At 45.5% G+C, this 287,331-nt stretch overlaps 5 protein-coding genes and 1 non-coding gene across 36 annotated transcripts in view; 2 read left to right on the plus strand and 4 right to left on the minus strand.

The window, feature by feature from the left end:
- Positions 1–21,188: 21,188 nt before the first annotated feature.
- LOC112423974 (U6 spliceosomal RNA) lies at positions 21,189–21,295 on the minus strand. Its single transcript, XR_003014582.1, has one exon. It is a non-coding gene; the product is annotated as a U6 spliceosomal RNA (small nuclear RNA).
- Positions 21,296–42,281: 20,986 nt separating this feature from the next.
- LOC105466317 (vitamin K epoxide reductase complex subunit 1 like 1) lies at positions 42,282–124,910 on the plus strand. The gene is made up of 3 exons (XM_071095293.1): positions 42,282–42,505; positions 115,319–115,428; positions 120,776–124,910. Exons 1-3 carry the CDS (start codon positions 42,312–42,314, stop codon positions 121,000–121,002), a joined length of 531 nt encoding a protein of 176 aa, XP_070951394.1. The 5' UTR covers positions 42,282–42,311; the 3' UTR covers positions 121,003–124,910.
- LOC112423955 (beta-glucuronidase) lies at positions 118,559–149,003 on the minus strand. 7 transcript variants are annotated; one of them, XM_071095284.1, is made up of 15 exons: positions 148,729–148,999; positions 147,018–147,203; positions 146,526–146,710; positions 146,198–146,340; positions 142,534–142,721; positions 141,446–141,598; positions 141,056–141,234; positions 140,825–140,971; positions 136,022–136,106; positions 134,232–134,408; positions 130,661–130,796; positions 127,281–127,392; positions 125,239–125,363; positions 124,903–125,116; positions 118,559–123,147 (listed from the first exon to the last, which is right to left on the minus strand). In XM_071095284.1, the coding sequence occupies exons 1-13, from the start codon at positions 148,936–148,938 to the stop codon at positions 125,357–125,359; spliced, it is 1,908 nt and encodes a 635-aa protein (XP_070951385.1). In that variant the 5' UTR covers positions 148,939–148,999; the 3' UTR covers positions 118,559–123,147; positions 124,903–125,116; positions 125,239–125,356. The 7 variants fall into 7 exon arrangements, with proteins under 7 accessions (XP_070951385.1, XP_070951383.1, XP_070951384.1 ...); XM_071095282.1 differs by having other exon boundaries at positions 125,239–125,378; XM_071095283.1 differs by lacking the exon at positions 125,239–125,363.
- A 30,060-nt stretch (positions 149,004–179,063) lies between these two features.
- On the minus strand, positions 179,064–201,054 carry LOC105466315 (beta-glucuronidase). Of its 4 annotated transcripts, none has more exons than XM_071095289.1 (12): positions 200,605–201,054; positions 198,717–198,902; positions 198,274–198,458; positions 197,946–198,088; positions 194,876–195,063; positions 193,777–193,929; positions 193,386–193,564; positions 193,155–193,301; positions 188,932–189,016; positions 186,367–186,543; positions 182,690–182,825; positions 179,064–179,428 (listed from the first exon to the last, which is right to left on the minus strand). In XM_071095289.1, exons 1-12 carry the CDS (start codon positions 200,812–200,814, stop codon positions 179,262–179,264), a joined length of 1,956 nt encoding a protein of 651 aa, XP_070951390.1. In that variant the 5' UTR covers positions 200,815–201,054; the 3' UTR covers positions 179,064–179,261. The 4 variants fall into 4 exon arrangements, with proteins under 4 accessions (XP_070951390.1, XP_070951391.1, XP_070951392.1 ...); XM_071095290.1 differs by lacking the exon at positions 200,605–201,054 and adding an exon at positions 199,363–199,645; XM_071095291.1 differs by lacking the exon at positions 198,274–198,458 and having other exon boundaries at positions 200,605–201,003.
- Positions 201,055–209,089: 8,035 nt separating this feature from the next.
- Positions 209,090–252,708, minus strand: LOC139362940 (DNA-directed RNA polymerase III subunit RPC9-like). Of its 20 annotated transcripts, none has more exons than XR_011622598.1 (8): positions 252,184–252,708; positions 248,541–248,707; positions 246,962–247,623; positions 238,814–238,850; positions 232,159–232,253; positions 215,163–215,255; positions 213,177–214,819; positions 209,090–211,063 (listed from the first exon to the last, which is right to left on the minus strand). XR_011622598.1 is itself a non-coding variant. In XM_071095294.1 (5 exons), the coding sequence occupies exons 1-5, from the start codon at positions 252,189–252,191 to the stop codon at positions 211,053–211,055; spliced, it is 249 nt and encodes an 82-aa protein (XP_070951395.1). In that variant the 5' UTR covers positions 252,192–252,696; the 3' UTR covers positions 209,090–211,052. The 20 variants fall into 20 exon arrangements, 1 of the variants encoding a protein (XP_070951395.1); XR_011622599.1 differs by lacking the exon at positions 252,184–252,708 and adding an exon at positions 251,688–252,062; XR_011622593.1 differs by lacking the exons at positions 246,962–247,623; positions 248,541–248,707 and adding an exon at positions 235,756–235,950 and having other exon boundaries at positions 252,184–252,707.
- Positions 252,709–284,786: 32,078 nt separating this feature from the next.
- LOC105466319 (argininosuccinate lyase) overlaps positions 284,787–287,331 on the plus strand; it is an 18,538-nt gene continuing 15,993 nt past the window's right edge. For 2 of the 3 annotated variants that reach the window (XM_011715301.3, XM_071095296.1), the window contains exons 1-2: positions 284,787–284,885; positions 285,068–285,122. In XM_011715301.3, the coding sequence (XP_011713603.2) occupies positions 285,111–285,122 (12 nt within the window). In that variant the 5' untranslated portion in view covers positions 284,787–284,885; positions 285,068–285,110. Of the gene's footprint in view, positions 285,123–287,331 lie in introns of all 3 variants that reach the window. The other variant, XM_071095295.1, reaches the window with a different exon arrangement.

Raw genomic sequence — 287,331 nt, forward strand, 5'->3', positions numbered from 1 at the left:
TTCCGGCAATTAGTGGTAGAAAAACTGCTCGTCTATGTCACGCAGTTTTAGTTGGGGTGGTCCCTGCCCAGCCTACGAACTCTGGCGGGGTTAGCAGTGTCAGTCGGGGAACTAGGGTAACAGGGATACACAACTGTCCATCAGAGATGCTTTTGGACAGAGTTTTTAACAGAGTCATATTACACCAGAAGAACGCACCAGGGGGAGCATATATGGGACTATTAGGGTATGTAGCCGATTGGTTACAGAGGCTGTTGCTAAATGCCGAATAACAATAGGGGTATTTCTCTTGGTATGGGTCACGGTACAGGGCCACATCGGGTATCGTGACTATCGATGAGTTAAAACCTGTATAGTTTGTGGGAGGGGAGGATAGAGGAACAGCCGTTAATGGTGGTCTTCCTAGGGTTGCACACATAAAGCAAGAGGACAGGTCGCCTAAACCAGTGAGGTTGGCGAATGCTAGCCCTTCCCGTAATAGAGTTAGCCAGGAGAAGGGCTGCAAGTCTTGTGATAGCTTGGTTTCTTGCCTGTGGATTTGTGTGTGGATTAAGGGTTGAATCTGGATTAGACTTCTCCACAGATATAAATGGCTACTGGGCCAGGTACTAGTTGATGAGTAATATACTCCCCCATGTTGTGGGGTTGTCCACCAAGAGTCCCATGGGTCTCTAATTATCCAAGTGTAAGTGACGGGAGACTCAGTTTTGTAAAAATACCACCTTTGTCGTTCTCTCCAGTATCGGACAGAGTGTGTCTTACAGTAGCTATATGGGCAACCTGCACTCTGGTGCCACCAATAATTTTTACAATTATATTCAGTTTGATCATATTCAAAACAGATCATGGGTATTGCTGGTTGGGCAATCTGGAACCTAGTGAAATTGAGGTAAACTATAGTATTACACCCTGAGGGGGGGCAGTCTGCGCTAGCTAGCAGTTTACCCGCTTGGGGGGTTTCCCCGGGGTGAGTTTTGTTCTCATAGAGCCAGAACCTCCAGACATAGGGATTAGACGGCGCAGCAGTGAGGAGAGTCAGATGCATAAAGCATAAAAGCATAGGTAAGCTAGACATGGTTACGGCTATGGGGATGACGGCGCAGGGTTAGCTTTAAGGGATTGTTCTTAGCTTTGTCTATAGTCCATGTAACCGGTGCTCCAGACGGCTCGAGAAGGTCGGATGTTGGGTCCACTGGTTTGACGTGTGGGTAGTGGATCCACGAAGTGATGCCTTCTACTTTGAGAGCGGTGGGAGTAGTCAGGAGTACTTGCAGTGGTCCTTTCCACCTGGGTTGAAGAGTTTCTTGCCAGTGGCGCTTGACTAGGACCCAGTCTCCCGGCTGGAACGGATGAGGCGTCGGCGGAGGTCCTGCCTCGTACAGTTCTCGTAGTCTGGGCCAAATTTCCTGGTGAATTTTCTGTAAGGCTTGTAAGGAGAACAGGAGCTCAGAGACATTTTCAGTTTCAGGTTTGAGTAAGTCATCTTTTAGACTGGGGACCAGGGGTGGGGGTCTGCCATACATGATTTCATATGGTGTGAGGCCTAGTCTGTAAGGGGTATTTCAGGCCCGGAACAGAGCGTAGGGGAGAAGTACTACCCAATTAGCGCCAGTCTCCATGGTCAATTTAGTTAAGGTCTCCTTCAGAGTCCGATTCATCCTTTCTACCTGTCCTGAGCTTTGGGGCCTATAAGCACAATGTAATTTCCAATTTGCCCCCAGAATGGAAGCCAAATCCTGACTTACCTTAGCAACGAAGGCTGGTCCATTGTCTGACCTTATTTGGACGGGAAAGCCATACCTGGGGAGGATTTCTTCCAAAATTTTCTTTGCTACAACCTGAGCAGTTTCTCTCTTAGTTGGGAACGCTTCTGTCCATCCTGAAAAAGTATCTACAAAGACAAGTAAGTACTGATACCTATATTTTCCAGGCTTTATCTCAGTAAAGTCTATTTCCTAATAGATACCAGGCCTAGTTCCTCTACACCTAATTCCTGCGGTGGTCTGGGTTTGGGGGCAAGCATTGTTTAGTTGGCAGGCTTTGCAATTTGTTGTGACATCGCTGGCCAGTTCAGCTATGCACCTGATTCTAAACTTGGCGTGCCTGATTAAGTCCATCATTCGCCGGGCACCCAGGTGGGTTGTCCGGTGGATATGTTCCAACACCTGCCGTCCTAATTTTTCTGGTAGGATGGTTTGGTCATTTATATCAGTCTATCACCTATTTTTAACCTGTTTTAGGGGAAGCGTGTTCATCCATTCGCGATCCTGTTCGGTATAGTCGGGAAAACATGGCAAATTTCGCGGGCCAGGATCGGGGAGCTGGAGCGCGAGGAGCTGACAGGGAGCTTTTGCTATGCTCCTTGAGGTTTGGTCGGCTAAGAAGTTGCCTCGAGCAATTGGCGTAGTTGGTTTCTGATGCCTAGGGCAATGTACGATAGCCAATTTCTTTGGTTTCCACAAAGCAGTTAATAGAGCTAGGAACTCTTGCTTGTTTTTTATTTCTTTGCCTTTGGCTGTTAATAGTCCCCTTTCTCTGTAGATGGCCCCATGTATGTGCGCAGTAGCGAAAGCATAGCGGCTATCCGTGTATACTGTTAGTTTTTTCTCTGCCCTTAGGGTGAGGGCCTGTGTAAGGGCTATCAGTTCGGCTCTTTGGGCCGATGTCCCTGGAGGCAAGGGTTCCGCCCAGATTACCTCAGTCTCTGACGTTACAGCCGCTCCTGCATACCGCTGGCCTTGGTGGACGTAGCTGCTGCCATCAGTGAACCAGGTGAGTTCTGTGTCGGGGAGCGGACGATCTTGCTGGTCCTCCCGCACCCCATGCACCTGAGCCAGTATCTCAGTGCACTCATGGGACGGGGCGTCCAAGTCTGGATTTGGCAGCAGTGAAGCAGGGTTTAAAGAGGTTGGGGGCAGAAAAGTTATTCTGAGGGGGTTTAACAGCAGTCCTTGATAGTGGGTGAGCCGGGCGTTACTCATCCATCGGTCCGGCGGCTGCCGGAGGACGCCTTCAATGGCATGCGGGGTTATAATGCGCAACTCTTGCCCCATGATAAGTTTATCAGCGTCTCGGACCATTAGGGCGGTCGCCGCGATTATCCGGAGGCAGGGTGGCCAGCCAGCAGCCACTGAATCTAATTTTTTTGACAAATAGGCAACTGGCCTCTGCCAGGGGCCTAGGTACTGTGTTAACACGGCTTTTGCAACACCTTTACTTTCATCCACGTATAAGTGGAAGGGCTTGGAGACATCAGGGAGCCCCAGCGCGGGGGCTGATAACAAGGCAGTTTTGATTTGCTGAAAGGCCAGCTCAGCCTCTTCCGTCCAATTGAAGGGCTGCCGTTCCTTTGTTGCCTGGTATAGGGGCTTGGCTAACTCAGCAAATCCGGGTATCCATAACCTACAGAACCCTGCCGACCCCAGGAATTCTCTCACTTGCCGTGTTGACTGGGGTCTAGGGATGTGTAGGACTGTTTCCTTTCGGGCTTTGGTTAGCCAGCGTTGCCCCCCTTTTAATAGGTACCCTAGATAAGTTACCTCCGACTTGCAGATCTGAGCCTCTGTTGCTGAGGCTCGGTAGCCTAGCTCCCCCAGAGTCTTCAGGAGGTCCTCAGTCCCTTGAACACAAGTTTCCGGGGACCTGGCCGCTATTAAGAGATCATCAACATATTGCAAAAGAGTTATTTCAGGGTGTTGCCGCCGGTACTCACCCAGATCTTCATGAAGGGCTTCATCGAACAGGGTTGGCGAGTTCTTGAACACTTGTGGCAGTCTGGTCCATGTTAGCTGACCGTTGATGCCCCTCTCAGGATCCATCCATTGAAATGCAAAGAGTTCTTGACTTTTGGGAGCCAGAGGAAGGCTGAAGAAAGCGTCTTTTAGATCAAGAACGGTATACCACTGTTTTTTGGGATGTAAGGCACTCAGAAGGGTGTATGGTTTGGGCACAGTGGGATGTATGTCCATGACCCTTTTATTAACTTCTCTTAAATCCTGTACTGGCCTGTAGTCCGTACTGTTGGGTTTACGAACAGGTAACAGTGGAGTATTCCAGGATGAGTGGCAAGCCCGTAGGACTCCCTGGTCTAGGAGTCGGCGGATATGGGGCGTAATTCCTTCTCTTGCCTCCAGGGGCATAGGATATTGCCGAACCCGAACCGGGTCCGTCCCTGGCTTAACTTCCACAAATATGGCAGGTCGATGTTTAGCTAGCCCTAAGCCCCCAGTTTCTGCCCACGCTTCAGGGAAACGCTGGAGCCAAGAGTCAATTCCCTGATCGGGGGGCTTTTGCTCTTGATGGAGTCGGTACTCATCTTCTAAGGTGACAGTCAGGATAGATATTGGCCTGTTTTGGGAATCAGTTATCTTGGGCCCTTCTGGCTCAAAGTGGATTTGGGCCCCCATCTTTGTCAGCAAGTCCCTCCCTAGTAGAGGGCAGGGGCTCTCTGGGATGACTAGGAAGGAATGGGAGACTTTTCCCGTTCCTAAGTCTACAGTCCTCTGGGTTGTCCAGGGGTATTTTTTGATGCCTGTGGCCCCGTGCACCCAGGATGTTTTCTTAGATATTTTTCCAATTGGTTTGGTTAGGACTGAGCGTTCCGCCCCAGTATCGACCAAGAAGCGAACTGGGGACCCCTCCACTTGCAAAGTTACCCTGGGTTCGGGGAGGGGGTCCGAACCCCGTCCTCCCTAGTCAGAGTCCTGGGTAACGAGTACGGAGGTAGGGTTAGCTGATCTCCGTTTCTTTGGGCAGTCTTTAATCCAGTGGCCACGTTCCTTGCAATAAGCACACTGATCTTTTTCTAATCCTTGCCTAGGGCCTTGCTTTTTCTGCTTTCTGTTTTGGCCATTTCCTGCCTGGGGGAAAGCTGCTACTAAGACTTTGGTCATTTCTTTGGTTGCCTTGAACTGTTTTTCTTCTGGAATATCCTTATTATTATAAACTCGCTGGGCCATCTGAAGGAGGTCCTGAATCTGCTTTCCTTCTAAACCTTCTAATTTCTGGAGTTTTCTTTTAATATCTGGTGTTGCCTGGTTTACAAAGGACATTACTACCGCTGCCTGATTTTCCGGTGCTTCCGGGTCTATAGGGGTAAACTGTCTGAAGGCTTCCATTAATCTCTCTAAATACACAGCGGGGCTCTCTGTCTTACCTTGTAACACAGAATATACTTTAGCCAAATTGGTGGGCTTGCGAGCTGCAGCCCGGAGACCCGCCATTAGAGTCTGGCGATAAATGAGCAGTCGTCCTCTACCTTCTGCCGTGTTGTAGTCCCATCTGGGCCGGGTCAAAGGGAAGCCGCATTAATGAGGTCAGGATTTGCAGTTGGCTGGCCGTCATCTCCTGGAACCAGTTTTCTGGCCTCAACTTGGATTCTTTCCCGCTCCTCCGTTGTGAACAGGATTCGGAGGAGCTGTTGACAGTCATCCCAGGTCGGCTGGTGAGTAAACATGACACTGTCTAACAACGAGGTTAGATCTTTGGGATTATCTGAGAACCGAGCATTTTGGGACTTCCAATTGTATAAATCACTGGTGGAAAAAGGCCAATACATGAGACGGGAGAGCCCGGTATCATCGAGCGATCCTATTTCTCTGAGAGGCAGGGCTACAGTGGAGTCAGGGAGTCGGGAAGCTTGGTCCCGCTGTACGCGGCCTCGTGTTCGGCCGGCCGGCCCCCCCAGGTTACTTTCGCTCTCGGCTGCTTCCGCTTCTCGGTTTCCCTCTACGGAAGCACCACCCTGGGGGACTGGGTCCTGCGGGATAAGGTGCGGATATGGTGGGGGAAATGTGGGTTCTAACGTTAGGGGGTCCTGGCTGTCCGGCAGCACAGGGGCCGAGGGAGCAGAGGGAGTCTTTTGTCTTGTAGGTCGCGTTACTAGGACTTTGCAGGGCTCAGGGATGAATGGAGTTATCCAGGGTGGTGGGTTTTCCACAAGATCCTGCCACACTAGAATATAAGGAATTTGATCAGGATGTCCTGACTGCCCTGGCAGGAAAATCTTAGTTTTACCTTAGTAATAATAGAGAGACAGAAAGTTCCTTCGGAGGGCCACCCTACGCCGAAAGAGGGCCACTCCGAACGGCAGAAAGTAACTAGCTTTCCTTTCTTTAGTTCTACGCTTAAGTTACGCCCCCGAGCCTTCACATCCTTAAAATTGGTAACAAGGTGTGAGAGCGGCGTGCTCTGGTTGTTGCCCATCTTTGGACTGCTCCTACAAAGAGAAGGGGGGACGAAAATGAGTGTGAAGCAGGGGAGTATCCGACAGGTCCGGTCCTGGAAGGGGAAGAAAAGGTTTTATGTTTCGTTTTGGGCTTACACTTAACACTTAACAATAACGGACTGACAGTAATAACGATGAGCATTCGCGAGCGCGTGTCGGACTTCCGACCTGAGTCAGACGGGGCAACCAAGGATGGAGGCCCCCAGATGGGCACTGGGGAACGTCTCCCACCAGTCCCGAGTGGCTGTCTTCTAGCGCGTCCGCCAAGACCGTGCCACTTACAGAACAGACCAATACAGATTACAGATTACGGATTTCGCGAAATTTCAGGGAGACAGACAGAGACAAAGACAGAGACAGTGACAAAGCCGGCTTACCTACAGATTAAGATCCGTTGACTTGGGGGTCTGGTGGGCTTGGGGGAAATCCCGGACGAGCCCCCATTTGTTATGCCCAGACCGTTTATTCCCCAAAGAAGACCACCAGAGTCCAGAGTCAAAGCTAAGCAGCAAGGATCTTTATTACAGGTTCGAACCTGGAACTCTCCCTCGCTCGTGAAACGAGACGGGCAGGAGAGCTCCCCCACTCAGCTCTGAACAATGTTATATAGTCTAAGAAAAGTGGGCATAGAGTTATTATACAAATCAGATATATGATTGGCTAGTGTTTGAACAAGGCGATTTCGCTAACTATGATTGGTTCCTGCCATTTCTGATATTTTGGTTCAAACTTTGAGGCGGGAGAGCAGGTTTATGGCAGCAAGAGTTTATCTTACTTAAACACGTCTTGTGACCTTCCCTCAGAACTTACAAAATCTCTGGTATGTGCAAAACAAAATCTCTGGTACGTGCAGAAAACCAGGTACTCACAGAACTTACGAAATCTCTGGTATGTGCAAAGATTAGAGAGCAGAACAAGGGTGTAGCGGGTGGGGGGCGGGTACACGTCTATCTTTGTGTCCTTTCAGCATGATCTGACCCTGCCTGCCACCCTCTATTCTTTTCCTCTTGCTTATTGTGCAGCAGGCATCTGGGCTTCTTTTCTGCTCCTGTAAATGCCAAGTGGTTTCCTTCTTCAGGACCTTTGCACACGCTCTCCCCTGCTGGAAATGGACTTCCCATACCTCCTGCTGTAGCTGGATTTTTCTCACGTTTCGTACCTCAGCTCACACATCATCTCTGCAAAGAAATCCTCCCTCATCCTGTGAAGAGGGAATCATCCTCCATTTCATTGCCTCATGCTGCCTGGTTCTCTCAAAGCAGATATCACACTAAGAAATCAGCTTGTTATGTATTGAATTGCTTGTCTGTATGTCCTCCTCCCAAACTCACACCAAATCAGAACAGAGGCTGCCTATGGCAGGAGTCCCATCCCATCAGAACCTAATATAGTACTTGGCGCATGGTGGGTGTCAGGCCTCTGAGCCCAAGCCAAGCCATCGCATCCCCTGTGACTTGCACGTCCACATCCCCTGTAACTTGCAGATATACGCCCAGATGGCCTGAAGTAACGGAAGAATCAAAAGAAGTGCAAATGCCCTTCCCCACCTTAACTGATGACATTCCACCACAAAAGAAGTGAAAATGGCCGGTCCTTGCCTTAAGCGGTGACATTATCTTATGAAATTCCTTTTCCTGGCTCAAAAAGCTCCCCCACTGAGCACCTTGTGACCCCCACTCCTGCCCACCAGAGAACAACCCCCTTTTGACTGTAATTTTCCTTTACCTACCCAAATCCTATAAAACGGCCCCACCCTTATCTCCATTTGCTGACTATTTTCGGACTCAGCCTTCCTGCCCCCAGGTGATTAAAAAGCTTTATTGCTCACACAAAGCCTGTTTGGTGGGCTCTTCACACAGACGCGCATGACATTTTGGTGCAGTGACTTGGATCAGGGCACTTCCCTTGGGAGATCAGTCCCTCGTCCTCCTGCTCTTTGCTCCATGAGAAAGATCCACCCACAACCTCTGGTCCTCAGACCAACCAGCCCAAGGAACATCTCACCAATTTTAAATCGGGTAAGCGGCCCCTTTTTTACTCTCTTCTCCAACCTCTCTCACTATCCTTCAACCTCTTTCTCCTTTCAATCTTGGCGTCACCCTTCAATCTCTCCCTTCTCTTAATTTCAATTCCTTTCATTTTCTGGTAGAGACAAAGGAAACACGTTTAATCTGTGGACCCAAAACGCCAACGCCGGTCACGGGCTGGGGAAGGCAGCCTTCCCTTGGTGTTTAATCATTGCAGGGACGCCTGCCTTGGTCCTTCACCCTTAGTGGCAAGCCCCGCTTTTCTGGGGGAGGGGCAAGCACCCCAACCCCCTTCTCTCCCTGTCTCTACCCCTTCTCTGCTTTTCTGGGGGAGGGGCTAGAACCCTGACCTCTTATTTTTGCGCCCCAACCTTTTTGCACCCCGACCTCTTATTTTTGTGCCCCAATCCCTTATTTCTGCACCCCGACCCCTTTCCCGCTTTTCTGGAGGGCAAGAACCCCTGAACTCCTTCTCTCTGTGTCTCTACTCTCTCTTTTCTCTGGGCTTGCCTCCTTCACTATGGGCAACCTTCCATCCTCCATTCCTCCTTCTTCTCCCTTAGCCTGTGTTCTCAAGAACTTAAAACCTCTTCAACTCACACCTGACCTAAAACCTAAATGCCTTATTTTCTTCTACAATGCCGCTTGACCCCAATACAAACTCAACAGTAGTTCCAAATAGCCAGAAAATGGCACTTTCGATTTTTCCATCCTACAAGATCTAAATAATTCTTGTTGTAAAATGGGCAAATGATCTGAGGTGCCTGACGTCCAGGCATTCTTTTACACATCAGTCCTTCCCTAGTCTCTGTTCCCAATGCAACTCGTCCCAAATCTTCCTTTTTTCCCTCTCGTCTGTCCCTTCAGTCCCAACCCCAAGTGTCGCTGAGTCTTTCTAATCTTCCTTTTCTACAGATCCATCTGACCTCTCCCCTCCTTGCCAGACCAAGCTAGGTCCCAATTTTTCCTCAGTCTCCCACCCTGTAATCCTTTATTACCTCACCTCCTCACATCCTGTCTGGCTTACAGTTTCATTCCTCGACTAGCCCTCCCCAACCTGCCGAGAAATTTTCTCTTAAAAAAGTGGATAGAGCTAAAGGCATAGTCAAGGTTAATGCTCCTTTTTCTTTATCCGACCCCTCCTAAATCAGTTAGCATTTAGGCTCTTTGTCATCAAATATAAAAAACTTAACCCAGTTCATGGCCCATTTAGCAGCAACCCTGAGGCGCTTTTCAGCCCTAGACCCTGAAAGGTCGGAAGGCCGACTTATTCTCAATATGCATTTTATTTTATTACCCAATCTGCTCCTGACATTAAATAAAGCTCCAAAAATTAAATTCCGGCCCTCAAACCACACAACAGGACTTAATGAACGTCACCTTCAAGGTGTACAATAATAGAGTAGAGGCAGCCAAGTAGCAACTTATTTCTGAGTTGCAATTCCTTGCCTCCGCTGTGAGACAAACCCCAGCCACATCTCCAGCACACAACTCCAAATGCCTGAACTGCAGCTGCCAGGGGTTCCTCCAGAACCTCCTTCCCCAGGAGCTTGCTACAAGTGCAGGAAATCTGGCCACTGGGCCAAGGAATGTCCACAGCCCAGGATTCCTCCTAAGCCATGTCCCATCTGTGCGGCACTCCACTGGAAATCGGACTGTCCAACTCACCCAGCAGCCACTCCCAGAGTCCCTGGAGCTCTGGCCCAGGGCTCTCTGACTGACTCCTTCCCAGATCTTCTCGGCTTAGCAGCTGAAGACTGACGCTGCCCCATCACCTTGGAAGCCTCCTGGACCGTCACAGACACTTTGGGTAACTCTTAAGTGGAGGATAAGTCCATCCCCTTCTTAATCAATATGGAGGCTACCCACTCCACATTACCGTCTTTTCAAGGGCCTGTTTCCCTTGCCTCCATAACTGTTGTGGGTATTGACAGCCAGGCTTCTAAACCTCTTAAAACTCCCCACTCTGGTGCCAACTTGGACAACATTTTTTTATGCACTCCTTTTTAATTATCCCCACCTGTCCAGTTCCCTTATTAGGTCAAGACATTTTAACTAAATTATCTGCTTCCCTGACTATTCCTAGGCTACAGCGATACCTCATTGCTGCCTCTTCCCCCAGTTCAAAGCCTCCTTTACATCCTTCCCCTTGTCCCCCAACCTTAACCCACAAGCATAGGATACCTCTCCTTGGTGACTGATCAGTCACCCCTTACCATCTCATTAAAACCTAATCACCCTTACCCCACTCAACGCCAATATCCCATCCCGCAGCACACTTTAAAAGGATTAAAGACTGTAATCACTCGCCTGCTGCATGCAGCATGGCCTTTTAAAGCCTGTAAATGCCCCTTACAATTCCCCCATTTTACCTGCAGGATGGTCTTGATCTCCTGACCTCGTGATCCACCCATCTCCGCCTCCCAAAGTGCTGGGATTACAGGCTTGAGCCACCGCGCCCGGCCCAGAATTCTTACACAAGAGCCAGGACCATGTCCTGCAGCCTTTCTGTCCAAACAACTTAACCTTACTGTTTTAGCCTAGCCCTCATGTCTGCGTGCAGTGGCTGCCACTGCTTTAATACTGGTAGAGGCCCTAAAAATCACAAACTATGCTCAACTCTCTACAGTTCTCATAACTTGCAAAATCTATTTTCTTCCCCCAACCATGGCTCAGGACAACACTTATGCTGATAAAGTAACTAAAAAGCAACCATCAAAAGGCATCAGATCCCATCGCTCAGGACAATGCTTATGCTGATAAGTTAGCTAAAAAAGCAGCTAGCATTCCAACTTCTATCCCTCATGGCAGTTTTCCCCCTTCACGTAGGTCACTCCCACCTACTCCCCCACTGAAACTTCCACCTATCAATCTCTTCCCACTCAAGGCAAACGGTTCTTAGACCAAGGAAAATATCTCCTTCCAGCCTCACAGGCCCATTCTATTCTGTCATCATTTCATAACCTCTTCCATGTAGGTTACAAGCTGCTAACCTGTCTCTTAGAACCTCTCATTTCCTTTCCATCATGGAAATCTATCCTAAAGGAGATCACTTCTCAGTGTTCCATCTGCTATTCTACTACCCCTCAGGGATTGTGCAGGCCCCCTCCCTTTCCTACACATCAAGCTCAGGGATTTGCCCCCGCCCAGGACTGGCAAATTGACTTTACTCACATGCCCCGAGTCAGAAAACTAAAATTTCTCTTAGTCTAGGTAGACGCTTTCACTGGATGGGTAGAGGCCTTTCCCACAGGCTCTGTGAAGGCCACCGCGGTCATTTCTTCCCTTCTGTCAGACATAATTCCTCGGTTTGTCCTTCCCACCTCTATACAGTCTGATAACAGACCAGCCTTTACTAGTCAAATCACCCAAGCAGTTTCTCAGTCTCTTGGTATTCAGTGAAACCTTCATATCCTTTACTGTCCTCAATCTTCAGGAAAGGCAGAATGGACTAATGGTCTTTTAAAAACACACCTCACCAAGCTCAGTCACCAACTTAAAAAGGACTAGACAATACCTTTACCACTTTCCCTTCTCAGAATTCAGGCCTGTCCTCAGAATGCTACAGGTTCCAGCCCATTTGAGCTCCTGTGTGGACACTTTTTATTATGTCCCAGTCTCATTCCAGACACCAGACCAACTTAGACTGCACCCCCAAAAATTTGTCATCCCTACTATCTTGTGTCTAGTCATACTCCTATTCACCGTTCTCAACTACTCATAAATGCCCTGCTCATGTTTACACTGCTGGTTTACACTGTTTCTCCAAGCCATCACAGCTAATATCTCCTGGTGCTATCCCAAACCGCCACTCTAAATTCCCTCTTAAAGTAAATAATCTTTGCTAGCAAGGCTATGCTGAGCCTCCTTAAGCACTCTCTAATAGATGTCCTAGGTCCTCCCAGTTCTTAGCCCTTTAATACCTGTTTTCTCTCCTTCTCTTATTCAGACCTTATCCAGGCCATCACCAATCATTCTATACGACACATGTTTCTTCTAACAACCCCACAATATCACCCCTTACCACAAGATCTCCCTTCAGCTTAATCTCTCCCACTCTAGGTTCCCACGCCGCCCCAATCCCGCTTGAAGCAGCCCTGAGAAATATCGCCCATTCTCTCTCCATACCACCCCTGGAAAATTTTCACCACCGCAACACTTCACACTATTTTGTTTTATTTTTCTTTTTTTCTTTTTTTTTTTTTTTTTTTTTGAGACGGAGTCTCGCTCTGTCGCCCAGGCTGGAGTGCAGTGGCCAGATCTCAGCTCACTGCAAGGTCCGCCTCCCGGGTTTACGCCATTCTCCTGCCTCAGCCTCCCGAGTAGCTGGGACTACGGGCGCCCACCACCTCGCCCGGTTAGTTTTTTGTATTTTTTAGTGGAGACCGGGTTTCACCATGTTAGCCCATGTTGGGATGGTCTCGATCTCCTGACCTCGTGATCCGCCCATCTCGGCCTCCCAAAGTGCTGGGATTACAGGCTTGAGCCACCGCGCCCGGCCTATTTTTCTTACTAATATAAGAAGGCAGGAATGTCAGGCCTCTGAGCCCAAGTCAAGCCATCGCATCCCCTGTGATTTGCCACCTTTACATGGAAATCCTACTTAACATTGACATTTTCTATTTGATGATTTTTTGTTTTGTTTTGTTTTGTTTTGTTTTGTTTTGTTTTGTTTTGTTTTGAGACAGAGTCTTGCTTAGTCGCCCAGGCTGGAGTGCAATGGCCCGATCTCAGCTCACTGCAAGCTCCGCCTCCCGGGTTCACGCCATTCTCCTGCCTCAGCCTCCCAAGTAGCTGGGACTACAGGCGCCCGCCGCCTCGCCCGGCTAATTTTTTGCATTTTTAGTAGAGATGGGGTTTCACCGTGTTAGCCAGGATGGTCTCGATCTCCTGACCTCGTGATCCGCCCGCCTCGGCCTCCCAAAGTCCTGGGATTACAGGCGTGAGCCACCGCGCCTGGCCTGATGGTATTTTTATAGTAGGAAATTGAAACTGAGCTAATTAAAAAAGAATAAGACTGGGCATGGTGATTCATACCTGTAATCCCAGCACTTTGGGAGGCTGAAGGGGGAGGATCACTTGAGGGTAGCAGTTTCAGACCACCGTGGGCAACATACAGAGACCCCTGTCTCTGTAAAAATAACTTTTTTTTTTTTTTTTTTGAGACAGAATTTCACTCTTGTTGCCCAGGCTGGAATGCAGTGGCATGATCTCAGTTTACCAACCTCTGCCTTCCGGATTCAAGCTATTCTTCTCTCTCAGCCTCCCGAGTAGCTGGGATTACAGGCATCCACCACTACACCTGGCTAATTTTGTATTTTTTTTTTTTTTTTTTTTGAGACAGAGTCTTGCTTAGTCGCCCAGGCTGGAGTGCAATGGCGCGATCTCAGCTCACTGCAAGCTCCGCCTCCCGGGTTTACGCCATTCTCCTGCCTCAGCCTCCCGAGCAGCTGGGACTACAGGCGCCCGCCACCTCGCCCGGCTAGATTTTTGTATTTTTTAGTAGAGACGGGGTTTCACCGTGTTAGCCAGGATGGTCTCGATCTCCTGACCTCGTGATCCGCCTGTCTCGGCCTCCCAAAGTGCTGGGATTACAGGCTTGAGCCACCGTGCCCGGCCCTAATTTTGTATTTTTAGTAAAGATGGGGTTTCTGCATGTTGGTCAGGCTGGTCTGGAACTCCCGACCTTGTGTGGTCCACCTGCCTTGGTCTCCCAAAGTGCTGGGATTACAGGTGTAAGCCACCTCGCCCGGCCAAAAATAACTTTTAAAAAATAAACCAGGTGTGCCAGGCGCAGTGGCCACCTCCAGAGGCTGAGGTGGGAGGATCACTTGAGCCCAGGAGATAGAGGCTGCAGTGAGCCATGATTGCCCCACCTCACTCCATCCTGAGCAACAGAGCTAGACCTTACCTCTAAAAACAAAAAACAAAACAAAACAAAAAAAGGCCGGGTGTGGTAGCTCACACCTGTAATCCCAACACTTTGGAAAGCTGAGGCAGGTAGATTACCTGAGGCCAGGAGTTCGAGACCAGCCTGGCCAACATGGTGAAACCCTGTCTCTACTAAAAAATACAAAAATTAGCTGGGCATGGTGGCAGGCACCTGTAATCCCAGCTACAGGAGGCTGAGGCACGAGAATTGCTTGAACCTGGGAGGCAGAGGTTGCAGTGAGCAGAGATCACACCACTGCACTCCAGCCTGGGCAACAGAGTGAGACTCCATTTCAAAGAAAAACAAAACAAAAACACTAAAAAGAACATTCCGGCTGTTTGTCAAGAGACTGGACATGGAGGGGCAATAGTGGGAGCAGAACACCTGGTGAGGAGCTGCCACATCAACATCTTTTGATCACACCAGGCCACGTTTTGAGTGAGGCCTCTGCAAGAATGTGGCCCAGCCTCAGATGCCTTAATTCTGACACTCAGTGCCGCTGGAGTCCCTGTGAGGTCACAGTATGGAGGTTTCTTGGGAAAGTGTTGGCTCTAAAATCAACATCTTGGTTCATTCCTTTGATGCTGGAGACAATGACCTGTCTCTCCTCATTTGGCTGCTCAAGACTGTTACAGAGTGGAGTATGTCTTAGTCTAGGAGCTTGGGCTGCTGTGGAGTTTGCACAAACACAAATAATCATCACGGGCTCTCAGGCCACGTGTCTTTTTTTTTTTTTTTTTTTTTTTTTTGAGACGGAGTCTTGCTCTGTTGCCCAGGCTGGAGTGCAGTGGCCGGATCTCAGCTCACTGCAAGCTCCGCCTCCCGGGTTCAGGCCATTCTCCTGCCTCAGCCTCCCGAGTAGCTGGGACTACAGGCGCCCGCCGCCTCACCCGGCTAGTTTTTTGTATTTTTTAGTAGAGACGGGGTTTCACCGTTTTAGCCAGGATGGTCTCGATCTCCTGACCTCGTGATCCGCCCGTCTCGGCCTCCCAAAGTGCTGGGATTACAGGCTTGAGCCACCGCGCCCGGCAAGGCCACGTGTCTTGGTTATGACCCAAAACAGCCCTTCAGCAGTGGACGTCTACATAGTGGAAGTTCCCAAACACCTCTTTTAAAAAAAAAAAAAAAAATAGAGAGACAAGGTCTTACTATGTTGTCTAGGCTGGTCTCAAATTCCTGACCTCAAGAGATCCTCCTGCTTCCGCCTCCCAAAGTTCTGGGATTACAGGTGTGAGCCACTGAGTCTGGCCCTTTTTTGTTGTTATTGTTGTTTTTAGACAGGGTCTTGCTCTGTCACGCAGGCTGGAGTGCAGTGGCATGATTACAGCTTACTGCAGCGTCAAATTCCTGGGCTCAAGTGATCCTCCTGCCTCAGCCTCCTGAGAAGCTGGGACCACAGGCATGCAACCACACCCAGTTAAGTAAAAAAAAAAAAAAGAGAGAATTTTTTTTTTTTTTTTCTGGAGACAAGGTCTCACTATACTGACCAGGCTGATCTTGAACTCCTAGTCTAAAGCCATCCTGCCTCCACCTTCCACCTGGAACACCCCTTTTCCCCAGTTTGAAAATAAAATCCATACTTTGAGAAGGAGGAATAAATGGAGAAGACGGGAAGCCAAGAAGCCAACCAGGCTTGCCTGGATAAACTAAATCCCTTACATTGGTTTTACTTCAGTGATGCAGCTAATTAAGGGTTGTTGATTTTTTAAAGTTCCTACTTGGCAAGTGAACAGTTTCTTACTCAGTAAATATGAACATCAAGTGTCTATTCTGTGATTGAATGAAGCAAATATTTTACACATGGGAAACCATTGTTAAATGATTGCATTATAGGCCGGGCGCGGTGGCTCAAGCCTGTAATCCCAGCACTTTGGGAGGCCGAGGCGGGCGGATCACAAGGTCAGGAGATCGAGACCACGGTGAAACCCCGTCTCTACTAAAAATACAAAAAAATTAGCCGGGCGCGGTGGCGGGCGCCTGTAGTCCCAGCTACTCAGGAGGCTGAGGCAGGAGAATGGCGGGAACCCGGGAGGCGGAGCTTGCAGTGAGCCGAGATCGCGCCACTGCACTCCAGCCTGGGCGACAGCGTGAGACTCCGTCTCAAAAAAAAAAAAAGAAAGAAAAAAGAAATATTTTAAAAAAATGATTGCATTATAGAAAGCAGTGAATGGGATGGGGGCAAGGCAGGGGCAGATGTCACCGTGCCTGTGTCCCTGTGCTCCCCACCCACCTCCTCTGTCCCTGCTCCCCATGGTGTTTGTCAGGGGGCACAGTGCACTGAAGGAGGGGTTACCAGGTGGCATATCCAGAAGACATCATTCTCAGCTTCTCGGCTTCATGGAATCCATTTACTTTGATCTAATTTCTTTACTCATAAAATTCATTAAACATTCACATCAGCAGCTTCTGAATATCTAAACCAATTGTTAAACATAGGGATGTTACTGGATTCTTAAAACAAGCTGGAGGCCGGCCGGGCACAGTGGCTCATACCTGTCATCCTAACACTTTGGGAGGCTGAGGGTGGATCACCTGAGGTCAACAGTCCGAGACCAGCCTGACCAACATGGCGAAACCCCGTCTTTCCAGAAAAAAAAAAAATTAGCTGGGCATGGTGGCAGGCCCGTAATCCCAGATACTTGGGAGGCTGAGGCAGGAAGATCGCTGGAACCCTGGGGTCAGAGGTTGCAGTGAGCCGAGATTGCACCACTGTACTCCAGCCTAGGTGACAAAATGAGAAGCAAAACAAGTTAAAGAAGGTTTTTTTTAGCTTCATATTGAAATTGTGAAGACAGGCAGTGAGAGTGAGTGAGTTGTCCAAATTCAGGCAGCAAGCTGGAGAGCATGCGATTCCTGGCCTTTTACAGCCGGAGTGTGTGGGCCAGCTGTGTGGGGGTATGCACTCCCCCTCCGTCTGCTGGCACTACCATGTACCATGTCTGGCCTCGTCACCTGGAGACCTGGGAGTCTTCTTTGGTTTCCCTGACTTTTGTCACTGCTTACTTGCAAGTCCTGTTTGTTGTGTCCCTCCCAGCCTTTCCCGTCTTCCTCCTTTTTATCTTGGTCATTATCTCAACCCAGCTAGAATCATATCTGGCCCAGATTACTGCAATATTTCCTAGTTGGAGTCCTTTAAACTCTCTTTTGTAAACAAAGATGACTGAACAGGTGGCTCATGCCTGTAATCCAAGCACTTTGGGAGGCTGAGGCAGGAGGATCACTTGAGGCCAAGAGTTCAAGACCAGCCTAGGCATCAGAGTGAGACCCCCATCACTACAAAAAATATTTTTAATTAGCTGGGTGAAGGAAATAATGTATACAGTGATCCATTTCCAAGACAAAGTGCCTTAAATCAGATTAGGTCAGCAAACTATAGAAGAAACAGGATATACATGGCTGGGTGCGGTGGCTCATGCCTGTAATCCCAGCACTTTGGGAGGCTGAGGTGGGTGGATCACGAGGTCAGGAGATCGAGACCATCCTGGCTAACACGGTGAAACCCCATCTCTACTAAAAATACAAAAAAATTAGCCGGGCATGGTGGCGAGCGCATGTAGTCCAAACTACTCGGGAGGCTGAGGCAGGAGAATGGCATGAACCCAGGAGGAGGAGCTTGCAGTGAGCCGAGATCGCACGACTGCATCCCAGCCTGGGTGACAGAGCAAGACTCCATCTCAAAAAAAAAAAAAAGAAAAAACACCTAAAGCCCCTATTCAACAACCAATAGGCGACGTGCAAGAAGATTGTGACCCCATAGTACTCAGCCTATGTATGAGGAAACAGGGGAGGTACCTGCACACAAGAGGATAAATTGCTTGTTGAAACTGCTAGGTGTGTCTGATGATAGGCATCCGACACCCGATCCTGCAAGACCATTGTTAGAAGTCTCACCTTCACTGTTCTCTGGGTGTCTGAGTCCATTCTTTGTGTTTGGACAGGTGAGTTTGTTTCTCACACTGGGCATGGTGGTGCATGCCTGTAATCTCAGCTACTCAAGAGGCTGAGGCAGGAGGATTGCTGGAGCCCAGGAATCTGAGGCAGCAGTGAGCTATGATTGTGCCATGGCACTATCTCTGCTCACTGCAACCTCTGCCTCTCAGGCTTAAGCGATCCTCTTGCCTCAGCCTCCCGAGTAGCTGGGATTACAGTCACCCACTGCCATACCCAACTAATTTTTGTATTTTTAGTAGAAATGGGATTTCACCATGTTGGCCAGGCTGGTTTCAAACTCCTAACCTCAAACGATCTGCCTGCCTCAGCCTCCCCAAGTGCTAGGATTATAGGCATGAAGCACCGCACTCGGCCTCAGAAAACTTTTTTTTTTTTTTTTTGAGACGGAGTCTCGCTCTGTCGCCCAGGCTGGAGTGCAGTGGCCGGATCTCAGCTCACTGCAAGCTCCGCCTCCTGGGTTTACGCCATTCTCCTGCCTCAGCCTCCCGAGTAGCTGGGACTACAGGTGCCCGCCACCTCGCCCGGCTAGTTTTTTGTATTTTTTTTTAGTAGAGACGGGGTTTCACCGTGTTAGCCAGGATGGACTCGATCTCCTGACCTCGTGATCCGCCCGTCTCGGCCTCCCAAAGTGCTGGGATTACAGGCTTGAGCCACCGCGCCCGGCCTTTTTTTTTTTTTTTTTTTTTTTTTGAGACAGAGCCTGGCTCTGTCACCAGACTGGAGTGCAATGACACAATCAGCTCACACGGCAACCTCCGCCTCCTGTGGTCAAGCAATTCTACTGCCTCAGCCTCCCGAGTAGCTAGGATTGCAGGCACCTGCCACCACACCCTGCTAATTTTTGTATTTTTAGTAGAGATGGGGTTTTGCCATGTTGGTCAGGCTGGTCTCGAACTCCTGGCCTCAGGTGATCCGCCCATCTAGGCCTCCCAAAGTGATGAAATTGCAGGCATGAGCCACCGTGCCCAGCCCTTCTTCCATTCTTGCTCAAATTTTCCTTTTCTTCTTCTGTGTCTTTCTGCCTCCTTTTTTTTTCTTTTTTTTTTTTTTCTTGATACCCTGGAAACCACAGGGAATACATATTAATCTTAATTCCAAGGGCAATCTTTAAAATTTTTTTTAGAGCCAGGGTTTTGCTCTATCACCCAGGCTGGAGTGCAGTGGTGAGATCTCGGCTCACTGCAAGTCTCTACTCAGTGAGTGAAAAATAAATGCTTTTTTTTTTCTGCCACCCCAGACTTCTGGGAAAGGAGCCTGGAGCGGTGCCCAAGCATCCCAGCCTTTGCCCTCAATTGCAAACAGAGTGGAGTGTCTCTTAGCTGAGGAGTTTGTGCTGCTCAAGAGTTTGCATAAACACAAAGTTGAGAAATACTCCTTGCTGAAAGGAGTGTAAAAGGCAAAGGACAAACCGGTTGTCCTCTGAAGTGGAGACATTTCTATCCTATGTTGGGTTATGATCTTGGAGAATGCAGGCAGGGGACGAGTTTTGCTGGGTTTTCAATGAGAGACCCCTTGTGGTAAGACAGGCTCTTCTCTCTCTACCTGGTGAGTCTCTTTGGTACCCAGTTCCCTCATGTTTAAACTTAGGGAGTGAAACCACATGTCCCCTAAGATCCTTTTCTCTTAGCTGTTCTGTGAGTTAATTAATGAGATTTGTTTTCCCATTAGCATACATCCAAAAAGGTACTCAGGGTAGGTTTTCCGGGTTTCCTGGAATCTTGTAATTGCTCCAAACAAAGTGGAAGTATTTGGAGAGAAGCCCTTCCTTGCTTCCTTTGTTTCCTTTTTAGAGACAAAATCTCTCCCTGTCACCCAGGCTGGAGAGCAGTGGTGCAATCCTGGCTCACTGCAACCTCCAGCTCCTGGCCTCAAGTGATCCTCCCATCCCAGCCTCTGGAGTAGCTGGGACAACAGGCTCACACCACCATGCCCAGCTAATTTTTAAAATTATTTTGTAGAGACAGGGTCTCACTATGTTGCCCAGGCTGGTCTCAAACTCCTGGCCTCAAGTGATACTTCTGCCACAGCCTCCCAAAGTGCTGGGATTACAGGCATGAGACATTGTGCCTGGCCCTTCATTGCTTTTTAATCATCTTAATTATCTTTTTTTGAATATCTTTAGAACTGCAATGATTTTGTGTTTTAAGGCTAGAGTTGATTTCCATAAATAATCATTTTGAGCCAGGTCTTTGGAATAAAGTGAGTGGCCAGAGATGATGCCACAACTTTGGCAAAAACAGTTTCCCAGGGATCACGCCATGAACTCTAAAATGCTGTGTGCCGGTCACTGGGCCACAGTTCACTCTTCTTGCCAAATTCAGAATTGCAAATGAAAACTTTTTAAATTTTTATTTATTTATTTAATTTTTTTAGACAGAGTCTTGCCTGTCACACAGGCTGGAGTGCAGTGGTGTGATCTCAGCTCACTGCAACCTCCGCCTCCCGGGTACAAGCGATTCTTCTGCCTCAGCCTCCCACGTAGCTGGGATTACAGGCATGAACCACCATGTCCAGCTAATTTTTGTACTTTATGTATTTATTTATTTCTTTTTTGAGATGGAGTATTGCCCTGTCACCCCAGCTGGAGTGCGGTGGTGCAATCTCAGCTCACTGCAACCTCCACCTCCCAAGTTCAAGCGATTCTCCCTGCCTCTGATTCCTGAGTAGCTGGGATTACAAATGCCCACCACCACACCTGGCTAATTTTTGTTTTTTAGTAAAGACAAGGTTTCACCATGTTGGCCAGGCTGGTCTAAAATTCCTGATCTCAAGTGATCCACCCACCTTGACCTCCCAAAGTGCTGGGATTACAGTCATGAGCCACTGCACCCAGCCTAATTTTTGGATTTTTAGTAGATACGGAGTTTCACCATGTTGGTCAGGCTGGTCTCCAACTCCTGACCTCAAATGATCTGCCAGCCTCAGCCTCCCAAATTGCTGGGATTATACGCATGAGCCACTGCACCCGGTCGATTTTTTCTGATATCAAAGGAACCACCAGGGTCTTCCTTTTCTTTTGATTCATTTATTTCATTGGTTCTGAAATATTTTTTTAAATATGGAATGCTTCATGAATTTGTGTGTCATCCTTTCACAGGGACCATGCTCATCTTCTCCATGTCATGTCAATTTTAGTATGTGTGCTGCCGAAGTGAGCACTGGTTCTGGATTGATTGATTTGTTTATTTTTGAGACAGGGTTTCAGTGTGTTTTCCAGGCTGGAATACTGTGGCATAATCATGACTCACTGCAACCTCCACTCCCCAGGGCTCAAGCAATCCTCCCACTTGTGCCTCCCAAAGTTTCGAGATTACAGGAATGAGCCACTGTGCCGAGCCTGGAATGTTTAACAGCTGACTTTGATGCCTGGTTTTGGTTGTACTAGACACTCCCACTACTTCTTTCTTTAAAAACTACTGGTTTCTTTAGCTCTTTAAAAAAATATTTGCTGTTTTATATGTCAAAATATGTGAGGCCACGTGTGGTGGCTCATGCCTATAATCCCAGCATTTGGGGAAGCCAAGGTGGGAGGATCTCTCGAGCCCAAGAGTTCAAAACCAGTCTGGGCAACATAGTGAGACCCCTGTCTCTACAAGAACTAAAAAATCAGCTGGGCATGATGGTGCATGCATGTGGTCCCAGCTCTTGGAAGGCTGAGGCAGGAAGATCGCTTGAGCCGAAGAGGGCAAGGCTTTAGTGAGCCATGATCATGCCACTGCACTCCAGCTTGGGTGACAGGGTGAAACCCTGTCTCAGAAAAAAAGAAAAAAGAAAAAAAGGTAGATTAATAATTGCAGAACCATTTTCTATGTTCCCGATTACTTTAAAAATTAGACCTAATCTTGGCTAGGCATGGTGGCTCACGCCTGTAATCCCAGCACTTTAGGAGACCGAAGCAGGTGGATCACTTGAGGTCAGAAATTGGAGACCACTCTGGCCAATATGATGAAAGGCTGTCTCTACTAGAAATACAAAAATTAGCTGGCCATGGTGGCAGGCACCTGTAATCCCAGCTACTCAGGAGGCTGAGGCATGAGCCTCACTTAAAGCTGGAAGGCAGAGGCTGCAGTGAGCCGAGATCATGGCACTGCACTCCAGCCTGGGTGACAGAGTGAGACTCAGTCTCAAAAACAAAAAACGTTAGGCCTAGTCTGTATTTACAGTTTACTCTTTAGCTTTCATCAAAGCAGTTTTTGTTGTTTGTTTGTTTTTTCAGACGAAATCCTGCACTGTCACCCAGGCTGGGAGTGCAGTGGTGCAAACTTGGCTTACTGCAACCTCCACCTCCCAGGTTCAAGCAATTCTCCTGCCTCAGCCTCCCGAGTAGCTGGGATTACAGGCACCCCCCACCACACCCAGTTAATTTTTGTATTTTTAGTAGAGATGGGGTTTCACCATCTTAGCCAGGCTAATCTCGAACTCCTGACCTCAGGTGATCCACCCACTCAGCCTCCCAAAGTGCTGGGATTACAGGCATGAGCCACTGCACCCGGCCCATCAAAGTAGTTAACTAGCATTTAGAGAGTAGATGGCCAGGCATGGTGGCTCAGGCCTGTAATCCCATTTGTTTGAAAGGCTAAGGTGGGAGGATCACTCTAGGCCAAGAGTTTGAGACCTTAGCCTAAATGGCTAACATAACGAGAACCCCATCTCTACAAAAAAAAAAAAAAAAAAAAAAATGCCGGGCATCGTGACTCAAATCTTTAGTCCTAACTGCTTCGGAGACTGAGGCAGAACTGCTGGAGCCCAAGAGTTTGAGGCTGCAGTGAGCTATGATCGTGCCACTGCACTCCAACCTGGATGATGGAGTAAGACCCTGCCTCAAAAATACATAAATCAAATCAAATAGACAATAGAATCTTCTGAGCTTTTCACCCTTTCCACAGGTTATAGGTGCCTGCAAGAAATAGTCAATGTTACAGGTAGACATTTTTCATTGCAGGATAACCAGGATACCATTCCTATCCATGCTACTGTGCAGACAGAATGAAAAGCCAGTTGGCCAGGGCTATAGCAGGAATTCAGGCATCGTGCAGATGGCTGATTTGCAAGGCCTTTTCTTTCTTTTTTTTTTTTTTTTCTTTTTGAGATGGAGTCTTGCTCTGTCACCTAGGCTAGAGTGCTGTGGTGCAATCTCAGCTCACTGCCACCTCCGCCTCCTGGGTTCAAGTGATCCTTGTGCCTTAGCCACCTGAGTAGCTGGGATTACAGGCACCCATTACCATGCCCAGCTAATTTTTGTATGTTTAGTAGAGATGGGGTTTTACCATGTTGGCCAGGCTGGTCTTGAACTCTTGATCTCACTTGATCCACCAACCTCAGCCTCCCAAAATGCTGGAATCACAGGTGTAAGCCACTGTTCCTGGACAATACCTTCCTCTTAAGTCTGGATTAGACCTGCTGGCTTGCTTCTTTTTTTGTTTTTTAATGAGGACAAGGTCTTGCTTTGTCTTCCAGGCTGGAGTTCAGTGCTGCCATAGTTCACTGCAGCCTCAGCCTCCTGAGTAACTGGGACCAGAGGCACATGCCACCACTCCCACCTAATTTTCTGTAGAGGCAGGATCTCACTATATTGCCTAGGCTGGTCTTGAACTTCTGACCTCAAATGATCTTTACACTTTGGTCTCCCAAAATGCTGGGATTACAGGTGTGAGTCACTGCGCCCAGCAAAAAATTAGGTTTAATTTATTGGTGCGAGCTGTCTGGCTGGCGGTGCAGAGAGCTGCTGATGTGAGTGGGTTCAGGGCCACAGTAAGAAGCTGTGATTCTTATGAGCCCCTCTGCACCTCCACCTTCTGGAAAAGGGCAGGGTCCCCACATTATGACACCCCATCAACTCCCAGTGGGCCCTGACTCAACACACTTCTGACTTGTTGTCACTGTGGTTCCTGGCATGTGGCACTAAGCACTGTTTTTTTTTTTTAAATCAGGGTCTCACTTGGTTGCCCAGGCTGGAGTGCAGTTGTGCAATCCCAGCTCACTGCAAACTTGACCTCCCAGGCTCAACGGATCCTTCAGCTTCAGCCTCCCAAGTAGCTGGGATCACAAGTGCCCACCATCACACCTGGCTAATTTTTGTATTATTATTTTTAGGAATACTAGGTATCCCTATGTTGCCCAGGCTGGTCTTGAACTCCTGGGCGATCCTCCCACCTCAGCTTCCCAAAGTGCTGAAGTTACAAATGTGAGTCACCACAACCTGGACAGAGTTTCTTCAAAAACCAAATTGAGCCGGGCGCGGTGGCTCACACCTGTAATCCCAGCACTTTGGGAGGCCGAGGCGGGCGGATCATGAGGTCAGGAGATCAAGACTATCCTGTCCAACACGGCGAAACCCCGTCTCTACTAAAAAGTACAAAAAATTAGCCGGGCGTGGTGACGGGCTCCTGTAGTCCCAGATACTCGGGAGGCTGAGGCAGGAGAATGACCTGAACCCGGGAGACGGAGGCTGCAGTGAGCCGAGATCGCGCCACTGCACTCCAGCCTGGGTGACAGAGCCAGACTCTGTCTCAAAAAAAATAATAAAAAAATAAAAATAAAAACCAAATTGAGATTTTATTTCAAAATTTAAGCAAGATTTTAAAATGTTAAATTAGGCCGGGCGCAGTGGCTTACAGCTGTAATCCTAGCACTTTGGGAAGCCGAGGCAGGCAGATTACCTAAGGTCAGGAGTTTGAGACCAGCTTGGGCAACATGGTGAAACCCTGTCTCTGCTAAAAATACAAAAATTAGCCTGGTTTGGTGGCACACACCTGTAATCCCAGCTACTCAGGAGGCTGAGGCAGGAGAATCACTTGAACCCAGGAGATGGAGGTTGCAGTGAGCTGAGTTCATGCCACTGCACTCTAGCCTGGGTGACAGAGTAGGACTCCTTCTCAAATAAAAATAGTAATAAAAATAAATATATAAATAAAATGTTTAAATTGTTTTCTTAGCTGGGTGTGGTGGTGTGCGCCTGTGGTCCTGGCTACTTGCAGGGGCTGAGGCAGGAGGATGGCTTGAGCCTGGGAGATCGAGGCTGCAGTGAGCTATGATCACACCACTGCACTCCAGCCTGGGTGACAGAGCAAGACCTTGTCTCAAAAAAAAAAAAAAAAAAAAAATATATATATATATATATATATATATATATATATATATATATATATTATTTTTCCTCTCAGTCCCAGGTATTCTAACAAGCCTTGACAGCCCCCATTTTGAAATTACTGCCTGTGGCAAGGGCCTGGCAAACAGGTTCCGTGTGTATCATTGAGGTCGTTGTGGAGTAACATTTCCTTGAGCTGCATCAGCCTGTGGGTAAAAGTAAAGTTGGGTGCGGTGGCTCTCCCCTGGATTCCTTGATGCTTTTAATACCCTGAGTCCTCTACCCCACTCTAAGCCACATTGACACTTGTGCCCCAAGGTGCGTGGTGGGTCCCCAGTGCCCACAGGATCACTTGTGAGAACTGCTCCTTCAGCCCCACCTGTGGCCTTTCCTCCAGGGTGAAGTCTGGTTCCTGATGTTCACGCCACGCTCCTTCTCACCAGGGTTCACAGGCATCACTGCCTCCAAAACATTTGATTGAAACCTGTTCCTGATGGGGCTACCTCACCTGCCCAGGATGGCTTTCCCTGAAGCCAGTTCTCCCACCACAGTGGAATTAAAGAAAATTATGAAAATTGGCTAGGCACGGTGGCTCACGCCTGTAATCCCAGCACTTCGGGAGGCTGAGGGGGGGCAAATCACTCAAGGTCAGGAGTTCAAGACCAGCCTGGCCAACATGGCAAAACCTGTTCTCTAATAAAAATAGAAAAAATTAGCCAGGCGTAGTGGTGTGCGCCTGTAATCCCAGCTTCTCAGGAGGCTGAGGCATGAGAATCGCTTGAGCCTGGGTCGTGGAGGTTGCATTGAGCCGAGATCATGTCACTGCACGCCAGCCTGCATGACAGAGCAAGACTCTGTCTCAAAAAAAAAAAAAAAAGAAAAGAAAAAGAAAATTATGAACACTCTCTCTTGAATATATGGGCACCTCCTGAACAGGGAGGTGGTTGAGGGGAGGTCCTGGCAGGTGGGACAGGGAATCCTGGCAGAGCAGCAGCTGGGACTTCAGTGTATTCAGTGTCTGGACCACAACGGTGCCCTTTGTCACAAGTATCCATCTACATTCACCGACTTATATGGGGGAACCTGGGGAAAAACCAATGATATGGTTTGGCTGTGTCCCCACCCAAATCTCATCTTGAATTTTAGCTCCCATAATCCCCACATTTTGTGGCAGGGACCCAGTAGGAGGTAACTGAATCATGGGAGTGCGTTTTTCCCATGCTGTTCTAATGGTAGTGAATAAGTCTCATGAGATCTGTTGGTTTTATAAAAGGGCAGTTCCTCTGCACATGCTTTCTTGCCTACAATCATGGAAGATGTGCCTTTGGTCTTCCTTTGTCTTTGGTCACAATTGTGAGGCCTCCCCAGCCATACTGAACAGAGAGTCCATTAAACCTCTTTCCTTTATAAATTACCCAGTCTCAGGTATGTCTTTATTAGCAGCATGAGAATAGACAAATACAATAAGCTTCAATAACTTAAGTGGTCTAGCCACCACTCCAGAAGATACAGGATTATAAACCATGGTGGCATCTACACAGTGCTAACTCAGCATATGTGCACAGTATATGAGCTGTGGAGCTATGGTGGACTCCACCTAGATTTCTTTTTTTTCTTTTTTCTTTTTTTTTTTTTTTTTTGAGACAGAGTCTTGCTCTGTCACCCAGGCTGGAGTGCAGTGGTACGATCTCGGCTCATTGCAAGCTCCGCCTCCCGGGTTCACGCCATTCTCCTGCCTCAGCCTCCCGAGTAGCTGGGACTACAGGCGCCTGCCACCACGCCCGTCTAATTTTTTGTAGTTTTCACCGTGTTAGCCAGGATGGTCTCGATCGCCTGACCTCGTGATTCACCCACCTCGGCCTCCCAAAGTGCTGGGATTACAGGCGTGAGCCACCGCGCCTGGCCCTCCACCTGGATTTCAAAACATGAATTAAACAGCTGGGAGCCCCAGGCAGAAGTTTGTCACAGAGGTGAAGCTACTGCAGAGAGTCCCCACCAGAGTAATGGAGCTGTGAGAGTGCGGCCACCACTGAGATCCAAGAACTGTAGTGTTTTGTTTGTTTTTTGAGATAGAGTCTTGATCTGTCACCCAGGATGGAGTACAGTGGCACAATGTCGGCTCACTGCAACCTCTGTCTCCTGGGTTCAAGTGATTCTCCTGCCTCAGCCTCCCGAGTAGCTGGGATTATAGGTGTGTGCCACCATGCCCAGCTAATTTTTGTATTTTTAGTAGAGATGGGATGGGATTTCACCATGTTGACCAGGCTGGTCTCGAACTCCTGACCACAGGTGATCCACCCACCTCGGCCTCCCAAAGTGCTGGGATTACAGGCGTGAGCCACCATGCCTGGCTGAACTGAAGAGTTGATAATGTGCAACTCCAGCTTGGGAGAGCTGAAGGCATGATACTTCAACCCATGAGAGCTGCTGAGTGGACTGAGCCCAGTGGCCACAGCAGTATAGCAGTCCTATACTGCTAGCTCTAGAGGGGCAGGGCTGCCCTAGGCTTTGGGGTCTCAATCCTCCCAATGTGTCCAGGTAGCAGCACAGGAAATAAAATATTATTCTGGAGTCTTAAGATTTAATTTGCCTGCTTTGTTGGGTTTTGGACTTACTTTGGGCTTGTTACTTCTTTCTTTTGGCCTATTTCTCCTTTCTGAAATGAAAACATCTGCCAGGCATGGTGGCTCATGCCTATAATCCAAGCACTTTGAGAGGCCGAAGTGAATGGATCACCTGAGGTCAGGAGTTCAAGACCAGCTTGGCCAACATGGTGAAACCCTGTCTCTACTAAAAATACAAAAACTGGCCAGATGCGGTGGCTCACGCCTGTAATCCCAGCACTTTGGGAGGCCGAGGTGGGTGGATCACAAGGTCAGGACATCGAGACCATCCTGGCTAACATGGTGAAACTCCATCTCTACTAAAAAACATACAAAAAATTAGTGGGGCGTAGTGGCCCGCGACTGTAGTCCCAGCTACTTGGAAGGCTGAGGCAAGAGAATGGCGTGAACCCGGGAGGCAGAGCTTGCAGTGAGCCAAGATACAGCCACTGCACTCCAGCCTGGGCAACAGAGTGAGACTCCATATCAAAAAAAAAAAAAAAACTTAGCTGGGTGTGATGGCGGGCACCTGTAATCCCAGCTACTCAGGAGGCCAAGGCAGGAGAATCGCTTGAAATCAGGAGGTGGAGGTTGCAGTGAGCCAAAATTGCACCATTGCACTCCAACCTGGGCAACAAGAGCAAATCTCCGTCTCAAAGAAAAAAAAAAAAAAAGTGACTGGGCGTGGCGGCTCATGCCTGCAATCCCAGCACTTTGGGAGGCCGAGGCGGGCGGATCACCAGGTCAGGAGATCAAAACTGTCCTGGCTAACACGGGGAAACCCCGTCTCTACTAAAAATACAAAAAATTAGCGGGGCGTGGTGGCGGGCGCCTGTAGTCCCAGCTACTCGGGAGGCTGAGGCGGGAGAATGGCGTGAACCCGGGAGGCAGAGCTTGCAGTGTGAGCTGAGATCGCGCCACTGCACTCCAGCCTGGGTGACAAAGCAAGACTCCGTCTCAAAAAATAATAATAAAATAAAATAAAAAGAAAGAAAATGTCTACCTTATATCTGTCCTACCATTGTATTTTAGAAGCACTTTTTTTTTTTAAATTTCACAGGCTCACAGGTGTTGCCTCAAAGTGAATTGCGCCATGGGTCTCAGCCATATCTGATTTAGATGAGACTCTGAACTTTAAACTTTTGAGTTGGTCCTGAAACAAATTAAGATTTTTTGAGCCATTGGGATGGAATGAATGTATGTTGCAGGTGAGAAGGATGTGAATTTGGGTGGTTGGGGCAGAATGCTATGGTTTGAATGTATCCCCCAAAGTTCATGTGTTGGAAACTTAATCTCCAATGCAACAATGTTGAGTGGTGCAACCTTTAAGAGGTAATTAGGTCATGAAGACTCTGCCTTCAGGAATGGATTAATGTTGTTATTGTGGGAGTGGGGTTCATTATGATGCGAGCGAGTTCCTTATGAAGGATGAGTTCCGCCCCTTTCCTGCTCTCTCTCACCATGTGATAATTTCTGCCATTGTCCCATATAGCAAGAAGGCCCTCACCAGATGTAGCCCCTCTACTTGGACTTCCCAACCTCCAGAACCCTGAGCCAAATACATTTCTGTTCATTATAAATTACAGCCCAGAATGAAGACAAGTACCTCTGAATGATTCACCCTGGAGATAAGAAGCTGGTTTAAACATGCAGATTTTTTAGTGTCTCCCAGAGCTCTGAATCTAAATCTCTGGATATCTAAACCTCTGGATACGTAATTTTTAACAATTTTCCTGGTGATTCTTAAGCACATTAAAATTTGAGAACCGCTGCTCTATGCCCGATATCATTTTAACTGGAAAATATGCACTCACCAACTGTTTGATGTTATTACCTGAGTTTGCCTGATCATAAAGGTCGCTAGAGGGCTTGATAAAAATATACATTCTTAGGTCTCTCTGCTGGTGGGACTCATGAATGAAACAAAGCCCAAGAATTTACATTTATTTATTTGCTCTTTTTGAAATGGAGTCTGTCACCCAGGCTGGAGTGCGGTGGTGCGATCTCGGCTCACTGCAACCTCCACCTCCTGGGTTCAAGTGATTTTCTGGCCTCAGCCTCCTGAGTAGCTGGGATTAGAGGTGCCTGCCAACATGCCCTGCTAATTTTTGTATTTTTAGTAGAGACAGGGTTTCACGATGTTGACCAGGCTGGTCTCGAACTCCTGACCTCAGGTGATCCACCATCCTTGGCCTCCCAAGTTTCTGGGATTACAAGTGTGAGCCACCATGCCCAGCCAAGAATTTGCATTTAAATGCAGTTGTTAAATGTTTTTCTAAGTAACTACGTACACATTTATCTATTTTGTGGAATTACTGGAATATAGATCAGTTAAATTTTGAATAGCTTTAGCTCAATATGATAATTTTAGTTTTTGAATAGCAGTTTATTTTAAGCCATTGCTTCCGGAAGAATTTAATCTGATGTAATGTTGCATTTTTCTTTCACCCGTAGAGACAAGAATGAAGATAATAGCTATAGCATTTATTGAGCATTAACTATGTGCCCATCACCATGTAACTGATTCTCCTCAAACCCTCTGAGGCATGGACCACTGTAGGACTGCCATCCCCATTTTATGGAGAAGATACTGAGGCAAAGGGGGGTTAAGTACCTTGCTAGGCACAGGCAGTTATTAACACAGTAGAGCTGGGATTCCAAACCATTCTTGTAAGCAACGCCAACACTGCATCTCTGGACTTAATCCAGACCAATTTCTCTGATGCTCAAAAGTTGCCTGCATTAAATGCGCTCTTGTGAAATAACTTTCCCTCCCTCCTTCCCTCCCTCCCTCCCTCCCTCCCTTCCTTCTTTCCTTCCTTCCTTCCTTCCTTTCTTCTTTTTTTTTTAGATGGAGTCTCTCTCTGTCACCCAGGCTGGAGTGCAATGGTGCAAACTCTGCTTACTGTAACCTCCGCCTCCCGGTTCAAGCAATTCTCCTGCCTCAGCCTCCCGAGTAGCTGCAATTATGGGTGCCCAACACTAAGCCCAGCTGATTTTTGTATTTTTAGTAGAGACAGGGTTTCACCATGTTGGCCAAGCTGGTCTCAAACTCATGACCTCAGGTAATCTGCCTGTCTTGGCCGCCCAAAGTGCTGGGATTACCGGCGTGAGCTACTGCACCTGGCCAAAATATATTTCTTATATAAAAGAGAAAGTTTTCCTTGTGCTGTGTTCTACTCATGGCTAAAAGGTTCCTAAAATGGGCCTTGTTCTTTTCTCTTCTTCTTCTTCTTCTCTAGAGCAGCTAGAAAGAAAGACACTTGTTCTTAACCCAAAGAGGCCTCTTCTAAAAATGTTTTCTATATTGGTGAGACTAATTAAACTGGAAAAGATCACCAACTAAATGATAAAACAAGGTAAAGCCTTTTGCTAATTATTTTTGAATAATTTATTCCTGTCCGGGCACGGTGGCTCACGCCTATAATCCCAGAACTTGGGAGGCTGAGGTGGGAGGATCACGAGGTCAAGAGATCAAGACCATCCTGGCCAACATGGTGAAATCCTGTCTCTACTAAAAGTACAAAAATTAGCTGGGTGTGGTGGCACACGCCTGTAGTCCCAGCTACTTGGCGGGCTAAGAAGGGAGAATCACTTGAACCCAGGAGGCAGAGGTTGCAGTGAGCCAAGATGGTGCCACTGCACTCTAGCCTGGCGATAGAGTGAGACTCTATCTGAAAAAAAAGAAAAAAAATTATTCCTGGGCTCCCTATGACTTGTTGAGGAATTGCAAGATACTGGGAAGTCTCTAATTAGGGAGTTTTAGAATAAACAGAAGTATAAACATTCATAGGAGTTAGATTTGAAGACAACTGCTTTTAACACGCAGACCCACCAGGAAGTGAGCATCTTGGTGGGGGTTATTATGTGTTTTACTTTGAACAGAGAACGTGCACATTCATTAGCTCAAAAGTGTTCTTGTCCTCACATTGTGAAGGAAATGTGTGCAAGATAAGGATGAATGTGGTTTGCAGGGAGATCTAGGCACGGCTGGCGTTTGGCTTTGCTGTTGGCTGCAATGTGGACTGTGGACTGTGGGCAAATTACCTCACCACATTATGAATGCCCCTTAGAGAGGAAATTCTAAAAAGATTCCAGGACTTGCAGCAGCCACACAGGAGATTGAGTATTCAAGGGAATAGAATGCTGGAGAACACAGAGACAGGTTAACTAAAGAAGATGAAAAATTAGGCTGGGCGCAGTACTTCACACCTGTAATCCCAACACTGTGGGAGGCTGAGGCAGGAGCATCACTTGAGTCCAAAAGGTTGAGGCTGGCCTGAGTTACATAGTGAGATCCCATCTCTACAAAAAAATAAAAAGAAATCAATTGGGTACGGTGGCATGCACATGTGGTCACAGCTACTCAGGAGGCTAAGGTGGGAGAATTGCTTCAGCCTGGGGAGGTGGGTCCCTGTCAAGGAGGAGGAGGAAGAGGAAGAAGAAAGAGGAGGAGGAGGAAAAAGAAATAGAAGAAGAAGAAGAGCTGGGTGTGGTGGCTCATGCCTGTAATCCCAGCACTTCCGGAGGCCAAGGCGGGCAGATCATGAGGTCAACAGATCGAGACCATCCTGGCCAACATGATGAAACTCCATCTCTACTAAAAATACAAAAATTAGCTGGGTGTGGTGGTGGGAGCCTGTAGTCCCAGCTACTCGGGAGGCTGAGGCAGGAGAATCACTTGAACCCAGGAGTTGGAGGTTACAGTGAGCTGAGATCATGCCACCGGGCTCCAGCCTGGTGACAGAGTGAGACTCCATCACAAAAAAAAAAAAAAAAAAAAAAGAAGAAGAAGGAGAAGGAGAAAGAGAAGGAGAAGGAGAAGGAGAAAGAGAAGGAGAGAGAAGAAGAAGAAGAAATGGTCTCTGAGCAGCCACAAAGAGTAGGAAGATAACCCAACCTACCCCTCTCTGGGTCTATGGGGAAAATATTGATTAAAGCAGAGCAGGTATTCAGAGAGAGACTAGGTTTGGTGAGTAAGAGATTCGAAAAGCTAGAAGGAAAGGAGGATATTTAAGTTAATCTTATTGCATAATATATAACCCCAAAACTTTAGGCACTTGAATAACAATCTTTTTTTTTTTTCCATGGTTCTGGGAGCTGATGGGTTCAGGTAGGTGATTTTCACTGGGGTCTCTCACGCTGTTGCAGTGGCTGGGGCTGGAGTCTTCGCAAATCCTTCTTCAGTCCCATATCTGGCAACTGATGTTGGCTGTCATCTGAAACCCGTGCTGGGACTGTTGATTGGAACATCAAAATGTGGCCTCTCCCTGTGATCTGGGCTTCCTCACAGCATGGTGATGGGTTCAAAGAGCAAGCATCCCAGGAAGACCACAGAGAAATGGTGTCACCTTTTATGACCTACCTTAAATCACTTCTGCCAGTCACAGACCTTCTTGAATTCAAGGGGGAGGAGCACAGACCCAACCTCACCATGGGAGCAATGTTAAAGTTATGTTGAAGAACATCGCATGCTATTATTATTATTATTATGTCTTGCTTTGTCACCCAGGCTGGAGTACAGTGGTGCAATCTCGACTCACTGCAACTTCCGCCTCCCAGGTTCAAGTGAGTCTCCTGCCTTAGCCTCGCGAGTAGCACACGCCACCATGCCCAGCTAATTTTTGTACTTTTAGTAGAGTTGGGGTTTCACCATGTTGGCCAGGCTGGTCTCAAACTCCTGACCTCAGTTGATTTGCCCGCCTAGGCCTCCCAAAGTGCTGGGATTACAGGTGTGAGCCACCACACCCAGCACATGCTATTTAGTAAAAAGTCAGAAAACAGTCAGGTGAGATGGTTCGCGCCTGTAACCTCAAACTTTGGGAGGCAAAGGTGGGCAGATCACTTGAGGTCAGGAGTTCGAGACCAGCCTGGGCAACATAATGAGATCCCCATCTCTATAAAAATAAAAAAATTGAAAGTCAGAAAAAAAAGATGTTGGCGAGGATTCAGAGAAAAGGGAACGCTTATACACTGTTGGTAGGAATGTAAATTAGTACAACCATTACAGAAAACAGTAGGGAGATTTCTCAAAGAACTAAAAATAGAACTGCCATCCAACCAGCAATCTCACTACTAGGTATCTACCCAAAGGGAAATAAATCAATATATCAAAAAGTACCTGTACTCATACGTTTATCACAGCACTATTCATAGTAGCGAAGATATGGAATCAACCTAAGTGTCCATCAACGGATGATTGGATAAAGAAAATACAGTACATGTACACCATGGAACATGACTCAGCCACATAAAGAATGAGATTATGTATTTTGCAGCACTGTGGATAGAAGTGGAGGCCATTATCCTCAGTGAAATAATTCAGAAACAAAGTCAAATACTGAATGTTCTCACGCATGGGAGTTAAACAATAGGTACACATGGGGAACAATAGATATTGGAGACTCCAAAAGATGGGAGGATGGGAGGAGGATGAGGGTTGAAAATTTTCCTACTGAGTACAGTGTTCACTATTTGAATCATGGCTACACACGAAGCCCAGACCTCAGCACTCCACAGTATATGCATATAGCACTCCACAATATTTGCCCCGGTCCAGGTGTGAAGTCTCATACAATCAATTAGTCAATGTTCTCCCTTGGTTTTGAATGTATTTCTTTTACTTCAAGAGTAAGTTGTAAGGTGCGGTGGCTCACACCTGTAATCCCAGCACTTTGGGAGGCCAAGGCAGGCGGATCACTTGAGGTCAGGAGATCAAGACCAGCCTGGCCAACATGATGAAAACCTGTCACTACTAAAAATACAAAAATTAACCAGGCATGGTGGCAGGCACCTGTAATTTCAGCTACTCAAAGGCTGAGGCAGGAGAATCTATTGAACCTGGCCAATGGAGGTTGCAGTGAGTTGAGATCACACCACTGCACTCCAGCCTGGGTGACAGAACTAAAAAAAAAAAATTTTTATTGTATAAAAATAAAAATAAATAAATAAATAAATAAGAGCACACAGGATAGCAGAACTTGTTGCAGCCACCTTGGAATAGAGAATCTGCCACAGAGGGGAAGTAGAAAGAATGTCAGAGTTTAAGATTTCAGAAATCTAGCCATCCGAAAGGATCACAAGAGCCATTCTTGTGGCGGCTTTGGGGAGTGGAAGCAAAGGTCAGAGCTGAGAAAGACGTGGGATGATGAGTCAGGCGAATTGCATGCTCATCCACGTGGACGCTGACATCCTCAGGAAAGCAGAAGGACTTCAGATAACAGAGGGCAAAACACGATTTCATTCTTTTGTTTTTTTAGAGACAGGCTCTTTCTCTGTCACCCAGGCTGGAGTGCAGTGGCGTGATCATAGCTCACTGTAGCCTTGAACTCCCGGGCTCAAGCAATCCTTCCGCCTCAGCCTCCTGAATAGCTAGGGCTACAGTGTGTGCCACCACGCCTGGCTAATATTGTATTTTTATTTTTTGTAGAGATGGAGTCTGCTATGTTGCCCAGGCTGGTTGGTAACTCCTGGCCTCAAGCGATCCTCCCACGTTGGCCTCCCAAAGCATTGGGATTACAAGTGTGAGCCACTGTGCTCTGCCTCAAAACACTCTTTTAAAAGCTTTTGTCTGTTTTTCTGGAGTGGTTAAATAATCTCTGTGGTGAGGACTTCCTTTTCATTTGGGAAAAGATATTTGCTGTGGGCTTATTGTTTCTGTAAAAATACTAGTAGCTAACATTTTTTGAGCGTCCATTCATTCATTCATTCAAAATATATATACGGGGGCCAGACACGGTGGCTCACACCTGTAATCCCAAGGCCAAGGCGGATGGATCACTTGAGGTCAGGAGTTCGAGACCAGCCTGGCCAACATGGTGAAACCCTACCTCTACTAGAAATACAAAAATTAGCCGGGCGTGGGTTGTGTGCCTGTAGTCCCAGCTACTCGGGAGACTGAGGCAGGAGAATCATTTGAAGCTGGGAGGAGCAGGTTGCAGTGAGCTGAGATCATGCCACTGCACTCTAGCCTGGGTGACAGAGAGAGACTCTGTCTCAAAAAAATAAATAAATAAAATTATAGGCCGGGCGCGGTGGCTCAAGCCTGTAATCCCAGCACTTTGGGAGGCCGAGACGGGCGGATCACAAGGTCAGGAGATCGAGACCATCCTGGCTAACATGGTGAAACCCCGTCTCTACTAAAAACACAAAAAACTAGCCGGGCGAGGTGGCGGGCGCCTGTAGTCCCAGCTACTCGGGAGGCTGAGGCAGGAGAATGGCGTAAAAACCCGGGAGGCGGAGCTTGCAGTGAGCTGAGATCCGGCCACTGCACTCCAGCCTGGGCAGCAGAGCGAGACTCCGTCTCAAAAAAAAAAAAATAAATAAAATAAAATAAAATAATATATATATGTGTGTGTGTATATATATGTGTGTGTATATATGTGTGTGTGTGTGTATATGTACTGGGCACCTACTCTGTGGTTGGGGCCTATTCTAGATGCTGACACAGTTAATAAAACAAAGATTTTTGCCCTTTGGGGCTTCTAGTCTAGTGGGAGAGACGAGCATATACAAGATAAATAAGTATAATACATATTATGTTATATGGTGGTAAATGCTAAGGAAAATAATCAAAATCCTCCATGTGTTATTAGCTCATAGCACAGGGGTCAAGAGCTGGGGTCCAGGAGGTAGACTTGGAGTTTGAATTCTAGTTCTGCAACTTATTAGCCACGTGATTCTGGGCAGGCTATATTGCCTCTCTAAGCCTCAGTTTCCTCATTTGTAAAACATAAAAAACAATAGTTTCTACATCAAAAGTTGTTATTATGATTAAATGAGTTAATACAGACAAAGAACTAAGAATAGGATGGCAGGGGTGTGAGAAGTCATGGGCTTCAGAGTTCCTGCAGGTTACTGAGCTCTGAGACTAAGTTTAGGCTGGTGGCCAGGGTCCCAGCGGTGGGGTTCACGGAGCTTGGAAGGAGAGGACCCCAGTCGAGATACATCACAGGGGCCTCAGGACGGCAGTGTGCAGCGGAGTCTCAGCACACTTCAGGATTTAAGCCTAGGTCTAGCCTGCTGCAGAGCACAGGGAAGCCACCTCTGTTTCACTTTGAGGCAAGAACAAGGGAAGACCCTGGCCCTTGATTACACCGATAGATAAAACAGAGGAGGTGGGTTGGGAAATAATCCACTCATTATATCCTGGGAATGAACAGAGCCTCCACATCAAATTGAGTGGTGATTTATTAAAGAGAAGCCAAGGCCGGGCACGGTGGCTCATGCCTGTAATCCCAGCACTTTGGGAGGCCAAGGTGGGTGGATCACCTCGTCAGGAGTTCAAGACCAGCCTGATCAACATGGTGAAACTCTGTCTCTACTAAAAATACAAAATATTAGTGGGGCGTAATGGCGGTCACCTGTAATCCCAGCTACTTGGGAGCCTGAGGCAGGAGAATTGCTTGAACCCAGGAGGTGGAGGTTGCAGTGATCCAAGATCATGCCATTGCACTCCAGCCTGGGCAACAAGAGTGAAACTCCGTCTCAAAAAAAATTAAAATAAATGAAGGGAAACCACACAGAGGGGTGGGGAGGAAATACTAGCATCGGACAGGCCTGGGTGCTAATTGAAGCTCTACCTTTTACAGTAATTGGGCAAGTTACTCAATCCTCTGAGATTGACTTCTCTATATAAAGTAGCTGTTCCTGTGGATGGCTTAAGGGGAGTGGGAGCAAAGATCATCAGAGTTGATGTGTGACTCAACTCAGAGTTGAGGATGAAAAGTGGGGATAACACCTACCTGTACCCTGGTAGATCATATGATGTTTATTTATTTATTTGTGGAGACAAGGTCTCACTCGGTCACCCAGGCTGGGGTGCAGTGACACAATCATGGCACACTGCAGCCTTGAATTCCTGGCCTCAAGCAATCCTCCTGCCTCGACCGACAGGGATTTACAGGCATGAGTTACTGTGCCTGGCCAGATCTCATGAAGTTTAAATATGACATAGCAACTGACAGGTAGACTTGCTCAGTGGAGGCCTCTTTTTTGCCTGATGGGTCAGCAGGGGTCCTGTGTGTACAAATGATGTTTACTGGTCCACACCTCCTCCAGGTTTTTAAAACTGAGCATTTTCTCTGTACTGACAATAATGAAATAACAGAATCCATTACCTTTTTTAAAAAAATAGAATTATATTCAAATTTATTTTTTTATTTTTTATTTTGAGACAGGGTCTCACTCTGTCATCCAGGCTGGAGTGCAGTGGCGTGATCATAGCTTACTGCAGCCTCTAACTCCTGGGCTTAAGCAATCCTCCTGCCTAAGCCTCCCGAGTAGGGGGGACCACAGGTGTGCACCACCAGGCCTGGCTAATTTCTATTCTTAGTAGAGATGAGGTCACTATGTTGCTCAGGCTTAACCTATCTTTTAAAGTGAGCAAAAGACTTGAATGGCACTTCACAAAAGAGAACATCTAAGTGGTCAAAAAACACATGGAAAAAATGCTCAAATTCATTAGTCATTAGAGAAAGGTGATTTAAAAACTACAAGGAGCAGCCAGGCATGGTGGCTCATGCCTCTAATCCCAGCACTTTGGGAGGCTGAGGCGGGAAGATTGCTTGAGTCCAGGAGTTTGAGACCAGCCTGGGCAACAAAAAGAGACCCCATCTCTAGCAGAAAAGAAGAAAGAAAGGAAAAGAATTAGCTGGGTTTAGTGGTCCATGCCTATAGTCCCAGGAGCTACTTAGGAGGCTAAGACAGGAGGATCACTTGAGCCTGGGAGTTTGAGGCTGCAGTGAGCTATGGTCGTGCCACTGCACTCCAGCCTGGGTGAGAGAGTAAGACCCTATCTCAAAAAAACAAAAACAAAACAAAAGAAAAAAACAGGCCAGGCATGGTGGCTCACATCTGTAATCCCAGTACTTTGGGAGGCTAAGGCAGGCAGATCACTTGAGTCAGGAGTTCCAGACCAGCCTGGCTAACATGGTGAAACCCTGTTACTACTAAAAATACAAAAATTAGCCAGGTGTGGTGGCATGTGCCTGTAGTCCAGCTACTCAGGAGGCTGAGGCAGGAGAATCACTTGAACCCGGGAGGCAGAAGTTGCACTGAGCCGAGATCATGCCACTGCACTCCAGGACAACAGAGTGAGACTCTGTCTCAAAAAGAAAGAAAGAAAGAAAGAAAGAGAGAGACAGAGAGAGAGAGAGAGAGAGGGAGGGAGGGAGGGAGGGAGGGAAGAAGGGAGGGAGGGAGGAAGGAAGGAAGGAAGGAAGGAAGGAAGGAAGGAAGGAAGGAAGGAAGGAAGGAAGGAAGGAATAAATGAGGGCTTATGGTGACTCACGCCTGTAGATCCAGGCCGAGGCAGTGGATCACCTGAGGTCAGGAGTTTGAGACCAGCCTGACCAATATGGTGAAACTCCATCTCTACTAAATACCAAAAAAAAAAAAAGAAAACAAAAGAAAATCAGCCAGGCTTGGTGACACATGCCTGTAATCCCAGCTACTGGGGAGACTGAGGCAGGAGAATCACTTGAACCTGTGAGATGGAGGTTGCAGTGAGTCGAGATTGCGTCATTGCACTCCAGCCTGGGCAACAAGAGCAAAAACTCTGTCTCAAATTTAAAAGTAAAAAAAAATGAGGGCTTATGAGGCATCAAAGGTCATTAAGTTCATAGCAACTTAATTCATGATAGCTAAAAATGGGCCAGATGTCCATCAGTAGTAGAATGGATAAGTAAAATTGTGGATATCTAATATAATGGACTATTACACAGTAATGAAAATTAACAATCACTATTTGCAATAGCATGGGTAAACCTCCCAGACCTATTGATGAAAGAATCCCGATGATCAGGAGATCCCATCAACTGAGTAAAGGAATCTATAAGAAGGGAGGTTGCAGGAGTCCACTTAAATTTATTAAAACCATTAGGGATGTAGAGTGAGGTTTTTGGGTTTTTGTTTTTGTTTTTTAATCAGTGTGTCACTCTGTCATCCAGGTTGGAGTGCAGTGGGACAATGTCAGCTCATTGCAGCCTCAATCCACACTCCTGCCCCAAGCCCTCTGGGCTCAATCAGTCCTCCCTCTTCGGCCTCCCAAGTAGCTGGAACAACAGGCATGCACCACACCTTGCTAGTTTTGCATATCTTTTGCAGAGACCAGGGCTCCATATGTTGCTCAGGATGGTCTTGAACTGCTGGCCTCAAGCAATCCTCCTGCCTCAGCCTCTCAAAATGTTGTGAGCCACCCCACCCAGGCAGAGTGAGGATGTTTTTGAGGACTGTGGTAGATAGCTTCCTCATATTCATGTCCTGTGTAATCCTCTCCCTTTGAGCATGGGTTGGATTAGGGACTATTTTCTTTTTCTTTCTTTTTTTCTTTTTTTGAGATGGAGTTTCTCCTTGTAAGCCAAGTGGAGTGCAATGATGTGAGCTCAGCTCACTGCAACCTCCACCTCCCAGGTTCAAGCGATTCTCACGCCTCAGCTTCCCAAGTAGTTGGGATTACAGGCATGTGCCACCATGTCCGGCTAATCTTTGTATTTTTAGTAGAGATGGGGTTTCACCATGTTGGTCAGCTGGTCTTGAACTCCTGACCTTAGGTGCTCTACCCACTTTGGCCTCCCAAAATTCTGGGATTACGGGTGTGAGCCACCGCGCCTGGCTGGACCTAGGGACTATTTTCTAAGTAGCAATAGACTACGTAAAAGTGATGGGATGTCACTTCTGGGATTAGTTTTCAAAAAAGGACTGTGATCTCACTCTCATTTTCTTTTTCTGTCTCTTCCTCTTTCCCCTCCCTCTCCCTGGGGTAAGCCTGCAGCTTCTCAACAAGAGGTGCAAGTGGACAGGAAATGATGTCTCCAGCCAACAGCCAGAGAGGACCTGAGGCCTGCCAGCAGCCGTGGAAGTGAGTTTGAAAGAGGAATCTGAAGCCTTGGGAGAGCTGCAGCCCTGGCTGACAGCTTGATTGTATCCTCGTGAGAGCCTGAGCCAGAGGACACAGCTAACCTCACCCAGATTCCTAGCCCATGGAAACTGTGAGGAAAAAAATAATTTATTGTTTCTTAAGCTGTTAAATTTGGGGTGATTTTTACCCAACAATAGATAACGAATACAAAGATATTGCTTATTACTCAAAATCACTATATAATGCCCCTGAAAAATTGAAAGCTGCAACCAGGGAAACTGAAAATCTCCAAGAACACTGTGTTTCTTCTTAAAGACAGTGAGAAAAGTACATACATCTGTTTTCCTTTTAGTTTTGGCCACTGGGAAGCTCAGAGCCAAATTTATGATGCAATTTTAATAACTGTGTAAGCCCCTATGGCCTGCTTATCTGTGTTCTTATTCCTGGCCTTTCATTTTATTCTGACTTTTCTTTTTCTTCGTCCTGATTGTATTAGCTCATCTTTATATTGTTCTATATTATATGACTTGTGGTAAGCCACCTCAAATTCAGCTTACAGAGAAGCAAGACAATCGTAAATTTTTTTTTTTTTTTTTTTGAGACTCTCACTGTATCGCCCAGGCTGGAGTGCAGTGGAACGATTTCGGCTCACTGCAACCTCTGCCTCCCGGGTTCAAGTGATTCTCCTGCCTCAGCCTCGCCAGTAGCTGGGATTACAGGCGCCCACCACTACACACGGCTAATTTTTTTGTTGTTGTGTTTTGTATTTTTAGTAGACACGGGGTTTCACCATGTAGGCCAGGCTGGTCTCGAACTCCTGACCTCAGGTGATCCACCTGCCTCGGCCTCTCAAAGTGTTGGGATTACGGGTGTTAGCCAATGTACCCGGTCCATAAATCATTTTTTAAAAAATAGTTTTTAAATTTAAAACATAGTTTTGCACATTAAAAAAAAAAGTTTTGTACAGGTCGAACACAGAGTCCCACAGAGGTGGTGGTGGGAAGATTAGCTCATAGGAGTGTGGATCTGGAGCTCCAAGCATTGGCCAGGGTTGATTTAGATTGGGTCAGAAATATCAAGTGATAACGACGAAAAAGGAGAAAAGGATGGCAATTGATTGCCATCCTCAGGAGGGGCCCACGGCTCGCCCAGTCACCCACAGTGGCATCCTTGCAATGTGCTCCTTACACTGCTCCTCTAAGTCCCTCCCTCGCGGACCCGCTCAGCCCCGCCCCTCCCCTGCCCCGCCCCTCTCCTCCCCTGCCCCGCCCCTCTCTGCCCCGGGCTCCACCCCTCGCGCCCGCCGCCCCGCGCCGCGCCGCCTCAGCCTCCGCCGGCCGATCCGGCCTCCCCGGCGGTTGCGCACTCCACCCCCTCCCTCCACGCCCGCGCGCGCCTTCCCCGCCCCGTCCGCCTCACTCCTTTCGGGGCGGTTGGGCCGCGCTCCTGTGGGGGCGGGGCCCGGAGCAGGCGACCGAGCCAATGGGGCGCGGCGGCGGCGGCGGTGGTGGCGGCGGCGGCGGAGGCGGTGGCGGCAGCGGCGGCGGCTGGGTCGGGCCCCGACGGGCGGCGGCGGCTGAGGTGGAGGCGGAGGGAGGAGGTGGCGGCGGCGGCGGCGGGGGGAAGATGGCGGCGCCCGTCCTGCTGAGAGTGTCAGTGCCGCGGTGGGAGCGGGTGGCCCGGTATGCAGTGTGCGCTGCCGGGATTCTGCTCTCCATCTACGCCTACCACGTGGAGCGGGAGAAGGAGCGGGACCCCGAGCACCGGGCCCTCTGCGACCTGGGGCCCTGGGTGAAGTGCTCCGCTGCCCTTGCCTCCAGGTAACCGGCTTGGGGGAGTGGGCCGGGAGCGGCTGAGCGGGGCGAGGGCGGAGTCTGGGGGTGGGGAGCGCGCGGCGGGAGCTCAGGCCTGGGGGCGGCGGGGACCGGGCCTTGAGGGGACGGACGGGGTCGGGGCCGGGCGAGGGGCGGCTGCAGGGCGCTCCTGCCCGGGGGGCAGCCTCAGCCAAGGCCGCGGGGAGGAGGTGGCGGGGCCGCGAGGCAGCCGGGAGGGATGAGGTGGCAGAGTGCAGCCGGGAGGCCGGGGCGGACGCGGAGCGGTCGGGCGGGCTGGGGCCGGGCTGGGCAGGAGCGCGAGGGGGCTGCGGAGGGTGGGTCCAGGCCGGCTTGACAGGTTTCCTGGTTCTCGGGAGGCGGGCCGGGGATGTGGGACCCTGTCCGCCGCACCCGCAAGACCAGCGGCCACCTCTTGTTCCCCAGATCGCTGCAGCCGAGGCTTTGGGGCCGGCGCGGAGACAGGGGGGTTGCGTTTCCCACTGTCTTCCTGGTGCTAGGACAGGTGTTTCCGTGGTCAGGCCTCTTTGTACTCCAGCGCTAGTGAGAATTTGCAGACTTATTGGGATGGTGACATTTGCTGGCAAACACGAATTTGGCCCTACTCTGGAAGAAGATACCAGCACTTAACATATCTGATTTCTTGGATTCTCCCTCGTATATTTCAGTGTGCCAGGAGGGGAAAATGGTCTGAGTTTGGGTCTAGTTCAAGCTTCATTGGAGTAAAGGGCAAGTATGTTATGTGTATGTTGGTGTTTTAGGCATTGGGATGACTTTTAAACGTTGTTGCCTATTAGTATAATAGGATACCCACAACAGATTAAAAACACACCCTTTGCTAAACTGGAGCGATTGGTTTGTGTTACTAATCATTTTAGTTTTTTTTTTTTTAATGTTGTAATTGGTTTATCTGTTACGTTTTATTTTAATGCATTAAATTTTCCTAGGCAAGTTACTTTGAAAAAGGGGGGAATTTACATTTTAAAAGTGGCTGCTGTGTTTTTTTGTTGTTTTTTTAAATGGGGCGATTAAAAAAATAAGTCGAAGGAATGATTTCAAAATGTATAGGTTACGATTTTAATAGAGAATATGTCTGATATTTAGATGTTTGTTAACAGTAGTCACACTTGAGCGATTTCTTCCTCTCCTTTTGATTGGTAAATTGGTATGTATCAGAAATGTGTAGCTCACTAGTTTATTTCAACTCACATATTGTTAATTATATGAACAAGGTAGCATTGGAGTTTGTCTTGTTATTGATTACAAAATTCAGGGAGCTGATCTTTCCACTTAGCCTTTTTCATGGACCAGATACTCTGTCTCATTTGCTCTTAAACCAAAATCCTGTCGCTTTTTAGAGGATAAATAATTATCATAGGGCCAAATGAAACATTTTAAAAATGCATTTCAAATGTAGGTATCAGTTTACAGGGGAAGATACGTAGATGTGACAAAAAGCTCACATTTGTTGTTGGTTATTCAGAACAAAGTTAATAGGCTGATTAGACTCCCAGATACCCTTTGAAAACCACTGAGTGTCTTTTATGCAAACATTGTTATGTTATTTCCACTTTCAGAAAGGACTTTTAAACTTACAAGTACCTTCCACCCAAAGTTAGTTGAATGAATAAATATTTAAGGAAAACATTATGCAGCAGCACATTTCAAGTATTTAAGAAACAAGAACTAAAAATAACTTTTGATCCTAGTTTAATATGGAATTTAAGCAGAATTATTACCAATTTTAGATTTGTTTTCGAAACAAGTAGTCTGTAATAAATGGACCTTTTAACATTGGAGCATGGAAAGAGTACTTACTGTATGCTTAAGTTCCTTTTTTTTTTTTTTTTTTTTTGAGACGGAGTCTTGTTCTTGTCGCCCAGACTGGAGTGCAATGGCATGATCTCGGCTCACTGCAACCTCCGCATCCCAGGTTCAAGTGATTCTCCTGCCTCAGCCTCCTGAGTAGCTGGGATTAGAGACACCTGCCTTCATGCCCGGCTAATTTTTGTATTTTTAGTAGAGATGGGGTTTCACCATATTGGCCAGGCTGGTCTCGAACTCCTGACCTCAGGTAATCCAACCCGCCTCTGCCTCCCAAAGTGCTGGGAATCAAGCGTGAGCCACCGCGCCTGGTCTGCTTAAGTGCTTAAAATTGACTTTTCTTGGCTGGGTGCAGTGGCTTATGCCTGTAATCCCAGCACTTTGGGAAGCCAGCACTGTGGAAGGCTGAGGCATGGTAGGTCACACCTGTAATCCCAGCACTTTGGGAGGCCGAGGCGGGTGGATCATGAGGTCAGGAGTTCTAGACCAGCCTGGCCAACATGGTGAAACCTCGTCTGTACTTTCGTGTCCTTACTTTTTCCCATTTTCCCATAAATTGGTGAAAACTGCTGCAAACCTGCATCTGCCTGCCAGCTAACATTAAGTTAGCACTCTCTGCTCCCTTGGTTTGGTACACTGAGCTCAAATCTAAGGGATCTGGGTGGGCTTCCACCTCTCCCAGTTCTTAGACTTGTGACTTAGTCTTCATGGTGCTTCAGTTTCTTATGTTAAATAGGGATTTTAACACCTACTTAGGGCCGGGTGCAGTGGCTCACACCTGTAATCCCAGCACTTTGGGAGGCTGACACCTGGCAGATCTGTTGAGCTCAGGAGTTTCATACCAGTCTGGGCAACAGGGCGAAACCCAGTCTTTACGAAAAATACAAACATTAACCGGGCATGGTGGCACATGCCTGTATTTCCAGCTTCTTGGGAGGCTGAAGTGTGAGGATCACTTGAGCCTGAGAGAGAGAGGCTGAGGTCCGCAGTGAGCCATGATGGTGCCACTGCACTCCACCGTGGGTGGTAGAGAGAGACTCTGTCTCAAAAAAAGAAAAAATAAACAAAAAAACCTACTTTGCCAGGTTAGTGTTATGATGAAAAGTGATACGTGTATGTTCCTGAAATAAAGCCTGTCCTCAGTTATAGCTGTTACCATTGATTGGAGATGTTCTTTTTTTTTCAGTGTTTGATAATAAATGCCTTTAGTTTCTTGTACATACTCATATGTTTAAACATTGTTTTAATGTAGTTTATTGCTGACTTCATGGCATAGTATAAAGACGTGTTCATTTAAAAGAATTTTGAAGTTGTGCAAGAGAAACTAATATGCAGAATATTTTATTTTTTATTTTGAGATGGAGTCTCGCTCTGTCACCCAGGCTGGAGTGCAGTGGCGTGATCTCAGCTCACTGCAACCTCCACCTCCCGGGTTCAAGCAATTTTCCTGCCTCAGCCTCCCAAGTAGCTGGGATTACAAGCGCCCACCACCATGCCCAGCTAATTTTTGTATTTTTGGTAGAGACGGGATCTCGCCATGTTGACCAGGCTGGTCTTGAATTCCTGACCTCAGGTGATCTGCCCGCCTCAGCCTCCCAAAGTGCTGAGATTATAGGCATCAGCCACTGCGCCCGGCCCTAATATGCAGAATATTCTATGTAGGTATTTTCTATATATTAGACCTCCTCTAAGAAGGGTTTCTTTGTAAGAATAGTACAAATAATCTGGAAAGGTTAATGGGCTTGACAAATCTATGTTTCTTAAAACTGTAAAAATAGTCCGGCTGGCCGGGCGCGGTGGCTCAGGCCTGTAATCCCAGCACTTTGGGAGGCCGAGACGGGCGGATCACAAGGTCAGGAGATCGATACCATCCTGGCTAACACGGCGAAACCCCGTCTCTACTAAAAACACAAAAAATTAGCCGGGCGAGGTGGCGGCACCTGTGGTCCCAGCTACTCGGGAGGCTGAGGCAGGAGAATGGCGTGAACCCGGGAGGCGGAGCTTGCAGTGAGCTGAGATCTGGCCACTGCACTCCAGCCTGGGCGACAGAGCGAGACTCCGTCTCAAAAAAAAAAAAAAAAAAAAATAGTCCGGCTGTCCTCTGGTATAGGTCCTATACATGTACATACATATGGTATGACGTATACCATAGGGGATTGGTTCCAGGACCCCTGTTCCTACTGAAATCTTGGCATACTCAAGTCCCCACTGTGGGCCCTGCAGAACCTGAATGTGAAATGTTGGGCCTCCATAAATGCAGGTTTCAGTCTGCATTTGGTTGAAAAAGATCCACATATAAGTGGGCCCACACAGCTTAAACCCATGTTCTTCAAGGATCCACTGCATTTGAAAATCAAGTCCACGAAAAAGTTGCCTTGTTTTACAAAATGTTGGATTACTACCTCTTCCATATCTTAAAAAAAAAGTACCATCTATTTACTACCCCATTGAGATAATAAAACTTTTATAATTATAATATAACCCAGGGCTGGGCATGGTGGTTCACGCCTGTAATCCCATGACTTTGGGAGGCTGAGGTGGGTGGATCACCTGAGTTCAGGAGTTCGAGACCAACCTGGCCCACATGGCAAAACCCCCCCTCTCCTAAAAATATGAAAAATTAGCCGGGCATGGTGGTGGGCACCTGTAATTCCAGCTACTCGGGAGACTGAGGCAGGAGAATTGCTTGAACCTGGGAGGCGGAGGTAGCAGTAAGCCGAGATCGTGCCACTGCCCTCCAGCCTGGGCAACGAGAGGGAAACTCTGTCTTTTTTTTTTTTTTTTTTTTTTTTTTGAGACGGAGTCTTGCTCTGTCACCCAGGCTGGAGTGCAGTGGCCGGATCTCAGCTCACTGCAAGCTCCACCTCCCGGGTTCACGCCATTCTCCTGCCTCAGCCTCCCAAGTAGCTGGGACTACAGACGCCCGCCACCTCGCCCGGCTAGTTTTTTTGTATTTTTAGTAGAGACGGGGTTTCACCGTGTTAGCCAGGATGGTCTCGATCTCCTGACCTCGTGATCCACCCGTCTCGGCCTCCCAAAGTGCTGGGATTACAGGCTTGAGCCACCGCGCCCGGCCAAGGGAAACTCTGTCTTAAAAGAACCTAGAAGTATTTACTGCTTCTTGCTCTGTCTGAGACTCAGAGGTTAAGTGACTTGCCAAAGATAACACAGGTAGTAGCAAATTGAGACTTTGACACTTGGCTTCCAGAGTACTTATTTAAAGTCTCCTTTGCACCACCATTTTAAAAATTAAATTCTTGGCTGGGCGCGGTGCCTCACGCCTGTAATCTCAGCACTTTGGGAGGCTGAGGCGGGTGGATCACAAGGTCGGGAGATGAAGACCATCCTGGCTAACACGGTGAAAACCCGTCTCTACTAAAAATACAAAAAAAATTAGCCAGGCGTGGTGGCACAAACCTGTAGTCCCAGCTACTCGAGAGGCTGAGGCAGGAGAATGGCGTGAACCCGGGAGGTGAGGTTGCAGTGAGCCGAGGTCATGCCACTGTACTCCAGCCTGGGTGACAGAGTGAGACTGTCTCAAAAAAAAAAAAAAAAAAATTAAATTCTTGTCTAGGTAATGCATTCACTGCTTCAGATTTGAAATATAAAAAATAAAAAAGCATGTACAGTGAAAAGTCTCCTTCTTATCCCTTCCACCAGTTCTCCCTCTCAGTAGACTGCTGTGAAACTTTTCAGAGCCGTTTGACGCATGGACAAACATCCATATGACCATATGATTCCTCCCTTTTTTTAACATGGGAGTATCACGTATGTGTCCTGATTGATAGCCTGCTTTTTGCTTGGCATTTGTTCCATTGCTCCCATATTTTAAATGCTTATATTCATATTTAGTGAAATGTTAATAACTGTTAGTTATTAGTTAATAAGTGTTAGAGAATTTGTTCTAGTAGTTTTGACTAACTAGGATGAATTTCAGAAATAAAATTCTTAACATTATCATTGTTTCTTGGTATGGAAATTTCAGAAGCAAGTTGAACTGAAAAGAGTCTAAGAGGAATAGAGAAATATCACAAGGAAGTGAATCTGGACTGTAGTAGAGATAAATGTTAATACTTACAGATAATGCTTACTATGTGCTAGGCAGTGTTCTAAATGTTTTGCCTATATTATTGAAGTCTCACAATAGTCCCATGAGGCGGGTAGCTTTTATCACCATTTTACAGATGAGAAAACTGAGCCAGGCAGAGACTAACTCTTGATCCAGGTAGTACAGTGGCAGAGGCCTGATTCTAACCCAGGCAGTCTGGCTCAAGAGTCCACGCTCTTTACCACTACTCTTTCTTTCTGTCTTCCTTTCTTCCCTTCTTTTTTTCTTCTTTCCCTCCCTCCCTCCTTCTTCCTTTCCCTCTCTCTTTCTTTTCTTTTCTTCCTTCCTTCTTTTCTTTTTCCTTCCTTCCCCCTTTCCCCTTTTCCTTCCTTCCTCCCTTCCTTCCTTCTTTCCTTCCTTCCTTCCTTCCTTTTCTTTTTCTTTTTCTTTTCTTTCCTTTCCTTTTTTTTTTCTTTCTTTTCTTTTCTTTCTTCTTTCATTTTTTGAGACATTGTCTCACTCTGTCTCCCCAGGCTGAATGCAGTGGTGCAGTCATCGCTCACTGTAGCCTCAACCTCCCTGGGTCAAGTGATCCTCCCACCTCAGCTTCCTGAGTAGCTGAGTCTACAGGTGCACACCCCACCACCATGCCTGGCTAATTTTTTCTATTTTTCATAGTGACGAGGTCTCACTTTGTTGCCTGGGTTGGTCTCAAACTCCTGGCCTCAAGCAGTCCTCCCACTTGGCCTCCCAAAGTGCTGAAATTACAGGTCTGAGCTGCCACACCCAGCCTTTTACCACTACTTTAAATTCCACTTAGATCTAATACTGATAGAGTGATAACCATATCAACCAGGTTTTTAAAATATGCAAATAATAGTGCCAGCTTTTGTATCTGTATTGCAAAAATATATAGAGTTTGTATTATAGCTTTTACCTGTTTAGAGCACTTTTTGGAAAGGCAGGGAAATTACTGTTAAGGTGTTGGTATTCGAGAAGTAAGTTCCTGGAGTGTTTGCCTTTTAAGGTGTGCGGACGTGGTTTGTCACACCCAGTTAGCTAACAGATAGACAGTGGAGTGAGCTATCCGGAAGACTTACCAGGTTAGCCTAGGGAGGAAGGAGAAAGGGGTTCTGGGCACGTGGAGGGAGGGGGAGGGAGAAGAGTTTGTTTGAATCTGTCCTAGGTTGGGGTAGCTTTTTCTGAGGGAGGCCTTGTTGTGTGGACCTGCTGCATATAAAGACAGGAGAATTGGACCTGAGGTGTGGTGCTAGCTAAAGCACCACATAGATCTGGGAATTTAAGAGGAGTTTGTTTCCTCTGTCATTAGGAAGAACTTGAAAGGGTAGCAAACTGTGGTCATTTGAGAAGAATAGCAAGTGGTCATATTTGAATGTAACATACTCAACTGGGTTGGGAAAGAACCAGAATCTAGATGTTGGTCATAACAAGTACAAAACTAGGCATTCTTGTAAACCATGTACTCTTTTTTTTTTTTTTTTTTTTGAGACGGAGTCTCGCTGTGTCACCCAGACTGGAGTGCAGTGGCGCGATCTCGGCTCACTGCAAGCTCCGCCTCCCGGGTTTACGCCATTCTCCTGCCTCAGCCTCCGAGTAGCTGGGACTACAGGCGCCCGCCACCACGCCCGGCTAGTTTTTTGTATTTTTAGTAGAGACGGGGTTTCACCATGTTAGCCAGGATGGTCTCGATCTCCTGACTTCGTGATCCACCCGCCTCGGCCTCCCAAAGTACTGGGATTACAGGCTTGAGCCACCGCGCCCGGCCTAAACCATGTACTCTTGTAAACAGTGATAAGACGGAGCACTGAGTCCTGGGCTTTTCTTCTATAAAGTTCTTGTACAGGCTGAGGATCCCTAATCCGAAAATCCAAAATCTGAAGTGCCTCCGTGAGCATTTCTGTTGAGTGTCATATTGGCACTCAAAGTTTTGGATTTTGGACCATTTTGGATTTTGGACTTTCAGATTTGGGATGCTCAACCGGTTAAATGCACATATTCCCAAATCTGAAAAAAATCACAGATTCGAAGTATTTCAGCTTCAAAGTGTATCAGATAAGGAATATTCAACCTGTACTACATTGTACTAGGCTTGTATTAGATTATCAGTTTTCAAAATTTGTATCTCAGAATCCCTGTTCTCTGTCAATGAAACAGGGATTTTATACACCTTTGATTCACATTTTAATGTCTTAAACTTTGAAATATTATGAATGTTTATACACAAATGCATCTCATGCTAAATTTTAATATATTAGAGACAACTGATTTGTACCACCAGGTTATCTCAAGAGAGTTCTACTGAGTGAAAACAAGTGAGAACCCTAAAAGGTTACATACTGTATGATTGCATTTATGTAACATCATTGAAATAACAAACCTGCAGAGGTGGAAAACAGATTTAGTGGTTGCTAGGAGTTAGGAATGGGAGGTGAGGGGTGGTGTGGTTATAAAGTGGTGGCATGAGGGAGCTGTGTAGGGATGGAACAGTTCTGTATCTCAGGTGTGATTATACAAAGCTGCAAATGTGATAAAAATTTCATACAACCAATCACATACTGCATACAAATCCTAGCATACTCAAGTCCCATTTTGCATACAAAACTGGTGAAACCTGAAGAAACTAGGGATTGTACCAAGGTCAGTTTCCTGATGGTGACAGTTTAGTAGAGTTTAGTAGAGTTACATAAGTTGTATAACATTGGAGGAATTTGGGTGAGGGTACTTGGGACCTCCCTGTGTACTTTTTTGTAAATTCCTGTGGTTTATAATTATAGTAATTTTAAAATAAAAAGTTGGCCAGGCACAGTGGCGCCCGCCTGTAATCCCAGCACTTTGGGAGGCCGAGGCAGGTGTATCACCTGAGGTCAGGAGTTCAAGACCAGCCTGGCCAACATGGTGAAACCCTGTCTCTACTAAAAATACAAAAATTAGCTGGGCATGGTAATGGGTGCCTGTAGTCTCAGCTACCTGGGAGGCTGAGGCAGGAGAACCACTTCAACCTGGGAGGCAGAGGTTGCAGTGAGCTGAGATCATGCCACTTTACTCCACCTGAGCGACAGAGCAAACTCCATCTCAAACCAAAAAAAAAAAAAAAAAAAAAAGGCTGGGCACAGTGGCTCACGCTTGTAACCCCAGCACTTTGGGAGGCCGAGGCGGGAGGATCACCTGAGGTCAGGAGTTCGAGACTAGCCTGACCAACATGGTGAAACCCTATCTCTACTAAAATTACAAAATTAGCCGGGCGTGGTGGTGCATGCCTGTAATCCCAGCTATTAGGGAGGCTGAGGCAGGAGAGTTGCTTAAACCCAGGAGGCGGAGGTTGCAGTGAGCCAAGATCACGCCATTGCACTCCAGCCTGGGCAACAAGAGTGAAACTCCGTCTCAAAAAAATAATAATAAAATAAAAAAGCAGTGCATTTAGAATATATGAGAGAAAATAAGCAAAAGGAAGAAAATGTAAATTATCTGTAATGCTCACACCCAGGACAACAATCCTTGGAATAGAGTGTCTCACTTTGTGTGTAGAACTGAAACTTTTAAAATGCCATTTTATTTTTTGATTAAAATTTTTTCTTTCCTTTTTTTTCCTCCTTAGAGTTAGAAAGGATAAAAATGTTACTGACTAGTAAAACTGTAGCTTTATGTTGATACTTTGAAATTTTAGGCTAGTGCTTGTTTGTACATGTAACATTATATAAGCACATTCAGTAGTATTAGAACTATTGCATTATGCAATAATGTGACTGCTTAATGCATATATCAGGATTAGTACATATTGTAAAGTTTTTATTTTTTACCAAAAAGTTTATGACTACAAAGTATTCATTCCTTAACACTATTACAGAATTAAGTTAGAAATGTTTTACTTTTAAAACCTCTGGACAGATGTAATTAAATCCTTAGATGGCGTTAATGTACTATTTAAAAAACACACACAAAACATTATTATTTGCAAAACATGCTTTATCATCTATTCATCTTTGTGAATCAGGTTTTTCTTGATACCATGCAATCAAAACAAAACAAATTTGACGTAAGACTGCCCAATCATCCATAATTTAAAGTTGGTGTTCATCAGAAGAATTTTATTGTTCTCATTATACATGTTATACATTTGAGCTTTTTTTTTTTGGAGATCGAGTCTCACTCTGTCACCCAGGCCGGAATGCAGTGGTGCCATCTTGGCTCACTGCAACCTCCACCTCCCAGCTTCAAGCGATTCTCCTGCCTCAGCCTCCTGAGTAGCTGGAACTACAGGCATGTGCCACCATGCCTGGCTAATTTTTTCAATGTGTGTATTTTTAGTAGAGACGCGGTTTCACCGTTTTGGTCAGGCTCATCTCGAACTCCTGACCTCAAATGATCCACCCACCTTGGCCTCCCAAACTGCTGGAATTACAGCCATGAGCCACCACACCTGGCCACATTTGAGCTTTAAAATGCATTGATAGAATAAAATACTACTTTAATCTTTTTTTTCTGGAAACGGTCTTTCACCCAGGCTGGAGTGCAGTGGTGGGAGCTCGGCTCACTGCAACCTCTGCCTTCCAGTTTCAAGCGATTCTCCTGCCTCAGCTTCCCGAGTAGCTGGGATTACAGGCACCCGCCACCACACCCGACTAATTTTTGTATTTTTAGTAGAGACAGGGTTTCACCATGTTGGCCAGCCTGGTCTTGACCTCCTGACCTCGTGATCTGCCTGCCTCGGCCTCTGAAAGTACTGGGATTACAGGCGTGAGCCACCATGCCCAGCCTAATCTGTTTCTTATGTTATAGATGCACATAAAATTTAATTTAGAAAAATGTTCTTGTGCTACAATATTTAAAGCTATTGAATTATGATTTATAAGTTTTATTTTGTAGTTAGCATCTCTAGGGGAATTTCAGGGACACTGTTGCTGTCTTGTGATTACTGATCCTTTTAAAAACTTATATTTGAGAAGTAAAGTAGTAGAAAATCTGTGACAAAATCGGGAATTACAGTAGACAGTATACTCAACTCCACTGTGTTTGAAGAGTTTGATTAATTTCTGTACATTGTGCTAGTGGTTAAGATCTTGGACTCTAGAGTCAACCTGAGTTGAAATCTTGGCTCTATCACTTGATCTCTTGTTGTCTCAGTTTCTTTCTCCATAAAATGAGGGTAATAATAGTGTTAACTCATAGCATTATTGTCAATATGAAGTGTACCAGTACATGTAAACAGTCCTGGTGTCTGGCGTAAAGGTACTCATAAAACATAGTTACTATTATTTTAGAACATGGTTGAGATCTTACTGTACGTTCTTTTTTTTTGAGACGGAGTCTTACTCTGTAGCCCAGGCTGGAGTGCAGTGGCCGGAGCGCAGTGGCCGGAGCTCACTGCAAGCTCCGCCTCCTGGGTTTACGCCATTCTCCTGCCTCAGCCTCCCGAGTAGCTGGGACTTCAGGTGCCTACCACCTCACCCGGCTAGTTTTTTGTATTTTTTAATAGAGACGGGGTTTCACCGAGTTAGTCAGGATGGTCTCGATCTCCTGACCTCGTGATCCGCCCGTCTCGGCCTCCCAAAGTGCTGGGATTACAGGCTTGAGCCACCGTGCCCGGCCCTTGCTCTATGTTTAATATGTCTTTTCCTCACTTAACATATCACAGCTGGGCACAGTGGCCGTAATCCCAGCACTTTGGGAGGCTGAGGCAGGTGGATCATCTGAGGTCAGGAGATTGAGACCAGCCTGGCCAACGTGGTGAACCCGGTCTCTACTGAAAATACAAAAATTAGCCAGGCGTGGTGATGCACACCCATGGTCCCAGCTACTTGGGAGGCTGAGGCAGGAAAGTTACTTGAACTGGGGAGGAAGAGGTTGCAGTGAGCCGAGATCATGCCATTGTACTTCAGCCTGGGCGACACAGTGAAACTCTGTCTCAAAAAAAAAGAAAATACTACCACTGTTTTCCCATGTTGTTAAAAATTCCACCAGTAATGGAAGAGAATGTTGGGTGCCCTGTGCCCTTGCCAAATTGGGCATTCTCATTTATTAGATATTTGCCAATATAATTTATGAAAACTGTCATGTTATTGTTTTGATTTGCATTTTCCCCAAGCATCAGCAAGATTTGATGGTTTCACATTTAAAAAAATTTATCGTTTAATTTATAATCACCTTGTTTAATAATGAGGTTTTCATGTTTTTATTAACTGTGTTTCTTCTCCTGCCTGGATAAGTTTTAGAATTTTTCACCTTGATTTAGACAAATGCTAGTACAAAGGTTTTTTCAAGTCTATGATAATTTCAATGATTTTTTTCTTGGTAATTTTTGTCTGTAGATTCAAGTTCAGACAGGCATTTCCCATTCTGATATCGTGTAAATGTATGTAGTTTGTTAGTCTTGAAAAACATGACTTCTTTAATCTCCTAGAATGTAGTTTACTGGGTGTTACATGAGTCTACAACATAATTTTGTACAGACAAAAATTTTGCATTTCCTCTGGATATTGCCTATTCATACCTTTGCCCATTTTTTTCCCTTTCTTGGTTGTTTATCTTTTCTTCTTATTGCCTTATAGGAGTTCTTTAGATATCACAATGGTTAATCTTTTGTTATATGTGTTACACATTTTCTTCTCATTTGTTATTAGTCTTTTAATTTTGTTTATGGTGTCTTTATATAGAAGTTTTAACTTAGGTGGTCAGATCTTTCACTTAAAAAAATTCTTCATTGTTCAACTTGAAAATCTTTCACTTCTTTATAGGTTTTTTTTTGTTTTTTTGTTTTTTTGTTTTCTGGTTTAGCAAAATCTCTACCATCCCAAGATTATCTTTTAAAATTTTTCATGTATTTTATGTGAAAAAATTTTTTTCACACTGAGCTCTTTTAGTTTGTATGGAATTTCCTTTTGTGTCTAGTGTAAGGGTGGGGATTTAAATTTTTCCTAAATGGATAGACTTTTGCCTCTCTCAGTTCGTTGACTTGTTCATATTTCAAATGCCACAAGGCTTTCCTGCATACATAAGGCCTCTTTGGATTCTCATTTCTGTTCCAGTGACAGGTCTGTCTGTGTTTATTCCATTACCACCCCTCCCCCATGGCTTTTTATAGAAGTTTGATATCTGATAGGGCAAATATGCTCGTTTTCAAATTTTTCTTAGCTATTCTCATGAATTTACTGTTTCTGGTGAATTTTAGAATTATTTTGTTGAGTTCTAAGACAAATCCCACTGAGATTTTGATTAGAATTGTGCTAAATTTATAGATGAATATGGGAAGGAGTCAGTTCTCACTAGCAGGTGTTTCCATCAAGGAGCATATTGTATCTGTTTATTCTAGAGTTGCCTGTCTGATAATGGTTTTAACCTGGATGCTCATTATGGCATTGTTTTGTTCTAAACACATGTATTACAAAGATAGTATTAGAGTAAATTAGTTGAGGGCAAAGCCTTATATCATCTATCCCTGTTTTCATTTCTTTTTTCACCTTTACTTTTGGGTCTAAAGAGACTTTATCGTGGTATATGGTGTATGTATACTCAGATTCTTGTAATAATCAGCAGTATATTATGATCTCTTTTTCTTATAGTCATTAATTTAATGATTAAGGACCACTTAATCAAGTTGATAACTGTGTTTAACTCTTATTGTTAGATATGAAGGATGTTTCCAGTTTCTGAGGGTACACATTAAGATAGTGTTTTTACTCTTGTTTTATTTGAAAAATGTTTCAGGAGGGGTTGTTTTATTTTTTCAAAAAACCTCTTTGAGGTAATATGTAATTGTTGTGAAAATTTCATACAGTATTGCAGCATATAAAGAAGAAAGTGCCTTTTGAGAAGGTGAGAGTTTTTTTTGTTTGTTTGTTTGTTTTGAGACAGAGTCTTGCTTTGTCGCCCAGGCTGGAGTGCAGTGGTGCAATCTTGGCTCACTGCAACCTCCGCCTCCCTGGTTCATACCACTCTCCTGCCTCAGCCTCCTGAGTAGCTGGGACTACTACAGGCGCCCGCCACCACACCCGGCTAATTGTTTATATTTTTAGTAGAGATGGGGTTTCACCGTGTTAGCCAGGATGGTCTTGATCTCCTGATCTTGTGATCTGCCCGCCTCTGCCTCCCAGAGTGCTGGGATTACAGGCGTGAGCCCCCGCACCCAGCCCAGGTTTTTTTTTTTTTTTTTCCTGAGACAGAGTCTTACTCTGTCACCCAGGCTGGAGTGCAGTGGCATGATCTTGGCTCACTGAAACCTCTGCCTCCCGGGTTCAAGCTATTCTCCTGCCTCAGCCTCCCGAGTAGCTGGGATTACAGGTGCCCGCCACCACCCCTGGCTAATTTTACTTATTTTTAGTAGAGACGGGGTTTCACCGTGTTAGCCAGGATGGTCTCGATCTCCTGACCTCATGATTCGCCTGCCTCGGCCTTCCAAAGTGCTGGAATTACAGGCATGACCCACCATGCCCGGCCGAGAAGGTGAGAGTTTTGTTGTCCAAACTTTCAGTCATTGGAGTGCCTCCTTGTTACTTTTGCCATATGTTTGTATCATCTGTACTGTTAATTCATAACAGTTTCCTTAAAATTTACTAAAGAAACCCAAAAATCCTTAGTGATAAGAGCTGTGAACTCATACGTTGATGTATATTCAATACATAATGTTGATATTATGTACATTGCTGTATATTAAAGAAATGTAACATTGATGCATATTAAATAAATGAGTTTTTCAAAAGTATGTATACTTTATGACACACTGGCACAGTGAGTGGAAGTGTAGGTTCTGAAATCAAGGTTTTTTTATGGTTTTAAATCCTAATTCTGCTATGTCCTCCCTCAGTGATAATAGATAATAAACTTAAGCCTCCACTTCCATTTTATTTGTTAAATGAGGTTAGTATGCCACCTACCTTGTAAGGTTATTGTAAAATTAAAACAGCAGGTGTACAAGCAGTTAACACAGCCCTAGTACCTAGGTGTTGCACAAATACTAGCTATGATTCAATAGAATAATTTGTAAATACCTTGCGCCTCCTTCAAAGTTAGTTCTCACACAAGCATCTCATTTTTAAAGTGTTTACATAGTATTCATTGTAAGAATGTATTGTGATTTATGAAACATAGCCTTTTTTAATTTTGTTTTTTTCTGTCATTGAAAAAAAAAGGCAACAAATAAGAGGTTTCCTAATATGTATCACCATATTTCCCTCCCAAAGGACTGTACTGATTTGCTGTGCTGTCAGTTTAGAGTTTATCACTTAAATATTTGGTGAGGGGTGATAGTGGTTTTAAATATAAAAATTGTTTATGTTTTAGTTAACATTTTATTATTATTCACCAGCCAGCCATTAAGGAACATATTAACTATTATTTATTCTTTTCTTGTTGAATCTGTGCAATTTTCTGAGAAGTAGGTAAGCCCGCACCTGTGTGTGTGTCTGTGTGTGTGAGATGCAATTTGTGTGGTGCTAGAAATTGAGAAATTATGGTAATTTCTTATTATCCTGGTCAGGGATCCCTGGAATATCAAAATTGTCTTCAATCTATAGCCACTGTTTTGATTCAAGTCTACAGGGTCCCTGGGAGAAATATTTATATTGAATATTTGCCCTGACAAATGGACGACAAAAGGACTCTACATTTGATTCTTAACTAGGACTTGTGCACCAAACTCCAGGGTAGAAGACTGGAATTAACCCAGCTGGTTCAGGTGGAAATACTGTTTTTTTGGAATCTAGTTAAGCTTAAATTATTTCAAACTAAAGTAGGCCATGAGAATGAACCCTTTTCATCTCCCCAGTTCTCAAACACACTGAGATCCTCCCCACATTTCACTCCTTTCTGTCAGTTGCCCCAGGTCATGTAACCAGAGCGAGCCCATTTGCCCTGGCTGACTGCTGATCTGGCCTTGGACACCTGCCCTGGCCTCTTCTGCCCAAGCTGTAGGTTTGGCCCTGGCTCTCCCTTACTGCGGGGGTGTGGGGGGTGCAGGGGGGAGTGACAACCTTCTCAACCACTTCAGTCACATGAAAGAAGCAGAAAAGTGATCTCGCATCTGTGTGCTGACCTTTTAACAGTGATGCTGCCCAGTAGCACAGATGTTCTCACATCTGCCTTCCTCCTTCCTGAGAATTAGGAGAAAGAAGAGCTCAGCCTTGATTTCTTCCCTCAAAAGACAGCACATAAAAACTTGCAGCCATTCTCAGAAGCATTGGTTTTCTGTTGGGTTGTTGCTTGTGTCAAGTCAGCCAGAAAGAAGTGGAGTAAAAACTGGCCTGCAGAGTAGTACACATAATCCATGTCCCCCACCCCACCTCCCAACTACGCATCAACCTGCAGAGAGTGACTTCTTACTCTTGAGACGCTCTTTCCTCTTGCTTAATGGTTCATGACAGTTCTTCATTTTCCTCCTACCACTCAATTTTTTTTTTTTTTGCTGATTTATTCTCCTGTATCTGGCCATTAAATGTTGATGTCCCACCAAGCAGCCTTAGGCCTTTCTGTCATTCTTCTTTCCCTTAACAGTCACAGCCATGTCCATGGTCTCACACATGGGTGAATCCAACATTTTTATCTCAACCCCAACCTCTGCTGTTGAGTACTCCATTTGCTAATATCTAATTGCCTACTAGCTATCTCTACTTGGATGTCCCAAAAGTAATAAAATCAGTATGTCCAAGATTTATTTCATACTCTTCCTCTGAAAATGCTGTTTCCTATCTCAGTGAAAGGCATCACCACCTAAGCAATTGTGCAAGTCAGAAACCTGGGACTTGTTCGTGATTCTTTCTCTCTCCTCCCCTCCCCCACCAAATTTAATCCATCACCAGGTCCCATTGATTGTTTTCAACCTTCTTTTATTGTGAACTATAATATACAGAAAAAGCATTGAGCGGTGCGTCTTCTTGTTGTTGTAATCAACAAAGCATAACCCTGTAACCAACATTCCAGTCGTTAAATACACCAATGTCAGCACTGCAGAAAGCCCTCCCTTAACTTCCCCCTAATCAACTATATGTATCCTCCTTCTCAAAAGTTACTGTCCTGACTTTTATGAGAATCATTTTCTTACTTTTCTAAGATCACACCCAAACTTGGTAATTTAGTTTTGCTATTTGAACTTTATATAAATGGAACCATTTAGTTTGTTTTCTTTACTTGACTGCTTTCACTCAAGTGTTATTTTGTGAGATTCACCTGTGTTTTATGGAACTGTAGTTTGTTCATTAGTCATTGCTGAATAATACTCTATTATGAATATAACACAATTGATATTATATTCACTCTCTTTTTTTTTGGAGACTGAGTTTCACTCTTGTCGCCGAGGCTGGAGTGCAGTGGTACGATCTCAGCTCACTGCAACCTCTGCCTCCTGGGTTCAAGCAATTCTCCTGCCTCAGCCTCCCAAGTAGCTGGGACTGCAGTTGCACACCACCACACCTGGCTAATTGTATTTTTAGTAGAGACGGCATTTCACCATGTTGGCCAGGCTGGTCTCGAACTCACCTCAGGTGATCCACCTGCCTTGGCCTCCCAGAGTGCTGGGATTACAGATGTGAGCCACCACACCCAACCTTCACTTTCTTTTTGATGGAAATTTGTCTCCAGTTTGCAGCAATTAGGAATACTGCAGCTATAAACATTTTTGTATATCTTCAGTTTTACTTGGTAATGCCAGACCAAGTAACCAAAGTGGTTACACTAGTTTAGATTCCTACCAACAATGTGTTAGAATTCCTGTTTATCCACCTCTTTGCCAAGGCTTAGAATTGTCAATCTGTTAAATTTTATTAACCATTCTGGTAGGTACATAATGGGTTTTTGTGTGTAACTAAGGTAGATGTCATACACAATAAAAACAAAAATATACAGCCTGAAGAATATTTTACATATAAATATATCTAGGTAACCACTACCCAGATGAAGATATAGAATATTTTCATCACCCCAGAAAGTTCTCTCATGGTAATTTCCAGAAAGAAGCTGCTATTCTAACCACACTGTTTTGACTTCAGCCACTATACATGCATTTGGCCTGTTTTTGAACTTCATATAAATGGGCTCAGACAGTATAGACTCTGCTGTGTCTGACTTCTTTTGCCCAGTATAATGTTTTTTTTTTTTCAATTTATCTAACTTGTTGGTTTTATCAGTTACTCTTTTTTTCTTGCTGAGTTCTGTTGTGTGGTTATATTACCCTTTGTTTATTCATTTTCTTATTGATTGTTTCTAGGTTTTGGCTAATTAAGCTGCTATGAACATTCTCATATATACTCATTTCTCTTGTGTGTATATCTAGGAGTGGATTTCTGGGTTATGGGATAGGTGAGTGTTTAACTTTATTAAAAACGATAGAACAGTTTCCCAAAGTGGTTGTACTAATTAACACTCCACTTTGGTTTTAATTTGCATTTCCCTGATTACTAATGAGGTTGAGCATCCTTTTATATGTTTTTTGTCCATTTGGATAACTTCTCTGTGAAGAGCTCATTGAAGTCTTTTGGCTGATTTTCTGGTAGGTGTTCTTTGTTTTATTGGTTTGTATAAGGGATAAATGTATTGATCCCCTCCCCTCCCTGCCCCATATCTGTGTTGTAGATATTTATTACTAGCTAGTGGCTAGCCTTTCCTTTTTATTCTCTTAAAGGTATCTCTTCACTAACAATTTTTTTTTGTTTTTGTTTTTAATTATTATGAATACATAATAGCCATACATATTTATGGGGTAGATGCGGTATTTTGATGCAAGCATATAGTGCATAATTATCAAATTAGGGTAGAGTACCCCATCACCTGAAGCATTTATCATTTCTTCATGTTAGGAATATTCCAATTCTCGTCTTTTAGTCATTTTGAAATATAAAATAAATTATCGTTAACTGTAGTTGCCCTATTGTGGTACTGAACACTAGACTTACTCATTCTTTTTAACTATATTTTTGTGCCCAGTCACCAATCCCTCTTTATTTTCCACTTCCCTTCCTGTCCTCTATCTACATGGGTTCAATTTTTTTTTCTTTAGCTCCCACATGTGGGTGAGAACATGCAATGTTCATCTTTCTGTGCCTGGCTTATTTCTCTTAACATAATGTCCTCCAGTTTTATCCATGTTGTTGAAAATGACAGGATTGCATTCATTTTGATGACTGAATAGTACTGCATTGTGTATAAGTGCCACATTTTCTGTATCCATTCATCTATTGATGGACACTTAGGTTAATTCCATATTTTGGCTATTGTGAATAGTGCTGCAGTAAACATGGGAGTGCAGAAATCTCTTCGATACACCAATTTTCTTTCTTTTGGGTGTATACCCAGTAGCGGGATTGCTGGATCACATGGTAGTTCTATTTTTAGTTTTTTTGAGGAACCTCCACATAGTGATTGTACTAATTTACATTCCCAACAGCAGTGTACGAGCGTTTCCCTTTTTCCACATCCTCGCCGTCATCTCTCATTGCCTGTCTTTTTGATAAAAGCCATTTAAACTGGAGTGAGATGATATCTCATTGTAGTTTTGATTTGCATTTCTCTGATTAATGGAAATTCTTAATTTTAATGTAGTTGAATGTTTCTGCCTTTTCCTTTGTAATTAGAGGTTTTTGTATCCTGATGTGAAGGTAATCTACATTATTTTCTGTCACTGTTTTGCCTTTCACATTTTTTTTTTTTTTTTTTTTTTTTTGAGACGGAGTCTCACGCTGTCGCCCAGGCTGGAGTGCAGTGGCGCGATCTCGGCTCACTGCAAGCTCCGCCTCCCGGGTTCCCGCCATTCTCCTGCCTCAGCCTCCTGAGTAGCTGGGACTACAGGCGCCCGCCACCGCGCCTGGCTAATTTTTTGTATTTTTAGTAGAGACGGGGTTTCACTGTGGTCTCGATCTCCTGACCCTGTGATCCGCCCACCTCGGCCTCCCAAAGTGCTGGGATTACAGGCTTGAGCCACCGTGCCCGGCCTGCCTTTCACATTTAGATCAACGATCTTTGGAATTTTTGTGTGTGTGGTATGAGATTGGGTCAGTTTGTTTTACTAGATGTCATGATGATGATGATGATGTTTAGTTCCATTTATTGAAAAGGCCATCTCCTCCTGCTCTGTAGAGCTACCTTGGTCATAAGTCAGGTGGTTGTGTATACCAGGATTTGCCTGCCTCTTCTATTCCTGTCTGTCCTCTGCCAGTGACCCATTGTCTTAAGTACTGTATTTCAGCAATTCTCAAAGTGTGGTCCCAGGACTATGGGGGTTTCCTGAGACCCCTTCAGAGGCCAGGTCAAAACTGTTTTCATAGTAACACTTGGTGGTTTTTTGCCTCACTCTCATCCTCCCACAAGTGTACAGTAGGGTTTTCCAGAGGCCGCATGAAGTGCAGTGTTGCGACAGATTGAATGCAGAAGCAGATAGGAGAACCCAGATGTCTCCCATCAAGCCAGACATTAAGGAGATTTCCAAAAAATATCAAACAGTACCACTTTTCTCACTCATTTTTAAAATTTGTTTTGGAAAACAGTTATTTTTCATTAAAGTGTTATTTATGTTAGCATATAATAGATTTCTTGTTATTTTTAAATGAATGAATTGATATTTAAAACTTTCCTGTTTGGGCATGGCACGGTGGCTCACGCCTGTAATCCAACACTTTGGGAGGCTGAGGCGGGCGGATTACCTGAGGTCAGGAGTTCAAGACCAGCCTGAGCAACATGGTGAAATCCTGTTTCTACTAAAAATAAAAAATTAGCTGGATGTGGTGGCACATGCATGTCATCCCAGCTACTTGGGAGGCTGAGGCAGCAGAATCATTTGAACCTGGGAAGTGGAGGTTACAGTGAGCCGAGATCATGCCACTGCACTCCAGCCTGGGGTGACAGAGGGAGATTCCATCTCAAAAAACGTAAAAATAAATAAATAAATTTCCTGTTTTAATTTCTAACATGATAAATATAATAGGTATAACGCATGTTAACTAAAGCATTTTAGAGTCTCAATAGTTTGCGGGAATGTCAAACCAAAAGGTTTGAGAATCACTCATCTAGTTTTATGTCTTAATATCCAGTGGATAATAAATCTTAGTTTTGTGTGGCCCTGGGCCCTGTGCATTTCCATATACATTTTAGAATCAGCTGTGATGCTCCACAAGAATACCTGTTAGGATTTTGATTGGAATTGTGTTGAATCGGTCTGGGAATAATTGAATTTGTTTTTTTGTGTTTTTTTTTGAGACGGAGTTTTGCTTCTGTTGCCTAGGCTGGAGTGCAATGATGCAATCTCAGCTCACTGCAACCTCCGCCTCCTGTGTTCAAGCAATTCTCCTGCCTCAGCCTCCCAAGTAGCTGGGATTACAGGCACGCGCCACCATGCCCAGCTAATTTTTATATTTTTATAGGATTTCACTATGTTGGCCAGGCTGGTCTCAAATTCCTGACCTCAGGCCGATCCACCTGCCTCAGCCTCCCAAAGTGTTGGAATTACAGGCATGAGCCACTGCACCTGCGCCCGGCCAGAATTTTCTTTCTTTTTTTTTTTTTTAATCTACACCTGCCGTAATGGGAATTTGAAATCTTTATACTATTGAATCCTCTGATTCATAAACATTATTTCTCCATATGTTTTGAACTTTAATTTTTTTCTCAATATTGTTATATAATTTTCTGTATAAAGGTTTGCACATTTTCCAAACAGAATTGTTGAAGGAAAAAATTCTACTTAGAAATAAATTGGGGCTGGGCACGGTGGCTCATGCCTGTAATCCCAGCACTTTGGGAGGCTGAGGAAGGTGGATCACGAGGTCAGGAGATTGAGACCATCCTGGCTAACACAGTGAAACCCCGTCTCTACTAAAAATACAAAAAATTAGCCGAGCGTGGTGGCGGGCACCTGTAGTCCCAGCTACTCAGGAGGCTGAGGCAGGAGAATGGTGTGCATCTGGGAGGCGGAGCTTGCAGTGAGTGGAGATCACGCCACTGCACTCCAGCCTGGGCAACACAGAGAGACTCCGTCTCAAAAATAAATAAATAAATAAATAAATAAATGAAAGAAATCAATTGGCCAGGCATAGTGGCTGATGCCTGCCATCCCAGCACTTTGGGAGGGCAAGGCAGGAGGATCACTTGAGTCCAGGAGTTTGAGACCAGCTTGGGTAACACAGTGAGACCTTATCTCTACAAAGAAAAAGTAAGAGAAACTTAACAATTAACAAGAAAATGAAAGATATTTCTGAAAAATATTGCAAAACTTTACTGAAGCTCATAAAAGAATTGAATAAATGCTAAAACATATTTTGTTCTTGAATAGGATAGCTCTCACATTTTTAAGATGTCAGTATCCGCTCTAAGTTGCTATATTTTGTATTGTTAGAAAAATACTTTTTTTTTTTTTTTTTAACCTTTTATGATTTCTAAAGTTAAGATACGCCTTAAAGCTAATGACATCTTCCAGGTGCTTCTGGCCATGTGGTAATTATGAAGTTAGGTTAGGAGCATCTTAACCAACTTATTTTACATAACTTTACTTTCATTATAAGCACAAGTTAGATGGGATATGAAAACAGAAACATTTAAGTCTAACGAAGCTATTTCAATTGGCGTAAAATAACTGTGCATCTTACATTGAAAATGTCTTAAATTTAGTGAAATTGGCCAGGCACAGTGGCTCACGCCTATAATCCAGCACTTTGGGAGGCTGAGGTGGGAAGATCACTTGAGACCAGGAGTTGGAGACCAGCCTGGGCCATATAGTGAGATGCCATCTGTGGGGGGGGGGGGGGAATATATATATATATACACATATATATATATATACACACACACACACACACACACACATAATTTGTGAATTTAAAGTAATCCCAATTAATATCTCAATAGGCTTTTCAAAACTTGACTCTAAAGTTTATATGAAAGAACAAAAATGAAACTTTTTACAAAAATTATGAAAATCTGTTCATGAAGGAGGTATTAGTGCTGTGAAATATTAAAGTGTGTGTCGAAGCCAAACCAATTTGAACATCAGATCACTGACACACAGTTGAGAGCACTGAAGTAGCTTCATCTATAGAAATATTTTATGTGGTAAACAGTGGTATATGTGATGAAAATCAGGAATTCCTTAGTAAATAGTATTGGATGAACTGAGTAGCCATTGGGAAAAAAAGAGAATTATCTTGCTATCTCACTTCTTTTTTTTTTTTTTTTTGAGAGGGAGTCTCCCTCTGTCGTCCAGACTGCAGTGCAGTGGCGTGATCTCGGCTCTCTGCAACCTCTGCCTCCCGGGTTCAAGCGATTCTCCTGCCTTAGCTTCCCAAGTAGCTGGGATTACAGACGCCCGCTACCACGCTCAGCCAACTTTTTTTTTTCTTTGTAGTAGAGACGGGGCTTTCACCATGTTGGCCAGGCTCGTTTTGAACTCCTGACCTCAAGTGATTCACTCGCCTCAGCCTCCCAAAGTGCTAGGATTATTGGCACGAGCCACCATGCCCAGCCACAATCTCACTTCTTTTGTTTAACATGTCTGTGAGATTTATTTATGTTGTGTATTGCAGTTCTTCTTTATTGTATAGGATTATATTGTGTTAATGTATCACATTTTATCTGTTTTACTATTGATGAAAATTTTGGTTATTTCTTTTTTTTTTTTTTTTTTTTTTTTGAGACGGAGTCTCGCTCTGCCGCCCAGGCTGGAGTGCAGTGGCCGGATCTCAGCTCACTGCAAGCTCCGCCTCCCGGGTTCACGCCATTCTCCTGCCTCAGCCTCCCGAGTAGTTGGGACTACAGGCGCCCACCACCGCGCCCGGCTAGTTTTTTGTATTTTTTAGTAGAGACGGGGTTTCACCGTGTTAGCCAGGATGGTCTCGATCTCCTGACCTCGTGATCCGCCCGTCTCGGCCTCCCAAAGTGCTGGGATTACAGGCTTGAGCCACCGCGCCCGGCCTTGGTTATTTCTTTATTTTGGCTAAAGTGAATAAAACGGCTAAGAACATTTTGTACATGTTTAGTGGACATAAATATTCATTTTCTGTTGGAATTGAGTGGGACTGCTGGGTCATAGGATGTATGTTTGTTTTGTTTTGGCATATATTGCCAGTTTTCCAGAATGATTGTAACAGCTTACACTCCTACCAGCAATGTAATAGGTTCCCCTCCCTCCCTCCTTACCTCCTTCCTTCCCTTCCCCCTTCCCCCTTCTTCCTTTCCCCTCTTCCTTCCTTCCTTCCCTCCCTCCCTCCTTTCCTCTTCCTCTTCCTTTTCTTCTTCCTCTTTCTCTTCCTCTCTCTTACGATTCTTCATCATTCAACTTGAGCCCTTACATACAGAAAAAAAGTTGATGAATTTGCATAAAAACAGACAAGCTGCTGGGCCTGGTGGCTCATGCCTGTAATCCCAGCACTTTGAGAGGCTGAGGCGGGCAGATCACTTGAAGCCAAGAGTTCGAGACCAGCCTGGCCAATAAGGTGAAACTCTGTCTCTACTAAAAATACAAAAATTAGCCAGGTGTAGTGGCACATGCTTGTAATCCCAGCTACTTGGGATGCTGTGGCAGGAGAATTTGCTTGAACCCACGAGGCAGAGGTTGCAGTGAGCCGAGATCGCACCATTGCACTGTACTCCAGCCAGGGCAACAGAGCAAGACTCCTCATCTCAAAAATAAATAAATAAATAAACAAACAGACAACCTAGACATGGCAAAAACTAGTATAAACAAAACTGGGACTCCAGTGATAAGCTGGGAAAAAGTAGTTGCCATGCAGCATGTTCGAAGGGCTCATTTCCTTTAAAAAGCAGGATCACTTGCTGATAGAAAACACCAACAACTCAGTAGACAAGTGGGCACATTCAGTGACAGTTCAAAGGAAAGACAAATGACTCCTAAATGTATGAAATGATCCTCAGTTTCAGTCAGTATAAGAGTTAAGCAAATTGAAACTATACTGAAAGCATTTTAAAAATAACCGATTAACACGATTAAGAAGTTTGATTAGCTATTGACTAAGGTGTAGGAAAATAGCTACTTCCGTATATTAATGGTAAGATTCTAAACTCTATGGAAAGCAGTTGAATAATATCCACTAAAATTCAAGAATGCACATACCTTTTGTAGTATAGTAGTTTAGATCAGTTGTGGTGTATTTACACAATGGGATATTATAGAGCAATAAGAATGAATGAATTACAATTCACCCAACATGAATGACTCGCAATCATAATGTTGGGTGAAAGAGCCAAACACAAATATAAGTTCAAAAAAAGACAAAATTCTGGTGTTAGAAGTCAGGGTAGTATTATTCTTGGGGAGCTCACTGGATGGAGACATGAAGGGCTTTTGGAGGCTTATCATCTTTTTTTTTTTTTTTTTTTAATCTCTGTTAGGTGGAGTTATATTGAGAAAATTCATCAAGCTATGAACTTAAGAATTATGTACTGCTCTGAATGTATGCTATACTTCAATACACATTTTAATGTAAATAAAAATAGTATGCATACATCAAGTCACACATCACATGCATCACACAGTCACACATAAAGAATGCACATAACTTTTGTTTTAGCAGTTTCATCCTAGGCATAACATATATTTACACACACACTTGTATATGTGGGGGTTAAAAATAGCATGAAGGTATTCATTGCTGTGTTTATAAGCACAAAAGCTCGTACAAAACCTAATTACCCATAAATAGAGAACTGGTAAAATAATTGATATACAGTAAAGTAGTAGCAGGTTTTGTTTTTTTTTTTTTTTTTTTTTGAGACAGAGTCTCGCTTTGTCACCCAGGCTGGAGTGTAGTGGTGCAATCTCGGCTCACTGCAACCTCCGACTCCTGGGTTCAAGCAGTTCTCTGCCTCAGCCTCCCAAGTATATGGGATTACAGGCACCTACCATCACGCCCAGCTAATTTTTGTATTTTTAGTAGAGACAGGGTTTCACCATCTTGGCCAGGCTGGTGTTGAACTCCTGACCTCGTGATCTATCCGCCTTGGCCTCCCAAAGTGTTGGGATTACAGGCGTGAGCCACTGCACCCAGCCAGGTACCTGCTCCTAAAAGGAGTAAGGCAGTTTTATATGAACTAATTTAGAAAAGTCTCTAAGATACAATGAAAATGAAAAGACCAAAGTGCATGAACAGTACGTGTAGTATGCCACTGTTTGTGTGTGGGTGTGTTTTATCTCAATAGGCGTATATTTGCAAGCTTATATAATTAGAATATATTTGGAAAGATGGGAAGATATACTAACACTGGCTGTCTCTGAGGAGTGGAACTGAGTGGCTAGAAGGCAGAATTGGGTGACACTTTCTATACTAATTTGTGGCTTAAAATTTTAAAAAAATTTTAATTGTGATAAAATACATATAACAAAACTTACAGTCTTAAACATTTTTAAGGGTACAGTTCGGTAATGTATATTCATATTGTTGTACAACCAGTCTCCAGAACTTTTTCATAGCCATTAAACAAGTACTTAATACTTCCCCTACCCTTGGCAGTCACCATTCTACTTTCTGTTTCTGTGAATTTGACTACTCTAGATAGCTCATGCAAGTGGAATCATGTAGTGTTTGTCCTTTTGTAATTGGTTTGTTTCACTTAGCACAGTGTTATCAAGGTCCATACGGTTTTGTGAATTTTGAATATTTTGTTTATTACCCATTTTCAAAAGAGCATTAAAGTAAAAAGACATGACCTTATTCAGAGCTGGTTAATTACCTGGTAAAAAGTTGATGGCTGGTGTGTCTTACTCATTTCAACCAATACTAAATGCCAGTTTGCGCAGCAAAACAACTTTCTGCCAAAGTGCCATTTGAAGCCTGGTTTATGACATGTTTTGCCTTTTGTCATCTTTGGGTGCCACCCAAATTGCAGGCTCAAGGCCCCAGCCTCTTGACTGTGTTCCACAGTTTCCCCCCTTGGCTTATTGTCCAACTTTGGCCTGCTCTTCCAAATCCACCTCTTTATCCCAGGAACAAGCTGCTTCTATGCCAAGGGCATGGCTTCCTCTTTGCAGATTGTCTCATATCTCTGACCTGGAAAAAAGGGGTTTTTTTCATTCTGCTAACTTTTTAGTGCTGCTATGAGATCATTATTTTAGAGCCCTCTGCAGTAATATTGTTTCTCATGGATTGAAATTCATTGTTTCCAGTAGGATTTTTGACTAGATGTGGAAACAGAAGGACAAGTTGAAATGACTCTGAAGTTTATGGGAGGACTGGGTATCATTAACTGGCACAGAGGGAGAAAGGCAGGCTGTAGGTGGAAGATATGTGACTTGCTTTTGAAAACAGTGGTGTGAGATTCTGGCCTGTGAAAACAGCTGGAGTTATGAGCTAGAAATGGGGACTTAAAAAAGAGCTTCGTGCCAGACGTGGTATCTCATACCTGTAATCCCAGCACTTTGGGAGGCTGGAGACGGGCGGTTCATCTGAGATCAGGAGTTTGAGACCTGCCTGACCAACATGGAGAAACCTCATCTCTACTAAAAATACAAAAATTAGCTGGGCATGGTGGCGCATGCCTGTAATCCCAGCTACTTGGGAGGCTGAGGCAGGAGAATCGCTTGGGGTGTAGAGGTTGCAGTGAGCCAAGATCACGCCATTGCACTCCAGCCTGGGCAACAAGAGTGAAACTCCGTCACAAAAAAAAAAAAAAAAGAAAAAAGAAAAAAAAAAAAGCTTCGTGTGTGTGTGTATTGAAAATACAGAAAAATAGCCGGGTGCAGTGGCTCACACCTATAATCTCAGCACTTTGGGAGGCCGGGGTGGGTGGATCACGAGGTCAGGAGATAGAGACCATCCTGGCTAACACGGTGAAACCCCGTCTCTACTAAAAATACAAAAAAATCAGCCAGGCGTGCCGGCAGGCACATGTAGTCCAAGCCACTTCGGAGGCTGAGGCAGGAGAATGGCATGAACCCAGGAGGGGAGGCGGAGCTTGCAGAGAGCCGAGATTGTGCCACTGCACTGCAGCCTGGGTGACAGAGCAAGACTCTGTCTCAAAAAAAAAAAAGAAAGTGTTACTCACAAAACAGGTCATCATTCTTAATACCTTAAGTGAATTAACTGCTGTTTTTTCCTCTGGTTGTATGTGTATAAAAGTACATATATAGCTGGGTGTGGTGGCTCACGCCTGTAATCCCAGCACTTTGGGAGGCTGAGGCTGGCAGATCACTTAAGGCCAGGAGTTCGAGACCAGCCTGGCCAACAAGGTGAAACCCCATCTCTACTAAAAATACAAAAATTAGAACCGGGTGTGGTGGCACATTCCTGTAGTCCCAGCTACTTGAGAGGCTGAGGCATGAGAATCGCTTGAACCCCAAAGGCAGAGGTTGCAGTGAGCCAAGATTGTGCCACTAAACTCCTGCCTGGGTGACAGAGCAAGACTCTGCTAAAAATAATAATAATAATAATAATAAAAATAATAAAAGTACATATATAAACTTTAAAATGTAGTAGAAATTATATTTTGTATTCACCCTTTTTCCTTCTGTGAATGAAGAAGTCCAAGGCCAGTCGCTTAGTACTTCTGCAAAAGAGGTCATGAATGAATCTGTAGGACTTGTTGAAATTTCGCAGTTGAGATCCTACACAAATGGAGAAGAAAATGCGGCAAGAATAGGATTTTGGAAACTTGCCAAGAACTTTCAGGATTCAAGAATCAGAAATCATAATCAAAGAGGTAGGAGAATTAAGAGTTTAGTGTCAAACTAAGAAGAGCAAATTCCAAGAAAAATGGAGGAAAAATTTTGTTTGATGTTATAAAGAGGGAGAGCTAGATGAAGACTAAGCATTTAAATACTAAATTGAGGGTATAGTGGCTTGCACGTGCCTGTAATCCCAGTGCTTTGGGAGGCCTAGGCGGGAGGATGCCTTGAGACCAGGAGTTTGAGGCTGCAGTGAGTTATGAGCCACTGCACTCCAGCCTGGGTGAGAGTGAGACCCTGTCTCAAAACATCAATAACAACAAGATACAAATTGAGAAACTATTACTTGATTTGCAATATATATTCATCCAGCAGTGATAGAATAACAAGGACTGGATTTACATATGTGAAATAGCAATTTGTAGGCATTAGGTAACAGGCAAAGCAAGACTGTGGTCACTGAAAGGTGGGAAACAAACCTACTGAGCTCTATGATTGCCCCAGTTTATTATCTGGAGGTAGTTTTCAGGCTGCAGAGCAGCGATGGGGAAGCCAAATAGAGCCTGGTGTCTTAGAATTGGGAGGACAAGATGGGGGTTGGCAGGGAGGGAAGGTTGTCATCATTCATGGGACAGAGTACCAGAGAGGTGGGAGTTGTACACGGAACTCCAGAGATAGGCGGAGGAGTCTCCTGAAGTCTGGTTGAGTCCTGATCTACACGTGCATGAGAGGAGAGCACCTGAGACCTGAGAAAGAACCCCACTGGAAAGGAGCAGGCCAAACAATTCCTGGAACTCACACAGAGCTGGGAATAGTCTATGTTCCCATTAGCTAGAGTATGTAAGGACATCAAAAGAGCCTTTGTAATGAGGCTAAATGCGCCCTACGTTAAAGGCTACTCTGGACCTACTCTCACAATGAAAAAGCAAGTCTGGGAAGATCCAGCCAATTTAAAGAATCTTACCTGTGTGTGAGAACAAAGTCCAGCCCTATTTAAAGGAAGACACAAAATCCAACACCCAAAACACAAAACTCATAATGTTTGGCATTCAGTAAAATGACCAGGCATGCAAAGAACCAGGAAAATATGACATAATCAGGAGAACAATCAACAGAACTAGATCCAGAAATGACAGAGATGATGGAATTAACAAAGACATGAAAACGGCAATTATAAATATGCTCTCGATTCAAAAAAATAGAGGAAATGGTTAACATACTGGAAAGAGAAGTGGAAGGTATATTTTAAAAAGACCCAAACAGAACATCTAAAGTTGGAAATAAATTTTAAAATGCAGTGATGGCATTAACAGCAGTTGAGGCACTGCAGATCAGTGGACTTAAAGACAGCAATAGAAACTGTCCAAAATGAGAACGGAAAGAAAAATGGAAAAATTGATAGAGCATCAATGACTGTAACAAGGACAATTGTTAGAGATAGGAACAATCTAACATATGTAATTGGAGCCCCAGAAAAGAGGGAAAGGGGAGAACAGAAAAAAAGATTGTAAAAAATAATGACAAGAAAATTCTGAAATTTGATGAAAACTATAAGCCCACATATTTAAGAATCCCAAGGAGAATAACTGTAAAGGAAACCACACCAAGGCACATCATCGTCAAACTGTTGATAACTCATAATAAAGAGAAAATCTTGAAAGCAGGCAGAGAAAAAATACACATCATGTACGGAGTAACAGAGATAAGGATGATAGCAGACTCCTCATCAGAAATTTAGCAAATCAAAATACAATTGAGAGACATCTTTAATTTTTTTTTTTTTTGAGATGGAGTTTTGTTCTTATTGCTCAGGCTAGAGTGCAATGGCACAATCTCAGCCCACCACAACCTCCACCTCCCGGGTTCAAGTGATTCTCCTGCCTCAGCCTACTGAGTACCTGGGATTACAGGCATGTACCACCATGCTTGGCTAATTTTGTATTTTTAGTAGAGATGGGGTTTCTCCATGTTGGTGAGGCTGATCTCGAACTCCCGACCTCAGGTGATCTGCCTGCCTCGGCCTCACAAAGTGCTGGGATTACAGGTATGAGCCACCGTGCTTGGCCTTCATTTTTGTGTTTTTCAAGACAGAGTCTCACTCTTGCCCAGGCTGGAGTGTAGTGGCGCGAACTCAGCTCACTGCAACCTCTGCCTCCCAGGATCAAGTGATTCTCCTGCCTCAGCCTCCCAAGTAGCTGTGATTACAGGCGCATGCCACCATGCCTGGCTAATTTTTTTTATTTTTAGTAGAGACAAGGTTTCACCATGTTGGCCAGGCTGATCTTGAACTTCCGACCTTGTGATCTGCCTGCCTCGGCCTCCAAAGTGCTGGCATTACAGGTGTTAGCCACCATGCCCAGCCTGGAGAGACATCTTTAAAGTGCTTTTTAAAAAAGACTGCTGGGGCTGGGTGCAGTGGCCAACACCTGTAATCCTAGCACTTTGGGAGGCAAGGAAGGAAGATTTTGAGACCAGCCTGGGTGACATGGCAAAACCCCATCTCTACAAAGAATGCAAAAATCAGCCAGGCATGGTGGCGCGCGCATGAGGTTCCAGCTCCTTGGGAGACTGAGGTTAGAGGATCACTTGAGCCCGGGAAGCAGAGGCTGCAGTGAGCCGTAATACAAAGCAAGACCCTGTCTCAAAAAAAAAGGCCTACTGGAATTTGTTGCCAGCAGACCTGCACAAGAAATGTTGAAGTTATTCAGGCAGAAGGCAAATGGTTTAAAATAGAAATTTAGATCTTCATAAAGGATTGAAAAGTGCTAGAAATGGTAACTGTGGGAGTAAAAATAAGACAATTTTTTTTTTCTTTTTTAATCTCTTTAAAAGACGGCTACATTGAAGGTGATTGCTAACAGGTACAGGATTTCCCTTTTTGTATGATGGAAATGTTCTGCAATTGGTGGTGATGGTTGCACAACATTGTGAATTAAAGAAATAGTAGCTTTAGGCCGGGCGCGGTGGCTCACGCCTGTAATCCCAGCACTTTGGGAGGCCGAGGCGGGCGGATCACAAGGTCAGGAGATCGAGACCACGGTGAAACCCCGTCTCTACTAAAAATACAAAAAATTAGCCGGGCGCGGTGGCGGGCATCTGTAGTCCCAGCTACTCAGGAGGCTGAGGCAGGAGAATGGCGTAAACCCAGGAGGCGGAGCTTGCAGTGAGCCGAGATCGCGCCACTGCACTCCAGCCTGGGCGACAGAGCGAGACTCCGTCTCAAAAAAAAAAAAAAAAAAAAAAAAGTAGCTTTAAAAAGATAGTTGCTTAAAGCACAAATAATAATGCATTATAGGTTTTATAACACATGGGAGTAAAAGTTATGACATTAGCTCAAAGAATGGAAGGGGACAGGAAAGGTATAAGAAACCTTAGTCAGGTTATTTATGTATTTATTTATTTATTTATTTGAGACAGAGTATCGCTTTGTTGCCCAGGGTGGAGTACAGTAGCGCAATCCTGGCTCACTGCAACCTCTGCCTCCTGGGTTCAACAAGGTTCAACAAGCCTCCCAAATATGTGGGATTTCAGTTGTGCACCTCCACACCCAGCTAATTTTTGTATTTTTAGTAGAGATGGGGTTTCACCATGTTGGCCAGGCTGGTCTCAAACTCCTGACCTCAAGTGATCTGCCTGCCTCAGCCTCCCAAAGTGCTGGGATTATAGGCGTGAGCTACCATGCCTGGCAGAAACCTTAATAAGGTTCTTAAGCTGTACATGGCAGACTGATAGTTAACAATGTATAATTTAAAACCTAGAACAACTACCAGAAAAATTGAAGAAGTATAGCTAACAAACTGATAGTGGAGATAAATAGAATTCTAAAGAAATAATTAATCTAAAAGAATGCAAGACATATAGGGAAAGAAAGCACAGATGGGATAAATAGAAAAGGACAGCAAAATGGTACATTTCAACAGAGTCATGGATCAATTATTACATTAAATGTAAATGGTCTTGAAAAATTCATTCAGGTTAAAAATACAGGAGAAGATAAAAATCTCCATTTTCACCATCATTAAGTATACTTCCTTCCAGTTGATTTTTGTCTGTATGTATATATGTGTATATACATTTGTACCTGTGTATATATGTATATATGTATGTTATACACATTGTATACATATATGTGTATACATACATGTGCATATACATACATGCCTGAATATATGTATATGTATACATATAGGTATGTATGTATATATGTATATAGGTATGTATAGGTATACATATACATACATATATGCGTACAAATGCAGGTGTATACACATAAATAATGTGCAGTTTTTTAGAAACAAAATTGGAATCAGGCTTTTTGTTTCCTTTAACTTTTAATAGTGAACATTTGGACCTGTAATAAAATATTTGAAAACAGCTTTTAATGTCTGTATAGTGTTCCACCAAGTGCCACCTTATAACTTGTTTCATTCTAGATAATTTGTCATATAATTTGTTTTAAGTTGGCCTTTTTTTTTTTTTTGAGATGGCGTCTAGCTTTGTTGCCCAGGCTGGAGTGCAGTGGTGCGATTTCGGCTCACTACAACCTCTGCCTCCTGGGTTCATGCCATGCTCCTGCCTCAGCCTCCCGCGTAGCTGGGACTACAGGTGCCTGCCACCACACCTGGCTAATTTTTTTTATTTTTAGTAGAGATGGGGTTTCGTCATGTTAGCCAGGATGGTTTTGATCTCCTGACCTCGTGATCTGCCTGCCTTGGCCTCTAGAAGTGCTGCGATTACAAGTGTGAGCCACCGTGCCTGGCCAAATTTGCCATTTTAAATAAGGCTGAGTATTCTTGTATACTTCTGTGTAAATCTTTACATCATTGATTTTTTTTTTTTTTTTTTTTTTTTTTTGAGACAGAGTCTCGCTCTGTCACCCAGGCTGGAGTGCAGTGGTGCGATCTCAGCTCACTGCAAGCTCCACCTCCCAGGTTCACGCCATTCTCCTGCCTCAGCCTCCCGAGTAGCTGGGGCTACAGGCGCCCGCCACCACGCCCGACTAATTTTTTGTATTTTTAGTAGAGACGGGGTTTCACCATGTTAGCCAGGATGGTCTCGATCTCCTGACCTCGTGATCCGCCCGCCTCTGCCTCCCAAAGTGCTGGGATTACAGGTGTGAGCCACTGCGCCCGGCCTACATCATTGATTTTTTGGCTGTATTCCTACAAGTGGAATTGTCAAATTTACATCTAGAAAATTAAAACAATTTATGTTTCCGTTACAGATGGATGGAAATGCCAATTTAACCTTATCCTTGGTCCACGTGTGGTATTAGTTTAAAAACGTTGCCACCCAGATTTTTTAAAATTGCCCCAGACACCCAATCCTTACTGTGCTTGTAGGATACTTACTTTATCTCTGAAATCTTTGAAATTCTACCAAAATCTCTTTGCCTTAAATTTGGCTAAAACATAAAACGTATACATTTATTTTTTCTTTTCCTTCTCTTCCTGCCCCTTTTCTTCATCAGCATAGTTTTCTTCATTCATTTCTTTGGTTACTACTTCAGCTTCATTGGTTCTAGAATGTGAACATTTTGAAGACACATTCCATATCTCCCATATTTTCTGTTGTATCGTGGCCATAGTATATTAGATGCTTAATAAATTTGTCAAAAAGGCCAGGCGTGGTGGCTCATGCCTGTAATCCCAGCACTTTGGGAGGCCAAGGGAGGAGGATCACCTGAGGTTAGGAATTCAAGACCAGCCTGGTGCCAGTGGTTTCAACTACTTGGGAGGCTGAGGTGGGAGGATTGCTCAAGCTCAGGAGGATGAGGCTGCAGTGAGCTATAGTACCACTGCATTGCAGCCTGGGTGACAGAGCAAGACACTGTCTCAAAAAAAAAAAAAAAAAAAAAAAAGTTATGGTGAAATTTTTAGTAGTATAAAGTTAGGTCTAAGAGTTTTATTTGCAAAGATTACCATGTGGGAGTAATCCCTAGACATTTTTTACTTCCTGGCTTATTTTGTAAGACCCCCAAAGTTGGAGAACTGGATCAGGGAAAGAAGCAGAGCTTGAATACACACTGCCTATTTTTGAGGGGAACACAAATTTAGAACTTGAAACAATTGGAGATATTCCTTTCCTTAATTACACTTTGGAGTTTGGCCCTAGGGACCCAGAAATGAATGTGAGTTCCTCTTCTCTAGGAGTCCAGTTTAATGTTAGACATACATGGTAATAAGCACAGTCCGTGCAACAGAAATCAGTGGCGTGAAGGTAAAGGGGAAGAGATCAATAATTCATGGTTGACGTTTTCCACTGAGGGACCAGCATCGGTTTTATGCAGAATGGAGGACATTTGAGATTTCATTTTGGGGCCATAGGAGGCTATAACCTGGGATGGGTAAAAAAATTATAAAGCAGTGCTTACGCTCAGGTTGGAAACCTTGAACTTGTACTGGTGCTAATTATGGGTTTTTTCCTAGTAGTATTTACAGCGCCTATACAGGGGTGGAAAATGAAACTAGTGTATTTACTCAAAATAGGTGACTTGAAGGAAAATGGGATGGAGCAAAGTAGTGCTTTATAATCAGCCCCAGTTTTCAGGATAAGACTGCTAGAGAATCGTTACTTTTCACATTATAATGTAAATATAATTTACATTATAATAAACCTCCAATTTATAATGTAAATTGGAGGTTTTTGGCCAGACACAGTGGCTCATGCCTGTAATCCCAAGCACTTTGGGAGGCGGAGCCAGGCAGACCACCTGAGGTCAGGAGTTCAAGACCAGCCTGGCCACCATGGTGAAATCCTGTCTTTACTAAAAATACAAAAATGAGCCAGGCGTGGTGGCATGTGCCTATAATCCCAACTACAACAGAGGCTGAAGCATGAGAATTGCTTAGAACTTGGGAGGCGGAGGTTGCAGTGAGCCGAGATCATGCCATTGCACTCCAGCCAGGGCGACACAGCAAGACTCTGTCTAAAAAAAAAAAAAAAATGGAGAATTTAAATATCTTTCCTCATACCAAAAACTATTCATGGTAGCAGTATTTCTGACAGCCCCTGGCATCCTTTTGTTACTGGCTAGGAAGAGAAATGTAGACTGCTTTCATAGTCCAGAATGACCCTCCCTGGGCCTCCCGCTGTTCAGTTGTGATTACTGTCAATAAATGCCACTGTGAATACTACTGTTTTGTTTCATTTTGTTTCAATCATAGAGAAAAGGTTTTAATACTTTCTCTGCGACTAGGTAGGCTAATGATCTACAGATCTTTGAGCAGGTGTTTAATAATTTTTCAAGTTCAAATTCACTTGAACTTCAGGGAGTCTGAGATTACAATCAGAACATTTGGTTATTTCCAATAACAGTTTTACTCAGCTGGTTAATCTAAGCGAGATAGGTTTTGTTTTCAAGATCTTCCTTCATCAGTTTTTTTTCCCTTATCAAAGACAGCAGTTTCAATGGAACGAACACTGGATTAAGTATGAAAATGTGCTCTGGTCCCAGTTTAAATTGCTTACCAGGAAAACAAGCAAGCAGTATGTCAGATCTTTTAACTCCTGTGATACGCAGAGGCTACAACTGCTGTGCCCATGAATATTGACAGTTAAGACATTTTCCTATACCCTTCAAATTTGTATTAGTAGAATCTCAGTTAATAGAGATTTATTTGGCTGGGCATGGTGGCTCATGCCTGTAATCCCAGCACTTTGGAAAGCCAAGGCGGGTGGATCACCTGAGGTCAGAAGTTCGAGACCAGCCTGGCCAAAACCCCTGTCTCTACTAAAAATAGAAAAATTAGCCAAGCATGGTGGCACACACCTGTAATCCCAGCTACTCAGGAGCTGAGACTTGAACCCGGGTGGCAGAGGTTGCAGTGAGTTGAGATTGCACCACTGCACTCCAGCCTGGGCGACAGAGCAAGGCTCCGTCTCACACACACAAAAGGCGGTGGGGGGGGGGTGCGGGACGGGGAGCAAAAACAAAAGTTAGAAGCTTCAAAGAACAGTTTCGACAGATTATCACCAAATACCTTATAAATGAAACAGAATATTCTAAAATTTAATTTTTCAACCAATGAGATCCACACACAGGAAATGTAATAGAACCAAATCTATTTCCTTCACCTAAAGATAATTAAACTCTTCATGGCATAAACTGTTAGAATTGGCTAATGCTGAAAGATAAAGGATTGAGGAGACTTGCTTTATTTTGGATAAAATTGGAAGTGCATATCCTGAACTTGGTGAAATTGTTTTTAAGATCTCTTCTTCCATTCCATCAAGACATCTCAGTAACAATGGTTTCTCTGCTTGAGAGTATTATTAAATCAAAACATAGCAAAGCTTAGTCTTATATTGTCAATTGAAACTGATGCTGTGCCCGGGCGCGGTGGCTCACCTGTAATCCCAGCAATTTGGGAGGCCGAGGGGGGTGGATTGCTTGAGGCAAGGAGTTTGAGACCAGCCTGGCTAACATGGCAAAACCCCATCTCTACTAAAAAAAAAAAAAAATTAGGCTGGGTGCGGTGGCTCACGCCTGTAATCCCAGTACTTTGGGAGGCTGAGGTGGGTGGATCAGGAGGTCAGGAGTTCAAGACCAGCCTGGCCAACATAGTAAAACCCTGTCTCTACTAAAAACACAAAAATTAGCCGGGCGTGGTGGTGCATGCCTGTAGTCCCAGCTACTGGGAAGGCTGAGGCAGGAGAATCACTTGAACCTGGGAGGCAGAGGTTGTGTTGAGCCAAGATAGCGTCGCTGCACTCCAGCCTGGTCAACAGAGTGAGACTCCATCTCAAAAAAAAAAATTTAGCCGAGTGTGGTGGTGGTGTGGGCCTGTAATTCCAGCTACTCGGGAGGCTGAGGGAGGAGAATCACTTGAACCTGGGAGGTGGGGATTGTAGTAAGCCGAGATCACACCACTGCATTCCAGCCAGGGCGACAGAGAGAGACTCTGCCTCAAAAAAAAAAAAAAAGAAAGTGATGCTGTCTTCAATCCAGCCTAGATAAATTAATGAGGTAAGCTCATCTATCACATTATTTTGTCACTTTTAATTCAGTTACAATTGCAAAATAACTATGTATATGATTCTTTATGTCCAGTTTTTATAATTCTTTGTATTGTATTTATTTTTATTTTTTTGGAGATGGAGTTTTGCTCTTGTTGCCCAGGCTGGAGTGCAATGGCGCGATCTTGGCTCACTACAACCTCCGCCTCCCGGGTTCAAGATATTCTCCTGCCTCAGCCTCTTGAGTAGCTGGGATTACAGGCATGGCATGCACCACCACACCTGGCTTATTTTGTATTTTTAGTAGAGATGGGGTTTCTCCATGTTGGTAAAGCTGATCTTGAACTCCCAACCTCAAGTGATTTGACTGCCTCGGCCTCCCAAAGTGCTGGGATTACAGGCGTGAGCCACCACACCCAGCCTGTATTGTATTTATTGATATTATTAAAACATAATTCAGCTGAATAAATTACATGAGCTTGTATTTTACATGCCTGATGTTTTTATTTATTTTTTAATACTTCATTTTGCAAACATATCAGTCTACAATGGATTGGAATCTTTTTTTTTTTTTTGAGATGGAGAATTGCTTTGTCGCCCAGGCTAGAGTGCAGTGGTGCAATCTTGGCTCACTGAAACCTCTGCTTCCTAGGTTCAAGCAATTCTGCCTCAGCTTTCTGAGTAACTGGGAAGACAGGTGTGTGCCACCACACCCGGCTAATTTTTTGTATTTTTAGTAGAAATGGGGTTTCACCGTATTAGCCAGGATGGTTTCCATCTCCTGACCTCGTGATCTGCCTGCCTCGACCTCCCAAAGTGCTGGGATTACAGGCATAAGCCATGATGGCTGGCCTGGATTGGAAATTTTAAAAACTCTGCCTTTACTGTTTTGAGAAATACCAGGCTAGCCGTAAGTAGCTACTTACATTTTGAGTTTGTGTGAACAGATTAAATCCAGACAATCTTGAATAAATCTCTGTTCTTTTATTTATTTATTTATTTATTTGAGATGGAGTCTCGCTCTGTCTCCCAAGCTGAAGTGCCGTGGCAAGATCTCGGCTCACTGCAACCTCTGCCTCCCGGGTTCAAGCGATTCTCCTGCCTCAGCTCCTGAGTTGCTGGGATTATAGGTGTGTGCCACCATGCTTGGCTAATTTTTCTATTTTTAGTAGAGACAGGGGTTTTGGCCAGGCTGGTCTCAAACTTCTGACCTCAGGTGATCCACCCGCCTCGGCCTTCCAAAGTGCTGGGGTTTACAGGCCTTTCGTGTGTGTGAGACGGAGGCTTGCTCTGTCGCCCAGGCTGGAGTGCAGTGGTACAATCTCGACTCACTGCAACCTCTGCCACCTGGGTTCAAGCGAGTCTCTTGCCTCAACCTCCCAAGGAGCTGGGATTACAGGCATGTGCCACCATGCCAGGCTAATTTTTGTATTTTTAGTAGACACAGGGTTTCAGGATCTTGGCCAGGCTGGTCTTGAACTCTTGACCTCGTGACCCACCCACCTCGACCTCCCAAAGTGCTGAGATTAGAGGCGTGAACCATCATGCCCCGCCTTGTTTTTGCCTTTTAATCTTACCTGTTGTTAAAAAGCATGTTGCTTTCCTTCCTTGTAAGGAAGTGTTAAGATAATTAAAAGTAACAAATTGGCTAACCAGTTCACATCTTTTAAAAGTTAGAGACAAACTTGTTTCTTACCTTGCAGAATCTGAGTCTGTTCTGTAATTCAAATTTCTCCTCAGTACCTTTGTTTTAACATAAACATTGTTTTAACATTAATTCACTAGCAGTATCCTTTTTTTATTAGCACATAATAAAGAGAATAATCATTAATGTGTATTTGCATTCTCATGATTTTTATTATGACACTACACACATACTGTTTAGTTCAGCTGACATTTTTTGTACCAAGATCACACACACTAAGCGGTGATTTTCTTTCTGGTGCAAGCTGCTTAATCTGGGGAACTACTCCAGAATGTTTTCTTGTCATTGCAGTTGTGCTATCAGAACATTCTTGTATACAGAATTCCAGACCAGTTTTGTTGCCAACATAATTCTCGTTTTACCCAGTTCAGAACTAGTGTGTTTGTTGGATGTAAAACTGAGAAAAAGAATTCTTCCTTCACATTACCATCATTTTCGGGTAGCACATTAGGAGTATCTGTGCGCTTGTCAAGGTACAATGAAAAGCACTTTGCAAGTTTTTTTTTTTTGTAAATTGGTCTTCTGTATCATTAGTTTCCAAAGGTAGCAAGCTGCGCTTTCATTGGAAAGTACAGATTTGCCCTTTGACGTACGTAATATTCACTTGTTCTTGACAATAGCATTTTTATTTTAGCAATCCAAAGTGTTGGGACAGAAAGCATCTAAAACATTTATGGATAAAATACTGATCATCTGCTTCTGTTAACCTTTAAAATGTAGTACTCTTTCAAAGAATTCTCTCTGTTTTGAGCTTATGTCTGTACATTTGGTTTATAAGTGCCCCTTAAATTTTGATGATTTTGTTGCTCCATTAACCTGTATATCTCTGCAGTTAACAAACTGTGACGTTACACTTCACCATTAATTATGGCTACAACCCTGAACTCAGTATGTGAGGCGTCTTTTGGTCTTCATCTCTTTGGATTCACTTCCTTCACCGTCCTGTGGTTTACTATATTCAGAGGCATGTCTTTTCCAGTGAAAAGATGCTGCACAATCAACTGAAGCTTGTTTATCCATATGTAAATTTGGTTAAAAAGAATGTAAACTTCATTTCTCTAGTTTAACTCATGTTAAATTACAGATTTAAATACAGGCTTAAGATGAAAATGTTTGCAAAATTAAGTAGTTATAAAAATGAATAAACCCGTACATTTTCTCAGATTTTTGTATACATTTAGGTAGTTGGTAAAACAGCCATAGCATATCCCATGTAACTTGATTCTGCCATACCTGCCTAGTACATGTCATGCCATATGCACCTCCCCACGCGAGCTTGACAGCACCTGGATCGGTTATTACTCTCTGTTCAGCAAGACAAATCACTGGTCGTGCCCTTGCATGTCATGGCATTGTTGAATGTGTATAAAACTTTTTTTTTTTTTTTTTTAATAGAGACAGCATCTTTCTATTTTGCCCAGGCTAGTCTCGAACTTCTGGGCTCAAGCAGTCCTCCCACCTCAGTGTCCCAAAGTATTGGGATCACAGGCATGAGCCACTGTGCCTGGCCTATACAACTTTCTAAATGCTTATTCTCAGTTTCTGAACTGACCCCATCGTGGATTCATAACAAATAATTCATAGACCAGCATTGGTTTGTGGTTTTGCGCTGGTAGGCATTTTGTTGTGATTGGATGATTGTATCATTCTTAAGAAAGTTATAGGCTTCACATGCATTAAGTCCATAGAAAATAGCTAGTTTCACTACATCTTTTTAAAGGATTTATTTGATAACTATTATATCACACAACAGGGCACATTACCCACTATTGACATATAATCCCATAATACAATATGAAGGTAAAAGGGGGAGGGTTGATTGAACCTGGGAGACAGAGGTTGCAGTGAGCCTCTATCGCACCATTGTACTCCAGCCTGAGTGACAGAGCGAGACCCCATCTCAGGGAAAAAACAAAAAAGAGAAATGCTCTAACTTTATATTTCATCATATTGCACTTTAATTTTCAAAAGCTTGACAATGCATTCATTTATAGGCGTCTGCTATTTTAACTAGAATTTCAGAACATTTAAAGTAGGCATGAGCTGTGCGTAAATGTTTCTGAGGTGTGAATTTACAAAAGTAGCTTGTATTAGTGGAGCTGTAGAATATTGTTTCTTCTACAGGAAGCCACCAGGAACCATATATTGTGTGGTGGAGCTTGTGGCTCTTTCCGAGCTCACGGTGTTGACAGCTGATGCATTTCAGTGCATGTAACATCCCGTGTTTCTCAGCTGGCTCCATCATGTGTCAGTTTCTTCTGATTCATGTAATGGATTAGTGAGAATAACCTCATGAAGGATCTGCATGTTAAATCTTAATGCACAAAGGCCCCATGTAGCAGGCAGTATGTTCCTCAACAGCTGACTGAAGGCTCCAAAGAAGCTTTACTGACACCATGCCATCGCTTGTACCCTTCAAAACTGGGCACTTAAGGCCTAGTGTATAAGAATCTAGTAAATCAGTGCTTCTCACATTGTGATGAGGAAATACTCCCCCCACCCATCAGGTGGGGAGCTATACTTTGTAAAATATAATTGAAACAAAGTACTAGAAAAGTTCATTTTAAAAGATAAAAATATAAAATGTAAAAAGTATATACCACATTTTTATTAATAGATTCAATATATAAAATTACATTTTAGTAAATGTTACAACATAGGAAAGTTTTTCTTTTCCATTTCTGTATGTATTTCATCATGGACTAGTAAACAGTTACAGGAGCAGCACCAGTCCATGGAACCCTCTCTGAGTAGCACCGTGGTAGTTACTGAGCCTTGCATGCCAATCAGTCTGTGTTACTGCAAGATTGGGTAGGGAGCTGTGGGTATCTTAGAGAGCTGGTAATACTGTCAGCAGCAGAACTGCAAACGATAGAGCATCCTGTGGGGCTGCTTCCTCCAAAGATCTGAAATGTACATGTCAGAGCCCATCTTGGCTGCTATAACTATGAAAAGTTAAATTTTGATGAAATATAAATCATATTCTTTATTCTGATAGTGAATTTTCCTTAGAGGCAGATTGCTTCTCTGAGTCCTGGGAACGTTCCTGGTTCCCTTCTTTAGCACTGTTGCTAGACCCTTTGTTTTTTTTCATGTAACGTGTCCTTATGGAAGGAGATCTGGGCCTGCTGTTCATTGTACTACAGCAGTCAAATAGGAGCTGGGATGTTCCTCCACCCAGATCTTCACTCACATAACATTCTCTGCCATCAGAAGGGAAAAAAGAGCCAGGCATGGTGACTCACACCTGTAATCCCAGCACTTTGGGAAGTCGAGGCAGGCGGATCACTTGAGGTCAGGAGTTTGAGACCAGCCTGGCCAATGTGGCGAAACCCCATCTCTACTAAAAATACAAAAATTAGCTGGGTGTGGTGGTGGACGCCTGTAATCCCAACCACTCGGGAGACTGAGGCAGGAGAATCACTTGAACCTGGGAGGTTGGAGGTTGTGGTGAGCCAAGATCGGGCCACTGCACTCCAGCCTGAGTGACAGAGTGAGACTCTGTCTCAAAAAAAAAAAAAAAGGGGGGGGGAGGTGTTGGGGAGTGGAATGAGAATATTCAGTTACCAGGATGAACATTCAGAGGTCTGATTGAAGTTATATGGATGAAATCACTAAGGAAAATTTCTGGGTAGTTCTTTTGATGTGGCTTTTTGTACCAAAAGAAACTTTTAGGGTCTCCCTCCAATACTAGGTATATGGGAGAGTTTCCAAAGCTGCCAAAACACAGAACTGGAATGACTACAAGTGGGAACTGGAATGACCCGTTGACCCAACTTAAGACTTCAGCCCTTATTTCTTAAGTTTAGAAGCATTATAAAAAAATTAAAATGTGTCTTAAATTTGGTACAGTGTATTAATATAGAGACGCTAAGTCTTTGGTGCCTTTATTTTATTTTTAATTTAATTTTTTGAGACAGGGTCTCTGTCACCCAGGCTGGAGTGCAGTTGTACAATCTTGCCACCTCAGCCTCCTGAGTAGCAGAAACTACAAGTGTGCACCATCATACCACCATGCCCAACTAATTTTAAAGTTTTTTGTAGAGGTGAGGTCTCACTTTGTTGCCCAGGCTGGTCTCCAAATCCTGGACTCAAGTTGGTCCTCCCACCTTGGCCTCCCAAAGTGCTGGGATTACAGGCATGAGTCACCGCACACAACCCAGGCACTTCTTTTTTGCCACATCTCTCCTATCCCTTCCCTCTGTATCCTCTGTAAATAAATTGTCCTGCATCCTTAACCTCCCTGTCTTTCCCTTTGCAGTTTTACCTCAATGAAACTCACCTCTTCCAGCACTGCTTTTTAATGGCAAGTACACATTCAAATTCTCACAGCCCACATACCATGGAGTACAAAAGAGGGTGACAGCATTCTTTCTGCTTCCCCTTGCTGTTTTCAAGCTAATTCTTTTCCACCCTCATATTGTTTTATTATTTACATTCTTAGGATTCTCTTGTTAGGATCTGCTTACTCTCCCTCTGGCTGGGTGTTTTGGCTCAAGCCTGTAAGTCCAGGACTTTGAGAGGTTGAAGTGGGAGGATTGCTTGAGACCAGCCTGGGTAACATGGCAAGACTGTCTCTACAAAAAACAACAAAAATTAGCTGGGTGTGGTGGCACATGCCTTGTGGTCCCAGGGACATGGGAGGCTGAGGTGGGAAACTCACTTGAGCCTAGGAGTTCGAGGCTGCAGTCAGCCATGATTGTGCTACTGTACTCCAGCCTGGGCAACAGAGCAAGACCGTGTCTCAAAAAACAAAAATCCCCACTCTTCGGTGTGTGATTTGTGATTGTGAGCTTATTTTCTTTTTCTTTTTTTTTTTTTGGAGATAAGAGTCTCGCTCTGTTGCCCAGGCTGGAGTGCACTGGCACGATCTCCGCTCACTGCAAGCTCTGCCTCCCGGATGCACGCCATTCTCCTGCCTCAGCCTCCCAAGTAGCTGGGACTACAGGCGCCCACCACCATGCCTGGCTAATTTTTTGTGTTTTTAGTAAAGATGGAGTTTCACCATGTTAGCCAGGATGGTCTCGATCTCCTGACCTCATGATCTGCCCGCCTCCGTCTGGGATTACAGGCGTGAGCTACCACGCCTGGCCTTTGTGAGCTTATTTTCTTTCTCTCTCTCTCTTTTTTGAGACGGAGTATTGCTCTGCCACCGAGGCTGAAGTGCAGTGCTGTGATCTCAGCTCACTGCAGCCTCCACCTCCCAGGTTCAAGTGATTCTCCTGCCTCAGCCTCCCAAGTAGCTGGGACTACAGGCGTTCCCGGCCTGGTGATACCTTTAATCTGTATTTCCCTTTGTCTCTCCACCCCTTGCAGTTTATTAAAGAAACCAGTTTTTTTTTTTTTTTGGTTTAGTAGAGTTTCCCACCATCTGGGAAATTGGTAGTTAGATCTGGAGGTTTGATAGTAGGGGCATGATGGGGGGCGAGGCTATTTATGTTCAATGCCTAAATCCACTAATTTATTAGGTGTTGCAAAATGGTGCTATTCCATCATTCATTCTTCATGTATTAGCTGCAATACTTGTATAAGAAGAAACCTCCTGGCTGGGCACAGTGGCTCACAGCTATAATCCCAGCACTTTGGGAGGCTGAGGCAGGCAGATCACTTGAGGTCAGGAGTTCAAGACCAGCCTGGACAACATGGTGAAGCCCCGTCTCTACTAAAAATACAAGAATGAGCTGGGCATGGTGGTGCATGTCTGTAATCCCAGCTACTTGGGAGGCTTAAGCAGGAGAATCGCTTGAACCCAGGAAGCAGAGGTTTCAGTGAGCTGAGATCGTGCTACTCTACTCCAACCTGGGCAACAGACTGTGACTGTCTAAAATTAAAAAAAAAAAAGGAAACATCCTTTTTGTCTACTACTTAATTACCCAGTGATACAGTTTGTATAGAAAAGGCAGGTTATGTGCCTGATTTTTTCCTCTTTATTTGCCAGTTTTGAAATAAATGAGTTGGTTCCCTAGCATTTCCCATGTTGACCAATTAGTTTGCATTATTAGAAAGTCATAGGATTTAAACATGTTTGATGTGCTTCAATCCATCATGGTTATTATCCTTATTGACACCCAGACTTCTCTGCCTTTTTCTAAGTCCTTTTCCCCTGACTTCCATCGCCTTCGATAGCTTCCTGTTGTCTGGTATGACCAGATGTTCTTGGTTCATCTTGTGCATTTCCTGCCCCCTACCTGAAACTAGCCATTTCTCTGAGGAGTCCTAGATTCTTGTAGGGGGAAATGGAATTAAAAGATCACAACTTAGGTCTTATTGTGATAGATTGGTCATTGTTAGAGATATAGGAACTATCTTTTTTTTTTTTTTTTTTTTTGAGACAGAGTTTCGCTCTTGTTGCCCAGGCTGGAGTACAATGGCGCAATCTCAGCCTACTGCAACATCCGCCTCCCGGGTTCAAGCGATTCTCCTGCCTCAGCCTCCTGGGTAGCTGGGATTACAGGCATGTGCCACCATGCCTGCCTAATTTTGTATTTTTAGTAGAGATGGGGTTTCTCCGTGTTGGTCGGGCTGGTCTTGAACTCCTGACTTCAGGTGATCTGCCCACCTCGGCCTCCCAAAGTGCTGGGATTACAGGCATGAGCTACCACGCCTGACCTGAAATATCTTTTTTTAAGATAACAGTACATGGTTATCTTTAAAACACTCCCAATTCAAATTCAGGACTTCAGAGTGTTTATTTTATCTCCTGTGTCTTATCCCTTTTCTTCTACACCACGAGTTTCAGGTCTCAAGGATGTTAGATGATAGTATTAGAATATCACATAATTAATCATTTACTTAATTCCTCATTTTACAAAGTGAGACTTTCTCCCATGCACCAAGAACCCCAACGAGACAAAAAAGTGTCCTGGTTACTTTCTCACACCTCTTTTTTCTTTATCCTCACATTCCTAATCCAATTGGTGTTTAAGTCCTATTGATTTTACTTTAATGCTTCTCATCTCCAGCCCCTCCCTCCACATTTTCTCAGTGTGTTGATTTAAGCCTTCGTCGTTCTTCTAGGTTTCCTATCCTTCCGTTCTGCTGTGCATGTGGCTGTGAAGGTCATATAAATGGAATCAAACATTGTATACTTCATGGCAGTATTGCCTAAAAAGGGAAACATTGCCTGTAACTCTTCAGGGAATGCAAAGTTTTTCCATGGATTATAAAAGAAATCTCTTGGAGGGTTTCACATAAAGGATACAGAGATATATAGATAATATTTTCAGCAACCTTGCTAGAGCAAATGAAACAAAGGCATTCATGTGACCGTTTCCTTTTGAAATTACTAAGACATAATGCTGATGTGAAATTTCCTGCAAGCGCTTTTACATCAGAGAGACAATATTGTCCAAAGACATAGCTTTCTGGTGGTCTGGGCTGATTTAAGAGTCAAACCTAGAGAAATGAATAGTTGGGATGATCTTCACTTGCCACAAAGGGCACCTTTCTCAGCCAGGTGTTGGTAAGACATGCACAGCCTCCATCTCAAGGTGCTTTCTTGCTTCAGTGCAGGTAACCTATGGTGTCAGTTAAGGGGAAAGCCACCAAATTTGGAGATCAAATAAGAGGTAACTGAGAAAATACATGTTGCGTTCATGTTGGCTATGCAATTTTTTCTCAAAGGTGGTATATGAGATTATCTGAAGGCAAAGGAAGATTCTTTAAAAACTAACACAACAGGCCAGGCGTGGTGGCTCCCATCTGTAATCCCAGCACTTTGAGAGACTGAGGCAGGCAGATAACTTGAGGCCAAGAGTTCAAGACCAGCCTGGCCAACATGGTGAAATCCCATCTCTACTAAAAATACAAAAATTATCCAGTTGTGGTGGTACGTGCTTGTAATTCCAGCTACTCGGGAGACTGAGGCATGGGAATTGCTTGAATCCAGGAGAAGAAAGTTGCAGTGATCGCGCCACTGCACTCCAGCCTGTGTGACAGAGCGAGACCCTTTCTCAAAAGAATAAATAAATAAATAATAGGAATAATAATAAACTAAAACAACAGCATAGCTGTGTTCCACTCCAACAGAAGCTCAGGTCCCCATAGTCCTACACTACCTGTTCATCCTTGACAGCTCTGATGGCTAATAGGCATATGTTTATTAGTCATTGATTAATGGTTTGATGCATTTATCAAAGGTTACTTGTTGATGTCATTCAGTCTCTTGACTTTAAATACCAAGCTATATGCTAACCACCCCAAAATTTTTATTTCTAACTTAACTTGCAAATTCATATATCCATTTGCCTCTCTGACATTTCCACTTAAAAGGTAGTTCAAACTTGTATCCAAAACTGAATTCCTGATCCTGAGTTTCTGGTCTCTGAAGCCTTTTCTTTCCTAACTCAGAAAAGAGCAACTTTTCTTCCCAGCTAGTGAAGTTAGAAACCTCTGTGTCATCTTAGACCATTTTCTTGTCTCACGCTGCACATCCAGTCTGTGAGCAAGTCTTGGTGGCTCTACCTTCAAAATATACACTGGGCCCAACCAGTTCTCAGTTCTCACCACCTCCACTGCGGCCATCTTGGTCTCAGCTATGATGCTCTCTGCTGGGATCATTGGAGTAGTGGACTGAGTTTTATTTCCATCCTTTTTCCTCATAGTCTATTTTCAGTACTACAGCCAGAGTGATCTTTTAAAAATACAAACAGTGGCTAGGCCAGGCGCGGTGGCTCACCCCTGTAATCCCAGCACTTTGGGAGGCCGAGGCGGGCGGATCACTAGGTCAGGATATCGAGACCGTCCTGGCTGACACAGTGAAACCCCGTCTCTACTAAAACTACAAAAAAACTAGCCAGGCATGGTGGTGGGCACCTATAGTCCCAGCTACTCAAGAGGCTGAGGCAGGAGAATGGTGTGAACCTGGGAGGCGGAGCTTGCAGTGAGCGGAGATCGTGCCACTGCACTCCAGCCTGGGTGACAGAGTGAAACTCTGTCTCAAAAAAAAAAAAGAAATTTTTTTTTTAGAGACAGATCTCACTGTGTTGCCCAGACTGATTTCAAACTCCTGGCCTCAGGGATTCTCCAACCTCAGCCTCCCAACATGCTGTGATTACAGGCATGAGCCACTTCATTTCTTTTAAATCATCACCCCACAGGTTATACCGTGCCTCCTTGTTTATTGAAGTCTAATATAAATTAATAGTTGTATCACTTTTCTATCAGTGCGTGGACCTTTGGATATTTAGGCTTCATTTACTACTTGCATACCTTTTGTGTCATTATTGTCATTTATTTTAATTCTGCATATTTTTGACCCCACAAGACGTTTTGCTTGACATAGTCAGTATTCATCCAGTCTCCTTATATTTCTCCTTTCAATCATTATTCCCCCTCTATCTTTGCAGTGCTTCTGTCTAGGATCATGTTTCTTTTTTTTTTTTTCTTTCTTTTTCTTTTTTTTGAAACAGAGGACAGAGTCTTGCTCTGTTACACAGGCTGGAGTGCAGTGCAATGGCGCAATCTTAGCTCACTGCAACCTCCCCCTCCTGGTTCAAGTGATTCTCCTGCCTCAGCCTCCCAAGTAGCTGGGATTACAGATGTGTTGCACCACCATTCCTGGCTAATTTTTGTATTTTTACTAGAGACGGGGCTCCGCCATGTAGGCCAGGCTGGACTCTAACTCCTGGCCTCAGGTGATCCGCCCGCCTCAGCCTCCCAAAGTGCTGGGATTACAGGCGTGAGCCACTGCTCCTGGCCAGATCATGTTTCTTTTGCCTGAAGAACTTCCTTTGGTGTGAACAAATTCAGTTTTTATTCTTCTGGAGAAGAAATTTTTTAACCTTCATTTTCAGCCAAAATGTGAACTTGCATCTGGAATTGTGGATTAGCAGTTCACTGTCTTTTGACTTCCTTTCTTTCTGTTGGTGTTAGCTGTCAGTCTTAGTTTTGCTGCTTTAAGAGTGCTGTGTTCTTCCTCGCTTCTCTGGCTGCTTTTAAAGATGGTTAATTTTCTTTTGTTTTCGGAAAATTTACTGTGATGTGCTTGCATAAGTATTTATGTGTCCTGCCTGGGGTTCAACATTTCTTGAATCTATGGCTTAGTGTGTCTTTCTTCAATTTTGGAAGTTTTAACCATTATCTCTCTCCCTCTCCAAATTTTGCTTTTGTCCTATTCTTCCCTCTGTTTTTGCTGATGATAAAGTAGAGCATTTGATCATAGGAAAAGTAACTGAGTTGGAGTTATTAAGGATGTACTTGATGTGCTTGTTCATCTGTGTGAGGCTGACATTTCTTAAAAAGATGATAGGATCAGGGCATAGTGGCACTTTGGGAGGCCAAGGCAGGTGGATTGCTTGAGCCCTGGCGTTCAAGACCAGCCTGGGCAACATAGCAAGACCCTGTCTCTCCACAAATCACAAAAATTAGCCGGGTGTGGTGGTGCATGCCTGTAGTTCCAGCTACCTGGGAGGCTGAGGCAGGAGGATCACTTGAGCCTGGGGAGGTCAAGGCTGCAGTGAGTTGTGACTGCATCACTGCACTCCAGCCTGGGTGATAGAGTGAGACCCTGTCTCAAAAAGAAAAAAAAAAAGATGATAGTAATTGGGGAGGAGAGAAAGACTGATGAGCCAGGAGTGAAACAGCTTCCTTGAATGAGAGCGTGTAAGGCAGTAACTGTAAGTGTGATTATTAAGTTGATAGGTGGCAACAGAGAGTGGTGGCTGGAGCATATGTAGTTATATGGAAACACACCTCCAAGGAGCAGGAAGATTTGCAAGAGAGAAAGAGGTGCAAACTCCTGACAGCAAAATGTAAAGGAAGGAGGGTATTTTCCTTCCTGGCCTTGACAAATTAGGAGTGTGAGACCAAAAAGTGTTTCCAGCTGAATGGGCTGCAAGAGAAAAGGCAGAAATACTTTTCTAAAGTTAATAGCTTATCGATCAATGAGCAGGGATTTCAGAGGACAGAGCTGAGAGGTTCGGGATAGGAGAGGAATGAAAAATTGGATTTTAATGGAAAGTACAGAGCAGTGTGACTTAGGAAGCCTCACCTTCCGGCAGTGACAGGTAGAAGGGATGCTGTGAAGCTAACAGGATCAGTTCTGTTAGTTTCTGGGATATGGATGGGTAGTTGGATTTCTACCCTGATTACATAGGCTTCCTCTTCCAGTATAGGAGTGCATGAGGTGGTACCACCCTATGATTTTAATGTGTTGGGACTTAGAGCCTGTAGCAGAGGGTGACCTAGCCAGGGTAGGATTCCCAGTAAGGACTATGAGATCAGTATGTTCTCATATTTTCATACATGGCTTTACTGAGGTTGGGCATAGCAGCTTCCCAAGGTTTTTTGAGGTTTTGAGATTATAAAACCCAAAGCTAGACCCTGGACCAAGTTGAATGCACCAAGTTAAACACCCGTTGTGAGGCCTTTAGTGGCCAGTTAGCCATTTAGCAGCAAACTCCTCTTTGCCTTCTGTTAACCTGGATGCTGCCTTTTCATCCTAGAGTGGCACACTCTATCGATAGTGACATTATACTGCAGTTGGCCAGGTTTTTCTGTTAAGAGCCAGAAAGCAAATATTTTAGGCTTCACGGGCCATAGGATCGTTGCCCAAACTAACTACATGACTATTCTATAATATTATAGTTTGAAAGCAGCCAGAATAATACAGATGTGAATGACTTTGTTCTGATTAAACTTTATTTACAAAAACATGCAGTGGGCTAGATTTGGCCATGAGTTGTAGTTTGCCAACCTCTGGTCAAGTAAAACCTCCAGGGCCTCACTGGCACCACTGTTAGACTTTGACAGTACACTTCAAGGTAAACTTTTTATGTGACAGGTGGTCTTCAGATTGGGTGAAAATCTATCTAGTAATTTTTGCAGATATGGTAACAAATGATGAAGTGCTTACTTTTTATATGGATTATAAATATTTGTTACTCTGTATTCTATGAATCTTTTTCTCAGCATTTGATATAGAATATTATGTTCTTCCTTAGATTCTCCGGTACCTTCCTGTTACCATTCTCTCTCCTGGTTCTCCTCTGACTCCAGCGTTTTCCATCACCTTCATGGGTGCTTTCCCTCCTGGTTGGTCCCTCACTTAACTTTTGGTGTTCCCTAGTACTCCATCCATAATCTTCCCTTTCCTTCATATTCTCCCTGAACATTCTTCTTCATGGCTATTGTGTTTAGAACCACACTTCTAAATCTGCATTTCAGACCCATCTAAAAACCTTCAGGTTTTTATTTTGGGCTGCTTATTGGACGGAGTTATCTGTGTGACTTGGAGGTATGTGAAAACTCAACATGTCAAAACTCAACTCAATCATCTATTCTTCCTCCTATGTTCTTTGTCCCATGAATGGCCTCACGATCTACTCAGTCATCCTGGAAACCCGGGAGTCAGTCATTCTTCCTCGATTCAGCAGTTATCAGATCCTGTCAGTCTTAACTCTTCAATCTTCAGATCCATCTTCAGTGCTCTAAACTGTTACCGTCTCTGAGTTAGTCTCACTCTTGCCAGTTCTGACCCCTTCAATCTGCGCTGTATGCCAATGCCACAGTGACTGTTAACCCCCTCAGGCAAAATTCAGCCTCTTCATTTGAGTCCATAGGTGCTTTGCAGTATTTAGTACATTATACTGTGTTTCAGAGTATGATGTTTCTCCCTGTTCTTTAAGCTTCTTGAGGGTAGGGACTGTTATTCAGTCACAAGCAATAGGTGTTGGAAGCAGTAAGGGCTTTGAGGTTATATGTTAGGTTAGTGCAAAACTTCAAAGCTTTTACTGCTTCTAACACCTATTGCTTGTTATATAGGTATTTAATAAAATTTGAGTAAGTGTATTTTAGATTTCCAGATAAATATAATGGATTTAATGCACATGCTTATTTCTATACCCTTAGGAAACCCCAAGGAGATGAGAGTAAAGGAATACAATAAATTGTATAAAACCACAGGACAAGAAGAATGAGAAAATAGGCAGAGTACAAGAACACTGGCAGCCAAGCATCTTCATTCCCATCTGTACCCCAGAAGTAGGAGGCTGGTGGAAATGATTTTTCTGAAAGAAACATTTTTTCTAGAAAAAAATATGTACATATATTGACCTTTGGGGACCACTAATGATATAATTAACTCTCTGCTTAATTATTCACCTATGGTAACATATGTAATTATTCATCTATGGTAACATATATTGGGTGTTGACAAAGCCACACCCAACGATAATTCTATTCTGCCTTTAAATTTTAATTAATTTTTTTTTTTTTTTTTTTTTTTTTTGAGACAGAGTCTCACTCTGTCGCCCGAGCTGGAGTGAAGTGGCGTGATCTTGGCTCACTGCAACCTCCACCTCCTGTGTTCAAGCGATTATCCTGCCTCTGCCTCCAGGGTAGCTGCGACTACAGGCACCCGCCACCATGCCCAGCTGATTTTTGTATTTTTAGTAGAGATGGGGTTTCACTATATTGGCCAGGCTGGTCTTAAACTCCTGACCTTGTGATCTGCCTGCCTCAGCCTCCCAAAGTGCTAGAATTACAGGCATGAGCCACTGTGCCCAGCCTAATTAATTTTTAAAATTATTTTTTAAGCTTCAAGGAAACACACACTGCTGGTGAAAATGTAAATTAATACAACCTCTTTGGAAAACAGGATGGAGATTCCTTAAAAAACTAAAAGTAGAACTACCATTTGATCCAGTAGTCCCACTCCCGGGTGTCTACCCAGAGGAAAAGAAGTCATTCTATGAAAAAGACACCTGCACATGCATGTTTATAGCAGCACAATTCACAATTGCAAAGACATGGCACCAGCCTAAGTGTCCATTGGACCAATGAGTGAATAAAGAAAATGTGGTATATATACATCATGGAATACTACTCAGCCATAAAAAGAAACCAAGTAATGTCTTTTGAAGCAACTTGGATGGAGCTGGAGGCCATTATCCTTAGTGAGGTAACTCGGAAAACCAAAAACAATATGTTCTCACTTATAAGTGGGAGCTAAGCTATGAGTACTCAAAAGCAGAGTAATATACTATACTGTGGAGATTCAAAAGTGGGAGGTTGGAATAAAAGTGAGGGATAATAAACATATTGTGTGGCCGGGCACAGTAGGTCATGCCTGTAATCTTTGCATCTTGGGAGGCTGAGAAGGGTGGATCACTTGAGGCCAGGAGTTTGAGACCAGCCTGGCCAATATGGTGAAACCCCGTCTCTACTAAAAATACAAAAATTCGCTGGGTGTGGTGGTGGGTTCCTGTAGTCCCAGCTACTCGGGAGGCTGAGGCAAGATAATCATTTGAACCCAGAAGACAAAGGTTGCAGTGCGCCAAGATTGTGTCACTGCATTCCAGCCTGGGCAACAAGAGTGAAACCATGTCTCAAAAAAGGCGGGGGGGGGGGAATCCATAATGGGTACAGTGTACACTGATTGGATGACAAGTGTACTAAAATCCCAGAATTTACTATATGTAGGATGGATATGGATTCGCTATATATAGTGAATTCTGGGATTTTATATATTGTATAATTCATCCGTGTTAACCAAAAACCTCTTGTACCTGTGAGAAACAAACTCACCTGTCCAAACCCAAACAATGGACTCAGAGACCAGGAGAACAGCGAAAAGTGAGACTTTGAATGACAGCCTTGCAAGATAAAGTGTCTGGTGGGCAGGCACACCCAGCACAGTCACAAGCCATTTATCCCCCAGTGCGCAGGTCCCTCCTCCAGTTGCTGAGTACTACGGGGTTACAATCTTCCCAGATGTCACGTATTGGTAGTTGGATTAAGATTTCAAGTATGTTCTTTAGGATCTTTCTGCTGCATTTTATTGCAGCCCACCATGCATTGCAACTGTCTCAGAACTCTCCAAACTTTTGTCTTACGGCCCTAGTGGCTGCACTTAGCTGATAAGAAAGGGTACAATTATTTATGTTGCAAAATAGCCTAAACTGAATTCTTTGGTGAGATGGGGAGAGGGTAGTTAAGGGGCCCCAACCGATAGGCACCTGGCCACTGAGTGAAAGGGAAGGCAGGAAGAAGGAGGGGGCAGTGATGACTCACTACCCTCTGCTTCTTTATCTCTATTTCTGTGTAGCCTGTTTAAACCTATACTAAGGCACTTAGAATTGAAAGTGGACTGCCACATACAGGTGATTTTCTACATGCCCCAAGAGCTATTGAATTTTTTTTTTTAATGGGAAAAAAATTTTAAGCTTCTATACAGTGATATTCACTATTTGGTTTATAATTTGTTGAGTTTAGAGAAATGTGTATAGTCATGTAGGCACTATTACCACCAACATCAGAACAATCCCTCCCACTACCTTTTTTTTTTTTTTTTTTTTTCCAAATGGGGTAATGAGGTCTCACCGTAATACCCGGGCTGGCCTTGAACTCCTGGGATCAAGCGATTTTCTCACCTCAGCTTCCCTGTTAGCTGGGATTACAGGCATGTGCTCCTGTAGAACAGTTCCCTTTTGTAGTCAACCTTTCCCCATCCCTAACTCCTGGCATGCATTTATTCTCTACCCTCAGAGTTTTATTTTTTCCAGAATATCACTTAAGTGGAATTTTATAGTGTCTAGCCTTTGAGTCTGGCTTTGTTCACTTATAATGTATTTGAGATTTATCCATGTTGTTTCATGTATCAGTACATGAAACAATTCCTTTTTATTGCTGAGTGATAGTCCATGGTGTGTACCAGTGTATTCATCCATTCACCCATTGAAGGACAGTTGTGTTGCTTACGTGTGGGACAATTATAAATAAAGCTACTGTAAACGTAGCTGGGATTACAGACAACCACCACCATGCCCGGCTAATTTTTATATTTTTAGTAGAGACAGGGTTTCACCATGTTGGTCAGGCTGGTCTCAAACTCCTGACCTCAGGTGATCCCCTGACCTCAGCCTCCTAAAGAGTTGGAATCACAGGCATGAGCCACCATGCCCAGCCCGTTTATTGATTTTCTTGATCATTTCAAAGAACCAGCTTTTGGTTTCATTTATTTTCTCTATTGTTTTTCTGTTTTAAATTTCATTTATTTCTGCTCTAAGTTTTGTTTTGTTTTCCTTCCTTCTGCTTGCTTTAGATGTAAATTGTTCTTTGGGTTTTATTGTTGTTTTGAGGGAGGGTATCACGCTGTCGCCCAGGCAGGAGTGCAGTGGTATGAACTCAGCTCATGGCAACCTCTGCCTCCTGGGTTCCAGCGATTCTCCTGCCTCAGCCTCCCAACCAGCTGACATTACAGGCACCCGCCACCACCTCCAGCTAATTTTTGTATTTTTGGTAGAGACAGGGTTTCACATGTTGGCCAGGCTGGTCTCAAACTCCTTGAGGTCAAGTGATCCATCCACCTTGGCCTCCCAGAGTGCTGAGATTACAGGGTGAGCCACTACACCTGGCCTGTTCTTTTTGTAGTTTTTTAAGGTGGTAGCTTAGAGTAATAATTTCAGACCTTCTTTTCTAATATAAACATTTTAATGCTATAAATTTCTCTCTCAGCACTACTTTAGCTATGTAACACCAATTTTAATTTGTCATATTTTTATTCAGTTCAAAATTTGTTATTATTTCCTTGATACTTCCTCTTTGATCCATGAATTTTTTTTTTAGAAGTCTCTTGTTCAATTTCCAAAGAGTTGAACATTTTACAGATATCTTTCTGTATGAGTTCTAGTTTAATTCCATTATGGTCAGAGGACACACTTTGTACGATTTCAGTTATTTTAAACTTGAAGTTTGTTTATGATATGTTTATGTTTTGTTTACAATGTGGTCTATCTTGATGAAACTTCCACGTGTATTTGTAAAGAATGTGTGTACAGCTGGGCACAGTGGCTCATGCCTGTAATCCCAGCACTTTGGGAGGCCACGAGGTCAGGAGTTCAAGACTAGCCTGACCAAGATGAGGAAACCCCATATCTACTAAAAATGCAAAAATTAGCCAGGCACAGTGGCAGACACCTGTAATCCCAGCTACTCAGGAGGCTGAGGCAGGAGAATCGCTTGAACCCGGGGGTGGAGGTTGCAGTGAGCTGAGATTGCACCATTGCACTCCAGCTTGGGCAACAGAATGAGACTCCGTCTCAAAAAAAAAAAAAAAAAAAAAAAAAAGCATCTGCTGTTGTTGGTTGGGCAGAATATTCTGTAAATGTCAGGTGTCAGGCTGGTTGATGGCTCTCTTGGCAGGCCTTCTGTATCCTTTCTGATCTTCTGCCCACCTGTTCTGTCCATTACTGAGAGAGAGAGATTGAAGTCTTTAAGTATAATTGTAGATTTATTCTTTCTTTCAGTTTTGTTAGTTTTTGTTTCATTTATTTGGGAGTTCTCTTATTAGATGCCTATATATTTAGGATTGTTTTGTCCTTTTGGTTAATTGATCCTTTTACCGTTATATGTCTCCTTCTTCCCTGGTAAGTTCCCTTGTTCTGGAGACTACAGTTTCTGGTATTAATACAACCACAGTTCCTTTTTTTTTCTTGTGCAAAATTTATACAAAATAAAATTTACGGCCGGTCGTGGTGGCTCACGCCTGTAATCCCAGCACTTTGGGAGGCCGAGGCAGGTGGATCACGGGGTCAGGAGATTGAGACCATCCTGGTTAACGGTGAAACCCTATCTCTACTAAAAATACAAAAAATTAGCCGGGCATGGTGGCGGGTGCCTATAGTCCCAGCTACTCTGGAGGCTGAGGCAGGAGAATGGCGTGAACCTGGGAGGCGGAGCTTGCAGTGAGCCGAGATCGCACCACTGCACTCCAGCCTGGGCGACAAAGCGAGACTCCATCTCAAAAAAATAAATAAATAAAAAATAAATAAAATAAAATAAAATAAAATTTACATTTTAACCATTTTCTGGATTTCTTTTGATTAGTGTTTGTATGATGTAACTTGTTTCATCTTTTTACTCTTAACCTATGTTATAATATTTAAAGTGAGTTTTTTGTAAATAGCATATACTTGGGTCTTTTTTGCTTTTTAGTTCAGTTTGACAGTGTCTGTCTTTTATTGGTATATTCAGACCATTTACTTTTTTTTTTTTTTTTTTTTTTTTGAGACGGAGTCTCACGCTGTTGCCCAGGCTGGAGTGCAGTGGCGCGATCTCGCTCACTGCAAGCTCCGCCTCCTGGGTTCACGCCATTCTCCTGCCTCAGCCTCCTGAGTAGCTAGGACTACAGGCGCCCGCCACCGCGCCCGGCTAATTTTTTGTATTTTTAGTAGAGACGGGGTTTCACTGTGGTCTCGATCTCCTGACCTTGTGAACCGCCCGCCTCGGCCTCCCAAAGTGCTGGGATTACAGGCTTGAGCCACCGCGCCCGGCCTTCAGACCATTTACTTTTAATATAATTGTTAGTATGTTCAGATTTAGGTCAACCTCTTTGTTTTGGTTTGTCCTTTCCCCCATTTCATGCCTCTTAGATATTGGTAGTTTTTAGTATTTTATCTATTGACTTTTTACTTTTATCTCTGTGAATTCTTAGGTGGTAGCTCTAGAGATTACAGTATGCACACATAGCCTTTCATATTCTAGTCATATTTTATATTTAACAACTTTAAGGATAATATAGAAATCTTACAACTGTTAATATAAAGATTCCTTAATCCTCCCCCGCCTTATGTTATAATTGTCATTTGTGTTATATCTACATATATTGAAAACCCCACTCCACAATGTTACATTTGCTTCCAACAATCTTGTTTTTAAATTGAAAAAAATCTTTTGATACATCTTTAGTCAGTTTTCTAAAAATTTTAATGTAAATTAGCTGGGTGTGGTGGCTCATGCCTGTAATCCCAGCACTTTGAGAGGTTGAGGTGAGAGGATCACTTGAGGCCAGAAGTTCAAGACCAGCCTGGGCAACATAGTGAGACCCCCATTTCTTTAAAAAAATCATTTTATTATAAATTGACAGTCAATAATTGTATATATTTATGGAGTACAACATGATATTATAATTTACCAGTATAATATGGAATAGTTAAATCAAACTAATTAACATATCCATCACTTCAAATACTTATTTTTTGTGGTTGAGAACATTCCAAATTTATTCTCTTGGCAGCTTTGAAATGCAGAACACACTATTATTTACTCTATTCACTATGCTGTGCAATAGATCTCAAAATAAACCTTATTCCTCCTGTCTGAGATTTTTGTATCCTTTGACCACCGTTCTTAATTCCTCCCACTCCCCCAGCCTCTGTAACCACCATTCTGCCCTCTGCTTCTATGAGTTCAATTGTCTTAGTTTCCACATGTAAGTGAAAACATGCAGTATTTGTCTTTCTGTGCTGGGCTTATTTCACTCAGCATAATGTTCTCCAATTCCATCCACATCACCAGTGACAGAATTTCCCTCGTTTTAAAGGCCGAACAATCTTAAAGCACTTTAGATATTAAAAAAAAGTCTAGGTCAGGCTCAGCGGCTCATGCCTGTGGTCCCAGCACTTTAGGAGGCTGAGGCGGGCAGATCACGAGGTCAGGAGTTCAAGACCAGCCTTGCCAACATAGTGAAACCCCGTCTCTACTAAAAATACAAAAAATTAGCCGGGCATGGTGGCGGGCACCTGTAATCCCAGCCACTCAGGAGGCTGAGGCAAGAGAATCACTTGAACCCGGGAGGTGGAGGTTGCAGTGAGTGGAGATGGCGCCACTGCACTCCAGCCTGGGCGACAGTGTGAGATTCCGTCTCAAAAAAAGAAAAGAAAAAAGTCCATTGTATTTACCCAGATATTTACCATTTCTGTTTTTCTTCATTTCTGAAATTTCATATTTCCCTCTGGTGTCATTCTCCTTCAATGTGAAGAACTTCCTTCAGCATTTCTCATAGTGCCAGTCTGCTGGTAGTAAGTTCTCTTTATTTTCTTGCTTCTGGAAGTGTCTGAGTGTTCTTGATCCCTCAAAGAGATCTTGAGGGATGTAGAATTCTCAGTTGACAGTTCTTTTCAGTACTTTAAAGATTTTGGCCTCCATGGTTTCTTTTTTTTTTTTTTTGAAACGGAGTCTTGGTCTGTCACCAGGCTGGAGTGCAGTGGCGTGATCTTGGCTCACTGCAACCTCCACCTCCCGAGTTCAAGCGATTCTCCTGCTTCAGTCTCCCGAGTAGCTGGAATTACAGGCGCGTGCCACCACACTCATCTAATTTTTGTATTTTTAGTAAAGACAGGTTTTCACCATGTTGGCCAGGATGGTCTTCGATCTCCTGACCTCGTGATCCACCTGCCTTGGTCTCCCAAAGTGCTGGGATTACAGGCATGAGCCACTGCACCCGGCCCCCTCCATGGTTTCTGATACAAAATTGGTAGGCATTTGAATTCTTGTCTGCTTATATAATGTGTCATTTTTCTCTGGATGCTTTCAAGAGCTTTTCTGTCTTTGGTTTTTAGTAGTTTGGTTATGATGTGTCTGGATGTGGCATTCTTTGAGTTTAATCAACTCTAATGTTCACTGAGTTTTTGAATCTATAAATTTTTATATTTGGCTAAATTTGGGAAGTTGTTAGCCACTATTTTTTCATACATTTTTGTGCACCAATCTTTCTCCTTCCAGAAGTCCAATGAAATAAATATTAGACCTTTTGATACTATCCTGTATTTAAGATTGTTAAATATAGGGCACTACCAAAATATTGTCCTGTATTTCAGATTGATATTTAAGATTGTTCTTTAAGTCTCCATTCTTTTTTTTTTTAATATGTTTTTCCTCTCTGTTGTTCAAATTGGATAATTTCTGTTAATCTTTCAACTCACTGAATCTTCCCTTTGGTATCTCCATTCTGCTATTGACCTCATCTAGTGGATTTTTAATTTCAGATCTTATATTATTTAGTTCTATAGTTCCCTTTTTTTTTTTTTTTCTTTTTTTGAGATGGAGTCTTGCTCTGTTGCCCAGGCTGGAGTGCAGTGGCACAATCTCGGCTCACTGCAACCTCTGCCTGCCGGGTTCACGCCATTCTCCTGCCTCAGCCTCCTGAGTACCTGGGACTACAGGCGCTCACCACCACGCCCAGCTAATTTTTTGTATTTTTAATAGAGATGGGGTTTCACCGTGTTAGCCAGGATGGTATTGATCTCCTGACCTTGTGATCCGCCTGTCTCGGCCTCCCAAAGTGCTGGGATTACACGTGTGAGCCACCGTGCCCGGACTTTTTTTTTTTTTTTTTAATGGTTACTTTTTCTCTGCTGAGAACTTCCTTCTTCCCAGTCATTTCTCTTTACTTTCATTTGTGGAACATAGATGTAACAACTGTTTTAAATCTTATTCTGATAATTCCAGAATCTGTGTCATCTCAGGGTTGACATCTGTTCATCATAGTTTGTTTCGCTTGATAATTGGTAACATTCTTCTGGTTCTTTGTATGTCATATAAGCTTGGAGTGCATCATTAATGTATTTTGAAGATTATGTTGTAAGAGTCTGGGTGCTGTTAACATTTGGAGAATGATGATTTTGCTTTAACAGGCAATCCAGTTCCACAAGCTCTGTCTCTCCTTCTGTGGGTGATGGGTTCAATGCCAGTTTTATTTTAAAAGTGTTTGCTATCCTGTTTGAGTTTGCCCTCATGTGCGCCTCTCAGTGATTTGTCTGCAATTTGAGTGATGGTTTATATCATAGTTTATTTCTGAGAGACTTTGCTATGCCTTTGGGGTCTATTCCATGCATGTGCCACTTGGGTGAGTCTGGGACTTGTGATGGTTCCTACACAGAATTAAGGGATTCCCTTCTCTGGTCCTTTCCTTGCTGGAATTTTCTTCCCTGTCTCTGGCTCCCAGGCACCCCTTTCCGTTTCTCTTGCTAGAAAGATAGGTTTCTCTCAGACAGTTTTAACCTCCTTCACTGTCACACAGTTCCATGTGACTGGCACCCGAAGAGTGAGGCAGTCAAAGAAAAGAGAATAAACAACAGGATTCCTTTTACATACTTAGGGCCACAGAGACCCCTTCTCTCATTTCTTCCAGGGAAGGAGACAGGCTTTTCTCAGGCTTTGAGGTGCCTGGACTGCTGGCCAACCTTTAGGCAAGGCCAAGAGGGAAAAAATAATGAATGTGAAAATACGCTATCATCATGCTCTCCAGCCCACATGGATCTCTTGTCCTCCTCCTCTGGCCAGAAAGTTTTGTGGGTTTTTTTGTGTTTGTTTGTTTGTTTGTTTGCTGTCTGACCCCTCACACACCTTACCCCTTTGGGCAATTCTGCAAAGAAGAGGGGAAAAGAACCCAAGAAACTCCAATGTACTAGTTCATCTTCCAGTTTTTACTCCTCCCCTCTATCAACCAGCTATTTTTCCTTTTCAGAATCCTCAGTTGCTTTTTGTGTTGTCCAATTTTTAATTGTAATCTGTCAGGAAGAACAGCTTGTAGTGGGCATATTATATTTTATCCAGCACTGGAATTGGCATCCAGATTTGTTTTGTTTTGTTTTGTTTTTGAGATAGTATGATAGTATCTCATTCTGCCAGGCTAGAATGCAGTAGCACAAATACAATTCACTGCAGCCTTGACTTCTGGGCTTAACTGATCCTCCCACCCCAGCCTCCCTAGTAGCTAGGACTACAGGCGTGTGCCACCACATCCAGCTAATATTTTTTTGGCATTTTTTTTTGTTTTTTCGTTTGTTTTTGGTCGAGGCAGGGTTTCGCTATGTTGCTCAGGCTGGTCTCAGACTCCTAGGTTCAAGCAATCCCTCTAACCTCAGCCTCCCAAAGTGCTGGCATTACAGGCGTGAGGCAGTGTGCCTGGCTGACACTCAGATTTTTAATGCCTTGATCTTACAAATGAATAGACAATTAGTGGTCCTCAAACATTTGAGAAGTCTCTGGTATAAGAGACAGACACATATGGATGTATGTCCAAGGAACTCAGAGCAACCAAAAATTGAAGTAGCCAGAAATAAACTTAAACATAAATCATTTGATCTCCTTAGATCTAAGAAAAAGTGATATCCTTGACCGGGTGCAGTGGCTCATGTCTATAATCCCAGCACATTGGGAGGCTGAAGTGAGTGGATCATTTGAGGTCAGGAGTTCGAGACCATCCTTGCCAACATGGTGAAACCCCATCTCTACTGAAAATATAAAAATTAGTCAGGCATGGTGGTGGGTGCCAGTAATCCCAGCTACTTGGGAGGATGAGGCAGGAGAATCGCTTGAACCCGGGAGCGGAGGTTTCAGTGAGCAGAGATCACACCACTGCGCGACAGAGTAAGACTCCATCTCCAAAAAAAAAAAAAAAAAAAAAAAAGTGATATCCTTAAAGCAAGATGCTATTTATGTAAAAGAAATAATCAGAGACTAAGAGAGAACACATAAAATTAAACATGAGTTAGCAATAAGTTTAATAAATGAATTTAATGGGTTTGGGAGAATATATCATGCTAATCTCCTACAAATGGAGTAAAAGGAAAAAGAGGGAAAATAGAAGAAAAGATCAAAGAAAATTAGAGGGCCAACATTTGGCTAAGAAATGTATGAACATTTCCTAATATTGAAGAATGTGAATTTCTGCATTGAAAGAGCCCTTCAACACTCAACTCCCACAACAAGGCACATCCTTTGTGAAATTCGAGAATACCCAGATTAAAAAGAAGATTCTTAGAGCAGAAACAGGTCACATTCAAAGCTCAGAACAGCATCAGATTTTTCAAAAACCAACTCTGAAAGCAGGATGGTGGAACAGTATCTTTAAAAATGTTGAGGGATTTGTGGCCTTCAGTGCTGCCGAGGAAGCATCGTTCAAGCCTCTCTTCCCACTGCGGGCATGTCTAAGCCAGTCTCCTAAAGAGCCCGAAGCTGCGGAAGCCTTGAAACAGCTGAGTCTGGGGAGTCCTTCTGAACCATGCTCATGACTGTGTGGTCCTGAGACCTAGACTTTAAGCACTCTGGGGGCTTTGGGTTGGTCATCTGCCACTGTGGAGGAGATGGATATAGCCATGAATCAAGGCCATACCAGGTGGATAGAAGAGCTGTGGAACCTCAGAGAGCTGTCTGAAGAGAAGATTCTCAAAGACCGGGTGCCTATGTGACTGTGGAAAAGATATTTCCTATCCTTAAACAGGATAGGAAAATTGAAGCGATTGAAATCACAACTGACTGAGGCAGTAGCAAGAAAAGGGTCTTTGCTTTTATAACCTTTGATGACCATGACTCCATGGCTAAGACTGTCATTCAGAAATATTATCCTGTAAATGGCCATGGCTGTGAAGTAAGGAAAGCCCAGGTTGCAGCAAGACATGGCTGGTGGCTCATCCAGCCAAAGAGGTCAAAGGGGTCCTAGAAACTGGTGGTGGTCGTGGAAGTGATTTGGTGGGAGTGACAAGTTTGGTCATGATGGCTTTGGTGCCAGCAATGATGGTGGTGGATATGGTGGCAGTGGGGATGACTGTCATGGATTTGGTAATAATGGAAGCAATTTTGGATGTGGTGGAAGTGACAGTGATTTTGGCAGTTACAACAGTCAGTGTTCAAATTTTGGACCCATAAAGAGAAAAACCTTTGGAGGCGGAAGCTCTGGCCCCTATGGTGGTAGAAGCCAATATTTTGCCAAACCCTGAAACCAAGGTGGCTGCGGTGGTTGCAGTAGCAGCAGTAGCTATGGCAGAGGCAGAGGGCATTAATTACTGCAGGAAACAAGGCTTAGCAAGAGAAATAAGGCTTAGCCAGAGCAGTGACAGGGAAGCCTCAGGTTACAACAGATTTGCGAACTCAACCAGGCATGGTGGTGGGGGCCTAACTGCTTCAGGGATATGCTTCAGACAATACTCATGTGTATGGGCAAAAGACTTGAGGGGTGTCTTTGGGCTGTAATTGTATAACAGGGCATTTTAGTTTCTGTTCTCTGGAAACTAAAACAATCCAACGAATTGTAATGTAGACTTTTTTTGCACCCATGCTGTTGATTGCCAACTGTAATAGTCTGATCATGACACTAAAGAAATGTGTCTTTAAAACATTCTGAGGGAAAATTGTCATTACTTTTTTTAGTTTTTATGTTTTTGTGACAGGGTCTCGCTCTGTCACCCAAGCCAGAATGGAGCGATGTGATCCTTGTTCACTGTGGCCTCGAACTGCTGGACCCAGTCATCCCACCCCAGCTACCCAAGTAGCTGGGGCTACAGGTGTGTGCCACCACACCTATCTAATGTTTTAATTTTTTGTAGAGATGGGGTCTCACCATGTTGCCCAGGCTGGTCTTGAACTCCTGTCCTCAAGCAATCCTGAGCCTCCCAGAGTTCTGCAATAACAGGCATGAGCCATCACACCTAGCCAGAAACTTATTTTTAATGTATAATTATATACCCAAACAAACTATCAACCAATTATGATAGCAGAAGAAAGACATTTTTAGATGTCCAGCATCCAGAAATTTGACCTCCTGTGTGTATTTTCTCAAGGAAAGAAACTGTTAGAGGATTGTGCCACCAAGTAAAGTAAACCAGGGAGAAATGGGAGACAGCAAATATAAGAAATGGAAGATTCTTGTATTTCTTCCATTATATGGAAGAGATTGGAAGTCTTAGGACAACAGCTGCAGCAGGCCTAGTGAGTAGTCAGCCCAAACCATGTCATCCAGAGAGCACCAGGAAGGCGAGGGCTCCAACAGAGATGTCTTCAGAGAAAGATGAAAATCATAGATTTCTTCACATGACTGATCTTGTTTAAAGTATTGCTCACAAGGGGTTCAGAAAACCAGTAATAGTGACATAGAAAACTAAGCAAACAAAATATAAATTCATAACTCCATGAAAAGCAATTTGTGCTCAAAAGGAAATATGATGACAGTTAATTATAGATATTTTTGTGATGGATAGTATAACATGTCCCTGGAAAAATTTATTTTCTACAGAATTGAGCCCTAAAAATACTAGGGCAAGGAACCTATAGCTTAAGAGAGTCCTAAACAACAGATCAAGTAAAAGAGAATGAGAGTGGGGGTTAAACTATATAGTGTCTAGGAATGCTCAGTTGTCATAAATCCTTAGAGAAACTCAAGGGTGAAAGTTGAGATAGTGGTTTTAGAGGAAAGAAGAGGTGTTTGATTGCATTGGGGCACAGAGAGGGGCTAGCAAAGTTCTATTTACTTTCTTTTTTCTTTTTCTTTTTTTTTTTTTAAGACAGGCTCTCACTCTGTCACCCAGGCTGCAGTATGGTGGCACAATCATAGCTCACTGCTTGCCGCCTGAAACTCCTGGGCTCAAGTGATCAGCCTTCCGAGTAACTGGGACTGCAGGCATGTGCCATCACGCCCAGCAATTTTTTTTTTCTTTCTTCTTTTTTTTAGGTAGGGACAGAGTCTCATTATGTTGCCCAGGCTGATCTTGAACTCCTGGGCTCAAGCAGTTCTCCCACCTTGGCCTCCTGAAGTGCTGGATTAGAGGCATGAGCCACCATGCCCTGCCAAAGTTCTGTTTCTCGATGTGGGTGTGGCTATAAGGGTATGTGCCTTGTAAAAAATAATTTTTAAAAATACATTATTAAATGTATTTTATTTTTGTATGCTTATTTCATTTTACATTTACTATATTGTTTGGTATATTATGATGTTAAATATAATATTTTTTAGAAAGACCCCAGGAGAGTGGTTATTCTGGGGGAGGAGGGGTAACTGGAAGAAGGGCATGGGGGTTGGGTGCCTCTGAGGTGCTGCTGGTATTGTTATGTTTCTTTTTCTTAAGGTTTTTTTTTTTTTTTTTGAGACAGAGTTGTGCTCTGTCACCCAGGCTGGAGTGCAATAGCGTGATCTCAGCTCACTATAACCTCTGCCTCGTGGGATCAAGCGATTCTCTGCCTCAGCCTCCCAAGTAGTTGGGACTACAGGCGTGTGCCACCACATATTTGAGAAGAGATGGGGTTTCACCATGGGACTATAGGCGTGTGCTACCATGTGTTTGAGAAGAGATGGGGTTTCACCATGCTGGCCAGGCTAGTCTTGAAATCCTGACCTCAAGTGCTCCACCTGCTTTGGCCTCCCACAGTGCTGGAATTACAGGCATGAGCCACCGCACCTGGCCTTATTGCTCTGTTTCTTGATCCGGCTACTGGTGCAGGCTTGTGTTCAGCTCATAGAAATTCGCTGAACTTTATGTACTTTATGTACTTCATGATGTATAATGATGCTCCAATAAAAAGTATTTCTAAAAAGTACCAGAGGTTATGGGACAGGAATGGGGCAGACCACTCAAAATCCATGTAACCTTGTTATCAGATGATGAAAGCAATGATATTTCTAGTAAAACTACTAGCAGAGTTTAAAGACTTGTTGCTCACGCCTGTAATCCCAGCACTCTGGGAGGCCGAGACAAGCGGATCATGAGGTCCAGGAGATCAAGACCATCCTGGCTAACACGGTGAAACCCCGTCTCTACTAAAAATACAGGAAAAAAAACCTAGCCAGGCGTGGTGGTGGGCACCTGTAGTCCCAGCTACTCGGGAGGCTGAGGCAGGAAAATGGCATGAACCCGGGAGGCGGAGCTTGCAGTGAACTGAGATTGTGCCACTGCACTCCAGCCTGGGCAACAGAGCAAGACCCCATCTCAAAAAAAAAAAAAAAAAAAAAAGACATTGAATTTTTCTTTTTCTTTTTTCTTTTTTTTTTCCGAGATGGAGTCTTGCTCTTTCACCCAGGCTGGAGTGCAGTGGCGCGATCTCGGCTTGCGTCCTGGGTTCAAGCAATTCTCTGGCTTCAGTCTCCTGAGTAGCTGGGATTACAAGTGCTTGCCACCACAACCACCTAATTTTTGTATTTTTAGTAGACATGGGGGTTTCGCCACGTTGGCCAGGCGGATCTCGAACTCCTGACCTCAAATTATCCGCCCGCCTCAGCCTCCCAAAGTGCTGGGATACCAGGTGTGAGCACTTTTAACATGCTGGGGAAAATGATGCCTGGACTGTGCAACTTGGTGTTGTGTTACTGTCATTTTCTATGTACTGATCGCTTGTGACTTGATTCACTCTACAGAATCTTGTTAGAACAGATCATTCTGGGCTCTGTGTCAGACAATATAGTGATAATCACGTAAACAATATATACTGATAGAACCAAAAATTTCGATATAAGTACAAATTATGGTATTGGGAGGGGGAAAGGGAAGTGAAAGTCTACCAAACAGTCTAGGTTAGCATACAGTGATAGATGATCCAAAAATTATAAGTGGCCAGGCCTGGTGGCTCATGCCTGTAATCCCAGTGCTTTGGGAGGCTGAGGTGGGAGGATCACTTTAGCCCAGGAGTTCGAGACCAGCCTGGCCAAAATGGCGAAACCCCGTCTCTACAAAAAAAATTTTTTTAATTAAAAAGCAAAAATAATAAGGCATTTTTGTAAAAAGAAATTTGTGGGTAAATATTGAGAGAAACCACTAAAATGAGTTGCTTCTAAGGAGGATACCTCAAGGGTCAGAGGAATGCTGGGTTTTGTTCCAAGTCTTGTAGCACTATCTGATTTTTTAAAATTATGTATAATTGTAATAACATTAAAAATAATGAAAACAAAACAGCAACTTACCAAATAAGTTTACAAATCTTCCACTAAGTTCCTCAGAACATCTTACACGTACCCTTCTAAGCCTCGTAAATGTTCCTTCCACCTTTTAAGACTTTCCAAGGTCCATTCTTCCTTTTTAATGGTCAGGAGTTCGAGACCAGCCTGGCCACCATGGTGAAACCCCACTTCTACTAAAAATGCAAAAAAATTAGCAGGCGTAGTGGCAGGCACCTGTAATCCCAGCTACTCGGGAGGCTGAGGCAGGAGAATCGCTTGAACCCGGGAGGTGGAGTTTGCAGTGAGTCGAGATTGCACCATTGCATTCCAGCCTGGGCAACAAGAACAAAACTCTTATCTCAAAAATAAATACATAAATAAAAATAAAGAGAATTTTAAGATTATTGTTTTAAAGAATAAATGTTGATAAAGTAGTAAAAGCAAGATAATGGCATATTTATTAGTAACAAAAATTTAAACAACAAAGAAAAAAGCAAATGATTTCCAAAATACCAATAACAAATCAGTAAATAAAGGTAATCAGAAGTTTAACTTACTTGTGGCTGGGTATGGTGGCTTGTGCCTGTAATCCCAGCACTTTGGGAGGCTGGAGTGGGTGGATCACTTGAGGTCTAAAAAATACAGAAAATTAGCCAGGTGTGGTGGAACATGCCTGTGGTCCAGCTACTCAGGAGGCTGAGACAGGAGAATCACTTGAATCTAGGAGGCGAGACCAGCCTGGGCAACATGATGAAACCCCGGCCCTACCAAAAATAAAAAAATTAGCCCGGTGTGGTGGTGGGAGCCTGTAATCCTAGGTACTCAGGAGGCTGAGACAGGAGACTCACTCGAGCCCGGGAGGCAGAGGTTTCAGTGAGCCGAGATAGCACCATTACACTCTGGCCTGGGCAACAGAACGAGACTCTGTCTCAAACAATAAAAATAAATAAAAGAACTAAAAGTAATTCTCAAGTGATGAGAATGTAAAGTGGAGATGAAACAAGAAAGGCATAATTATTGAAGCTGGTGATGGGTACCTGGGGGTTTTTGGATATTTTGTGTGTGTTTTGTTTTTATAATACCTTTTCTGTTTACCATAGCGAAATGATAGATACATGGGTGTTTATTACATCCTTGTGCTCACTTTGTGTATGTGCATTTGAAGTTTTCTATTATATAATAATTTTTTTTTAAAGCAATATTTGGCTGGCCACAGTAACTCACACCTGTAATCCCAGCATTTGCGGACGCCAAAATAGGTTGATCGCCGGAGCTCGGGAGTTCGAGACCAGCCTGGGCAACATGATGAAACCTCATCTCTACCAAAAATACAAAAATTAGCCAGGCATGGTGATGGATGCCTGTGGTCCAAGCTACTCAAGATTCTGAGGAGGAATATTGCTTGAGACTGGGAAGTGGAGGTTGCAGTGAGCCCAGATCTCACCACTGCACTCCAACATGATTGACAGAGTGAGACGCCATCTCAAGAAAAAAAAAAAAAAAGCTACATTCTGGCTTACCGTATTAGAAAGTCAAAAGATAATATTTAGGGCTGGGTACAGTGGCTCATGCCTGTAATCCTAGCACTTTGGGAGGCCAAGGCGTACAGATGACCTGAGGTCAGGAGTTCAAGATCAGCCTAGCCAACATGGTGAAAACCCATTTCTACTGAAAATACAAAAATTAGCTGGGCGTGGTGGCGGGTGCCAGTAATCCCAGCTACTTAAAAGGCTGAGGCAGGAGAAGCACTTGAATCCAGGAGGTGAAGGTTGCATTGAGCCAAGGTTGCGCTGCTACACGCCAGCGTGGGCAATAGAGCGAGACTGTCTCAAAATGAAAAAAAGAAAGAAAGAAAGAAAGAAATAGCAACGTAAACATATTATTTAGAAATGTGGAAGTAAATAAGAGTGAAATCATGCCTGTAATCCCAGCACTTTGGGAGGCCGAGGCGGGCAGATCATGAGGTCAGGAGATCGAGACCATCCTGGCTAACACGGTGAAACCCCCTGTCTCTACTAAAAATACAGAAAATTAGCTGGGCATGGTGGTGTGCGCCTGTAGTCCCAGCTACTCAGGAGGCTGAGGCAGGAGAATGGCCTGAACCTGGGAGGCGGAGCTTGCAGTGAACCGAGATTGCGCCACTGCACTCCAGCCTAGGCAACAGGAGTGAGACTCCATCTCAAAAAAAGCAAAAAAAAAAAAAAAAAAAAAAAAAAGTGAAAACAGTTAACAGACATCAAAGTGGATGCCTCTGGGGATGAGAACTGAGCTTGGGGAGGGCTAGAGGAGGGAACATCTCTGTATTAGAAGGCTTTGATGTTCTTTTATTTTGAAACCTTATGCATGTATAACTTTGATAATATATTCATTTGTGGATGCCACATTGTTTTCAAGGAAAATACCCATGTGATCTTACATGAATAATCAGGCATAGACCAATGCTTTGAATATATAAAAATTCTGTTTAGCCATGATCATTTTGGCAGTATGCCACTTATTTCTGTTGCCAAAGGCAGTGATTGAAATTTGAATTCCTGCCTGGGATGAGTAGGGCTCAGAGGTTTGATTGCATGTAGTTTCCCCCTGGCCGTACGCCGGTCCCCAGCAGTTTGTTCTTTATGCCACAGCAAAGAGTAATCATAAATAAGCTTATCTCACTCTCCGGTTTGAAAGCTACTGAACGTCTTTCATTGCAATTAGAATAAAATTCAAACTCTTTGGCACGGCCTACACACAAGGCCCTAAATAATGTAAATGATTGGACTCACACCTAGTTCTCCTGTCACTCTCCTCAATCACCATGCCCCAGCCTCGATGACCTTCCTTGGCACACCCACAGCTCATTCCTACCTCAAGGCCTTTGACTTGCCATTGCTCATGAGACTGACTGCTTACCATCACTCAGGATCTCATTTAAAACTTAATTCCTGAAAAAGGTCCTTCCTGACCATCGAGCTAGAGGAGCTTCCTGCACCCCTTCTCTTACCACAGCTGTGGATCTCCAAGTGTGGTCTTCAGACCAGAAGCGTCAGTATCACCTGCAAGCTTTTCATTTTGGGTTGTTTTCTCTGGAAACGCAGACTCTTAGGCCCCACCACAGATGCACTGAAGGAAAAGCTTACATTTTAACCAGACCCCAAAGTGATTGCGCTTTTAAAATTTCGGAAGCACTGATCTAGAGGTTCCCCTTCTAATTTTCCTGTATATCTGTTACCAGGTGTGTCCATTTCTGCAGGTAACCTGGCGTTTGTTTACCTGTTTATTTCTTCCCTAAATAGAATTTAAGGTCCACAAGGGCAGCACCTTGTCTGGCTCGTTCACTTCTGCATCCCCAGCACCTAGCACCAGTGCACACAGTACATGCCCAATAAGTATTTAGATGAGTGAAAGAAGAAATGAATATAATGGAAATTATTTTATGTTCTTTGAAATGTATAACTGAAGGCTGGGTGTGGTAGCTCAGCCTGTAATCCCAGCACTTTGGGAGGCAACGTGAGAGGATTGCTTGAGCCCAGTACTTTGAGACTGGCCTTGGTACATGGCAAAGCTGCAACTCCACAAAAAATACAAAAAAAAAAAAAAAAAAAGTTGAGTGTTGTATAGTCTCAGCTACTTTGGGAGGCTGAGGCAGGAGAATCACTTGAACCTGGGAGGTCTAGGCTGCAGTGAGTCCTGATTGTAACTGCACTGTAGCCTGGGCAACAGAGAAACATCCTGTCTCAAAACAAACAAACAAACAAAAAAAGGATTGTATAATTTTACAATAAAAATAAAAATATTCATGGCTTTCACTTGTTTGTAAAATCGGGGTGATTTTTCTCTCCCAACATCACTGTTATGCAGGGGTTTCATTCTCTATCTTGGGCATTGAGTGCCATTAAATTATTGTAGCCCATGAAGAACCACGTATTTATCCTTGCTTTGGGGCAGTTTGTCTTCAGAACCAAAGTTTAGATTTTATTTAGAGTGTTTCTCTACTGACTTAACACCATAACTGGTTATGTTTTTTAGTATTTAAGAAGCACTCTCATTCCATCGAGAGTTAACATTATCTTTAAAGGTTTTGTTATTCAAAATGAATGTTAGCTTGATATTTGTATCAAGTTTTATCAAATAAGTATTAACAATTTAAAAAAGAAAGTCAAGTTTTAAAAATGTTTAGTCAAATGCAAGATTTAAAGTTAAATTGCAAATAAAAACTGATAGGGCATATAATGTATCCAGTTTTTTACCTCTGATATAGGAGTCCAGGAAAGACCTACAGTTTCTGATATTATCCCGTTTTTTTTTTTTTTTTTTTTTGAAATAGAGTTTTCTCTTGTTGCCCAGGCTGGAATGCAGTGGTGCAATCTCGGCTCTGCTCCCCGGGTTCAAGAGATTCTTCTGCCTCAACCTCCCATTTAGCTGGGATTACAGGTGCACGCCACCATGCCCAGCTAATTTTTTGTGTTTTGAGTACAGACAGGGGTTTCACCATGTTGGCAAGCCTGGTCTCAAAATCTTGACCTCGTGATCTGCCTGCCTCGGCCTCCCAAAGTGCTGGGATTACAGGCGTGAGCCACCATGCCCAGCCCTACATTTAAAAAATACATTCCCAGTGTATTGCTTAATGCATATCCTGGTGAAATTTGTGAAGAAACAACTTTTCAATCTGTATTCTCTGAGTGAATTAATAGCACCCCTTACATCTATGGCTTTCAACCGGGGGCAGTTGTGTCCCGGCGGACATTTGGCAATGGCTGTGACTGTGTTTTTGGTAGTCACACCTGGGGTGGAGGAGTACTAGCAGCATCTAGTTGGGGGAGCCCCAGGGTACTGTTAGTTATGTAATACACAGAACACTCCCCAGCACAAAGAATTATGTAGCCCAAAATGTCAGTGGTCCACTGTTAAGAGACCCTGGCTTAAGCAGAGAGAAGTCTCCTTCTGCAAATACTAATGCCACTGGAAAATGAATACTTTGCCCTACCTTTTGGAAAAGAGAATACATAGAAATTGGCAACTGAGAGATTCAGATGGGTATACTGGCACTTTTAGATAGGTTCATTTTAGATGATTATTTTTAATCAGAAATCTAGTGACTGGCCTCCCTCTTTGGGGTAAATCACTCTCAACACAGGACATTTAAGACATTTGACAGCTTAGTTGATTTTAGAATTGGATAACGTTCTCAAATAATTTTACATTTTTTAAAATAGGGAAATTCCAATATAGGGTTACCGGTTTTCCTTATTTTACAGATGGGGTCGAGGATTTGGTCTTTTGGGTTCCATTTTTGGAAAGGATGGTGTATTAAACCAGCCAAACAGTGTCTTTGGACTTATATTTTATATACTACAGTTATTACTTGGTAAGTATTTATCAATACAAAAATAAGTTTGTTATATTCCGTTTAGTACTTTGTGTCTTTGCGCTGAAGTGTCTTGATGTTAAATAAAAGCATGTGTTATTTATAGAGCCACTAGCATGTACAACATCTTTGTATTGTGAAAACTTGATTCGCTAAGATTTTATTATATTAATGTTGAATTTATGTCACTTGCTGTTTAATCATGGAGAGCTGTATCTCATGATGTCCAGAAAAACCAGTCCCATTCCAGAAATTATCACTCCCATCTTCCCTGTAAATGTGTTTCCTAGTTTTATAGACTCTGTAGCCTTTGTAAAGATATCATATATTAAGGGGACATTAATGAGAAACCATATTCATAATCCCATGACCTTTACATATCCACTATTCCTACAGTCTTCTGCTTTTAAGAATAATTTTGGGGCCGGGCGCAATGGCTCATGCCTGTAATCCCAGCACTTTGGGAGGCCAAGGTGGGCAGATTACTTGAGGTTGGGAGTTCGAGACCAGCCTGGCCAACATGGTGAAAGTCTGTATCTACTAAAATTACAAAATTAGCCGGGTGTGGTGGTGCATACCTGTAATCCCAGCTACTCGTGAGGCTGAGGCCGGAGATTCACTCGAACCCAGGAGACGGAGGTTGCAGTGAGCTGAGATCGCGCCATTGCACTCCAGCCTGGGCAACAAGAGCGAAACTCTGTCTCACAAAAAATAAATAAATAAATAATAATAATTTGGGGCCAAGTGCAGTGACTCACACCTGTAATCCTAGCTCTTTGGGAGGCCGAGAAGGGTAGATCACTTGAGCCCAGGAGCAACGTGGCGAGACTCTGTCTCTACAGAAAATAAAAAAATTAGCCAGGTTGTGGTGGCACACACCTGTAGTCCCCGCTACTTGAAAGTCTGAGGTGAGAGAATCACTTGAGCCCAAGAGATGGAGGTTGCAGGCAGCCGAGATCACACCACTGCACTCCAGCCTGGGGGACAGACCAAGACCTGTCTCAAAAACTAATAATAATTTGATGTGAACTGTGTTTCAACATAGTGTTGTTTATCCTGTTATTGTTAACATCTAGGTTTCACACCTTTGACTTCTAAATAATGCTGCACTGATCAGCTTTGTTTAAAGACCTCCCACTCCTTCCTTAATCTCCACAAAATAAATTTCCAGGCATAGGATCAAAAAACACAGATATTTTCTATTTTAATCGGTGTTACCAAGTTGCTTTCCCTCAGTTCTTTGGTTTCCCTGAAGCTCTAGCAGTCTTTATTTTTAAGGTGTGTTTTGTAAAATTTCTTTTTTTTTTTTAGTCATAATGATAATCTTCACCAGGAAAAATTGCTGATAGTTACACATTAGTACCTATTTAAATTTTACTCTTTTTAATTTCCTTTTATTGTCCATTTAGATATTGGATCCCAATAATAGTACGTTTTTATTGTGTTACAAACATTTAACGCATTCTTTATCTTTTTTTGTTAGTGTTACGAATTTATATTTTATTAAGTTTTTATACTTTCAGAGTTAAATCCATCCATTGTTACCTTTGCATTTTATTTGTCTTCTTTTTTATAGATCTTGTTGCATACCAATGCTTTTGTATTTTAATTGTTAATATTCCATTATCTGTCAGCTCTTTTGATTTGGTTCATTAAAAATACATGTAACTCTTCTATCTGAAATTGATTTGTTATGAGGCAAATTATAAATCTAAGTCATTCTCAGTAGTTCTGTCGAGTTTGCCCAGTTCCATATCTGTGTATCTTGCAGAAGTTCAAAGATATGTGCGCACGGATATTCATAGCGGTACAGTGTGAAATAGCAAAAAAAAAAAAAAAAAAAAAAAAAGGAGTTAGCTTAGAAATACGTAATGGTTGAATAAATTAGAAAATAGTATGAAATACTATGTAGCCATTAAAGGAAAAAGGAGATCTATATTTATATCCTAGAAAGATAAATATACTATTTAGTGAAAAATGCAAATTTTGGTATAATATGTATAGGATGAACATGTTTGTATACATGCATGTAAATGCATAGAAGGGGGTCTGGTGGTTGGGCAGGAGGGAGAAATTTCACTGTATTCTGCATATTTCCATTTTGCTGGATTTCTAGAGAATAATATGAAATATAAGCCCAAATGCAAGGCGTTTTCCCTTAAAGGCAAAGAACCTAAGAAAAGCCTTTGACTAGATTAACTTTTGAAGATAGGGGTGCTACAGCCAAATTTCTTTTTATACCATTAATTTAATGCCATGCTGTATGCATATTTTAAATCATATGTATCATATGTGTTTTTTCATTCGCATTTTTTGACTTGCATTTGGATGCTTCACGTGCCTTCTAATGTTGGTGTCTTCATGTGAGGCACATTTGAACTAACCTAACAGTTTCCAGAGCAGGACATCTGTACTCACTTTTTTTTTTCTTTTTTATTATACTTTAAGTTCTAGGGTACATGTGCACAATGTGCAGGTTTGTTACATATGTATACATCTGTACTCCCTTCTAAGCTGTTTGAGATACAGCATTTTTAATTTAATTTTTTCATTGGTAATCCATTCACATGGTTCAAAACTTTTAAAAAAGGACCAGGCGCAGTGGCTCATGCCATTAATTCCAGCATTTTGGGAGGCCAACATGGGTGAATCACAAGGTCAGGAGTTCAAGACCAGCCTGGCCAACATGGTGAAACCCTGTCTCTGCTAAAAATACAAAAATTAGCCGGGTGTGCTGCCACGCACCTGTAATCCCAGCTACTTGGGAGGCTGAGGCAGGAGAATTGCTTGAACCCGGAAGGCGGAGGTTGCAGTGAGCTAACATCGTGCCACTACACTCCAACCTGGGCAACAGAGCAAGACTCCTTCAGGAAAAAAAAATAAAAATATATAAAATGTTACACAAAGAAAAATCTGTCCTACCGCTTCTCTTTTTCCCTGGTTTCCACTGCTCCTCAGCCCCAACTGGTAGCTTGTTATTGTTTTAGAGTTTCTTTTTGCATATACGAGAAAGTACACATACACAATCTTAATTTTCCTCCTTTTTAAAATATAAAAGGCAGATGCTATACCCACTGTTCTACAGCTTGCATTTTCTTTTCTTTTTTTGCTTGATGGATATATCATGGGGATTTTTCCATATCAGTTTATTAAATGTCTTCATTCTTTTTTACAGCTGCAGAATAATCCATTGCATAATTGTACCATCATTTGTTTAGAGTTACAGCACATTTTAAATTCCATTGGGAATTTTACCCTGAGCCACAAGTACCTAGTTGCATTACGGTAGTATTTAACGGACAGCTGGTATTTATACACTATTCTAGTGCTTTAACCCTGCATTATCTCAGCTCATTTAATTGTCCAGCAGTCTTGGGAAGTAAGCATGATTGTTATCCCAATTTTACAGTTGAGAAAAGAGAGGCATGGAGGAAGAAATAACTTGCCCGTCTCATTTTGAAATTAACTTTCTTAGATAAAATTGTGACCGCATTAATTTTGAAATGTTAGTTGTTTAGCATAGGTGAAGTCAGCAAACTTTTTCAGTAAAGGGCCTGGCAGAAAATTGACTTTGCCAGTTGCTGCAGCCATTCAACTCTGTCTTCTAGTGTGAAAGCAGTCACAGACATTACATAAATGAATGAGCATGGCTGAGTGCCAATAAAACTTTATTTACTAAAGCAGGTAGCTGGCCAGATTTGCTAGTCCCTGCAGTAATTCAGCAGCACCTTAGTCTTTTGAAGTGCCCTATGAAAGCATCTAGTTCCCGTGGCTGTGGCCGAGCCAGCCCAGCCAGCCCATAGGCGTCTTCTTGTTGCTTTTCTTTTTGCCAACAGGCACCGGGATTTCGGCTCTTTAATTGACTTCTTTAAACCTGCTCCCACCGGTTATTTTGTTCCTCTTTCTGTTATCCTTATCCATGAGTCATTGGGTAGGAGGGCCGTTTAACATGCTCTGCCTTCTCTGTCCTTGAAAATAAATGCACATATTCTCCATACTGTTGGCCACAGGAAACTAAAAACAATACATGTGAAGATAGAGTCCAGAATTCAGGTACCCTTTTTTTTTTTTTTTTTTTAAATGAGACAAGAGTCTTACTCTGTTGTCCAGGCTGGAGTGCAGTGGCGCAATCTCATCTCACTGCAACCTCCGCCTCCTGGGTTCAAGTAATTCTTGTGCCTCAGCCTCCCTTGTAGCTGGGGTTGCAAGCGTGCAATACCATGCCAATTTTTTTTTTTTTTTTTGGTATTTTTTAGTAGAGGGGGGTTTAACCATGTTGACCAGGCTGGTCTCAAACTCCTGACCTCAAATGATCTGCCTGCCTCGGCCTCCCAAAGTGCTAAGATTACAGGCATGAGCCACTGCGCCTGGCTTTAGGTGCCTTTTTGTACTGAGAGTCTGGGTTTAGCACACATGTCCACCATTTTTCTTGATCGGGTTTGGCCCACATACAGCCAATGAGCTAACTGTGGTTTCCCTTATCCACCAGGGTGATCCCTTCCTGAAATGTTTAGCAAGAGTTTTTCTCTCCTCAGCAGCTTGTTGGTGAAGTCACCTCTCATTGTGGATTTTTAATCAATCTGATCTAAACATGGAAAAGCAAATTTTACTTTCCACAGATGGGGAGGCTGTAGTGAAAACCAGAGAAGGTTCTCACCAAATGTGTGCAGCTCGGTTTAGGAAAAGGCTGCGGTCCTCATGTCCCTTTATTCATTTGGTGTCTTGGGGCTGTTGATGTTACAAGTCAGCTTCATTGCTTAATGTGATTGTGAGACTGCATGTTTGCTTTGTGTGCATATTTTCAACTAGGTTAGTTTATGAAATTAGTAACATTTCACCGAAAGATTGAGAAATCAAAAACATTGCAGCTATAAAACTGGCATTTGGCCGGGTATGGTGGCCCACACCTGTAATCCTAGCACTTTGGGAGGCTGAGGCGGGAGGATCACCTGAGGTCAGGAGTTGGAGACCAGCCTGGCCAACAAAAAATTAGCCGGGCATGGTGGCACATGCCTGTGATCCTGGCTACTTTGGAGGCTGAGGCAGGAGAATTGCTTAAACCCGGGAGGTAGACATTGCAGTGAGGTGAGATTGTATCACTGCACTCCAGCCTGGGCAATACAGTGAAACCCCATCTCAAAATCCTGAAAAGCTAGCATTTGATCTGCAGAGTCCACCTGTATAATTTTAATGAAACAGACCAGTATTTCTGTTTTCAATTTTCAGAGTTTGGCAGGAAGATCAGTATTCAAACACTGCAGCAAGTCACACAGTGTTAGTCCTTGTCACTCAGAAAGCCTCTCTGCAGCTCCAAGGCCTGATTGAGCCCGCGTCTCTTCTCTTACAGGCATGACAGCAAGCGCGGTGGCAGCTTTGATCCTCATGACGTCCTCCATCATGTCGGTCGTGGGGTCCCTGTACCTGGCCTACATTCTGTACTTTGTGCTGAAGGAGTTCTGCATCATCTGCGTCGTCACGTACGTGCTGAACTTCCTTCTTCTCATTATCAACTACAAACGACTAGTTTACTTGAACGAGGCCTGGAAGCGGCAGCTGCAGCCCAAGCAGGACTGACGCCCGACGGACTCTGCCCTGACAGTCTCAAGCCCCTTTTCCATTCAGTTTATTTTGCAGCAGGTTTTTATTATTATTATTATTCACAACAGACACTGTCCCTAAGAATCTCAAACTGATTTTTTAAAATCCTGTAAATTAGAAGGGGCCCTCGCTATTTTCTGTGTCAATCTTCATTTTAAATATGGATACAAAAAGGATACGCCGAGCCAATCAAAGACAAGCTTTAACTTTACTTTGAAGATGTTTCTGAAATGATAAAATGTAGCCCTAGCCCCCTGCCCTCAATTGTAAAGTCAGCAACCATTGCTAGTAATTCTTTAATGTGCATAAATTCAATTTCAGGTATAACAAATGTGATCATGACATGAAAATATTTTAGAATAGATACTGTATTAAATATTGCCATGTTTACAATATGTAATATGTTTTTAGCTGATGGATTTAAACATGTAGATTCAACTAGAATCCATTATGTGATATTTGTAAATAAAGGTAGAAATATTAGATCCATTTCTGCAGAACTTACTGTACAGTTTAGTTGGAGTGTAGCATTGAAGAACTGTCAGCTGAGCGTTGACTGAGGAGATAGTGAAAATAGCCTATACACACCATCTTGTGGAAAGTACTGGCAGCTGTGGGTGCAGCAAATAATAGGGTGAAAAAAATAATAATAGGGTGGTTGGTTCCCTTTCATCTCCCTCTTCTGAAAGGAAGAAACTGAATTGGAACGTTCAAGTCCTGTTTGTGTCCAGTCATAAAACTGGACCAATTGTTAACCTTACAGAATGAGTTATGTGGCCAGACCTTCAAGTCCAAGGCCTTCAGGACACCAAGGATGGGAAAATGGGTATTTTTTCTTTGGAGAAAAGCTGGAAATATAAGCCTGGCATTATTAGGTAAAGATTCTTCCACCAGTTGAATTTTCATGCAGATATTTTTCCTTAACGTTGGTGCCAGTCAACCAAACAGTATTATGATGGAAAAGACCAGTCTAAGCCCCGTCGCTCCAGCGTGGGAGCCAGTGTTCTTGCTCACTGTTTCTGCACTAACCACTCGGATGTCTAATTTAGTTGTTTTGCAGTCAAATACTGGATTTGTAACCTTCAGGGCTGACATGCTGCGCAGTTTGCTTCATCGGGAGAATAGGAACAGGTAGACACATCTCAAGGCTAAATCTGGTCGTGTCGCCACTGCTCTCATAATGACACACATGCAGTAAGAAGAATTTTGGAAGGGGATTCAAGTAAACCCAAATGAAATTGTGACAGGACGTTTGTATGGTTAACATCTGATATCAGAATGTTAAAAGTGCCTTCTGTCTTAAATCTCAAACCAAATATTTTGTGTGTTGACCTTGGGCAGAAGTGTCCTGCCCTCCCGTCTTCACCGTCAGGTAGAAAACCCGCACTCTGCAGAAGGGTCCTGTGTGATCATTTCACTCCTCCGGTTGGGAAGCAGCAGTAATGTTTTTGCTTCCAATCTGATTAATCATTTTATGTTAAAAACAGTCAATGAGACCAGTACCTCTTGAGTGCTTTATTTGCCTTCTCTTTGAAGGGAGGGGACAGGCTCTGCTCTGTAAACTCAAATGTGTAGGGTCAGCAACAATTCTGTAGCTTCCACTGACTCAGAATTAATGCAACGTAGGTCTTCTGGCCCGAGGCAGGTATCAAGCTTGAATTGTAATGAACTTTTCACCAGTTTCAACCAGTTTCTTAAAAGATAGCTTAACTCAAGATTTCATCAAGACTTGTGTTTTCCCATGAATGTGACTCTTTCAATGGCTGTTGGAGTATGGATGTACTGTTCTTGTATTCTGAAGTAGTTAAAGAACTCTAGAAAGCACTGATTGGCCGTCTGGTGCCTATGGAGAAAGAAGTCCTCACGTTTGAGGGCTGTACAGCGAGGCCGTCTTATAGCAGCGCGTCCAGCTCTACCAAGGCAGTCCTCTGGTTCTTTTCTCTAAGCTACAGTGGAAATGGCCTAATGGTTAAAACTGTGGTACACATTACACCGGTTGTGCTAAACAAGTTCCTCGTGTCCCAGGATCCAATGGTTTTTCATCCTATTTTGTATCAATCAGCAGAGTATAGTTAAAGCTTGTCTTGATGTTGCATTCTTGCAAATGTCTTCAACTCTTACCTGAGAAAACATGGGAAAATGGTCAGCCAGACCCTTTCAGTTTTTCCTTTGCTTTTCTAAGGCTCGGGGAAACCACTGTTTCAGTTGTATAAAATTTTTTTTGCCACATTCTTATGGCCCAGTTGAATTAATACCTTTTTTCCTCATTGAGAGAGGAACACGTACTGCCTGTCATAACAGCATTGTAATGCCAGTGTCTCAGTAAGTAACAGAACCCTGGTGGTATTAATTGGGTGTTTTTTGCCCTGGAGAATTCAGATTCCCTTCTATACCTTCTATTCTGCCCAGAAGAGGGGGGAATCACCAGTGTTATAAAATTAGAAGATTATTTTGCCCTATTTACTGAATATTTGAACACTGCAGCATTACTAGCCACCAGTGTTAAAGGACAGATGAGGGGAAACATTTGTTTTTAGCAGTAATTCCATGATTCATCTTTTTTAAGTAATTTGTTCCAAATGAAGCCATTTATTGACTTGATGCTCACAAATATCATTTGAAGAAAGACGAATTGGGGTTAGATGATAAATTCTAGGGAATCTGGGTGATTTGGAGGATTTCATTTGGTTTTGCATTACAGCTAGTTGCTCTCAGTAAAAGTAAATTTCTGGTGAAATAACTCAGGGTTAACTGGCTGTGTGCCCAGAATCACTGTTCCTTTACACATGTGTCCTCTCCTTAAATTCATTACTTTCAAATGATGTTCAAAGCATTGACTGTTTTCATTCAAAGAGGACCAAGACTACAGTGAAATTAAAACTATTTGCTGGCCAGGCATGGTGGCTCACACCTGTAATCCCAGCACCTTGGGAGGCCGACGCAGGTGGATCACCTGAGGTCAGAAGTTCAAGACCAGTTGACCAACATAGTGGAACTCTATCGCTACTAAAAATACAAAAGTTAGTTGGGCATGGTGGCAGGCACCTGTAATGCCAGCTACTCCGGAGGCTGAGGCAGGAGAATTGCTTGAACCCGGTAGGCGGAGTTTGCAGTGAGCCATGATTGTGCCATTGCACTCCAGCCTGGGCAATGAGTGAAACTCTGTCTCAAATAAAAAGTAAATAAAAACTATTTGTTGACTATTGTTTTTCATTTAGTTTTTGAAAAGACTATTGGCAAAAGGCAAAAGTGGAGTTATCTTCAGCAGTTTCTTCGTAACTTAGATTGGTACCAAGAGTGACAGGAGATCTTGTCTTGAAAATCAGTATTAGATGCCAACAAGGAGACCCTCTGTGACTTCTGGTAACCTATTTGGGGAGACGAGCTAATGACCTATGATACAGTTTCTGTCTTCATGTCTTTTCCTCCAACACACAAGCATTGGTGAAACATTTCAGACACCTCAGGCAGCACTTACGGTTTCTAATTGTGACAACTACCCTTCCATCAAACAAAAAAGGCAAGGGTGGGAGCCCCAGCTACTTGGCTAAACATTTTTTTACTACAAATTCACCTAGAAAAGGTGAAATGTTTTGTTATAAAACTGTATTAGGCATGACCTAAGTATTAGGTGTATGATCTGTCTAGAATGTTCCATGAGAAAGATTTCTTACTAGTGCTTTAAGCTCCAGAGTAAACATTCATTTAAAATGGAGTTCAGTGGGCAGGTTTCCCCTTTAATCTAGATAGAAATACTCTTTATCAGAGATTTAAGGCGCCGTTTTGCTAACTGATAAATAAAACCAAATGTAAATATGTAAGAATGTTTATTTGTTGCACATAACTTTTTTGGTATAAAATAAATGTAGAAGTTACCTGTGGAAGTTGTGCTCCTATTATTCTTAAACTGCAGGGTTGCATTCCAAAAAAAGCTGAAACGAGGTCTTTTTAGACTCGGTAGGAGCCTTATATTCTTGAAGTCAATACTGTAACCTCATTTCTAAGGTATACAGGGTTGATTCTTTTTCTCTTAAATCATACGTAACTTGCAGAAGATTCAGAGTCCTCAGACCTCTAGATCTTGGAATTCCTGTGGGTTTATGATATATGTGATTGTCAAGAATTAATGATAAAATGTGTCACTGCCTACTGTTCTGTGAACACTCAGAATGTATTAATGAGCTGTTTTTCCATAGTTTTACTTTAGCTTACCTTGAATACTCCATGTATAATCCTCTAAAAAGGTAGCATCGGCAAGAAAGATGAATCCGTTGGAAATACAGCTGAGCTATCCTTCATGGACTAGAACAAGCGTGTTCTGTGCTGGAGCTTAAGACCTGTGGAAAGGGGCACTGCCCCCACCGGGCGCAATGGCTCATGCCTGTAATCCCAGCACTCTGGGAGGCAGAGGTGGGTGGATCACTTGAGGTCAGGAGTTCAAGACCAGCCTGGCCAATATGGTGAAAGCCTGTCTCTACTAAAAACCCAAAAAAACTAGACAGGATTGTGGCGTGTGCCTGTAATCCCAGCTATTCAGGAGGCTGAGGCAGAAGAATTGCTTGAACCCGGGAGGAGGTTGCAGTGAGACAAGATCATGCCACTGCACTGCAGCCTGGGCAACAGAAGAAGACTCCATCTCAAAAAAAAAAAGAACTACCCCTAATTTGTAAACCATTTAGATGTGTCTACTACATTTAACTTTTCTTAATGTTTGTCAACTTTTATTCATTATACCTTGACATACTGGAACACAAAACTTGATTCCTTTGAAAACTAAAGAGAGGTTGATTAAAAATATACAAGCCCTAGATTCTTAATTGGAACTGACTACACTCTCATTTTTTAAAAATGGACTGACGATGCCTAATAAAACCAGGCGAAATTAACTTTATTCTTTCTTTCATGGAGCTTGCACAGGAAAGCTAAAAAGGAGGGTCTGTGTGGAGACAGAGGGCTCAACCACAAGAGAGGGGGAAATCAAGTTCTATAGCAAGAACCATACTGGAGGCCGGGCACGGTGGCTCATGCCTGTAATCCCAGCACTTGGGGAGGCTAAGGCGAGCGGATCATCTGAGGTCAGGAGTTCAAGACCAGCCTGGCCAACATGGCAAAACCCTGTCTCTACTAAAAATATTTTTAAAAATTTAGCTGGGAGTGGTGGCAGTTGCCTGTAGTTCCAGCTACTTCGGAGGCTGAGGCAGGAGAATTGCTTGAACCCCGGAGGTGAAGGTCGCAGTGAGCCGAGGTTGCACCACTGCACTCCAGCCTGGCCGACAGAGCAAGACTGTCTCAAAACAAACAAAACTGTATTGGTTTACTGTCTTTCAACTGACTGGACAGCAAAAGGAATATTTTTCCAAAGCATATACTTCAAATCAGAACTGATGCACCATCCTTGCCTTACCGGAGCCCGTGAAGAGAGGGAGGAGAGATTCCTTAAGGAAAGACTGTGCTCTGGGAGGGGATAGGTGGCGTCATTTCGGGGTGTAAAGCCATGGAATGCTGATTTGTAGGCAGAGTTGTTTAAGGAGGTCTTGTCACACTCAGTGGCATCCGTTATGATAAAGCCAATGGGCGTTTACACTCATCTGCCCATTTCTGTCAAGACCCTATGGCTGAGGTCAGAACGATGTCCTGGGAGAACCAGTTACCTCTAACCTTCCAGTTCAGACACTGCCAGCTTAACTATGTGGAAACTGGCTCACAGACCCTGCTAAGTGCTGCAGCATGACAGCGTTTCTATGAATTTTTGGTACATGTGGGACTTTAGCTCATCTGAGGAGTCGAACAGCAGCTGTGAAAGTCTTCTACTCACTCCCTGTTGAGGCTGGCCCGGTTTGCTACACAAACACGGCGGCCCTAGGACCATGGGGCTATTTCTGCAGATGCCCTCTGGAACCAGCTGCTCTGAACATGGTGGGGGTTTGGAGCAGCAGTTTCTCCAAAGTCCACACATAGTTAAGGCTCTGAAAACAGCGCGACGCACAGAAATGATTTCAGATGCTTTTCAGTAGCCACTTTCATGCCAACTCTTTATTTCCATACTAGAAAATCTTCTATTTCCACCTCTAGTGGTCCCTGCTAGCACAGATGAGCATAAAACCCAGGCCAGAAACGTTCTGGTCTGCCATGAACTTGTTCTGCTGCTGTAGGTCACCCTGACTCGGGGAGGAAGGGACACAGGTGGTGTCAGTCTTGCTCAAGTAAACGGGCTGTTTTCCAAACACTGTGACTTGGCTATTGAGTGGGGATACCTGGTTTCATTGGCAATCTTCCAGTATCTCTCTCGCAAAAGGAACGCTGCACTTTTTGGTTGTCTCTGCCGAGTGAAGACCCCCTTTTTATTCCCCAGCACTCTCGTCGGTGCTAAAAAAAACAAAAAAAAAGACACAAAGCGACTCAGATGACTTCTGATGGGTCAAGTTAGAACCACACTGGAGCCAAGGTAGGCACCACATAGAAATGTCTTGTTTTTTTTTCTTTTGAGATGATCTCACTGTCCCCCAGGCTGGAATGCGGAGACACAATCATAGCTCCCTGTGGCCTCAACCTCCTGGGCTCAGGCAATCCTCCGCCTCAGCCTCTCAAGCACCACCATGCCCGGCTAATTTTTTTTTTTTTTTTTTAAGTAAAGACAAGATCTCATTATGTTTCCCAGGCTGGTCTCAAACTACTGGGCTCAAGCAATCTGCCCTCCTCAGCCTCCCCAAAGTGCTGGGATTATAAGCACGAGCCACCATGTTCAGCCAAATGTCCTCTTATAGTTTCAGGATGCTTGCTGTGAAGTGACAATTTATGGGTTGAAATATTTAAATACCACTGCTCTGCCCAACACTCAGGTTTCCTGATGTGTTAATTCCTAGTTTTCTACTCTGTGAGGGGAAAAACCCAAAACAGCGGCTGGGTGTGGTGGCTCATGCCTGTAATCCCAGCGCTTTGGGAGGCTGAGGCAGGTGGATCACCTGAGGTCAGGAGTTCGAGACCAGCCTGGCCAACGTGAGGAAACCCCGTCTCTATTAAAAATAAAAAAATTGATCGGGCACAGTGGCTCATGCCTGTGTAATCCCAGCACTTTGGGAGGCCAATGCAGGCAGATCACAAGGTCAGGAGTTCAAAACCAGCCTGGACAATATGGTGAAACCTCATCTCTACTAAAAATACAAAAATTATCCGGGCATGGTGGTGGGTGCCTGTAGTCCCAGCTACTCAGGAGGCTGGAGCAGGAGAATTGCTTGAACCCAGGAGGCAGAAGTTGCAGTGAGCTGAGACCGTGCCACTGCACTCTAGCCTGGGAGACAGAGTGAGACTCCATCTCAAAAAAAAAAAAAAAAAAAAAAAAAAGCACCAAAAGTTTATCTTTTACTTGCAAAAATAAGGTTTACATGCTGGCTTCCCAGCTGTCTGGTAACTAGGTAGGCAGAGAGCTGTGCGTATCTGGGACAGTTACCCTTGAAAAGGCTTGGGTCTTTCTGAAGAGATAGCACCTAGTGGGAGCCAGGGTCCTGAGCAGCCACAGGTGCCTACGTGGGACCTACTCATGGAGTTCAAAGTCCTCTGGGGCAGGGCCGATGTTCAGCTTGTCAGCACCCACCACCAGTGGTCATCAGGCCTGAGCTGAGGCTGGTGGGAAACACAGCTGGCAAACACCCATCAGGGCTGTGCTCTCAGGACATTCTCTGTCCCCAATGAGACCACCACTAAATGGAAATGTTAAATGCAAAGGAGGCCTTCCCCACCAAAATGTTCAAGACTGTTTCTTCCAAGAGTGAACACAGGCACCGCCAAGTACTTCGTCAGATGCAGCTCTTACAACACCCACAAGGTGGCGGCATTATCCCCTGGACAGGCTTATGATAAGCTTAGGCTACTTGCCCATCGTGATGCAGCTCATTTCTTTTTTCTAAGATCGAGTCAGCTGGCCACAATGGCTCACGCCTGTAATCACAGCACTTTGGGAGACCCACATGCATAGATCCCCTGAGGTCGGTAGTTCAAGCCCAACCTGACCAACATGGAGAAACCCTGTCTCTACTAAAAATACAAAATTAGCCGGGTGTGGTGGTGCATGCCTATAATGCCAGTTAATTGGGAGGCTGAGGCAGGAGAATTGCTTGAACCCGGGAGGTGGAGGTTGCAGTGAGCTGAGACAGCACCACTGCACTCCAGCCTGGGAAACAAGAGCAAAACCCCCTCTCAAAAAAAAAAGACTCTCACTTTATTGCCCAAGCTACAGTACAGTGGTCTGATCTTAGCTCATTGCAATCTCCATCTCCCAGGTTCAGCCGATTCTCATGCCTCAGTCTCCCAAGTGGCTGGAATTACAGGCATGCGCCACCATGCTCGGTTAATTTTGTATTTTTAGTAGAGACGGGGTTTCTCCACGTTGGCCAGGCTGGTCTTAAACTCCTGACTTCAGGTGATCTGCCCACCTCAACCTCTCAAAGTGCTGGGATTACAGGCGTGAGCCACTGCATCCAGCCTGCAGCTCATTTCTTATCACATAAAGCCTCACGCCTCTCCACAAAACTGCCATCACGGATGTCCCCAGAAACCATTTATTGCAAGTGCCACGCAGAGGAGAGCTTCCTGTTCTCCTTTTCCCTTTCCCTCTTCCTTCTCACCTCATCTTGTTCATTCATTCATCCCTTTTCCACTCTCACTTTTAAGCTTTAACCTTTCAAAGGCCTGTCTTCCCCTGTAAGTAATATAATTCCCACCATTACCATATCCTTCTCCAACCCACCAAACTGCCATCCTGAGTTTACAGTAAGTCCATAAACTAAGAAATGGGACACATTCATTGCGAACATGGCAGCCCCTCATCTGTCCCCATGTGAGAACACAGATCTTATTCTCTTTGAAGACCAATTTTGTTTTTTAAAGGCAGGTCTCGCTGTTGCCCAGGCTCTCGTGCAGTGGTGCAATCACAGCTCACTGCAGCCTCCAACTCCTGTGCTCAGGTGATTCGCCTGCCTCAGCTTCCCAAGCAGCTGGGACTACAGGCACACACCACCATGCTAGCTAATTTGTTTTTGTAGAGATGGGGTCTTGCTATGCTGAACAGGCTGGTTTTGAACTCCTGGCCTCAAGCGATCCTCCCACCCTGGCCTCCCAAAGTGCTGGGATTATAGGCATAAGCCACCATGCCCAGCCTGAAGACTTTTAAATGCTGCCTCATTCAAGACGCATTGAAACTCACCTGTATTCGATGAGCCTGCTTTTCGCAAGTGAGTAATGTACAACAGCCTGAAATACCTTAAGCTTCTCAGGCTTTGTACCCTACTATGGAATAATGAGTGTTTCCCAAAAGTAAATCCATAATGAGGTCCCGTTTTTCCTTCCTCCTTGGCTATGAAATAGACAAGAACAAGGCAAGCTAGCCATTTCCGTCTCACCATAGCTGACTCTCCTGTCTGCTTTTTGACCACATTTGGGAGGAGGCGGGGGCCTGACTGCTTTCCTGCTTCCTAAGCACAACTTACTTTTCCTACAAAATTCTCAACACAACCTACATGGATTAAACCAGCTTCCCCACTGTTTCCAATATTCTTACAATCGAAATGGCCAGCATTGGCAAGGCAACTTGAAAAAATAAGGGCGGGTACCTTATCCCATGAGCCAAACTGCCACTTACACTGTTCAGTCATGAAATCGGCAAAATTCCAGATGAGCTCTCCAACCACGTACTTTCTGCGTTTTTGATCCAGAACCACATGGTACTGCTCTAGCAGACTCTTCTGGTACTCTTCAGTGAACATCAGAGGCGGGTCCTGGCATTCAAGGCAAAGAGAATGTAAGGGTCAGAACTGGCAGAATTGTAAAGTTGGACAAAAATAAAGATCCACTTGATGGTGACCAAAATATCTGTCCTCGCAGGGGGCTATAGTGACTGCAGGACTCACTGATGCTGGAGTAAAGACAGCCAGGGAATGATGTAACCCAGAATAAAAAAGGAGGTTTAAAAACAAAACAACCTTAATGAGCAACTGCTTTATTTATAAACATAATTTGATATTCACTTTACATTACTTTTCCACCTCTATCTGCTAGTACAGTCTTAAGGCTACACTACACTACCGGTAAAAATATGTCTTTGGGTCAGGTGCAGTGGCTCTTGCCTGTCATCCCAACAGTTTGTGAGGCTGAGGTGGGAAGACTGCTTGAGCCCCGGAGATCAAAGCAGCAGTGAGCTGTGTTCACAACACTGCATTCCAGCTTGGGTGACACAGCAAGACCCTGTCTCAAATAAATAAATAAATAAAATTAAATTAAACTAAACCAGGCTGGGCATGGTAGCTCAGGTCTCTAATCCCAGTACTTTTGGAGGTCGAGGCAGGAGGATCACTTGAGCCCACAGTTCAAGACTAGTCTAGGCAACACAGTGAGACCCAGTCTCTACAAAAAGCCTAAATATTAGCCAGGCGTGGTGGCGCACGCCTGTGGTTCTAGCTACTTTGGGGGCTAAGGAGGGAGGATCGCTTGAGCTCAGGAGGGTGAGCAGTGAGCTGTGATTATGCCACTGCACTCCAGCCTGGGCAACAGTGAGGCTGTCTCAAAAAAAATTCTTTTAAACTAAATCAATTCAGTTATCCTAGTCATATATCAAGACCTCAGTAGCCATGTGTAGCTAGTGTGTAGCATTTCAGACAGTGCAAATGTAGAACATTTCCATCACTGCAAGAGTGTTTTTTTGTTTTTTTTTGAAACAAGGTCACCCAGGTGGGAGTACAGTGGTGCCATCAGAGCTGAATGCAGCCTCGACCTACTGGGCTCAAACAATCCTCCCACCTCAGCCTCCCAAGTATCCTGGACTATAAGCACTCACAACCATGCCTAACTAATTTTAAATTTTTTGTAGAGATGGGGTCTGTGTTACGCAGACTGGTCTCAAACTCCTGGGTTCAAGAGATCCTCTGACCTTGGCGTCCCAAAGTGCTAGCATTCCAGGTGTGAGCCACCAGGCCCAGCACTGCAGAGGTTCTATCAGCACTGACCTAGACCCTCTCAAGAGTTTCTTAAGAGTTTAGAGCTGGGGCTTGGCGCGGTGGCTCATGCCTGTAATCCCAGCACTTTGGGAGGCCAAGGCGGGTGGATCACTTGAGGTCAGGAGTTCAAGACCAGCCTGACCAACATGGTGAAACATCATCTCTACTGAAAATACAGTATTAGGTGGGCGTGGTGGTGCGTGGCTGTAATCCCAGCTACTTGGGAGGCTGAGGCAGGAGAATCGCTTGAAACCAGGAGGTGGAGGTTGCAGTGAGCCGAGATTGCGCCACTGCACTCCAGCCTGGGCGACGAGCGAAACTCATCTCAAAAAAAAAAAAAAAAAAAAAAAAAGAATTCAGAGCTGGTTACCTTTTCAAAGAGGATGAGCAAGCGAGCATATCCACGAGCCAACTCTCCCTACTTAACTAGTTTGCAGAAGTGGCATTCTGTAAGCACGATAAATTTAAGGGAGCAAACAGAACAGCACAGTCCACTGTGGGTGGCTAGTCCCTGTGTGTCAACGGGAGTCCCAGGAGCTGTGACAAACAAGTGTGAGCTGGCTGGGGTGGGAATGAGGGGCTGGACGGGGTTAAGGAATCCACATGAAAAAAAAACCTCACAAGACAAACCAACATATCTTTAGTGAGGAGGACAAAAAAATCAGATGGATTAAAAAAAATGGGGACAGGCCGGGCATGGTGGCTCATGCCTGGATTCCCAGTACTTTGGGAGTCCAAGGCAGGAGAATCATATGAGGCCAGGAGTTCCAGACCAGCCTGATAGTGAGACTCCATCTTTACAAAAAAATTTAAAAATAGGCTGCCCATGGTGGTGATGCCTGTAGTCCCAGCTACTCAGGAGGCTGAGGCAGGGGAATCGCTTCAGCCCAGGAGTTGAAGGCTGCAGTGAGCTATGATGGCACCACTGCACTCCAGCCTGGGCAACAGAACAAGACCCTGCAAAAAAAAAAAAAAAAAGAAAAGGCTAGCACAGTGGATCACGCCTGTAATCCCGGCACTTTTGGAGGCCAAGGCGGGAAGATCAGTTAAGTCCAGGAGTTTGAGACCAGCCCAGACAACATAGCAAGACCCTATCTCTAAAAAATAAACATTTTGGCCGGGCGCGGTGGCTCAAGCCTGTAATCCCAGCACTTTGGGAGGCCGAGGCGGGTGGATCACGAGGTCAGGAGATCGAGACCATCTTGGTTAACACGGTGAAACCCCGTCTCTACTAAAAAATACAAAAAACTAGCCGGGCGTGGTGGCGGCGCCTGTAGTCCCAGCTACTCGGGAGGCTGAGGCAGGAGAATGGCGTGAACGCGGGAGGCGGAGCTTGCAGTGAGCTGAGATCCGGCCACTGCACTCCAGCCTGGGCGACAGAGCGAGACTCCGTCTCAAAAAAATAAAAAATAAAAAATAAATAAACATTTTTAAAAAAGAATCTTTTAGTTGGTGATTATGTTGCCAACATGGGAATTCCAGGTAGAAGAAACAGCTCAAGCAAGAGAGGGAGAGCAAACGAGGGCAGTGGAAACAGATCAGTGGCCGGGAGTGAGGGGAGAAGAGGATGAAAACCCAGGAGAGAGCAGAGGACACTGAGTGTCCTGACCAGGGTTTAGGGCTTTGTCCTGTGGGCCTGGGGGAGCCGATGACAGGACTCCCAAAACTGTCATCTGTGGCTGGCGCAGAGGCTCACACCTGTAATCTCAGCCCTTTGGGAGGCTGAGGCAGGAGATCACTTGAGCCCAGGAGTTCAAGATCAGCCTGGGCAACACAGCAAGACCTCATCTCTACAAAAGTAAAAAAATTAGCCAGGCATATTGGCATGTGCCTATGGTCCCAGCTACTCAGGAGGCTGAGGTGGGAGGATCACTTGAGCCCAGGAGGTTAAGGCTGCAGTGAGCAGTGATCACACCACCACACTCTAGCCTTAGTGACAAAGAAAGATCCGGTCTCAAACGCAAACAAATACAAATTTGGATTTGTTAAGAAGACTACTTGGGCACAGGTGATAGGAGGCTGTCTGGAAACAAAGCCAGTAAGGAGGCCACCTCTGAGGACCAAGCAAAGGGGGCCGAGGCGAACGTGGATGAGGCAGCGGGAGGAGAGCCCAAAGCTGAAGTGAGGGGAGCAGTGCAGTGGGCGCAGGGCAGGCCGGGGGAGGTCAGTGACATCTCTGCCTCGAGAGAACACACAAACAGAAAGCTCAACACCGCTTACCTGGTGAAACCCAACAATCGTTTCCGCTCCATACTCGCTCTGAATAATGGGCTTCTGATACGTCTTATACCAGCTCTCAAACTGGGTGGTAAGCTGCCGCTGAATCAACTCCAGGTGCCCATAGTCGTGATACCAAGAGTAGTAGCTGTTCAAACAGATCACATCCACATACGGAGCCTAGGACCAGAGTGGCAGAGCCCATTTAGCACCCACAAGACAGCATGACAGCACTCACACACTGTGGGGGCTTCTCTGACAGAGAAGGTAAGAAGGGGATGTAATCCCAGCACTCTGTGACGCTGAGGCAGAAGGATGGCTTGAGGCCAGGGGTTCGAGACCAGCCTGGGCAACACAGCAAGACCCCAGCTCTACAAAAAATAGTAGTGAAAAAATTAGCAGGGCATGGTGGCTCATGCCTGTAATCCCTGCACACTGGGAGGCCAAGGTGGGAGGATCACTTGATCCCAGGAGTTCAAGACCAGCCTGGGCAATATCGCAAGACCCCATTTCTACCAAAAAAAAAAACCAACCTAGAACGGGAAGAGCTGCCTCCTGGGGCTGAGAACATGCAAGTACACCAATTTAGATCCTGAAATTACCCTGCTCCATAGGCAGGAAACATGGTCACAAAGTAGCCGAAAGGAGGCAGGCCAGTCACTCCACGTTGATGCTCATGACATGCGCAGCTGGGAAGGGCTGTGAGAGGCACGGCAGCTGCCAACGCACAGTCCTCAGCCAAAGCCCAGGGCCTGCGCCACTAGAACTGTGTCCTCTCCAGGCAGCACTCCCATCACCGGGCTTCCCCTCACCTTGCCCTGGAGAAGCGTTCCCACCCGAGGGGCCGATGAAGTCATTCTCACAGAGAATCTTTTGTTTTATTTTGGAGACATAGTCTCGCTCTGTCCCCCAGACTAGAATGTTAGTGGTGCGATCTCAGCTCACTGCAACCTCTGCCTCCCATGATCAGGTGCTTCTCGTGCCTCAGCCTCCCGACTAGCTAGGATTACAGGTGCGCGCCACCATGCGTGGCTAATTTTTTTGTGTTTTTGGTAGAAACGAGGTTTCACCAGTTGGCTGGGCTGGTCTTGAACTCCTGACCTCAAGTGATCTGCCTGCCTCAGCCTCCCAAAGTGCTGCGATGATAGACGTAAGCCACCATGCTCGGCTGTCACAGAGAATCTTGAGACAGCTTTCACGAGGCAGCGCTGTGGGCTGTAGAGGACTTGCAAGAGTCCATCCTAGGAGCAGAGCAGGGAAGACCGAGTAGGACCACCCCCAGCTTCAGCAAAGCAGTGCTCACGGCTGAGCAGCAAAAGCTTCTGTGTCCAACTGGCTAGTTTCTAATGTGTCCTAAACACACTTCTTTCTAGTAAAAATGCTGGCCGGGTGTGGTGGCTCACGCCTGTAATCCCAGCACTTTGGGAGGCAGAGGCGGGGCGGATCAAGAGGTCAGATAGAGACCATCCTGGCTAACATGGTGAAACCCCATCTCTACTATAAATACAAGAAAGTTAGCTGGGTGTGGTGGCGGGCACCTGCAGTCCCAGCTACTCGGGAGGCTGAGGCAGCAGAATGGCGTGAGCACTGGAGGCGGAGCTTGCAGTGAGCCGAGATCGCGCCACTGCACTCCAGCCTGGGGGAGAGAGCAAGACTCTGTCTCAAAAAAAAAAACGAAATGAAAAAAACCCAGACTGGCAGCGCATGGTGCTTTCCAGCTGTTCCAATGAGCAGGTTTCAGGACGAGCCTAGGCAAAGGCAGGGAGAAGTGGCATGGGGACCCCCAGGCTCACCCCCTTGTCTGCTGCATAGTTGGAGTTGGTTACAAAGGTCACAGGCCGGGAGGGGTCCAAGGCTTTGGTGTGAGTGATCACCATCCTGTCCACAAAAGGCAGAAGACACAGGTTCTGTCAGTCCAAGGGCTCAGACACCCTCCCATCCTCTCTGTCCCATCTTCCCCTGCCAGAACACAACAGGGGCCAGGCAAGATGGCTCACACCCGTAATCCCAGCAGTTTGGGAGGCCGAGGCAGGTGGATCACCTGAGGTCAGGAGTTCAAGATCAGCCTGGCCAACATGGTGAAACCCCTTCTCTACTACAAATACAAAAATTAGCCGGGCATGGTGGCGCGTGTCTGTAACCCCAGCTGCTTGGGAGGCTGAAGCACAAGAATCACTGGAACCCGGGAGGTGGAGGTTGCAGTGAGCTGAGATCGCGCCACTGCACTCCAGCCTAGTCCACAGAGCAAGACCCTGTCTCAAAACAAACAAAAACAAAGGAAAAAAAAAAAAAAAGCATGGAGCTGCTGCTTTCTTCCCTAACTGGAGATTTTAAGTAAGGGCACATGTTCCTCTAGTCCTAGACCGAGCTCTCTAACATCACTCTTTCTCCCCCCGTCTCTGAATCCTATCCTCCCAGAAGAGTAGCCACCCTTCCAGGTACACAGAGCCGAGGCCACTGGGCTGAACACTGCTAAAAATGAGGTTGACTCCCTGAAACAGCTCTTGAACACAGGAGTGGATGGGTGCAGAATTGGGTGGGGTATTTATTAATGCATCAAGCAAACAGGGGCACTCCCTGGAAAGTAGGCATGGGGCTGGGTGCGAGGTGCTCAGCAGTGATCAAATCTAAGTCCACAGGTCCTGGGCAGTGGGAGTGGAGACGGATGCACAGAGAAATGGTGCAAGAGCCGGGCACGGTGGCTCACACCTAGAATCCCAGCACTTTGGAGGCTTACTAGAGACCAGCATTTCAAGACCAGCCTGGCCAACATAGCAAGACCCGGTTTCTACAACAAATTTAAAAATTAGGGGCGGGCATGGTGGCTCACGCCTGTAATCCCTACACTTTGAAAGGCCGACGCGGGTGGATCATGAGGTCAAGAGTTTGAGACCAGCCTGGCCAACATGGTGAAATTCTACCTCTACAAAAAAATACAAAAAAAACCTAGCTGGGCATGGTGGCACACACCTGTAATCCCAGGTACTCATGAGGCTGAGGCAGAAAAATTGCTTGAACCCAGGAGGTAGAGGTTGTAGTGAGCCAAAATCATACCACCGCTCTCCAGCCTGGGCAACAGAGCAAGACTCCATCTTGGGGAAAAAAAATTTTTTTTTAACTTAGCCTGGCATGGCGGTGCACGCCTGTGGTCCCAGGTATTTGGGAGGCTGAGTGGGGAGGATCGCTTAAGCCCAGGAGGCCGAGGTGGCAATGAGCCGTGACTGCACCACTGCACTCCAGTCTGGGGAACAGCGAGACCCTGACTCTGAAAAACAAACAATGAAAGAAATGTTTCAAATGGAAGTGACAAGTGGTGGCAGGAATTGGGCTCTGCTAGACAATAAACATAACTTGGACCGGAGAGTCAAGGACAGCCTCTTAGAAGAAACGACCCTTAGGAAGGGTGCGGTGGCTCATGCCTGTAATCCCAGCAGTTTGGGAGGCCGAGGCGGGTGGATCACCTGAGGTTGGGAGTTCAAGATCAGCCTGACCAACATGGAGAAACCCCGTCTCTACTGAAAATACAAATTAGCCGGGCATGGTGGTGCATGCCTGTAATCCCAGTTACTCAGGAGGCTGAGGCGGGAGAATTGCTTGAACCCAGGAGGCAGAGGTTGCGGTGAGCCGAGATCACGCAATTGCACTCCAGCCTGGGTAACAAGAGCAAAACTCCATCTCAAAAATAAATAAATAAATAAGAGGAAATGGCCCTTATACTGAGTAGAGTTAACCAGGAGGGATGAAGGAAAGAAAAACCCAACAGAGGGACCCGTCCGTGCTCAGAGCTCCCAGCACCCACCCAAGTCCTCCACAGTATAGACTTTTTTTTTTTGAGACAGGGTCTTGTTCTGTCACCCAGGCTGGAGTGCAGAGGCCTGATCTCGGCTCACTGCAACCTCCGTCTCCCAGGTTCTAGCAATTCTCCTGCCTCAGCCTCCCAAGTAGCTGGGATCACAGCCGCGCACCACCATGCCCGGCTAATTTTTGTATTTTTAGTAGAGACGGGGTTTCATCATGTTGGTCAGGCTGCTCTTGAACTCCTGACCTCGTGATCTGCCCGCCTCGGCCTCCCAAAGTGTTGGGATTACAGGCGTGAGCCATCACGCCCGGCCCTTTTTTTTTTCTGAGAGACAAAATCTCACTCTGTAGCCCAGGCTGGAGTACAATGACATCATCTCGGCTCACTGCAACCTCTGCTTCCCGGGTTCAAGCAATTCTCCTGCCTCAGCCTCCCAAGTAGCTGGGATTACAGGCATCCACCTCCCTGCCCAGCTAATTTTTTTACTTTTAGTATAGATGGGGTTTCAATATCTATTGGCCAGGCTGGTCTCCAACTTCTGGCCTCCGGTGATCCACCAACCTCAGCCTCCCAAAGTGCTGGGATTACAGGCGTGAGCCACCACGCCCAGCCTAGACTGTTGTTGAAGCCTGTTTTCCTCCTTCCTCAGTTCATTTCTTCTTTTACGCCCTCCCCAATCGTTGCTCTGCCCATCCAAAGGCTGTGACTGGCACAGATCAGAACAGAACCCCCTACCTCAAGTTCCAAACCCACACTCTCCAACAGCCAGGCTCTCAGATGGGATGCTTCAAAGTCTTGGGACAGCCTGGCTGAACCTCTCCAGCCTGGGTGGCTCCCTCCAAATCCTGCCCCAGAAAACAGGCATCTCCTCTGGCCACCTCCCAAAGAAGCGTGTCTGGAAGCCTCAAACACCTGCTCCTAGAAGCCTGTACTCTTCCCCTTCCCTTCGCAACAAACGTCCTGTCCACCCAGTCCTGCTGAGCACACCCCTGTGGCCTGAGCTCTGAATTGTCCATGGCCCAGGCTGCAACAACTTCTCAGACCCTTCTGCCTGCTGCAGACTTGGCTCAGCCCAAAGCACTGCATGAAATTGGGGTGTGCTGTATGAGTCAAGAAGCATTTTTTTTTTTTTTTTTTTTTGAGACGGAGTCTCGCTGTGTCACCCAAGCTAGAGTGCAGTGGCCAGATCTCAGCTCACTGCAAGCTCCGCCTCCCGGGTTTTTACGCCATTCTCCTGCCTCAGCCTCCCGAGTAGCTGGGACTACAGGCGCCCGCCACGTCGCCCGGCTAGTTTTTTTGTACTTTTTAGTAGAGACGGGGTTTCACCGTGTTAGCCAGGATGGTCTCGATCTTCTGACCTCATGATCCGCCCGTCTCGGCCTCCCAAAGTGCTGGGATTACAGGCTTGAGCCACCGCGCCCAGCCTCAAGAAGCATTTCTACCACCTCTGCTGCCTCTACCGCAAGTGAAAAACCTATTCTGAACGCTGAGTTAGAACTGCACGATTGTAAGGAAGAAAAGGGGGCCAGCAGTGGTTCACTCCTGTAATCCCTGCACTTTGGGAAGCTGAGGCAGGAGGATCACTAGAGGCCAGGAGCTGCAGGCCAGCCTGGCAAACATGGTGAAACCCAGTCTCTACTAAAAATACAAAAATTAGCCGGGCACGGTGGCTCCCACCTGTAATCCCAGCACTTGGGAGACAGAGGTAAGTGGATCTCCTGAGGTCAGGAGTCCAAGACCAGCCTGGCCCAACACAGTGAAACCCCGTCTCTACTGAAAAATGCAAAAGCTGGCCAGGCACGGTGGCTCACGCCTGTAATCCCAGCACTTCGGGAGGTTGAGGCGGGTGGATCACGAGTTCAAGAGATCGAGACCATCCTGGCAAAAATGGTGAAACCCTGTCTCTACTAAAAATACAAATATTAGCAGGGTGTGTTGGTGTGTGCCTATAGTCCTAACTACTCAGGAGGCTGAGGCAGGAGAATCACTTGAACCTGGGAGGTGAAGGCTGCAGTGAGCCCAGATTGTGCCACTGCACTCCAGCCTGGCCACAGTGAGACTCCATCTCAAGAAAAAAAAAAAAAAAGGAAAAGTTAGCTGGGCGTGGTGGCCCGTGCCTGTAATCCCACCTACTCAGGAGGCTGAGGCTGGAGAATCACTTGACCCAGGGAGGCGGAGGTCGCAGTGAGCTGAGATCATGCCCCTGCACTTCAGCCTGGGCAACAGAGGGAGACTCTGTATCCAAAAAAAAAAAAAGAAAAAGAAAAAAGAAGAAAAAATTAGCTGGTCGCGATGACACACATCTATAATCCCAGCTACTTGGGAGGCTGAGGCAGGAGGATCACCTGAGCCTGGGAAGTCAAAGCTGCAGTGAGCCAACATTGAACCACTGCACTCCAACCTGGGCAACCAGACTGAGAACCTGTTTCAAAAAAAAAAAAAAATAACCAGGCCAGGCACAGTGGCTCATGGGTGCCTGTAATCCTAGCTACTCAGGAGGCTAAGGCAGGAGAATCACTTGAACCTGAGAGGCAGAGGTTATAGTGAGCGGAGATCACCCCACCGCACTCTAGCCTAGGCAACACAGTGAGACTCCATCTCAAATTTAAAAAGTGAAAAAAAAAAAAAAAAGAAAAAAAAATTTGGGTGGGTATTTGGTCCCTGAATGTCCAGGTATAGACGGCCTTCCCATTGGGCTGGACGGGAGGCTGATCTCGAACAGCACACGCCCACCCCAGCCAGCCGCCTGCCAGGGTCTCCTCCCCAATCTAGCCGAGGGCAGGCAGGGGGCACTCACTTCAAGTGGTAGCCGGCAGATTCTAGGTGGGACGCAGGCTCGTTGGCCACAGACCACATCACGACGGCGGGGTGGTTCTTGTCCCTGCGCACCACTTCCTCCATCACCCGCATGTGGTTCTGCAGGGACACGTTGTTGAAGAACTGCCTGCAGGCCAGGAGGGAAGGGACAGAGGGTCATGGTGCAGCCCACAGGCTGGGCAGGCGGAGCAGGTGCACAGCGGGGACTCACGGCAGTGCCAGGCCCACGCCAGGACACTCATCGATGACCACAATCCCATAGCGGTCACACATCTGCAGCACTTCCTCGGCGTAGGGGTAGTGGCTGGTGCGGAAGGCGTTGGCACCAAGCCAGCGAAGCAGGTTGAAGTCCTTCACCAGCAGCGGCCAGTCGAAGCCCTTCCCTCGGATCTACGGGACAGCAGAGCCGAGTGACCCCTGTCCCTGTCGAAGCTGCACTTCCTCTGAGAGCCAGGACCCTGGAGAGCCACCCCACGAGTCCCCTCTCCTTTTGGAGCCATTTGCCTCATTGCCCTGAGCTGCCCTTAACTGCAGGACACAGGGAAGGTGAAAGTGGAGGGTGACCAGAAGCAGCCCCAAGGATCCAGGAGCCCCAACGCACGTCCGCATCCTCATGCTTGTTGACACCGTGGAAATAGAAAGGTTTCCCATTGATGAGGAACTGGCTTTCGGTGACAGCCACAGTGCGGATCCCCACAGGGAGTGTGTAGAAGTCAGAAACAGGCCCCAGCGACATCTGTGCAGTCAGTCGCACCTACAACAACCAAAGCACCAGGTGTGAGCACCCCAACAGCCTAAGCCCTCTGCCAGGAAGGCCCCTCGTGCACCCCAGCAGCCGCCTCTGGGCCTGTAAGCAGAGATGCAACAATCAGAGGCTCTGCTCTTCCCTGGCTGAACCTGGGACCTGCCCTTCAAAATGGGGTCTTCCCCTTGACCAGACAAGGAGGCTCATGCCTGGAGTTCTCACATTTTGGGAGGCTAAGGCAGAAGGATCACTGGAGTCCAGGAGTTCAAGACCAGCCTGGCAACAGCCTGAGACCTCATCTCTATAAAAAAAAAAACTTTTTTGAGACAGTCTCACTCTGTCCCCCAGGCTGAAGTGCAGTGGTGTGATCTCAGCTCACTGCACCCTCTGCCTTCTGAGTTCAAGCAATTCTCCTGCCTCAGCCTCCCGAGTAGCTGGAATTACAGGTGTGCACCACCATGCCCAGCAAATTGTCATATTTTTAGTAGAGATGGGGTTTCACCATATTGGCCAGGCTGGTCTCAAACTCCTGGCCTCAGGCCATCCACCCACCTCAGCCTCCCAAAATGCTGGGATTGCAGGCATGAGCCACTGTGCCCAGCTTACAATTTTTTTTTCTTTAATTAGCCAGGCATGGCGGCATGTGCTTGTAGTCCCAGCTACTCAGTAGGCCAAGGTAGGAGGATTGCTGCAGGCTGAGAGCTCAAGGCTCAGTGAGCTATGATCAGGCCACTGCACTCCAGCTGGGGTGACAGAGTAAGACCATCTCAAAAACAAAACAAAACAAAACAAAACAAAAAACTGGGCCTCCCACCAAGGGTGAGAAACATCAGAAAGTTCAGAGGACCACGCTGCCCGTTCACCTGTCCTGGGCTCCTGCTGAAGCCAAGGTCACCAGATGTGGGCAAAAGACCTCCCTTGGGCAAGCCCCAAACCACCATTACCTCCAACGAGTACAGATAGGCGGGGCGTTCGTGCATCAGGTATGGCCACCAGAGCCTGGCACCCGGCACCTTCAGTTGGCCCTGGGTTCCTGTCCCGTTCGCCATGAGTTTGTTTTCTGCATCCAGAAGACGCACTTCCAACTCAAACAGGTTACTGCCCTTGACAGAGATCTGGTAATTCACCAGCCCTGGGAGAAACGAGAAAGACCAGTGCTGTGGGAGGGACATGACCTGAGTCACACAAAAGGGAGTGCCCTGCAGCCACCGCTGCCAGGAAGCCATTTGTTTCTGTTGTTTTTTTTTTTTTATTTTTTAAATTGTTTTTGTTTTTTTTCTTGAAACGGAGTCTCACTCTGTTCCCCAGGCTGGAGTGCAGTGGCATGATCTCGGCTCACTGCAACCTCCACCTCCAGGGTTCAGGTGATTCTCCTGCCTCAGCCTCCCAAGTACCTAGGATTATAGACGTGCACCACCATGCTCGGTGAATTTTTATATTTTTTAGTAGAGATGGGGTTTTGCCATATTGGCCAGGCTGCTCTAGAACCCCTGACCTTAGGTGATCCACTCGCCTTGGCCTCCCAAAGTGCTGGGATTACAGGTGTGAGCCACCGCACCCAATGCTTTTTTTAATTTAAAAAAAGATTTTTTCGGCCAGGCACAGTGGTCAGACCTGTAATCCCAACACTTGGGGAGGCTGAGGTGCGAGGATTGCTTGGGCCCAGGAGTTCAAGACCAGCCTGGGTAACACAGGGAAACCACTTCTTCCCTAAAAACACAATCAGCCGGGCGTGCTGGTGCGTGCTTGCAGTCCCAGTAGCCCCAGCTACTTGGGAGGCTGAAGTGGGAGGACTGCTTGAGCCAGGAGTTCGGGGCTGCAGTGAGCTATGATCTTGAGGCAGGGTAGGTAGTCAAGAAGTGACTGTGTCCTTTGGACATGCCAGCCACGGCGTTGAGACACGTGACGTGTGAACACGCATGTACAGCTACTGCGCATGTGCACCCAGAGGACAGCCCAGAACGTGCTTACAGTAACACCTCTTCCCAGCTCCTTAGGAATTCATCATGGAAGACGCCCAGAAAGGGAGTTTCCCCAGTAATAATCGGCGCTGTCTCATCCTTACGAGCAGCCTGTCCTGAATTCTGTGTCTTAGGGTGAACCATGTATTTTGCACTTCATTATTTTTTTTGAGTTGGGGTGTCGCTCTTGTCACCCAGGCTGGAGCGCAGTGTTGCAATCTCAGCTCACTGCAACCTCCACCTCCCAGGTTGAAGCAACTCTCCCATCTCAACCTCCTGAGTAGTTGGGATTGCAGGCTCACACCACAATGCCCAGCTAACGCTGGGTAGGCTGGTTTGAACTTCTGAACTCAAGTGATCCACCCGCCTTGGCCTCCAAAAGTGCTGGTATTATAGGCATGAACCACTGCACCCAGGCTATTCTAAATTTTACTTCCAAAATACTTTTCCTGGGCAATAAATTGCTCTATGTTGCATTGCGTTTGCTGTGTGATTCTTTTTTCAATTCTTTTTTATTCATTTATTTTATTTTCTCAGACAGGGTCTCACTATGTTGCCCAGGCTGGTCTGAAACTTTTCACTTTAAGCGATCCACCCACCTTGGATTCCCAAAGTGCTGGGATGACAAGCATTAGCCACCACACCCAGCCTAAATTTTTTTTTCTTTTTTTTTTTTTTTGAGACAGAGTCTTGCTCTGTCGCTCAGGCTGGAGTGCAGTGGCGCAATCTCGGCTCACTGCAAGCTCCCCCTCCCAGGTTCAAGCCATTCTCCTGCCTCAGCCTCCAGAGTAGCTGGGACTACAGGCACCCGCCACCACACCCAGCTAATTTTTTTTGTATTTTTAGTAGAGACAGGGTTTCACTGTGTTAGCCAGGATGGTCTCGATCTCCTGACCTCATGATCCGCCCGCCTCGGCCTCCCAAAGTGCTGGGATTACAGGCGTGAGCCACCGTGCACAGCACCTAAATTCTTTTAAACTTAGAACTGCAGGCTTATGACAGCTGTCAATAATCTTGCCACTGCACTCCAGCCTGGGCGACAGTGCAAGGCCTCATAGCAGGAAAAGAAAAAGATAAGTTTTTTTTTTAATTTATTTTTTTGACATGGAGTCTCTGTCACCCAGGCTGGAGTGCAGTGATGTGATCTTGGCTCACTGCGAGCTCCGCCTCCTGGGTTCACGCCATTCTCCAGCCTCAGCCTCCCGAGTAGCTGGGACTACAGGCGCCCGCCAGCACGCCCGGCTAATTTTTTGTATTTTTAGTAGAGACGGAGTTTCACCGTGTTAGCCAGGATGGTCTTGAGCTCCTGATCTCGTGATCCGACTGCCTTGGCCTCCCAAAGTGTTGGGATTACAGGCGTGAGCCATGGCGCCCGACCTGAAAAATGTACATTTTAAAAAAGAAAAAAACTTAAAACAAAAATTTTTCATAAATACAGGATATCCCAGTGGCTCATGCCTGTAATCCCAGTATTTTGGGAGACTGAGGTGGGTGGATCCCGAAGTCAGGAGTTGAACCAGCCTGGCCAACATGCTGAAACCCCATCTCTACTAAAAATACAAAAATTAGCTGGGCATGGTGGCATACGCCTGTAATCCCAGCTGTTCAGGAGGCTGAGGCAGGAGAATTGCTTGAACCTGGGAGGCGGAGGTTACAGTGAGCCAAGACCATACCACTGCACTCCAGCCTGGACAACAGACAGAGACTCCATCTCAAAAAAAAAAAACCAAAAAAAAAACCAGCTGGGCGCAGTGGCTCACGCCTGTAACCTTTGCATTTTGGCAGGCCGAGGAGGGTGGATCACCTTAGGTTAGGAGTTCAAGACCAGTCAAACCAACATAGTGAAACCCCATCTCTACTAAAAAAAATACAAAAATTAGCTGGGTGTAGTGGCAGGTGCCTGTAATCCCAGCTACTTGGGAGGCTGAGGCAGAATTGCTTGAACCCAGGAGGCAGAGATTGCAGTGAGCCAAGATCACACCACTGCCCTCCAGCCTGGTGACAGAGCAAGCCTCCATCTCAACAAAAAAAGAAAAAAGAAAAAAAAGAAAGACAGGGTCTCCCTCTGTTGCCCACATCAGAACGCAGTGGCACAGTCATAGCTCACTGCACCCTTGACCGCCCAGGCTGAAGTGATTCTCCTGCCTCAGCAGCTGGGACTACCGGTATGCATCACCATGCCTGGCTAATTTTTTAATTTTTTGTGGTGATGGCCTTGCTGCGTTGCCCAGGCTGGTCTTGAAATACTGGCCTCAAGAGATCCTCCTACCAGGGCCTTCTTGCAAAGTGCTGGATGACAGGTATGAGCCATCGTGCCCGGCCCCCTGACGCTGCCTGTTCCTTGAACATGATGTGTAGCAAGGGGAGCTGGAGTGAGAGCAGCACAGTGGCGAAGGGACACGACTGCCACCCTGAGCTGTGTGACGTTAGGCCAGACCCCTCTTCTCCAAGGGAGGTCAACCACACGGGTGATTTCGGGAGCCCGTGCCCACTCAGACAGCCTGGAATTTAGCTTTGTAGGTGGATGGGAACCTGTGAGGGTTTAGAGATGCTGGGAGCACCTTTTTCCTGGGAGAGCTTTCCAAACAGGGAACAAACAGAGCCACCCTGGGCCCTGCTGAGGGAGGATCCTACCAGAAGCCCTCACCACTGTCGTGCTCCACGCCGGTGGTGACGGTGATGTCATCGATGTAAGCGGTGGGTGTCGTGTACAGAAGCACAGACCGCTGCAGTCCCGCGTAGTTGAAGAAGTCAAAGTATGTATTCTGGACAAAGTAACCCTTGGGATACCTAGGGTGGGAGGACTGTGGTTCGCTGGGCCCTTGCCCTGGGTCCCTTGACCTCAGCTCACATGCCTTCCCAGCCTCCCCAGATCCAGGGCCTCCACTCTGCAAAGGCCACCCTGTCCCTAGCAGGAAGACCACGGGGTGGGGCGGGAAGGTGGGTGCGTGCAATGGAAGCAGGATGGTACCCACTTGGAGGTGTCAGTCAGGTATTGGATGGTCCCTGGTGGCAGGGTGGTGGGGGTGAGTGTGTTGTTGATGGCGATAGTGATGCGGAGCTGGGAGGACAGGGGCCCCACCTGGACCAGGTTGCTGATGTCGGCTTCAAAGGGCAGGTAGCCCCCCTCATGCTCTAGCGTGTCGACCCCATTCACCCACTGCAGACACAGGAGACATGGGCAGGGGGTGGCAGGTCAGGGCATGAGGAGGTGCCCAGCTGTCGGGCACTCCCTCACATATCCAACAGTATGGGGCTCTGGGGCCTGCCCACTAGACGGGAAGAATGGCATCCCAATGGGGTAGATCAGGCTACCTATTCCCCTACACAGGGCACAGCACCCAAGGCAGGGCAGGGCCCCCCACCATCCCACCCCGGCAGACAGGCTGTGGGTGGCAGCTGGGGGTCCCATGCTGGTCAGCAGCCGTGCCCACCCACCCGCCCTGCCTGCTCCTGGCCGCACTGACCACGATGGCATAGGCGTGGGCACTGCCAATCCTCAGCACCACTCTTGTGCTCAGGTCCTGGGTCCATCGCTCCGGCAGGATCACCTCCCGTTCATACCACACCCAGCCAACAAAATGCCGCAGACGCCAGTCCTGGCTGATGTCGTTGAAGCTGGAGGGAACCGGCATGTCCAGGGTGGGGCCTGACTGTGGAGAGAAAGGCTGGGCTCAGCTCCTAGGCCCCCAAAGGGATCGGGACCAGTGTGCTGCACAGCTGTGTCCCAGGCTTAGTGCAAAAGCCCTGACACATTGTGAGGACTCTTGGCGGAACAGACAGATAACTTGCTGATAACAGGTCAATTGCCAGGGCGATTAGTGCACCTGGGCCAGGGGAGCCAGGAGTTCCTCCTCGGAATGGGTGGGGCCCAATATCTCCTGAGACAGGAGCGAGCCCAGGGCCACATCCCAGCCAGAGGCAAGAAGGTTCAGACCCATGACTAAGGCAGATGGCCCATTGCATGTCACAGGGAGGAAGGCTGGTTGGGGGGATAGGGGGAGCTTTGCTTAGGACACTGTGAGTGGGGCCCACACTGGCACCCAGCCCCCTCCTCTCTCCCTCCTGTACTGAATGATGCAAAGTCAGAAAAAGAGGATGTAGACCAGGCAAAAGCGGCCCAGACCTCACCCGGTTCCACTTCTCTGCTGACCACATCCGAGTCAGGAGGGGAACACGGGTGGCGTCCTTGGCCTGATGTCACGTCCTGTCCTCTATCTGAACCTTAAAAACCAGAAAGCTGACCTCAGGACGTCTAAACTGTCCCCTCCTCCCAATCCCCGGGCCCAGCTCTGTGCAGTGCATGCTGCTGTGCCAGGGGAGTGTGTGGGTAGTTCATGCCTGTAATCAGCACTTTGGGAGGTCAACGTGGGAAGATGGCTTCAGGCCAGGAGTTCGAGACCATCCTGGGTAACTAGTGAGACCCTTTATCTTTAAAAAAAAAAAAAAAATGTCTCACTGTGTCGCCCAGGCTGGAGTGCAGTGGCATGATCTCAGCTCACTGCAACCTCTACCTCTTGGGTTCAAGCAATTCTCCTGACTCAGCCTCCCAAGTACCAGGGATTACAGGCGTGAACCACCACACTTGGTTAATTTTTATATTTTTAGTAGAGACGAAGTTTCACCATGTTATGTTGGCCAGCCTGGTCTCAAACTCCTGGCCTCAGGTGATTCGCCCGCCTCCGCCTCCCAAAGTGCTGGGATTACAGGTGTGAGCCACTGAGCCCGGGTAAGATTTTTTGTTTTGTTTTGTTTTGTTTTGCTTTTTAGCCAGGCGTGGTGGCCCCAGCTAAACTGCGGGACGGGAGAATCGAGTGAGCTCAGAAGTTAGGATGGCGCCACTCTCCTCCAGCCTGGGAGACAGGTGCAAACCCAGTCTCAAAAAACTTTTTTTTAAATAAAAAATAAATATTAAAAGGAAGGACACTGCACAGGCTCAGCCTTCGCCTCAGGAAGGGGTTCGGCAGGAGTCTTTTCTCCTCCTCCTGCCTCCTCCACCCCGGCCCTCCAGAGTGCCCCAGTTCCCCCGTCCCCCAACCCCGCGCCCCCTAAGCCCGTTGACCTTTAACCTCCTGCGGGCTCCCAGCTCCGGGAAGCCCAGGGGAAGGAGCCTGCGGGGACCCGGGATCCCCCACTCCCACCGCCGGGCTTCCTCCCGGCCCTGCCCCGAGATCGCACCTCCCGCAGAGGCCGCCGGTACCACTGCTCCTCAAAGCCCCGGCGTCGGTTGTCGGAGAAGTCGGCGCGGAAGCTCCAAAGGCCGTCCAGCTCCTTGCGCTCCCGCGACGGGCTCTCCCGGGGGTACAGCATCCCGCCCTGCAGCGCCAGCGCGCAGCCCCACAACAGCGGCCCAAGCACCGCCCAGGCCACCGCCAAGCCCCGGGCCATGCTTTCCGCTCGCCTACTCTCCCGCTCCCCTCTCCGTCACTGTCTGCTGGGCTAAGAAAAGCGCGGGAGGTGCCCGTAGGGCGGCTCGCGTGACGCGCCGGTGGCGTGACGCGCCTGAAGCCGTCCGCGCCATCTTGGTTCAGGACGAGTGCCAGGCCTGGAGGGGCGGGGCGGGGCCGGGAGCTGCCCAGTGGGGCCTGTGGCTGAAACCCCAGGCTAGGCCTTTGGGGAAACGGGACTCTCACCCTCAGCCCCAGCCAAGAAGGGCGAGGTCTGCTCCCCATCCCGGCCCAGGCTGGACGATCCAGGGTCGCAGGCCAGAACAGAACCCCTGAGATCGGTGGGATCCCCCTGTTTCGTCAAGGAGCACCTCCACTTGCTTTCCCCAGCAGGAATTTGAGCTGGCCCCATGGGAGCTTCTTCCATGCCTGTGTGATGCAGCCTCTTGCAGGGATGCCCGTCCTTGGGATGCGGCCATAGCCTTGACCCTGGGATTCTGGAGCCCTGACCTTAACCCAGGGGCCAAGAGCTCCCTCTTGGTGTTGCAGGCACATAAAGATGCAGGGAGAGAGGCCAGGTGCAGTAATCCCTGCACTTTGGGAACCCGAGGTGGGGGGCGGGGGGGGGGGGATCACTTGGGGCCAGGAGTTCGAGACCAGCCTGGCCAACAGACAGTGAAACCCCGTCCCTATTTTGTAAAAACTAAAAAAAAAAAAAAAAAATTAGCGGGGCGTGATGACGCGCACCTGTAATCCCAGCTACTCGGAAAATCGAGGTAGGAGAATCGCTTGAACCCGGGAAGCAAAGGCTGCAGTGAGCCAAGATCACACCACTGCACTCCAGCCTGGGCAACGGAGCAAGACTCTGTCTCCAAAAAAAAAAAAAAAAAATTGCAGGGAAAGGGTGCCCTGCGGGACCCCACTTTACTCCAGTAGGGAAGGCACCCTGTGGGAGAGGTAGAGGAGGAGATCTGGAGACAGCAAAGGAGACATAGGTTTATGGAGGGTACTTTCATACAGGGACGGTTCAGTGGTCATTGCTGGACATGAGAACCACTACGATTTGTAAAAAGCATGCAGCTTACGTAACATTTTCAACTAGCATCCTGTTACTGGTGGAGTTCCGGGTGGTGAGTCCCTACACATCAGCAGCAACCTCAATTCTCCCCTCCTCAGAAGAAAGAATTGCACTGAAGGGTATAAGGCAGAAAGCCAGAGGAAGGCCAGTTGCAGAGCAGTAGTAAAAGTTTATTAAAAAGCAGGCCAGCGCTGGGCGCTGTGGCTCAAGCCTGTAATCCCAGCACTTTGGGAGGCAGAGGTGGGAGAATCACAAGGTCAGGGGTTTGAGACCAGCCTGGCCAATATGGTGAAACCCCGTCTCTACTGAAAATTAGCTGGGCATGGTGGCATGCGCCTGTAGTCCCAGCTACTCAGGAGGCTGAGGCAGGAGAATCTACTGAACCCAGGAGGCAGAGGTTGCAGTCAGCCGAGATCACACCACTGCACTCCAGCCTGGCGACAGAGCAACACTCAGTCTAAAAAAAAAAAAAAAAGCAGGCCAGGTGCAGTGGCTCAAACCCGTAACCCCAGCACTTTGGGAGGTCAAGGCGGGAGGATTACTTGAGGTCAGGAGTTTGAGACCAACCTGGCCAACATGGAGGAACCCCATCTCTACTAAAAATACAAAAATTAGCCGGGTGGCGGGCACCTGTAGTCCAAACTATTCGGGAGACTGAGGCAGGAGAAATGCTTGAACCTGGGAGGCAGAGGTTGCAGTGAGCTGAGATCATGCCACTGCACTGCAGCCTGGGCTACAGAGTGAGATGCCATCTCAGAAAAAAAAAATTATTAAAAAACTTTAGAACAGGAAGGAAAGAAAGAAAGTATAACTTGGAAGAGGGCCAAGTGAGTGACCTAAGAAATCAAGTGCCTTGGCCGGACACGGTGGCTCACGCCTGTAGTCCCAGCACTTTGGGAGGCCGAAGCGGGCAGATCACCTGAGGTTGGGAGTTCGAGACCAGCCTGACCAACATGGAGAAACCCCATCTCTACTAAAAATACCAAATTAGCCAGGTGTGGTGGCGGGCACCTGTAATCCCAACTATTTGGAAAGGCTGAGGCAGGAAAATCGCCTGAACCTGGGAGGTGGAGGTTGAAGTGAGCCAAGATCACGCCATTGTACTCCTGGGCAACAGGAGTGAAACTCCGTCTCAAAAAAAAAGAAAGAAGCTAAGTGCCCAGCTTGACCTCTAGACTCGGGGTTTCATAGGCTGGCATCCTACCAGGATATTGCCACTCCTGATTCCTTAGGTGGGGCCCTGAACACACGTTCTTCTTAGACCATAAAGTCATTCGCAGGGTGCACAGCAGTTACGGATGTCGGGTGCCTCTGCCATACGGAGGGGTCCCTCAGGTCCTAGGAACCTGGCCTGGACACAATTGTTTGTACGATTACTCCCCCACCCCCTTTTTTCACACTCACCAAACCCACCTTCTGAAAATGGACCTTAATACTGGAAATGGAGTCCCCAGCGCGGTGAAAATAAATACATTCTAGGAACTGACAAGGCCTGAAGGCTTTTTCCCAAATGTTTACACGGTTTTTTTTTTTTTGTCATATTTTCTTATTTTTTAATTTTACTTTTATATTCCATTAGTGAAATGTTGACATGCTTAATTAAATTAGGATACAGTTCATTGTTTATGAGGCAGCTTTAGGCCAAATTTAACAAAAGTAAGAAAAAGTAGGATGCAGACGTTTGTACAGTATGTAAAAATCAGTAATTCAGGCCAGGCTCAGTGGCTCACGCCTGTAATCCCAGCACTTTGGGAGGCTGAGGCGGGAGGATCACCTGAGGTCAGGAGTTCAAGACCAGTCTGGCCAACATAGTGAAATACCGTCTCTACTAAAAATACAAAAATTAGCCAGGTGTGGTGGCAGGTGTCTGTAATCCCAGCTACTAAGGAAGCTGAGGCGGGAGAATCACTTGAACCTGGGAGGAGGAGGAGGAGAAGGAAGAAGAGGAAGAAGAAGAGGAGGAAGAGGAGGAGGAGTGAGAATCACTAACTGCCACAAGAATGGCACCAAGCCATTCATGAGGGACCTGCCCCTATGACCTGAACACCTCCCACCAGGCCCCACTTTCAACACTGAGAATCAAATTTCAACACAACACTTGGTGGGGTCAAACAAACCATAACCAAACCACAGGATAGGGACTATTACTATTACCATTTCTCAAATGTGGAAACTGAGACACATGAAGATTCAGTAACTTTCCTGACACCACAGAGCTAGTAAGATGCAGAACTGGGGATCTGACCTAATCAATCTGTTTCCAAGTGCTTATTGCTGTCACTGTAAATCAGTCTGCCATACCGCCTCGCAAAGACTTTTTTTTCTTGAGAAAGTGTCTTGCATTGTCACCCAGGCTGGATCACAGTTCACTGTAGCCTCGACCACCTGGGCTCAGGTGATCCTCCCGCCTTAGCCTCCCAAGTATCTGGGACTACAGACACATGCCATCACGCCCAGCTAATTTTTTTTTTTTATTTTATTTTTTATTTTATTTTTTTTGAGACGGTCACCCAGGCTGGAGTGCATTGGAACAACCTTGGCTCACTGCAACCTCCGCCTCCCGGCTTTAAGCGATTCTCCTTCCTCAGCCTCCTGAATAGCTGGAATTAGAGGTGCGTCACCATGCCTGGCTAATTTTTGTATTTTTAGTAGAGACGGGGTTTCACCATGTTGGCGAGGCTGGTCTCAAAACTCCTGAGCTCAGGTGATCTGCCTGCCTTGGCCTCCCAAAGTGCTGGGATTACAGGTGTGAGCCTTCATGCCAGGCCCTATGCCCAGCTAATTTTTAAAACATTTTGTTGGCCAGGCACAGTGGCTCATGCCTGTAATCCTAGCACTTTGGGAGGCCAAGGTGGGTGGATCACTTAAGGTCAAGAGTTCAAGACCAGCCTGGCCAACGTGGCAAAAGCCCATCTCTACTAAAAATACAAAAATTAGCCGAGTGTGGTGGTGCACACCTGTAATCCCATTTAATCGGGAGGCTGAGGAAGAATTGCTTGAATCTGAGAGGTGGAAGTTGCAGTGAGCTGAGATCACACCACTACACTCCAGCCTGTGAGACAGGAGCAAGACTCCATCTCAAAACAAAAACAAAAACAAAACACAAAAAAACACATTTTGTAGTCTGGGCATGGTGGCTTATGCCTGTAATCCCAACACTTTAGGAGGCTGAGGCAGGTGGATCATCTGAGGTTGGGAGTTCGAGACCAGCCTGGCCAACTTGGAGAAACCCTCATTTCTACTGAAAATGCAAAATTAGCCAAATATGGTGGCACACGCCTGTAATCCCAGCTACTTGGGAGGCTGAGGCTGGAGAACCACTTGAACCCAGGAGGCGGAAGTTGGAGTGACCCAAGATCACACCATTAAACTCCAGCCTGGGCAACAAGAGTGAAATTCCATCTCAAAAAAAAAAAAAAAGTTTGTAGTCAGGGTCTCACTGTGTTGCCTAGGCTGGCCTTGAACTGCTGGGCTCAAGCAATCCTCCCAGCTCAGATTCCCAAAGTGTTGAGATTACAGGTATGAGCCACCGTGCCCAGCCTGAAAGACTTTCAAATTTATGTTTGAAGAAGGAATTGACAGAGTCATGGGTTTTTAAATACACTCATATATGGAGAGAAAAGGAAACTGTCAATTTTCACCATATATATATACACACATACGTATATATATGAAATGTATAGATTTTTTTAAAACTTTTAAAAAAATTTTTATTTATTTATTCATTTTTGAGATGAAGTCTTGTTCTGTCACCCAGGCTGGAGTGCAGTGGCACAATGTTGACTCACTGCAACCTCCACCTCCGAGGTTCAAGCGATTCTCCTGCCTCAGTCTCTCAAGTAGTTGGGACTACAGGCGTGTGTCACCATGCATGGCTAATTTTTTGTATTTTTAGTAGGGACGGGGTTTCACCGTGTTAGCCAGGATGGTCTCGATCTCCTGACCTCGTGATCCACCTGCCTCAGCCTCCCAAAGTGCTGGGTATACTGGTGTGAGCCACCGCACTCAGTCAGATTTTTTTTTAATAGAGATGGGGTGTTGCTATATTGACCAGGCTGGTCTCGAACTCCTGGCCTCAAGTGATCTTCCCGTCTCTGCCTCTCAAAATGCCTGGATTACAGGTATGAGCCACCACGTTTGGCCCATATATATATAAATACAAGTGTTTATATTTTTATATCTACAGAGATGACACTTGATATTTTAATTGCTACTTTAATATTTTAATATCAATACGATGACAGCAATTATCAAGCACAACACCCAATTAGAATAACAGGCATTTCCAATCCTCCCGCCTCAGCCGCCCTCTTGCGTGGTTTTTGAGGTTAAAGTCTTCTTGGTTTGGGTTTTTTATTCGGCAATATCTAAAACTAATCTCTGAATTATGAGTGTCTTCAAAGACCTCCTCCCCTTTGCATAAATACTTCCATGGACAATTGTTTTATTATTTAAAATAAACTTTATTGAAGTTTACATACAATAAAATGCACTCATTTTAAGTGTATAGGTTGTTTTGAGACAGGGTCTCACTTGAACTGTATAGTTTGATGAGGCTTAGCAAATGGATATATCTGAATACCCACTGCCACTATCAAGATATAGAACTTTCTGCTTAGATGCAGTGGCTCATGCCTGTAATCTCAACTTTGGGAGGCTGAATTGGGAGGACTGCGTGAGGCCAGGAGTTCCAGGACAACCTGGGCAACATGAATGCACCCGGTTACAAAATTTTTTAGAAACAGCCGGGCGCGGTGGCTCACGCCTGTAATCCCAACACTTTGGGAGGCCAAGGCGGGTGGATCACCTGAGGTTGGGAGTTCGAGACCAGCCTGACCAACATGGAGAAACCCCGTCTCAACTAAGAGTACAAAATTAGCCAGGCGTGGTGGCCCATGCCTGTAATCCCAGCTAATTGGGAGGCTGAGGCAGGATAATTGCTCGAACCCGGGAGGCAGAGGTTGCAGTGAACTGAGATTGCATCAACGCACTCCAGCCTAGGCGACGAGCAAAACTCCATCTCAAAAAAAAAAAAAATTTAAATTAGCCAGGTATGGTCGCATGCACCTGTGGTCCTAGTTTCTCAGGGGGCTGAGGCAAGAGAATCAGTTGAGCCAGGAATTAGAGGCAGCAGTGAGCTGTGACTGCAATACTGCATACCAGTCAGAGCGACAGAGGAAGACGCTGTCACAAAAAAAAAAAAAAAAAAATTAAGGCCAGGAGCGATGGCTCACACCTGTACTCCTGACACTTGGAGAAGGCAAAGTAGGAGCATCGCTTGTCCCCAGGAGTTCCAGACCAGCTTGGGCAATATAGTGATATATCATCTCTACAAAGAATATTTTAAAATTTAGCCAAGTGTGTGGGCAAAGGCCTGTAGTCCCAGCTACTTGGGAGGCTGATCACTTGGGTCCAGGTGGGGAAGTCTGTAGTGAGTAGTGCCATTGCACTCCAGCCTGAGCAACACAATGAGACCCTGTCTCAAAACAAAAACAAAAACAAATCAACAAAAAAGAAGTTTCCCTAGGGCTCTGCGGTGGCTCATGCCTGTAATCCCAGCACTTTGGGAGGCAGGCTGATCACCTGAGGTCAGGAGTTTGAGACCAGCCTGGACTACACGGTGAAACCCCGTCTCTACTAAAAATATAAAAATCAGCCAGGTGTGGTGGTGCACGCCTGTGGTCTCAGCTACTCAGGAGGCTGAGGCAGGAGAATTGCTTTAACCTGGAAGGCAGAGGTGGCAGTGAGCCAAGATCAAGCCACTACACTCCAGCATGGGCAATAAAGCAAGACTCCGACTCAAAAAAAAAAAAAAAAAGAAAGAAAGAAAACTTTCCTGTTACTCCAGGGAGTTGCCTCTGACCCCTCCCAGTCAATCCACCTCCCACCCCTGACCCAGGCAACCACTGATCTGCTCTGTGTCACTACGGATTAGATTTGGTGTTTCTAGAATGTCACATCAGTAGAATTATATGGGATGCTCTTTTGGGTCTGGTTTCTTACACACAGCATGTTTTTGAGATTCATCCATTTCCTGTATGTTTCAGTATCTTGTTCCCAAGGACCATTTTTAGCAACAGAAAACAGAACAAATTTCATGAGTATTTCAGTTACACACCTTATTCAGATAAGATTCTTTGAATCAATTTTATGACATGAAATGTTGTCTACCACTTTGCAGCTGCTGAAAAGAAGAGACACATCCTCTTTCTTTTCTTTCTTTCTTTTTTCTTTTTCTCTTTTTTTTTGAGATGGAGTTTCGCTCTTATTTTCTGGGCTGGAGTGCAATGGTGCGATCTTGGCTCACCAAAACCTCTGCCTCCTGGGTTCAAGTGATTTTCCTGCCACAGCCTCCTGAGTAGCTAGGATTACAGGCATACGCCACCATGCCCAGATAATAATTTTTGTGTTTTTAGTAGAGACGGGGTTTCACCATGTTGACCAGGCTGGTCTCAAACTCCTGACCTTAAGTGATCCACCTGCCTTGGCCTCCCAAACTGCTGGAAACATATTTTATTGCATTTTTAAAATATCACAAAGGGGTCTCAGGAATCATTTGGCATCTTCTTTTTTTTTTTTTTTTTTTGAAATGGAGCCTTGCTCTGTTGCCCAAGTTGGAGGGCAGTGGCATGCTGTCAGCTCACTGCAACCTCCGCCTCCCAGGTTCAAGCGATCCTCCTGCCTCAGCCTTCCCAAGTAGCTGGAACAATAGCCACACGCCACCACGCCCAGCTAATTTTATATTTTTAGTAGAGAAGGGGTTTCTCCATGTTGGCCAGGCTGGTCTCAAACCCCTGACCTCCAGTGATCCACCAGCCTCAGCCTCCCAAAGTGCTGGGATTACAGGCGTGAGCCACCATGCCCAGCCAGCATCTTCTTATTTCTATAAGTCTTATTCATAGACTCTTAGATCTTATTCATCAGCATCCTGATCTGTTTCCTTTTTTTTTTTTTTTTTTTTTTTTGGAGACGGAGTCTTGCTCTGTCGCCCAGGCTGAAGTGCAGTGGCACAATCTCGGCTCACTGCAAGCTCTGCCTCCTGGGCTCACGCCATTCTCCTCCATCAGTCTCCCAAATAGCTGGGACTACAGGCGCCTGACACAACACCCAGCTAATTTTTTTGTATTTTTAGTAGAGATGGGGTTTCACCATGTTAGTCAGGATGGTCTCGATCTTGTGACCTCGTGATCCACCCGCTTTGGCCTCCCAAAGTGCTGGGATTACAGGCGTGAGCCACCGCGCCCAGCCTGATCTGTTTTTTTCAGAGACACAGATACTATCCAACATTTTTTTCTTTCTTTTTCTTTTTTCTTTTCTTTTCTTTTTTTTTTTTTTAAGACAGAGTCTCGCTCTGTTGCCCAGGCTGGAGTGCAGTGGCACAATCTCAGCTCACTGCAACCTCCACCTCCCAGGTTCAAGCAATTCTCCTGCCTCAGCCTAACAAGAAGCTGGTATTACAGGTGCTCACCACCACAACTGGATAATTTTTGTATTTTTAGTAGAGACAGGGTTTTACCATGTTGGCCAGGCTGGTCTCAAACTCCTGACCTGAACTGACCCTCCAGCCTCGGCCTCCCAAAGTGCTGAGGTTATAGGCATCAGCTGCCACACCTGGCCAGTCATTCAACATTTTTCTGATATCTTTGTTTTAGCTGTTGTGTTTTACTGAATTAAAGTATCTGAATTTGGTAAACATTTGTAAATCAAAGAAAATTACTGAAGCATGTCTCAGTCATTTTTAGAGGTCATTTTGCCAAAGTTGAGGATGCAGTGGGAGGAAAAAAGAAATAAAAACCACAGGAAATATTTGTGATGCATGCTTTTTTTTTTTTCCAAAGACGGTTTGGGGACTTCAATATTTAAAGGGAAAAAGAGGCCAGGCTGGGTGACGCATGCCTGTAATTCCAGCACTTTGGGACGCCTAGGCAGGCAGATCACCTGACGTCAGGAGTTTGATATCAGCCTGGCCAACATGGTGAAACCCTGTCTCTACTAAAAATACAAAAATTAGCTGAGCGTGGTGGTGCATGCCTGTAATCACGGCTACTCGGGAGGCTGAGGCAGGAGAATTGCTTGAATCCAGGAGGCAGAGGTTGCAGTGAGCTCAGATTGCACCACTGCACTGCAGCCTGGGCAACAGAGCAAGACTCGGTCTTAAATAAATAAATAAATAAATAAATGGAAAAAGAGTGAGTAGTAGGGGAATGCAAAATTAAAAAACAAGCGGGGAGGGAGAACAAATGGAAGCACCAAACGATTGTGTTCCTTTCAGTCGTTGATCAGCGTTTACAGCATCCACATTTTACATATGGAAAGAAAAGGAAGGAGAAATAGTCGATTATGCATTTATCTTGCGCTCAGTGAATCTGCATTTTTTCATAAGATAAATAAACATAGAGTACAGGAAGCAGCCAGATACGCTTGTCTCCGGTGCACAGAGGGATGACTTTTAGTTCTGTCCTTTGTCCTTTACCTGTGAAGACAAGTTTTTTGTTTATGTTGTCAGAGTGAAATTCAACAGAACTGTTTTGGCCAGGCATGGTGGCTCGTGCCTATACTACCAGCACTTTAGGAGGCCAAGGTAGGTGGATTGCATGAGGCCAGGAGTTGGAGACCAGCCTGGCCACCATGGTGAAACCCCATCTCTACTACAAATACAAAAATTAGCCAGGTGTGGTGGTGCACACCTGTAATCCTAGTTACTCAGGAGGCTGAGGCAGGAGAATCGCTTGAACCAGGAGGTAGAGGTTGCAATCAGCTGAGATGGTGCAATTGCATGCCAGCCTGGGCAACAGAGCAAGACTCTGTCTCAAAACAAAACAAAACAAAACCAGAACTGTTTTACCTGAAATTCAAGAAATTAAACCAAACTGTTGGTTTTCCTTTCACATATTCAATGTCAGTAACTCATCTTTCTGGGTTTGAGATACTGAATGAGCAATGTCTGGCCTCATCCAAACCCTAGTAGATTTATCACCCTGCAGAGGTTTTATGTAACACACTTGTGCTGAAGTTTTCTGATGAACGATCATACCTGCAAAACCTTTTATCATTTGAAGGAACAAGTGTAATACAACCCAAGAAATTTTGAATATCAAGACCCTACCCTCTTCCCTGAATAATGACTGTGAAAGGAAAATAAATCTCAGGACCACCAACTCACTAAGCCAAAGGCAAAAGTCAAGCTGGAAACTGGATCATTCAAACCTGCCTCTCCCATTTTGTCCCTAAATAGATAGCTACAAAGATTTTTTTTTTTTTTTTTTGAAACGGAGTCTTGCTTTGTCACCCAGGCTGGAGTGCAGTGGCGCGATGTCGGCTCACTGCAAGCTCTGCCTCCTGGGTTCATGTCATTCTGCCTCAGCCTGCAGAGTAGCTGTGACTACAGGCGCCCGCCACCACGCCTGGCTCATTTTTTGTATTTTCAGTAAAGACGGGGTTTCACCATGTTAGCCAGGATGGTCTCGATCTCCTGATCTCATGATCCGTCTGCCTCAGCCTCTCAAAGTTCTGGGATTACAGGCGTGAGCCACCTTCCCGACCTACAAAGATTTTTTTTTAAAAAGCTACGTACCTCCCTCACGATTCGCCCATGAGGAAATTCCTTGTGGACCTCAAGATTTTGACCTGAGAACAGTTCTGTTGAATTTCACCCTGAAAATGTAAATTGATAGCTTATCCTTGCAGGACAAAGGATAGACCCCAAGGTCATCCCTCTGCTCACGTGAGACAATTGCGTATCTGACTGCTTCCTCTGCCCCATGTTTACTTTCTCTTTTAAAAAACAAACAAACAAACAAACAAAAAACCTTAAAAAAAATAGGCCAGGTGCGGTGGCTCACACCTGTAATCCCAGCACTTTGGGAGGCCAAGGCAGGCAGATCAAGAGGTCAGGAGATTGAGACTATCCTGGCTAACACGGCAAAACCCCGTCTCTACTAAAAATACAAAAAATTAGCCAGACATGGTGTCAGGAGCCTGTAATCCCAGCTACTCGGGAGGCTGAGGCAGCAGAAGGGCATGAACCTGGGAGGCAGAGCCTACAGTGAGCCGAGATCGCGCCACTGCACTCCAGCCTGAGCAACAGAGTGAGACTCTGTCTCAAAAACAAAACAAAACAAAACAAAATAAGACAAAAAATAGAGACAGAGTCTTGCTATGTTGCCCAGGCCAGTCCCAAACTCCTGACCTCAAGTGATCCGCCCGCCTTGGCCTCCCAATGTGCTGGGAGTACAGGCATGAGCCACCATGCCCAGTTGCTGTCCTGAGTTTCATGGAGACTTCATGACATAGGCATGATTTGGTTTTTAGTTTGTTTTTTGTTCTGTTTTGTTTTTGAGACAGGAGCCTAGCTCTGTCACCAAGTCTGGCAAGCAGTGGTGCAATCATAGCTTGCTGCAGCCTTGATTTCCTGGACTCAAGTGATCCTCCCATCTCCACCTCCTGAGTAGCATTACCATGCCTGGCTAATTGTTTTATTTGTAGAGATGGATTCTCACTACGTTGCCCAGGCTGATCTTAAACTCCTAGCCTCAGGCAATCTTCCTGCCTTGGCCTCCCACAGTGCTGGGATTTCAGACATGAGCCACCGCGATGGCCACATAGACATGATTGATTAAATCATTGGTCACCGATGATCAACTCAACCTTCAGCTCCTCCCTATCCCTGGAAATCTGGGGGCAGAGGGCTGAAATTTCCAACCCCCTAATCACAAGGTTGACTCCCCTGGCAACCAGTCCTCATTTTGAGGCTATTCACGAGGCCCCAGAAATCAGTCGTCTCATTAGCATCCACAAAGACACTTACCACTTTGCAGATTTCAAGGGTTTCAGGAGCTGCGCACCCAGGAAACAGGGGCAGAGACCATATATGTGCATTTGTGTATATATGTATATATGTTTGTGTGTGTGTGTGTGTGTGTGTGTATTCTTTGTGTGTGTTCTTTCTTTTACACTGTAGTTTTCAGATCTTACAAATATATATTATTATTTCATGTTTATATAATAAAAGGAAAATAAAATCTCGGGACCTCAGACTCGCTATGCTACAGGGAAAAGTCAAGCAGGGAACTGGGTCACGCAAACCTGTCACCCATTTTATTTGATAAAGAGATAACTACAGGACAGGCACTGTGGCTCACGCCTGTAATCCCAGCACTTTGGGAGGCCGAGGCAGTCAGATCATGAGGTCAGGAGATCGAGACCATCCTGGCTAACACGGTAAAACCCTGTCTCTACGAAAAATACAACAACAACAACAAAAGTAACCAGGCATGGTGGTGGGCACCTATTGTCCCAGTTACTCAGGAGGCTGAGGCAGGAGAATGGCGTGAACCCGGGAGGTGGAGCTTGCAGTGAGCCGAGATAGCGCCACTGCACTCCAGCCTGGGCGACAGAGAGAGACTCCCTCTCAGAAAGAAAAAAAAAAAAAAGATATCTACAAAGATAAAAGTCTGCATACCTCCCTCAGAATTTGCTCCAAGAAAATTCCTTGTGTGCCTCAAGATATTGACCCTAAAAGAGTTCTGTTGAGGCTGGGTGCAGTGGCTCATGCCTATAATCCCAGCACTTTGGGAGACTGAGGCAGGTGGATCACCTGAGGTCAGGAATTCGAGACCAGCCTGACCAACATGGTGAAACCCTGTCTCTACTAAAAATACAAACACTAGCCAGGTATGGTGGTAGGTGCCTGTAATCCCAGGTCCATGGGAGGCTGAGAATTGCTTGAACTCGGGAGACAGATGTTGCAATGAACCAAGATCATGCCACTGCACTCCAGCCTGGGTGACAGAACAAGACTCCACCTCAGGAAAAAAAAAAAAGAGTTCTGTTGAATTTCACCCTGATAATGTCTATGGATAACTTATGTTCACAAGTGATGAACAAACGACAGAACTAATAGTCACGCTTCCACCCACCTGAGACAAATCCATGTCTGGCTGCCTCCTCTACTCTATGTTTATTTATCTTATGTAAAATGCAGATTCACTAAGTGCAAAATTAATGTGCAGGTGGTTCTTCTACCCTCTCCTTCCACATGTAAAATGTGGATTCAGTAAACACTGATCAAAAGATTCAAATGCAACTGCTTTCAAATGCAACTCTGTTAGATATATACCTTCTCTTTTCTCTTTCTTTGCTTTTTCCCCTACTGCCTGCTCTTTTCCCTTTATTTGTAGAAGTCCCCAAACCCTCTTTGGAAAAAGCACAGATAGCAGCTGTGTCCTGTACTTTTGCGTGTGTGTGTGTGTGTGTGTGTGTGTGTTTCCTGGACACGCCCTCAACATTGGCAAAATCAACTAAAATGAATCAGACGCATCTCAGTCCTTTTCTTTGGCTTGCGATATAAATGGAATCATAGAGGCCAGGCACCGTGGCTCACGCTTATAATCCCAGCACTTTGGGAGGCCGAGGCAGGTGGATCACCTGAGATGAGGAGTTTGAGACCAGCCTGGACAACATGGCAAAATCTTTTATCTACTAAAAATACAAGAAATTAGCCAGGCTTGGTGATCCCGCCTGTAATACCAGCTACTTGGGAGGCTGAGGCAGAAGAATCACTTGAACCCAGGAGGTGGAGGTTGCAGTGTGCCAAGATCGTGCCAGCACACTCCAGCCTAGGTGACAGAGTGCGACTCCACCTCTAACTAACTAAATAAATAAATGAAATCATAGAATGTGTGGTTATTTGCCTCTTAATGTTTTAAAATCAAACATTTACTCTATAATTCTGCTTTGTACCAAAATTCATCAGAAATAATTTTTTTAGCTCTGTGATTTTATTTTCTTTTAAAAATTAGCTGAACATTATAGCAAAACTGAGTTACAATTTTCTCCTGCTTTCCCTGAAGAAAAGCCCTGAGGGATTTTGTTTTATTTTGGTTTTAGGTTTTTTTTTGTTTGTTTGTTTTTTGGTTTTTTTTTTTGAGACACAGTTTTGCTCTTGTTGCCCAGGCTAGAGTGCAGTGATGCGATCTCACTGCAACCTCCACCTCCCAGGTTCTAGCAATTCTGGTGACTCAGCCTCCTGAGTAGTTGGGATTACAGGCACGTGCCACCACACCTGGCTAATTTTTCTATTTTCAGTAGAGACAGGGTTTCACCACCTTGGCCAGTCCGATCTTGAATTTCTGACTTCATGATCCACCCGCCTTGGCCTCCCAAAGTACCAGAATTACAAGCATGAGCCACTGCGCCCGGCCATCTCTTTTCCATCAGTGGAAACATGTCTGTTGTACTGGAACAGGAATTTAAAGAAATTAAAGAATGTGTAAGCAGACACTCAGTTGTATGTAAGAAAACCCAATTCCCCCTGAGAAAGAAAGAGCTGAAGTCCTTTAAAAATTAGCTGCCTGTTTTTCTGTGGCTAGCGAGCCTTATCTCTCCTCCTTTCCCAGGCATTGGGAAGACCCTGATTCCCTAGCTGTGCAGCTGCAAGGTCACTAGACAGAGAAACTCAAGTCATAAAACATGTTTTTCCTTGAAAAGTAAGAAATGATGTAATGCATGTCTCAATTAATTAAATAACTGTCTTGTTTCTTGCTTCTGTAATATGCTTCCCCTGCACAGATCTCCCCCTACCCCATGAAATGCTTTTTTTTTTTTTTTTTTTTTTTGAGACGGAGTCTCGCTCTGTGGCCCAGGCTGGAGTGCAGTGGCGCAATCTCAGCTCACTGTAACCTCCACCTCCTGGGTTCAAGCAATTCTCTGCCTCAGCCTCCTGAGTAGCTGGGATTACAGGGCCCACCACCATGCCCGGCTAATTTTTGTATTTCTAGTAGAGACAGGGTTTCACCATCCTGGCCAGGCTTGTCTTGAACTCCTGACCTCAGGTGATCCACCTGCCTTGGCCTCTCAAAGTGCTAGAATTACAGGCGTGAGCCACCGTGCCTGGCCTACAAAATGCTTAAAAGGTAACTTAACTCTATATTCAGGGCTCAGTCCTTTGGTTGTTAAGCTGACTGGGCCGGCGCACCTAAATAATAAATATTCTCCTCAGTCCCTTCGGTCTCTCTGATTCCTCATCAATACCACTACATTGCCTTATACATTTCCTTATACCTTTCCTTATTAAAAAAACATACTCGGGCGGACACGGTGGCTCACACCTGTAATCCCAGCATTTTGGGAGGCCAAGGTGGGCAGATCACGAGGTCAGGAGATCAAGACCATCCAGGCTAACATGGTGAAACCCTTTCTCTACTAAAAAAAAAAAAAAAAAAAAAATTAGCCAGGCATGGTGGCAGGCACCTGCAGTCCCAGCTACTCAGGAGGCTAAGGCAGAGAGACCCTGTTAAGAGGGTCTCTCTGTTAAGAGGTCCACTGTTAAGAGACCCTGGCTTAAGCAGAGAGAAGTCTCCTTCTGCAAATACTAATGCCACTGGAAAATGAATACTTTGCCCTACCTTTTGGAAAAGAGAATATATAGAAATTGGCAACTGAGAGATTCAGATGGGTATACTGGCACTTTTAGATAGGTTCATTTTAGATGATTATTTTTAATCAGAAATCTAGTGACTTGGCCTCCCTCTTTGGGGTAAATCACTCTCTCAACACAGAACGTTTAAGACATTTGGCAACTTAGTTGATTTTAGAATTGGATAACGTTCTCAAATAATTTTACATTTTTTAAAATAGGGAAATTCAAATATAGGGTTACTGGTTTTCTTTATTTTACAGATGGGGTTGAGGATTTGGTCTTTTGGATTCCATTTTTGGAAAGGATGGTGTATTAAACCAGCCAAACAGTGTCTTAGGACTTATATTTTATATACTACAGCTATTACTTGGTAAGTATTTATCAATACAAAAATAAGTTTGTTATATTCCATTTACCACTTTGTGTCTTTGCCTTGAAGTGTCTTGATGTTAAATAAAAGCATGTGTTATTTATAGAGCCACTAGCATGTACAACATCTTTGTATTGTGAAAACTTGATTCGCTAAGATTTTATTATATTAATGTTGAATTTATGTCACTTGCTGTTTAATCATGGAGAGCTGTATCTCATGATGTCCAGAAAAACCAGTCCCATTCCAGAAATTATCACTCCCATGTTCCCTGTAAATGTGTTTCCTAGTTTTATAGACTCTGTAGCTTTGTAAAGATATCATATATTAAGGGGACGTTAATGAGAAACCATATTCATAATCCCATGACCTTTACATATCCACTATTCCTACAGTCTTCTGCTTTTAAAGATAATTTTGGGGCTGGACGTGGTGGCTCATGCCTGTCATCCCAGCACTTTGGGAGGCCGAGGTGCGCGGATCACCTGAGGTTGGGAGTTTGAGGCCAGCCTGGCCAACATAAAGAAAACCCCTCTGTACTAAAAATACTGAAAGGGTGGCCTGCCCCTCCACACCTGTGGGTATTTCTCATCAGGTGGGACGAGAGACTGAGAAAAGAAATAAGACACAGAGACAAAGTATAGAGAAAAAAAAGTGGGCCCAGGGGACTGGCATTCCGCATATGGAGGACTCGCACCAGCACCAGTCTCTGAGTTTTCTTAGTATTTATTGATTATTATTTTTAATATTTTAGTAAGAGGAATGTGGCAGGAGAGCAGGGTGATAGCAGGATGTCTGGATGTGTATGTAGGCAAGATTTATGTTTCTGTCCACCCAGACATCTCGGTGGAGTAAAGAATAACAAAGCAGCATTGCTGCCAACATGTCCCGCCTCCTGCCACACAGGGGTTTTTCTCCCGTCTCAGAATTGAACAGATGTACAATCGAGTTTTATACCAAGACATTCCATTCCCTGGGGCAGGCAGGAGACAGAGGCCTTCCTCTCATTTCAACTGGAAGAGGCTTTCCTCTTTTACTAATCCTCCTCAGCACAGACCCTTCACGAGTGTCAGGCTAGGGGACGGTCAGGCCTTCTCATCCCACGAGGCCATATTTCAGACTATCACATGGGAAATAACCTTGGACAATACCTGGCTGTCCAGGGCAGAGGTCCCTGCGGCTCTCCGCAGTGCATTGTGCCCCTGGTTTATCAAGACTGGAGAATGGCGATGACTTTTACCAAGCATACTGCCTGTAAACATTTTGTTAACAAGGCACATCCTGCACAGCCCTAGATCCCTTAAACCTTGATTCCATACAACACATGTTTCTGTGAGCTCAAGGTTGGGGCAAAGTTACAGATGAACAGCATCTCGGGCAAAGCAGTTGTTCAGGGTACAGGTCAAAATGGAGTTTCTTATGTCTTCCTTTTCTACACAGACACAATAACAGTCCGATCTCTCTTTCTTTTCCCTATGTATCCCCCTTTTGTTTTTTTCAAAATCGCCATCGTCATTATGGCCCGTTTTTGCTGGTTGTTGTCTTTTTGGAGTTGTTGGGTACACCTGTAGACTAACACAGACAGAACAGGCATACAAGGATTAATAAAAAATTTACAATAGTGGAACTTTTGATAGTTTTAACCCAAGTGATGGGATTAAGGTCTGTGAGGCCATGAGCAGCTTTTACAATTGTCTCAGTTTTTGGTACCAAATGTAAATGGGCTTTTGATGCCTTAAAAAATTTGTTTTTTAATTTTGAAATATTTAAAGTAAGATTATTTTTTCTTTTTTGTAGATGGCATTTAACCGTGTCCCAGTGATGTTCAGACTCATCATAGGCTCGGGGTGTAATACAAAAATTTGACGTATTTCAGTCACAGTGTAACTGAAAAAGATGTTTCAAGCTCATGAGCCTATCTCTCATTTAAATGACAGCTTGTCTTAGATGATTAATTTGGTTTGCCAATTTTTGATCTATTTGAGTCTGAGAATTCCACTATCTTGAGGAATTCTTTTGTCAGTTATTTACGTATTTAGCAGTTTGAACAGAGGAGTGTAAAGCAATTCCAGCAACCGCAGCAGTAGCTGTGACTGCAGTAAGACCCATAATCCCTGTCATTAAAGTAAAAATGAATCTTTTGGATCTTGTGAGAACTTTTTTTAATACTTTTGTTAAAATATGGACGGATGGGGAAGCCTCTCATGGTCAGTCTACGGACACAGGGATCCACACGCCCTTTCTTGCCCTCACTAGTAGAATACAATGCTGCCAATTAAAAGTTGAATCAATGCAAGTAAATAATCTAAAATTTTCACAGGTTATAGCTTGGGAATCTAGTTTAATAACTATGTTTTTTACAACTAGTATATAAGGGGGTTTTACACAACTTTGTAAAGGAATTGTTAGATTGGAATTTAGGTTGATAGTATAATATGGCTTGTAATTTTTTGTTTTTATAGCTTGATTTCCAGACCAACTTTTAATGTGGTGCGAAGCCACAGTAAGTTTTTATAATTTTGGATGTTTAGGACTAGTAACAGGACTAACTAACTTTGGTTGAGGTGATGAAATTCTCTTTTTACCACATTTTTATGGATAGGGTGGTTTTGACCTTTTATAAACCTGGTCTTCCCTTTTAGTTAAATCACTCTTATAGGTCGGATTAATGGGCCAGACAGATGGGGCCTGTGAACATGAGTCTGGCCCTTACAATTATAATATAATTGTCCTCAAGGGGCCCAGTTTATGATAGTTTTGAATTTGTTGTTTTGTAATACCACCGCAGTATCAGTCACACAGTTTTTCGAAACCAAGACTTTTGGGCCTTTTGATTTTTGGGGAATTTCTTTGGGGCAAGGCTACCCTTTAGGCCTAAATTTTAATGATCTTTGATAAGAAGAGCCCTGTAAATTATTTATCTGTGGCTCAAGTGACATTTCACTTACCATGTGATAAGTAAATCTCCTGGTGCCACTGACAGTATGTATTTCTACCCACCAATTTTGGGTTGTAGGCATTAAGCATCCATTAAGCATTTCTAGGCAAGTAGCAGGATAATAATACCCAATGGAAATATTTATTTATTTTTTTTTTTAGGTTGGGCAGGGCAACGATCATCTGTGGGGCCTGGTACCCATGCACTATTATTAACATATATTTTAATAGGATTATTTATCCATGTGACTGCCCGAATTAAGGGCAGGAAAGGCACATAGGCCCAGTAAGTATAATTAGCTGCAGCTGTTTCTGCAGACATGGGGAGACTTACCACCGTTGATACAATTATCAAAGCTGTAAGCAGTATATTTTCTGGAGTTTGTGTTACCCTTGTTTTTTTTAGGCTTTTTTTTTTAGCTAACTGTGTCAGCTTCTTTAGTTGACCCCAGGTCGGCGGTTCCACTTTTTTGGTGGATGGTAGCTTTATCTGTTTTTTTGATATTGCAATTTTGTTTACTTGGCAAGTTGATGATGCTTGATTGTGGGTTTTTCGTTTTTGCAGAGGGTTTTTTGTTTGTTTGTTTGTTTGTTTTTTGCAGCTTTGATGGGTTTATTGTAGATAAATGTCTAGTGGGTATTCATACAGGAAGCTGATTTTTTTCCAGAGAAACACAAGTAAAGCCTCTTCCCCATGTTATTAACTTTTTCATTTTTTATGTCTTATTTTTGTTGTTTTTTCACCAAATCAGTTTTGTTTTGTTTTGTTTTGTTTTCAGTAAAATGTTGTTTTGCAGAAGTAGTGGTCTGATTTTTGTCAATGTTTAAAAAATTTAAAGTATAGAGTGCTAGATTAAGTTTTATTTGGGGAGTGTTATATTTTTTTTTTGTTTTGTTTGTTTAACTAATTGAGCTTTGAGTGTTCTATTAGTTCTTTTAATTATAGCCTGTCCTTGGGAATTATAAAGGATTCCTGTTGTATGTGTAATTTTTCACTGATTTAGGAATTTTTGAAATGTTTTACTACAGTATGCTGGCCCATTATCTGTTTTAAATTTTTTTTGGAACTTCTATGACAGTAAAACAAGATAATAAATGTTTTTTTAACATAGGAAGTACTTTGTTTTTTTGTCTAGCAGGTTGTTCATACAAAATGTGAATAAGTATCAACTGTCACATGGACAAATGACAGTTTTTCAAATGAAGGTACATGTGTGACATCCATTTGCCATAACGCATTAGGACATAGACCTCTGGGATTAACTCCTGCCTTTTGAGTGGGTAGGTGTAGGACTTGACACTGAGTGCAATATTGTACAATATTTTTTTGCCTGTTTCTATGTGGTATCAAATATATTTTTTAGTCCTGTTGTATTTACATGAGTTAAGCATGAAGTTCTTGTGCTTTTATGAAGGCAGATGATACTAGCATGTCAGCTTGGTTGTTTTAGTTAAAGGCCCTGGTAAATTAGTATGTCCTCGAATATCAATAATATAAAATGGGAAATTTCTTTTTTTACAGTTTGTTGTAACAAATTAGACAGCTGGTTTAACTGATCATCCATACTATATTTGATTAGGGCTGTCTCAATATCCTTTGTAGCCTGTACTACATATCAGAATCTGATACAGTGTTAATAGGCTGATTAAAATCTTGTAACACTGAAATGACAGCAACCAACTCTGCTCTTTCAGTTGAGTGACATTAAATTTCAATGACTCGTTCTTTTGGCTTGGTGTAAGCCACTTTTCCATTGCTAGAACCGTCAGTAAACACCATCAGAGCACTTTTTAAAGGTTTATGTCTGGTAATTTTATGTAAAACCCAAGTAGTCAATTTTAAAAACTGGAAGATTTTTGGTTTTGGGTAATGATTATCAATAATTTCCACAAAATTAGTAAGATCAATCTGTCAAGTACCAGAATTGATAAAGGCTTGTTTAACCTGTTCCTTGTTTAAAGGAACAATGATTTTATCTGGTCACCTCCATACAATTTTACTATCTATAATCTTGCCCGACCAATTAATGTAGCCATTTGATCTAAATACAATGTAAAAGTCTTAATTGTACTGTGAGGAAGGAATGACCACTCCACAAGATCTGTATTTTGAACAATAATGTCTGTTGGAGAATGTGTAGTAGCAAAAATCAAAAGTTGGAGTGGGGCTAAGTGATCTATTTTATTTACTTGTGCTGACATAATTTTTTTTTAACTAATTTAATTTTTTTAGTTGCCTCTGGAGTTAATGTTCTTTTACTATTTAATGTTGGATCCCCTTGCAAGATAGAGAACAAATTTGACATGGCATAAGTAGGGATGCCTGAGTTGGCCAAATCCAATTAATATCTCCTAGCAATTTTTGAAAGTCATTCAATGTTTTTAATGTGTTTTGTATTTTTATTTTTTATTTTTTTTGTGGTTTAATTTTCCTTTCCTTTACCTGTATTTCCAAATAATGAAAGGGAGTAGGGGTCTGAATCTTATCAGATGCTATTGTCAGTCCTGTATTTGTAACCTCTGTCTGTAGAAATGTGTAACAGTCAATTAATTTGTCTTTTGTTTTTGTAGCACACAAAATATCATCAACATAATGAATGATATAACAGTCTGAAAACTTGCCTCTAACTGGTTGAAGAGCTTGAGCTAGAAAAGTCTGACAAATAGTCGGAATATTAAGCATTTCCTGAGGCAACACTTTTCACTGAATCCTGGTGGCTGGTTCTTTATTTTTTATGGCTGGTATAGTAAAAGCAAATTTTTCAAAATCCTATTTTGCCAGAGGAATGGTAAAAAAGCAAACCTTTAGATCAATTATAATTAAAGGCCAATCTTTGGGGATCATGGGCGAAGAGGGCAGTCCAGGTTGCAGAGCCCCCATGGGTTGAATGATGGCATTAACGGCTCTTAAGTTGGTCAGCATGCGCCTTCTGCCGGATATTTTTTGAATTACAAACACTGGAGAATTCTAAGGAGAGAAAAATAGGTGAAACATTTCCTTTTTAAAATAGTTTTTGACTATTTTATGTAGCGCCCCCACTTTTTCTTAGGGAGCGACCACTGCATGACCCAGACAGGATGCTACAGGGTGAGTCTGAATTGTTCCCTTACCGTAGTGAACTGTAGGTTGGGCAATAATGGGCACCACTAGCCGAGTCGCAGTGAGCCTAGTTTCAGGTTCCCTCCCCCAGCACTCACTCAGCTGAGAAGGAGGTGGCCATTGTGGTTTTAGTCCCAGTGGCCCTGATGATTTTGGACCTTTTCCCCCCGATTTTAATGTTTTAGGATAGATTACCTCCTGTAATTGATTGTAGTCAACACTTCGTGTTGACTGAGCCATTACAGACTCTGCTACATATTTACAATGTGAACTTTCCATTCCTTTCTGGGATTCTGTTCCTGCCTCTTCTCTACAATCTATTTATTACAGAGCTTTCAGGGGCATCAGAAACTGAAACATTATCTTCTTCTATTTGAAACAGTTTTAAAGTTGCTTTAATAATGGCCCAATCATTCCATACTGTAAGTGGGATGATTTTACCTTTCCTACTTGTTTGTTTTAATTTTTTGCCAATTTTTTTCCCAGCCTTTTAGATCTAAAGTACCCTGTTCTAGAAACCATGGGCAGAATTGTTCTATTGTTTGAAATAGCATAATTAAATTTTTTGTAGAAGCTCTAACTCCCCCTCTTCTTAAGATAATTTTAATGAAGCTGAGATAAGAGGCATATTTACTTTCAGTTTGTCCCATTGTTACCCTGGGCTCCTCCGAGTGCACAAGCTTACCACAACGCTGACTGTGGACATATTTGGGAATCTCTGGTTGACTGTCCTCAATGCTTACATTCTTAGCATACCTTCACCCTAAAGGCCCCACGTTGGGCGCCAGATGAAGGGGTGGCCTGCCCCTCCACACCTGTATTTCTTGTCAGGTGGGACGAGAGACTGAGAAAACAAATAAGACAGAGACAAAGTATAGAGAAAGAAGAGTGGGCCCAGGGGACCAGTGCTCAGCACACAGAGGACCCGCACCAGCATCAATCTCTGAGTTCCCTTAGTATTTATTGATTACTATTTTCACTATCTCAGCAAGAGGAATGTGGCAGGAGAGCGGGGTGATAGTGGGGAGAAGGTCAGCTGTGAGCAAAGGAATCTCCGTCACAAATAAGTTCAAGGGAATGTACTATGCCTGGATGTGCACCTAGGCCAGATTTATGCTTATCTCCACCCAAACATCTCAGTGGAGTAAAGAATAACAAAGCAGCTGCCAACATGTCTCACCTCCCACCACAGGGCAGTTTTTCTCCTATCTCACAATTGAACAAATGTACAATCGAGTTTTATACCGAGACATTCTGTTCCCAGGAGCAGGCAGAAGACAGAGGCCTTCCTCTTATTTCAACTGGAAGAGGCTTTCCTCTTTTACTAATCTTCCTCAGCACAGACCCTTCACGGTTGTCGGGCTGGGTGACAGTCAGGTCTTTCCCATCCCACAAGGCCATATTTCAGACTATCACATAGGGAGAAACCTTGGACAATACCTGGCTGTCCAGGGCAGAGGTCCCTGCGGCTTTCCACAGTGCGTTGTGCCCCTGGTTTATCAAGACTGGAGAATGGCGATGACTTTTACCAAGCATACTGCCTGTAAACATTTTGTTAACAAGGCACATCCTGCACAGCCCTAGATCCCTTAAACTTTGATTCCATACAACACATGTTTCTGTGAGCTCAAGGTTGGGGCAAAGTTACAGATTAACAGCATCTCAGGACAAAACAATTGTTCAAGGTACAGTTCAAAATGAAGTTTCTTATGTCTTCCTTTTCTACATAGACACAATAACAGTCTGATCTCTCTTTCTTTTCCCTATAAATACGAAATTAGCTGGGCATGGTGGTGCATGCCTGTAATCCCAGCTACTCAGGAGGCTGAGGCCGGAGAATCACTTGAACCTGGGAGACGGAGGTTGTAGTGAGCTGAGATCGTGCCATTGCACTCCAGTCTGGGCAACAAGAGCAAAACTCCATCTCATAAAAATAAATAATAATAATGATTTGGGACCCGGTGTGGTGGCTCACACCTGTAATCCTAGCACTTTGGGAGGCCGAGAAAGGCAGATCACTTCAGTCCAGGAGTTCAAGACAAGCCTGGGCAACATGGCGAGACTCCGTCTCCACAGAATATACACAAATAGCTGGGTGTGACAACACACACCTGTAGTCCCAGTTACTTGAAAGGCTGAGGTGAAAGAATCCCTTGAGTCCAAGATATGGAGGTTGCAGGGAACCGAGATCACACCACTGCACTCTAGCCTGGGTGACAGAGCAAGACCTGTCTCAAAAACTAACAATAATTTAATGTGAACTCTGTTTCAACATAGTGTCGTTTATCCTAAGTGTTATTGTTAACATCTAGGTTTCACTCCTTTTACTTCTAAATAATGCTGCAGTGATAAACTTTGTTTAAAGACCTCCTGCTCCTTCCTTCTTTGAATTATCTCCACAACATATATTTCCAGACATAGGATCAAAAAACACAGATATTTTCAATTTTTATTGGTGTTACCAAGTTGCTTCTCCCTCAGTTCTTTGGTTTCCCTGAAGCTCCAGCCATCTTTATTTTTAAAACATGTTTTGTAAAATTTATTTTTTATTGTAATGATAATCTTCTTTATTGTAATGATAATCATTACATTACATTAATATAATGTATTAATATATGTAATATAATGTACATTACATTAATATAATCATTACATTAATATAATGATAATCATTACATTAATCATGTAATGACAATAATTAGAAAAATTGCTAATAGTTACATATTAGTACCTATTACCTTAAATTTTACTCTTTTTAATTTCCTTTTATTGCTCATTTACTTATTAAGATCCCGATAATAGTACATTTTTATATATGTTACAAACATTTTATGCATTCTTTATCCTATTTTGTTAGTGTTACAAATTTGTATTGTATTTTTATACTTTTAGAGTTAAATCCATCCATTGTTACCTTTGCATTTTATTTTTCTTCTTTTTTAAAGATCTTGTTGCATACCAATGCTTTTGTATTTTAATTGTTAATATTCCATTACCTGTCAGCTCTTTTGATTTGGTTCATTAAAAATACATGCAACTCTTCTATCTGAAATTGATTTGTTATGAGATAAATTATAAATCTAAATCATTCTCAGTAGTTCTGTCAAGTTTGCCCAGTTCCATATCTAAGTATTTATCTTGCAGAAGTACAAAGATGTGTGCACATGGATATTCATAGCAGAACAGTGTGAAATAGCCAAAAAAAAAAAAAAAAGGAGTTAGCTTAGAAGTAGATAATGGTTGAATAAATTAGAAAATACTATGAAATACTACGTAGCCATTAAAGGAAAAAGGAGATCTATATTTATATCCTAGAAAGATAAAGACACTATTTAGTGAAAAATGCAAATTTTGGTATAATAAATATAGGACAAACATGTTTGTATACATGCATGTAAATGCATAGAAAAGGGTCTGGTGGTTGGGAGGAGGGAGAAATTTCACTCTGTATTCTGCATATTTCCGTTTTGCTGGATTTCTAGAGAAGAATATGAAGTACAAGCCCAAATGCAAGGCATTTTCCCTTAAAGGCAAAGAACCTAAGAAAAGCCTTTAATTAGATTAACTTTTGAAGATAGAGGTGCTACAGCCAAATTTTTGTTTTACCATTAATTTAATGCCATGGTATATACATATTTTAAATCATATGTATCATATGTGTTTTTTCATTCGCATTTTTTGACTTGCATTTAGATGCTTCACATGCTTTTTAATGTTGGTGTCTTTGTGGGAGGCACATTTGAACTAACCCAACAGTTTCCAGAGCATGACATCTGTACTCACTTCTAAGCTGTTTGAGATATATTTTTAATTTAATTTTTTCATAGGTAATCCATTCACATGGCTCAAAACTTTTAAAAAAGGACAGGATGCAGTGACTCATGCCTATAATTCCAGCATATTGGGAGGTCAACATGGGTGGATCACGAGGTGAGGAGTTCAAGACCAGCCTGGCCAACACAGTGAAACCCCATCTGTACTAAAAATACAAAAACCAGCCAAGCGTGGTGATGCACACCTGTAATACCAGCTACTTGGGAGGCTGAGGCAGGAGAATTGCTTGAACCCGGGAGGTGGAGGTTGCAGTGAGCTGACATCACGCCATTGTACTCCAGCCTGGGTGACAGAGTGAGACTCCTTTAGAAAAAAATATATATGTATAAAATGTTACACAAAGAAAAATCTGTCCCACCCCTTCTCTTTTTCCCTGGTTTCCACTGCTCCTCAGCCCCAACTGGTAGCTTGTTATTATTTTAGAGTTTCTTTTTGCATATACGAGAAAGTACACATACACAATCTTAATTTTCCTCCTTTTTAAAATATAAAAGGCAGATGCTATACCCACTGTTCTACAGCTTGCATGTTCTTTTCTTTTTTTGTTTGATGGATATATAGTGGTGATTTTTCCATATCAGTTTATTAAATGTCTTCATTCTTTTTTACAGCTGCAGAATAATCCATTGCATAATTGTACCATCATTTATTTAGAGTTACAGCACATTTTAAATTCCATTGGGAATTTTACCCTGAGCCACAAGTACCTAGTTGCATTACGGTAGTATTTAACGGAGAGCTGGTATTTATACACTATTCTAGTGCTTTAACCCTGCATTATCTCAGCTCATTTAACTGTCCAGCAGTCTTGGGAAGTAAGCATGATTGTCATCCCAATTTTACAGTTGAGAAAAGAGAGGCATGCAGGAAGAAATAACTTGCCCATCTCATTTTGAAATTAACTTTCTTAGATAAAATTGTGACCGCATTAATTTTGAAATGTTAGTTGTTTAGCATAGGTGAAGTCAGCAAACTTTTTCAGTAAAGGGCCTGGCAGAAAATTGACTTTGCCAGTTGCTGCAGCCATTCAACTCTGTCTTCTAGCTTGAAAGCAGTCACAGACATTACATAAATGAATGAGCATGGCTGAGTGCCAATAAAACTTTATTTACTAAAGCAGGTAGCTGGCCAGATTTGCTAGTCCCTGCAGTAATTCAGCAGCACCTTAGTCTTGAAGTGCCCTATGAAAGCATCTAGTCCCGTGGCTGTGGCCGAGCCAGCCCAGCCAGCCCATAGGCGTCTTCTTGTTGCTTTTCTTTTTGCCAACAGGCACCGGGATTTCGGCTCTTTAATTGACTTCTTTAAACCTGCTCCCATCTGTTATTTTGTTCCTGTTTCTGTTATCCTTATCCATGAGTCATTGGGTAGGAGGGCCGTTTAACATGCTCTGCCTTCTCTGTCCTTGAAAATAAATGCACATATTCTCCATACTGTTGGCCACAGGAAACTAAAAACAATACATGTGAAGATAGAGTCCAGAATTCAGGTGCTTTTTTTCCTTTTATTATTATTATTTTTTGTTGTTGTTGTTGAGACAGAGTCTCGCTCGGTGGCCCAGGCTGGAGTGCAGTGGTGTGATCTGGGCTCACTGCAAGGTCAGCCTCCTGGGTTCACACCATTCTCCTGGCTCAGCCTCCTGAGTAGCTGGGACTACAGGTGCCCACCACCACGCCTGGCTAATATTGTTGTATTTTTAGTAGAGACAGGGTTTCACCATGTTAGCCAGGATGGTCTCGATCTCCTGACCTTGTGATCTGCCCGCCTCAGCCTCCCAAAGTGCTGGGATTACAGGCTTGAGCCACTGCACCTGGCGCCCTCCACCTTTTTTTTTTTTTTTTTTTTTTTTTTTTTTTGAGACAGAGTCTCATTCTGTCCCTCAGGCTGGAGTGCAGTGGCACAATCTCAGCTCACTGCAACCTCCGCCTCCTGGGTTCAAGTAATTCTCATGCCTCAGCCTCCCTTGTAGCTGGGATTACAAGTGTACAATACCATGCCCACCTTTTTTTTTTTTTTTTTTTTGGTATGTTTTAGTAGAGACAGGGTTTCACCATGTTGGCCAGGTTGGTCTCAAACTCCTGACCTCAAATGATCTCCCTGCCTCAGCCTCCCAAAGTGCTAGGATTACAGGCATGAGTGACCGTGCATGGTTTTAGGTGCCTTTTTGTATTGAGAACCTGGGGTTAGCACACATGTCCACCATTTTTCTTGATCAGTTTTGACCCACATGGAGCCAACGAGCTAAATATGGTTTCCCTTATCCACCTCACCTCTCATTGTGGATTTTTAATCAATCTAATCTAAACATGGAAAAGCAAATTTTACTTTCCACAGATGGGGAGGCTGTAGTGAAAACCAGAGAAGGTTCTCACCAAATGTGTGCAGCTCGGAAGAAAAAGGCTGCGGTCCTCACGTCCCTTTATTCATTTGGTGTCTCGGGGCTGTTGATGTTACAAGTCAGCTTCATTGCTTAATGTGATTGTGAGACTGCATATTTGCTTTGTGTGCATATTTTCAACTAGGTTAGTTTGTGAAATTAGTAATATTTCACCTGAAAGACTGAGAAATCAAAAACATTGCAGCTATAAAACTGGTATTTGGCCAGGCATGGTGGCCCACGCCTGTAATCCTAGAACTTTGGGAGGCTGAGGCAGGAGGATCACCTGAAGTTAGGAGTTGGAGACCAACCTGACCAACATGGTGAAAGCCCGTCTCTACTGAAAATAAAAAATTAGCCAGGCATGGTGGCACGTGCCTGTAATCCTGGCTACTTTGGAGGCTGAGGCAGGAGAATTGCTTAAACTCAAAGAGGAGAGGGTTGCATGAGTTGAGATTGTGCCATTATACTCCAGCCTGGGCGATACAGTGAGACTCTGTCTCAAAAAAAAAAAAAAAAAAAGTAAAAAAACTGGCATTTTGCTAGAGTCAACCTGTATAATTTTAAAGAAACAAACCAGTATTCTGTTCTCAATTTTCAGAGTTTGGCAGGAAGATCAGTATTCAAACACCGCAGCAAGTCACACAGTGTTAGTCCTTGTCACTCAGAAAGCCTCTCTGCAGCGCCAAGGCCTGATTGAGCCCGCGTCTCTTCTCTTACAGGCATGACAGCAAGCGCGGTGGCGGCTTTGATCCTCATGACGTCCTCCATCATGTCGGTCGTGGGGTCCCTGTACCTGGCCTACATTCTGTACTTTGTGCTGAAGGAGTTCTGCATCATCTGCGTCGTCACGTACGTGCTGAACTTCCTTCTTCTCATTATCAACTACAAATGACTAGTTTACTTGAACGAGGCCTGGAAGTGGCAGCTGCAGCCCAAGCAGGACTGACGCCCGACAGACTCTGCCCTGACAGTCTCAAGCCCCTTTTCCATTCAGTTTATTTTGCAGCAGGTTTTTATATATTATATTATATATAGTATATATATATAATATATATTGGAGCTATAAAACGGCATTTGGCTGGGCATGGCGGCCCATGCCTGTAATCCCAGGACTTTGGGAGGCCGAGGTGGGTGGATCACCTGAGGTTAGGAGTGGGAGACCATCCTGGCCAACATGGCCAATATATTTTATATATAGTATATATTATATATAATATTTTATATATAGTACATATTACATATAGTAATATATTTTATATATTATATAATATATGTTTATATAGTTTATATATTATATATTTATATATTATAGATGTTTTATGTGTGTGTGTATATATATATTATATTTTTTCAAAGCATATACTTCAAATCAGAACTGATGCACCATCCTTGCCTTACCGGAGCCCGTGAAGAGAGGGAGGAGAGATTCCTTAAGGAAAGACTGTGCTCTGGGAGGGGGTAGGTGGCGTCATTTCGGGGTGTAAAGCCATGGAATGCTGATTTGTAGGCAGAGTTGTTTAAGGAGGTCTTGTCACACTCAGTGGCATCCGTTATGATAAAGCCAATGGGCGTTTACACTCATCTGCCCATTTCTGTCAAGACCCTATGGCTGAGGTCAGAACGATGTCCTGGGAGAACCAGTTACCTCTAACCTTCCAGTTCAGACACTGCCAGCTTAACTATGTGGAAACTGGCTCACAGACCCTGCTAAGTGCTGCAGCATGACAGCGTTTCTATGAATTTGTTGGTACATGTGGGACTTTAGCTCGTCTGAGGAGTCGAACGGCAGCTGTGAAAGTCTTCTACTCACTCCCTGTTGAGGCTGGCCCGGTTTGCTACACAAACACGGCGGCCCTAGGACCATGGGGCTATTTCTGCAGATGCCCTCCGGAACCAGCTGCTCTGAACATGGTGGGGGTGTTGGAGCAGCAGTTTCTCCAAAGTCCACACATAGTTAAGGCTCTGAAAAGAGCGCGACGCACAGCAATGATTTCAGATGCTTTTCAGTAGCCACTTTCATGCCAACTCTTTATTTCCATACTAGAAAATCTTTTATTTCCACCTTGTGTTCCCTGCTAGCACAGATGACCATAAAACCCAGGCCAGAAATGTTCTGGTCTGCCATGAACAGTCCAAGAGGCACTTGTTCTGCTGCTGTAGGTCACCCTGACTCGGGGAGGAAGGGACACACAGGTGGTGTCAGTCTTGCTCAAGTAAACGGGCTGTTTTCCAAACACTGTGACTTGGCTATTGAGTAGGGATACCTGGTTTCATTGGCAATCTTCCAGTATCTCTCTCGCAAAAGGAACGCTGCACTTTTTGGTTGTCTCTGCCGAGTGAAGACCCCCTTTTTATTCCCCAGCACTCTCAGCGGTGCTAAAAAAAACAAAACAAAACAAAAAAGACACAAAGCGACTCAGATGACTTCTGATGGGTCAAGTTAGAACCACACTGGAGCCAAGGTAGGCACCACATAGAAATGTCTTGTTTTTTTTTTTTGAGATGATCTCACTGTCCCCCAGGCTGGAATGCGGAGACACAATCATAGCTCCCTGTGGCCTCAACCTCCTGGGCTCAGGCAATCCTCCGCCTCAGCCTCTCAAGCACTACCATGCCCGGCTAATTTTTTTTTTTTAAGTAAAGACAAGATCTCATTATGTTTCCCAGGCTGGTCTCAAACTACTGGGCTCAAGCAATCTGCCCTCCTCAGCCTCCCCAAAGTGCTGGGATTATAAGCACGAGCCACCATGTTCAGCCAAATGTCCTCTTATAGTTTCAGGATGCTTGCTGTGAAGTGACAATTTATGGGTTGAAATATTTAAATACCACTGCTCTGCTCAAACACCCGGGTTCCCTGGTGTGTTAATTCCTCATTTTCTACTCTGTTAGGGGAAATACCCAAAACAGTGGCTGGGTGTGGTGGCTCATGCCTGTAATCCCAGCGCTTTGGGAGGCTGAGGCAGGTGGATCACCTGAGGTCAGGAGGTCGAGACCAGCCTGTCCAACATGAGGAAACCCCATCTCTACTAAAAATACAAAAAACAGGCCAGGCGCATTGGCTCATGCCCATAATCCCAGCACTTTGGGAGGCCAAGGCAGTTGGATCACAAGGTCAGGAGTTCAAGACAAGCCTGGACAATATGGTGAAACCTGGTTTCTACTAAAAATACAAAAATTATCCGGGCATGCTGGTGGGCACCTGTAGTCCCAGCTACTCAGGAGGTTGAGGCAGGAGAATTGCTTGAACCCAGGAGGCAGAGGTTGCAGTGAGCTGAGATTGTGACTGCACTCCAGCCTGGGCGACAGAGTGAGACTCCTTCCCCCCCCGCCCAAAAAAAAAAAACACCAAAAGTTTATCTTTTAATTGCAAAATAAGGTTTACATGCTGGGTACCCAGCTGTCTGGTAACTGGGTCGGCAGAGAGCTGGGGGTATCTGGGACAGTTACCCTTCAAAACACTTGGGCCTTTCTGAAGAGATAGCGCCGAGTGGGAGCCAGGGTCCTGACCAACCACAGGTGCCTATGTGGGACCTACTGGTGGAGCTCAAAGCCTTCTGGGGCCAACGTCCAGCATGGCAGCACCCACCACCGGTGATCATTAGGCCTGAGCTGAGCCTGGAGGGGAGCACAGCTGGCATCGAGCTATCAGGACTGTGCTCTCAGGACACTCTCCGTCCCCGGTGAGACCACCAGTAAATGGAAATGTTAAATGGAAAGGAGGCCTTCCCCACCAAAAGGTTCAAGACTGTTTCTTCCATGAGTGAACACAGGCACCGCCAAGTTCTTTGTCAAATGCAGCCCTTACAACACCCACAAGGTGGCGGCATTATCCCCACTGGACAGGCTTATGCTAGGCTTACGTGACTTGCCCATCGTGATGCAGCTCATTTTATTCTTTTTAAGACCGAGTCTCAGCCCACCATGGTGGCTCATGCCTGTAATCCTACCACTTTGGGAGGCCGAGGCGGGTGGATCACCTGAGGTTGGGAGTTCAAGCACAGCCTGTCCAACATGGAGAAACCCCGTCTCTACTAAAAATACAAAATTAGCCGGGTGTGGTGGCGCATGCCTATAATGCCAGTTAATTGGGAGGCTGAGGCAGGAGAATTGCTTGAACCCGGGAGGTGGAGGTTGCAGTGAGCTGAGATAGCGCCACTGCACTCCAGCCTGGGAAACAAGAGCAAAACTACATCTCAAAAAAAAAAAAAAAAAGAAGTCTCACTCTATCATCCAAGCTGGAGTACAGGGTGTGATCTTAGCTCATTGCAACTTCCGTCTCCCAGATTCAATCGATTCTCATGCCTCAGTCTCCCAAGTGACTGGTACTACAGGCATGCGCCACCACGCCTGGTTAATTTTGTATTTTTAGTAGAGACGGGGTTTCTCCATATTGGCCAGGCTGGTCTCAAACTCCTGACTTCAGGTGATCTGCCCACCTCGGCCTCTCAAAGTGCTGGGATTACAGGCGTGAGCCACCGCGCCCAGCCCGCAGACCATTTCTTATCGCATAAAGCCTCACGCCTCTCCACAAAACTGCCATCACGGATGTCCCCAGAAACCATTTATTGCAGGTGCCACGCAGAGGAGAGCTTCCTGTTCTCCTTTTCCCTTTCCCTCTTCCTTCTCACCTCATCTTGTTCATTCATTCATCCCTTTTCCACTCTCACTTTTAAGCTTTAACCTTTCAAAGGCCTGTCTTCCCCTGTAAGTAATATAATTCCCACCATTACCATATCCTTCTCCAACCCACCAAACTGCCATCCTGAGTTTACAGTAAGTCCATAAACTAAGAAGAAATGGGACACATTCATTGCGAACATGGCAGCCCCTCATCTGTCCCCATGTGAGAACACAGATCTTATTCTCTTTGAAGACCAATTTTGTTTTTTAAAGGCAGGTCTCGCTCTGTTGCCCAGGCTCTCGCGCAGTGGTGCAATCACAGCTCACTGCAGCCTCCAACTCCTGTGCTCAGGTGATCCGCCTGCCTTAGCTTCCCAAGCAGCTGGGACTACAGGCACACACCACCACGCCTAGCTAATTTGTTTTTGTAGAGATGGGGTCTTGCTATGCTGAACAGGCTGGTTTTGAACTCCTGGTCTCAAGCGATCCTCCCAGCTTGGCCTCCCAAAGTTTTGGGATTATAGGCATAAGCCACCATGCCCAGCCTAAAGACTTTTAAATGCTGCCTCATTCAAGATGCGTTGAAACTCACCTGTATTCACTTTTGCAAGTGAGTAATGTACAACAGCCTGAAATACCTTAAGCTTCTCAGGCTTTGTACCCTACTATGGAATAATGAGTGTTTCCCAAAAGTAAATCCATAATGAGGTCCCGTTTTTCCTTCTTCCTTGGCTATGAAATAGACAAGAACAAGGTAAGCTAGCCATTTCCATCTCACCATAGCTGACTCTCCTGTCTGCTTTTTGACCACATTTGGGAGGAGGCGGGGGCCTGACTGCTTTCCTGCTTCCTAAGCACAACTTACTTTTCCTACGAAATTCTCAACGCAACCTACATGGATTAAACCAGCTTCCCCACTGTTTCCAATATTCTTACAATCGAAATGGCCAGCATTGGCAAGGCAACCTGAAAAAATAAGGGTGGGTACCTTATCCCATGAGCCAAACTGCCACTTACACTGTTCAGTCATGAAATCGGCAAAATTCCAGATGAGCTCTCCAACCACGTACTTTCTGCGTTTTTGATCCAGAACCACATGGTACTGCTCTAGCAGACTCTTCTGGTACTCTTCAGTGAACATCAGAGGCGGGTCCTGGCATTCAACGCAAAGAGAATAAGAGTCAGAACTGGCAGAATTGTAAAGTTAGATAAAAATAAAGATCCACTTGATGGTGACCAAAATATCTGTCCTCGCAGGGGGCTATAGTGACTGCAGGACTCACTGATGCTGGGTTAAAGACAGCCAGGGAATGATGTAACCCAGAATAAAAAAGGAGGTTTAAAGAAAAAGATAACCTTAATGAGCAACTGCTTTATTTATGAATGTAATTTGATACTCACTTTACATTACTTTTCTGCCTCTATCTGCTGGTACAATCTTAAAGCTAACCTACACTACCGGTAAAAATATGCCTTTGGGTCAGTTGCAGTGGTTCATACCTGTCATCCCAGCACTTTGGGAAGCTGAGGTAGGCGGACTGCTTGAGCCCAGGAGTTCAAGACCAGCCTGGGCAACACATCAAGACCCCATCTCTATGAAAAATACAAAAATTAGCCAAGCCTGGTGGCACACATCTGTGGTCTCAGCTACTTGGGAGGCTGAGGTGGGAGGACTGCTTGAGCCCTGGAGATCGAAGTGGCAGTGAGCTGTGTTCACACCACTGCACTCCAGCTTAGGTGACACAGTGAGACCTTGTCTCTAATATATATATGTATATTAATTAAATTAAATTAAACTAAACTAAACCAGGCTGGGCATGGTAGCTCAGGTCTCTAATCTCAGCACTTTTGGAGGTCGAGGCAGGAGGATCACTTGAGCCCGGAGTTCAAGACTAGTCTAGGCAACACAGTGAGACCCAGTCTCTACAAAAAGCCTAAATATTAGCCAGGCGTGGTGGCGCACGCCTGTGGTTCCAGCTACTTTGGGGGCTAAGGAGGGAGGATCGCTTGAGCTCAGGAGGGTGAGCAGTGAGCTGTGACTATGTCACTGCACTCCAGCCTGGGCAACAGAGTAAGGCTGTCTCAAAAAAAATTCTTTTAAACTAAATCAATTCAGTTATCCTAGTCATATATCAAGACTTCAATAGCCATGTGTAGCTAGTGTGTACCATTTCAGACAGTGCAAATGTAGAACATTTCCATCATTGCAAGAGTTTTTTGTTGTTGTTGTTGTTTTGAAACAAGGTCTCACTCTGTCACCCAGGTGGGAGTACAGTGGTGCAATCATGGCTGCCTCGACCTACTGGGCTCAATCTTCCCACCTCAGCCTCCCAAGCAGCTTGAACTACAAGCACTCACAACCATGCCCAACTAATTTTAAATTTTTTGTAGAGATGGGGTCTGTGTTACGCAGACTGGTCTCAAACTCCTGGGTTCAAGAGATCCTCTGACCTTGGCCTCCCAAAGTGCTAGCATTCCAGGTGCGAGCCACCAGGCCCAGCACTGCAGAGGTTCTATCAGCACTGACCTAGACCCTCTCAAGAGTTTCTTAAGAGTTTAGAGCTGGGACTTGGCATGGTGGCTCATGCCTGTAATCCCAGCACTTTGGGAGGCCAAGGCGGGTGGATCACTTGAGGTCAGGAGTTCAAGACCAGCCTGACCAACATGGTGAAACATCATCTCTACTGAAAATACAAAATTAGGTAGGCATGGTGGTGCATGCCTGTAATCCCAGCTACTCGGGAGGCTGAGGCACGAGGATCACTTGAACCTAGGAGGTGGAGGTATGTGAGCCAAGATTGCACCACCGCACTCCAGCCTGGGCGACAACAGTTAACTATGTCAAAAAAAAAAAAAAAAAAAATTCAGAGCTGTTTACCTTTTCTAAAAGGATGAGCATGGCATTCTATAAGCATGATAAATTTAAGGGAGCAAACAAAACAGCACAGTCCACTGTGGGTGGCTAGTCCCTGTGTGTCAACGGGAGTCCCAGGAGCTGTGACAAACAAGTGTGAGCTGGCTGGGGAGGGTACGAGGGGCTGGACGGGGTTCAGGAATCCACATGAAAAAAATAACCTCACAAGACAAACCAACATATCTTTGGTGAGGAGGACAAAAAAATGAGATGGATTAAAAACATGGGGACAGGCTGGGCATGGTGGCTTATGCCTGGATTCCCAGTACTTTGGGAGTCCAAGGCAGGAGAATCACATGAGGCCAGGAGTTCCAGACCAGCCTGATAGTGAGAGTCCATCTTTACAAAAAAAATTAAAAATAGGCTGCCCATTGTGGTGATTCCTGTAGTCCCAGCTACTCAGGAGGCTGAGGCAGGGGAATCGCTTCAGCCCAGGAGTTCAAGGCTGTAGTGAGCTATGATGGCACCACTGCATCCCAGCCTGAGCAACACAACAAGACCCTGCAAAAAAAAAAAAAAAAAGAAAAAAAAAAGGAGGCCCGGCGCGGTGGCTCAAGCCTGTAATCCCAGCACTTTGGGAGGCCGAGACGGGCGGATCACAAGGTCAGGAGATCGAGACCATCCTGGCTAACACGGTGAAACCCCGTCTCTACTAAAAAATACAAAAAACTAGCCGGGCGAGGTGGCGGGCGCCTGTAGTCCCAGCTACTCGGGAGGCTGAGGCAGGAGAATGGCGGGAACCCGGGAGGCGGAGCTTGCAGTGAGCCGAGATCTGGTCACTGCGCTCCAGCCTGGGCGACAGAGCAAGACTCCGTCTCAAAAAAAAAAAAAAAAAAAAAAAAGGAAAAGGTTAACGCAGTGGATCACGCCTATAATCCCAGCACTTTTGGAGGCCAAGGTGGGAAGATCAATTGAGTCCAGGAGTTCGAGACCAGCCCAGACAACACAGCAAGACCCTATCTCTAAAACAATAAAGATGAAAAAAAGGATCCTTTAGTTGGTGATTATGTTGCCAACATGGGAATTCCAGGTAGAAGAAACAGCTCAAGCAAGAGCGAGAGAGCAAACGAGGGCAGTGGAAACAGATCAGTGGCCGGGAGTGAGGGGAGAAGAGGATGAAAACCCAGGAGAGAGCAGAGGACACTGAGTGTCCTGACCAGGGTTTAGGGCTTTGTCCTGTGGGCCTGGGGGAGCCGATGACAGGACTCCCAAAATTGTCACCTGTGGCTGGCGCAGAGGCTCACACCTGTAATCTCAGCCCTTTGGGAGGCTGAGGCAGGAGATCACTTGAGCCCAGGAATCAAAACCAGCCTGGGCAACACAGCAAGACCCCGTCTCTACAAAAGTAAAAAAAATTAGCCAGGCATGTTGGCATGTGCCTATGGTCCCAGCTACTCAGGAGGCTGAGGTGGGAGGATCACTTGAGCCCAGGAGGTTAAGGCTGCAGTGAGCAGTGACTGCACCACCACACTCTAGCCTTAGTGACAGAGAGACCCAGTCTCAAAAACAAATAAAAATCTGGATTTGCTAGAAAGACTACTTGGGCACAGGTGATAGGAGGCTGTCTGGAAACAAAGCCGGTAAGGAGGCCACCTCTGAGGACCAAGCAAAGGGGGGCAAGGCCTGGCTGCTGGCAGGAGAGAACGTGGGCAGGGCAGAGGGAGGAGAGCCCAAAGCTGAAGTGAGGGGAGCAGTGCAGTGGGCACAGGGCAGGCCGGGGGAGGTGAGTGACATCTCTGCCTCGAGAGAACACACAAACAGAAAGCTCAACACCGCTTACCTGGTGAAACCCAACAATCGCTTCCGCTCCATACTCGCTCTGAATAATGGGCTTCTGATACGTCTTATACCAGTTCTCAAACTGGGTGGTAAGCTGCCGCTGAATCAACTCCAGGTGCCCGAAGTCATTATACCAAGAGTAGTAGCTGTTCACACAGATCACGTCCACATACGGAGCCTGGGACCAGAGCGGCAGAGACCGTTCAGCACCCAGAAGACAGCATGACTCAGCACTCACACACTGTGGGGGCTTCTCTGACAGAGAAGGTAAGAAGGGGATGTAATCCCAGCACTCTGGGATGCTGAGGCAGGAGGATGGCTTGAGGCCAGGAGTTCGAGACCAGCCTGGGCAACACAGCAAGACCCCAGCTCTACAAAAAATAGTAGTAAGAAAATTAGCAGGGCACGGTGGCTCATGCCTGTAATTCCCGCACATTGGGAGGCCAAGGTGGGAGGATCGCTTGATCCCAGGAGTTCGAGACCAGCCTGGGCAACATCACAAGTCCCCATTTCTACTAAAAACAAAAACAAAACAAACAAAAAAAACACCTAGAACGGGAAGAGCTGTCTCCTGGGGCTGAGAACATGCAAGTACACCAATTTAGATCCTGAAATTACCCTGCTCCATAGGCAGGAAACATGGTCACATAGTGGCCCAAAGGAGGCAGGCCTGTCACTCCACGTTGATGCTCACGACATGCGCAGCTGGGAAGGGCTGTGAGAGGCACAGCAGCTGCCAACGCACAGTCCTCAGCCAAAGCCCAGGGCCCGCGCCACTAGAACTGTGTCCTCTCCAGGCAGCACTCCCATCACTGGGCTTCCCCTCACCTTGCCCTGGAGAAGCGTTCCCACCCGAGGGGCCGATGAAGTCATTCTCACAGAGAATCTTTTGTTTTATTTTGGAGACATAGTCTCGCTCTGTCGCCCAAGCTAGAATGTTAGTGGTGCGATCTCAGCTCACTGCAACCTCTGCCTCCCGTGATCAGGTGCTTCTTGTGCCTCAGCCTCCCGAGTAGCTAGGATTACAGGTGCGCACCACCACGCCTGGCTAGTTTTTTGTATTTTTGGTAGAAACGAGGTTTCACCAGTTGGCTGGGCTGGTCTTGAACTCCTGACCTCAAGTGATCTGCCTGCCTCAGCCTCCCAAAGTGCTGCGATGATAGACGTAAGCCACCATGCCCGGCTGTCACAGAGAATCTTGAGGCAGCTTTCACGAGGCAGCACTGTGGGCTGTAGAAGCCTTGCAAGAGTCCATCCTAGGAGCAGGGCAGGGAAGACTGAGTAGGACCACCCCCAGCTTCAGCAAAGCAGTGCTCACGGCTGAGCAGCAGAGGCTTCTGTGTCCAACTGGCTAGTTTCTAATGTGTCCTGAACACACTTCTTTCTAGCAAAAATGCTGGCTGGGTGCGGTGGTTCACACCTGTAATCCCAGCACTTTGGGAGGCCGAGGTGTTGGATCCTGAGGTCAGGAGTTTGAGATCAGCCTGGCTAACATGGCAAAACCCCATCTCTACTAAAAAATACAAAAATTAGCCAGGTGTGGTGTTGTCCACTGTAATCCCATCTACTCAGGAGGCTGAGGCAGAATTGCTTGAACCCGGCAGGAGGAGGTTGCAGTGAGCTGAGATTGCGCCATTTCACTCAAGCCTGGGCAACAGAGCAAGACTCCATCTCAAAAAAAAAAAAAGAATGTTAATGTCAGCCAGGCCCTGTGGCTCGTCCCTGTAATCCCAGCACTTTGGGAGGCCAAGGCAGGAGATCACTTGAGCTCAAGAGTTTGAGACCAGCCTGGGCAACATAGAGAGATCCCACCTCTACAAAAAAAATGTAAAATTAGGCAGGCATGGTGGTGAAAACCTGGAGTCCCAGAGACTCTGGAGGCTGAGGCAGGAGGATCACTTGGGCTCAGGAATTCAAGACTGCAGTGAGCTGTGATCACACCACTGCACTCCAGCCAGGGCAACAGAGTAAGACCTTGCCTCTACACAAGAAAAAGGAAAACTTAGGTTCCAACCTTGGAGTTACTAAATCAGGATCTAAGAATGTAGAGATCTGGCATTTCATAAAAACTTCCCCTAGAGATTCTCATCAGCCAGGCGTGGACCAGATGAACTCTAAGTTCCCTTAAACCTTTGATGTTTTATGAGTCTATTACATTGAAGTGCAAAAAACGCTGAGTCCAAACTGAGCAAACAAATCCCATCTCCCTATGCCCAGCCTCACTGGATTGAGAAAGCCGCACTGCCTGGCCAGTAAGCAGGGAGAGAATTCTCATTAACCCAAAGACCATCTGTGAAAACAGACTGGATGTGGCTGGGCACAGTGGCCCACACCTGTAACCCCAGCCCTTTGGGAGGCTGAGGCAGGAGGATCGCTTGAGCCCAGGAGTTCGAGACCAGCCTGGGCAACATGGCAAGACCCTGTCTCTATAATTTTAAGTAAAAAACAAAATGAAAAAAAACCCAGACTGGCAGCGCATGGTTCTTTCCAGATGTTCCAATGAGCAGGTTTCAGGACGAGCCTAGGCAAAGTCAGGGAGAAGTGGGACGGGGGCCCCCAGGCTCACCCCCTTGTCTGCTGCATAGTTGGATCTGGTCACAAAGGTCACAGGCCGGGAGGGGTCCAAAGCTTTGGTGTGAGCGATCACCATCCTGTCCACAAAAGGCAGAAGACACGGGTTCTGTCAGTCCAAGGGCTCAGACACCCTCCCATCCTCTCTGTCCCATCTTCCCCCGCCAGAACACAACAGGGGCCAGGCAAGATGGCTCACACCCGTAATCCCAGCAGTTTGGGAGGCCGAGGCAGGTGGACCACCTGAGGTCAGGAGTTCAAGATCAGCCTGGCCAACATGGTGAAACCCCTTCTCTACTACAAATACAAAAATTAGCCGGGCATGGTGGCGCGTGTCTGTAACCCCAGCTACTTGGGAGGCTGAAGTACAAGAATCACTGGAACCCAGGAGGTGGAGGTTGCAGTGAGCTGAGATCGCGCCACTGCACTCCAGCCTGGTCCACAGAGCAAGACCCTGTCTCAAAACAAACAAACAAAAACAAAGAAAACAAAAAACAAAAAAGCATGGAGCTGCTGCTTTCTTCCCTAACTGGAGATGTATTTTAAGTAAGGGCACATGTTCCTCTAGTCCTAGACCGAGCTCTCTAACATCACTCTTTCTCCCCCTGTCTCTGAATCCTATCCTCCCAGAAGAGTAGCCACCCTTCCAGGTACACAGAGCCGAGGCCACTGGGCTGAACACTGCTAAAAATGAGGTTGACTCCCTGAAACAGCTCTTGAACACAGGAGTGGATGGGTGCAGAATTGGGTGGGGTATTTATTAATGCATCAAGCAAACAGGGGCACTCCCTGGAAAGTAGGCATGGGGCTGGGTGCGAGGTGCTCAGCAGTGATCAAATCTAAGTCCACAGGTCCTGGGCAGTGGGAGTGGAGACGTATGCACAGAGAAATGGTGTAAGAGCTGGGCATGGTGGCTCACGCCTAGAATCCCAGCACTTTGGAGGCTTACTAGAGACCAGCATTTCAAGACCATCCTGGGCAACATAGCAAGACCTTGTTTCTACAACAAATTTAAAAATTAGGGGCGGGCATGGTGGCTCATGACTGTAATCCCCCCAGGACTTTGGGAGGTTGAGGCAGATGGATCATGAGATCAAGAGTTTCAGACCAGCCTGGCCAACATGATGGAATTTCATCTCTACAAAAAATACAAAAAAAAAAACTAGCCAGACATGGTGGCACGCACCTGTAATGCCAGCTACACATGAAGCAGGAGAATTGCTTGAACCCAGGAGGTAGAGGTTGTAGTGAGCCGAAATCACACCACTGCTCTCCAGCCTGGGCAACAGAGCAAGACTCCATCTTGTGAAAAAAAAAATTTAAACTTAGCCTGGCATGGCGGTGCACGCCTGTGGTCCCAGGTATTTGGGAGGCTGAGTGGGGAGGATCGCTTAAGCCCAGGAGGCCGAGGTGGCAATGAGCCGTGACTGCACCACTGCACTCCAGCCTGGGGAACAGCGAGACCCTGACTCTGAAAAACAAACAATGAAAGAAATGTTTCAAATGGAAGTGACAAGTGGTGGCAGAAATTGGGCTCTGCTAGACAATAAACATAACTTGGACTGGAGAGTCAGGGACAGCCTCTTAGAAAAAACGGCCCGCAGGCCAGGCGCAGTGGCTCACACCTATAATCCCAGCACTTTGGGAGGCTGAGGGGGGCGGATCACCTGAGGTCGGGAGTTTGAGACCAGCCTGACCAACATGGAGAAACCCTGTCTCTACTAAAAATACAAAATTAGCCGGGCATAGTGGCACATGCCTGTAATCCCAGCTACTCGGGAGGCTGAGGCAGGAGAATTGCTTGAACCTGGAAGGCAGAAGTTGCCGTGAGCCAAGATGGCACCATTGCACTCCAGCCTGGGCAACAAGAGCAAAACTCTGTCTCAAAATAAAAAGAAGAAGAAGAAGAAATGGCCCTGATGCTGAGTAGAGTTAACCAGTAGGGATGAAAAGAAGAAAAACCCAACAGAAGAACCCATCTGTGCTCAGAGCTCCCAGCACCCACCCAAGGCCTCCACAGTAGACTGGTTTTTTGTTTGTTTGTTTGTGTTTTTTTTTTTTTTTTTTTAAGAGACAGAATCTCACTCTGTAGCCCAGGCTGGAGTGCAATGACATGATCTAGGCTCACTGCAACCTCCGCCTCCCAGGTTCAAGCGATTCTCCTGCCTCAGTCTCCCAAGTAGCTGGGATTACAGGCGCCCACCTACGCGCCTGGCTAATTTTTGTATTTTTAGTAGAGATGGGGTTTCAATATATCTGTTGGCCAGGCTGGTCTCAAACTCCTGACCTCAGGTGATCCACTCACCTTGGCCTCCCAAAGTGCTGGGATTACAGGCGTGAGCCACCACGCCCAGCCTAGACTGTTGTTGAAGCCTGTTTTCCTCCTTCCTCAGTTCATTTCTTCTTTTACGCCCTCCCCAATCATTGCTCTGCCCATCCAAAGGCTGTGGCTGGCACAGATCAGAACAGAACCCCCTACCTCAAGTTCCAAACCCACACTCTCCAACAGCCAGGCTCTCAGATGGGATGCTTCAAAGTCTTGGGACAGCCTGGCTGAACCTCTCCAGCCTGGGTGGCTCCCTCCAAATCCTGCCCCAGAAAACAGGCATCTCCTCTGGCCACCTCCCAAAGAAGTGTGTCTGGAAGCCTCAAACACCTGCTCCTAGAAGCCTGTACTCTTCCCCTTCCCTTCGCAACAAACGTCCTGTCCACTCAGTCCTGCTGAGCACACCCCTGTGGCCAGAGCTCTGAATTGTCCACGGCCCAGGCTGCGACAACTTCTCAGACCCTTCTGCCTGCTGCAGACTTGGCTCAGCCCAAAGCACTGCATGAAATTGGGGTGTGCTGTATGAGTCAAGAAGCATTTCTACCACCTCTGCTGCCTCTACCGCAAGTGAAAAACCTACTCTGGACACTAAGTTAGAACTGCATGATTGTAAGGAAGAAAAGGGGGCCAGCAGTGGTTCACTCCTGTAATCCCTGCACTTTGGGAAGCTGAGGCAGGAGGATCACTAGAGGCCAGGAGTTCCAGGCCAGCCTGGCAAACATGGTGAAACCCAGTCTCTACTAAAAATACAAAAATTAGCCAGGCACGGTGGCTCCCACCTGTAATCCCAGCACTTGGGAGACCGAGGTAAGTGGATCTCCTGAGGTCAGGAGTCCAAGACCAGCCTGGCCCAACATAGTGAAACCCTGTCTCTACTGAAAAATGCAAAAGTTGGCCAGGCGCGGTGGCTCACGTCTGTAATCCCAGCACTTCGGGAGGCCGAGGTGGGCAGATCACGAGATCAGAGATCGAGACCACCCTGGTCAAAATGGTAAAACGCCATCTCTACTAAAAATACAAAAATTAGCAGGGTGTGTTGGCGTGTGCCTGTAGTCCCAACTACTCAAGAGGCTGAGGCAAGAGAATCACTTGAACCTGGGAGGTGAAGGTTGCAGTGAGCTGAGATTGCACCACTGCACTCCAGCCTGGCCACAGAGTGAGACTCCATCTCAACAACAACAACAAAAAAGGCAAAAGTCAGCGGGCGTGGTGGCCGATGCCTGTAATCTCAGCTACTCAGGAAGCTGAGGCTGGAGAATCGCTTGAACCCAGGAGGCAGAGGTTGCAGTTAGCTGAGATCATGCCCCTGCACTCCAGCCTGGGCAACAGAGGGAGACTCCATATCAAAAAACAAACAAAAAAAGCAAAAATTAGCTGAGTGTGATGACACACATCTATAATCCCAGCTACTTGGGAGGCTGAGGCAGGAGGATCATGTGAGCCTGGGAAGTCAAGGCTGCAGTGAGCCAACATTGCACCACTGCACTCTAACCTCAGCAACCAGAGTGAGAACCTGTTTCGAAAAAAAAAAAAAAAAAAAAAAAAAAAACCAGGCCAGGCACAGTGGCTCATGGGTGCCTGTAATCCTAGCTACTCGGGAGGCTAAGGCAGGAGAATCACTTGAACCCGGGAGGCAGAGGTTGTAGTGTGCCAAGATCACGCCACCGCACTCCAGCCTAGGCAACACAGTGAGACTCCATCTCAAAAATAAAAATAAATAAATAGAAAACCACAATGTGGGTGGGTATTTGGTCCCCTGAATGTCCAGGTATAGACGGCCTTCCCATTGGGCTGGACGGGAGGCTGATCTCGAACAGCACACGCCCACCCCAGCCAGCCGCCTGCCAGGGTCTCCTCCCCAACCTAGCCGAGGGCAGGCAGGGGGCACTCACTTCAAGTAGTAGCCGGCAGATTCTAGGTGGGACGCAGGCTCATTGGCTACAGACCACATCACGACGGCGGGGTGGTTCTTGTCCCTGCGCACCACTTCCTCCATCACCCGCATGTGGTTCTGCAGGGACACGTTGTTGAAGAACTGCCTGCAGGCCAGGAGGGAAGGGACAGAGGGTCATGGTGCAGCCCACGGGCTGGGCAGGCGGAGCAGGTGCACAGCATGAACTCACGGCAGCTCCAGGCCCACGCCAGGACACTCATCGATGACCACAATCCCATAGCGGTCACACATCTGCAGCACTTCCTCGGCATAGGGGTAGTGGCTGGTGCGGAAGGCGTTGGCACCAAGCCAACGAAGCAGGTTGAAGTCCTTCACCAGCAGCGGCCAGTCGAAGCCCTTCCCTCGGATCTACGGGACAACAGAACTGAATGACCCGTCCCTGTCAAAGGTGCACTTTCTCCAAGAGCCAGGACCCTGGAGAGCCACCCCACGAGTCCCCTCTCCATTTGGAGCCATTTGCCTCATTGCCCTGAGTTGCCCTCAACTGCAGGACACAGGGAAGGTGAAAGTGGAGGGTGACCAGAAGCAGCCCCCACAAGGACCCAGGAGCCCCAACGCACGTCCGCATCCTCATGCTTGTTGACGCCGTGGAAATAGAAAGGTTTCCCATTGATGAGGAACTGGCTTTTGGTGACATTCACAGTGCGGATCCCCACAGGGAGTGTGTAGAAGTCAGACACAGGCCCCAGTGATGTCTGTGCAGTCAGCCGCACCTACAACAACCAAAGCACAGGTGTGAGCACCCCAACAGCCTGAGCCCTCTGCCAGGAAGGCCCCTCGTGCACCCCAGCAGGTGCCCCTGGGCCTATAAGCAGAGATGCAGCAATCAGAGGCTCTGCCCTTCCCTGGCTGACCCTGGGGAAGTGCCCTTCAAAATGGGGCCTTCCCTGGGGCCTTCCCCTTGACCAGACAAGGAGGCTCATGCTGGGAGTTCTCACACTTTTGGAGGCTAAGGCAGCAGGATCACTTGAGTCCAGGAACTCAAGACCAGCCTGGCGACAGACTGCAACCCATCTCTATTAAAAAAAAAATTTTTTTTTTGAGACCATCTCACTCTGTCCCCCAGGCTGGACTGCAGTGGTGTGATCTCAGCTCACTGCACCCTCTGCCTCCTGAGTTCAAGCAATTCTCCTGCCTCAGCCTCCCGAGTAGCTGGAATTACAGGTGTGCACCACCATGCCCAGCAAATTGTCATATTTTTAGTAGAGATGGGGTTTCACTATGTTGGCCAGGCTGGTCTCAAACTCCTGGCCTCAAGTAATCCATCTGCCTCAGCCTCCCAAAATGCTGGGATTATAGGCATGAGCCACCATGGCCAGCCTACAAAAATTTTTTCTTTAATTAGCCAGGCATGGCGGCATGTGCCTGTAGTCCCAGCTACTCAGGAGGCCAAGGTAGGAGGATTGTTGCAGGCTGAGAGCTCAAGGCTGCAGTAAGCTGTGATCAGGCCACTGCACTCCAGCCGGGGTGACAGAGTGAGACCATCTCAAAAACAAAACAACAACAACAAAAAAAACTGGGCCTCCCACCAAGGGTGAGAAACATCAGAAAGCTCAGAGGACCACGCTGCCTGTTCACCTGTCCTGGGCTCCTGCTGAAGCCAAGGTCACCAGATGTGGGCAAAAGACCTCCCTTGGGCAAGCCCCAAACCACCATTACCTCCAAGGAGTACAGATAGGCGGGGCGTTCGTGCATCAGGTATGGCCACCAGAGCCTGGCACCCGGCACCTTCAGTTGGCCCTGGGTTCCTGTCCCGTTCGCCACGAGTTTGTTTTCTGCATCCAGAAGACGCACTTCCAACTCAAACAGGTTACTGCCCTTGACAGAGATCTGGTAATTCACCAGCCCTGCGAGAAACGAGAGAGAGCAGGGCTGTGGGAGGGACACGACCTGAGTGGCACAAACGGGAGTGCCCTGTAGCCACCGCTGCCAGGCAGCCATTTGCTTCTGTTGCTTTTTTTAAAGTTAATTTTTTAATTATTTTTTTGAGATGGAGTCTCACTCTGTCCCCCAGGCTGGAAGCTTACTGCAACCTCCACCTTTGGGGTTCAGGTGATTCTCCTGCCTCAGCCTCCCAAGTACCTAGGATTATAGGCTTGTACCACCATGCTTGGTGAATTTTTGTATCTTTAGTAGAGATGGGGTTTTGCCATACTGGCCAGGCTGCTCTAGAACCCCTGACCTTAGGTGATCCACCCACCTTGCCTCCCAAAGTGCTGGGATTACAGGTGTGAGCCACCGCACCCAGTACTTTTTTTAATTGAAAAAAAGATATTTTTTGGCCAGGCACAGTGGTCACACCTGTAATCCCAACACTTGGGGAGGCTGAGGTGGGAGGATCGCTTGAGCCCAGGAGTTCAAGACCAGCCTGGGTAACACAGGGAAACCACTTCTTCCCTAAAAACACAAACAATCAGCCGGGCGTGCTAGTGCGTGCTTGCAGCCCCAGCAGCCCCAGCTACTTGGGAGGCTGAAGTGGGAGGACTGCTTGAGCCAGGAGTTCGGGGCTGCAGTGAGCTATGATCTTGAGGCAGGGTAGGTAGTCAAGAAGTGACTGTGCCCTTTGGACATGCCAGCCACGGCGTTGAGACACGTGACGTGTGAACACGCATGTACAGCTACTGCGCATGTGCAGCACCCAGAGGACAGCCCAGAATGTGCTTACAGTAACACCTCTTCCCAGTTCCTTAGGAATTCATCATGAAAGACTCCCAGAAAGGGAGTTTCCCCAGTAATAATCGGTGCTGTCTCATCCTTACGAGCAGCCTGTCCTGAATTCTGTGTCTCAGGGTGAACCGTGTGTTTTGCACTTCACTGTTTTTTTTGAGTTGGGGTGTCGCTCTGTCACCCAGGCTGGAGTGCAGTGTTGCAATCTCAGCTCACTGCAACCTCCACCTCCCGGGTTCAAGCAATTCTCCCATCTCAACCTCCTGAGTAGCGGGATTGCAGGCTCACACCACAATGCCCAGCTAATGTTGGCTAGGCTGGTTTGAACTTCTGAGCTCAAGTGATCCACCCGCCTCGGCCTCCAAAAGTGCTGGGATGACAGGCATGAGCCACTGCACCCAGGCTATTCTAAACTTTACTTCCAAAATACTTTTCCTGGGCAATAAGTTGCTCTATGCTCCATCGCCTTGGCTGTGTGATTCTTCTTTCAATTCTTTTTTATTTATTTATTTTTTCAGACAGGGTCTCACTATGTTGCCCAGGCTGGTCTCGAACTTTGCAGCTCAAGCAATCTGCCTACCTTGGACTCCCAAAGTGCTGGGATGACAGGCATTAGCCACCACACCCAGCAAATTCTTTTAAATTCTTTTAAACTTAGAACTGTGGCCCCACAACAGCTGTCAGTAGTCTCACCACTGCACTCTAGCCTGGGCCACAGTGCAAGGCCTCATCTCAGAAAGAGAAAAAGACCTATTTTTAAAAAAGAAAAAACTTAAAACAAAGATTTTTCTTAAATACAGGATATCCCAGGCCCGGTGTGGTGGCTCACACCTGTAATCCCAGCGTTTTGGGAGGCTGAGGCATGTGGATCCAGAAGTCAGGAGTTCGAACCAGCCTGGCCAACATGGTGAAACCCTGTTTCTATTAAAAATACAAAAATTAGCTGGGCATGGTGGCACACGCCTGAGGTCCCAGCAGCTCGGAAGGCTGAGGCAGGAAAATTGCTTGAACCCGGGAGGCAGAGGTTGCTGAGCCACAATCATGCCACCACACTCCATCCTGGGCAACAGAGCAAGACTCCATCTCAAAAAACAAACAAACAAACAAAACAAAAACAAAAAAAGCACACGGTGTATCCCAGCTGGGTGAGGTGGCTCACACCTGTAATCCTTGCACTTTGGCAGGTTGAGGAGGGTGGATCACCTGAGGTTAGGAGTTCAAGACCAATAAGGCCAACATGATTTAGTAGAGGGTTTAGTAGAAACCCCATCTCTACTAAAAAAAAATACAAAAATTATCCAGGCCTGGTGGCGGATGCCTGTAATCCCAGCTACTCGGGGGGTTGACGCAGGAGAATCACTTGAACCCAGGAGGCAGAGTTTGCAGTGGGCTGAGATCGCACCATTGCCCTCCAGCCTGGCGACAGAGAGAGACTCCATCTCAAAAAACAAAAAGAGAGAGAGAGAGAGAAAGAAAGACAGGGTCTCCCTCTGTTGCCCAGACCAGAGTGCAGTGGCATGGTCATAGCTCACTGCACCCAGGCTCAAGTGATTCTCCTGCCTCAGCAGCTGGGACTACCGGTATGCATCACCATGCCTGGCTAATTTTTTAATTTTTTGTGGTGATGGCCTCGCTATGTTGCTCAGGCTGATCTTGAACTACTGGCCTCAAGTGATCCTTCTACCAGGGCCTTCTTGCAAAGTGCTGGATGACAGGTGTGAGCCACCGTGCCCGGCCCCCCGAAGCTGCCTGTTCCTTGAACATGATGTGTAGCAAGGGGAGCTGGAGTGAGAGCAGCACAGTGGTGAAGGGACACAACTGCCACCCTGAGCTGTGTGACGTTAGGCCAGACCCCTCTTCTCCAAGGGAGGTCAACCACACGGGTGATTTCGGGAGCCCGTGCCCACTCAGACAGCCTGGAATTTAGCTTTGTAGGTGGATGGGAACCTGTGAGGGTTTAGAGATGCTGGGAGCACCTTTTTCCTGGGAGAGCTTTCCAAACAGGGAACAAACAGAGCCACCCTGGGCCCCGCTGAGGGAGGATCCTACCAGAAGCCCTCACCACTGTCGTGCTCCACGCTGGTGGTGACGGTGATGTCATCGATGTAGGCGGTGGGTGTCGTGTACAGAAGCACAGACCGCTGCAGTCCCGCGTAGTTGAAGAAGTCAAAGTATACGTTCTGGACAAAGTAACCCTTGGGATACCTAGGGTGGGAGGGCTGTGGTTCGCTGGGCCCTTACCCCAGGTCCCTTGACCTCAGCTCACATGCCTTCCCAGCCTCCCCAGATCCAGGGCCTCCACTCTGCAAAGGCCACCCTGTCCCTAGCAGGAAGACCGTGGGGTGGGGCGGGAAGGTGGGTGCGTGCAATGGAAGCAGGATGGTACCCACTTGGAGGTGTCGGTCAGGTATTGGATGGTCCCTGGTGGCAGGGTGGTGGGGGTGAGTGTGTTGTTGATGGCGATAGTGATGCGGAGCTGGGAGGACAGGGGCCCCACCTGGACCAGGTTGCTGATGTCGGCCTCAAAGGGGAGGTAGCCCCCCTCATGCTCTAGCGTGTCGACCCCATTCACCCACTGCAGACACAGGAGACATGGGGAGGGGGTGGCAGGTCAGGGCATGAGGAGGGGCCCTGCTATCAGGCACTCCCTCATATAACCTGCAGCATGGGGCTCTGGGGCCTGCCCACCAGACAGGAAGAATGGCATTCCAATGGGGTAGATCAGGCCACCTCACCATCCCACCCTGGCAGACAGGCTGTGGGTGGCAGCTGGGGGTCCCATGCCGTGCAACAGCCGTGCCCACCCACCCTGCCTGCTCCTGACCGCACTGACCACGATGGCATAGGCGTGGGCACTGCCAATCCTCAGCACCACTCTTGTGCTCAGGTCCTGGGTCCATCGCTCCGGCAGGATCACCTCCCGTTCATACCACACCCAGCCAACAAAATCCCACAGACGCCAGTCCTGGCTGATGTCGTTGAAGCTGGAGGGAACCGGCATGTCCAGGGTGGGGCCTGACTGTGGAGAGAAGGGCTGGGCTCAGCTCCTAGGCCCCCAAAGGGATCCGGGACCAGTGTGCTGCACAGCTGTGTCCCAGGCTTAGTGCAAAAGCCCTGACACATTGTGAGGACTCTTGGCGGAACAGACAGATAACTTGCTGATAACAGGTCAATTGCCAGGGCAGTTCGTGCACCTGGGCCAGGGGAGCCAGGAGTTCCTCCTCGGAATGGGTGGGGCCCAATATCTCCTGAGACAGGAGCAAGCCCAGGGCCACATCCCAGCCAGAGGCAAGAAGGTTCAGACCCGTGACTAAGAGGCAGATGGCCCACTGCCTGTCACAGGGAGGAAGGCTGGTTGGGGGGATAGGGGGGAACTTTGCTTAGGACACTGAATGGGGCCCACACTGGCACCCAGCCCCCTCCTCTCTCCCTCCTGTACTGAATGCTGCAAAGTCGGAAAAAGAGGATATAGACCTCACCTGGTCCCACTTCTCTGCTGACCACATCCAAGTCAGGAGAGGAACAGGGGTCGCGTCCTTGGCCTGATGTCAGGTCCTGTCCTCTATCTGAACCATGAAAACCAAGGGACCTTCCCTCCTCAGCAGAGCTGACTTCAGGATGTCTAAACTGTCCCCTCCTCCCGATCCCCTGGCCCAGTTCTGTGCAGCGCCTGTCGCTCTGGCCTGACAAGTGTCTGGGTGGCTCATGACTGTAATCAGCACTTTGGGAGGTCAACGTGGGAGGATGGTTTGAGGCCAGGAGTTTGAGACCAGCCTGGGTACCGGAGTATTTATTTATTTATTTATTTATTGAGACAGAGTCTGCTCTGTTGCCAGGCTGGAGTACAGTGGCGGGATCTCGGACTCATTGCAAGCTCCGCCTCCCCAGTTCAAGCCATTCTCCTGCCTCAGCATCCCTAGTAGCTGGGACTACAGGCACCCGCCACAACACCCAGGTAATTTTTTTGTATTTTTAGTAGAGACGGGGTTTCACCATGTTAGCCAGGATGGTTTTGATCTCCTACCTTGTAATCCACCCGCCTCGACCTCCCAAAGTGCTGGGATTACAGGCGTGAGCCACCACACTCGGCTAATTTTTATATTTTTAGTAGAGACGAGGTTTCACCATGTTATGTTGGCCAGCCTGGTCTCAAACTCCTGGCCTCAGGTGATTCACCCGCCTCCGCCTCCCAAAGTGCTGGGATAACAGGCGTGAGCCACCGAGCCTGGATAAGGTTTTTTGTGTGTGTGTGTGTGTGTGTGTGTGTGTGTGTGTGTGTGTGTGTGTGTTTTCACTTAGCTAGGCGTGGTGGCCCCAGCTAAACTGCAAAGCTGGGGCGGGAGAACTGCTGGAGCTCAGAAGTTAGGATGGCGCTACTCCCCTCCAGCCTGGGAGACAGGGGCAAATCCAATCTCAAAAAAATTTTTTTTAATTAAAAATAAATATTAAAAGGAAGGACACTGCCCAAGCTCAGCCTTCGCCTCGGGAAGGGGCTGGGCAGGAGCCTTTTCTCCTCCTCCTGCCTCCTCCACCCCGGCCCTCCAGGGTGCTCCCATTTCCACGTCCCCCAACCCCACGCCCCCTAAGCCCGTTGACCTTTAACCTCCTGCGGGCTCCCAGCTCCGGGAAGCCCAGGGGAAGGAGCCTGCGGGGGGGCCCGGGCTCCCCCACTCCCATCGCCGGGCTTCCGGGCGCCTCCCGGCCCTGCCCCCAGATCGCACCTCCCGCAGCGGCCGCCTGTACCACTGCTCCTCGAAGCCCCGGCGTCGGTTGTGGGAGAAGTCAGCGCGGAAGCTCCAGAGGCCGTCCAGCTCCTTGCGCTGCCGCGACGGGCTCTCCCGGGGGTACAGCATCCCGCCCTGCAGCGCCAGCGCGCAGCCCCACAACAGCGGCCCGAGCGCCGCCCAGGCCACCGCAGTCCTCCGGGCCATGCTTCCCGCTCTCCCGCTCGGCCACCATCTGCGGGGTTAAGAGCAGCGCAGGAGGTGCCCCTAGGGCGGGTCGGGAGACACGGGCAGGTGGCGTGACGCCCCCGAGGCAATCTTGGTTCAGGACGCAATCTTGGTTCAGGGCGCAATCTTGGTTCAGGACGAGTGCCAGGCCTGGAGGGGCGGGGCGGGGCGAGGCTGGGCGCTGCCCAGGGGGCCTTGCGGCTGGAACCCCAGGCTAGGCCTTTGGGGAAACGGGACCCTCACCCTCAGCCCCAGCCAAGAAGGGCGAGGTCTGCTCCCCATCCCGGCCCAGGCTGGACGATCCAGGGTCGCAGGCCAGAACAGAACCCCTGAGATCGGTGGGATCCCCCTGTTTCTTCAAGGAGCACCTCCACTTGCTTTCCCCAGCAGGAATTCAAGGAGGCCTCAGCAGAGCCTCTTCCATACCTGTCAGATGCAGCCTCTTGTCCTTAGGATGCAGCCATAGCCTTGACCCTGGGCCTCTGGGGCCCTGACCCTAATGCAGGGGCCAAGAGCTCCCTCTTGGTGTTGCAGGCACATAAAGATGCAGGGACAGAGGCCAGGAACAGTAACCCCAGCACTTTGGGAACCAGAGGGGGGCGGATCACTTGAGGCCAGTGTTTTCCCGTGTATCTGTTACCAGGTGTGTCCATTTCTGCAGGTAACCTGGCGTTTGTTTACCTGTTTATTTCTTCCCTAAATAGAATTTAAGGTCCACAAGGGCAGCACCTTGTCTGGCTTGTTCACTTCTGCATCCCCAGCACCTAGCACCAGTGCACACAGTACATGCCCAATAAGTCTTTAGATGAGTGAAAGAAGAAATGAATATAATGGAAATTATTTTATTTTCTTTGAAACGTATAACTGAAGGCTGGGTGTGATAGCTCAGCCTGTAATCCCAGATTTTTGGGAGGCCAGTGTGGGAGGATTGCTTGAGCCCAGTAATTCGAGACCAGCCTTGGCACATGACAAAGCCCCAACTCTACAAAAAATACAAAAAAAAAAAAAAAAAAAAAAAGGCTGGGTGTCGTCGTCTCAGCTACTTTGGGAGGTTGAGGCAGGAGAATTACTTGAAACTGGGAGGTTGAGGCAGGAGAATTACTTGAAACTGGGAGGTTGAGGCTGCAGTGAGTCATGACTGCAACTGCACTGTAGCCTGGGCAACAGAGAAAGATCCTGTCCCCTTCCCGCCCTACCCCCCCCCCCGCAAAAAAAGGATTGCATAATTGTACAATAAAAATCTTCATGGCTTTCACTTGTTTGTAAAATCGGGGTGATTTTTCTCGTCCAACATCATCATTATGCAGGGGTTTCATTCTATATCTTGGGCATCGAGTGCCATTAAACTATTGTGGCCAGTGAAGAATCACTTATTTATCCTTGCTTTGGGGGAGTTTGTCTTCAGAACCTAAGTTTAGATTTTATTTAGAGTGTTTCTGTACTGACTTAACACCATAACTGGTTATGTTTTTTAGTATTTAAGAAGCACTCTTGTTCCATCCAGAGTTAACATTACCTTTAAAGGTTTTTTTTATTCAAAATGAGTGCTAGTTTGATATTTGTATCAAGTTTTATCAAATCAGTATTAACAATTTATAAAAAGAAAATCAGATTTAAAAAATCTTAAGCCAAATGCAAGATTTAAAGTTAACTTGCAAATAAAACCTGAAAGGGCATATAATGTACCTGGTTTTTTACTTCTGAGATAGGACTCCAGGAAAGACCTACGGTTTCTGATATTATCCTACCTTTTTTTTTTTTTAATGGAGTTTTGCTCTTGTTGCCCAGGCTGGAGTGCAGTGGTGCAATCTCGGTTCACTGCAACCTCCACCTCCTGGGTTCAAGCGATTCTCCTGCCTCAGCCTCTTGAGTAGCTGGGACCACAGGCGTGTGCCACCACACCCAGCTAATTTTTTGTATTTTCAGTAGAGACAGGGGTTTCAGCCTGGTCTCGAACTCTTGACCTCATGATTTGCTCACCTTGGCCTCCCAAAGTGCTGAGATTACAGGCGTGAGCTACCATGCCCAGCCCTACATTTAAAAAATACATTCCCAGTATATTTCTTAATGCATATCCTGGTGAAATTTGTGAAGAAAAAAACGTTTCAATCTATATTATTTGAGTGAATAAATAGCACAACTTACATCTATGGCTTTCAAATGGGGACAGTGGTGTCCTGGGGACATTTGGCAATGGCTGTGACTGCGTTTTTGGTAGCCACACCTGGGGTGGAGGAGTACTAGCAGCATCTAGTGGGTGGAGCCCAGGGGTACTGTTATGTAATGCACAGAACACCTCACAACACAAAGAATTATGTAGCCCAAAATGTCAGTGGTCCACTGTTAAGAGACCCTGGCTTAAGCAGAGAGAAGTCTCCTTCTGCAAATACTAATGCCACTGGAAAATGAATACTTTGCCCTACCTTTTGGAAAAGAGAATATATAGAAATTGGCAACTGATTCAGATGGGTATATTGGCACTTTTAGATATGTTCATTTTAGATGATTATTTTTAATCAGAAATCTAGTGACTGGCCTCCCTCTTTGGGGTAAATCACTCCCTCAACACAGGACATTTAAGACATATGGCAACTTAGTTGATTTTAGAATTGGATAACGTTCTCAAATAATTTTACATTTTTTTAAATAGGGAAATTCAAATATAGGGTTACTGGTTTTCCTTATTTTACAGATGGGGTCGAAAATTTGGTCTTTTTGATTCTATTTTTGGAAAGGATGGTGTATTAAACCAGCCAAACAGTGTCTTAGGACTTATATTTTATATACTACAGTTATTACTTGGTATTTATCAATACAAAAATAAGGTTGTTATATTCCGTTTAGTAGTTTGTGTCTTTGCCTTGAAGTGTCTTGATGTTAAATAAAAGCATGTGTTATAGAGCCACTAGCATGTACAACATTTTTGTGTTGTGAAAACTTGATTCACTAAAATTTTTTTATATTAATGTTGAATTTATGTCAATTGCTGTTTAATCATGGAGAGCTGTATCTCATGATGTCCAGAAAAACCAGTCCCATTCCAGAAATTATCACTCCCATGTTCCCTGTAAATGTGTTTCCTTATTTTATAGACTGTGTAGCCTTGAAAAATATCACATATTGAGGGGACATTAACAAGAAACCATATTCATAATCCCATCACCTTTACATATCCACTATTTCTACAGTCTTCTGCTTTTAAAAATAATTTTGGGGCTGGGCACGGTGGCTCACGCCTGTAATCCCAGCACTTTCGGAGGCCAAGGTGGGCAGATTACTTGAGGTTGGGAGATCGAGACCAGCCTGGCCAACATGGTGAAAGTCTGTATCTACTAAAAATACAAAATTAGCCAGGCGTGGTGGCAAGTGCCTGTTATCCCAGCTACTCGGGAGGCCGAGGCCGGAGAATCCCTTGAACCCAGGAGACAGAGGTTTTAGTGAGCTGAGATTGCACCATTGCACTCCAGCCTGGACAATAAGAGCAAAACTCCATCTCAAAAAAAAATAATAATAAAAAAAATAATAATAATAATAATTTGGGGCCAGGTGCGGTGGCTCACGCCTGTAATCCTAGTACTTTGGGAGGCTGAGAAGGGCAGATCACTTGAGTCCGGGAGTTCAAGACAAGCCTGAGCAACATGGCGAGACTCCATCTCTACAGAAAATACAAAAAGTAGCTGGGTGTGGTGGCACACACCTGTAGTCCCAGCTACTTGAAAGGCTGAGGTGAGAGAATCACTTGAGCCCAAGAGATGGAGGCTGCAGGGAGCCAAGATCACACTACTGCACTCCAGCCTGGGAGACAGACCAAGACCTGTCTCAAAAACTAATAATAATTTAATGTGAACTGTGTTTCAACATAGTGTTGTTTATCCAGTTACTGTTAACATCTAGGTTTCACACCTTTGACTTTTTTTTGAGACAGAGTCTCGCTCTGTCGCCCAGGCTGGAGTGCAGTGGCACAATCTTAGCTCACACTGCAAGCTCTGCCTCCCGGGTTCACACCATTCTTCTGCCTCAGCCCCCCTAGTAGCTGGGACTACAGGCGCCCGCCAACATGCCCGGCTAATTTTTTGTATTTTTAGTAGAGACGGGGTCTCACTGTGTTAGCCAGGATGGTCTTGATCTCCTGACCTCGTGATCCACGCACCTCGGCCTCCCAAAGTGCTGGGGTTACAGGCGTGAGCCACCGTGCCCGGCCCACACCTTTTACTTCTAAATAATGCTGCAGTGATCAACTTTGTTTAAAGACCTTCTGCTCTTTCCTTCTTTGAATTATCTCCACAAAATAAATTTCCAGGCATAGGATCAAAAAACACAGATTTTTCTATTTTAATTGGTGTTACCAAGTTGCTTTTCTCTCAGTTCTTTGGTTTCCCTGAAGTTCCAGCAGTCTTCATTTTTAAAAAGTGTTCTGTAAAATTTGTTTTTTTTTTAATTGTAATGATAATCTTAACCTGGAAAAATTGCTAATAGCTACACATTAGTACCTACTACATTAAATTTTAGTCTTTTTAATTTCCTTTTATTGCCCATTTAGTTATTGGGATCCCGACAGTAGTATGTTTTTATATGTGTTACAAACATTTAGCGCATTCTTTATCCTTTTTGTTACTGTTATGAATTTGTATTGTATTAAATTTTTAGAGTTAAATCCATCCATTGTTGTCTTTGCATTTTATTTTTCTCCTTTTTTAAAGATCTTGTTGCATACCAATGTCTTTGTATTTTAATTATTAATATTCCATTATCTGTCAGCTCTTCTAATTTGGTTAATTAAAAATACATGTAACTCTTCTGTCTCTCTGAAATTGATTTGTTATAAGGCAAATTGTAAATCTAAATCATTGTCAGTTGTTCTGTCGAGTTTCCCCAGTTCCATATCTGTTTATCTTGCAGAAGTACAAAGATGTGTGGACAAGGATATTCATAGCAGTACAGTGTGAAATAGCAAAAAAAAAAAAAAAAGTAGCTTAGAAATAGGTAATGGTTGAATAAATTAGAAAATACTATGAAATGGCCAGGTGCGGTGGCTCACGCCTGTAATCCCAGCACTTTGGAAGCCTCAGGTGGGCGGATCACGAGGTCAGGAGATCTAGACCATCCTGGCTAACACGGTGAAACCTCATCTTTACTAAAAAATAAAAATTAGCCAGGTGTGGTAGCAGGCGCCTGTAATCCCAGCTACTCGAGAGGTTGAGGCAGAAGAATGGCGTGAACCCAGGAGGCAGAGCTTGCAGTGAGTCAAGATCATGCCACCGCACTCCAGCCTGGGCAACAGAGGGAAAGTCTGTCGCAAAAAAAAAAAAAAAAAAAAAAAAAAAGAAAGAAAGAAAGAAAGAAAGAAAGAAAAGCCTTTGATTAGATTAACTTTTGAAGATAGAGGTGCTACAGTCAAATTTCTGTTTATGCCATTAATTTAATGCCATGCTGTATACATATTTTAAATCATATGTATCATATGTGTTTTTTTCATTTGCATTTTTTTGACTTGCATTTAGATGCTTCACATGCTTTTTAATGTTGGTGTCTTTACAGGAGGCACATTTGAACTAACCCAACAGTTTCCAGAGCATGGCATCTGTACTCACTTCTAAGCTGTTTGAGATACAGCATTTTTAATTTAATTTTTTCATAGGTAATCCATTCACATGGTTCAAAAGTTTTAAAAACAGACCAGGCTCAAGGGCTCACACCTATAATCCCAGCATTTTGGGAGGCAAAGACGGGCGGATAAAGAGGTCAGTAGTTCGACACCATCCTGGCCAACATGGTGAAACCCTGTCTTTACTAAGAATACAAAAACCAGTCGGGGGTGGTGGCGCACACCTCTAATCCCAGCTACTTGGGAGGCTGAGGCAGGAGAATTGCTTGAACCCGGGAAGCAGAGGTTGCAGTGAGCTGACATTGTGCCATTGCACTCTAGCCTGGGCAACAGAGGGAGACTCTATCTGGAAAAAAATATGTATATAAAACATTACACAAAGAAAATCTGTCTCTTTAATTGACTTCTTCAAATCTGCTCCCATCTGTTATTTTGTTCCTGTTTCTGTATCCTTACCCATGAGTCATTGGGTAGGAGGGTAGTTTAACATGCTCTGCCTTCTCTGTCCTTGAAAATAAATGCACATATTCTCCATACTGTTGACCACAGGAAATTAAAAACAATACATGTGAAGATAGAGTCCAGAATTCAGGTGCCTTTTTTTTCTTTTCTTTTTCTTTTTTTTTTTTTTTTTTTTTTTTGAGACAGAGTCTTACTCTGTCACCCAGGCTGGAGTGCAGTGGCACAATCTTGGCTCACTGCAACCTCTGCCTCCTGGGTTCAAGTAATTCTCGTGCCTCAGCCTGCCTTGTAGCTGGGGTTACAAGTATACAATACCATGCCCAACTAATGGTTCCTTTTTCTTTTTCTTTTTTTTTTTTTTTTTGGTATTTTTTAGTAAAGACGCCATTTCACCATGTTGGCCAGGCTAGTCTCAAACTCCTGACATCTTATCTACCTGCCTCGGCCTCTGAAAGTGCTAGGATTACAGGCATGAGCCACCGCGCCTGGCTTTAGGTGCCTTTTTGTACTGAGAGCCTGGGTTTAGCACACATGTCCACCATTTTTCTTGATCGGGTTTGGCCCACATACAGCCAACGAGCTAACTGTGGTTTCCCTTATCCACCAGGGTGAGCCCTTCCTGGAATGTTTAGCAAGAGTTTTTCTCTCCTCAGCAACTTGTTGGTGTAGTCACCTCTCATTGTGGATTTTTAATCAATCTGATCTAAACATGGAAAAGCAAATTTTACTTTCCACAGATGGGGAGGCTGTAGTGAAAACCAGAGAAGGTTCTCACCAAATGTGTGCAGCTCGGAAGAAAAAGGCTGCGGTCCTCATGTCCCTTTATTCATTTGGTGTCTTGGGGCTGTTGATGTTACAAGTCAGCTTCATTGCGTAATGTGATTGTGAGACTGAATATTTGCTTTGTGTGCATATTTTCAACTAGGTTAGTTTATGAAATTAGTAATATTTCACCTGAAAGATTGAGAAATCAAAAACATTGCAGCTATAAAACTGGCATTTGGCCGGGCATGGTGGCCCACGCCTGTAATCCCAGCACTTTGGGAGGCTGAGGCGGGTGGATCACCTGAGGTTAGGAGTTGGAGACCTACCTGGCCAACATGGTGAAAGCCCGTCTCTACTAAAAATACAAAAATTAGCCAGGCATGGTGGCACGTGCCTGTAATCCTGGCTACTCCGGAGGCTGAGGCAGGAGAATTGCTTAAACTCAAGAGGTGAAGGTTGCATGAGTCGAGATTGTGCCACTCTACTCCACCCTGGGCGATACAGTGAGACTCTGTCTCAAAAAAAGAAAAAAAAAAAAAGCCAAAAAACTGGCATTTTGCTAGAGTCAACCTGTATAATTTTAACGAAACAGACCAGTATTTCTGTTCTCAATTTTCAGAGTTTGGCAGGAAGATCAGTATTCAAACACCGCAGCAAGTCACACAGTGTTAGTCCTTGTCACTCAGAAAGCCTCTCTGCAGCACCAAGGCCTGATTGAGTCCGCGTCTCTTCTCTTACAGGCATGACAGCAAGCACCATGGTGGCTTTGATCCTCATGACGTCCTCCATCATGTCGGTCGTGGGGTCCCTGTACCTGGCCTACATTCTGTACTTTGTGCTGAAGGAGTTCTGCATCATCTGCGTCGTCACGTACATGCTGAACTTCCTTCTTCTCATTATCAACTACAAACGACTAGTTTACTTGAACGAGGCCTGGAAGCGGCAGCTGCAGCCCAAGCAGGACAGACGCCCGACAGACTCTGCCCTGACAGTCTCAAGCCCCTTTTCCATTCAGTTTATTTTGCAGCAGGTTTTTATTATTATTATTATTCACAACAGACACTTTCCCTAAGAATCTCAAACTGATTTTTAAAAATCCTGTAAATTAGAAGGGGCCCTCGCTAATTTCTGTGTCAATCTTCATTTTAAATATGGATACAAAAAGGATACGCCGAGCCAATCAAAGACAAGCTTTAACTTTACTTTGAAGATGTTTCTGAAATGATAAAATGTAGCCCTAGCCCCCTGCCCTCAATTGTAAAGTCAGCAACCATTGCTAGTAATTCTTTAATGTGTATAAATTCAATTTCAGGTATAACAAATGTGATCATAACATGAAAATATTCTAGAATAGATACTGTATTAAATATTGCCATGTTTACAATATGTAGTATGTTTTTAGCCAATGGATTTAAACATGTAGATTCAACTAGAATCCGTTTATGTGATATCTGTAAAGATAGAAATATTAGATCCATTTCTGCAGAACTTACTGTACAGTTTAGTTGGAGTGTAGCACTGAAGAACTGTCAGTTCAGCATTGACTGAGGAGATAGTGAAAATAGCCTATACACAGCATCTTGTGGAAAGTACTGGCCGCTGTTGTTGCAGCAAATAATAGGGTGAAAAAAATAATAATAGGGTGGTTGGTTCCCTTTCATCTCCCTCTTCTGAAAGGAAGAAATTGAATTGGAACGTTCAAGTCCAGATTGTGTCCAGTCATAAAACTGGACCAATTGTTAACCTTACAGAATGAGTCATGTGGCCAGACCTTCAAGTTCAAGGCCTTCAGGACACTAAGGATGTGAAAATCGTTTTTTTTTTTTTTTCTTTGAGACGGAGTCTCGCTGTCACCCAGGCTGGAGCCCAGTGGTGCCATCTTGGCTCACTGCAAGCTCCGCCTCCCGGGTTCACGCCACTCTCCTGCCTCAGCCTCCCAAGTAGTTGCAACTACACGGGCCCACCACCGCGCCCGGCTATTTTTTTTGTATTTTTAGTAGAGATGGGGTTTCACCAGGGTATCAATCTCCTGACCTCGTGATCTGCCTGCCTCGGCCTGCTGGGATTACAGGTGTGAGCCACCACACCCGACCAAAAATGGGTATTTTTTCTTTGGAGAAAAGCTGGAAATATAAGCCTGGCATTATTAGGTAAAGATTCTTCCACCAGTTGAATTCTCATGCAGATATTTTTCCTTAACGTTGGTGCCAGTCAACCAAACAGTATTATGATGGAAAAGACCAGTCTAAGCCCCGTCGCTCCAGCGTGGGAGCCAGTGTTCTTGCTCACTGTTTCTGCACTAACCACTCGGATGTCTAATTTAGTTGTTTTGCAGTCAAATACTGGATTTGTAACCTTCAGGGCTGACATGCTGCGCAGTTTGCTTCATCGGGAGAATAGGAACAGGTAGACACATCTCAAGGCTAAATCTGGTTGTGTCGCCACTGCTCTCATAATGACACACATGCAGTAAGAAGAATTTTGGAAGGGGATTCAAGTAAACCCAAATGAAATTGTGACAGGACGTTTGTATGGTTAACATCTGATATCAGAATGTTAAAAGTGCCTTCTGTCTTAAATCTCAAACCAAATATTTTGTGTGTTGACCTTGGGCAGAAGTGTCCTGCCCTCCTGTCTTCACCGTCAGGTAGAAAACCCGCACTCTGCAGAAGGGTCCTGTGTGATCATTTCACTCCTCCGGTTGGGAAGCAGCAGTAATGTTTTTGCTTCCAATCTGATTAATCATTTTATGTTAAAAACAGTCAATGAGACCAGTACCTCTTGAGTGCTTTATTTGCCTTCTCTTTGAAGGGAGGGGACAGGCTCTGCTCTGTAAACTCAAATGTGTAGGGTCAGCAACAATTCTGTAGCTTCCACTGACTCAGAATTGACGCAACGTAGGTCTTCTGGCCCGAGGCAGGTATCAAGCCTGAATTGTAATGAACTTTTCACCAGTTTCAACCAGTTTCTTAAAAGATAGCTTAACTCAAGATTTCATCAAGACTTGTGTTTTCCCATGAATGTGACTCTTTCAATGGCTGTTGGAGTATGGATGTACTGTTCTTGTATTCTGAAGTAGTTAAAGAACTCTAGAAAGCACTGATTGGCCGTCTGGTGCCTATGGAGAAAGAAGTCCTCACGTTTGAGGGCTGTACAGCGAGGCCGTCTTATAGCAGCGCGTCCAGCTCTACCAAGGCAGTCCTCTGGTTCTTTTCTCTAAGCTACAGTGGAAATGGCCTAATGGTTAAAACTGTGGTACACATAACACCGGTTGTGCTAAACAAGTTCCTCATGTCTCAGGATCCAATGGTTTTTCATTCTATTTTGTATCAATCAGCAGAGTACAGTTAAAGCTTGTCTTGATGTTGCATTCTTGCAAATGTCTTCAACTCTTACCTGAGAAAACATGGGAAAATGGTCAGCCAGACCCTTTCAGTTTTTCCTTTGCTTTTCTAAACCTCGGTGAAACCACTGTTTCAGTTGTATAAAATTTTTTTTGCCACATTCTTATGGCCCAGTCAGATTAATACCCTTTTATCTCACTGAGAGAGGAACACGTACTGCCTGTCATAACAGCATTGTAATGCCAGTGTCTCAGTAAGTAACAGAACCCTGGTGGTGTTTATTGGGTGTTTTTTGCCCTGGAGAATTCAGATTCCCTTCTATACCTTCTATTCTGCCCAGAAGAGGGGGGAATCACCAGTGTTATAAAATTAGAAGATTGTTTTGCCTGTTTTAGACTGAATATTTGAACACTGCAGCATTACTAGCCACAAGTGTTAAAGGACAGATGAGGGGAAACTTTTGTTTTTAGCAGTAACTCCATGCTTCATCTTTTTAAAGTAATTTGTTCCAAACGAAGCCATTTATTGACTTGATGGTCACAAATATCATTTGAAGAAATAAGACGAATTGGGGTTAGATGATAAATTCTAGGGAATCTGGGTGATTTGGAGGATTTCATTTGGTTTTGCATTACAGCTAGTTGCTCTCAGTAAAAGTAAATTTCTGGTGAAATAACTCAGGGTTAACTGGCTGTGTGCCCAGAATCACTGTTCCTTTATACATGTGTCCTCTCCTTAAATTCATTATTTTCAAATGATGTTCAAAGCATTGACTATTTTCATTCAAAGAGACTACATTCAAAGAGGACCAAGACTACAGTGAAATTAAAACTATTTGCTGGCCGGGCATGGTGGCTCATACCTATAATCCCAGCACTTTGGGAGGCCGAGGCAGGTGGATCACCTGAGGTCAGAAGTTCGAGACCAACCTGATCAACACAGTGGAACCCTGTCTCTACTAAAAACACAAAAATTAGCTGGGCATGGTGGCAGGCATCTGTAATGCCAGCTACACCGGAGGCTGAGGCAGGAGAATTGCTTGAACCCGGTAGGTGGAGGTTGCAGTGAGTTCCCAATTGCACCATTGCACTCCAGCCTGGGCAACAAGTGAAACACTGTTTCAAAACAACAACAACAACAACAAACTATTTGTTGACTTTTGTTTTTCATTTAGTTTTTGAAAAGACTATTGGCAAAAGTACAGAGTTATCTTCAGCAATTTCTTCGTAACTTAGATTGGTACCAAGAGTGACAGGAGATCTTGTCTTGAAAATCAATATTAGATGCCAACAAGGAGACCCTCTGTGACTTCTGGTAACCTATTTGGGGAGACGAGCTAATGACCTATGATACAGTTTCTGTCTTCATGTCTTTTCCTCCAACACACAAGCATTGGTGAAACATTTCAGACACCTCAGGCAGCACTCACGGTTTCTAATTGTGACAACTACCCTTCCATCAAACAAAAAAGGCAAGGGTGGGAGCCCCAGCTACTTGGCTAAACATTTTTTTACTACAAATTCACCTAGAAAAGGTGAAATGTTTTGTTATAAAACTGTATTAGGCATGACCTAAGTATTAGGTGTATGATCTGTCTAGAATGTTCCATGAGAAAGATTTCTTACTAGTGCTTTAAGCTCCAGAGTAAACATTCATTTAAAATGGAGTTCACTGGGCAGGTTTCCCCTTTAATCTAGATAGAAATACTCTTTATCAGAGATTTAAGGCGCTGTTTCGCTAACTGGTAAATAAAACCAAATGTAAATATGTAAGAATGTTTATTTGTTGCACATAACTTTTTTGGTATAAAATAAACGTAGAAGTTGCTTGTGGAAGTTGTGCTCCCATTATTCTTAAACTGTAGGGTTGCATTCCAAAAAAGAAGCTGAAACGAGGTCTTTTTAGACTCGGTAGGAGCCTTATATTCTTGAAGTCAATACTGTAACCTCATTTCTAAGGTATACAGGGTTGATTCTTTTTCTCTTAAATCATACGTAACTTGCAGAAGATTCAGAGTCCTCAGACCTCTAGATCTTGGAATTCCTGTGGGTTTATGATATATGTGATTGTCAAGAATTAATGATAAAATGTGTCACTGCCTACTGTTCTGTGAACACTCAGAATGTATTAATGAGCTGTTTTTCCATAGTTTTACTTTAGCTTACCTTGAATACTCCATGTATAATCCTCTAAAAAGGTAGCATCGGCAAGAAAGATGAATCTGTTGGAAATACAGCTGAGATATCCTTCAAGGACTAGAACAAGTGTGCTCTGTGCTGGAACTTAAGACCTGTGAAAAGGGACACTGCCCCCACCAGGCGCAATGGCTCATGCCTGTAATCCCAGCACTTGGGGAGGGTGAGGCAAGCGGATCACCTGAGGTCAGGAGTTCCAGACCAGCCTGACCAACATGGCAAAACCCCGTCTCTACTAAAAATGTAAAAAAAAAAATTAGCTGGGCGTGATGGCAGGTGCCTGTAGTTCCAACTACTTGGGAGGCTGAGGAAGGAGAATTGCTTGAACCCCGGAGGTGGAGGTTGTAGTGAGCCGAGATTGCACCACTGCACTCCAGCCTGGGTGATGGAGCAAGACTGTCTCAAGAAAACAAAACAAAACAAAAAAGACTCTATCGGTTCATTGTATTCCAACTGACTGGACACCAAAAGGAATATTTTTTCAAAGCATATACTTCAAATCAGAACTGATGCACCATCCTTGCCTTACTGGAGCCCGTGAAGAGAGGGAGGAGAGATTCCTTAAGGAAAGACTGTGCTCTGGGAGGGGGTAGGTGGCGTCATTTCGGGGTGTAAAGCCATGGAATGCTGATTTGTAGGCAGAGTTGTTTAAGGAGGTCTTGTCACACTCAGTGGCATCCATTATGATAAAGCCAATGGGCGTTTACACTCATCTGCCCATTTCTGTCAAGACCCTATGGCTGAGGTCAGAACGATGTCTGGGGAGAACCAGTTACCTCTAACCTTCCAGTTCAGACACTGCCAGCTTAACTGTGTGGAAACTGGCTCACAGACCCTGCTAAGTGCTGCAGCATGACAGCGTTTCTATGAATTTGTTGGTACATGTGGGACTTTAGCTCATCTGAGGAGTCGAACAGCAGCTGTGAAAGTCTTCTACTCACTCCCTGTTGAGGCTGGCCCGGTTTGCTACACAAACACGGCGGCCCTAGGACCATGGGGCTATTTCTGCAGATGCCCTCTGGAACCAGCTGCTCTGAACATGGTGGGGGTGTTGGAGCAGCAGTTTCTCCAAAGTCCACACATAGTTAAGGCTCTGAAAACAGCGCGACGCACAGAAATGATTTCAGATGCTTTTCAGTAGCCACTTTCATGCCAACTCTTTATTTCCATACTAGAAAATCTTTTATTTCCACCTTGTGTTCCCTGCTAGCACAGATGACCATAAAACCCAGGCCAGAAACGTTCTAGTCTGCCGTGAACAGTCCGAGAGGCACTTTTCTGCTGCTGTGGAAGTCGCCCTGACTCGGGGAGGAAGGGACACAGGTGGTGTCAGTCTTGCTCAAGTAAATGGGCTGCTTTCCAAACACTGTGACTTGGCTTCTGAGTGGGGATACCTGGTTTCATTAGCAATCTTCCAGTATCTCTCTCGCAAAAGGAACGCTGCACCTTTTGGTTGTCTCTGCCTAGTGAAGACCCCCTTTTTATTCCCCAGCACTCTCAGCGGTGCTAAAAAAAAAAAAAAAAAAAAAAAAAAAGACACAAAGCGATTCAGATGACTTCTGATGGGTCAAGTTAGAACCACACTGGACCACAGTGAACACCAGAGGCGGATCCTGGGATTCAAGGCAAGAGAATGTAAGGGTCAGAACTGGCAGAATTGTAAAGTTAGATAAAAATAAAGATCCACTTGATGGTGACCAAAATATCTGTCCTCGCAGGGGGCTATAGTGACTGCAGGACTCACTGATGCTGGGGTAAAGACAGCCAGGGAATGATGTAACCCAGAATAAAAAAGGAGGTTTTAAAAAAAACCTTAATGAGCAACTGCTTTATTTGTAAACGTAATTTGATATTCGCTTTACATTACTTTTCCACCTCTATCCGCTGGTACAGTCTTAAGGCTGAACTACACTATAAGTAAAAATACGTCTTTGGGCCAGTTGCAGTGGTTCATACCTGTCATCCCAGCACTTTGGGAAGCTGAGGTGGGCGGACTGCTTGAGCCCAGGAGTTCAAGACCAGCCTGGGTAACACATCAAGACCCCGTCTCTACAAAAAATACAAAAATTAGCAAGCCTGGTGGCACACATCTGTGGTCCCAGCCACTTGGGAGGCTGAGGTGGGAGGACTGCTTGAGCCCCAGAGGTCGAAGCTGCAGTGAGCTGTGTTTACACCACTGCATTCCAGCCTGGGTGACAGAGCGAGACCCTGTCATGAATGAATGAATGAATGAATGAATGAATGAATAATGAAATTAAACTAAATCAGGCTGGTTTAGTTTCAAAAATAAATAAATAAAATAATAAATAAATAAATAAATAATTCAGAGCTGGGGTTGGGCACAGTGGCTTATACCTGTAATCTCAGCAGGAGTTCAAGACCAGCCTGACCAACATGGTGAAACCTCATCCCTACTAAAAATACAAAATTTGATAGGTGTGGTGTCGCACGCCTGTAATCCCAGCTATTTGAGAGGCTGAGGCAGGAGAACTGCTTGAACCTGGGAGGCGGAGGCAGCACTGAGCCAAGATCATACCACTGAACTCCAACCTGGGTGACAAGAGTGAAACTCTGTCTCAAAGATAAAAGAATTCAGAGTTGGTTACCTTTTCAAAGAGGATGAGCAAGCGAGCATATCCACGAGCCATTGCCTCCTACTTGACTATAGTTTGCAGAAGTGGCATTCTGTAAGCACGATAAATTTAAGGGAGAAAACAGAACAGCACAGTCCACTGTGGGTGGCTATTCCCTGTGTGTCAATGGGAGTTCCAGGAGCTGTGACAAACGAGTGTGAGCTGGCTGGAGAGGGTACGAGGGGCTGGGTGGGGTTCAGCAATCCACATGAAAAAAAAAAAAAACCCACAAGACAAAGCAACATAACTTTGTTGAGGAGGGCAAAAAAATGAAATGGATAAAAAAATGAGAAAAGGCCAGGCATGGTGGCTCACGCCTGTAATCCCAGGATTTTGGGAGGCTAAAGCAGGCAGATCACTTGAGGTGAGGAGTTCGAAACCAGCCTGGCCAACATGGCGAAACCCCGCCTCTACAAAAATACAAAATTAGCTGGGCACAGTGGTGGGCGCCTGTAATCCCAGCTACTTGGGAGGCTGAGGCAAAAGAACTGCTTGAGCCCAGGAGGTGAAGGTTGCAGTGAGCTGAGATCATGCCATTGCACTCCAGCCTGGGTGACAGAGTGAGACTCCATCTCAAAAAAAGCAAAACAAAAGGACAAAGTGAGTGATTAAACATGGCTCTAAGATCTCACCCATGCCCTGAGTAGGTATTATTTAGTGCATGCTGTGTTAGATATTGCAGAGTACATGGGAAGCAACAATAAATAGGACTCCTTCTCTCTCCTGATCCCACAGTCTGATCAAAGATCAAGCCAAAGAAATAATGACAGTGCCAGGTGAGAACGCTGGCAGAGCCAGGTTCGGGCTGCAACTGACTAAAACTAAAAAATTAAAACACACCAAATTATCTTGTTTGGTCGTCTCTTAGAAATGGGTGAATTCCTTTTTGAGATTAAGACTTATTGTTTCCCAGATTTGACCTATTATCTTAGTAAACAAAACAGGGACTAAAAGAGGCAGGAGTTAATACACAGAAATACAAGGTACAATCCCTCTGCCCTGAAAGCACTTAACCCTGCTGGAGAAAGAAGGCAAATACATGCAAATTTTCACAACAAAAGATCTGAGTGACAGTTAGATATAGTGATCATCTGCCTCAAAGAAAGACACAGCTCATTGCTGAAAGGGGGGCTGAATCGTGTGGACGCTGAAAGACTACAGAACTTCGAGGAGATCAAACAACTGCAATGACCACCCCCGTGCAGGTGACAACTTCTATATTTCTCTCTCAATTTGACTCTGGGGCTGCAGATCCATCTTTCCAATCAGCTCAGTAAGTATTTATTGCATTAAAGACCTTCCGGAGTGAAAACATGAAGAAGCCACGACTCCTGCAGCCATGTGTTGGGGGAAGCAGAACAATTACCCACTCTCCCTGAGCCTCAGTTTCCTCGTCTGTGAAATAGGAACGATAACAGTACTTACTATCTTATGAGAGGATGAAGAGGGATGAAAATCTTCCCAGAGGCCACCGCTACCATTTATTGCTTGTTTTCCATGTGGAAGTACATTGAATCCTCAGATTTCACTGACACTGAGATAGTAATTAACTTGTCCACAGTTGCAAAGCTAGTAAATGGCAGAAAAGCTCCTGTTCTTGGCCATCTGCTTCTAGTGTACATGTGATAACGGATGGAAAGCGTCATAATGCAATCTGTCCCACAATAATTTCTCCATAAATGGCAGTCATTGTTAGGGCAGCTCTAGTCAAGTTCTACTTCTTGTAATCCCCCAAACATTTACTATAGACTCAAGAAGGGAGACTCCACAGAGATGACGCTTGCACTCGACCCTGATGACTTTTCAACTCAAAAGGGGATGTGAGGGGCCGGGCGCGGTGGCTCATGCCTGTAATCCCAGAACTTTGGGAGGCCGAGGCGGGTGGATTATGTGGTCAGGAGATCGAGACCATCCTGGCTAACACGGTGAAACTCTGTCTCAACTAAAAATACAAAAAATTAGCCGGGCATGGTGGCGGGCGCCTGTAGTCCCAGCTACTCGGGAGGCTGAGGCAGGAGAATGGCATGAACCTGGGAGGTGGAGCTTGCAGTGAGTCAAGATCTCGCCACTGCACTCCAGCCTGGAAGACAGCGAGACTCCATCTCAAAAAAAAAAAAAAAAAAAAAAAAAAAAAAAAAGGGGGGATGGGAGGGACAGGCACAGATAGCCAGGGCAGGAACAACACAAGGACATGCCCATAGGAAAGAAACCTCCCAGAGTTTTAGGAAACAGCTAGAGAGGGGTGGGACACGGGGTGAAAGAACCATCTGGGAAAAGATCAAAAAGGCTCTGACTTATCAAGATGCTGGGTGTGATTTGGTCAATACAGGAGAGCAACCAAGGAAGAGGGGCATGCTCTGGCTGGTGCTGGCAGCGATTCTGGAAGACCCACAAAAAATGGAGGCAGACAGTGAGAAACACACTGTAACACCCCTGGGTGAGCGAGAATGCAAGAATGAGGTTATAAAGTTGGCCAGCAGCAATAGGCATGCCAGTAAGCGTCTAAAGATGTGAAATTCTTCCTGTCACCCTCAGGTAAAGTTAACAGGACCTGCGTACATTGTGTGCGAGGAGGAGGAGTGAAGGAACAGATAGAGTCAAGGTTAGGGTGTTTACAAAAAAATGTATTATTTCAAATGAAATTTGAGTTTGTAGTACCTTTATAACTCTGAAGAGGCTTCTGTCAAAAAGTGTGTCTAGTTTGAGGTCTAATTTGGTCTAGAACTAAAAGAAAAAAACTAGCACTAGCTTTATTTGCAAGGAGTTACATGAAACCATGGAGTGGATATTATGCTCCAGAGACCAACTGTGGACCGAGTGAACCAGGACAGAACACCATAAAGCGCCTCCATTTAAGGGGCCAGAAGCCAGACGCGGTGGCTCACATCTGTAATCCCAACACTTTGGGAGGCTAAAGTAGGAGGATCACTTGAGGCTACGAGTTCAAAAAAAGCCTGGACAACAAACTGAGACTCTGTCTCTACAAAAAATAAAAATAAAACAATTAGCCAAGCATGGTGGCACATACCTGTAGTCCTCCCAGCCACTCGGGAGGCTGAGGCAGGATTGCTTGAGCCCAGGAGTCTGAGGCTGCAGTGAGCTATGATCACACCACTGCACTCCAGCCTGGGCGACACAGAGAGAAAAAAAGGTTGACAGTGTCAATGTAGAAGTCACTGGATTTGCTAACCAAGAAGTCATTGGTGGCCTGTGCAGTGCAGTGGAATGACAGTGGAAATTTCAGCAGAATGACAACTGGTCTCGGGGGACTGAGGAATGATTGTGGAGCAAACAGCCTCTTGATAACACAGAAGTAAAAAAGCAACTGCTGCCTGAGGAGGGAGGGTCCGGAGGGAGACTGGAGAATGGCCACCAGCTGGGAAGACAAACACGTGGAGAGGCTGAAACTCCAGGAGGGAAACGGAAAGACTCTCAGAAACTGCTGCCCAAACCTCCAGCAAGACCGAGACAGTTCCATCATGACCACAGTGAGGGGAAAACAGCAGTCAGTCAGAAATGACTGGAAGGGAGATGAGTTCATTCCGGGTAGTTTTCTCAGTTCCCATCTGAGAGGTCTCCACGTGAAGAGGGAGAAGAGGGATTGCAAGGACTAAAAGCTGCAGGGGATCTGTAACGAGACGACCAGAAGTAAGATCAGCAATGACATTCACAACCGCCCCCTGAAGAACCCCAACTCAAGGTCGAACCACCAAGCAAGTTCCCTGTCCTACATCCAAGGAGCTGAGCACTGCTGTGGTCACAGCAGGCCCCCATACACTGCACACTCCAGTCTGGGGTATTGGGGCAGTTAAGAGGGTCAGGCTACAAACATTCCCCACTGGCTTCAGAACCAAGCCTTTTTTTTTCTTTTCTTTTTTGTTGAAACAGAGTCTTGCTCTGTCGCCCAGGCTGGAATGCAGTGGTGTGATCTTGGCTCACTACAACCTCCGCCTCCCAGGTTCAAGGGATTCTCCTGCCTCAGCCTCCTGAGTAGCTGTGATTAGAGAAGCGCACCACCACGCCCAGCTAATTTTTTTTTTTTTTTTTTCAGTAGAGACAGGGTTTCACCATGTTGGTCAGGATAGTCTCTATCTCCTGACCTTGTGATCTGCCACCATGGCCTCCCAAAGTGTTGGGATTATAGGCATGAGCCACTGCGCCTGGCCTAACCAAGCCTCTTTCATTGTGTCTACTTTCTCCCCTTGCTTCTCAACTCCCCACACCCTAGCTCTTGCCCAAGTGATCACCAAAACTGTTCTTGCTTCAAGGGCCTGGTGTCCTCCACACATAGTGGCTGCTCCTCGGTCCCACTCCATCCTGTTGGTGACATGTGACACTGTTGATCATTCCCTCCTTGAAACTGCCTGCCCTCAGGGCTTCCATGACACCTTCTTTCTCAATTCTTTTCTGATCCTTCCAATTCTCCCTTCTTCATCTCCTTCTGGATTTTCTCTTCTCCCACAAGGCTCTGGCATGCTCATGGTGCTGACTTTCATCCTCTGACCCTCCTACTGACGTCTTCACCCAGGCCTCACAATCTCAGCTACCACTACAGGCTGTAACCAAGAAGTCCATGCTTTCTGGAGACAGAGAGAGGAGAAGGACCAGAGAGTAGCAGACCAGAGGCGGGGATGGGCAGTGGGGTAGGAGAGGTGGGGGAAAGTTTGCATGGTTAATGGGTATGAAAAAATAGAAAGAATGAATAAGATCTAGTATTTGATAGCCCAACAGGGTGACTATGGTCAACAATAATTTAATTATACATTTAAAAACCACTAAAAGAGTATAAATGGATGTTTATCAGAAAAGGATAAATGCTTGAGGTGATGGCTACCCCATTTACCCTACTGTGATTATTGCACGTTGTATGCCTATTGAAATATCCCATATACCGGCTGGGCGCAGCGGCTCACACCTGTAATCCCAGCACTTTGGGAGGCTGAGGCGGGAGACTCACGAGGTCAGGAGTTCAAGACCAGCCTGGCCAACATAGTGAAAACCCATCTCTACTAAAAATACAAAAAATTAGCTGGGCGCAGTGGCCAGCACCTGTAATCCTAGCTATTCGGGAGGCTGAGGCAGGAGAGTCGTTTGAACTTGGAAGGCAGAGGTTGCAGTGAGCCAAGATCATGCCATTGCATCCAGCCTGGGTGAGAGTTAGAATCCGTCTCAAAAGAAAAAAAAAAGAAAAAAAAAGATACTCCTCCCCTCCTCACCATTTCTACAGCCCACTCCAACCTCTTGGTTAGAGGACAATGACCTTCATTTTCAGTGGGCTGCCACCTTTTCAATCTGTCTACACTCATACAAATAAAGTCTCTTTTACAAGATGGAAACATGGTCATCTCATTATCCTGCTTGTAATCCTCCCACTGTCCTCACAGGTTGTGGTCTGAACTTGAATTTCCTTAGTTCAGCCCCCAGAACCCTCTGAAATCTGGTCATTGTCAGTCTCTACAGTTTTGTATGGCCCTACTTTGCACTCACATCCCAACTGACCCCAACTGCAAACACCTTACAGAAAAGCACGAGGCTACTTCCTGATCTCAGGCCTTACTTGGCACATGGTGTTTGCTGACACTTTGGTGTCTCTCCACCGTGCCCCTACCATAGCACTTCCGCTGTGTTCATCTTTGTGTCCCCAACAACCGAGACAAAGCTACCATGAGGTAAACGTAATCTGAAGCATATGTAAGAGAGAGCTAGGGAAGCCCCGACTTGCAGAAGTTCATGGGAGAGAAGGGGAAAACTCTGGGGAGATACGGGGCAGGACTCCATGCTCTGAAAGCAGCCAGGGTACCAGGACTCCAGACACTAGGGAACCCGACAACTCATCCATCGACTCTGAGCTTTGCTGGTCCCAGAGGAACACATTCCAAATATGGTGTCCACTCCCAAGAATAATCTGTGCCCAAAAGAGTCCCTTTTAGGGATGCAAAGTTATTTACTACCCTACCTAAGCTGGGTCTTGAAGGCAAGTCCTCTTGCTCCATTCCTGGCAGACCTAATCCCAACCCTAAGACAGAGTGTATACCTTAGGGAGGAGATGTCAGCATGAGAGCTGGGGCTACAAGCCAGGCTGCAGTTCTTTGAGAAACAGATGCCTGAAGAAAAAACTAAAATGATTAAAGAGTCAAATGCTTCAGAGGAAGTAACATGCTGTAGAAAAAAATGACACAGAGTGGGGCACGGGGGCTCACACCTGTAATCCCAGCACTTAGGGAGGCCAAGGCGGGTGGATTTCCTGAGGTCAGGAGTTCAGGACTAGCCTGGCCAACATGGTGAAACCTCGTCTCTAAAAAAAAAAAAAAAAAAAAATTAGCCAGGCATGGTGGCAGGCGCCTGTAATCCCAGCTACTCAGGAGGCTGAGACAGGAAAATCGGTTGAACCTGGGAGGCAGAGGTTGCAGTGAGCTGATATCATGCCATTGCACTCCAGCCTAGGTGATAAGAGTGAAACTCCGTCTCAAAAAAAAAGAAAGAAAGAAAAAATGACACAGAACATCGTATCACAGTGACTTGCAGTTGAGTCCCAACACTATTGTTTTGCTGAATAAGGTTATAAAGTCAACCAAAACATGATTCTTACCCTACCCACAAGATCTCTGGTAGTGGAGGTATTTAAGCAAGTTAATAGAGCCCCAGCTTGCACTAATAGAATCAGACTCATTAAGGGCTGTTATCTTGAATCTCCTCTCCCTGAGAGAATAGCAGAGAAAAATTCTGTTGAGGATATTCAAACACCAGGATTAAAGATGCTTCAGCAGTTCCTGTTGTAAGTGTAATGTCTTAAACTGCAACAGCTAGCACACGATGGTCCAGGTCTTCATGGCTTTGGTCAAGCAGCCCCCTGGGTCATGGGACACTGAGGCTGTTTGAATTGCAAGGGCTGCCAAGTTCCTAGAGGAGGAGCCAGGCCCAGCCGCAGTGAAGAAGCCTGCCGCTCCCTCTACTGGCTGTTGGACACCACCACCTGTAGCGTTTGCTCTTGCCAGAGTCACAGAACTAAGCAATTAACGAAACGGTTGAGGTTAAAAGGTTTAGAAAGCCTTTTAAAAAGATTTTTTAAAATCCTCAATTTTAGGATCACTAGTGGAAAAAAGGGAGTTAAAATTAATTGATTTTAGTTAATTAATCCTTTAATATTAAAGTCTGTTTTAAATTTATATAGATTATGGACAATCATGAATCGGCTTGCAAGACAATGCCTATTTGTAGGTTTTTTTTGAACAGTATTTGTCCATATTTATAGTGGAAAAGATGTTTGGCTTAGGAAGCAATACATCAGCCCACACAAAGAGCTGAAAAGAGGCCTTAAAAATCAACTGTTAGCACTGCTGCTACAGGAGAAGATTGAGAAAGCCCACAAAAGCCTTTCTATCCCCACAGATTACAATGAAAAATTTCCAGACAGCTGGGTGCGGTGACTCAAGCCTGTAATCCCAGTACTTTGGGAGGCTGAGGCGGAGGATAATCTGAGGTCACGAGTTTGAGATCAGCCTGGTCAACATGGCAAAACCCCATCTCTATTAAAAATACAAAAATTAGCCGGGTGTGGTGGCATGTGCCTGTAATCCCAGCTACTCAGGAGGCTCAGGTGGGAGAACTGCTTGAACTCGGGAGGCACAGGTTGCAGTGAGCCAGGACTGTGCCACTGCACTGCAGTCTAGGCAACAGAGCGAGACCCCATCTCAAAAAAAAAAAAAAAAAAAATCTCCAGACAAAATATACAAAAATACACCTGAGGACTCTGAAAAGCAAACAAAAGCAGGTGGTCTGGGAGGGAAACAAAACCCAAGAACCATCTGGAGTGGAGGATGGATGTGAGTTTCTTGGGGCTTTTTCCCTCTTTTGTCTCAGGGCCTCAATCCTGGTGCAGCTGTGGTGGCCCCACAGACAGCTCCAGCTCCAGGAGAAATCCAATCTTTCCGGCCAGGAGACAGAAAGGCTGGAGACCCAGGAGGAGCTCACAACTCAAGGGCAGCCCCCCAGGCGGGGACCAGCAGCAGGAAGGGAGCCCTTGCTGTCCAGACTGCCTAAGAGTCCTTTTGCCTTTTCTACTTTCCCTGCTCTGCTCCAAGGATAGCTCTAGTAACAACTACACACAGGCAGGCAGGTAAACTTTTGAGAGAAGCTTGGAACTTGTGGATAGAGAACCAAAAAAGGGGTCTCATGTGGGCCAGAGAGTAGGATTGAGGGAGTCCCAGAGAGGAGAGCTAGAGAAGGGGACTCCAAATTTGAATTTCAATCAACACAAATCCTAGGTTCATCTGAGCTACGTGCAGAACAGCACCAAAACAGCAAGCATGGAACAGACCCAGCACAGCAAAGACCCCCAGTGAGAAAGGAGCGAGTTACACCACCAGTCCAGCCCCATATGCAAAGACCCAGAGTGGGTTTCAAAACAAAATGACACTGAAATCCTTGCCCCAGAAGGCAAGACCGACTTGAAGTCTGAAGCTAATTGGGTTAACAGCCTCCTAAAACACAAACCAGAGGCTTTTAACAGGACCCAGAGTCCAAACAATATACAACTCAAATGCCCAGGATACAATCTACAATTACCCAGACGAGGAAAATACGACTCATTCTACAAGGAAAAGATAATCAACAGGTGCCAAGCCCATGATACCCCAGACATTAAAGTTATCAAGAATTTAGCTACTATAACAACTGGGGGTAAAAGTAGACATTCCTGAAATGAATGAAATAATACAAGTTCTCAGGAAAGAACAGAAGGTGTAAAAAATAACCAAACGGAAACTTTAGAACTGAAAAATACCTGAAATGAAAAATTCACTGGTAGGCTTGATAATGGAAGATGCCAGAATAATCTGTGCGTATACAGACAGATCAACAGAAATTATCCCATTAGACTTTGAAGCTGCAGTGAGCCTGACAGCGCCACCGCACTTCAGCTTGGGCAACAGAGTGAAACTCTGTCTCTGTTAACAAGAGACAAGAGGCCGGGAGCGGTGGCTCACGCCTGTAATCCCAACACTTTGGGTGGCCGAGGCAGGCAGATCATGAGGTCAGCAGATCAAGACCATCCTGGCTAACACAGTGAAACCCCGTCTCTACTGAAAAAAAAAAAAAAAAAAATAGCTGGGCCTGGTGGTGGGCACCTAGAGTCCCAGGTACTTGGGAGGCTGAGGTAGGAGAATGGCGTGAACTCAGGAGGCAGACCTTACAATGAGCCGAGATCATGCCATGGCACTCCAGCCTAGGTGACAGCGAGACTCTGTCTCAAAAAAAAAAAAAAAAAAGAGAGCGAGAGACAGGAAAAAAAAAGAGAAATTAATTATTCCATTTGAACTACAAATTGTTTTAGAAAGAAACAGAGCCTCAGAGACCTGTACAGCAGCATCAGAGGTCTACCAGTTGTGTTTCTGTAGTTCAAGAAAAAGAGGATAAAGAGATTGAGATTGGGAGAGAAAAAATATTTCAAGAATAGTTGAAAACTTCATAAATTTAGTAAGACACATAAATTTGCATAATCAAGGAGCTCAGTAAAGATAAACTGTGGCAAAAAAACTGAAATATATCATTATCAAATTATTGAGGACCAAAGACATGAATAATCTTTTTTAAAATTTAATTTTATTAAAAAAATTTGTTTAGGCTAATGAAGTGAAGCAGTGGGAGTAGAAACGGGATTTAAAAAATCTTAAAAGCAGCCACAGGAAAAGGACACATTAGGGTTAGAGTGATAGCAGATTTTTTAAAAGTTTTTAAAAAATTAATTATTTTTTAAAAAAGAGATGGGGTCTCACTATGCTGCCCAGGCTGGTCTCAAACTCCTGGCCTCAAGTGATCCTCCTGCCTTGGCCTCCCAAAGTGCTGGGATGACAGGCATGATCCACTACACCTAGCCTGATCATAGATTTCTAATCAGAAACTGCGACAGCCAGAAGTCACTGAAATGACATCTTTAAAGTTCTGAAAGAAAAGTCCAATCAACCCAGTGAAATTATCCTTCAGGAATGAAAGAAAATAATAACATTCTCAGCTAAATGAAATAAGGGAATTTGTAGCCAGCAGACCTATTCTCAGAAAAGTGCCAAAGGAAATGCTTCCGGGTGAAGTAAATGACAAAAAGGACACAGGGAACTTCAGGAATAGAGAGTAAAAAACAACGATGACATTGGGTAGACATAAAAGACTATTTCTGTTCTCTTAAGTTCTTTAAAATATGTAAGAATACAGAAAGTAAACGTTAAAACACTACTAATAGGCCAGGCGCGGTGGCTCACACCTGTAATCCCAGCACTTTGGGAGGCCGAGGCGGGCTGATCACGAGATCAGGAGATGGAGACCATCCTGGCTAACACAGTGAAACCCCATCTCTACTAAAAGATACAAAAAATTAGCCGGGCGTGGTGGCAGACGCCTGTAGTCCCAGCTACTCCGGGAGGCTGAGGCAGGAGAATGGCGTGAACCCGGGAGGTGGAGCTTGCAGTGAACCGAGATCGCACCACTGCACTCCAGTCTGGGTGATAGAGCAAGACTCCGTCTCAAAAAAAAAAAAAAAAAAAAAAAAATTTGTGCAGAACCGGCCGGGCGTGGTGGCTCACGCCTGTAATCCCAGCACTTCGGGAGGCCAAGGCAAGCGGATCACAAGGTCATTAGATCGAGACCACAGTGAAACACTGTCTCTACTAAAAATACAAAAAATTAGCCAGGCGCGGTGGCAGTTGCCTGTTGTCCCAGCTAATCGGGAGGCTGAGGCAGAATGGCGTGAACCCGGGAGGCGGAGGTTGCAGTGAGCAGAGATCGCGCCACTGCACTCCAGCCTGGGTGACAGAGCAAGACTCCGTCTCAAAAACAAAAACAAACAAACAAAAATCTCAATGTCATTTTTCTCATAAATAGGAAAATCCGTTCTAAAATTCATATGAAATCCGAGGAGACCCCAAATAGCTAAAACAATTTTGAAAAAGAATAAAGTCTGAGTAGTCAAACTTCCCAATTTCAAAACTTCTTGTAAAGTTATAGCAATCAAAATAATGTAGTATTAGCAGAGAAACAGATATACAGACCAATAGAGTAGGGAACCCAGAAAGAAAACACTTGCATATATGGTCAAATGATTTTGACAAGGAGACCAAGACCCATTCAAGAAAGAAGAAATCATCTTTTCAGCAAATGGTACCAGAAAAACTGGATATCCACAGGTAAAGGAAGAAGGTGGATCCTTACCTTATACTACATACAAAAATGAACTGAAAATGGATCAATATTTGCAGTGACAAATATGCTAATTACCTTAACTTGACCATTAAACGTTATATACATATCAAAACACGACTTTATACACCAGAAATATGCACAAATTATTATCTCAATTAATATTTTTTTTGAGACAAGTCTCGCTCTGTTGCCCAGACTGCAGTGCAGTGGCAAGATCTCAGCTCACTACAACCTCCGCCTCCCAGGTTCAAGCGATTCTCCTGCCTCAGCCTCCCAAGTAGCTGGGATTACAGGCATGTGCCACCACGCCCAGCTAATTTTATATTTTTCATAGAGATAGGGCTTCTCCATGTTGGCCAGGATGGTCTTGAACTCCCTACCTCAGGTAATCTGCCCACCTCCACCTCCCAAAGTGCTGGGATTACAGGCATGAGCCACTGCGCCAACCTAAAATTTTTTAATTTAAAAAAATTTTTAAAAATTTTACACAAAGGATCAAAGACTTAAACATAAGACTAAAACTATAAAGCTCTTAGAAGAAAGCATAAGGAAAAAGCTTCATGACACTGAATTTTTTTTTTTTTTTGAGACAGTCTCATTCAGTTGCCTAGGCTGGAGTGCAGTGTCACAATCTTGGTTCACTGCAACCTCCGCCTCCCAGGTTCAAGCAATTCTCCTGCCTCAGTCTCCCGAGTAGCTGGAACTACAGGCACGTGCTACCACACCTGGCTAATTTTTTTTTTTTTTTTTTGAGATGGAGTCCCGCTCTGTCTCCCAGGCTGTAGTGCAGTGGTGCGATCTCAGCTCACTGCGAGCTCCGCCTCCCGGGTTCACGCCATTCTCCTGCCTCAGCCTCCCAAGCAGTTGGGACGCCAGGGGCCCACCACCATGCCTGGCTAATTTTTTATTTTATTTTATTTTATTTTATTTATTTATTTATTTTTGAGACGGAGTCTCGCTCTGTCGCCCAGGCTGGAGTGCAGTGGCCAGATCTCAGCTCACTGCAAGCTCTGCCTCCCGGGTTCACGCCATTCTCCTGCCTCAGCCTCCCGAGTAGCTGGGACTACAGGTGCCCGCCACCTCGCCCAGCTAGTTTTTTTGTATTTTTTAGTAGAAACGGGGTTTCACTGTGTTAGCCAGGATGGTCTCGATCTCCTGACCTCGTGATCCACCCGTCTCGGCCTCTCAAAGTGCTGGGATCACAGGTGTGAGCCACCGTGCCCGGCCTAATTTTTCTATTTTTAGTAGAAACGGGGTTCCTCCATGTTGGCCATGCTGGTCTGGACCTCAGGTGATCCACGCTTCAGCCTCCCAAAGTGCTGGGATTATGGGTGTGAGCCACTGTGCCAGGGCATGACATTGAATTTAATAATGATTTCTTGGATCTCTGATACCAAATGCACAGGTAACAAAAGAAAAGAGACAAACTGGACTTCATTTAAAAACTTTGTGCATCACAGGACTCACCAACAGAGTAAAAAGACAACCCACAGAATGGGAGAAAATATTTGCCAATCATATATCTACCAAAGGATTAATATCCAGAATATATATAAAATTCCTAAAACCGAACAAAAAAACCTCATTCGAATATGGGAAAAGGATGAGGTGTGGTGGCTCACACCTGTAATCCCTTTGGAAAGCTGAGGCAGGCAACCCAGGAGTTTGAGGCCACCCAGGTAACACAAAGAAACCCTGACTCTACAAAAAATACAAAAATTAAGTGGGCATGGTGGTGGCATGCCTGTAATCCCAGCTACTTGGGAGGCTCACCTGCATCTGGGAAGGTCGAGGCTGCAGTGAGCCAAGATAGCACTACTGCACTTCAACCTAGGCATCAGACTGGGACCCTGTCTCACCAAAAAAAAAAAAAAAAAAAAAAAAAAAGAGAAAATGACTGGGATAGATATTCTTCAAAGAAGACATACAAATAGCTAATAAGCACATAAAACCATGCTTGGCATCACTTATCATTACAGAAATGCAAAATAAAACCAGAATGAGAGACTGCTTCACATTTCATAGATGCTAGAGGGAGGGAGGGAAGAAGGAAGGAAATAAATTGGCAGGGATGTGGAGAAGTTGCAACTCTGGTGCACTGCTGATAGGAATGTAAAATGCTGTAGCCAATAGAAAAAAATAGTATGGTGGTTCCTCAAAAAAGTTAAAAACAAAACTACCATATGATGTATCAATTTCACTTCTGAGTACCCAAAGAACTGAAAGCAGGGTCTCAGAGAGATATTTGAACCCCCCATGCTCATAACAGCATTATTCACAATAGCCAAAAGATGGAAGCAAGTGTATGTCAATGGATGTTAGAAAAACAAACTGTGGGCCAGGCGCGGTGGCTCACACCTGTAATCCCAGCACTTTGGGAGGCCAAGGTGGATGGATCAATTGAGGTCAGGAGTTCCAAAACCAGCCTGACTATCATGGTGAAACCCCATATCTACTAAAAAACACAAAAAAATCAGCCGGGCTTGGTGGTGGTTACCTGTAATCCTAGCTACTCAGGAGGCTGAGGCAGGAGAATCACTTGAACCCGGGATGGGGAGACTGCAGTGAGCTGAAATGGCGCCATTGCACTCCAGCCTGGGCAGCAGAGTGAGACTCCATCTCAAAAAAAAAATAAAGAAAGAAAGAAAAATGTGATTTACATAAAAAATGGAATATTATTCACTTTTACAAAGAAAAAAAATTTCTCATACATCTTTTTTTTCTTTTGTTTTTGTTTTTTTTTTTTGAGACGAAGTCTTGCTCTTGTACCCCAGGCGGGAATGGCACCATCTTGGCTCACTGCAACCTCCACTTCCCAGGTTCAAGCGATTCTCCTGCCTCAGCCTCCTGAGTAGCTGGGATTACAGGTGCCCGCCACCACAGTCAGCTAATTTTTTTTGTATTTTTAGTACAGACCGGGTTTCACTATGTTGGACAGGCTGGTCTCGAACTCCTGACCTCAGGTGATCCATCCACCTCAGCCTCCCAAAGTGCTGGGATTACAGGCGTGAGCCACCGTGCCTGGCCCTTTTTTTTTTGAGACGGAGTTTTGCTCTTGTTGCCCAGGCTGGAGTGCAATGGCACGATCCCAGCTCACTGCAACCTCTGCCTCCTGGGTTCAAGCAATTCTCCTGCCCCAGCCTCCCGAGTAGCTGGGATTACAAGCATGTGCTACCACACCTGGCTAATTTTGCAGGCTGGTCTCAAACTCCTGACCTCAGGTGATCCACCCACCTCAGCCTCTCAAAGTGCTGGGATTACAGGTGTGACCCACTGCGCCCGGGCAAAGACATTATGCTAAGTGATAAATACTGTATGATTCCATTTACATGCAATACTTAGAGTAGTCAAATTCATGAAGACAGAAAATAAATTGGTGGTTGCCAGGGGCTAGGAGGAAGGAAGAACGGGGAATTTATTGATTACTGGGCACAGAGTTTCAGTTTTGCAAGATAAAATGTTCTGTGGATACATGGCAGTGATTGTACAATGTGAATGTACTTAATGCCACTGAATTGCACACTTCAATTGTTAAAATGATTTTAAAAATTAAACATTCAGGTATGATTTTAAAAAAAACACTGTATGGTTCCACTTGTATGAGGGAGTCAAACTCATAGAAACAAAAAGCAGAATGGTGGCTGCCAGGGACAGGAGGAGGAGCAAGTGCGGAATTGTTTAAGGGATACAGAATTTCAGTTTTGCAAACTGAAAAGGTCTGCATATTGGTTGCAACAATTGAACGGTACACTTAGAAATGGTTAAAATGGTAATTTTTTTGAGACAGAGTCTTGCTCTATCACCCAGGCTGGAGTGCAGTAGCGCGATCTTGGCTCACTGCAACCTCCCAGGTTTGAGCAATTCTCCTCCCTCAATCTCCCAAGTAGCTGGGATTAGAGGTACCCGCCACCAGGCTTGGCTAATTTTTTATTTTCAGTAGAGAAGAGGTTTCATCATGTTGGTCAGCCTGGTCTTGAACTCCTGGCCTCAAGTGATCCGCCCGCCTCAGCCTCCCAAAGCACTGGGATTATAGCTATGAGCCACTGCACCTGGCCTAAAATGGTAGATTTTGTTAAGTGTATTTATTTATATATTTTTTGAGATGGAGTTTCACTGTTGTTGCCCAGGCTGGAGTGCAATAGCGCGATCTCAGCTCACTGCAACCTCTGCCTTTCAGGTTTAAGCGATTCTCCTCCCAGTTTCCCAAGTAGCTGGGATTACAGGCATGTGCCACCACACCCAGCTAATTTTGTATTTCTAGTAGAGATGGGGTTTCTCCATGTTAGTCAGGCTGGTCTTGAACTCCCAACCTCAGATGACCCAGTTGCTTCGGGCTCCCAAAGTGCTGGGATTACAGGCATGAGCCACCGCACCCAGCCATGTTATGTGTATTTTACTACAGTTTTTAAAAACATGAATACAGAATACAGAAGATACACATGGAAGATTTGCACACACACACACGGAATTTGTTTTGTCTTCAGAGTTCTCTTGAGGAAGGAGTGGGAGAAGTGCATTTAGTTTGCTGATGGTACCACCTGTGTGCCTGCTGTAACACCAAATGGTTCCTCCAAAAGAAAATTACTGATTATCCTAAGTGAAATGACAAAAGCTTTTGAAATTTATCAGTTCTGGAACTGAATCTAAAAAACCTGGGCTAGTTTTCTTCTCCTATAAACTACTGATACATGACGTTTTCCATTTTAATAGGTTGAACTCATTCCAAACCAAGAAAAGGAACTGGACACTACAAGAACTCACAGAATACGATCAAGCCACTTTTGCCTCAAGCAAACACAAACATCAAAGAACTTCATTGATCAACTTTATAAAAAATACTTTAACTTGTAAACCCTACTTTTCATCCAATTTGGTCTGAATTCTGGGAGTGGGGGTGATGCAATAGGTCATACAAACTGGGACTCCAAGAAAAGATTTTTAAAACCCCATTAAGTTTTGTTCCTTACTCTAGAAGGGTCCCTATGTCTAACTTTCAGTTGTTTCATCTACAATACTATCATCCTCCTTTAAATTCAAACCCAGCTGAGTATCAATACGTGGTTGCTATGAATGTAGCAACTATCATTTCACCATGTGTCACTCTCTTCCTACTTAAGAGATTTACTTACTTGGTCAACTTATGGCTTTTCATTGCTGTGAGAAATTCTCTGACAGTCTCAGGACTCTGGTGTCTGCATGGTGATTTTGATATGTATTTTAACGTCTGGGAAAAAAAAAAGAAAAAAGCCAAGCATAAGACAAAGAACCCTGAATGAGAAAAAGGAAACGCAATGGCTATAATTAAAATTCTAAAATTTTGTTTTAAAAATCCTGTACAGGCCAGGCGTGGTGGCTCACACCTGTAATCCCAGCACTTTGAGAGGCCAAGGTGGCCGGATCACCTGAGGTCAGGGGTTCGAGACCAGCCTGGCCAACATGGTGAAACGCCATCTCTACTAAAAAAACAAAGAAAAAGCTGGGTATAGTGGAAAAAAAGCTGGGTGTGATGGTGCACGCCTGTAATACCGGATACTACAGAGGCCCAGGCAGGAGAATCACTTGAACCCAGGAGGCAGAGGTTGCAATGAGCCGAGATCACACCACAGCACTCCAGCCTGGGTGACAGAATGAGACTCTGTCTCAAAAAAAAAAAAAAAAAAAAAAAAAATCCCGTATAAAACAAACAAAGAGGCGTTCAGGAGAACCAAGCTTCACGCAATATGAATTCCTGAAAGAGAAAATCAGTAGCTAGAACAGGAAGAATAAGTAATGAAATTTTAGAAGAAAACTCTTCTGATCTTAAAAAATAAAACTCAATCTGACAATTATGTTATATTTCGGACAATTTTTTTAAAGAGGGGGATCCCAAAGAATAAAATAAATTGCCATAAGTCTACATGGATATATACTAATGAATAAATAAATGAGTAAGAAGAGACAACTTTTTCTCATGGAAGAATTCTAACTCATATGAGCTGGGTACAGTGGTGCACACCTGTAATCCCAGCACTATGGGAGGCCAAGGCAGGAAGATCACTTGAGCCCAGGAGTTTGAGACCAGACTGAAGTAACACAACAAAATCTTGTCTCTTAAAAACATATATATATAATTCTAACTAATAAGCATAGAGGAATGAGAACATTTTTAAAATCACTCTCAGGCAACCGTACCATAGTCATAATTACTGCAGAAAAGATCCACCAATGAATGCTAAAATTGATGATTAAAAGCTTAAGGAAGCATAGGCTGTTTTCCTAGCCTCAAAGCATCTCCCACAAAATATTTTTTAATTACTGTGGTGGTTTTAACACACATACACAAATTCTTTGATATCCCTCCCTTTAAGAGGTGAAGCTTAATCTCCCCCTTCCCCTTGATTATGGGCTGAACTTGGTGAATCCTTTCTAACATAATATTGAAATGAAGAAACAGTGGTTTTACAGTGGACAATCCAGGCAGATACTATCTTAACCGAATGACCAAAGTTAATAATATCAGCCATAAGAAACATCGACATCAGCCGGGCGCGGTGGCTCATGCCTGTAATCCCAGCACTTTGGGAGGCAGAGGCAGGCAGATCACGAGGTCAGGAGACCAAGACCATCCTGGCTAACATGGTGAAACCCCGTTTCTACTAAAAAAAAATACAAAAAATTAGACGGGCATGGTGGCGGGCACCTGTAGTCCCAGCTACTCGGGAAGCTGAGGCAGGAAAATGGTGTGAACCCAGGAGGCGAAGGTTGTGGTGAGCCGAAATTGCGCCACTGCACTCCAGCCTGGGCAACAGAGTGAAACTCCGTCCCTCCAAAAAAATAAATAAATAAATAAAAAGAAACATCGATATCATGTACCCTGAGATATCATGACATGAGAAGGGGAGATCACCTCTGTGGTACTCTTCCTCAAAAGCCATAGGTTCTGGGTAATCGTAAGAAAATATCAGACAATCACAAATCAAGGGATGTTCTATAAAATACTTGACCAGCCCTTCACAAGTGTCAAAGAAGACAAAGGAAGAGTAAGGACACAGAACAAATGACATGATGGGGACATGTTAACTAAATACAAAATGGTATCCTGAACTGAATCCTGGAATCCAGAAGATAGCAGCGGGAAAACAGGGTATTCAAATAAAATTTTAGCTTAGTTTATTTAATAGTATGTACCAATGTTAATTTCTTTTTTTTTCTTTTTTTTTTTTTTTGAGACGGAGTCTCACGCTGTTGCCCAGGCTGGAGTGCAGTGGCGCGATCTCGGCTCACTGCAAGCTCCGCCTCCCGGGTTCCCGCCATTCTCCTGCCTCAGCCTCCTGAGTAGCTGGGACTACAGGCGCCCGCCACCGCGCCCGGCTAATTTTTTGTATTTTTAGTAGAGACGGGGTTTCACTGTGGTCTCGATCTCCTGACCTTGTGATCCGCCCGCCTCGGCCTCCCAAAGTGCTGGGATTACAGGCTTGAGCCACCGCGCCCGGCCCACCAATGTTAATTTCTTGGTTTTGATCACTCTAACATGGTTATGTAGGATATTAACATCAGAGAAAACTATGGGAAGGGTACATGAAAACTCCCAGCACTGTCTCTACAACTTTTATGTAAGAGAAGAATGGCTGGGCATGGTGGCTCACACCTATAATTCAAGAACTTTGGGAGCCTGAGATCGGTGGATCACCTGAGGTCAGGAGTTCGATACCAGTCTGACCAATACGGAGAAACCCCTTCTCTACTAAAAACACAAAATTAGCCAGGCGAGGTCGTGCATGCCTGTAATCCCAGCTACTCAGAAGTCTGAGGCAGGACAATCGCTTAAACCTGGGAGGCAGAGGCTGTGGTGAGCCGAGATCGCACCATTGCACTCCAGCCTGGGCAACAAGAGTGAGACTTTGTCTCCAAAAAAAAAGAAAAATGATTTCAAAATAAAGGTTTTTTTTTTTTTTTTAATTGATTTGCAATGGTCTGATATTTTCTCATGATTACACAGAATTTGTGGCTTTTGAGGAAGAATACAGATACAATTTGGGAGGAATTATAATTACATATTTTGGGAGGAATCTGAAACTTTACAAAATAAACAATGGCCTTAAGTGTCTAAGTCCCTACCACTTTGGAAAGATGCGGTGATAAGATCGCTTGAGCCCAAGGGTTCGAGACCACCCTGGACAACAACAAAAAAAATTAGCCAGGCATGACAGTGCTTGCCCATAGTCCCAGCTACTTGGGAAGCTGAGCTGGGAGCACCACTTGAGCCTAGGAGGTTGAAGCTGCAGTGAGCTGTGATCCCCTTTCAAGGAGAAGTAAGGGCAATCTTTTACACTATTCCTTCTAACTTTGTAGCTGGCTAAACTCTACACTTGACCAAACTCCTCCCACTTTTATAAACAGAATAAAAATCAGGTTACAGTAAAACTATTCAGATCAGATAAAAGGCGATCTTGATTTCAGCAGCCAGTCATCGGCAGAATAAACTCACCTCCCTCAGTGGTACTTTAGGTAGGTCTGCCAGAAGCCCAGGCTTACTTCATAGGTGATGGTGTTCAAGTTCTGTTGTCCAGAGCTGTGTTTAATCTTTCCACTTTCTTTTTTTTTTTGAGACGGAGTCTCGCTCTGTCGCCCAGGCTGGAGTGCAGTGGCCGGATCTCAGCTCACTGCAAGCTCCGCCTCCTGGGTTTAAGCCATTCTCCTACCTCAGCCTCCCCAGTAGCTGGGACTACAGGCGCCCGCCACCTCACCTGGCTAGTTTTTTTTGTATTTTTTAGTAGAGACGGGGTTTCACCGGGTTAGCTAGGATGGTCTCGATCTCCTGACCTCGTGATCCGCCCGTCTTGGCCTCCCAAAGTGCTGGGATTACAGGCTTGAGCCACCGCGCCCGGCCTCTTTCCACTTTCTTTACGCTGTTCTTTCAGATCAGTTAGTAACTGAAACACCTAGGAGGAGATACACAAAGGATGTTTATGAATAAATTTGACAAATATATCTATCCAAGGTCAGTGGTTTTGAAGGATAAACAGGAAAGTGTAGTACTTCCTTTCACCCGCCCATCACCCAGCTTCCAACTCTTGTATTTGAGCAAATATAAGTCCCAGAGGCAGATGACATAAAAAAAAAAATGCTCTTTTATATAAGCCAAATAATCCAAATTCATTAATTTACTTAAAATTAAAATTAAATTACTTAAAATATTTCAAATATGTCCGGGCGCGGTGGCTCACGCCTGTAATCCCAGCACTTTGGGAGGCTGAGGCGGGCCTCGTCAGGGCCGAGGTCAGGAGATCAAGACCATCCTAGCTAACACGGTGAAACCCTGTGTCTACTAAAAATACAAAAAATTAGCCAGGCCTGGTGGCGGGCACCTGTAGTCCCAGCTACTCAGGAGGCTGAGGCAGGAGAATGGCATGAACCCGGGAGGCAGAGGTTGCAGTGAGCTGAGATCGCGCCACTGCACTCCAGTCTGGGCGACAGAGCAAGACTCCGTCTCAAAAAAAAAAAAAAAAAAATTCAAATATTTCCGATCAATATACACATCACTAATCTCCTCTGATCTCAAATATAGACTATTTGAAAGCAAATTTTCTTAAAACAAATATTTTGTTAAAAAAGAATTCTGCTTCTCTAGTATAAAAATCTAACATAGGCCAGGCACAGTGGCTCACACCTTTAATCCCAGCACTTTGGGAGGCCAAGGCAGGCAGATCACGAGGTCAGGATATCGAGACCATCCTGGCTAATACAGGGAAACCCCGTCTCTACTAAAAATACAAAAAAAATTAGCCGGGCATGGTGGCAGGTGCCTGTAGTCCCAGCTACTTGGGAGGCTGAGGCAGGAGAATGGCGTGAACCTGGAAGGCAGAGCTTGCAGTGAGCCGAGATCATGCCACTGCACTCCAGCCTGGGCGACAGAATGAGATTCCATCTCAAAAAAAAATCTAACATAATTTCTTTCTGGAAAAGAAAAATTTTGAGGTAAGTGATAAAACAGAGTTTACCAAAAAAAGGGGAAGAAAAAATGCTATGGATTTTTAGAAGTAAACTCTCCCCACAAGGATAACACATACAGGCATTAGTGCTGGGGGCAGGGGGGATCTCAATCTCATTCCTGTTTTAGAGATTCTATCAGAGAAGTGAAGAAAATGCAGGCTCACACACCATTACTAGATACAATGGAACCCCTTTCGTCTGCTGTTCCTTTCAGAAATAGCGACATGAGATCAATGAAAGCAATGTTTCCCCAATGGATAAAACACCCAAACACCTAGCAAAGTCCAAACTAGACAAGGAGGCTCCTAAAAGCCAAAGGCTTGGCCAACAACCACTCAACCATTTCCTTCCTGTTCTAAGCTGCAACCACTTAACACTGAGCCTTTAGGGAGGAAAGAATATGGCCAACTCTCTGTTTATTCTACTACCTTCTCTTCTTTAGGGGGAATGTCGGAGGGGGGACGGTTACTTTCTTTTTGCTGTCTTCAACTCTGGGAGCTGTTTTTGGGGGGGGCACAGGGTCTCAAAGGCTGTCTCCCAGGCTGGAGTACAGTGGTGATCACTGTAACCTCAAACTCCTAGGCTCAAGGGAACCTCCCCTCTGCCTTCCAAGTAGCTAGGACCATAGTAGGTGTCTGTTACCACACCCAGCTAATTTATTTTTTAAGAGCAGGGGGTCTTGCTATGTTTCCCAGGCTGATCTCTAACTCATAGCCTCAAGCAATACTCTCCTTGGCCTTCCGAAATGCTGAGATTACAGGCGTGAGCCACCGCACTTAACCTACTACCTTCTAGACCTCCTCTGAGTCTTCCTGAGTTTAGACTCTAGCACATGGAAAATTCACGGTCAAGGTAGAAATGGTTCTTTCTACACCTGGAGCGAGCCTATCAGATGGTTCTGCTAGTGCCAAATAGGAGGCAAAAATGCTGAAATATCTCCTCTCTTACCAACCCTTTTCCTTCTTTTCCTTTCCCAAGCAACCCTACCCTAAGCCCAAAAAATTATAAATTTGTTAATTTCTACTATTCAGAAAGGTAAGTCAACTAAACTCACTTTCAAAATAATGATGTTAATACCCAAAAGACCATTTGAATATTAAAATAACAATGTATAAAAGCATTATGAATATATAAATATATCAAGGGTACCACTATGAAAAAGCATAAATATTTTAATGTAAAATTGTGCAGAAACAGCTCTAAAATAGATGCTTCTATCCTATGACTACATCCCAAATGATTATCTAGAATCTTTGAGATTTACTGAAATTTTCCTATTCTCAGTTAGAGTCTTCCCCAGCTTCCCTGAAGTACTACGTATAACATATTAAGTTTAGACTATTCCAAGGTCCACCAGATGGTGCCACATGTCTTGTTTTAAAGTGGAAAATTCAAATAATTTTTTTTTTTTTTTTTTTTTTTTTTTTTAATGGAGACGGATCCTGGTTGCGTTGCCCAGGCTGGAGTGCAGTGGTGCAATCTTGGCTCATTGCAACCTCCACTTCCTGGGTTCAAGCTATCCTCCTACTTCAGCAGGGATCCCAAGGAGCCGGGACTACAGGCACGTGCCACCCCACCTGGCTAATTTTTGTATTTTTAGTAAAGATTGGGTTTCACCATGTTGGTGTTCAGGCTGGTTTTGAACTCCTGACCTCAAATGATCCACCTGCCTCGGCCTCCCAAAGTACTGTGATTATAAGCGTGAGCCATTGCAACTGGCCTGAATTCAGTCATTTCTAATCAAAATGAATTCAACAATCTTAGTTACAAAGGGCAAATTATCAGAGAGGAAAATGTAACAGTTCAATTTACCTCGTAGTTACTGAGAAGCGCAGAATTGGCATCCTTCCTGAAAAAGAAAAGTAAACTATCATCAGTCGGCGCTCACACCCCTTTCTGCGTATCAAATATCTGTAAAAGAATTCCTGTCAAGATGGGGGCCGGGCGCGGTGGCTCATGCCTGTAATCCCAGCACCTTCAGAGGCCGAGGCAGGCGGATCACCAGGTCAGGAAATCAAGATCATCCTGGCTAATCAAGACCATGGTGAAACTCCGTCTCTACTATAAATAAAAATAAATAAATAAATAAATTAGCCAGGCATGGTGGCAGGGGCCCTTAGTCCAAGCTACTCGGGAGGCTGAGGCAGGAGAATGGCATGAACCCGGGAGACGGAGCTTGCAGTGAGCCAAGATCGCGCCACTGCACTCAAGCCTGGGTGATAGAGACAGACTCCGTCTCAAAAAAAAAAAAAAAAAAAAAAGAATTCCTGTCAAGATGTAGTAGTCCAATTTTGGAATTTGGGGGCTACAACCTAAAACTGAAACTGAGAAATGTCTTAAGTCCACAGACTTGGGATCAAAGTGCTGTCCCATCACACAGCCATGTCCTCTCCCCATTACTATCTGCCTCCCATCAGCTACTGACATCCTGGGCAGCCACGTCCTCCTGCTGAATCAACAGAAATGGGCCACTTAACACTAATGTCACCACTGGGAATTCCAGCCATGGTCAAGTATCCTGCCAAATATCCACTGCGCTCCAAGGGTGTTCACCACCTACATCAACTCAACAGGCAGAGTCAGGGTGGCAAGCAGCGGCCAAAAGCCTGGTTCCCTGTGTAACAGTTAATCCAGGCAACATGCCATCTTTCCCGAGTGAAGAAACAACGATGTTACATATATTAAATCACCATCAATCCACTCTACAATAGCACAACAGAAAGCACTGTTTTCAGCAGTCTGGAGGCAGTGGAGTATGACAAAGAACATAGTTTTGAAATCAGATTTGGGTTCATATTCTAGCTCTGTCATTTATATGCTGTGAGAGTTTTAGTTAATTACTCCCTAAGTTTTCATTCTAAAATAAAAATGGGATGAAACTAGTATCTAAAAGTGTGGCCTGGATTTCAGTCCGGCTCCTGAATTCTTTGGCTATGTGAATCTGGGCAGGTTACTTCATCTCATGATGCTTAAATTTCCTATCTATGAAATGCAATTATAGTATCGACCCTGTAAGACTGTTCATAGGGTTCACTGGAAACATGTAAAGTACCTGGAACATAATAAGTGCTCAATAAGCACCAACGTTATCATTACCACTACCTGTGCAACTACCACCACCACCAGCTCCTCCTACCTCATCAAACTGTTATGATGAAGTGAGACAACAAATTTTAAAAGTTTAGAATAGTTCTTGGTACTTGTATTAACATTTCCATAATGGAAGGTTATTATTTGTAAGATATTATCTCAGTTAATTCTCATTAAAAACCCTGTGATGTAGAAACTATTCGTATGATTCCTACTCTATAGAGAGGAAGCCAAGGTTCAGAAATTAAATAACTCGCTCAAGGTCACACAGTAAGAAGCCTAAACAAAGTGGAAGGTAACGATGGGAAATGTGGGAAACGAGACTGGACTGGATGAATGGAAATTCATAATGCAGAATCCTGAAAAATCAGGTAGAGGGGTCTGCACTTGACATAATGTGCAACAGAGACACCTGTATTTTCTTAAACCAGGAGTGTGGCGAGATGATGCAAATGATGACCCAAGATTTCAAAAGCATGGACCAAACAGAGAGGTGATTTCCCAGCCAATAAATAAAGCAAAACCAACAGTGGTTCACACAGGGCTCGACCTAGGCCTTAGGTCATCAGCACAGTGATGTCAGCACTGTAATCAAATCAGCTCTGTGCTACCAGTGATCCAAATGCTACCAGTGATGCAAGCTATGATTTCACAAAAGTGCTGCTTTGCCCAAATGACCACAAACACACTCAGGTCACAGAGTATCATATTTGAAAGGAACCTAACACAGGAAGGACAATGCATAATTAGTGCATGTGATGCAGTTCATTTAAAATTGAAAATGACAAATCAAACCACATGTCATCTTTGCCTACTTAATCAGGAAATTAGCCCACTGGCTTCCTCCTATCTTTGCTTGAAATTGAGTTATAACTTAACTCCCTGTGCTCTCCAAAATAAGAGGTGTTAAGACATCCCAGGTGCACTGTTACAATTTCATTTCCAAATCATGGCCCCTTCTCTGTCATTCAGAATATTCCATGCTCTGGGAAATTTGTCCTTGGCCATTCCAAGTTACTACACCACTGAACAAATCAATATTGTAATGCAAGAATCCAAAGAACAGCCTCTGCCTCTTCTAGAACAAATATAAAGGAGGAAAACTCTCTTTCACATAAGTTTTAATGAATCTGTGTTTTCGGATCAAGAGAACAATCGATGTTTACCCAGGTACTGCATTTTGCAGACTCTGGCTGATTTTTTCATTGATTTTCTTTTATCAGGAAGATAATTCTTTTAAACCCCGCTAAATATTCTCAGAATAAATGCCAATGTATGCTAGGCCTTTCTTTATTTAATAAAAGGTCAAGAGGTACCTTATCTACCTTTTATGAAGTCCTAAACGAGCTGTATGTATTGGGGAATTTTTTTTAAGGCAGTTTTTATCATTGAGAAGTTACTGTAACCACCACTAAATGACAGGTTGTTGGCAACAGGATACGGTGAAACCGGACAGACATCAACTTAATCAAGTTATCCAATTTCACAGCACCAATGATGATATGACGCATGAGAAAGACACATCCCTCAGAGTAATCCAGCCCCAAGATGTTTAATTCAAATCTATCCATGAGGATATAATCAGAGAATTCCAAATTGAGGAACAATCTTCAAAACAACTGGGTTAGATTTAGACTTTTCAAATATCAATGTCATTTGTCACGGTGCCCATGTCACAAAAAGAAGCTAAGGAAACTTCCAGAGTAAAGGAAATTAAAGAAACATGACATCTAAATGCAATGTGCAGTTCTTCACTGGATCCTGAATTGGGAGGAAAAAGAACACTATTAGGACAACTGAAGGAATGTGAGCTTACATTGTATCTTTTTTTTTTTTTCTTGAGACGAAGTCTCGCTCTGTTGCCCAGACTGGAGTGCAATGGCGCGATCTCGGCTCACTGAAACCTCTGCCTCCCAGGTTGAAGCAATTCTCCCACCTCAGCCTCCTGAGTAGCTGGGACTACAGGCCTGCACCACCACGGCCGGCTAATTTTTGTATTTTTAGTAGAGATGGGGTTTCACTACATTGGCCAGACTGCTCTTGAACTCCTGACCTCAAGTGATCTGCCCATCTCGGCTCCCAAAGTGCTGGGATTACAGGTATGAACCACCACGCCTGGCCTACATTGTATCTTAATAATAGTAGATATATCAGTGCTAAGTTTTCTGAGTGTGATAAGGCAATTAGAGCTACACAGAATGCCCTTTTACAAGAAGGGGTAAAATGACCTGATGTCTACAACTCTCTAATGGTTCAGTAAAGTAAGTGTGTGCACCTGTGTATGGAGAGAAAGCTCATGCCTGTGCAAAATAAATAAGGGAATGTGGCCGGGCGCGGTGGCTCAAGCCTGTAATCCCAGCACTTTGGGAGGCCGAGAGGGGCGGATCACGAGGTCAGGAGATCGTAGACCATCCTGGCTAACCCGGTGAAACCCCGTCTCTACTAAAAAATACAGAAGACTGGCCGGTCGAGGTGGTGTGCGCCTGTAGTCCCAGCTACTCGGGAGGCTGAGGCAGGAGAATGGCATAAACCCAGGAGGCAGAGCTTGCAGTGAGCTGAGATCTGGCCACTGCACTCCAGCCTGGGCGACAGAGCGAGACTCCGTCTCAAAAAAAAAAAAAAAAAATGTCAGGCATGGGGGCTCACACCTGTCATCCCAGCTACTCCGGAGGCTGAGACAGGAGGAAGCTTCAGCCTGGAGTTTAGATCCAGACTGGGCTCAAGTGTCTCTAATCAAAAAAAAAAAAAAAAAAAAGAAAGCCAGCCTGGCCAACATAGTGAAACCCTGTCTCTACTAAAAATACAAAAAAATTAGCTGGGTGTGGTGGCAGGTGCCTGTAATTCCAACTACACAGAAGGCTGAGGCAGGAGAATCACTTGAACCTGGGAGGTGGAGGTTGCAGTGAGCCGAGATCGCGCCACTGCACTCCAGCCCAGGTGACAGTGCGAGACTCCGTCTCAAAAAAAAAAGAAGAAAGGAAAGAAAGAATGGAGGGAGGAAAGGAAGGAGGGAGGCAGGGAGAAAGGAAGGAAGGAAGGAAGGAAGAGAGTAAGGGAGGGAAAAGAAAAGAGAAAAAAGGAAGGGGAGGGGAGGGGAGGGAATGAGCGGTGGGGGAGGGGAGGGAATGAGTGGTGGGGGAGGGGAGGGAATGAGAGGTGGGGAGGGGAGGGAAGAAAAAGGCCGCAAATGTTAACAAGTGGTGACTCCAGGTAAAGAGTATAATACAGGTATTTGTGGTACTGTTTTTGCAGCTAATTCATAGGCTTTAAAATTTTTCATGCTAAGAAGTTAAGGAATATGAAAATGTAAAACTAAAATAAAGAATGCCATAAGGTTAAAAATAAAATTACTGTAACTTATAATTGAGTATGTAAAATACATTTGCCCCAAAAGTTTTTTTTGTTTGTTTCGTTTTTTTGAGATGGAGTTTTGCTCTTGCTGCCCAGGCTGGAATGCAAAGGACTAATCTCATCTCACTGCAACCTCCACCTCCTGGGTCCAAGTGATTTTCCTGCCTCGGCCTCCCAAGTAGCTGAGATTAACAGGCATGTCCCAGCTAATTTTGTATTTTTCGTAGAGATGGGGTTTCTCCATGTTGGTCAGGCTGGTCTCGAACTCCCAACCTCAGGTGATGCCCCCGCCCCCCACCATGGCCTCCCAAAGTGCTGGGATTACAAGCATGACCCACTGTGCCAGGCCTTCAAAAGTGTTTTAGAGCTACCAGAACTTAATGGACATATCTAGCAATTATAAATGTACAAGCAGTAGATCTCTACAAAGCTGGAATTGTCTGCTCTACAGCTAACACTTTACTATTATGTAATACGTTCACATGCAATCAGACTTCCAGAAACTGCTTAACTACATAAAAACTTAATATTCTCCTGTAGGACTTAAAATAGTACTCATTTTATTTACATGTATTTAAAGCAAATACTCCAAGTACATTTTAAAGACTGTCTAAATCTATACTACAGGCAGGCAGTTACTTAATTTCCTTAAGTAATGAATTAGATGACTGAAGTTGACTTTCTAGTTCACACTTAATTTGTAAAATTTGCTTAACTTGGTGAATCAATTAAATGGATATAAACAACTACTCCGGGAAACTGAATTCCAAATAAACAGAACAAAATGATCTCATGGTGAACTTTCCTTAGAAGCACACACACACAAACAGCACATGCAAACAGTGCCTATTAACTGCCACACAGTTAACTCCTACGCAGGCAATGACAAAAAGAATTGCTCAAATTCTCCTATGCCCAACCTATGCTATCAAGTCATGCTCTGAAAAACTAAACTGTGGTACAAGCAAACTGGGCAGCTTCTGAAGTCAATGAACAAATTACCCTGTAGCATTCTCTTGGGAGCTAGTACACAAGCATCCTCCTTGCAGTCCTGTTACTGGGTTGTTATAGTACCTATTGTCCACCTTTTCTAAATATCAGTATTTCCAGCTGTAAAAGGAGAGAAATCCTGACACTACCTCAAAAAGATGGTACAGAGGATAGTGTCCATTTTCCTAATTATACATATATTACATTCAAGAGTAAAAGAGTGGGCTGCCGGGCGCAGTGGCTCACACCTGTAATCCCAGCACTTTGGGAGGCTGAGGCGGACAGATCACGAGGTCAGGAGATTGAGCCATCCTGGCTAATACGGTGAAACCCCGTCTCTACTAAAAATACAAAAAATTAGCCGGGCGTGGTGGCGGGCGCCTGTTGTCTCAGCTACTCCGGAGGCTGAGGCAGCAGAATGGCATGAACCTGGTAGGTGGAGCTTGCAGTGAGCCAAGATCACGCCACTGCACTCCAGCCTGGGTGACAGAGCGATATTACATCTCAAAAAAAAAAAAAAAAGAGTGGGCTGCGTGGTGGCTCACGCCTGTAATCCTACTACTTTGGGAGGCCAAGGTGGGCGGATCACGAGGTCAAGAGGTTGAGACCATCCTGGCCAACATGATGAAACCCTGTCTCTACTAAAAATACAAAAAAGTTAGCCAGGCATGGTGGCGGGCACCTGTAATCCCAGCTACTCGGAGGCTGACACAGGAGAATCGTTTGAACCCAGGAGGCAGAGGTTGCCATGAGCTGAGATCGCGCCACTGCACTCCAGCCTGGGTGACGGAGCGAGACTCCATCTCAAAATAAATAAACAAATAAATAAAAAGAATAAAAGAGTTGACACAAACCTTTCCAGCCATATCAATGATTATGTATAGACAAAGTTAGCCAAATAATACATACCTTACATACAGAAATACCTAGCTTCGCTATATAAATATTTTGCATGGTGGCACATGCCTGTAGTCCCACCTAGTCAGGAGGCTGAGGCAGGAGAATCGCTTGAACCCAGGAGGTGGAGGCTGTAGTGAGCTGAGATCGCACCATGCACTCCAGCCTAGGTGACGGAGCGAGACTCCATTTCAAAAAAAAAAAAAAAATTTCTATCCTTTTACTTGAGGAAAATGTATTTCCAAGTAATGGTCAAGAAGTCTTTATTTTTAAATTGTCAATCAAATAAAGCATAAATATTCTTCCCCTTTAATAAATTTCTGGGCTGGGTGCTGTGGCTCATGCCTATAATCCCAGCACTTTGGGAGGCAGAGGCGGGTGGATCACCTGAGGTCAAAAGTTCAAGACCAGCCTGGCCAACATGATGAAACCTCATCTCTACTAAAAATACAAAAATTAGCCAGGCAGCTACTTGGGAGGCTGAGGCAGGAGAATTGCTTGAACCCAGGAGGCGGAGGTTGCAGTCAGCCGCCATTGCACTGCAGCCTGGGTGATAAGATCAAAACTCTGTCTGAAAAAAAAGAAGACATTTCTGGTATTATTATTAATGTCATTATTACGTATTATTTACCTAGTAGTTATTTACTCAATAAGAATTTTTAAAGTAGCAAAAACTTAGGGGAGTTGTTCACTGTGCCTCCTCACTTCAGGTTCTGGGAGTGTCTGATGAGGTACAATATACAGTCATCCCCTGGTATTCATTGGAGATTGGTCCCAGGACCCCCACATACACCACAATCCAAACATGCTTGTCTCCCAGAGAGCCTTGCAGAACCAGCAGCTAGGAAGTCAGCTCTCCACGTACGCGGGTATATTCTCAACCCTGAAATACTGTATTTTCATTCTCTGCATTGGGTTGCAGATGTGGAACCTGCAGATACGGAGGGCCAACTGCATTTATTTTTTAACATCTGCGTATAAGGAGATCCATGAAGTTCAAGCTCGTGTTGTTCAAGGGTCAACTGTATCTGCAACTCAAGGTTCTACTAAAGATTCCAAGGAGCAGACTTCCAAACGCCACACCTCCTGTTGAAGACCAGGTAAGGACCAGAAGTTAGGCTTCCAGACCTTTCCACTCCAGGGCCCTTCCACTCCCAAATCACATGTCTGTATCAGGAAATCTCATTTTCCCATGAATTACTAGCCGCAAAATTCTAGATTGGTTACCAGAAATCACTGACTACTTGGCAGAAGTGGACAGGCTGTTACAAGAACAAAGCCCTTGATTCAAACCATTTCACTTGGGAAAGTGAGAAAATATACACACCTAGCAACTAGGATGCTAGCTAATGAATTCCTATACAGTCGGTCCTCCTTAGCCTCAGGTTCCACATCCTTAGATTCAACCAACTTTAAATGAAAAACATGCAAAAAAAGTTTTTAAGAAAATGCTACATTGTTGCTGACATGTACTATGTAGTTAGGCCTAGGATGGCTGCCTCTGTACTAAACATGGACAGACACTTTTTGTCATTATTCCCTAGACAACACAGTACAACTATTTACACAGCCTTTACATTGCATCAGATATTATAAGTTGGTTGAGAATCAAAGTTTTTCCTCTGCTCTCACCTGACAACAATCTATACAGAAGACTTCTGTGACCAGACGCGTGGGGATTTCTCTCTACCAATAAGCAGGCAATCAACTCTGCAGCCAACACCAGCTGGGTATCTTCCCATCCAATTCAATCCGGACACTAACTACCTGGAAACAGTGTCAGATTCCACGGGCTGAGGGCTCAGTCCCAGAAGACTACCCCTACTTCAGACACCAGTCACACAAGTCAGGGCCTCCAGAACTTCTCAATGACGGGCTTCAAGCTGCAGTTCCCAGGACCTCCTCTTTGGGCTTCATTAATTTGAACAGTCACTTAGGTTTAACTGGTTTATTACAAAGGATATTACCAAGGATACAGATGAAGTGGTGCACAGGGTGAGGGATGGAGAGGGGATGCAGAGTTCTATGCCCTCCCCAGGCGTACCACTCTCCAGAAACTTCCATCTGTTAGGCTATCCAGAAGTTCTCTTGGGCGTTTTGTAGAGATTTCACTGGAGAGAGATGATTGAAGCATGGCCAACCTCACAGTACTTGACTGGATAAAGAGTGTGATCTAATACTAGCAGACTAAGTGCAGAAACCCAGCAAGGCCCGTCCAGATTCTCCTTGGCCTCTCTGTATTCCTTCCTCGCAGGTAAGGGGCAGGACCCCTTCTGAAACAGGGGTCTTATAACCTACAATTAGACAAGATATGTCAGAGATTTCTTTACGGCTAGCTCTAAGACAGAAAGGCAGGGGATGATTAGAGGGCAAGAGACAGACAGAGCTTCTGTTTTCTGAGGCCTGCTTCTGAGGCTTAGAGCACCCCAACATTCTAACAAAAGACTGTCTTTCGGCCGGGCGTGGTGGCTCAAGCCTGTAATCCCAGCACTTTGGGAGGCTGAGAGGTGGCAGGCGCCTGTAATCCCAGCTATGCGGGAGGCTGAGGCAGGAAAATGGCGTGAACCCGGGAGGCGGAGCTTGCAGTGAGCTGAGATCCAGCCACTGCACTCCAGCCTGGGCAACAGAGTGAGACTCCGTCTCAAAAAAAAAAAAAAAAAAAAAAGACTGTCTTTCACCTTTACTGCTCTGAAGCTGTTCCAAAGCCACTTCAGGAACCAGGGACAAAGGATGAATACTTTAACAAAAGTTATGCTTACTGTTTTAGTCACTTAGGAAGTAATAAGGACTATGGCAGTTATGAGCCAGGAACCATGGCCAAAACTGGCATTACAGGTCACGGTATCATAAGTCATCTAGAGATGATTTAAAGTATATGGGAGAATGTGCACAGATTACATGCAAATACTACACCGTTTTATATAAGGAACTTGAGCATCTGTGAATTTTGGTATACGCAGGGGGTTCAGAAAACAATCCCCCAAAGACACTGAGCGATGACTGTATTTATGAAGCTAATAAAGTATTGTTATATTACTTTATTGAACAAGTATTTGCTGAATGCCTACTGTGTGCCAGATGCAATGCTAAGCATTAGGTGAACACACAATGGTCCCCCCATCCAAACAAGTAAACATACATTTATCATTGCAACTTGTAATTATTTGAGGGAAAGTAAATCAAGGTGATATGAGAGACAAAAAGAACTTACGTTAGTTAGACTTACTGAAGAGGAAAGGCGACTTTGAAAAGGGACACAGCCTTCAAGAAGAGAACAGGTGGCCAGGTGTGGTGGCTCACACCTGTAATCCCAGCAGCAGGCAGATCACCTGAGGTCAGGAATTCAAGACCAGTCTGGCCAACATGGAAACGCTGTCTCTACCAAAAATACATAAATTAGCTGGGCATGGTGGCACACACCTATAATCCCAGCTACTTGGTAGGCTGAAGCAGGAGAATCCCTTGAACCCAGACGGCAGAGGTTGCAGTGAGCCGAGACTGCACCACTGGACTCCAGCCTGGGTGACAGAGCGAGACTCCATCTCAAAAACAAACTTAAAAATTACAATAAAAAGAAGAGAACAGGGTGAGGGCGAGAAGGAAAGTATACCAGACAGAGAGTATCGCAATGCAGTTGTCCTCAGAAAGTGCTTAGAAGGTTAGAGGAGAAGGAAATACCTGTCAGTGGAAAGTGTGTGTCTGGGAGGTTGGGAGAGTGGCAAGTGGTCAGGCTGGGGAGTAGGTGAGGTTTTACAGGGTCTTGCAGGTCCTGGTAAGAGATGGAGATTTCCTCTAAGTGCAATGGAAAGTCAATGAAGGGTTTTACCCAGGAGTGACATGTTCCAGTCATTACTTAAGATCACTCCAGTTGCCATGTGGAGAACAGAATGGAGGCTGGGGAAGAGTGAACACTCAAAGGCTATTGCTTAATCCAGCCCAGAGGTGATGGACTACAAAGCTGACAGTGGAGACGGTGAAAAGTAGCTGCATTCAAAATACATTCTAGGGTGGAGACAACAGGACCACTGACGGACTGGATTTACAGAGTGAGGAGAGAGGGCTAGATTTTTGGTCTATGCAATTGGATAGATGATGAGAAGGGGCTAGAAACACACCTTTGGGAACCATCAGCACACAGATGGGTTAAATGACAGAGCGTGGAGAGAAAGGGTCCCAGGACTGAGACCTAAGATACCTCAACACTTAGACATCAAGCAAGGGAGGAACAGGACCCAGGGAAGGACACTGTGAAGTAGTCCTTGATGTAGGAGGAAATATCACAAAGGAACATATAACGTGAAGAAAGGAAAGTTTCTAGAGTTTCTGTATTAACCACTGTTGAGAGATCAAAAAAGTTGAGGCCAGAAAATCAACCTCTGGATTTGACAAAATGGAGGGATATGTTTTTTTTTTTTTTTTTTTTGGACAGAGTCTTGCTCTGTTACCCAAGCTGGGGTGCAGTGGCACAATTTGGTTTTCTGCAACCTCTGCCTCCCGAGTTCAAGTGATTTTCCTGCCTCAGTCTCCTGAGTAGCTGAGATTACAGGTGCCCACCACCACACCCGGCTAATTTCTGTATCTTTAGTAGACACGGGGTTTTGCCATGTTGGCCAGGCTGGTCTCAAACTCCTGACCTCAGGCGATTCGCCCATCTTGGCCTCTTAAAGTGCTGGGATTACAGGTGTGAGCCACCGTGCCCCCTGGATCAGGTAATCTTAACATTCATTTCTGTAGACCAGTGAGGAAGAAAGCCCAACAGAATGGTTGAGAGAAAGAGGGGCTAATCAGCACTTTCAAGAAGTTTTGTTGGGATGGGAAGCAGAAATGGAGTAAGAGGTGGACATGCGGCCAGGCGCGGTGGCTCACGCCTGTAATCCTAGCACTTTGAGAGTCTGAGCTGCGTGGATTGCCTGAGCTCAAGAGTTCGAGGCCAGCCTGGGCAACATGGTAAAACCCCATCTCTACTAAAATTCCAAAAAGAAAAATTTAGCCGGGTGTGGCGGCGTGCACCTGTAGTCCCAGCTACTCGGGAGGCTGAGGCAGGAAAATTGCTTGAACCCAGGAGGCGGAGGTTGCAGTGAGGCAAGATGGTGCTACTGCACTCCAGCCTGGCAACAGAGCAAGACTCCATCTCAAAAAAGATGAATACACTAAAGCAGGATTGTATGCTCACAGGAAATGCTTTAGAAAATAGGGAAAAATTAGTAATGATGGCTTGTACTAGAATAAAATATATTAATAGTTTTTGAGGTTGCAGATGAAATCCCATCAGTAGGTTGCAAAATTAATTCAGTGGGTCAACTTATATTTCTTTTTTTTAGACAGTCTTGCTCTGTCACTCTGGCAGGAGTGCACTGGCTGGATCTCAGCTCATTGCAGCCTCCTGGGATCAAGCGATCCTCCCATCTCAGCCTCATAAGTAGCTGAGACTTCGGGCATGCACCACCACACCCAGCTAACTTTTTAATTTTTTGCAGAGACAGGGTCTCCCTATGTTGCCCAGGCTGGTCTCCACCTCCCAGGCTCAAGTGATCCTCCTGCCTAAGCTTCCCAAAGTGCTGGCACTACTGATATGAGCCACCACGCTTGGCCCCCTTCATTTTAATTAAAAAATAGACAATATGAGAGTATACTCCACACATTATTGTTTCATGAGCCTTTCATTTCAGTTACACAGACATATTGTGTTAAGTCAAAAAATATATATATATATCAAAAGGAGCCAGGTGAGGTGGCTCACGCCTGCAATCCCAGCACTTTGGGAGTACAAGGCAGGAGGATCACTTGAGCTTAGGATCACTTGAGATGAGCCTGGGCTGTAGTGAGACCCTCTGTCTAGAAAAACTTTTTTTAAAAAAATTAACAGCGAGTGATGGTGTGGGCCTGTAGTCCCAGCTACTGGAGAGGCTGAAGCAGGATTGCTTGAGTCCAGAAGGTCGAGGCTGCAGTGAACCATGATTACACCACTGCACTCCCACCTGGGGAACACAGCAAGACTCTGTTTCTTGAGAAACAACAAAAGTAATTAAATAAAAATATAAACATCTGAAATGCCATAGTACATATAACCATTAAACATGAGGCAAGAGGATGTGAAGGAAACTGTATCCATCAGTTCACAGGGAACACAAGAGAGATAATATCTACCAGTTGATATCAATCATATAAAGCCCACATTCAGAGTAGATGCAAAAACTTCCATTTGCACGAGGCGCAAGGAACAACCATGGAAAAGACCACGTGGAGTTAAATTGTCAGAAAATCTTTTAACCTCGCCTGCACACACCCACACACCCCGTGCTGTTTCTCTGGTCCCAGTCCTGGCTCACATCCTTCCCTTCTCCACCCAAAAACTCACCGTTTCCCTCACAGTGTTGACTGCTCCCATCAAACTCTGAGAGCAGCTCTTCTGAGTAAGGGCTCCCCAGGGCCCAGTGAGGAAAGCAGAGCTCTACCCGGCCCTGATTCGTCTCTTCTCCAGCTACTTTCAGGGCGGACAGACTCAGGCCTTTATAGCCTTCTAAGTCCAGTCTCGGATACCAGGCTGGGCTCCACCCCCGCACTGTGACCCAAAGATGCTGGTAAATGAATGAGAGAAGGAGGAGGCACATTGAAAGGCAGCTGGGCACGGAGGTGCTCGGCCCCGCACCCCAGACACAGGGTGTGGAGGGGAAGCGAAAGTTCGGAGGGGCAAAGCGAGAGTCCAGTTCACCCCGTCCCCACCCCGGGACCCTCCCGGACAGGGCCGGCCCTCACTCCCGAACGACGGTCGCCCAGTCCCCAAGGCTCTCGGCTCTCAGCGGTCCAACCGTTAGGCTCCTCGGCCCAAAAGGGACGCGCCCGAGGAGACTTACACTTCCATGACATCCAGACTCGTCGCCTCTGGCTGCCAGCAGACAAGGAACTTCACACTTCACAGCTGGCCCGCCGCCGCCCACGGCGCCAAGGTGCCAGCTCCGCACGCCAAGGTGCACGCCAGGAGCGCCGCGCAGCCTGCCGGGAGCTTGGCGGACTCACAACCTGGCGCCGCCGGTTCCCCATTCTCGGCGGGGCGGGTAGGGGAGTGTTCCAGTATCCTTTGCCCAGGCCGACTTCAGACTGCTAAGCGTTTGCGGACAGGATTCTCTCGTGTTTTCTATTATTTGTTTGCTTGTTTCTTTGTTTTTGTTTTGAGACGGAGTCTTGCTCTGTCGGCTGGCGGGAGTGCAGTAGCGCGATCTCGCTTCACTGCAGCCTCTGCCTCCCGGGTTCAAGCAATTCCCTGCCTCAGGCTCCCAAGTAGCTGGGATTACAGGCACCTGCCACCAGCTAATTTTTGTATTTTTTAGTAGAGACGGTGTTTCACCATCTTGGCCAGACTGGCCTTGACCTCCTGACCTCATGATCCACCTGCCTCAGCCTCCCAAAGTCATGGGATTACAGGCGTGAGCCACCGTGCCCAGGCTGCAGTGCAGTGGCGTGATCTCGGCTCACTGCAAGCTCCGCCTCCCAGGTTCACGTCATTCTCCTGCCTCAGCCTCCCGAGTAGCTGGGACTACAGGAGCTCGCCACCACGCCCGGCCTTTTTTTTTTTTTTTTTTTAATAGAGACGGGGTTTTACCGTATTAGCCAGGATGGTCTCGATCTCCTGACCTCGTGATCCACTCGCCTCGGGCTCCCAAAGTGCTGGGATTACAGGTGTGAGCCACCATGTCCGGCCCCATCTGGCTAATTTTCTAGGGGGAAAAAAAAATTATTGTCCAAAGGGTCAGCTAGAATTTTTTTTTTATTTTTTTGTAATGATGGGAGAGTCTCTATGTTGCACAGGCTGGTCTTGAACTCCTAGCCTCAAGTGATCCTCGCACCTCCGCCTCCCAAAGTGCTGGGATTACAGGTGTGAGCCACCACAATAGCCTCTGTTCCCTACTTTGTACATAATAAATGTGTCAGATAGTCCTTATAATGTGCCTGGCGCTTTATTAATTACTGTGGCAATACAACCATGACTCTCTATGAAGTAGATTCCATTATTATTGACATTTTACAATTGAAGAAACTGAGGCAGACTTGGAGAGATTATGATTTGCCAAAAGTCACTCACCTAGAAACTTGTCCAGTGGATACTGAACCCCAGTCAATCTGAAGAAATACAAGGGATGCATTAACTAGAGACTGATGAGTAGATGAATAAAATGTGCTACATTTATACAATGGAAAACTACTTAAAAATAAAAAGGAGGCCAGGCTTGGTCCCAATACTTTGGGAGGCAGAGGCAGGAGGATTTTTTGAGACCAGGAGTTCCAGACCAGCCTGGGCAACATAGCCAGACCCCCTCTCTATGAAAAGTTAGCCTGGTGTGTGGTGGTGAGCACCAGTAGTCTGTTACTGGGGAGGCTGAGGCGGGAGAATCACTTAAGTCAGGAGGTCAAGGCTGCAGGAGCTATGATCACACCACTGCACTCCAGCCTACAGAGTGAGAGACCTTGTTGCAAAAAATGCATATAACATATAAATAGATCAATAGATAACATGCTACAACATGGATAACCTCCCAAAACATGATGCTATTAATGATTGAAAGACGCCAGACACAAAATAATACATATCACCTGGCCGGGTGGCTAATGCCTGTAATGCCAGCACTTCAGGAGGCCGAGGTGGGTGGATCATCTGAGGTCAGGAGTTCAAGACCAGCCTGGCCAACATGGTGAAACCCCGTCTCTACTGAAAATACAAAAATTGCCAGGCACAGTGGCTCACACCTGTAATCCCAGCACTTTGGGAGGCCAAGGCAGACAGATCACAAGGTCAGGAGTTCAAGACCTGCCTGGCCAACATAGGGAAACCTCGTCTCTGCTAAAAATACAACAATTAGCCAGCCATGGTGGCAGGCGCCTGTAATCCTAGATACTCAGGAGGCTGAGGCAGGAAAATTGCTTGAACCCGGGAGGTGGAGGTTGTGGTGAGCTGAGATCACGCCACTGCACTCCAGCCTGGGTGACAGAGCAAGACTCCTTCTCAAAAAAAAAAAAAAAAAAAAAAGAAAAAGAAAAAAAGAAAACATACTGTATGATTCACTTTATATAGAATGTCCAGGAAGAGGCCAATCTACAGATACAGAAAGAAGGCTAGAAGAGCGGTTAGGGGCAGGGATGGGCAGTGACTGCTAATAGATACAGAGTTTCTCTTTGGGAAACAAAAATGTCCTAAAAGTATTATGGATGGTGATGGTGGTTTCACAACCCTGTGAATACACTGAAAACATTGAATTGTACACTTTAAATGGCAAATTGTATGTCATATGAATCCTACATTAATAAAGCTGTTAAACATTTTTTACTCTGCTGAGCGTGGTGGCCCACACCTGTTATCCCAGCACTTTGGAAGATGAAGACAGGTGGATAGCTTGAGCCCAGTTTGAGACCAGCCTGGGCAATGTGGCAAAACCGCATCTTTACCAAAAAAAAAAAAAAAAGAAATTAACCAGCGTGGTAGCTCGCGCCTGTAATCCCAGCTACTCAGGAGGAGAATCGCCCAAACCCGGAAGGAGGAGGTTGCAGATCGCACCACTGCACTCCAGCCTGGGCGAAAGAGCGAGACTCCATCGGAAAACAACAACAACAACAACAACAAAAAGTACATAAAATGCCACCCAGACCCAGCTGGCCTGGTTAGTGTGGAGAATTCCCCGTACCTTCATTGAGGAGACTGGATCCCACAAAGAAATGCTAAAGATGCTCCTTGTATTATTCACTCAACAAATATGTGGCCATGGCCCATCGGGGACTGATGATACAAATGTGACTAATACACACCCTCTGCACTGGCTAGCTGACAGCCTAGTTGGGGAACCAGCTCTGGACATAAATAACTACAATGTATTGTGTTTCCACGTGATGGGGCAGAAGAGGGAATGACTAATGAGGTAGAGACGCGTCCCAAAGTCATGGGCCTTTGAAGTGCGTGAGGGGAAAAGCACATAAGGCCTAGGGATTGGGTATGGGTTTCAGTGGAGAAAAGCAGTGCCTCTGACAGCCCCCATGATAAAATGGCTCAGGTGTGACTTAGAGTAGGGAGTTAGCTGGGTGTTCAAATGGTACCCACTAGGCCGGGTGTGGTGGCTCACGCCTGTCATCCCATCATTTCAGAAGGCCAAGGTGTTCGGAAGGGTGGATCACTTGAGTCCAGGAGTTCAAGACCAGCCTGGCCAACATGGTGAAACCCTGTCTCTACTAAAAATACAGAAATTAGCCAGGCATGGTGGCAGGCACCCGTAATCCCAGCTACTCAGGAGGCTGAGGTAGGAGAACCACTTGAGCCTGGGAGGCAAAGGTTGCAGCGAGCCAAGTAAAAGTTCTATTTACTGTCTACACCTCTGGCCCTGGATAGTAGTTGATCGCCATGACAATTAAGGGAATGGGCCTTGAGATGAAAAGCAAAGATTATCCTGGATTTTCTAGATGGTATCGACTTAATCACAGGGGTCATTAAAAGCATAGAATCATTCTCGGCTAATGTCAGAACCCAAGGGAGGTGTGGCTAGGGAAGAATGGTCTGAGAGATGCAATGTTCCTGCCTTTGATGGCAGAGGAAGGGACCATAAGCCAAGGAGTATAGGTAACCACTAGAAGTTGGAAAAAGAAAAAAACAGATTCTCCTCTGAAGCTTCCAGAAAGGACTGCAGCCCTACCAACACCTTGATTTTAGCCCAGTGAGACTCATGTAAGACTTCTGTATTAGTCCATTCTCACACTTCTATAAAGAAATACCTAAGGCCAGGCGCAGTGGCTCACATCTGTAATCCCAGCATGTTGGGAGGCTGAGGCGGGCAGATCACAAGGTCAAGAGTTTAAGACCAGCGTGGCCAACATGGCGAAACCCCGTCTCTACTAAAAAAAAAAAAAAAAAAAAAATCCAAAAAAAAATTAGCTGGGCCTGGTGGTGCACGCCTGAAATTCCAGCTACTGGGGAGGCTGAGGCAGGAGAACTGTTTGAGCCCAGGAGGCGGAGTTTGCAGTGACCTGAGATTGCGCCACTGCACTCCAGCCTGGGTGACACACACACTCACAAAAAAAAAAGTAAAAAGAAAAAAAGAAGTACCTGAGACTAGGTAATTTATAAAGAAAGGTGGTTTAATTAGCTTACAGTTCCACAGGCTCTAGAGGAAGCATGGCAGCATCTGCTTCTGGGGAGGCTTCAGGGATCTTCTACTCATGGTGGAAGGCAAGGAGGAGCAGGACCAAGAGAGGAGGGGAGGAGCTACATAATTTTATTATTATTATTTTATTTCTCTATTTTTTTTTGAGACAGAGTCTCCCTCTGTCGCCCAGGCTGGAGTACAGTGGCGCGACCTCGGCTCACTGCAACCTCCACTTCCCGGGTTCAAGTGATTCTCCTGCCTCAGCTTCCTGATTAACTGGGATTATAGGCATGCACCACCACGCCCAGCTAATTTTTAGTAGAGACAGGTTTTCACCATGTTGGCCAGGCTGGTCTCAAACTCCTGACGTCGTGATCTGCCTGCCTCAGCCCCCCCAAAGTGCTGGGATTACAGACGTGAGCCACCATGCCTGGTCTTATTTAATTTTTTTGAGACAGATTCTCACTCAATCGCCCAAGCTGGAGTGCAGTGGCGCAATCTTGGCTCACTGCAAACTTCGCCCCCTGGGTTCAAGTGACTCTCCTGCCTCAGCCTCCCGAGTAGCTGAGATTACAGGCACGCACAACCACACCCGGCTACTTTTTGTATTTTTAGTAGAGACAGGGTTTTACCATGTTGGCCAGGCTGGTCTCCAACTCCTGACCTCAGGTGATCTGCCTACCTTGGCCTCCCAAAGTGCTGGGATTACGGGCGTCAGCCACCACGCCTGGCCAGAGCTGCACACTTTTAAAGAGCTAGGTGTCGTGAAAACTCTCATTATTGCAAGAACAGCACCAAAGGGATGGTCCTATACCATTCATGAGAACTTCGCCCCCATGATCCAATGACCTCCCACCAGGCCCCATCTCCAACAACGGAGATTACAATTCGACATGAGATTTGTGCGGGGACAGAAATCCAAACCATATCAACTCCTAATCCAGTGGTCCCTAACCTTTTTGGCACCAGGGACCCGTTTTGTGGAAGACAGTTTTTCCACAGACTGGGAGACAGGGAGGGTTCGGAATGGTTTAAGCACGTTACATTAAATGTGCACTTTATTTCTATTATGATTACATTGTAATAGATAATGAAATAACTATACAAGTACCATCATGTAGAATCAGTGGGAGTCCTGAGCTTGTTTTCCTGCAGCTAGACAGTCCCATCTGGGGGTGATGGGAGACACTGACAGATCATCTGGCATTAGATTCTCATAAGGAGTACACAACCCAGATCCCACGCATGCGCTGTTCACAATAGGGTTTATGCTCCCATGAGAATCTAATGCTGCCACTGATCTGACAGGAGGCAAAGCTCGGGTGGGAATGCGAGCAATGGGGAGCTGCTGTAAATACAGAAGAAGCTTCTCTCACTCACCTACCACTTACCTCTTGCTGTGCGACGTGGTTCCTAGCAGGCCACAGACTGGTACTGGTCTGTGGTTCAAGGTGTGGGGACCCTTGTTCTAACCTATAGAATTTTAAGACAATAAGTTTGTGGGGTTTTCTGCAGCAGTTTGTTATTGCCGTAATTGAAAATCAGTACATCCCCGCACACATCTGTTGTTCTGTGCAGACTGTCTCCTGCTCACTCAGGGTGGAAAGTTACAAAATGCTACTTCTCCGCCGGGCGCGGTGGCTCAAGCCTGTAATCCCAGCACTTTGGGAGGCCGAGATGGGCGGATCACGAGGTCAGGAGATTGAGACCATCCTGGCTAACACGGTGAAACCCCATCTCTACTAAAAAATACAAAAAACTAGCCAGGCGAGGTGGCGGGCGCCTGTAGTCCCAGCTACTCGGGAGGCTGAGGCAGGAGAATGGCGTGAACCCGGGAGGCAGAGCTTGCAGTGAACTGAGATCCGGCCACTGCACTCCAGCCTGGGCGACAGAGCGAGACTTCGTCTCAAAAAAAAAAAAAAAAAAAAAAATGCTACTTCTCCTGGTCTGTCCCCACCTTTTCTGCAGGAGGCTGAGTACCTCTCAGATACCTCCTAGATAGATCCAGGTATCTCAAAATGTCATATGCAAACACACACACACACACACACACACACACGCACGCACAAGCACCCCCAGAATCTGTGCCCCCAATGGTGGTTACCAACGGCCTCTGCAGTAGGGGCTGCTACCTTGCTGCAGCAGGCCAGGCTGCTGTTATTCCTGTGCCCTGAGGCATGGCCTCCTGCCTGACACCGTGTCTGCAGATGCCTTGAGCTGCTTTAATTTATTAGTATTTTCATTCTCTGCCTGCTGGAGTCCGTGGGGCCTTGTAGGGAGACAATCAGAGTGACAGTCACAGTGTTCCACTCAGGATTGCCCCTTGGACCTTCCAACCAAGCAGGAGCCTTAGCTCTGCACCCTTGGGAGGAGGGACTCTTTCCTGGAGGCTCCCTGGTCCTGAGGGGGCCTGCTCTTCACTCCCAACCCAGCCCTCCAGGCAGGCCTGTCTCCTGGGGCCTCTGCCTTGGGCTTTTTCCCATAAACATATGCAGTCCCCAGAAAAGTGCTTGAGATAGCGCTTGGCACTTAGTAAACGCTGCGTAAGAATGCTTATTGGCCAGAGGCCATGCCTATGCCTGTCATCCCAGCACTTTGGAAGGCCAAGGTGGGAGGATTGCCTGAGCCCAGGAATTCAAGACCAGATGGAGCAACACAGTGAGACCATGTCTCTACAAAAAATTAGCCAGGCAGGGTAGCATGTGCCTGTAGTCCCAGCTACTCAGTAGGCTGAGATGGAAGAATCACTTGAGCCTCAAGGTTTGAGGTTACAGTGACCAACACTGCACTCCAGTCTGGGCGACAGAGATACTATCTCTTAAAAAAAAAAAAAAAAAAGACCAGGCGCCATGGCTCACACCTGTAATCCTACCACTTTGGGAGGCCGAGGCAGGCAGATTGCCTAAACTCAGGAGTTCGAGACCAGCCTGGGCAACACAGTGAAACCCCATCTCTACTAAAATAAAAAATAAAAGAGGACAGGTGCAGTGGCTCACACCTATAATCCCAGCACTTTGGAAGGCTGAGACAGGTGGATAACTTGAGGTCAGGAGTTCGAGACCAGCCTGACCAACATAGTGAAACCCTGTGTCTACTAAAAACATAAAAATTAGCCAGGCGTGGTGGCACATGCCTATAATCCCAGCTACTCAGGAGGCTGAGGCAGGAGAATCACTTGAACCTGGAGGTGGAGGTTGCAGTGAGCTGAGATGGCGCCACTGCACTCTAGCCTGGGTGACAGAGCAAGACTCTATCTCAAAAAAAAAAAAAAAAGAAAAGAAAAAAAACAGGCCAGGTGCAGTGGCTCACGCCTGTAATCTCAGCACTTTGGGAGGCCAAAGCGGGCAGATGACCTGAAGTCAGGAGTTCGAGACCAGCCTGGCTAACATGGGGAAATCCCGTCTTAGTAAATATACAGAAAATTAGCTGGGTGTGGTGGCATGTGCCTATATTCCCAGCTGCTTCAGCCTGGAGTTTAGATCCAGCCTGGGCTCAAGTGTCTCTAATCAAAAAAAAAAAAAAAAAAGAAAGCCAGCCTGGCCAACATAGTGAAACCCTGTCTCTACTAAAAATACAAAAAAATTAGCTGGGCGTGGTGGCAGGCGCCTGTAATCCCAACTACTCAGGAGGATGAGGCAGGAGAATCACTTGAACCTGGGAGGCAGAGGTTGCAGTGAGCCGAAATCGTGCCACTGCACTCCAGCTTGGGCAACAAGAGTGAAAATCCGTCTCAAAAAAAAAAAAAAAAAAAAGGCAGGGTGCGGTGGCTCATGCCTGTAATCCCAGCACTTGAGGAGGCCAAGGCGGGTGGATCACAAGGTCAGGAGATCGAGACCATCCTGGCTAACATGGTGAAACCCCATCTCTACTAAAACATACAAAAAATTAGCCAGGCGTGGTGGCAGACACCTGTAGTCCCAGCTACTCGGGAGGCTGAGGCAGGAGAATGATGTGAACCCAGGAAGCGGAGGTTGCAGTGAGCCGAGATGGTGCCACTGTACTCCAGCTTGGGCGACAGAAAGAGACTCCGTCTCAAAAAAAAAAGTGCTTATTAACAAATCCCGGCCAGACACAGCAGCCCAAGCCTGTAATCACAGCACTTTAGGAGCCCGGGGCGAGCAGATCACCCGAGGTCAGGAGTTTGAGAACTGCCTGCTAACATTGTGAAACCCCATCTCTACTAAAAATAAAAAAATTAGTCGAGTATGGTGGTGGTTTCCTGTACTCCCAGCTACTTGCGAACCTGAGGCAGGAGAATCACTTGAACCTGGGTGGCAGAGGTTGCAGTGACCCGAGACTGTGCTTCTGCACTCCAGCCTGGGCGACAGAGCAACACTACCTCTCAAAACAAAACAAAACAAACAACAAACCAAATCGCCTTTATATTTCTGTCTAGTATAATTTATATAGCATAGGGATTAAGAAAACAAGTCCTAGTTGGGTGGGTGGCTCACACTTGTAATCCCAGCAATGTGGGAGGCCGGGGCAGGCAGATTACCTGAGGTCAGGAGTTCAAGACCAGCCTGGAAAACATGGTGAAATCCCGTCTCTACCAAAAATACAAACAATAGCTGGGCATGGTGGTAGGAGCCTGTAATCCCAGCTACACAGGAGGCCGAGTAGGAGAATCCCTTGAACCTGGGAAGCAGAGGCTGCAGTGAGCTGAAATCATGCCACTGCACTCCAGCCTGGGTGACAGAGCAAGACTCTGTCTCAAACAAACAAACAAACAAAAAGAAATTGACACTTTTGATCATACAGCTTGAAACTTAATTTATCTTACCTGAGTTTTTTCCTCAGGAAAGGATCCCCAGGCCTCTCAAAGATTATCAAAGAACTGAAACTCATCAGGTCATAGCATCCTGATAATGAGACTCTAGACCCCTCATTCATCATGATTGCTTCCTTACCCCTCCTCCTGAGTTCCTGTTTTCCCACACATAGTTGCATTTCTTCCCTGCTGTTTCAACTCCTCATTTTAGTAGTCAGGGAGATGGATTTGAGACTGATCTCCCAATCTCCTCAGCTGCAGCACCCAATTAAAATCTTCCTTGGCAATAATCATTGTCTCAATGATTGGCTTTCTGGGCGGCCAGCAGCTGGGTCTAGGCTGAACCCCGCTGCTTTGGTAACACTAAAAGAATGAACTATGATCATACACATGCAGTGGTTCTAAAACATGTCTGCTAATTTCTTTTTCTTTTTTCTTTTTTTTTTTTGAGACAGTCTCGCTTTGTCGCCCAGGCTGGAGTGCAGTGGCACGATCTCGGCTCGCCACAACCTCCGCCTCTTGGGTTCAAGCGATTCTCCTGCCTCGGCCTCCCGAGTAGCTGGGATTGCAAGCACCTGCCAGCATGCCCAGCTAACTTTTGTATTTTTAGTACAGATGGGAGTGTCACCATGTTGGTCAGGCTGTTCTCAAACTCCTGACCTTGTGATCTGCCTGCCTTGACCTCCCAAAGTGCTGGGACTACAGGTGTGAGCCACTGCTCCCAGCCCATGTTTGCAAATTCTTTGACACCCCTCATGGAGTGGAGTCTAATTCCTCCTCATCTTGAACATGGTATGGCTTTCGTGACTCACTTCCTTTTCTTTTGAGACAGGATCTCATTCTGTTTCCCAGGCTGGAGTGCAGTGATGCAATCACGGCTCACTGTAGCCTCTACCTCCTGGGCTCTGGCGATCCTCCCACCTTAACCTCCTGAGTAGCTGGGACCATAGGTGCTCACCACCACACCAGTTGATTTTTTTTTTCCCCCGAGACGGAGTAATGCTCTTGTTGCCCAGGCTGGAGTGCAATGGCGCGGTCTCAGCTCACTGCAACTTCTACCTCCCGGGTTCAAGCGATTCTCCTGTCTCAGGGTCCCAAGTAGCTGGAATTACAGGTGTCTACCACTACTCCCAGCTAATTTTTGTATTTTTTAGTAGAGATGATGTTTCATCATGTTGGCCAGACTGGTCTCCAACTCCTGACCTCAGGCGATCCACCCACCTCAGCCTCCCAAAGTGCTGGGATTACAGGAGTGAACCACGGCGTCTGGCCCTGACTCACTTCTAAGGAGTAGAATGGGGTGGAAGAGACCTACATGACTGCTGAGGCTGCGTCAGAAAAGGTGATGCAGCTCCCACCTGGATCTCTCTGGGAATATGGGCCATTGGAGCACAAAGTCAGCCTATAAGCCCAGCTGCCTCCAAGTCACCATGCTGGAGGGATTACATGGAGAGACCACAGTTATACTGTGAGATGTCCTGTCTGTTCCAGCCCTCAGCCATTCGAGTCTTCCCAGCCTAAATACAAGACACGGGACTGAGAAAGCTTTTGAAATGACCCCAGGTAGTGGTGCGTGCCTATAATCCCAGCTACTCGAGAGGCTGAGGCAGAATTGCTTAAACCCAGGAAGCAGAGGTTGCAGTGAGCCATGATCAAGCCACTGCACTCCAGCCTGGGTGACAGAGCAAGACTCCATCTCAAAAAATAAAAATGAAAATGAAATGACCCCAGCCTCAGACAGTACTGTAACCATAGGAGGAACCCTAGGCAAGACCTCCTGTCTAATTCAACACCCTGAATTATCAGAGGTAATAATTCTGACAATTGTTGTTTTACGTTCTGGGATGTCTCCTTACACAGTAAAAGACAACAGATAGACACATAATAGTACTTTTCACATAAAAAATACTGAAAATGTAGCACTCCTGGCCAGGTGTGGTGGCTCACGTCTGTAATCCTGGCACTTTGGGAGGGCAAAGGGGACGGGTCACCTGAGGTCAGGAGTTTGAGACCAGTGTGGCCACCATGGTGAAGCCCTGTCTCTACTAAAAATACAAAAATTAGCCAGGTGTAGTGGTGGGCACCTATAATCCCAGCTACTCAGGAGGCTGAGGCAGGAGAATTGCTTGAACCTGGGAGATGGAGTTTGCAATGAGCCAAGATCGTGCCACTGCACTCTAGCCTGGGCAGCAGACTGAGACTCCATCTCAAAAACAAAAACATAGCAATCCTAATTGTTGTTATTATTATTTCAAACCAGTTTTACCTTGACCCACTAGGCCCTTATGTATTAATCATAGCAACTATTATTTATTGAACACTTAGTATAAATCAGACACAGCACATACGCGCACACCTTGTTATATTGCACTTTGATTTATCGTGCTTCACAGAAACTGCATTTTTTTTACAAATTGAAGGTTTGTGGCAACCCTGTGTTGAGTAAGTCTGTCAGTGGCATTTTTCCAACAGCACATACTCACTTCATACCTCTGTGTCACGGTTCGCTAATTCTTACAATATTTCAAACTTTTTCATTATTACTCTATCTGCTGTGGTGATCTGTGATCAGTGGTCTTTGATGTTACTACTGCAGTTGTTTTGGGCATCATACACTGTACCCAAATAAGATGGTGATTTAATCAACAAATGTGTGTGTTCTGACTGCCTCTCTGACCAACTGTGCCTCCATCTCACGCCCTCTTGAGTCTCCCTATTTCCTGAGACAGAACAATATTGAAATTAGGTCAATTAATGGCCTCTAAGTGTTAAAGTGAAAGGAAGGATCCTACGTATCTCACTTAATGTCAAAAGCTGGAAATGATTAAGCATCATGAGGAAGACATGTAGAAAACTGGGATGAACAAAAGCAAAGTCGCTTGTACCCATTAGCCAAGTCTCTTGAGAACGAGGCTCACTCTGTGGCCCAGGCTAGAGTGCAGTGGCACGATCTCAGCTCACTGCAACTTCCACTCCTGGGTTCCAGTGATTCTCCTGCCTCAGCCTCTCAAGTTGCTGGAATTACAGGCATGCACTACCACGCCTGGCTAATTTTTGTATTTTTAGTAGAGACAGCGTTTCACCATGATGGCCAGGCTGGTCTCGAACTCCTGACCTCAGATGATCTGCCTGTCTTGGCCTCCCAAAGTGCTAGGATTAGAGGTGTGAGCCACTGTGTCTGGCAGGAAAAGTTCTTGAAGGAAATTAAAAGTGCTGCTGCAGTGAACACATGAATGAAAAGAAAGCAAAACAGCCATATTGCTGATATAGAGAAAGTTTGAGTGGTCTGGATAGAAGATCAAACCAGTCACACATTCCCTTAAGCCAAAGCCTAATCCAGAGGAAGGCCCTAACTCTCCTGAATTCTATGAAGGCCAAGAGGGGTGAGAAAGCTATGGAAGAAAAGTTGGGGCCGGGCGTGGTGGCTCATGCCTGTCACCCCAGCACTTTAGGAGGATGAGATGGGTGGATCACCTGAGGTCAGGAGTTCGAAACCAGCCTGGCCAACATGGTGAAACCCCATCTCTACTGAAAATACAAAAATTAGCCAGGCATGGTGGCCTGTGCCTGTAATCCCAGCTACTCGGGAGGCTGAGACAGGAGAATTGCTTGAACCTGGGAGGCAGAGGTTACAGAGAGCTGAGAATGTGCCACTGCGCTCCAGCCTGGGTGACAGAGTGAGACTGTCTCACAGAAAAAAAAAAAAAAAAAATTACTGATCATTAACAATGCACCTGGTCACCTAAGAGGTCTGATGGAGATGTACAAGAAGATGAACGTTGTTTTCATGCCTGATAACACAACATTCATTCTGCAGCCCATGGATCAATAACTAATTTCTACTTCAAGTCTTATTATTTGAAGAAATGCATTTTAGGCCGGGTACGGTGGCTCACGCCTATAATCTCAGCACTTTGGGAGGCCGAGATGGGTGGATCACTTGAGGTCAGAAGTTCGATGCCAACATGGGGAAACCCTGTATCTACTAAAAATACAAAAAAATTAGCCGGTGTGGTGGCATGTGCCTGTAATCCCAGCTACTTGGGAGGCTGAGGCAGGAGAATTGCTTAAACCCAGGAGGCAGAGGTTGCAGTGAGCCGAGATCATGCCACTGTACTCTAGCCTGGGCAACAGAACGAGACTGTCTCAAAAATAATAATAATAATAATAAGAAGAATGTATTTTGGCCAGGTGCAATGGCTCATGCCTGCAATCCTAACACTTTAGGAGGCTAAAATGGGTGGATCACCTCAGGTCAGGAGTTTGAGACCAGACTGGCCAACATAGTGAAACCCCATCTCTAGTAAAAACACAAAAATTAGCCAGGTGTGGTGGCAGGCTCCTGTAATCCCAGCTACTGGGGAGGCTGAGGCAGGAGAATCACTGGAAACTGGGGGGTAAAACTTGCAGTGAGCCAAGATCGTGCCCCTTCACTCTAGCCTGGGTGAAAGAGCAAAACTCCGTCTCAAAAAAAAAAAAAGAAATACATTTTGCAGATCACGAGATCAGGAGCTCAAGACCATCCTGGCTAACACAGTGAAACCCCGTCTCTACTAAAAATACAAAAATTAGCTGGGCATGGTGGCAGGCGCCCGTAGTCCTAGCTACTCGGGAGGCTGAGGCAGGAGAATGGGGTGAACCCGGGAGGTGGAGCTTGCAGTGAGCCGAGATTGCACCACTGCACTCCAGCCTGGGCGACAGAGTGAGACTCCATCTCAAAAAAAAAAAGAAAGAAATACATTTAGGCCGGGCGCGGTGGCTCAAGCCTGTAATCGCAGCACTTTGGGAGGCCGAGACGGGCGGATCACGAGGTCAGGAGATCGAGACCATCCTGGGTAACACAGTGAAACCCCGTCTCTACTAAAAATACAAAAACTTAGCCGGGCGAGGTGGCAGGCGCCTGTAGTCCCAGCTACTCGGGAGGCTGAGGCAGGAGAATGGCGTGAACCCGGGAGGCGGAGCTTGCAGTGAGCTGAGATCTGGCCACTGCACTCCAGCCTGGGTGACAGAGCGAGACTCCGTCTCAAAAAAAAAAAAAAAAAAAAAAAGAAATACATTTTGTAAGGCTATGGCTACCATAGCTAGTGGTTCCTTTGATAGATCTGGGCGAAGCCATTGAAATCTTCTGGAAAGGATTCACCATTCTAGATGCCATTAAAAGCATTTGTTATTCATGGGAGAAGGTCAAAAGATGAACATGAACAGAGGTTTCACACTAGTGGATTGCAACCCTCATGGATGATTCTGAGATGTTCAAGACTTCAGTGGAGGAAGGAACTGTAGGTGTGGTTGAAATAGCAAGAGAACTAGAATTAGAAGTTCAGGCCAGGCGCGGTGGCTCACATCTATAATTCCAGCACTTTGGGAGGCCGAGGAGGGTGGATCACCTGAGCTCAGGAGTTCAAGACCAGCCTGGCCAACATGGTGAAACCCCGTCTCTACTAAAAATACAAAAATTAGCTGGGCACGGTGGCGCGTGCCTGTAATCCCAGCTACTCCGGAGGCTGAGGCAGGAGAATTGCTGTGGGAGGCGGAGGTTACAGTGAGCCAAGATCGTGCCACTGCACTCCAGCCTGGGCAACAGAGCGAGACTCTGCCTCAAAAAAAAAAAGTTCAGCCCAAAGATGGGAGTGAATTGCTCAATCCCATGAGCAAACCTGAATGAATGAGCAGTTGCTTCTTATGATTGAGCAAAAAAAATGGCTTCTTCAAATGTGATGTATTCCTGGTGAAGATGCTGTGGATATTATTGAAATAACAGCAAAATATTTAGAATACTATATAAAATCCTAGTTGATAAAGTAGCAGCAGGATTTGCGAAGACTGACTCTAATTTTGAAAAAAGTTCTGCTGTGTGTAAAATGCTATCAAACAGCATCACATGCCACAGTGAAGTTGGAAGTCAATTTGATGCCGTAAACTTCACTGTTGTCGTATCTTTTTTTCTTTTTCTTTTTTTTTTTTTTTTTTTGAGACTGAGTCTCACTCTGTCTCCCAGGCTGGAGTGCAGTGGCATAGTACCGACTCACCGCAACCTCCACCTCCTAGGTTCAAATGATTCTCCTACCTCAGCCTCCCCAGTGGCTGGGACTATAGGCATGTGCCACCATGCCCAGCCAATTTTTTGTATTTTTAGTAGAGACGGGGTTTCACCATGTTAGTCAGGCTGGTCTCGAACTCCCAATCTCATGTGATCCAGCCTCCTCGGCCTCCAAAAGTGAGCCACAGCGCCCGGCCACACTGTTGTCTTATTTTAAGAAATTGCTGGCTGGGCACGGTGGCTCATGCCTATAATCCCAGCATTTTGGAAGGCCGAGGTGGGCGGATTACCTGAGGTCAGGAGTTCAAGACCAGCCTGGCAAACATGGTGAAACCCCATTTCTACTAAAAATACAAAAAATTAGCCTGGCATAGTGGCTAATTATGCACTCCAGTTTGGGCAACAAGAGCAAAATTCCATCTCAAAAAAAAAAAAAGAAATTGCCACAGCCATCTTAACCTTCAAGAACCACCACCCTGATCAGTCAGCTGCCACCAACATTGAAGCAAGACCTTCCACTAACAAAAATGTAATGACTTACTGAAAACTCAGATGATCATTAACATTTTTAAGCAATATTTTTAAAGTTACGGTATGTACTTTTTGTTTGTTTGTTTGTTTGTTTTTGAGACTGAGTCTCACTCTGTTGCCCAGGCTGGAGTGCAGTATCGCAATCTCGGCTCACTGCAAGCTCCGCCTCCTGGGTTCATGCCATTCTCCTGCCTCAGCCTTCTGAGTAGCTGGGACCACAGGCGCCCGCCACCACGCCAGGTTAATTTGTTTTGTATTTTTAGTAGAGACGGGGTTTCACCGTGTTAGCCGGGATGGTCTCCATCTCTTGACCTTGTGATCTGCCTGCCTCAGCCTCCTAAAGTACTGGGATTACAGGCGTGAGCCACCATGCCTGGCCTGTACATTGTTTTTATAGGCATAATGTTATTGCACAGTTAAGAGACAATACAGGCTGGGCATGATGGCTCACGCCTCTAATCTGAGCGCTTTGGGAGCCCCAGGCAGGCGGATCATTTGAGGTCAGGAGTTCAAGACCAGCCTGACCAACATGGTGAAACCCCATCTCTATGAAAATACAAAAATTAGCTGGGCATGGTGGCATTCACCTGTAATCCCAGCTACTTAGGAGGCTGAGGCAGGAGAATCACTTGAACCCAGAGGTGGATGTTGAGCCAAGATTATGCCATTGCACTCCAACCTGGGTGACTCCTTCTCAAAAAATAAATAAACAAACAAATAAATAAAGACTATAGAATAGTATAAACATAACTTTTTTGTTTTTTAAAGGCAGGGTCTCACTAAAAGAGGCTAGAATGCAGTGGCATGATCCTAGCTCACTGTAACCTTGAACACCTGGGCTCAAGTGATCCGCCTGCCTCAGCATCATGAGTAAATGGGACTTCAGGTGTATGCCGCCACATCTGGCTAATTTTTTTATTTTTAATTTTTTGGAAAGAGTCTCACTATGTTTCCCAGGCTGGTCTCAAACTCCTGGCCTCAAGCTATCCTCCTGCATTTGCCTTCTAAGCGCTGGGATTACAGGCATGGGCCACTGTGCCCGGCCTAAACGTAACTTTTATTATGCAACCTCTGCCTCCTGGGTTCAAGTGATTCTCCTGCCTCAGCCTCCTGAGTAGCTGGTGTTACAGGTGCGCACCACCACGCCCGGCTAATTTTTGTATTTTTAGTAGAGATGGGGTTTCACCCCATCATGCTGGTCTCAAACTCCTGACCTCAGGTGCTGCCCGCCTCGGCCTTCCAAAGTGCTGGGATTACAGGCGTGAGCCACCGCAACCGCCCCTAAACATAAGTTTTATGTGCACTGGGAAACCAAAAAATGTGTGTAACTCACTTGATTGTGACATTTACTTTATTGAAGTTGTCTGAAACTGCATCTGCAATGTATTTGAAGTATGTCTGTATACAATAATATTTCTGTTTATTTATTTATGTATTTATGTATTTATTTAGAGATGGCCTCTGTCGCCAAGGCTGGAATGCAGTGGTGGCGTGATCTCGGCTCACTGCAACCTCCGCCTCCCGGGTTCAAACGATTTTCCTGCCTCAGCCTCCCGAGTAGCTGGCACTAAAGGCGCGGGCCACGACGCCCAGCTTATTTTTTGTATTTTTAGTAGAGACTGAGTTTTACTGTGTTAGCCAACATGGTCTTGATCTCGATCTCATGATCCGCCCACCTCGGCCTCCTAAAGTGCTGGGATTACAGGCGTGAGCGGATTACCGCGCCTGGCCTAAAATAGCATTTCTAGTTTTTTTCTATTTTTTCTTTTATTTTCTTTTTTATTTTATTTTATTTTATTTTATTTTTTTTTTTTTTTTTTTTTTTTGAGACGGAGTCTTGCTCTGTCCCCGAGACTGGAGTGCAGTGGCCGGATCTCGGCTCACTGCAAGCTCCGCCTCCCGGGTTTACGCTATTCTCCTGCCTCAGCCTCCCGAGTTGCTGGGACTACAGGCACCCGCCACCTCGCCCGGCTATTTTTTTGTATTCTTTACTAGAGACGGGGTTTCACCGGGTTAGCCAGGATGGTCTCGATCTCCTGACCTCGTGATCCGCCCGTCTCGGCCTCCCAAAGTGCTGGGATTACAGGCTTGAGCCACCGCGCCCGGCCTATTTTATTTTTTTAATAGAGACAGAGTCTCACTTACTGTCCAGGCTGGTCTCAAACTCCTGGCCTCAAGTGATTCTCCTGCCTCGGCTTCTCAAAGTCTTGGGATTACAGGCATAAGCCACTGCACCTGGCCAGCATTTCTATACAATAACAATCATTTATTAAAATATTGTGAAAATAAGGCTGGGCATGGTGGCTCATGCCTGTAATAGCAGCACTTTGGGAGGCTGAGGCTTGTGGATAATTCAGTTCAGTAGTTCAAGACCAGCCTGGCCAACATGGTGAAACCCATTTCTACTAAAAATACAAAAATTGGCTAACTGTGGTGGTGCACACCTGTAATCCCAGCTACTCAGAAGGGTGAGGCAGGGGAATCACTTGAACCTGGGAGGTGGAGGTTGCAGTAAGCTGAGATTGCGCCAGTGCACTCCAGCCTGAGCGACAGAGTGAGACTCCGTCTCAAGAGAAAACACAGGTGAAATAAAGATATTTTCAGACATACAAAGGCTGAGAGGATTCATCACCAACAGAACTGCACTACACAAAATATTAAATACCTTTTTCACACAGGAGGAAAAGGATAACAAATGAAAATCTGGATTGACAGAAAGGAATAAAGAGCATAGGAAATGGAAAGTACATAGGACAATATATAAGACTTTTATTACTATTTAACTCTCTACAAGTATAATTCACTGTTTAAACAAACATAGCAATAAACTAGAAAGAGAAGGAAACTTCCTCAACCTGATTATGGGCAAGTGTGGAAACCCTAAAGTAGAGGATTAAACTGTGTCCCCAGAAATATACATTCAAGTCCTAACTTAGAGTACCTGTAAATCTGGTCTCATTTGGAAATAAGGTCTTTTCAGAAGTAATCAAGTTAAAACAAGATCTTTCTGGATTAACATGGACTCTAAATCTAAGGGTTGATATATTTATAAGAGAAAAGAGAGGGAGTGTTAGTCAATTCTCACACTACCGGCCGGGCGTGGTGGCTCACGCCTGTAATCCCAGCACTTTGGGAGTCCGAGGCGGGTGGATCACGAGGTCAGGAGTTCAAGACCAGCCTAGCCAACACGGTGAAAACCCGTCTCTACTAAAACTATAAAAATTAGCTAGGCGCGGTGGCAGGCACCTATAATCACAGCTGCTCGGGAGGCTGAGGCAGGAGAATCGCCTGAACCCTGGCAGCATAGGTTGCAGTGAGCCGAGATCATGCCACTGCTCTCCAATCTGGGCGACAGAGTGAGACGGAAAAAAAAAAGAACTACCTGAGACTAGGTAATTTACAAAGAAAAGACGTTTAATTGACTCACAGTTCCACAAGCTGTACGGGAGTCATGGCTGCGGAGGCCTCAGGAAACTTACAATCTTGGTGGAAGGGCGAAGGGGAAGCAAGCTGTATTCACATGGCGGCAAGAGTGAGAGAGCCAGTAAAGGAGGAAGTGCTACACACTTAAAAAACCAGATCTCCGCTGGGTGCGGTGGCTCACGCCTGTAATCCCAGCACTTTGGGAGGCCGAGGCAGGCGAATCACGAGGTCAGGAGACCGAGACCATCCTGGCTAACATGGTGAAACCCCATCTCTACTAAATATACCAAAAATGAGCCGGGCGTAGTGGCGGGCGCCTGTAGTCCCAACTACTCGGGAGGCTTAGGCAGGAGAATGGCGTGAACCCGGGAGGCGGAGGTTGCAGTGAGCTTAGATCGTGCCACTGCACTCCAGCCTGGGTGACAGAGTGAGACTCCGTCTCAAAAAAAAAAACAGATCTCATGAGAACTTACACACTATCATGAGAACAATAAGGGAAAAATCTGCCTCTATGATGCAATGACTTTCTTACTGACTTTTTTTTTTTTTTTTTTTTGAGATGGAGTCTCGCTCTGTCACGCAGGCTGGAGTGCAGTGGTGCGATCTCGGCTCACTGCAAGCTCCGCCTCCCAGGTTCACGCCATTCTCCTGCCTCAGCCTCCCCAGTAGCTGGGACTACAGGCGACCACTACCATGCCTGGCTAAATATTTTTTTTTTTTTTTTTTTTTTAGTAGAGATGGGGTCTCACCGTGTTAGCCAGGATGGTCTTGATCTCCTGACCTCGTGATCTGCCCACCTCGGCTCCCAAAGTACTGGGATTACAGGCGTGAGCCACTGCGCCCAGCTGTAATCACTTCCCACCGTGTCTCTCGCACAACACTGGGGATTACAATCCAACATTAGATTTGGGTGGGGACACAGAGCCAAACCATATCAGAGGGAGATTTGGATATAGAGACACAGAGGAGACCCAGGGAGAAGAACATGAGAAGATGGAGGTACAAATCACAGTGATGCATCTATAAGCCTAAGAATGCCAAAAATTGCTAGGCCTCACCAGAAGCTACAGAAAGGCAGAGGGAGCTAGAAGGAGGCTGAGGCAGGAGAATCACTTGAACCCGGTAGGCAGAGGTTGTAGAGAGCCAAAATCGCACCATTGCACTCCAGTCTGGGCAAAAAGAGCAAAACTCTGTCTCCAAAAAAAAGAAAAAGAAAAAGAAAAGAATTTTATAGCATCAAAAAAGAATAACATACTGAGGCCAGGCGCAGTGGCTCACACCTGTAATCCCAGCACTTTGGGAGGCTGAGGCGGGTGGATCATGAGGTCAGGAGTTCAAGACCAGCCTGGCCAACATGGTGAAACCCCGTCTGTAGTAAAGATACAAAAATTAGCTGGGCGCAGTGGTGGGTGCCTGTAATCCCAGCTACTCAGGAGGCTAAGGCAGGAGGATTGCTTGAACCCAGGAGGCGGAGGTTGCAGTGAGCCAAGATTGTGCCATTGCCCTCCAGCCTGTGTGACAAGAGCAAAACTCCATCTCAAAAAAAAAAGAAGAAAGTATAACATGCTGAAAAGAAAATTTAGCCGAGGAGGTACAAGAGTTATTCACAGAAAACTACAAAACATTATTGAATGAAACTAAGGAGGCTGAGCGCGGTGGCTCATGCCTGTAATCCCAGTCCTTTGGGAGGCCGAGGTGGGCAGATCACCAGGTCAGGAGATCGAGACCATCCTGCCTAACACGGTGATACCCTGTCTCAACTAAAAATTCAAAAATTAGCTGGGCATGGTGGTAGGTGCCTGTAGTCCCAGCTACTCGGGAGGCTGAGGCAGGAGAATGGCGTGAAGCTGGGAGGCAGAGCTTGCAGTAAACTGAGATGAGGCCACTGCACTTCAGCCTGGGCGACAAAGCAAGACTTCGTCTCAAAAAAAAAAAAAAAAAAAAAGAAAAAAAAAAAAGAAAAGAAACTAAGGAATGCAGAAACACATGGAAAGCCATTCCATATTCATGGATTGAAAGATGTAATATTGTAATATTGTTGACCGGGCCTGGTGGCTCACGCCTGTAATCACAGCACTTTGGGAGGCTGAGGCAGGCGGATCACGAGGTCAGGAGATCGAGACCATCCTGACTAACACAGTGAAACCCCATCTCTACTAAAAAAAAATACAAAAAAATTAGCCGGGCATGGTGGGGCGCCTGTAGTCCCAGCTACTTGGGAGGCTGAGGCAGGAGAATGGCATGAACCCGGGAGGCGGAGCTTGCAGCAAGCCAACATCGCACCACTGTACTCCAGCCTGGGCAACAGAGTGAGACTCCATCTCAAAAAAAAAAAAAAAAAAAAAAGATGTAATATTGTTAAAATATAAATACTCTCCAAATTAATCTACAGATTATCCAAATTAATCTACAGATTCAACACAATTCCTATCAAGATTTCAGCTGCTATTTTTGCAAAATTTGACAAGCTGAGTATAAAATTTATATGGGAATGCAAGGGACCCTGAATGGCCAAAACAATCTCAAAAGTAGTCAAGATCATACAGTACTGGCATTAGGATATAGATATAGATTAATGGAATAGAATTTAATATCGAGAAATAAAACCTGCCAGGCATAGTGGCTCATGCCTGTAATCCCAGCACTTTGGGAGGCCCAGGTGGGTGGATCACTTGAGGTCAGGAGTTCAAGACCAGCCTGACCAACATGGAGAAACCCGATCTCTACTAAAAATACTAAATTAGCCAGGTGTAGTGGCGCATGCCTGTAATCCCAGCTACTCGGGAAGGCTGAGGCAGGAGAATTGCTTGAACCTGGAAGGCAGAGAGGTCTCAGTGAGCCAAGAATATGCCATTGCACTCCAGCTTGGGCAACAAGAATGAAACTCCATCTCAAAAAAAAAGAAAAGAAAGAAAGAGAAATAAAACCTTACATTTAGGTCAACTGATTTTTTACAAGAATTCCAAGACAATCTGATGGGGACATTTGAAAAGACAACCTAATATAAAAATGAGAAAAGAATTTGAACAGATATTTCTCCAAAGAAGATATACAAATAGCCAATAGACATATGAAGAGATGCTCAACATTATTATTCACTAAGGAGATAGAAATCAAATCCATGATGCTACTTGACCACAATTTGTCTCTTCAACAAATACTGCAAAGGTAACTACATATCCACACGCAAAAGAATCACTTGCACCCCTACCTCACCCCATATAGAAAAATTAACTCAAACTGGACCATAGATTTAAATTTAAGAGCTGAAATTATAAAACTCTTCGAAGAAAACAAGAGTAAATCTTTATGACCTTGGGCTAGGTAATGTTTTAGAGATGACACCAAAAGTACAAAAAACAAAATAAAAAAATAAGTATGTTGGACTTCATCAAAATCAAAACATTTTTGTTGCAAATGATGCAACCAAGAAAGTGAAAAGACAATCCACAGCATGGAAGAAAATAAGTTTTAGACACTAATAGCTGTGGAGTTATTTTATAGAAAATTTTTTTTCTTTTTTTCTTTTGAGATGGAGTCTCACCCTGTCGCCCAGCCTGGAGTACAATGGTGTAATCTCAGCTAACTGCAACCTCTGCGTCCCAGAGTCAAGCGATTCTCCTGCCTCAGCCTCCCAAGTAGCTGGGAGTACAGGTGTGTGCCACCACGCCCCACTAATTTTTTGTATCTTTTTTTTTTTTTTGAGGCGTCAGCCACCACACTTGGCCAATTTTTTTGTATCTTTTTTTTTTTTTTTTTTTTTTTTTGAGACAGAGTCTTGCTCTGTCGCCCAGGCTGGGGTGCAGTGGCCGGATCTCAGCTCACTGCAAGCTCCGCCTCCCGGGTTTAGACCATTCTCCTGCCTCAGCCTCCCGAGTAGCTGGGACTACAGGCGCCCGCCACCTCGCCCGGCTAGTTTTTTGTATTTTTTAGTAGAGACGGGGTTTCACCGTGTTAGCCAGGATGGTCTCGATCTCCTGACCTAGTGATCCACCCGTCTCGGCCTCCCAAAGTGCTGGGATTACAGGCTTGAGCCACCGCGCCCGGCCAATTTTTTTGTATCTTTAGTAGAGACAATGTTTCACCATGTTGGCCAGGCTGGTCTCAAACTCCTGACCTGGGATTACAGCTGGGATTACAGGCGTGAGCCACCATGCCCGGCCTATGAAAACGTTTTTAAATTATGTTGTGGCAATGGTTGCATAACTTTTGAGTGTACTAATCACTGAATTGTGCATTGTAAATGTGTGAATTTTATGCTATATGAATTATATCTCAATAAGGCTATTTTTAAACAATCAACGCAACTCAATCAACGCAACTCCTTTATTAAACTAAAAAAGAAAACCATTAGATTCAGAATATCTCTCAATAGATTCAGAAAAGTGTTTGACAGGATCAATTCAGCAAATTAGGAATAGAAGGGAACTTCCTCAAACTGATAAAGGGCACCATCAAACAACCTACAAGTAATAACATGTTTGATGGTGAAAGACTAAATGCTTTCCCCTAAAGATCAGGTCAAGACAGGAATGTCCACTGCCATCACTTCTACTCAGCACTGTACAAAATATTCCCTCTTTTTTCATACAAAATAGTCTAGCCAGTACAATGAGGTTTTTGTTTTTTATTATTTTTTTGAGACAGAATCTTGCTCTGTCACCCAGGCTGGAGTGCAGTGGTGCAATCTTTGCTCACTGCGGCCTCTACTACCCGGGTTCAAGAGATTCTCCTGCCTCAGCCTCCTGAGTAGCTGGGATTGCAGGCATCTGCGACCATGCCCAGCTAATTTTTGTGTTTTTAGTGGAGACAGGGTTTCATCATGCTGGTTAGGCTGATCTCAAACTCCTGACCTTGTGATCCGCCCGCCTTGCCCTCCCAAAATTCTGGGATTATAGATGTGAGCCACCATGCCTGGCCAGCCTTTTTATTTTTTTTAAGACAGAGTTTTGCTCAGTTGCCCAGGCTGGAGTGCAATGGTGCTATCTCGGCTCACCACAAACTCCGCCTCCTGGGATCAAGCAATTCTCCTACCTCAGCCTCCTGAGTAGCTGGGATTACAAGCATGCACCACCACGCTCAGCTAATTTTGTATTTTTAGTAGAGACGGGGTTTCTCCATGTTGGTCAGGCTGGTCTCGAACTCTCGATCACCTCAAGTGATCCGCCCACCTCGGCCTCCCAAAGTGCTGAGATTACAGGCGTGAGCCACCACCCTGGCCCAAACTCCCTCAACTTTTGTTTATCTTGAATGTCTTAATATCTCCCTCACTTTTTTTTTTTTTTTTTGAGACAGAGTCTCACTCTGTCACCCAGGCTGGAGTGCAGTGGCACAGTCTCGGCTCACTGCAACCTCTGCCTCCCAGGTTCAAGCAATTCTTCTGCCTCAGCCTCCCGAGTAGCTGGGATTACAGGCATGTGCCACCATACCTGTCTAATTTTTTTATTTTTAGTAGAGACAGGATTTCATCATGTTGGTCAGGCTGGTCTCAAACTCCTGACCTCGTGATTTGCCCACCTTGGCCTCCCAAAGTGCTGGGATTACAGGTGTGAGCCACCACACCTGGCCACTCCCTCACTTTTGAAGGATAGTTTTGCTGGATATAAGATACTTAGTTGACAGCTTTTTTCTTTTACCACTTCACTGTGTTAACTTTTTGATCTCTATAGCTTCTGATGATGAAATCTGCTGATTTTCATCTTATTGAGGATTCCTTGCATGTGGAATTGCTTCTCTCATGCTCTTTTCAAGGTTCTCTCCTTGGCTTTCAAAACTTTAATTATAATGGGTCTCACTATGGGTCTCTGAGTTCATCTTACTTGGAGTTCATTGAACTTCTTGGATTTTTTATATTTACGTCTTTTGTCAAGTTTGGGAAGTTTTCAGCTATTATTTCTTCAAATATTCTCTCAGCACCCACCCCTCTTCTCCTCTGGAACTTTGACCATGCATACTTTGGTGCAGGTCTCTTAGGCTCTGTTCACTTTTCCTCAAGTTTTTTTCTTTCTATTCCTCAGACTCAATAATTTCCATAGTCCTTTCTTCAAATTTGCTTTTTTTTTTTTTTGGTATTAGGCCATTCTTTGTGTTCCTATAAAGGAATACCTAAGACTGCACAATTCACGAAGAAAAGAGGTTTCATTGGCTCATGGTTCTGCAGGCTTTGTGGGAAGGATGGTGCTGGCATCTGCTTCTGGTGAGGCCTCAGGAAGCTTACTTACAGTCATGGTGGAAGGTGATGGAGAGCCAGCCCACCACACAGCACGAGCAGGACGAAGAGAGAGAGGCAGGAGGTGCCACACACTTTTCAACAACCAGATCCCACGATAACTCACTCACTATTGCAAGGAGAGCATCAAGCCATTTGTAAGGGATCTGTCGCCATGACCAAAACATCTCCCACCAGGGCCCACCTCCAACACTGGGATTACATTTAAATATGAGGTCTGGGGGGACAAGCATTCAAACTATATCACTGATTCTGCCAATTTGTCATTTTATTTGTTATACTTTTTAGTTGCAAAATTTGTTCTTAGTTTCTTTTTCAGGTTTTCTATCTCTTTATTGATATTTCCTTTTTTTTTTAGACAGAGTCTGCTTTGTCACCCAGGTTGAAGCGCAGTGGCATGATCTTGGCTCACTGCAACCTCCACCTCCTAGGTTCATGCCATTCTCCTGCCTCAGCCTCCTGAGTAGCTGGAACTAGAGGCACCCGCCACTGCACCAGGCTAATTTTTTATACTTTTAGTAGAGACGGGATTTCACCATGGTAGCCAGGATGGTCTCCATCTTCTGACCACGTGATCCACCCACCTCGGCCTCCCAAAGTGCTGGGATTACAGGTGTGAGCCACAGCACCTGGGCCTTTTTTTTTTTTTTTTAATTGCCTGGGCTGGAATGCAGTGGTGTGATCTTGGCTCACGGCAACCTCCACCTCCTGGGTTCAAGTGATTATCCTGCCTTAGCCTCTCGAGTAGCTGGGATTACAGGCATGCACCACAACGCTTGGCTAATTTTTGTATTTTTATTTTTGTTTTTTTTTTTTAAGAAAAGTTTTATTAATGTGTTAATATTTCAGCAAAGGTATTGCAACGGGTTGAAAACACACTATTACAGGCTTTAAAGTAACAAACGAGTTTTACATAATGGAAATATTACACATACTTATGGGATTTATTGAATGACTAACAGACTCATAAAATAAATTTTTTGTTTGTTTGTTTGTTTGAGACGGAGTCTCGCTCTGTTGTCCAGGCTGGAGTGCAGTGGCACAGTCTCGGCTCACTGCAAGCTCCGTCTCCAGGGTTCACACCATTCTCCTGCCTCAGTCTCCCGAGTAGCTGGGACTACAGGCACTTGCCACCACACCCAGCTAATTTTGTGTATTTTTAGTAGAGACGGGGTTTCACCATGTTAGCCAGGTTGGTCTCGATCTCCTGACCTCATGATCCACCCTCCTCGGCCTCCCAAAGTGCTGGGATTACAGGCGTGAGCCACCGTGCCCAGCCAGACCCATAAAAGAAATTAAATCTGAAAGATGAAATCCAGTATTAGCACCTGCAATATCTCTGACAGTGAAACTTTTAATGGTTTCCCTCTCCTAATGTATTTTTAAACTCGCTCCCAAATACAGTGCTCTCAAACCCCAAGGATGAACGCAAAGACATAAGCAGCCTTGATCCTAGAAATGTACAGCCAAAAGCAGAGCTACAAATAGGGACTCAGACTTGAGAGTTTTACTTAGAAGTAACTTACTGTACTTGAGCCAATCATAATGTGCACTGAATACTGTATATGAGAAAATTCTATGAGTCATAAGGTTTGCGTAGGGATAGTTAAAAATTAGGAATATGGCCGGGCGCGGTGGCTCAAGCCTGTAATCCCAGCACTTTGGGAGGCCGAGACGGGCGGATCACGAGGTCAGGAGATCGAGACCATCCTGGCTAACACGGTGAAACCCCATCTCTACTAAAAAATACAAAAAAAAACTAGCCGGGCGAAGTGGCGGGCGCCTGTGGTCCCAGCTACTCGGGAGGCTGAGGCAGGAGAATGGTGTAAACCCAGGAGGCGGAGCTTGCAGTGAGCTGAGATCCGGCCACTGCACTCCAGCCTGGGCGACAGAGCCAGACTCAGTCTCAAAAAAAAAAAAAAAAAAAAATTAGGAATATACAGTATTACCCCTATCAAGTTTTTTTCTCATAAGCTATATTTATAGGAAAACTGTAATTAAAATAGTTATTATTATGATTTTTTTTTTGAGACAGAGTCTCGCTCTGTCACCCAGGCTGCCACCACGCCCAGCCTAAAATATTTTTTACACCTGCTTATTACATATCCAGGGACACAGCAGGAACATCTGTGTGTTTGATGGTTTGGCATCCACTTTATTGTGCTTACTGATTTTTGTGATAAGCAACACACATCTTCACAACATGCAAGGTAATGCAACAATGACATAAAATTCTCCAAAGAAATAACTGGAAATTGGCCGGGCGCGGTGGCTCAAGCCTGTAATCCCAGCACTTTGGGAGTCCGAGACGGGCGGATCATGAGGTCAGGAGATCGAGACCATCCTGGCTAACACGGTGAAACCCCGTCTCTACTAAAAAATACAAAAAACTAGCCGGGCGTGGTGGCGGGCGCCTGTAGTCCCAGCTACTTGGGAGGCTGAGGCAGGAGAATGGCGTAAACCCGGGAGGCGGAGCTTGCAGTGAGCTGAGATCCGGCCACTGCACTCCAGCCTGGGTGACAGAGCAAGACTCCGTCTCAAAAAAAAAAAAAAAAAAAAGAAATAACTGGAAATTGCATTAAATACTGCTTTAATGAGGAATAATTGCTATAATAAAACAAATAACATTATACATTATTTTTTCAATGAGCTTGAGTTTGAAGAACTGAATAGTAGAAACAGATCTTAAGATTTGAGTCATGGTAAAACCGGTAAATCTTTGGGATTACAGGCATAAGCCACTGTGTCCTGCCCTCCTATGAGTCTTTAATGCCAAGTCAAGATAAAGTCTTTAATGCTTTGTCAAGATAAAGGCTCATGTCCATTTCAGTGTCAACCATCAGGGACTTAGCTGCAGACACTTTTGACTTATCTGCTTTTTGTTTATTTGTTTTTGATTTTTTGGGTTTTTTTGCAAGCCTTTATGCTGCCTTCCTGTCTTTCTTTTTTTTCTTTTTAGATCAAGTCTTGCTCTGTCCTCAGGCCAGAGTGCAGTGGCATGATCTCAGCTCACTGCAACCTCCGCCTCCAGGGTTCAAGCGATTCTCCTGCCTCAGCCTCCCGAGTAGCTGGGACCACAGGCATGAGCCACCATGCGCAGCTTGCCTTCCTGTCTTTCTCCACTTCCTGAGTTCCCTTCTCCATCCCTACAGCATGGACTCCACATATGCCAAGCTTGCAAGCTTGCTGTTTGCTGCAAACAAACCTGGACTGATAATCTCTATTTTGTCATCTGGGCAGCCAGACTGACTGTCCTCTTCTACCTGGGTGCCTGTGTACATGTCCTCTAAGCCCTAACGCTTTGCAGCTTCTGTTTCTTTTTTTCTTTTTTTTTTTGAGACGGAGTTTCACCCTTGTTGCCCGGGCTAGAGTGCAATGGTGCGATTTCAGCTCACTGCAACCTCTGCCACCCAATTCAAGCAATTCTCCTGCCTCAGCCTCCCGAGTAGCTGGGATTACAGGCATGCACCACCATGTCCAGCTAATTTTGTATTTTTAGTAGAGACAGGCTTTCTCTATGTTGGTCAGGCTGGTCTCGAACTCCTGACTTCAGGTGATCTGCCCAACTTGGCCTCCCAAAGTCCTGAGATTACAGGTGTCAACCACCAAGCCCTGCCAGCTTCTGTTTCTTTATCTATAAACAGCACTGTCGTGAAGATGCAATGAGATGAATTTTAGCTCAGAGCCTGCCACCTGGTGACTTACCCATGTTAGGTATTGTGGTTATAGCTCTGCTGTCAAACCACTTCTCCGACTCTCTTTCTAGCCTCAGTTCATTTGTCAAAGGGTTTGGCCCCAGGATTTTGCTGGATATTCAGAAGTACGACCTCACGTCTGCAGAACGCCACTGACTTTCACACGAGGCCTCCCAGGAAGGGATGCCAGGCCTCAGACACTAGCGGGTGGATCTCGGACTTGCCACTCCACTTTCGCATTTTTCAGGACCACAAGGCATACAGTTGGTCTAACAGTCTTTTCTGTCCTCCCAGTGGTCAGCTGCAGCCCAGTTCTAGGGCTTCTGTGGGGGAAGACAGGAGAGGGCTGGGAGTCAGGGCACAGAAATGTGTCAGATGAGGCTTTGCTTGCAAGGAGCTTACCACTTGGGTAGTGGAGAAGGCCCAGAAGGCACTATGACAGTGCTCCCAAATCAGGAAAAGATTGCTAAATGCCCATACACTCAGAATCACATGGGAGCCCAGAGTTGGACACCTGGATCAGCTGGGAGTCTGCCTGACATTGATGATGTTTGGCTAGAATACTGATGGACGAATGGGAGGTAGCAAGACCGACACTGAGGGAAGGGCATCCCAGGCACAGGGAAGAGCATTTAGGAAGGCTTGAAACAGTCGGATGCATTCTGAGAACTCCAAGTAATTCCACTCTTGAGTTGAGCGAGGGCTAAAAACCTTCAAACCACAACACATTGCAGCCATTAGTCTCTTCTTCTCCCTCCATTTCATCCTCAATACTATAGCTAGATTTATCTTTCTTCCTTCCTTTCTTTCTTTTTTAAGATGGGGTTTCAGCTGGGCACGGTGGCTCACACCTGTAATTCCAGCACTTTGGGAGGCTGAGGCGGGCGGATCACCTGAGGTCAGGAGCTCAAGACCAGCCTGACCAACATGGAGAAATCCCATCTCTACTAAAAATACAAAATTAGCCAGGCATGGTGGTGCATGTCTGTAACCTTGCTACTTGGAAGGCTGAGGCAGGAGAATCCCTTGAATCTGAGAGGCGGAGGTTGCAGTGAGCCGGGACTGTGCCATTGCACTCTAGCCTGGGCAATAAGAGCGAAACTCTGTCTCAAATAAATAAATAAATAAATAATAAAATAAATGTGGCTCCTCTGATTTTAAAATTGATTTGGGCTCCCTATATGACCTACAGGACCAAGAACAAACTCCTTTTCTTGACATTGAAAACTCTTCACAGCCTTCCCCCAAACTCCTTCCACCTCTCCTCCCTACCTTTTGTTATAATTATAGCCACTTGGATGATTTCCTGTTCTTAAAGCAGGCCAGTCACCTTTTTTGTCCAGACTTCTCCCTCTGCCTGGAATGTTCTTCTCCCCTTCCTCCCTGGGCAAATTCCCCCCATCTTCCAAGACCCAATTCAGAGGACAGGTTCACTAGAAGCCCCTTCAGGGTACTCCCAGTGCCTAGAATCCAGCCTGTCATTTTGGTTAAATAATTAATTAATCAGATCAAGGACATCTTCCCTGAGTACCCAATATAGCCCCCCAACGCTCCACCCCCATGCTTCCTGCACACCTCCTCTATGCTATGTTGGAACTTCTTGAAGTCAGGCTTCATTTCTTTTGTTCTGTTTCTTTCTTTCTCCTTCCTTCCTTTCTTCCCTCCTCTTCCCTCCTTCCCTCCTTCACTCCTTACTTTTTTTTTTTTTTTTTTGAGATGGAGTCTCGCTCTGTCGCCCAGGCTAGAGTGCAGTGGTGCGATCTCAGCTCACTGCAAGCTCCGCCTCCTGGGTTCACGCCATTCTCCTGCCTCAGCTTCCGGAGTAGCTGGGACTACAGGCGCCCGCCAACATGCCCGGCTAATTTTTTTGTATTTTTAGTAGAGATGGGGGGTTTCACCTTGTTAGCCAGGATGGTGTCGATCTCCTGACCTCGTGATCCGCCCGCCTCGGCCTCCCAAAGTGCTGGAATTACAGGCGTGAGCCTCCGCGCCCGGTCCCCCCACCTTTTTTTTTTTTTTTTTTTTTTTTTTTTTTTTTTTTGCAGTCTCACTCTGTTGCCCAGGCTGGAGTGCAGTGGCACGATCTCAGCTCACTGCAACCTCCACCTCCCTGGTTCAAGTGATTCTCCTGCCTGAGTAGCTGGGACTACAGGCGCCCACCACCACACGCCCACCACCACACCTGTCTAATAGAGACAGGGTTTCAGCATGTTAGCCAGGCTGGTCTCGAATTCCTGATCTCAGGTGATGCGCCCGCCTCAGCCTCTCAAAGTGCTGGAATTAAAGGCATGAGCCACGGTGCCCGGCCTTTTTTCTTTTTTTCCTTTCTCTCTTTCTTTTTTGAGATGGAATCTTGCTCTGTCATCCAGGCTGGAGTGCAATGGCACGATCTCAGTTCACTGCAATCTCCACCTCCCAGGTTCAAGCGATTCTCCTGCCTCAGCCTCCCGACTCGCTGGGATTACAGACACCCGCCACCGTGCCCGGCTAATTTTTGTATTTTTAGTAGAGATGGAGTTTCACCATCTTGGCCAGGCTGGTCTCAAACTCGTGACCTCATGATCCACCTGCCTCGGCCTCCCAAAGTGTTGGGATTACAGGCGTGAGCCACCGCGCCCGGCCTGCGGCGGCATTTCTTTTCTTTTTTAGAGGAATCAGGCTGGAGTGCAGTGACACAATATCTCACTGCAGCCTCGAACTCCTGGGTTCCACTGCTCCTCCCACCTCAGCCTCCTCAGTAGCTAGGACTGCAGGCGTGCACCACCACGCCCGGCTATTTTCTTTCTTTCTTTTTTTTTTTTTTTTTTTGAGAGGGAGTCTCGCTCTGTCGCCCAGGCTGGAGTGCAGTGGCGCGATCTCGGCTCACTGCAAGCTCCGCCTCCCGGGTTCACGCCATTCTCCTGCCTCAGCCTCCTGAGTAGCTGGGACTACAGGCGCCCGCCACCGCGCCCGGCTAATTTTTTGTATTTTTAGTAGAGACAGGGTTTCACTGTGGTCTCGATCTCCTGACCTTGTGATCCGCCCGCCTCGGCCTCCCAAAGTGCTGGGATTACAGGCGTGAGCCACCACGCCCGGCCTATTTTCTTTTTTAAATTAATTTTTTGTAGAGGCGAGATCTTGTTACATTGCCCAGGCTGATCTCCAACTCTTAGCCTCAAGCGATCCTCCCACCTCTGCCTCCCAAAGTGCTGGGATTACAGCTGTGAGCCACCGCGCCTGGCACGGGCTTTATTTCTGATGTTCCTTCCTTTTTCCTCGATGCCTTTCTAACTCTGTACCTGGCACATAGAAGTGCTTGGTACGTGTTTGTTGAATGAATGAATTAATGGGCGAACATGCCATTTCACCTTATATATCTTGTGAACCCGCCAGGCCCGGGCCTGATGTCATAGCCTTTACCCCTGGCCCGAGTCTCCAGTCTCCTGCGTGTCTGCTCACCGCAGCGCGAACGCCAGGGCACTACCCTCCCCAACCCCAGCCCAACCCCCTTCCACATCGGGGCCCCCCCGACCCTTTACCCGCCCGCTTCCGCGCCGCGGTGCAGCTCAGCTCCTAGCTCAGCCGGAGGTGTCCCCGCCCACAGCCAGGATTGGAGGACGGAGGCAACGCCCAACCCACTGGGCTGCCTCCTATTGACGCGGCCGCCGCCAGGGGTGGGGACAGGGCCGGCGGCTGCTGACGCCATCCCATAGCCAGAAAAGCCCTGGCCAGTGGCGGGCGCGACAGTGTCCGTGCGACCAGGCGGAGGTGAGTGCGCGGCGGCCGGATGGGCGGGACGGGCGTGGAGGACGCCGAGAACGGTGGCATGCGCTCACGTCCGTGTTCCCAAGGGCTGCGCTCGGCCAAGCGCAGTGCCCAGAGCTCGGAGCCAGCCTGGCCCGGGGGACCCTGCTGGCCAAGGAGGTCGTCAGTCCGGTCTTGTCTTCCAGACCCGGTGGACCGAAGCTTCCGGACGACGAGGAACTGCCCAACATGGCCTCGGAGGTGAGTGGGACCTAGGGGACGCCGGTCCTCCCAGCCTCCAAACGAGAGGGTGGGGGCGCCAGACCTGCCTCGGGCCACCCTGCTGGGAATCGCCCTCCAGGAAGTAATTTTGAAAATTACCCAGGAAGCCGGCACCCCCACCCCTCCCGGGCGCATCTTCTGGAGCTCAGCAGTCACCTTTACTGGGACTCACCTGTGTCCCCAGGCAGCCCTTTTGGCAAACCCACCAACCCACACTACTAGGGGTAGAGTGGCTCTGCCCTCACCTCACAGTGATGCCTGCCTGGCCAGGAAAAGTGCTCCCAAGCCTTCAGCCTTCCACCTCTTCATTCCTTCTTCCCCATGTCCTTTTGTCAGGTCCCACCCCACACCACATCCCTTCTCCTGCTAGAGCAATTGTCCCTGTTTATAGAATAAGGCTTAGCCCCTAAGTGTTCTTGTCCTTGACTGTGGATTGTGGAAAGAACCAAGAAAAAGGGGACCTCGCCTCGTGACTCCAGCAACCCCAGTGCCTGGTTCCCTTCCTGTCTCACTGGACCCTGCTCCTTAGGGTCAGTGGCTCCTGGCTTCTCTTCCTGACCACTGAGATGCTGGAGTCCCAAGCAGAGGTTTCCTTCCTTTGGGCCACAGTTGATTTATCTGGCAATGGGGGTAATAATAGCTGTTGGCCTCCCTCTGTAAGGCACTAGATTATGAGGCCATTGCTTTGGACCCTTCAGGGGAAAGGGGCTGTTCACCTGATGCTTGATGAAGGGAACCCCGGGAAGCAGGAGGTCTGGGTTCCAGGCCCTTCTGGCCTTCATTAGCTAGCAATTCACTTCCTTTTACTCAGTGCCCTGCAAGCTTCTGGGCCATGGGCGGGGGGCAGGGGAGCAGGGCCTGGACTTCGGAGCCAAACAGACTTGGTTTCTGTACCAGTCACTTGGGCCCTCCAAACCTCTTTCCTCATTTGTGAAATAGGGGTGATATTGCCCACCTCATAAAAGGCCATAATAACGTATGTCAAATCCCTAGCACAGGGCTGAGCAACAGTAGGTGCTCAATAAATGGTGGCTAACCACAACAGTACTGATATTTCTACTTTGGGAAGCCGAGGCGGGAGGATTGCTGAAGCCCAGGAATTCCAGACCAGCCTGGGCAACATAGTGAGATCCTGTCTCTACAAAAAAATTTTGAAAATTACCCAGGTGTGGTGGTGTACACCTGTAGTCTCACAGGAGGCGGAGGCAGGAGGATTGCTTGAACCCAGAAGTTTGAGACTGCAGTGAGCATGATCTCACCCTGCACTCCAACCCAGGCAACAGAATGTGATCCAGTTTCAAAAAATAAAAATAGAAAACCCTGCCAGTCATGGTGGTTCACACCTGAAATCCCAGCACTTTGGGAGGCCGAGGCGGGTGGATCATCTGAGGTCAAGAGTTTGAGACCAGCCTGGCCAACATGGTGAAACCCCATCTCTACTAAAAATGCAAAAATTAGCCGGGTGTGGTGGTGGGTGCCTGTAGTCCCAGCTATTTGGGAGACTGAGGCAGGAGAATCGCTTGAACTCAGGAGGCGGAGGTTGCAGTGAGCCGAGATCGCACCACTGCACTCCAGCCCTGGGGACAAAGCAAGACTCTTCCTCAAAAAAGGAAAAAAACCCACAAATCCCAAAACCAAAACTGATATTTCCCATGTACATTCGACCTTGACTGTTGCTCTTTCAACCCAGCCCAACTCAGTGCCCCATCCCCTGGCCCTGAAGAGACCATTCTGGCCCAGATGTGTCCTGGCTTGCAGTAGCACCTTCTGCTACCACACTGGGCTTCCCCTCTCCTCAGTGCCCAAGGGGAGGCACCTCACTCTGATCTCCCCGTAGGGTCCTATTATGCCTGCCAGTAAGGATAGGAGTTTGGTCTGGAGCACAGTGGTCTGGCTTCCCACAAGCCCAGTGCTCCAGGTGACCTCAGCTTGCCCCAGACCTTCCTGTAGGTTGGCACTAATTGGTTTGGCTGCCGCTCCGCTTATTAAGTAGTTGTTTTTATTACTAACAACCTCAGCAGGGTGGCCCAGGAGCCCGCTGGGGGAGGCGGTGCCCGGCTCCCGGCTGAAGGGCAGGCCGGCCCCAATTCTGACTGGCTGGCTCCAGTGATCAGGACCAGGGCCCCACGTGGTGCTTTGCTGGAGAGCTGGGCTTGGTGGGGCAGCTGTGGGGTAAGGGGCAGGACCA

Source organism: Macaca nemestrina, chromosome 4 (assembly GCF_043159975.1).
Source record: "Macaca nemestrina isolate mMacNem1 chromosome 4, mMacNem.hap1, whole genome shotgun sequence".
In the NCBI taxonomy this organism is placed as follows: Eukaryota; Metazoa; Chordata; class Mammalia; order Primates; family Cercopithecidae; genus Macaca; species Macaca nemestrina.

What these genes read in the sequence shown, in the direction of transcription:
- LOC105466317 (XM_071095293.1), top strand. Translation starts at nt 42,312, where the DNA reads ATGGCGGCGCCCGTCCTGCTGAGAGTGTCAGTGCCGCGGTGGGAGCGG. An exon ending in TCCGCTGCCCTTGCCTCCAG is followed by an intron (nt 42,506 to 115,318) that starts GTAACCGGCTTG and finishes CTTATTTTACAG; the next exon opens with ATGGGGTCGAGGATTTGGTC. An exon ending in TATACTACAGTTATTACTTG is followed by an intron (nt 115,429 to 120,775) that starts GTAAGTATTTAT and finishes CTTCTCTTACAG; the next exon opens with GCATGACAGCAAGCGCGGTG.
- LOC112423955 (XM_071095281.1), bottom strand. Translation starts at nt 148,938, where the DNA reads ATGGCCCGGGGCTTGGCGGTGGCCTGGGCGGTGCTTGGGCCGCTGTTG. An exon ending in GGCGTGGGCCTGGCACTGCC is followed by an intron (nt 140,972 to 141,055) that starts GTGAGTCCCCGC and finishes CCTGGCCTGCAG; the next exon opens with GCAGTTCTTCAACAACGTGT. An exon ending in ACTATGCAGCAGACAAGGGG is followed by an intron (nt 134,409 to 136,021) that starts GTGAGCCTGGGG and finishes CTCTGGTCCTAG; the next exon opens with GCTCCGTATGTGGATGTGAT.
- LOC105466315 (XM_071095289.1), bottom strand. Translation starts at nt 200,814, where the DNA reads ATGGCCCGGAGGACTGCGGTGGCCTGGGCGGCGCTCGGGCCGCTGTTG. An exon ending in TACCTGACCGACACCTCCAA is followed by an intron (nt 198,089 to 198,273) that starts GTGGGTACCATC and finishes CTCCCACCCTAG; the next exon opens with GTATCCCAAGGGTTACTTTG. An exon ending in ACAAGCATGAGGATGCGGAC is followed by an intron (nt 193,565 to 193,776) that starts GTGCGTTGGGGC and finishes GTTGTCCCGTAG; the next exon opens with ATCCGAGGGAAGGGCTTCGA.
- LOC139362940 (XM_071095294.1), bottom strand. An exon ending in CGCTTCTCAGTAACTACGAG is followed by an intron (nt 232,254 to 238,813) that starts GTAAATTGAACT and finishes TTTTTTTCCCAG; the next exon opens with ACGTTAAAATACATATCAAA. An exon ending in AAAAGCCATAAGTTGACCAA is followed by an intron (nt 218,966 to 232,158) that starts GTAAGTAAATCT and finishes TGTGTCGCCCAG; the next exon opens with GCTGGAGTGCAGTGGTGTGA.